Raw genomic sequence first — 241,950 nt, forward strand, 5'->3', positions numbered from 1 at the left:
CTGGGTGGCAGCAGATGGCTGGAGTGAATGGCTGGGACATGAGCTTCCCCTCCCTCCACCACCAAGTCCCCAGGACTCGGCTGAGGGGTTGATACCATCTCTTACTGGGCTGACGCTGTTGTTTTGTGGTTTTGTGAAGTTCAAAGGAAAGTCAAATCTTTTCCATGTTTCCCTCCAGATTGGCTTCACACCTGGCCTGTTTCCTTCACTTGGTTTACTTGCTTGGCCCTTGTAACCTTTTGGAGTTTTGCTCCCTGATTTCGCCAAATGCCCTAGATGTCTGCTGAGACTTTCCTTAGCCGCCTCCAGTTCTGCCGTAGGATGACTCTGGAAGCTTCAGGAGGCAGGTAGCTGGCGTTTCCGAGCATCTCAAGCGCCAGGCAATGTGCGTTACACGGGTGAGCTCGTGGGACCCTCAGAGCACCCTCACTTTGTTGCGGAGGAAATCGAGGCTTAGCCGGGTGAGCCACAGGGGTGGGGTTGGTACCCCGGCTTCCTGCTGCTGGATCCTGTATGTTTAGCCACTGCTGTGGGGTTTTTCAAAGGTATTTTTTCTTTCTTTCTTGTAAGCTAAGCCAACGGACCTTCTGTTTAGAGGAATTTGTCCAGAAGCCTCTTATGGAAAATGCAGGAGCAGGGCTGCTTGGGTTGATTCAGGGTCGGGAGGGGGCACCTCTTTGAACGCAGCCCTCAAACCATCAATCTAAATCTGGTCCAAGTCTCTAGTTTGACAGCCAGCCCCGCTCAGGACCAGAGAGATTCAGTGACACGTTCCAGGTGATCCAGCTAGTGACAGAGCGAGGACCAGAGCTCTGGGTCCTCCCGTTTGCCATGCCGGAACCCTGCCCACTCCACCGCATGGCTGCCGTTTCCTCCAGTGCCCACGGGGACCACGGCCTACTTCTTTCTGCACCCTGAGCACTGCCACACAGGAAACCCAAAAAGGGGACCACGGAGCCCACATTTGCCTCCCCACAACTCACACTGCTTTTCCCAGTTTGTAAATGAACGCTCTGCAACCACTGTGGCCCCTGTGTGGGTGTGTTTGGTTTGGCCAGCCTAACATTAAGCTTTTTTTTTTTGTATTCCTTGCCAACTAATTCCACATAAAAAGAAACGGATGTCCGGTTGTTCTAGAAAAACTAGAAGGTTCTAGAGCGACACTATCCAATACAGTGACCATTAGCACTTGAGATGTGATGACCCCAAACTGAGATGTGCTGTCCTTGTAAAACAGGCGAAGGATTTCAAAAACTTAGTGCAGTAGGATGTAAGCTACCTGGCTAGTAATTTTTTATACTGATGACATGTTGAAATGATCATATTTTGGATATACTGGGTTAAATAAAATATATGAAAATTCATTTCACTTGTTTCATTCTACTTTTCTTCATGTGGCCAGCTGGCAAGTTTAAATGCTGCCCCCCATGGCTCACACTTTGTTTCCATTGGACAGCGCTGCTCTATAATTTTGGGTTTTTTTGGCTGCATCGTGGCATGTGGGATCTTAGTTCCCCAACCAGGGATCGCACCTGTGCCCCCTGCAGTGGAAGCGTGGAGTCCTAACCGCCAGACCACTAGGAAAGCCCTGGACAGCGCTGCTCTGGTCACCCCCGGGCTGTGGTACTGAACGCTGGGTGCTGAGTGAAGGCTGCCCCTTCCCAGACTCGGCCCCTGCCCCGCCTCTTGCTTCATGGGTACTTCACCCACTGGAGTGACCTGCTGGGTCCCTGCAGGCAGGAGCGTTTTGTGGCCCAAGCACGAGTCCCCGATTAGTTTCGGGGCTCCCTAAGACAAGCTTTCAAATATTTGAAGACAAGGATCTCCCCTGACCTCAGTCATGGACTTGCCATCCCCTGTTCCTTTAACCACTCCTCCCACCGCATGGGTCTGAGTGGGTCCCTTGTCAGCTGGGGTGAGTTAAAGGATGTGGGCCCTGGAGACAGGGCCGGTCCGTGTTGGCCCTGGTTCTCCTTAGAGCCCTCTCCGCGGGCGGAAGCATCTTGTCTCTGAACTTGAGCTTCCTCAGCTGTACAGTGGGGCACCTCGTGCCTCCCTCCTGTGGCCAGTGCAAGGAGTAAAGGGCTCGCTGTGTCACAGGCCTGAAAAAAGGGTTTCCCTCCCGTCGCCGCCCCTAGCTATCAAGGTGGCACCCAGAGGGAGAGTCCAGGAGGTGGACAGGAAGTGGGACCTGCTACAGAAACCCCTGAGGAGACCCCATAGGATTTCCCCCCTCCCCATTGCACTCGAGGGACCGGAGAGAAACAGATATGAGAAGGACAGAGGGCAGTTTTCAGAAACCCTTCTGGAGGGAGGAGTCTCTTTACTGGTGTGGATGAGGCTGTCTAGGTGTCGGGCATCATAGTGAGGCGGGGGGCCTTCGGAGTGGTCAGATGGGGGGACAGGGCGGAGCTGGTGTAGCTCAGGCTGTGGGGACCGGTGGTGGGCGTGTTGACAGGGCTGGTGGCGGACAGCGGGGAGAGAGAGGTCACCACCACGCCGCCGTCGTCCAGGGAGCGCTTGTAAGGGACTGGAGCATCATTTCGGAGGTCCTGGAGGGCCAGGTAGGCCTGGAATATCTGTGGGCAGAGGAGGGCGGGCTGGAGGCTGGCTTGGGTGGGGTCGGCCCAGGTGGGAGCTGTGCCACAGCTCACTGGATGATGCCCACACTGGGCTGAGTCTGCTGGGCGGAAGGGGCGCCTTCTTCCCTCTTTGCCCAAAGTCACAAAAGGGGCTTGCGGAGGTCCTGGGGAGCTGGGTGGAAGGTTCTAGCCCTCTTAACTCACACCACCCCGCCCTGCAGGGAGGAGGCTCCTCACCCAGACGAGGATGGAGAAGAAAGCGAAGGTGATGGCGGCCTTGACACTGCTGCTCCCCAGGAGGAACTGTCTGGGCAGCGAATGCTGCCACTGGTTGGCCAGGAAGCAGAATCCCACGAACCAAATGCCTGCCCAGAGGGCTGGGGGGTCGAGGGAGAGAAGAGGGGTGGGGGGTGGGGGTGGGCGTGAGTTGGGGAGAGAGGGCTCAGGAAGGGTTGCTGGGGCCTCGGGTCTTGCCGTGGCCTCTCCCTCCCAGCCGGCCGCAAAACAACCCCTGGAGTGGGGTGTGCCGTCCACTACGGGGCTCGCTGGCCACTTGCAGCTTTTTATGTTTCACTCAATCAAAAATTCCAATCGATTAAAATAGAATTTAAAAAAATTCCACCCCTTGGTGGCACTGGCCACACTTCAAGTGCTCGGCGGCCACACGTGGCCCGTGGCTCCCGTGTTGGGGAGTCCAGGCACAGAACATTCCTGTCCTCACAGAACCTTCTCTTGGACAGCGCTGGACTCGGTGACCTTTAGGGGCCCTCCCAGCCCTAAGTTGCTGGAACTGGGCAGGTGCAGAAAAGGAGAGGAAGGAGCCTGGGGCCTGAGGAAAAGGAACGAGCATTTATTTGGCGCTTACTGTGTGCCGGGCTCTATCTAGGGTGCTCGGCATTGGTTAGGAGGCCAGGCCTGGCTTGGAAGCCTGGATCTGCCACTCGGCAGCCATTACACAACCTCCTCAAGCCTCAGTTTCCTCTTCTGTGAAATAGGAATCTGAACAGGACTTCCCCCCTTGGGTGGTTCTGAGGAAGAAATGAGACAGCCATGGGGAGCTCTTGAAGCGGTGCCTGACACAGGGGATATGCCTGGTAAATATCAACATCACTGCAGGAGTCCTTTCTCGAGGTTCATCCTCAGAAAAACCCTGAAGGTGGGAAATTTCATCCCAGCTTCTACAGAAGCTCAGAGAGGGAAGAAAACCCACACACTGAGGAGGCACCAGAGGTGAGATTTCAAACCTGGGTCGCTGACTGCGCTCTGCACCCAACCGCTGGCCACTGCCACTGGTGGCTTTTCAACAAAGGTTGTGAAGAAGGGAGGTGAATGAATGCGAGGAAAAAGCTGGGCAGGAGAGAGGCTTCTAGAATTAGTCTGGGGGTCAGAAGAGATGACCCTTACCCTGAGTCTAAGGGATGGGCAATGATTCCCCGGGAGGAAACAGCGGGCGCAGAAGAGCTTTGAGAAGTGAGGGGCAAAGCTTTGGGTCACATGTGGAGGACGGTCGGGGCCGGCTGGGTGGTCAAGGGCAGTGCCCGGGGGGCTCACCGGCCAGGATGAAGTCCAGGAGCTGGAAGGCCGTCTTGAAGCGGCTGCTGGTGGTGCGGCCCTCATGGGCGTCCAGGGCGAGGAAGGCCAGGCAGCTGAGGAAGGCCAGGAGGCCAGCTCCCACAGCGAAGCTGCAGCCCGCGCTGTTGCTGTTGAGGACGCAGTGGAGCTGCGACGAGTTGGTCTTGTTCTGGTAGCCATCAGTCAGCAGGGAGGAGAAGACGATGAGGGAGAAGACCTGTGGGTGCGGGATGGGGGTCCCCAGGGGCCGGAGCAGAGCTCAGCGTCTCCCCAGACCGGCTCATCCTCCCGGGCGGGTCCCCATCACTGGGTGTGGGGGCCCTGCCGTACACCCTCCCGGTGGTTCTGACCCCTCCCTCCCGGTCACATCCTCAGAGCTTCCCAGAGCCATCCTCCCGCTGCCCCTCGGCCCCTCTCCTCCATCCCAGCTCAGGCCTCATCCTCCCCACTGGGCCCTTGCCCCAGCCTCTTCCCCGGCCTCCCTGCCTTGAAGTCTCCCCACACGGCCCCCCAGGGGCTCTTTCCACACCCTGCCCCTCCCAGCTCCCAGCCCCGCACCCCCATGGCTCCCTAGCACCCCCAGGACAGAGTCCCAGCCCCTCATCTCCCCCCCACTCACCCCTGCCTCGCTCACGCTCACCTTCTGCCCCCCAACCCAAGTACCAATATGAAATGCACCGTGCCCGGGATTCGGGAAGAGAGGGCAATAAGTATCTGCTATCCTGTTGATTCTCTCTGCCTTCAAGTCTTTCCCTCTGGCAGCCACTTCTTCCTCCTCTCTCCCAGCTCCACTAATTCCTCTCCATTTTAAAAAAGGAATTTGTGAAATATTCCAAAGACACAGAAACGTACAGAGAGAAGTGTAATAAACACTCAGTACCTAATGAGCATTCACCTTTTGCTTCAAGGCTTTTTTTTTTTTTTTTTTTTAATATATTTTGTTTTGGCCACGCCACACAGCTTGTGGGATCTCAGTTCCCCAACCAGGGATCAAACCTGGGCCACGGCAGTGAAAGAGCTGAATTCTAACCACTAGGCCACCAGGGAACTCCCAAGGCTTTTTTTTTTTTTTTTAAAGCAAATACAGCCTGGGACTTCCTTGGCAGTCCAGTGGTGACTCCGCACTTCCACTGCAGGGGGCACGGGTTCGATCCCTGGTTGGGGAACTAGGATCCCACATGCCACACGGCGCAGCCCAAAAAAAAGCAAATGCGGGGCTTCCCTGGTGGCACAGTGGTTAAGAATCCGCCTGCCAATGCAGAGGACACGGGTTCGAGCCCTGGTCCGGGAAGATCCCACATGCCGTGGAGCAACGAAGCCTGTGCACCACAACTACTGAGCCCGCGTGCCACAACTACTGAAGCCTGTGCGCCTAGAGCCAAGGCTCCGCAACAAGAGAAGATGTTGCAATGAGAAGCCTGCGACCGCAATGAAGAGTAGCCCCTGTTCTCCACAACTAGAGAAACTAGGTCTTCGCACACAGCAACGAAGACCCAACACAGCCAAAAATAAATAAATAAAAGTAAAAAAAAAAAAAAGCAAATGCAGCCTCACCAATATGCTAGCCCTGTCACCTTTGTCTGTGCACACACTGCACATAGCACACGGGGGTACCACTGTCCACCTAACCCTGTTCATTTATGAAACCACCGATGTACTCCACAAGCACTACTAGCCTGTGTCATCCTTACAACCACCCTAGGATGTGGGCACTGTTAACACCCTCGTTTTTTTAGATAATGGAGCTGAGGCACAGAGAGGGTGAAGAGTGGCCCAAAGTCAGTCAGCTAGTGACAGGCAGTGCCTGGATTTGAACCCAAGTTGTCTGGCTCCTGAGTCTGCTTTAACCCCTGCTGTATATGCTGCCACCGGCTGGACCAGAAGCCCCGAGGGCAGAGGTTCCCATCAATGAGATTCAGTGACGATCTGAAGCCCCAGCGATTTGTCCCAGATGGTCACAATGCAGCGTGGCAGGGGCCACACCAGATATGGAAGGAACCGGTGTGTGTATGTGATGGGGGTGGGAGCTGGTCCAGGAGGGCTTTCTGGATGCGGTGAGGCCTGTAAGGAATGCTGCAGGGTGAGAAAGGCTATGGAGTGGGATCTTGTCTGGGGGTCAGTAGGGAGCCGTGGAATGGCTGAGAGCAGGGGAGGGGCAGGGTCAGCTCCGGGTGTATGAAGAGCCCTGTGGGGCCATGCAGAGGTGGACTGGAGTGAGTGAGACTGGAGGCTGGGAGTCTGGGGAGGAGGCTGGGGCCTACGCTCAGGGAGAGAGTCAAGGTTTGAGCAGGAACTGAAGTCAGGGGGCCGGATTTAGGAAGAAGTAAGGTGAGACCTGAACTGTACCTTAAAGAATGGGGAGCTTTGGGGAGTGATAAATTGGGAGTTTGGGATTGGCATATACACACTACTATATATAAAATAGATAATAAGGACCTACTGTAGAGCACAGGGAGTCTACTCAATAGACTGTAATGGCCTATGTGGGAAAAGAATCTAAAAAAGAGTGGATATATGTACAGGTATAACTGATTCATTTTGCTGTACACCTGAAACTAACACAACATCAACTATAATCAATTATACTCCAATAAAACTTAAAAAAAAAAAAGAATGAGGAGTTTTGCAGGCAGACAGGAGGAAGGGCATTCCAGGCAGGCCAAACCATGTGTGCCAATGCCAGATGCTGCAGAGTGAAGCTCCTGCAGGGGCTGGAGACAAATCTCATCTGAGGGGTCTGGTATGAGGTGAGGCTGGAAACACAGGGACCAGACCCTCTGAGGCCTTGAACACCACACCGAGGGGCCTGGACTTGGGAGCCCTGGCAAAAATTAATTTTCTAGCTTGGACTTAATTTTATGCATGGAAGGGCTCTGAGCAGAGGATGGCCAGCGTCAGACAGGGAGTTAGAGAAAATCTCCCTGGTCATGATGGATGGGAGGGCCCAGGCAGAAAGGCTGAGGCCAGGGCTCTGGGGAAGCCAGTGATATTTAGGATGCAACATTGGACTTGGTGATTGATTGGATGTGGTAGTGTTGGGGACAGGAGGGAGGGGAGGAGACAAGGGGAAGGTAATTCATTAGAATTTGAATTCCTTCTGGACAGGGTGCACGTGGGCCCCTTCTCTCTACAACCAGCACCCAGCACCAGACTGGACCTCTGCAAATGTGTTGAAAGAGTGAATGACTTTGGCCCTTCTTTTTTGCTCCTGCGCTGCCCTTCAGAGTGGGGAAGGGAGAGGCAGAGGATGGACCCCTAAACTCTACAGCCTCTGTCCATTCTCCTCTCTCCTTTGCCTTAACTGCCTTCTCTGAATAAAAAGAACAGATAATAATAATAATAATGACTAGTCCCTCTTTTTTTTTCCAGCATTAAGGGAGGGTATTCACATCCGTTCCATTTCAGGGCTGCAACACTGAGTCTGCAGAAGGGGAGCGTCTTGCCCTGCTGTTCCAAGGCAGAGCCAGGTCAAGGACGGGAAGGCCCATTGATCATTTTTGAGCCCAGATTCATTTTACCTTCGCCCCCTCCCTGCAGCCCTGGGGGCCCCGCGTGGTCGCGGTTACTAATCCATCGCCCTTTCACAGGTGATAAATCGAAAGCCGTGACTGTGCAGTGGAAAGAGCCAGCCGCGTCTGACTCCAACAGCTGTGTGGCTGGCCTTGGGCAAATTGCTCCCTCTTGGAGCCTCAGTTTCCCAGTCTGTCTCTGTGCTGCAAAGACGTGGACGCCTGGCCCTGATGGCAATTCTCATGACTGGCCAGAGAGGGGAAGCGTCCTCTCAAGGTTAGTCATGGGGGGAGGGGGTTGGAATCCAGCCCCCCTGACTTCCAGGCCCGCGGGCTGTCTGTCCACTGACCCAAAAAACCTTGGACAAGCAAGAAGGGGGCTTGGCTGGGCCAGAGGGACCCTAAGCCTCTGAAGCCCGAGGCAGACCTCCTTCCACACCCCTCCTGGCCTGTCCCCGGGGAGGGAGCAAAGATTCATTAGTTATGGCACCAGCTGGCAGGCAGCCGTGAGAAGGACAAAGGATGGGAGGACCAGCTGCCCGGAGACTCCCTGCCGAGGAACTGGGCCAGGGGGGGAAGGAGGAGAGGGCGGGCGGGAGGGAGGAGGGAGGTGGCAGGCAAAGTCCGTGACTGAAACGTCTGGCACAGTCGGAGGCCCTTCCCCCCAGCCCTTCCCCCCAGCCCTTCCCCACCCCCTTCTCCCTCGCCACCTGCCCTTCCTTCTGAAGCATCAGAAGCCAAGCCCGTGCATCCTTCTGACTCGCTCTCCAGCTGGGTGACGTCCTTGGGCAAGTCGCTCAACCTCTGTGAGCCTCAGTTTCCCCTTGGGTCCAACAGGTGTAATGATGCTCATGCCATAGGGTCGTGGTGAGGAGCCGAAGAGCGAGGCCAGCGAGGGACTTGGAACTGGGATGTGGAATGCGTTTTTCACCTCTTCCTTTGGGTGAGAACGACGATGGACACGAGTCCCCACCACCCTATGGCCCCCAAACCTATCCTTCTCTCCTCGATCACAAGTTGGTCCCAATAATAATCGCTATCGAAGGAAAGATGGCTACTTGCCAGGCACACACTAATCACTTTAGGGGCCTTGATTTCATTTTCACACACAGTCTTTCCTGGTGAGCGGGAAGGACTATACACAGGAGGGTGTGGAGGTTCAGACAAATCAAGTCACTTGCTCAAGGTCACACGGACCTGGGGTCACCGGGGAAGTTATCAAATAAAACGGGGCACTTTTGAGAATCAAAGGAGGTGCTGCTGCTAATTACGCCAGGACCAACCCAGGCAAGCAGGGCAGGATGTCGCTCTACACGGAGACCATGTGGTCGAACCAGGATTCTCAGTCAGGCCGGATCGATCCTTCTGGAATAGGACCCTGCATTCAATCCCGGGCATCCCACCTACTCTCCTGACCCCGATCAAATCTCATCATCTCCCTGGGCCTCGGTTCCCAACTCTGTCAGAGGAGTGCCGTGGAGGCTGCACAGCGTAAAGCCCACAGTCACAGCTTTAATTCAAGCACTGAGGTCCAGAGAGGAGCAGTGATCGGCTCAAGGTCACACAGCAAAGTCGGGGGCTGAATGAGGATCTGACCCCAGGTGTCTTGACTCTTCGCGAATGTGGTAATGATGAAACGAATGCAGGTAAATCCCTTGCTTGGCACTGTGCCTGGCCATAGTGACCACCTACCCTCTGGCATCTTAGGTCTACATTACATATTCTTATTCTCTTCCTACCTCTGTGCATCTTTCCCCCCAGAGGCCCCAGCCCCTGCTCCTCTCCTGGTCCCTTGTCTGAGAGGTGGAAATGAATGGGCTCTGGCATCTCACAGACCCCAGTCTGATTCTCTGCCTCTTACTGTGTGACCTTAGCCAACGCTGTCCAATGGAACCTTCCACCATGATGGAAATGTTCTAGATCCTTACTGTCCAATATGAGAGCCGCCAGGCTGAAATGTGGCCACTGTGACTGAGGCATGATTTCTTTTTTTTTTTTTTTGGCCGTACCATGCAGCTTGTGGGATCTTAGTTTCTCCACCAGGGATCGAACCCGGGCCGCCTGCAGTGGAAGTGCGGAATCCTAACCACTGGACTGCCAGGGAATTCCCTGAATATTTTATTTTATTTAGTTTAGATTAGAATAGCCACACGTGGCTTGTGGTTACCAAATCGGACAGCACAGCCTTAAAAAAATTATTTAACTTTCTCTGATCCTCGGTTTTCTTCTCTCAAAAATGGGGCTCCATAGCACCCACTTTGCAGGGTTGTTTCTTCCCAGGAGAGTTAATAAGTGCTCAGAATAGCGCAGGGCCTACAGTTAGATGCTCAGTAAAGGGTGACTTCCGTTATGAGCTCCCTTTGGCTTCATTTTCCCCATCTAACCCCTTCTTCCCCCCACCCCCACTCTCTGTGCACTGGGTCTGGGAGGTGAGACACCTGCTTCCTGTCACCCACGGGGCAGCCGGGCTACAGGAGGGCCTCACCCCTGCAAAGCTCCGCGCGATCGTCTTTGGCCTCTTGAGAAACTGCACGGCTTCACTGTTGGCCAGGTCCTGGAGGCTTTCTGGGATGTGCATGTCTGCTGTTCTGCTGCCCAGGCCCTGGGAGGCCGGAGCAGGAATGCTGGGTGCTGCCTGCTGGGCACTACCGTCCAGAGGCTCTAGGCCCACCCCGGGGCTCAGCTGCTGCAAGACAAGAGGGATGGAGGGGGGATGGTTAGAGTCCAAGGTGCGGGGTAAAGGGGCTGCCAGGGGTCCCAGGAGTAGGGGGCAGGGGATGGGAGGGTCCTTGTAGTCCCAGGATGGGGTTATATAGGGTGAGGGTTCTTAGGAGTCGGTGCATGGGTGAAGGAGATGCTGGGGTAGGGGTCCTAGAGATCGGGGCGCAGGATGAGAGGGTCCCATGAATTGGGGTGCCGGGGGAGGGGGCTTCTGAGAATTCCAGAGGTAGGGGCACAGGGTGAGGGAGCTGCTGGGGTCCCAGGAGTCAGGAATGCAGGCTGAGGAGGGCCCCAGAGGTGGAGGTGCAGAGTGGGGAGATGCCTGCCAGGCTAGGGAGAAGGAGCGGGGAGAAGGCAGGATACTGGGGTGATGCCCTGACACAGGAGCCAGAGGGCCCATTTTAAGGACTGTGTTAATGGGATTTTCGAGGGACTAGGGGTGCTGGAATGGCGATCAGAACCCCGGGGAGGTCTGAAACAGGGGGATCCCTTTCAGGCTTTGGGGTGACAGCACCCGTAGTGTAGACCCCAAGCAGCTCAGGGTAGATTTTAGGCTGTCCTCGTGATTGCGGGTGATTGCCTTAGAATCAGGGCCTCCCCTTAGAGTTCAGGTCCATCTTCATAAAAGTGCATTTCCTCAAGTCGGGGGTCTGGACCTCAGATGTGTAGGGAACATGGGCTCGGAACTCAGCTGCCCCCTCAGAATGAGGAGGCCGTGCCCCCGGCACTAAGCTACCTTCAGAGAATCGGGGTCTTCCCTTTAAGGACGTGGAATGTGGAATGGGGGTGGTGACACTTGGGGGTGATGCTACCTGACAAAGGGTCACCCCTACTCTGGAGGCCGGGTCAACGTCACCTGGAGGACCGCTCTTCCTTCCGCCCACCTTCCCCTCCTGGTCCTGGCACCACCTCAGCCTTCTTTTGGTTCCTCTTTTTCCCGCCTTTCCGCTCCTTCTCTGCTGGAGCTGATTGGCTGAGCCAAAGCCCCGCCCCCTCTCTTTCCCCGCCTACTCTCGAGCTGACAGGAGCAGGGGCGTGGCCTCAGCGGACGTTGGGCCGCCCGCCGTTGGCAGGCTGCGCGCGGAAGCCCTGCACGGTCCCGGAAGTCCCGGGAGTCTGGCGCCCGCCCCGCCCCTTTCCCTTTGAAGCTCTTGGACAAGGAGATACTTCTGCAGCGCATGCGCCGAGTCCAAGGAAAGCGAGTTGTGCAGCGAGGCAGGCAGATTGCGCGTGCGCAGTCGACACAGGGCGTTAGAAGAAGGAAAGGGACCTCTCTCAATGACCTAGGCATTGCGCATGCGTCTTACTGCGGACTGAAGCCGAACCTCGAAGGACCAGGACGCTTTTCTGCACATGCGCAGGAGGCTCAATGACAGTTGAACGTTGGCTAAGGTGAGGGAAAGGGTGAAGGATTGCCTGGCCGGGGGTGGGCGGCCCTGCACCCCTATGTAGCCTTCCGAGCATATCCTATGCGCTTAAGATCCACCTGCCGCCTAGACCCCGCAGAGACTAGTTGTGCCACCACAGGGCTTCTGGGACCGCAGTACGTTCCAGGACTTGAAGACCTCTGACCCCTGCCTAGGACTCAGGCCAACTGAGCACTGTGGGAGGGGACGCACAGCGAGGGCCTACGAGGCGGGCGGATGGGCTCTGCGCCCTTCCTGGGGTAGAAACGGCCCCTGGAAGTTGGGACACGGAGGTGGAGAGGGCGCCTTTACCCCCAGGTGACCATTGACTTATGCCCATTTCCCTCGTTTAGGCTGCGGGGAAAGGGTCTGGCCATGCTGCATGTGACCCGAGGGTTGTGGGGATCCAGGGTCCGAGTATGGCCCCTGTTGCCCGCGCTCCTCGACCACCCCCGGGCCCTGTCATCGCTGGCGGCCAAGATGGGGGAGTACCGCAAGATGTGGAACCCCACGGAACCCCGCAACTGGTCCCAGCAGTACCGCGAGCGGTTCATCCCGTTCTCCAAAGAGCAGCTGCTCCGCCTCCTGATAAAGGTACAGCCCGCCCCGGGTCCAAGAGCCTTGGAACTACGAATCCCGGCAGGCCTCGCGGCGGTACAGCCCTTCATGCTATAGAGGGCTGCCTTGGAGCCCCCTGGGAGTTGTAGTTCCTATTCCCTTTACAGGCCCAGGTGGGCGTGGAGTGAGTTGGAATGCAGGGGACTGACCTTTGAGATGCAGATAGGTGCCGCAGCAGTTCCGGACTCCAGCTTGTTCTGGGGGCTGGAACAAGCACTCACTGGGGCATGGTTTTTCCCTCTACAAAATGGGTATAATAATCATCCTCATCATTACTATTACTACTGCCTAATAATAATTATTATACCCACGAAGCTATAATTATAATGATATCACACAGAGCTCTTATTATATGGTACTGTACTAAACATTTCCCACATATTATTGAATTATTGAACAACCCAATAAGAGAGGTACCACCATCATTCTCATTTTACAAATGAGGTAACTGAATCAGGAAAAGGTCAGTGACTCACCCAAGGTCATGACTAGTGGCCCAGATCTGACCCCACAGCAGGGCGGGGACAAGGGTGAGGCAAGTAGGCACTTGCTCGACCCTAACAGCTTACCCCACTATTGCCATCATACTTGTGATTATTCTGTATTATCATTCATTCATTTAATAATTATTGATTAAACACCTGTATGGACTAAGTCCTGTGCTGGGCTTTATCCATACACGAAAGTATATGTACACACACATAAACACACGTGTATATATACGGACACACATAATCACATCACATTCTCACCATTGCTTTTTTGAGAAAGAGGGTATGATGCTCTGTTGCCGATGAGGAAACAGGTTCAGAGAAGTGATGACATTCACCCCGGGCACCGAGATAGGAAGCATAAAAAAGTGGTTAAGTATGTGTGGTTAAGTGGTTAAGTCAGATAGGCCTGGATTGTAGTCTCAGCTTTTCTTTATACAGACAGTGTAGCCCTCAGCAAGTGACTTCTCTGAATCTAAGTGTCCCCTCTGAATAATGAGGGTTATAATTCCGTCAACCTCCTTGCATCCTCTAGAGGATGATATCATGCCAGCAAACAGTGCCTGGCACACAAATAAGGAGTGACTCCTGGCCAGTAAGTGTCAAAGAGGGAACCTGAACATCTAGCTCTTCAAGTCATCTGTTTTTCACTCTCTGGAGCTACCTCAGTTTCTTGGCCAGTGAAACTGATCAACCCTTGTCCCTTCTAAAACACGCCCAAATTTTAAAGAGCCCAGAGCTCTGATTGTCTGTCTGGGTTGCCCAGGAAAGAATTCCTCCCCATGAGGAAGTAGGGAGAGGCCTAAAGAGAAGTTTTGCTTCCCGAGGTAACAGGAGTTCCATTCCAGTCCTGCGGAGAAGGCGGCTTTGGAGGAGTTCGTGACCCACGTGAACTTTTGCACCTTGTTCCACTACCATCACATCCTGGCCCAGCTGCAGGTGAGGACAGGGCCCCTCTGGCCCTGTCATCCTTGTTTGCTTATCCATTCATTAAGCAAAAATTCTCTGAGGGCTTACTTGGAGCCTGGCCCTGTTCTAAGCACTGGCAACGCAGCAGTAAGCAGAAGAGATGAAGCCATGCCCTTGTGGAAGTGACATTCCAATTGGGGAGATGATAAATCAATAATTGTAAAATATGATACCCAGGAGTTGTAAGTGCTATTGAAGGTGGAATAGAAAGGGACGAGAAGGGCACCTGTTTTAGACAGGGTGGTCAAGGAAGCCTTCTCTGAGGAGGTGACAGGTGAGTTAAGACCTGAGTGAAGCGATGCAGCGAGCCTCATGGGTGTCTGGGGAAGGACATTCCAGGCAGAGCGAAAAGCAAGTGCAAAGGCCCTGAGGTGAGAGAGGGCCTGGAGTGTTGGGGGAATGGCAATGGGACCACTGGCTGGAGGGAGAGAGGGCAAGAGGTGAGAGCAGAGAAGGAGTGGGGGAAAATTGTGCCTGGCCTTGTGGGCCATGCAGAGGACTTGGCTTTTATGCTAAGTGAGCTGGGAGCCGCCGCAGGTGGGCTCTGAGCAGAGGAGGGTCATGAGCTGATTCGGGTGTCAATAGGATCCTTCTGGCTGCCATGTAGGGAAAAGACGGTCAGAGGCAGGGAGATCTATTAAAGAGTCTATTATGTTTGTCCAAGTGACAGATAATGGCAGCTCCCACAAGGGTAATAGCAGTGGAAGTGGTGAAAAGTGGTCAGACGCTGCTAATGGTCTGAAGGCATCAGCATTCGGCTGTGTGGGTGGGGCCTTGAGAGAGAGAGGAGTCAAGGGGGCCTCCAGCGGTTCAGGTCTGCTCCTCCCGAAGGATGCGGCTGCCACTTACTGAGACGTGGAAGACAGAGTCGGGGGCAGGAGACAGGTCTGTGGGGAAGGTTGAGAGCTCAGTTTTGGACTCAGAAATTTGAGCTGCCTATTGGACAGCCCGGTAGAGAGAGGGACTTGAATGCCCACAGGCTGGAGGTCAAGGGAAGGGGCTGGGCTAAGAAATAACCCTGGAAGTATCTAGATGGTACTGCAAGCAACCACCAGGGGGATTAGTCCTGAGGAGTGAGTGCCAGTCCGGAGGTCGGGAAGGGGAACTGGAAGCAGTGAGGGGGCTGGACAAGGAGAAGTCAGAGAGAAGCAGAACTCCAGGAAACGGTGGAAGCCAAATTCTCAGCATCTCCTCCTGCTCTAGGATCTTGTGTTGGGCATCTCCGGGACCACCCTCAGATTCACTGATTTTCACGAGGGGCTCACAAAGCTCAGTAAAGCTGTTAGGCTCCCAGTACTAGTTTATTACAGCAAAAGGAGAACAGACAAAATCACAAAGGAAAAAGGCAAGGAGACGGGGTCCGGGAGAGACCAGGTGAGAGCTTCCGGTTGTCCTCTCCCAGCAGAGTCACAGGAACAGTGCTTCATTCTCTCATCAGTGGTGCATGACAACACGCAGGGTATCACCCACCAGGGAAGCTCACCTGACCTTGGTGTCCAGGGTTTTTAATGGTGGTTGGTCAGGCAGGCGTGGCTGACTGCCTACGTGGCTGATCTTAGTTACTTAGCCTCCAGCCCCTCCAGAGGTCACACTGCTACTTCATGGCCCCACCATGAATCACATTGTTAGCACAGACTATCAGGTGTGGCCCAAGCCCCTGGTAAACCAAGATACTCCCATCAGGCAGGATAGTCCAAGGGCTTAGAGGTTCCCTCCCAGGAGCCCACCAGTTCTTTGGAATGTGCAGGGTTTGGACAACCCAGGCCTGCCAAGTTAACCCTTTACCGCTCCTGCCCCCCTATAGCTCTCCTCTTTGCTTCGATGAGGGGCAACATCGGCCCCTCTGTGGCAGGCTTATCAACTCCTTCCTGCAGAACCGAGGAGCAGCTGCCATCAGCCCCATTTGCAGAAGCAGAAACTGAAGCTCCACGAGGGCCCAGATGTGTGCAAGATCATACAGGTCCCAAGTGGCAGAGCTCGGATTTGCTCCCCTGTCTCCTGGCCTCCAAGCTCTTCTTTGGGGCACTTTTTAAAAAAGTTATTTAAAAATATATTATTATATAAACATTTAAATATATTGAAACAGAAAGAATATACAGTGAAGACAGACATTCTCACTGAGGCAGCAGATTTTAAATGGACGCACTGAGAGGGTTGGGTAGAAGCACCAAAGGTGAGTGAGACACACTGGGTGACCATTTGCTGGTGACCTAAGTCCGTTGAGGAACCAGGCAAAGAACAAGAAGAGCCCAGTTCAGGCGCCAGCTTTGTCGTTCACTAGCCGTGCGGGTGACCTTGGTAGGTGACCTCTCTCTGCTCCTCCTTTCTCCTACGCATTTATTCATTGAATTCACTCACTAGATATTTACTGAGCACCTACTGTGTCCCCCGAATGGTTCCAGCCCCCAGGACACAGCGGTGAGCCTGAGATGTGTGTATCTGCCTCATGGCGTCATGTTCTCGTGAGGGAGACAGACCCTTGACAAGGTAAAGAAGTAAAATATGTTAAGAGGTGCTAAGTACCATGGATAGGGGTGCCAGATAAAGTACAGAACACCCAGTTTACTCATTTCCTACTGCTGCCATAGCAAATTACCATCAACTGGGTGGCGTAAAACAAGAGATTTATTCTCTCAGAGCTCAGGAGGCTGGAAGTCCAAAATCACGTTGTTGGCAGGGTTGGTTTCTTCTGGAGGCTCGGAGGAAGGGAACCATCCTATGCTTCTCTCCCAGCTTCTGGTGGGTGTCGGCAATCCTTGGCTTGTGGACACATCACTCCAATCTCTGTCTCCATCTTCACATTGCCTTCTTCTCTGTGTGTCCTTTTCTGTCTCTTACAAGGACACTCTCATTGGATTTAAGGGCCCACCCTAATCCAGTATGATCTCACTTTGATCCTTACCTTAATTATACGTGCAAAGACCCTATTTCCAAATGAGGTTGTATTCTTTTTTTTTTTTTAATTTGTTCTATTTTTATTATTTTTGGCTGCATTTGGTCTTTGTTGCCACACGCGGGCTATCTCTAGCTGTGGCGAGCGGGGGCTACTCTTCATTGTGGTGCGTGGGCTTCTCACTGCTGTGGCTCCTCTTGTTACGGAGCACGGGCTCTAGGCATGCGGGCTTCAGTAGTTGTGGCAATGTGGACTCAATTGTTGTGGCTCGTGGGCTCTGGAGCACAGGCTCAGTAGTTGTGACACACGGGATTAGTTGCTCCACGGCATGTGGGATATTCCAAGGCCAGGGCTCAACCCCGTGTCCCCTGCACTGGCAGGCAGATTCTCGAGCACTGCGCCACCAGGGAAGCCCGAGGTCGTATTCTGAGGTTCCAAGGGGACATGAATATTTAGGGGACACTATTCAACCTTCTATACCCAGTTAAATTTGAATTTCAGATAAGCTATGAATAGTTTTTTTTTTTAAGTATAATTATGTCCATGTAATACAATCCTTATATATTGCATAGGACGTACTTAAACTAAAAAATTATTTGTTGTGATCTGAAAATCCAATTTAACTTGATGTCCTGCATTTTATTTCTTTTTGGCTAAATCTGGTAACCCTAATTAAGAAGAAAAAGAAATCAGAGGTATTTTTTCAATTTTAGGTAGGGTAGTCAGGGAAGGCCTCAGTGAGGGAGTGACATTTGAGCAGCAACCTAAAGGAGGCCAGAGTGAGCCATATGGAGATCTGTGGGAATAGTAAGTGCAAAGGCCCTGTGGCAGGGGTGTGCATGGTGTGTAAGGAGGAACAGCAAGGTGGCTGGTGGGGCTAGAGCTGAGTGCCCAAGGGAGACAGGGCTGAAGATGAAGTCAAAGAGGGGACCCGGGGCCAGATCCTGCAGGGCTTTGTGGGACACAGTGAGGACTTTGCTTTGACTCTAGGTGAGGTGGAAGCCAGGGGAGGGTTCTGTGCAGAGAATAGGCGTGAGCAGATTTAGATGACAACAGGCGCCCTCTGGTGGCCATACCGGGAACAGACGGGGGTGAGGATGGGAGATGGGAGCTGGGAGCTGGGAGTCCTGCACTGAGGCCACCACAGCAGTCCAGGGGGTGAGAAGTGCTCAGATTCTGGATCTATCAATATTCTGAATGTGGTGCCATCAGGATTTGCTGATGGGCTGGAGAAAGAGAGGAGTCCAGGATGACCCAAGGCTTTGGGCCTGAGCACCTGGAAGGATGGGCTTGGCCTCTTCTGAGATGGAGAAGATGGGGGGCACCGTGGGGTGGAGTGGGAGGGGATTGGGGAGGAGTTTCAGGACCCCCGTGTGGGACATAGAGGGCCTGAGAGCGGGGTGGTGGGGACGGTCATGAGTCAGACACTCTCCCCCCTGTGCAGGGATGAATTCAGACTGTGAAGGCGAGGGTCTGTGTGAGTGGGTGTCCACACTGACCTTGATGTCTGTACCAGGGTCTATGTGCACATTAGAAGAAAGCACCCCTTACCCTAGCCTGGGGCTGTCTGATATGATAGTCACTATCTACACGTGGCTGTGTAAATTTGAAATAATTAAAATTAAATAACAATTTAAAATCCCATTCCTCAATTACATCCACCACGTTTCAAGTGCCCAGTGGCCATCTGTGGCCAGCTGCAACCTATTGGATAGTGCACATGGAGATGTTTCCATCATTGCAGGAAGTTCTATTGGATGGTGCTGTTCTATACCCTTTATTTCCTTATGAAAAGATGATAAATGTCTAGGTCTGCAGCATCTACAATGGTACAATTTTGGGAGGGGACATCTCGAATGGTTATTTTGTTGGAAGATAGGGATTAGAGGATGTTATTTTGTGGGCTTGATGTTGGATTTGAGGCAACTGTGACATCCCTTAAGAAATGTCAAGTGGAGAGTTTGTATTAGTTCCTATAAAGGCTTAGCTGCTATAACAAGCAGACCCCATAAGGCAATAGTTTAAAGGAGGTGGAGGATTCTTTCTCTCCCACTTAACAGCCTTGTGGTAAGTGGGCCAAGGTGGATAGGCAGCTCTGTTCCACATGAGATGATGCCGGGATCCAAGTTCCTTCCATCTTGTTGTTCTGCCATCCCCTTAGGGCACAGTCTTCATCTCTGTGGGCTCAGAACTGGGTTGTAGGCAGAAGAGCATTCGAAGCTGGTAGAACAAGGAAAGAGTGGAAAGTGCAGGGGGGGCAAGAAGTGAGGGAGAAGGTGTACCTGTCACTTCTGCTCACATTCTGTTGATGAATTCTCCTAGCCACACCTAGCCTCTCAGAGGAAGATGGGAAATGTAGTCTATCTGGGCAGCCCCATGGCCACCTTCACCTCTATTACTGTGGCAGAAGGGGAGGACAGAGCTCATGCACTGGAAATGGGTATTAGGTCTGGAACTTGGAGGAGAGGTCCGAAATGGAGATGTGGGTTAGGTAGTTATCTGCACAGAGGTGGTGTTTAAGGGCAAGGGGATGGCGAGGCGACTTAGAGTGAGCTTGAGGGAAGAGAAGGGAAGAGGGCCTAGAATCAAGCCATGGGGTACCCCATCATTTAAAGGATGGGGCCAGGAACATCCTTATGTGTACCCACAATCTCTCATGCAGTGACCTAGCTCATTTTTCTTCTCTCTGACTCTCTCCTCAGGCCTTGTATGACCCCATCAACCCTGACAGGGAGACCCTTGAGCAGCCTTCACTTACAGAGCCCCAGCGTCTGTCCAATGAACAGGAGGTGCTTCGGGCTCTGGAGCCCCTGCTGGCCCAGGCCAACTTCTCCCCACTCTCAGAGGACACCCTGGCCTATGCTCTGGTGGTCCATCACCCTCAGGATGTGGTCCAGGTGCTTGTCTTCCAGAGGAGAACCAAAACTCCCAGGATGCCTTGGGGTAGGGGTGGAGCCTTTTGGGAAGCAGAGGCTTCTGGGAGTTGTAGTCCTGAACACAGGGCACCAGCTCTTGTGGCGCCTTTGGTGAATTAGAAAAAGGTGCCTCTTTCTCAGGTCACTTCACTGCCATCTGTTGGAAAAGTATCATAAGATACAGGTCTTCTTAGGACTAGAGACTTTATCACCATTTGCCAGAAAACAAATACAGCTGTCCTTTGGTGGGGGGGATTGGTTCCAGGACCCCTGTGGATATAAAAATCCCCGGATGCTCAAGTCTCTTATGTAAAATGGCATAGTATTTGCAAATATATATGCACATCCTCCTGCATACTTTGTCATCTCTGATTACTTATAATACCTAATACAGTGTAAATGCTATGTAAAGTAGTTGGTGGTACACAGAAAATTCCAGTTTTGCTTTCTGGAACTTTCTGGAATTAAAAATTGTTTTTCTCCATGCCGTAGTTGGTTGAATCAATGATGTGAAACTCACGGATATGGAGGGCTGACTATAATAAATAATATCAGTACAAAATACCATTAAAGTCAACAAAATTAGGGAATTCCCTAGCAGTCCAGTGGTTAGGAGTCAGCGCTTTCACTGCTGGGGTGCAGGTTCCACCCCTGGTCAGGAAACTAAGAAGATGCCATAAGCCATGGGGTGCGGCCAAAAGAAAAAAGAAAGTCAACAAAATTATAATAAAAATACTGAAATCTTCCAGATTTCCACATTTTAGTGATTTTTAAGATGTGTTTTTTTTCTGAAGTCATACTTTACTGTCTCTGAAATTGGGATGTGACTTACAAGGGGTAGTGTGAAATAGTTTAATTGGCAATATATTTTCCCTTTTAGTTGCTTCATAAAATAATAAATTATAGAGTATCTTAAAGTCAGTGGCATCTTAGATTCTAGGAAATACGGTAATAAAGATGACTGTGATGTGAATGGCGCCATCTTGGGTGGTGTGCCCTTGTGCAGTACACAACATGAACAACCATACATGGCTGTTCTGCCTACACACCGGGTGATGATAAGCCTGGGAAGTGGGGCAGGGGATCATCGGGGGCAGGGGTATCTAATTCGAGTATTCCACACTCACACCCTAGCTTATGCTCAGCTGCCCCTGTTTCCTTCTTCCCCCTTGGCAGGTGACGATAAATTTGGACCAGTATATCTACATGCAGTTCTGGGCCCTGGGCCAGCGAGTCGGGCAGATGCCCCGTAAGTCCAGCGTGGGCTTCAAGCATGGCTTCTTCAAGTCGCCCCCTGCAGAGAGGTGAGGCGGCCCTTGGTTCCCCAGCTACAGCAAGAGGGAGCAAGGTTAGAGTCGAGAGGGGACTGACAGGTCAGTGTCTGGGTTCGGGTGTCTGGGACCCGGGTGGGAAGCCAAGAAAGGGGGAGAGGTGAATCAAATACTGCCTTTTCTTTCTAAGGAGAAGTAAGAACTACAATTCCCAGGGGAAGAGAAAGGGTAAGGACATTTTTCTCCATTTTCCAAATGAGGAAAACTGAGGCTCAGAGAGGGAAGACCAAATTCTGAAAAAGTGGTACCGCCAGGATTCTAATGAACATTATATTTTTAATAGATATTCAAATACAGAGTAGGGTCAGGAGAGCCAGACCTTCTCACAGTCAGCCAATGGACCTGTCAATCACCCAATCCTTCTGGAAATCAGTGTATCAAATACGGTTACGAATCCAAAAACAAAACACAACAAAAACCAAAGACAAGGGCTTCCCTGATGGCTCAGTGGTTGAGAGTCCGCCTGCCGATGCAGGGGACACGGGTTCGTGCCCCGGTCCGGGAAGATCCCACATGCCGCGGAACGGCTGGGCCCGTGAGCCATGGCCGCTGAGCCTGCGCGTCCGGAGCCTGTGCTCTGCAATGGGAGAGGCCGCAACAGTGAGAGGCCTGCCTACCGCAAAAACAAAGACAAAACGACTCTTATATCCCTTAAACAAGTAATTCCACTTCCAGGAATCTATTCCAAGGACATACTTATACGCGCACACTCTGTGTTTAATTATCTGTCTCTCATGCTGGACCATAGGCTCAACAAAGGCAGCTCCACAGATTCAGTGTTGTCGCTCCAGAGCTAAATAGCACTCCCTGGTACTTAGCAGATACTCTGAAATATATATAGAATTTGAATTTGAAAATTAACTAAAGTAATAAACTATAATGGAAAAATTAAAAAAAGAATAGAGGTATATACATATATACCTGTACAACTAAATCACTTCGCTGTACACAGGAAACTAACACAATATTGTAAATCAACTATACTTCAATTAACAAATAATAAAAAAGATAATTAACTAAAGAATCTTAGCTCTCATTTTTCAAGTTCTTAAAATCAGAAGCAACTATGTGTCCAATAATAAGGGATTGTATCATGTCACTGATCCCTTATTGTTGGACACTTATGTCTGACTTTCCTCCCACCATTGTTAATTAGCTTTTAAAATGATGATGTGAATACAGAGCCAGAGAGAGTGTCCTAGGGTTGGAGTGAGGCTCCCTGGGGTGGTCCTGACCATCGTTGCCCCTCCATCTCCGGCCATCAGGAGATACTTTAAGCGGGTGGTGCTAGCAGCCCGAACGAAGCGGGGGCACTTGGTGCTGAAGAGCTTCAAGGACATGCCGTTGGAGGGCCTGGAGCAGCTGCTGCCCGAGCTGAAGGTGCGCACGCCCACCCTACAGCGGGCCCTGCTCAATTTCACGTTGGTCGTCTCGGGTGTGGTGTTCTTCGTCAACGTGGGCATGGTGGTGCTCTCCGACCTCAAGATGGCCACCTCCCTGCTGCTGCTGCTCTTCACTGCCTTCATGGGCCTGCGGGCCTCCAAGGTAAGCGGCCCACCCCACCAAGCCTGCTCCTCGGTGTTCAGCCAGGTCAGGCCACCCTATCGTTTTGTTTCTCTTTTTGTGGATTATTCCTGCTTCGTGCTGTGCTTCCTTTCCTTTCCTTATTTACTCAACACAACCTTGGGCAGGTTTCTTGATCTCTCTGTGCCTCGATTTCCTCATCTGGAAAATGGGTGTAATAGCAAGACCTGCCTGGTAGGGCTGTTGTGAGGAGGAAATGAGTGAATCTGTGAGGAACACTGGATACAGGGCTGGCATGTGGCTAGTGGGATACAAGTGTTCACAGCCACTCACTGCATGCTTAGTGACGTGGGAAGGGTGTGTGTTTTAGAACCAGACTGCCTGGGTTTGAATCTAGTTCTACCGTGTTCTAGCTGTGTGACCTTCTTTTTTTAGCTTTTTTTTTTTTGGTGGCCACACCACGTGGCATGTGGGATCTTAGTTCCCCGACCAGGGATCGAACCCACTCCCCTGTAGTGGAAGCGTGGAGTCCTAACCACTGAACCTCCAGGGAAGTCCCTAGCTGTGTGACCTTGAACGAGCTGCTTAACCTCTCTGTGCCTCTTTAAAGTGGAGATGACAGTGGGGGCTGTTGTGAGGAGTAAATGAATTGATACGCATACAGTGCGGAAAACAGAGCCTGGCACATAGTACAGAAGGTATTATATGAGAGTTCGCCATTACCATTATTACTGTCATTACTGACTGTGCTCTTGCCTCCTGAGTCTGGGCTTCCCGGTCCTGGCCAGGTGTCACTATCACCAGGGGAGCTATTTTATAAACGCAGCCTCCTGTGTTCTAGCCCATATGGACTGAATTGGAAACTCTGGGAACAGGGCCTGTATTATTAACAAGCTCCCTTCCTGATTCCGCTACATGTGAGCGCAGGGCCGCCTCATCCAGTTGTGCAGGTTGTCCACCATCCAAGGATGCGTGGCCGAAGGGACAGTTGGGGGCTGGAATCCAACTTGTGCTTTGCTTGCTGAGCTGTGAGCTCTGTCTCAAGGCTGAGGTGGCCTCAAGGGGCTGCCTTTTACTGATTCTCCCCAGGGGTGGCATTGGCCCCAGGAATGTGGACTGGCGTGAAGTTGCTGTTGTACCCGCTCACTCACTTGCTGGTTCATTGGTTTTCAAGCTGTTTTCAGCCATCCCAATGGGCTCGTAGGAAGCCTGGTTAATAAATCCCAAGCCCATTGGGATGGCTGGAAAACCTGGTTGAATAAATCCACATGAAAACCAGCCCAGCCTGGCTGAGAGGGTAAAGCAGGTTACGGGGAGTCACATTCCCCTAGGGAACCAATGGCACCCCTGGGCCTCAGCCTTGGAGACAGCTGGGGGATCTCACAGTGATGGAGTCTGGGGTGCAGCGTGGTGAAGCGAGGCCCCAGAGGGAGTGGCGAGGGCCTTGAATGCCAAGGCAGTGGCCCTGGACTTCCTCCTCAGGGCAGGGGGCTATGGAAGGGCTGTAAGCACAGAGGGCGTGTGGCAACCACGGACAACAGAGGGGAGGGTGCCGAGCTGCTCTGGGGAGGACATGCACAGTTCTAGCCCAGGGAGGACCATCCATGCTACCTCTCAGTGGCCCGTGGGGACGGAGGGTCCTGAGCCTCTTGGGCTCTGAAGCACCCAGTTTAAAACCCAGTTCACTAGTTAATTTACTGCATCCCTAAGACATTTTCCCATGCCCCAGGCTGAGCCCCATGCCTTAACTTTATCATTTATTTATTTATTAATTTGGCTTGTGGGATCTCAGTTCCTCAACCAGGGATTCAGCCCGGGCCATGGCGCCGAAAGCACCGAATCCCAGCCACTAGCCCACCAGGGAACTCCCTCCATGCCTTAAATGTGGGTCTCCCTGGCCTCTGTCCAGCTGCCCGCACAGCATCCATCTTCCCCTAAACCCCCTTGTCCTCCCGAGTTCCCCGTCTTGGGACAGATGCTCAGATCAAACACCTGGGAGGCTGATTTTGCCGCAGGATACACGTCCCTCTTTCTCCTTCCACCCCTCCACCCACGAGAGATCTCGTCCACTTCCGTGGTTTCCACAAGCAGCTCCCCATCATCTCCTAGATCGGGGTGCTCTGTGCTCAGCCTGAAGCAGCCAAGTTGGCCAGGTGGAGGGCAGCATCTCTCCCACACCTGCTCTTCCTCCTGGTTCTCCATCTGTGGTTGACCCCGTTGTCCCCCAGTCACTGGTTAGACCCCTGGAAGTCACCCTGGCCCTGCCCCCCAACCCGTCAGTCTTCAGCCCATCCTTCCTGCCCCCCCTCCCCAAGTCTCTGTGCCCATCTCCTCTCCTCTATCCTGGCTCCAGCTCAGACCCTCTTCCTAGCCCCCCCCCCCCCCCCCCCGTTGGTCCCCTCCAGCCCATCCCCATTGGCCCCGGGGCTGGCCCTGCTTCTCCCTTGCTCACAACTTGGCATCGGAGACCTTGCTTCCCCAGCCTCATCTGACACAATTCTAAGCTTCAGCTCTACCAAAATATACTTGTAGCTCCTCCCCCCGCTTCTCTTTTCTTCTCTCCCTTTGCATATGCCGTTCCTGGTGGGGAAGGGGGGCAGCCAATAGACAGCTGGGCCCCAGACCTGGCGCTCCCTCCCTTCTTCTCTGAAAACGGCTCATCAAGTATTTGTTGTCTGTTAACACTTCTCTTTGACAATTTAACATTTAAAACCTTTTTTTTTAATTATGGAGAAGTGCAAACAGATGCAGAAATAGAATAGTATAATAAGCTTCCTTGTAGCCAGCACCAGCGTCAACAGTTAGCAACAGTCAATCAGGTTTCACCTAAAGACCGCCTCCCCGACCACTGGATTATTTTGAAGCAGATCCTACATGCGTCATCTGGGAACACTTCAGTATGTGTCTAGACGATAAGGATTAAAAAAAGAAAAAAATCATTGTAACAAAAAGTGCCGACACTAAAACTCCTATGGTCCGGAAATCCTCGAACACATTCATTAATACGTGGCTCAAATGAGCAAACCAGGGGCGAGAGCATGTGGGTTAAACATCCAAATACCCAGGCCCCAGTCCTGGGGACCTGAACCGAAGACGTCTGGGGAGGTCCCTGGAGCCCTCGGGAAGGACTGTACCAGCGTAAGTGACCCAGGGGTGTGTATATGGGTGAGGGTGCGTGCTGGGTGGGTTTGGGGGGGGTGTGTGGAGCCCCAGCGCGGCCCTCACCCTCCCGGATCTCGTCTGACCTGCAGATGTTCGGACAGCGGCGCAACGTGCAGGCGCTGGAGCTGGCGCACATGCTCTACTACCGCAGCACGTCCAACAACTCGGAGCTGCTCAGCGCCCTGGCCCTGCGCGCGCAGGACGAGCACACCAAGGAGGCGCTGCTGGCGCATAGCTTCCTGGCCCGGCGGCCCCGGGGGGCGCGGGGCCAGCCGGAAGAAGGTAGGACTGCGAGTGCCAGGTGGCCCCACACTGCCCCGCCCCTTTCGGCCCCGCCCCCGCGAGGCCCCGCCCCATCCCAACGCTGCCTGGCTCAGACGTGGCCCCACCTGGAACAAACTCCACCCTGCCCCTACCGGGTTGAGACTACCGTTAGTCCCAAGTGGCCCTGCCCCAGTGAGACACCGTCCCCACGATGCCCACCTCCCAGTCCCGGCTCGCGCTGGTGAACCCGATTCATCACTCGGGACCCCTGACCCAGCTTCTGCTCTTCCCTGGGGTGACCTCCCTCTCCTAACCTCAACCTCGATAGGAGTCTTGGATCAGGCTCCTGTTGTGGCATGCTCCCCACTCCCCGCCCGCTTCTTCCTGTACGTGAACCCAAACACTTCCTACAAGACACCCTTATCCGTTACCTGTGTAAGCGCCCTGAGCAAGAGTCCCTGTCTTGTCCCCAGATGAGAGCCCCAAAGCTGAGCCTCCTAGGCTTTGTCCCACTCCCCTAGGCTTCTCCCAAACCCAGACCCCTCCCATTCGTTGTGCTGCGCCCTCCCTGCTGCCCCCTCTCAGTCCTTCCAGGTCTGTCTGACCTCCTCACAACCCCTGCCTCCCTCTGCAGAGACCTCCCAGTGGCTCCAGTCAGAGGTGGAGAACTGGCTTCTAGCCCAGTCAGGCTGTGACGTGGCCTTCAACGGAACTCGGGCCCTGGCCCACCTGCAAGCCCTGACCCCCAGCATCGGGATGTACCCGCCCCCGGGTTTCCCCAAACTAGACCCGTTGGCTACTATCACTTCCCCCGAGGCCGCACCACCCAGCACTGATGACCCCTTATCGAAACCTCTCTGTCCCGCCCCGCCCAGCCAGCTGGTTGGGAACTAAGCTCCGCCTCCTCGACAAGCCGTCAATCATGGCTACGATGCTTCACCACTCCGCAACTTCCAGTTACTCATTACTACTTAACGTTACTCTGTTTTCTTAAACAAAGTCGCCCATCAAGGCAGCCTGCTGTTGCTAGGCCCCCTCTTCGGATGAACAGCCAATCAAAGCTTTTAGGCTCTGCTTCTGTTCCATCTTGGTCCCCCGCCCCACAAACATTTAAACGTGGTGCCAGCCAATCACAGCCGTGCAATGCTACAAACCACCAGGCACAGCTGTTAAACTGTGCCCTCCCGAGGCTATATATCACTGTCTTTTTAGCCTGTACCGGGCAAACTGCCCATCGTGTTCACCGAGGCGGAGCTCCAGCCCACGTCCAATGAGAGCCTTTTAGCCCGGTTCTCTGGCAAACCGCCAATGAGAGCAGTTGGGCACAACCATCCTAGGGCAGCCAGTTGTCCCTGCATGGAAGCAACCAATCAGAATTTTTAGAGGAGACCTGATCTATCAATTGCAGCTACTTATAAGGCAGGCCATTTGGTCAACTGTCGATCAGCTTGTCCAGGCTGAAGGGGTTGGGAGCCTTGTGTCGGGCAGAAAGCTGGGCCAGGAGGAACCAGAAACTATCCTCACCCCAAGGCTCACGTCCACTCAGGCCCCAACAACAAAACTCAGGCGCCTTCCCTGCCCAGGTCCCTCAACCTTTCTACAGAAACTACCTCAGCCTGGATCTTGCCTCCACCAGTGGCCTGTGCAATATTTATTGGCCTGTCAATTTCTCCCTTGTCCCCTCTCGCAAAGGAATAAATCATGTTTCATAAATCTGGATGAGTGGGGTAGCCGCAGGGGTTGGAGGGAAGGAAGGCATTGGAATCCTGGAAAGAAGAGACTCTGGGTCTTGGGGGAATGCATTTTGGGTGGGTCCCGTGCAAAGAAAGCTGTAGTCCTAGAGAGAGACTGGGCTTGGAGTTGGTGAAATAGACTGGCTGTGGGTCACAGAAGAGGATCTTAGGGAGGACCTGACTCCTGAGCAGAGCCCTGGTTCCCCAAAAGACTGAGTCTTCTGAACACAGAAGATAGGACAGATCGTTCACTGCACAAAGACACACAGCCAGGAGATGGGTTGGCGTAAAAGCCAGCCTTTCCCCGTCCCACATGTGGGGTTGAGTAAGCCTGGAGAAGAGGGGGTGTCATCTAATTTTTACTAAGGTGTCATATGGATTAGAGGCGGCATTTGGAGAGGGTGGGGGAAGAAGAGGGGTTGGGTTCCAAGAGGGAAATGGAAAAGAGTCTTCTCAGAGGAAGGGTCAGAGGGAGAAAAAAAAGAGACTCAACTGTTCCCAACCGAGGTTCTTGGCCTCCTTAATCAATAGAAATTGATCAGAGGCCAGATAAGAAATTCAGGCAAGGCTTTATTGGGGTTCCTGCTGCAGCAGGGGGGAGAGAGAACAAACAACAGTTTCCCTTGAAGTGGGGTGAGCTGGTCCCTTCTATGGAGTGAGGGTAGGGGTGTGTCCAGTGTTTGGGCCAGAGGAGTGGCTTAGGTGGCTTGCCCACCTCTTCGGTGATGTGTGCAGTGGGCACGCGCAGTACCCTTCTTTTGCTCCTGGTTCTTCAGAAGTGGCAGTTGGGCTTTTTGGTCTCTTCGTATCTTGTTGTCCAGAATTTGCCCCATGTGCACATGCGTGCAGTTAGTCCCTTATAGTTTCTTTGTATTTTGTAGCTGGAGGAAATATTTGTCCAGGTGCAAGCAAGGTAGCAAAGGGTCCCAGGTCCCAGCCTGTCTAACAGCAATCTAGAACAAGACACACAGCCTCGCTAGTTGAGAGAGACCCTTGGCCAAGGAGAGAGGACTGGAAACACAGATTCCTGGTTCTTACCTAGAAGTGCCTGAAGGTCTAGTCTTGGGAGGAATCCTGAGTTTTGAGACCGGAGGGCCCGGGGGCCTCGGGTCTGCGGAAGGGGAAGAAGGGCTGCTGGGACCGCGGGCTCCTGTATCCCAAGTTAGAGAGAGACGGGGGCCTGGAGCTAGACGTTCTGAAGACCAAGCTGCTGCTGATGGGGGCTGTCCCCATTCAGGAAAGATCAGGCACGAGCAGCCTGGGTCCCAGAAGAAGGAAGGAAGGAAGGAGGCAAAGGTAGAACGAGCGGTTAAATGGTTTTATTTTCTGGAGGCGGGGTGGGGGCTTCGGGGTGAGGTGGAGGGGCCGGGAGCCGGCTGGGGAGACGAGGGGACGCGCGGCCCTCACTCCCGCTTCCGCAAGTGGATGTAGATGATGCCGCTGGCCAGGGCGAGGGGGAAGGCCACCCAGGCCAGGGCGAAGCAGTAACCGAAACTGCCCCCTGATGGGCGCTCCGCCAGTATCTCCTCGGCGTGAATGGCGTAGATCAGCGCCCCGGTAAACACCGCCACGCCTGTGGGGAGATGGGAACCACGCGTCACGCAGGACCCGCACAAGAAGACTGCATTTCCCAACAACCCACGGGCCAAAGAAGCCGCGGGAGGGCGAGTGCGCAGCACCGCTGCCTGCTGGGAGTTGTGGTTCGCTCCGCCAGCGCCATGCCTCGGGGCCACTGCAGACTGGCCTTGGGCAATTTAGTTAACTTTTTCGGGCCCCCCTTACTCATCCATTAAATGGGACGAAAGTACCTACTCATCCATCCATCCATTCAAGGAATACTTTTGAGCACCTTTCTACAAGCCAAGCGCACAGATAGTGAATTAATAGAACGAGAGGGAACCTAGAAAGATAATGTTCCCCCAAACTGATGACTATGATTAACTTAGTCCTTTGCACCTGAAGTCAAAAAACTGAAAAGTACATAAAACTCCCTGAAGTGTCTGATACATAGTAGGTCCACAAGAAACAGCAACTGGCTGACATTATAAAACCACTACTATTATGATTCAGAGTTCTCTCCTGGCGTATTAATTAGCTACCTATCCCTGCTGGCACCCCTTCATCCGTGGGATCTAAATTATTTGTCCACACCCCCTTCCCCAGCCCTGGCTCCCTGAAGCCCGAAGTGCCAGTTCCCCCATAACTCAGAGCTGCACACCACAAACCAAGTCACTGAAAACTACAACTCCCCTAAGTCCCCGGGGCAGAGAGGTAGCCAAGGGAGGAAGCTCCGGTGGTCTTTGGGTTGTTGAGAATTGTTTTCATTCATCAGATGTCCATTCTCAGCTCCTCCCCACCCCCCCCCACATCCTCACAGGCCTCCTCCCTTCCCTTGAATTCCCAGGGAACAGTGCTCACTGGTGCAAAGCTGGCAGAGGCCAGTGGCATAGAAGAGCCCTCCTCGCCGCATGGTGTAGAGCTGGAACATGAACAGGATGAAGGACAGACAGCAGAGGATGAGGGAAAGCACCATGAGGACCTGTACCGCCTTCAGCCAGCCTGCAATAGGAGACAGAGGTGGAAGTCACAGCAGTCCAGAGTTCCAGCTCCACCTGCTTGCTCGTCATTGCCCCCACCAACCCTTCTTCCATTTAGAGACATACAACCTTAGATACTTAGTAGTATCACTTATATCGACCTCAATTCCTGTAACTTTCCTAAATTCCCTTATCAGTTCTAGAAGCTGTTTGCAGATTCTTTAGGATTTTCTATATAAAGATGTTCACTGGGAATCAAGACATTTTTACTTCTTCCTTTCCCATCTTTATGCCTTTTATTTCTTTTTCTTGCCTTGTTGCTTTGGCTACCTCCAGTACAATGTTGTATAGAAGGAGAGCAAAAATTCTTACTTGCCCTTAGGCAAAAAGCATTTACTCTTTCACCTTGACTTCAAAATTTCTATGCATGCAGCTCCGCCCCTTTAGAACTCAGATGCACCTGGCCCCACTTCTTTAGAACCTTAGAAGGATTCAGCCTCACCTCTTTAGAAATGTAATGTGGTCCGCCCCATTGGAACTTGGAAAGATTGGTCCCAGCCACCCCTTCAGAACACCTGTCTCCTTAGAACTTTGGAAACATAATCATGTCTCCTCAGAATCTTGGGAGTTTTTCCCCCTTTCTTTAAACCTAGAGCATGTGGCCTCCATTCCTTCTGAACCATAGGGAGTGGGGCTTTTAGCCCATCCTCCTTAGAATATGAGCATACTTCCCCCTACCATCCAGATAGATGGGTCATCATACATCAGCTTCTGTCACTCAGCATGGGGACCCAGACCTGCCCACTCAAACCTTGGGGGGTTCCCAATCCTTGGTCCCGGGAGGATACTTGGGGTTACCCCTCCCTTTTGCAGACCAGTTTCCAATGCCCCTCACCCCTCACCATTCTCGCTGACATTACTGCAGGCCCACGTTTTGTTGTCACTGTTCCATGTGCAGTCGTACCAGAGATTCAGGGACTCCTTCCCGGGGAGGGCCCACCAGGACTGGGATGGACAGAGGAACAAGGACAAAGTTAGGGAGACTAGGAAGGGTTAGGAAAAGGGCAAGGTGCCATGGGAAAGCATGGATTTAGTAGGAAAGTGGGGCCGGGGGGAGGCACGTAGGGTGGAGGCAGAGCTCAGAAGGGTGAGTGCTAGGGAAAGGGGGCGGGGCCAGAGTGACTAGCCGAGGGGTGTGGCAGGAGTCTGCAGGAGAGCGGGAGGCTCCTACTCCAAGTAAGCTTACCTTGTCCAGAGTGGCCACGAAAAGCAGGATGAGAATGAGGATGTGAAGGGCAGAGACCACCAGCAGGAGGAGTGACATGGCTGCGCTGGAAGCCTGGATGGGGACGTCAGGAGACCATCACGTCAAGAGGTTGGCACAGGGGCGGGGGACATGTCTGAATTCTGGTGGAGAAGGGGACTGAGTCCAGACTCCCAGGTCTAATGGAAAAGGGGGCTAGGAGCCCCGGACTCCCGGTCTGAGAGAGGAGGAGGCTGGGCTCCAGACTCCTGGGTCTGAAGGAGGAGGGGGCTGGGGGCCCGGGGCCCGGACTCCTGAATTCCCCAGGGCCTGCAGGGGGCCAGGGATGGACTCTCGGGTCGGGAATGAGTAAGACTAGCAATGTGGCCCCCATCTCCTCAGAGCCCTGTCCCTGGGCACCTATGGGCCAGGTTCTGAAAATTCATATTGCCGCCTGTTCAGATTCATCAGAATCTGGAGTCTGCCCCCAGAATCAGGCATACTTGAGTCACCCCACTCCTCTCCTGGGGTGGGGGGAGGAAGGGGGACCCAGTGAGTCATCTGGTCGGTGACTCATCTCGCCCCCTTGCCTCCCAAACACCAGGGAAACCCCAGCCCCTGGCTATGCCCATGAGGTCCGCACCCCACCCTGCTGCCAGACTAGTGTCTACTAGACACCTTGTAGGGAAAGTGGACAAGATCCGTGTTGGGAGTGGGGAGAGGCCCAAGAAGGAGGAGACAGCTTCCCATGACCCTTCAAGTGTCCAGAAAGGGCGGGAGAGGGGTGGGGGGAGGTGGCTGAAGGGTCCCCAGACTCTGCTTGTTCTCACGAGAAGCCCTGACCTCAGGGTCCTCGGGGGGGAGTGGACAGCCACAGGAAAAAAACAGCAGGAAGTTTTCGGGTGGGGAGGCTCTGTTGGGAACCCTCAAACTTTGCCGGGCTCCACCCCTTCCCAAGTCTCCACCCCAAGTGCAAAGAGATCACTTCTTAAATTACAAGGATTTCCAAGCTTCTCCCAAGCTGGGGGGTCTCCTTTCCAAACTGCTGCACACCCAGGTAAAGAAAGAAATCCCAGTCTGAATAACGGATTGGAAACTTACCGAGCGCGGCGGAAAAAGTCAGAGTTGAGTCTGGTCCCTCGCTTGGGCCTCCGTGCCCCGCCCTTCTCCTCCCTCCTTCCACCCTGTAGAGGCCCCCGCCTCTCACCGCCTTCCTCCCTCCCTCCCTCCCTCTCCCCTCTTGCTCTCTCCCTCCTTCTCCCCTCCAATCCCGGAACTCTCTCTCTCTCCCCGTCTCCCTCTCTCCCTCTCTCTCTCCTTCTGCCTCTTGTCTCTCTCGGTCCTGTCCTCACTGTCTGTACCTCCTTCCTCCTCTCTCTCCTCACTCTCCTGGTTTCTCTTTCTCTGCTCCTCTCAATATATACTGACCCTTTTATACCCACCCTCACCACACCCAGCTGAGGTCTGCAGCCAGAGGGAGGGCCCAGGCACTCGGATTCCTCATTCTCTGGGCCCCCACCCACTGCCCCCAGACAGGCATCTTCTGGGGCTCCCTCCTGCGGTTGAGATGATGCGTCCTTGGCAGGAAGGGAACAGAGCTGGGGCCCTCAGGTGGGGCAAGCATCAAGGGTGGGAGGATTTGATTCTCAGGCCTCTGCTCTGGGACTGGTCCTGAGACTGATGTCTGCTTTCCTTGATGGGGCTTAGGAATGAATCCTCAGAGGGATGGGAGACTGAGGGATGAGGCCAGATTCCTGCAGCATGGAGTGAGGTGAGGGCTGGTGGCGTTGGCACCATGGTGGGGGTCAGGGGATGGGAAATGAGGAAGTGTGGAACTCCAGAAGGGGGCAGGAGGTGGAAGTTAAGAACCCAGGGCTACTGTTTCCTGCCCCGGGGGACCTTGACCAATTATTTCAACTCTCTGAGCCTCAGTTTCCTAATCTATGAGGTGGGTACAATACTACTCATAATACTGACAATATACTAATACTGATAATAATTCTGATACTTATTCTAAACGAATAAGGTAATACCAGTACACTAACACACCTAACATGTTTATTCCTCTCCTCATCAAACATTCATTGGACATCTATTATGAACCAGGAGTGAATAATGAAGCAAACAGATGGGAGCCCTGCTGCTCTTATGGAGTTTCCCTTCTAGTTGAGGGAGAGGGACGATAAAGACAAAACATCAGTGAAGAAGATAGATTTCAGATAGTGATAAAGGCTTTGAAGGAAATAAAATAGAGTGACACTGCTAATGATGGGAGGCTACTTTAAAAGGGTGATCTGGCCAGGCCTCTCTGAGGAGGTGACATCTGAGCTGAGACTTGCAGACGGGAGTCATCTGAATGCGGGGCAGGGAGAGGACGGGCACAGACCTTTGAGAACAAGTTCAGGTTGTTTGAGAAGAAGACAGAAGGGCCAGTGTGGCCAGAACATAGGGAACGAGAGAGAGTGGTAGGAAGGGAAATCAAAGAGGGCCCTTGAAGCCTAGAGGAGGAGTTTGGATTTTATTCTAAGTGCAGTTGGAAACCAGTGGAGGGTTTTAAACAGAAGTGCAGTACCGGGGACTTAATGTCAACTATTATCGTTATCATTGTTATTTAATTCTTGGGTTACTGAATTACGGTGGGGGGTGATCACCATTAAGTACCTGGGTCTCTTGGCAGGGTTGGGTGCTTGGTGAAAAATGAGGGACAGGGAACCAGATATCTGGAATATGGAATTAAGAGCTGGAGAACTGAAATCCTGGGTCCCTACAAGGGAAGGGAACTAAACGATGGGATGTCTGGGTATCTGATTGGGCCAGAGCTAGAGGGAGGGAGAATGGCTGGTCATCTGGGCTCCCTGAGGGGGTGAGGGAAGGGCAGTTCAGTGACTGGGTGGGTACTCGGGAGACCTGGAAGCTGGGTATCACTATAGCACAGACTCTATAGAGATACGCTGGCTGGATTCAAATTGAAACTGCTTTACTCATTAGCTGTGACTTGGGGCAAGTTACTAATCTCTTTATGCCACAGTTTCTTTAACTGTAAAATCGAAATAATAGTAGTAAATACATCATGGAGCAGTTCTTAGAGGAGTGCCCGGCACCAAGTGAGCGCTGTTTGTTGTATGTGCTTGTCATACCAGACACTGGGGCCCTGAGTGGATTCAGTACTGGGAGACCCAAGATCAAGGTCTCTAGGATTTGGGGAAGGGGCAAAATCTTGGGTCCGCTGGGTCCCAAGACTACAAAGTTGGGGGTACAAAATGAAGGTCCCTGGGGGTGGGGAATAAAGTAGTTCCAGTTTACATCTTTGAGAAGGACAAGAGACTGGAGGTCTGAAATCAGTTCCCCAGGTAAGTTAGAAAGCCTGGGTCACTGGGGGAAAAATGAGGGACTGAGATCGTATGCTCTTCAAGGAGGCAAGGGGACTGGACCTGGGTCCTGGGAGGAGTCTGGGGACTAGGGTCTAGGGAGATGGAATTTGAGGGGGGGAGGTGGGGAACAGGAGGCTAGGACTCTGAATCAAGCTCCCAGAGCGGAATCAGCGCCAGAGTTGGGCACCCCGTGGGTGTTCGGGCAGGGGGTCCCCCATGCTAGGGCCCTATAGAAGGGGGAGAATCAGGGGACCCGAAGGCGGTGGGGGGGATCTCCCCCTCCTGGGCCTCCAAAGCTACGAGCTGAGCGCCCGCGGGCCGCTTCCTCCCACAGGAAACCGCAGGCATCGGGCACACCCAGCCTGCAGGGAGCGGTGCCTACTGCCAGCCCGCTCTGTAGAGGCCCACGGGGGAAGCCGCCTGTTGTCAAGGGGGCAACAGCCTGCCGTCAACAGGGCGTGCCCTGCGGGGCTAAGGGCGCCGCCATGGGGGCGTGGCCGGAAAGCAGGGATGGCACGGAGCGCCCTAGGCCCCGCCCACTCCCGCCTTTCTAACGCGGCTGTGGGTTTTTGGCTGCCTCTCAGGAGGCCGTTGGCCGCGCATGCGTAGTCAGCCGCTTCGAGGACCTGAGGCGGCGGTGAGCGCTTCTCCCCCCTCACAATTTCCGGCATCGGCACCGCGTGCCTGCTGATGAATCCTCAAAATAACGTGGTCTTAATCAGCTTAAGACACGCATCTCCCACGCCCCGTCCCGAAGGACCTTGGCCCAGTTCCAAAGCCTTTCAGACGTTTCCCTCCCAGCCCTGCCTCCACAGGCTCTTTTAGCTACTGCCTCTCCCTCCTGGAAACACAGCCCAGCCCTCACAACCCTGTGCTCCCCAAATAGACCATCTCGACCATCCTTCCCAAGGATCTCTGAGCCTGAGTGCCTCCGTGTTAGTCGTCCCCCACCCCCGCCACAAGTCTTGGGAATCCGCGCTCTTCCGGCGCCCTCCCACCAGACCCCTCCCGTGTTCTTCCAGCCACGCCCCTTTCAGCCCTCGAAGCCCCACCCCTCACAATGCCCTCAGCCCCGCCCTCTACAGGTTTCCTTCCCCCTCCCCTCTCAAGGCTCCGAAACCCCGGCCTGGACGGGTTTCTGACTCCTTGCTGAGGTTCGCCAGCCCCAACCCTCTCCGGTCCCGGCAGCTCTGCCCTCCCCTGAAGCCCCGCCCCTCAGGCCCACCCAGTCCCTCTCCTCAGAGGCCTTTTCAGTCCCGCCCTTCATAGTCCTCTACAGCTTCGCCCCTCGCAAGGGCTACAGTCCCGCCCTCACAGGCCCTCCCAACCCTGCCCCTCACAAGGCCTACAGTCCCGCCCCCACAGGTCCCGCCCCTGGCAGGACCCCCGAGCCCACGCCCATCGCAGCCCTCTAGCCCCGCCCCTCGCAGGGCTCCCCCCTAACTCATCTGCTCATAGCACCCGAGCTCCCCGCAAGTCTCCTCGTGGCCTCCTCGGCCTCTCCTCCCCAGTCTCCCCTCCCACGGCTTTCTTCGGTGGCCTTGGTCCCTCCCCGGCTGCTGTCCTCAGGCCTCATTGGCCCCTCATCTCCCCAGTAACCAGACCACAACAGTGAGCTTGGAGCATCCAGGACATGTCAGGCACTCCAGCCCAGCAGGTAGGGACCAGGCCTCACTCCCCTCAGCCGACGGGGTTGGGGGGATTTCCCCCTCCTCTGTGCCCCCTCCCCAAACAGTCCCGCCTCGGAGATACCGAGAGCCTAGAAGACGCCCCGCCAGAGTCAGAGCCGCGACGCAAGACAGAATGTGAGAGGTGGGAGGTCGGGAGAGGCATGGGAAGAGACCCTAGAGGTGTCTCACTCCAACCCACTGGAGAAATTGAGACTCAAAGAAAGGCCAGAGCTAGTTCTGGGGTCACTCTCTTCCAATTCCGAGTCCCTCGCTGTTCGTCGCCCGCCCTCCTCCTATAGCCCTCTCCTGCTCGCCGTCTGAAGGGGTCCTGTGCCACCCCTACAGGAGCCCCACGCTCTTTGGCCAAGATGCCTTTAGGACTCTCTGCTGGGAGCGCTCGTTCCGAGGATGGAAGCGAGGCCTTCCTGGAGGGAACGGGTAATTCGTACATTCTTTATTTCATTCATTCTTTTCCCGGTTTTCCCACGTTTCAGGTCCTGTGCAGCAAGGCACTGGGGACAGGGAGGGACTTCAGGAGCGCCCTCTAGTGGGGAAACGCACAGGCTCCAGAATGGAGGTGGAGCCGGGCAGATGGGCGGGCCAAGCCTGGGGAGTGGAACGGCCGGGAAGACTTACTGCAGAAGTTTGAGCGGGGCCCAGAACTTCTCTCAGGAATTACCAACAGGAGAAGGAAGGGACGAGTGTTTCCGCAGAGAGAACAGCATATGACCAGAGCAAGCTTTCTCAGTCTCCACATTGTTGACCCTTGGGGTCAGATGTCAGATCATTCCTTGCTGTCCGGGGGACTGTCCTGCGTGGTGGAGGATGCTCAGTGCATCCCTGGCCTCTACCCACTTCATGTCAGTAGCACCCCCCAACCTGCCCCCGCACCATACAATCAAAAGTGTCTTTAGACATGGCCATATGTCTTTAAGGGGGCACAATTGCTCCTGGATGAGAACCACTGGGCCGTGAGAGTTGGGGAGCTAGTGGAAGAGACCAGAGGGGTGGGTAGGGTTGGGTTTGTGGGCCCTTGAACACCAGGGTGAAGAGCTGGGACTTTGTCCTGGAGATGCTGGCGCGCCAGGGAGGCCTGTGACAGCTCTAGGTATAAAAAGACCCTCTGGAGCTGTGAGGGGAGGCCAGGAGGTTAGGGAGGAGGCTGGGGTGATGGGGTGACGGTCCAGAAAGGGGAGGATGAGGCCTGAGCCAGGGGGATGGGCTGAGAGCGAGGAGGCGGGAGGTGGGGCTGAGGAAGGCTGGGCAGTGGGCTGAAGGGGAGGGAGGGAACAGCAATGGTGCCCTGGGGGTCTTGGCACCTGTCCTCAGCTTTCCCAAGTTCCAGGTCCTGTGCTTCTGGTCCCTGAGGACTGTGAGTCCTCCCAGGAGTGCCCTCTAGTGGGGAAACATGTGTGCCCAAGCCCCGGGTAGGAGTGGGTTTAGGGGAAAAATGCGAAGGTCGGCTTGGGGTACAGGAAGTGTGAAGGGATGAGGAAGCTTGAGGGATACAGGAACTGAGGTGCAGCCCTAGAGTGGTGTTGGGAACTGGGTCTGCAGTTCAGGTGAAGTTTGTGAGACCCTCAGGGAGCCAGAATTCCTAGGTGCTGGGGAGGGAGGGGCTGGAACCTGGATTCCTATGGAGTCCCTCCCTGGCCTGGTCCCACCTCAGTGGATTGGGAGCTGAGCAGACTGCAGCGGCAATGCAAAGTGATGGAGGGTGAAAGGCGAGCCTACAGCAAGGAGGTCCACCAGCGCATCAACAAGCAACTGTGAGCCGAGCACCTGGGGCCCTGGAGCTGGGGCGGGGCTGTTGAGGAGGTGGGTGCTGGCTTCCTCCTGGGGCTGACGGGGGAAGGAAGGCCCAGTGTGTCTGGACTTTAGTGAGGCCGAGCTCTGCCCCTTTCTGGCTTCCCCTCCACTTCCCTGCCTGGGCAGTGAGGAGATTCAGCGCCTGGAAGGGGTGCGGAACAAGCTGCAGGTCCAGATCAGCATTGCCCAGAGCCAGGTCACGCGGCAGCAGGACAGCAAGAGGCTGGAAAACATGGGTCACCTGCTCAAGTGCCGGGTCCGGGCGCAGGCTGAGGTCAAGGAGCTGCAGGAGCAGACCAGAACCCTGGACAGGCAGGTGGGTTCTGAGACCAGACTTGGTGGATCTTACTTAGGAGCATGTGTCATAACCTCTTTGAGCCTTACCTTCCTCATCTGAAAAATGGGGTTATTGAAAGCATCTCCCTGGGGGAGTTGTGTTCAGGCTCCGGTAGGAATATGAGTACTTAGTGCTTAGCACAGCCCCACACCTTCAAAAAAGGTGGTTAAGGGGGAAAGATTCACCTTCTGGAGTCAGTGAAACCTGCATTAGAATCCTGGTCCTGGCACATCAGCGCTGTGTGACCATGGGCAAGTCTTCACCTCTCTGGGCTGTAGTTTCTTCATCTGCAAAAAGAGGATGTGGGTAACTCAGCAGAGTCTAGACAGATTTTTTTTTTTTTTTTCCTGGCTGTGCCGTGTGGTATGCGGGACCTTAGTTCCCTGACCGGAGATCGAACCCGTGCCCCCTGCAGTGGAAGCACGGAGTCCTAACCACTGGACCACCAGGGAATTCCCTAGACAGATTTTTTTTTTTTTTTTTCCTGGCTGTGCCGTGTGGTATGCGGGACCTTAGTTCCCTGACCGGAGATCGAACCCGTGCCCCCTGCAGTGGAAGCACGGAGTCCTAACCACTGGACCACCAGGGAATTCCCTAGACAGATTTTTCCTATTTGCTTCAAGACCTTGTTATTTGGCCCTGCAAACAATGTGACTTTTCTAGGCCAGTGTTCTTTTCAGTTTTTAGGACCACAACTCATTGTGACACAGTTCATAAACACACAGATACAGTCCTTTTTGCCACTTCAAGTGACATATTCACAAGGTCCAGGGATTTAGATGTGGACATCTGGGCAGGAGGGTGAGGGGCATTTTTCTGTCTACTACATGTTCTGTAGTTTTATTACATTTGACTTTCAATCAGTCCGTTTGTCCAGCTCTCAGTATCACCCTGAGCTGCCTTTTGGAAGCTGAATTCTGTCTGATTTACACACCTCAAAATTTTGGCTGTTTCATGGTAGTACATGTGTGTAGTGTGTTGGCTGCCGGAGCTGGCTTTCCTTAGTCTTTCATGGGAACTCACCAGAGACAGGTCCAACCGGGATGATCTTATTATCTTGACTCCATGGATTCCTTTGCCCTAAGAAACTTGATTATGGAGAACTGTAGGTCAGGTGGATCCTCTGAATATAGCTCTGTAAAGTTCCTCATGAGTTCAAGAAAGGATGTAGTTGTCTGGTGATAGTCATTCATTCAACAAATATTTGTTGAGTGCCTACTAAGTGCCAGGTACTGTTCTAGGTGTTGAAGACACAGTAGTCAACAAAACAGACAGGAGTCTGCTCTCATGTGGTTTACATTCTACTGGGGAGATAGACAATAAGTCAAATAAAAGCCAAAGAAAGGGACTTCCCTGGTGGTGCAGTGGTTGAGAGTCTGCCTGCCGATGCAGGGGACACGGGTTCGTGCCCCGGTCCGGGAGGATCCCATATGCCGCGGAGCGGCTGGGCCCGTGAGCCATGGCCGCTGAGCCTGCGCGTCCGGAGCCTGTGCTCTGCAACGGGAGAGGCCACAACAGTGAGAGGCCTGTGTACCGCAAAAAAAAAAAAAAGGAATCCTCCTGCCAATGCAGGGGACTTGGGTTCAAGCCCTGGTCTGGGAAGATCCCACATGCCACAGAGCAGCTAAGCCCGTGCGCCACGACTACTGAGCACGCATGCTGCAACTATTGAAGCCCGCACACTAGAGCCCATGCTCTGCAGCAAGAGCGGCCACTGCAATGAGAAGCCCGCGCACCGCAACGAAGAGTAGCCCCCACTCGCTACAACTAAAGAAACTCTGTGCGCAGCAACGAAGACCCAACGCAGCCAAAAAAAACCCCCAAAAAACTGAAGAAAGAATTTGTTCCAAAGAAATCACCCAGAATCTTGCACAGAGAGACAAAAAGATGAGAAACGTGGAAGGGTGGTCAAGACAATTGCAGATCTAGTGAGAAGGTTTAACAGTTGTCTAATAAAAGTTTCAGAAGAACAGAAAGAGAACGGGACAGAGGTAATGTGTGACAGGATAATATCTGAGAACTTTCCAGAAACAATGAAAGAGTGAATCCACAGATTCAAGGATGCCTTAGAGTCCAAAACAGGATGAACAAAAAAGCCATGCTTATGCAGGACATACGGAAATTTCCAAAATATACAAGCAGCCAGAAAACTTTTAAAAGGCATTACTTTCAAAGGAGCCACAGTTAGACTGACAACTGATTTCTCAAAAGAAACATTGGAAGTCAGATTGTGTCATTGTAACTTCAACGTACTAAGAGACAAGGTATTTTAACAATGTATTTTAACAAGGTATTCTTAACAAGGTATTTTAACAATGTGGCTGGATACAAAATTAATATTTCCATGTGTTAGCAATAGCTATTAGAAAATAGAAGAAGAAAAGACAAATTTATAATAGTCAAAAGAAGTACCTAGGAAGGCATCTAACAAAAGTGTGCAAGACCTCGATAGAGTAAATTGTAAAAGTTTATTGAGGGATAATCAAGAAGAATTTAATGTAGAAATATACCATATTCATGGATTGGAAGAGTTAGTGTTGTAAAATGTCAGATCTCCAAATTGATTTATAGAATCAATGTAATCTCTACAAAACACTAAAAGTTTTTATTTATTTTATTTATTTATTTATTATTTTTCTTCTTGCGGTACACGGGCCTCTCACTGTTGTGGCCTCTCCCGTTGCGGAGCACAGGCTCCGGACGCGCAGGCTCAGCGGCCATGGCTCACGGGCCCAGCCGCTCCGCGGCATGTGGGATCTTCCCGCACCGGGGCACGAACCCGAGTCCCCTGCATCGGCAGGCGGACTCTCAACCACTAGCGCCACCAGGGAAGCCCTACAAGTTTTAATTTTTAATGGATGGAATTGATAAAGAGATTCTAAGGTTTATAGAGAAGTGCAGTGGACAAGATGACTAAAATTTACTTAAAAGAAGAACAATGTGGAAGGATTTGCTCTATCAATTATCAAGATTTATTAAAAAGGTCTTATGGGACTTCCCTGGCGGTCCAGTGGTTAAGACTCCATGCTCCCAATGCAGGGGGCACGGGTTCGATCCCTGGTTGGGGGACTAAGATCCCACATGCCGCATGATGCGACATAAATAAATAAATCTCTTATAATTGATGCAGGGCTAATCAAGTGGGATAATGGGACAGAATAGAGAGACTGGGCTGAGACCTATGCATATGTGGACACTTGATATTTGACTTCAAGAAATGGGAAAAGGAGGATTCTAATAATGGTGCTGTGAAAATTGGATATCCATACTGTAAGATGAAACCAGACACTTACCTCTCACTGTCCCCAAAACTAATTCCAGATGGATCAAAGGTCTAAATGTGTGAAAGTGCAGAACATTTCTTAAGGTACAGAAATCTCTACTTTTAAAGGAAAAGATTGATACATTCCATGACTTTAAAATTAGTAACTCCTGTTCACCAAAAGAACCATAGAGCGTGCAAACTAAGTCACAGTACTGAAGGTTATTTGTAAGACATAGCTGACAAAGAACCTAGCGTCAAGGACATATAAGGATCTCTTACAAATCATTAAAGAGTCAGCTCAACTTAAAAACAGTCAAAGGAAGGCTTCCCAGGTGGCACAGTGGTTAAGAATCCTCCTACCAATGCAGGGGACGCGGGTTTGAGCCCTGGTCCAGGAAGATCCCACATGCTGCAGAGCAACTAAGCTTGCGAGCCACAACTACTGAAGCCCGCGTGCCACAGCTACTGAAGCCCACCCACCTAGAGCCTGTGCTCTTCAACGAAGAGTAACCCCCGCTCACCGCAACTAGAGAAAGTACAGCAACAAAGACCCAATGCAGCCAAAAATAAATTAATTAATTTAAAAAATAAAAAAATTAAAGAAATAAAAACAGTCGAAGGACTTGAGTGGGCACATCACCAAGTAAGAAATTCAGATGTCCAATGAATGGAAGAATTATTACTCATCAGTATTCAGAGAAAGGCAAATGAAAGCCATAAGGAGGTATCATTACACACTCACCAGATTTTCAAAAATTAGTGTCCAAAAATACCAAGTGCTGGGGAAAGAAGGAACGGTGAGAACCCTTATGAAGTGTTGGTTGCTAAGACCCCACCAGTTGGTGGGAGTCTAAATTGTCATGAGTATCCTGAAAAGGTTTTTTCCCCCCATTATCTATTAAATTTGAAGAGAGACATACCCTGCGATCTGGGGTTGCATCTACTCCGCATGGACGGTCACCAGAAGCAGTCTTGGGCTCTACCTGACCATCACACTCACAGGATCCAATAGGCTGTCACTTGGCACCAGGTTCACTTAACTCTGTAGAAGGAAAGAGGACAAGAAACAACAGCATCTTTGCACAACAGCATCCAGTACATCTTCCTTGAGCGTCCAGGGGCTGCTTCTCAGCATGTTCAGTTGGATGATACTGTACGGGTGGGTGTTGCTCGCCCTGGCATAGGGAAGTTTTATATACAACATGAGCCACCTCTTGTAACAGATCATCAGGGCAGCTTCTAAGACCCCACAAGGAATGTATTCCATTGTAAGAAACACCCCACAGAGAAACCAGTTTTCTATTCAGTCCTGGTCATGTAGGCCTTTGGGGTCTCTGAGTCCACTCATAATCCTTCCAATCTGATATCGTTCACCAATCAGGGGCCATTTTTGTAATCAGCATTGTTGTCTGGGAACACAGCTGGCGTTCCGTATTTACATTAGCCCAGTATGTTTCCATGGAAACGGTGTTAGAAGGAAGTAAACCAAAGTCATTTCCCAGTAGAAAATGGTTTAGATTTGTCAGTAACCCATCCTCCCACCCAACAATTCCACTTCTGAGTCTATACCCTGGAACCAGGACTCATGAAAACAATGTTGATAGATGCATTATTCATATCATCTAGCTCCAAATTGGAAATAACCCAAATGTTCATGAATATTTGAATGAATAAATAAATTGTAGTATATTCTCTTTTTGAAAAATATTTTCGCTGAGCCGGGTCTTAGTTGCAGCATGCAGGATCTTTTTTTAGTTGTGGCGTGCGGACTTCTTAGTTGCAGCATTCAGACTCTTAGTCGTGGCATGCGGACTCTTAGTTGTGGCATGCATGCGGGATCTAGTTCCCTCACCAGGGATCAAACCTGGGCTCCCGCATTAGGAGCCCGGAGTCCTACCACTGGACCACCATGGAAGTCCCATGTAGTATATTCTTATAATGACATAGTATACAACAATAAAAAATTACAATTAAATGTTTGTGGATGAATCTCACAAACATTTGAAGGAAGCAATGCATAAAATAGACAGCATTATTTCATTTACATAAAATTCAAAACCGGGCCAAGCCAAACTTTTGTTTAGGGGGTTTATACCTGGGTGATAAAACTATAAAGAATTTCACTTAAGGAAGTAGGGCAAGCAGATTAATGACTCCCCGAAGATGTCCATGTCATCATCTCTGGACCCCGTGACGACTGCAGATTTTGAGTTGGGTAGGTTATGCTGGATTATCTGAATGGGCCCAATTTACTCACAAGGGTCCTTATAAGAGAGAGGCAGGAAGGTCAGGGTCAGAGGAGACGATGTGATTATGGAGAGAGGAGATGTAACAACAGAAGCAGAGGTTGGAGTGGCCGTAAGCCAAGGAATCCAACCTCTAGAAACTGGAAAAGGCAAGGAATGAATTCTCCACTGGAACCTTCAGGAGAAATACAGCCCAGCTGACGCCTTGATTTTTAACCCAGTAAGACTGATTTCCAACTTCTGATCTCCAGAACTGTAAGATAATAAATTTGTTTTGTTTTAAGGCAGTAAATTTGTGGTATTTTATTACAGCAGCAGTGGAAACTAACACAGACAGGAGAGTGGTACCTCTGTGGAGGGGAAGATGGTAATGATTAGATTGCAGTGCTGTCAGTATTCTAGTTCTTGACCTGGGTGGTGGTTCAAGGATGTTCACTTTTAAAATATATAATAAACTGTACATATGTGATCTATGCACTTTTCTGTGTACAATAACATTTTTTAAGGAAAAAAAGATGTTACCCATCATAGACGTAAATGTAAAACCTAAAACTATAAAACTTCTAGAAAGAAGTGTAGGAGAAAATCTTTGTGAGCTTAGGTTAGGCAAAGATTTCTTAGATGCAACACCAAAAGCATGATCCATAAAAGGAAAAACTGATAAATTGGATTTCATAAAATTTTTAAACTTCTCCTCCTTAAAAGGGTCTGTTCAGAGAATGAAAAGACAAGTCCTACATGGGGAGAAAATATTTGCAAAGCCTGTACCTGACAAAGAACTTATATCCAGAATATATTAAGTACTTTTAAACTCAATAAGAAAACAGACGACCTAATAGGAAAAATGGGCAAAAAGACTTGAACACACACTTCACCAAATATATATAACGTGGAAGCAAGCACGTAGAAATATTAGTCATTAGGGGAATGCAAATTAAAATCACAAGCTACTTCTACACACTTATTAGAATGGCTAAAATTTAAAAGACTGACCTTACCAACTGTTGGTGAGGATGTGGAGAAACTGGAACGTTCACACCCTGCTGGTGGGAATGTAAATGGGACAACCACTTTGGAAAATAGTTTGGCAGTTTTTAAAGAATCAAACGTCCACTAAACGTATGATTCAGCCATTTCCGCTCCTAAGTATTTACCCTAGGAAAAAGAAAGCACATGTTCCTACAGCAACTTGTACGTGAATGTTCATAACAGTTTTATTGGTAAAATTCAAAACAGAAACAACCCAAATGTCCACCAACAGGTGAATGGATAAACAAATTGTGGTACATCCATACAGTGGAATACTACTCAGCAGTCAAAAGGAATGGGCTAGGGTAGGGCTTCCCTGGTGGTGTAGTGGTTAAGAATCCGCCTGCCAGGACAGGGGACACGGGTTTGAGCCCTGGTCCGGGAAGATCTCACATGCTGCGGAGCAACTTAGCCCGTGCACCACAACTACTGGGCCTGCATTCTAGAGCCCATGAGCCACAACTGCTGAGCCCACGTGCCACAACTACTGAAGTCCGCGCGCCTAGAGCCCGTGCTCCACAGCAAGAGAAGCCACCGCAATGAGAAGCCCGTGCACCTCAACAAAGAGTAGCCCTTGCTCGCCACAACTAGAGAAAGCCCGTGTGCAGCAACGGAGACCCAACGCAGCCAAAAATAAATAAATAAAATAAATTTAAAGAAAAAAAAAGGAATGGGCTATTGATATACCCAAAGACTTAGATGAATCTCAAAATAATTGTTATGAGTGAAAGAAGCTAAACTCCTCCCCTCAAAAAAAGAGTATATACTATGTGATCCCATTAAGCTAAAACTCTAGAGGGCTTCCCTGGTGGCTCAGTGGTTGAGAGTCCGCCTGCCGATGCAGGGGACAACGGGTTCGTGCCCCAGTCCGGGAAGATCCCACATGCCGCGGAGCGGCTAGGCCCGTGAGCCGTGGCCGCTGAGCCTGTGCGTCCGGAGCCTGTGCTCCGCAACGGGAGAAGCTACAACAGTGAGAGGCCCGCATACCGCAAAAAAATAAAAAAATAAAAGTTAAAAAAATAAAATAAAACTCTAGGAAATGCAAACTGGCCTAACTGGGTTACTGCATGGGAGCGGGGAGCTGCAGGAAGGAAGTGGCAGGGGGAATGACAAAGAGGAAACTTTGGGGGTGATTGGTATGTTCACTCCTTCGATTATGTCAAACTTACCGAATTGTCTGCTTTAAATATGTGCAGCTTTATTGTGTGTCATTTATACCTCAACAAAGCTGAGAAAAAATTTCCTACCTCACATCATCTGAAAACATCAAGTCTAGTTAGGTTAGGTACTTAAATGTAAAGAGCAAAATTTGAATACTTTTAAAAATTGAAGGAGAGTGTTTTCTAATCTTGGGAAGAATTTCTTGAACTACCTATGTTATTGACTCGGATCCTTGGACTCTTTTTTTTCCCCCAACACTGCACAAGCTTTTTCAGTGGCCAAATATTGGAATCTTCATTTTTTATTTATTTATTTTTTAAACTGCATATTATCTGTTTGCTTTTTTGTTTAAGCTGTGCCACGCGGCTTGCGGGATCTTAGTTCCCCAACCAAAGATTGAACCCAGGCCACGGCAGTGAAAGTACCGAGTCCTAACCACTGGACCGCCAGGGAATTCCCAAGACTGGACCCTTTAATCGATAGAAATTGATAAGAGGCCAGACCAGGAATTCTGGTCTGGGATGAGGGAGCGAAAACAAGTAACAGGTTCCCTTGCTTGCTCCCCAAAGCGTGGGGTGAACTTGTTCCTTAAATGGGGTGAGGGTAGGGTGAATGGGTAGGTTGGGCAGGAGGCGAAGCTTAGGCGGTCTGCCCACCCCCTTGATGGTGCTGTGTGCGGGCATCAAGAGCTGTACCCTGCTTTTGCTCCCAGCACCTCAGAAGTGGCAGTTGGTTTGTGGCCATTTTTTGTCTTATTGTTCATAATTGCCCCACTGATTGCACGTGCATGCAGTTATTTTTAGTCTCTTATAGTTTCTTTGTATTCTGTTGCTGGAGGAGACGTTTGTCCAGGTCCAAGTACAAGCACTCCAGTAAAGGGTCCCGGGTCCCAGCCTATCTCACCTAAACTTTCTTTGTTCCTGGAGCCCTTAATTTCTTAGTAAATTTTTTAGCCCCCAAAGAAACATCTAACAGGGGTGTGCTGGGAAACCAGCAATTAGCGGGGGAAAGCACCCTGATATGTAGCATTTTCTTTTTAAAAAAATTTTATATTAGAGTATAGTTGATTTACAATGAGCATTTTCTGATTTTCATAACATCAACGTTCTCATCTAGGCTGAGGTGAACATACCCTATCATGACCCCCAGTGAGTCACACCCTTATAGAATCCCCTCCCCTTCAGTGGCAGCAGAACTTGTGACGGCAGAATTTGGCACAGGTGATGGGTTGTCCCTCCCTTGATGAGGTTATGCTATTTATTTATTTATAATTTTTTGGCTGTGTTGGGTCTTGTTGCTGCACATGGGCTTTCTCTAGTTGCGGCGAGCGGGAGCTACTCTTTGTTGCGGTCCGCAGGCTTCTCACTGCAGGGGCTTCTCGTTGCGGAGCACGGGCTCTAGGCGCGTGGGCATCAGTAGGTGTGGCACGCGGGCTCAGTAGTTGTGGTGCACGGGTTTAGTTGCTCCGCGGCATGTGGGATCTTCCTGGACCCGGGCTCGAACCTGTGTCCCCTGCACTGGCAGGCAGATTCTTAACCACTGCACCACCAGGGAAGCCCGGTTGTGCTATTTAATACTGCACCATAGTAGACTGAAGAAGCTGCCATGCTGTGGAGAGGGCCACATGGCAGGAAACATCTGGGGGCTCCTAGGAGCTGAGGGCCTCAGTCCTGCAACCACAAGGAACTGAATTCTGCCATCAACCACGTGATGAGTCCTGGATGAGACCGTGGCCCTGGTGACCCCTTGATTGCAGCTTTGTGAGTCCTGAGCAGAGGTTCCAGCTGAGCTGTGTCACGTTCCTGACCCGTGGAAACTTCAAGATAATAAATGGGTGTTGTTTTAAGCCACAGGGTTTGTGGTACAGTTGGCCCTCCATATCTACGGGTTCTGTATATGTGGATTCAACAAACCAAGGATGGGAAATATTTTTAAAAAAAAGAAATTCCAGAAATTTCCAAAAGGTTAAACTTGAATTTTGGGGGCCAGCAACTATTTACATAGCAGTTACACTGTATTTACAACTACTTACATAATATTTACATTGTATTAGGTATTATAAGTAATCTAGCCATGATTTAAAGTATACAGGAGGTTGTGTGTAGGTTATGTGCAAATACTATGCCATTTTATGTAAGGGACTTGAGCATTTTTGGATTTTGGTATCTGAGGGGAGTCCTGGAACTAATCCCCTGTGGATACTGAAGGGCGACTGTAATTTTTCTGCAGAAATGGAAAACAAATATAATGGTCAATTTCAAACTACCAACAATTTAACTCATGTAATTCCTGAAAATGTAACCATCAGCTCTCAAGAGCTGTCCAAGAGGGCCCCAGTATTGCACTGCTAACAGCTCTATTATAGCAGTTTGGACCAAACAACCCAATAAATGTTTGCATCCTAACAACGTAGAAACCATTTGGAAAAATAATATACATAAATTGAAAAAAATTGTGTTTCGTTTTTAAAAACCTCAATTACCTGTGGCACGTTTGTGCCTATTGGCCACTTTGCAACTTTTCAGATCTTGGAGTCAGAGTGGACTCACCACTCTCATTCCACCCTGATTTCTGTGCAGTACTTGCTTTTTTTTTTAATTGAAAATTTTACTGGGGTAATCGTAGATTCACCTGTGGTTTGAAGAAATAATACAGAGAGAGTCCTTGTACGCTTTGCTTAGTTTCCTCCAATGGTACCGTTTTGGGGTATTTGATTTTTATCACAGCAACTGCTAAAAACTCAGTTTCAGAAAGATGTGACATTGGATTTCCCTAGTGGTTCAGTGGGTAAAACTCTGCACTCCCAATGCAGGGGGGCTGGGTTCGATCCCTGGTCGGGGAACTAGATCCCACAACGCATGCTGCAACTAAGAGTCCGCATCTCGCAACTAGAAACATACCACAGTGAAGATCCCGCGTGCTGAAACTGACCCGGGGCAGCCTAAATAAATATTAAAAAAAAAAAAGAAAGAAAGATGTGACATTGGACTTCCCTGGTGGTCCAGTGGTTATAACTCTGCGCCTCCACTGCAAGGGACACTGGTTCAATCCTTGGTCGGGGAACTAAAATCCCATATGCTATGTGGCGTGGTTAAAAAAAACCCCAAAAAACAAAACAACAACAAAGAAAGATGGGACATCATCAAAAGGAATGTAGCACCGTCTCATGTTGAACCTGGGAACTACCTTGAGCTCCAGGTTCATGTGGCATCTGACCAATGTCAATGTGTCTCCCTCAAATTTTAAAATATCCCCGTGGTTGCCCCTTTGACTTTGCCGCAATGCTCTGGGGTGCCTTGGCGCATGTATTCATTTCTTTGCGTGGCTTATACTACAGAAATTTATTGTCACACAGTTCTGGAGGCCAGAAGTCCAAAATCATGATGTCGGCAGGGTTGGTTCCTTTTAAGGGCTGTGAGAATCTGTTCTGTGCATCTTGCCTAGCTTCTGGTGGTTTGCTGGCAATCTTTGGCATTCCTTTGTGTGTAGAAGCATCATTCCAATCTCTGCGTTCATCTTTTTTTCTTTTAAAAAATGTTGTAATACAATTTTAAAGGTTATACTCAATTTGCAGTTATTACAAAATATTGGCTATATCCCCCGTGTTGTACAATACATCCTTATAGCCTATTTCACACCCAATCCTTTGTACCCCCCACTCCCCACCCCTATATTACCTCTCCCCCTGCACTGGTGACCACTAGTTTGTTCTCTATATCTGTGAGTCTGCTTCTTTTTGTTATTTTCACTAGTTTGTTATAGTTTTAAGATTCCACATCTGCCTTCACCTTCATCTGGCATTCTCCCTGTTGGCATGTCTGTTCAAATTTCCCCTTTTTTATAAAGACGCCAGTCGTGTAGAATTAGGGCCCAACCCAGTGACCTCATTTTAACTTGATTACTTCTGTAAAAACCCTGTCTCCAAATAAGGTCACATTCTGAGGTTCTGGGGATTAGCACTTCAACATACGGATTTACAGGGGACTCAGTTCAACCCATAGGGCTGCACAAATCGGGAAACACGGTATCAAGCGATTCATTTATTCATTTAGTCTGCATGTTTTGTTGCATGCCAACTCTTTGTCAAGCACAGAAAAGCTAAAAATCCGCCCTCGTGGAGTTTCCAATCTAGTTGGGAAGACAGCATACCCCAAACAAGTCAAGATGAATACGGGAATGAGAAGGGCAGGTTGGAAGTTGGTTTCAGGCATCAGGGCTTATCTTCCCCTCCTCTTGGTATAGACCGGGATTCTTGGCCTTCCCCAGTCAATAGAAATTGATTGGGCTTCCCTGGTGGCACAGTGGTTGAGAGTCCGCCTGCCGATGCAGGAGACGCGGGTTCGTGCCCCGGTCCAGGAAGATCCCACGTGCGCGGAGCGGCTGGGCCCGTGAGCCATGGCCGCTGAGCCTGCGCGTCTGGAGCCTGTGCTCCGCAACGGGAGAGGCCACAACGGTGAGAGGCCCGCGTACCGCAAAAAAATAAAATAAAAAAAAAGAAATTGGTTAGAGGCCAGACAAGAAATTCAGACAGGCCTTTACTGGGGCCCCTTGTTTACTGGAGTGAAAACAAGTAACAGGTTCCCTTGCTTGCTCCCAGAGGTGAGGCGAGCTTGTCCCTTCTATGGGGTGACAGTAGGGGTGTGTCCACGGGTTGGGCCAGAGGAGTGGCTTAGGTATCTTGCCCACCCCTCTGGTGGTGTACTGCAGGGGGCACACGTAGGACCTTGCTTTTGCTCCCGAACCCCTTTTTTTGGTCCTGACTCTTCAGAAGTGGCAGCTGGGTTTTTTTGGTCTTTTTGTACATTCTTGTCCAGAATTTGCCCTAACTGCACATGCACGCAGTTATTTTTAGTCCCTTATAGTTCCTTTGTATTTTGTTGCCCGAGGAGACGTTTGTCCAGGTGCAGGCACTGCAGCAAAGGGTCCCAGGTCCCAGCCTGTCTCATTCTCAGGCTCTTGTCTCCACTTTGTCTACTGTGTGTGGCGTCGCATCCATCCAGATCACACATTTCTCCCAAAATATCAGGAAAGGATTCAGGCTGGCTCAGCTTGGGTCACACGTCCATCTCTAAATGGATTGTTTGGACCTGGGTCATGTGGCCAGCAGGGCGGCTCGTTATGGTTGGAAGTCAGATCCACGTGGAAGGTTGGGTACTCACCTCAGAAGAGGGGTACAGCAGACGGCTGGGGCCACAAGGACCGCAGATGTCAACCACGCTCAGTCACTCACCCTCCCTCTCATCTCCCTCATTCCCTCAATCTCTCCCGCATTCAGTCAACAAATAGGCCCCATGTTCTTTCTTCCAGATCCAGGAATGGGAGAGCCGGATCTTTGCCCATGGGAAGGATGTCAAGGCCTCGGGATGCATCCTGGATCAGAAGGTCAAGAGCCAGCGAAGGATTAAGATCCTTGAAGACCAGTTGGACAGGGTGAGGGTCAGCCTCTCGGCTGTCTCCCGACCTGAACTCTTGGGGGAAGAACTGAGCATGGGAGTCAAGTTTTAGAAACGGTGGACCAGATTCCTGGATGCAGAGTGGCCTAAAATAGTGGGTTCCCTAAGTGGGGTTAGGAGACAAGATCCTAGAGGGATGGAGGGTCTCCCAGGAAAGGAGACTGGTGCTTGGGTCTTGGGGGGGGTGGCAATGCTCTCAGAGCCCCCAAATTGGGAATGGGCCCCCTACCTGACAAGTGCCCCCTTCTCGGCTGAGAATGGAAGAGGGAGGCAGGCCAGGCCTCAGACAGACGCTTGGCATCCTCTCCCACACCACCACCCCCATTCCAGGTCACCTGTCGCTTTGACAACCAGCTGGTTCGGAATGCAACCTTGCGGGAGGAGCTGGATCTCCTGCAGATCGAGAGGAACCGGTATCTGAATGTGGACCGCAAGCTGCAGAAGGTCAGTGGCCCTGAAGCCCAGGACCCCTTGGCCCAGCTGGAGTGCAGGGGAGGATGCAAGAGTCACCCTACTTTCTCCAACACTCGGGCCTCAAGTACGGAATCGCCCGGAGCCATAGGTATACTTTAGTCCGGAGGGAATGGACACCTGAGAATGTTCCAGGCTACCCCCAGCAAAGAAAGCAGCCTCACTGAGATTTGCAGAAAGCAGAGATGGCACTTTGAGTGTTATCACCCAGGGCCACCAAGGCGCAGGCAGGACCATTTACATTCCATGGGTTTCTCAATAACCTTTGAAGAATCCTCCCTCCCTCCTTTCACCTCCCTTCCTTCCTTTATTCTCTCCCTCTCTCTTTCTTTAAGTTTTCCTTTGAAATAATTTCAAATTTGCAGAAAAGGTGCAGGAATAGTACAAAGAACTATATATCCTTCACCAAGATTGATAATTTGCCAAATTTACTCTCTGTCTGTCTCCGTGTGTGTGTAATTAGTTTCCCTGAAAATAATTTATTATCACAACTGCCGAACTATTTGAGAGTACGATGCAGGCATTATGGTCCTAAGAACTTCAGTGTGTATTTCCTAAGCACAAGACCATTTTCTTATATAAACAAAGTGCCCTTACCCAAGGGCACTGAACATTGTTACAATTCTAAGCAGTCCATATTTAAAGTTCATGATTGTTCCAACAATGTCCTTTATAGCTAATTTAATTATCTTGCTCCAGGCTCTGGGCCAGGATCCCACATTGCATTTGGTTGTCCTGGCCTCATTCATCTGGAACAGTCCCTCGGCCCTTCTTTTTTTTTTTGGCTGCGTTGGGTCTTCGTTGAAGCATGAAGGCTTCTCATTGTGATGGCTTCTCTTGTTGTGGAGCATGGGCTCTAGGCACGCAGTCTTCAGTAGGTGTGGCACACGGGCTCAGTAGTTGTGGCTCGTGGGCTCTAGAGCACAGGCTCAGTAGTTGTGGCTTGCTGGCTTAGTCGCTCCGCGGCGTGTGGGATCTTCCCAGACCAGAGATCAAACCCGTGTCCCCTGCATTGGCAGGTGGATTCCTAACCACTGCGCCACTAGGGAAGTCCCCCTCGGCCCTTCTTTGTCTCCATGACTTTGACATTTTGGAAGCATCCAGGCCAGTTGTGCTGTGTGACATCCCTCAATGTGGATTGATCTGATCTCTCTCCATGATTAGATTCAAGTTGTGCATTTTTGGTGGAATATCACACAGGTGGTATTGTGTCGTTTGCGGGCATTATGTCAGTAGGCACATAATGTAAGTTTGTCCCATAACTAGTAACGTTGACCTTGGTCAGCCAGGTTTCTCCAATATAGAGTTTTCCTCTTTGTAATGACTGAGTCCGGGGAGGTTCTTTGAGACCACGTAAATATCCTGTTCCCTGATACATTTTCACGCAATTGTTCTAGCATCCCTTAATGACTTTTGCCTGAATCATTATTATTGTAATGGCTACCAAATGGTGATTCTTCTCTCTCATTTCTTCTTCATTGATAAGATGGCATTTTACTTAAGGAAGAACTTCTTAAGTATATTTATGGGTTATCAGGAAGCATTCATGTATTCTTACTTTATTCTCTGGGTTATAATCCATAGTGCTCACCACGATGTTCACATTGTCTCAGATTCGGCTGGTGGGAGCCCCCTCAAGCTGGCTTCTCTGTCCTTCTGACAAGCCCATCTGTTTTGTTTTTTTTTTTGAAAACTTCCTTACTTTCTGGTACAGGAAGATAGTCCAGATTTGCTCGTACTTGATCAGCCTTAACTCTCAAGTTAGCATTTCTCCATGGAGTCTTGATTCTTCCTAGTGGGGAGTCCTGCTTCTTCTTCTCTTGGTGCCGAGAAACCAAATTACAGGCACTAGGAGTCCTCACTGCTACTGGGGTGTCCCTGCCTTGGGACCCTTTCTCTGGAGCTAGGAAACACACGCACATATTTTAAAATTGTGAGTTCATGTCGGTGCCTCTCATTCCAATCCATCACCCCTGGGTTATTCCTGAACCTTCCCTATTTTATCTTTTTCTTCCCCACAGCGGGAACCTTGGCTCCCAACAGCGTTTATATACGTACTCACTTGTTCAGTCCTACAAAACACATAAGAGAGGTTCAGAATTGCTATAGCTGTACTAACACCCCCTGAACCCGAGCGTTCAAGATTTGTTTGCAGATCGTTTTGTTCTCTGAGGGCATGGGTATCTATCTATCTATTTATCTATCTCACATTATTGTATTCAGAAGTCACTGGGATTAGTTCCTATTGTTTTGGTCTTCTTTGTGGTTCTGTTCTTTGTTTGAAATACAGTTAGGTTCACTTGCCTCTGTTTGTATTTGGTTTTAGTTCTCTCCCCTATCCTTGTTGATTTAATTTTCTTTATGAATATGTAAACCGTCGACAGTGGTTCCCAAATCAAAACTATGCCAAAAGGTAAGCCACAGAAACATCATTTCCTCACCATCTCTTCCACTTCGTTCCCATTCAACCCCCATAGTTTCTGGTTATCCATCCTAGGTTTCTTGTTACAAGAGTGTATGTGTTTATGTGTCGTGTGTGTGCCGGTGCACACATACGCATGTATTTATACATACATATATATGTATGGACGTATTACATTAATGTACACACACATTATATATGTATGTGTATGTGTGTATATGTTTATATACATTAATACATATATACACATTATGTATATGTACTATATATATATATATATATATATATAATTTCCTCTTGTCTTTCTCCTGAAATAACCCTTTTACGCATAACTCTGCAAAGACACTTCCATAGGACTAGAAAACAGATTAGCGTGGTCACAATCATGAAATTCACACAAATTTCTGACCCCCACCACAAAGTTAGGTCAGCACTCTTAGGAATATTCTGGGTTGGATGTTTCACTGCAGTCCTTATTTATTTATTTGTTTTTGGCTGTGTTGGGTCTTTGTTGCTTCCTGCTCGTCAATCTGGCTTTCCTTTCACTTGGTACCTGTTTAAAATCCCTTTCACCGATTGCCGCTAATGAGGAAGGTCCAAGTTTCTAAGGCCCAGGAGCCTCACTTCTTATTGGGGAAATGTGGGGCTTAAAGGAGGGCTGTCCAGGGATGAGGGTGTTAGAAGTGGTATCTGTTTTGTTCTCTTGGCAGGAGTTGCAGCTCCTGCGGGACACGGTCAGGACCCTCATGGTCTCCTCCACCTCTGCCTACACCATCAGGTAGGGCCCCTGGAGGCATCCTAGATGACTCATTCCATGCATTTTCTTAAGGAAGTGGTGGGAAGGTTCCAAACTCAAGAAATAGATTGTCAGAACATCCTTTTTTTTTTTTTATAAGGTGCCCCTTTCTCTCCCACCTCCACTGATTTCCCAGCTTCTCGGGCAAGGTCCCTCTCCTTGGGTGTATGAATTAACCTCTTTAACCCAAGTCTGTTAACGGCATGTAGCACATAGGGATGTAGAAAGGCTTAAGGGGAACTCCCTGGCGGTCCAATGGTTAGGATTCCACACTTGCACTGCCATGGCCCTGGTTCAATCCCTGGTCCGGGCACTGAGATCCCACAAGCCACAGGGTGTAGGCAAATAAATAAATAAAGAGACTTAAGGGACTTCCCGGGTGGTCCAGTAGTTGAGAATCTGCCTCCCAATGCAGGGGATGTGGGTTCGATCTCTGGTCGAGGAACTAAGATCCCACATGCCTCGGGGCAACGAAGCCCAAGCACCACAGCTAGAGAGAAGCCTGTGTGCTGCAGCTAAGGCCCAACACCGGCAAAAATAAACAAATATTAAAAAAAAATAGAGAGACTTAAGTAAGTGCACATAGCAGGGGGCCAGGTCGTAGGAAGCATCAGTGAATGACTGTAATTAGATTGCTATTTGTCAGTATTGGGTGAAAGGGACAGAGATTCTCTCAAGCCACCTTCAGGTAAAGGATCATGTTGTGTGGCGTCTAGAAGCCCCAGCTGCTCTGCTCATGGACGTCTCTCTCTGCCTCTGGGCTCTCCTGGGTTCCATGCTCTCTCTTATCCCATCTCTGCTCCTTTCTGAGCTTCAGCCCTGTTCTCTTGCTCCAAGTGGTTTCTTACCTTCTATTCAGTGTCTTGTTTCTACCACATGACTTCTGCTTATCATGGTTCATGATTCCTCATGACATCGGTTATAGTCCAAATCTACCTTAGGGTTTCTGTGATCTTTCTTTCTTTGTTCCTCTTTTTTTTTTGCGGTACACGGGCCTGTCACTGTTGTGGCCTCTCCCGTTGTGGAGCACAGGCTCCGGACGCACAGGCTCAGCGGCCATGGCTCATGGGCCCAGCCGCTTTGTGGCATGTGGGATCTTCCCGGACCAGGGCACGAACTCACGTCCCCTGCATCGGCAGGCGGACTCTCAACCACTGAGCCACCAGGGAAGCCCTCCTCCTTTCTTTTCTTTCTTTCTTTCCGTCCTTCCTCCCTCCCTCCCTTCCTTCCTTCTTCCTCTCTCTTTCCGCCTTTCCTTCCCTTCTTCTGTCTTTCTTTCCTTCTTCCTTCCTTCCTTTGAGTTAAGATGCACATAAAATTCACCTTTTAAAATTTTATTTATTTATTTATTTTTGGCTGCGTTGGGTCTTCGTTGCGGTGCGCGGGCTTTCTCTAGTTGCGGCGAGCAGGGGCTGCTCTTCGTTGTAGTGCCCGGGCTTCTCACTGTGGTGGCTTCTCTAGCTGTGGAGCACGGGCTTTAGGCACACGGGTTTCAGTAGCTGTGCCACGCGGGCTGTAGAGCACAGGCTCAGTAGTTGTGGCGCACGGGCTTAGTTGCTCCACTGCATGTGGGATCTTCCTGGACCAGGGCTTGAACCCGTGTCCCCTGCATTTGCTGGCGGATTCCTAACCATTGCGCCACCAGGGAAGTCCCCAAATTCACTATTTTAAAATGTACCATTCAGTGGCATTTAGTACATTGGTAATGTTGTGCAATCATCACTTCTGTTTTCATCACCCCCAAAGGAGACCTGTAACCATTAAGCGGTTATTCTCTCTTTCCCTCTTCCCCAACGTCCTGGCAACCACTAGTCTCCTTCCTGTCTCAACGATTTACCTATACATCTGCCTTTCCGTAAATTTACCTTTCTGTTTCATGCAAATGGAATCATACAACGTGTCCTTTTGTGTCTGGTTCCTTTCACTCAGTGCAGTGCTTTTAAGGTTCACCCACGTTGTAGCATCTCTCAGTACGTCATGCCTTTTTATGGCTGATTCTGTAATTTGTTACCTGTGGTCCTCCATGACCCCTTCAGAGCCTTGACTCATGGCTTCTGTTCACGCATAGCTCTGGCTTCTTCCTAACTTGGCCTTTGTAACATGACCTTTTGTGGCTTCTCTCTATACACCCTTTTAGCTTCGGCTTCCCGCTGTCCCCTTCTTAGCATTTCCCAATTCAGATTCTGAGGAGAGAATCTGACTGGCCCGGCTCATCTTTTCTGCCACGTCCCACAGGTGATGGCCTGCTGGCCTGTCTTTGCATCACCAGGATCTAGCCTCTGCCAACAATCCTCCAGCTGACTGCAGTGGGCAGCCTAGCCGGGTGCAAAGATAGGGTGGTTTCCGTTAAAGGCAGGGGGCAGCTGTCAGGACCAACACTTCTGTCAGACCAGCCAGTGTCTCCAGTGCTTCCTTGCTGGCTGACCTGGGCAGGTCACTTCCCCTCTCTGAGCCTCAGTTTCCTCTACTGTGACATGGCAACAGTAATGGTATCTACCTCATGGGCTGCTGTGGGGACTTATGGCGTGCTGCTTTAGAGCATCTCCTGCAGGGCCAGGCTCTTGGGAAGTTGGGTTCCCTCTTCCTGGCCTTTCTGTTGACCTGAAGCCCAAGGCACAGAAAGAACTGTGAGTCCTAATCCCTGAGGGGCTGCTAGAGGGGTCGCCGGGGGCTAGGGCTGGTGGGTGCCAGGAGAGGACTCCCACCAAGGAGGACTGACCTGAGTAAGCCTCAGAGGAATTTGAACAGAGCAAGAAGCTAGTGCCCTGAGTCGAGGCAACCAAGGTTGGCAAAGGTGTGGAAAGGGGAGCTAGATTGGTCCACGGGCAGGGAGCTGAGGCGACTGACCTGCTCTTCTCCCAACCTAATGACCCTCTGACCTTTGATCCTGTGACCTGTGAAGTAGGCTTGGGGCACTCTGAGTTGACAGTGGGCTGCACTACGTTTAAAAGCTTAAAAGCTCCACCTTCGGCCAAGCAGGCCAGGGGAGTTTCAGTGAGTGAGCCCCCTGACTCTGCCCCATAACCCCATCCTGACCCACCTCTAGGAACCTAGACAATTTTCTGCCTTTTGTGACCATAGGGTAACGGCAACCTGATTCTGTCCCATCCCTGAGACCCCAGGCTGACTGTGCCCCATCCACCACCACCCCCAACCCCAGGATGACCCCACGCATCCCTGTGACTCAAGACTGACCCTGCCCCATTCACCCTCCAACCCAAGGCTGACCCCGCCCCTCCCTGGGCCCCAGGATGAACCCAAATCCAACCTCCAATCTCCCCGACCCGGGTCTAAACCCCCACCCCTCCCAGGGAGGAGGCGAAGGCCAAGCTAGGCATGCTGCGGGAGAGGGCAGAGAAGGAGGTGGCCCAGAACGACACGGAGGTGCAGGTCTTGCAGCGGCAGATCGCGCACTTGGAGCAGCTGCACCGCTTCCTCAAACTCAAGAACAGCGATCGGCAGCCGGATCCCGCCGTCGTGGAGAAGCGCGAGCAACGGGGTGAGGCCGGGGCCGCCACCTCTGCCTGCAGCAGGCCGGGCCAGGGGAGGGGCGGAGCGGCTCGCTCCATGTCTCGCCGCGGGGCGGGGCCGGCCGGAGGGCGGGGCTGGAGGGGCGGGGTCTGCGCGGCTGCGGTGTTGTTGCCTCCTCCCCACCAGCGTGCCCAGCCAGGCCCCTCCGCCCTGGTGGCCGCCCCGGACGCCGACCTCACTGCCCCCTCACCCCCCAGCCCGGGAGGTGGCCGAAGGCCTCCGGAAGACCTCCCAGGAGAAGCTGGTGCTGCGCTACGAGGACGCCCTGAAGAAACTGTCCCAGCTGACCGGGGAGAGCGACCCGGACTTGCTGGTGGAGAAGTACCTGGAGTGTGAGTCCCTGGGGGTAGGGGGTGGGGATGGAAAGGGCGGGGCGGAGGGGGGGCAGGAGCACGGCGCCCAGCCCCCCGGAATCCAGTGCAGACTGTGCTCTGTCTCGGTCACCGAGGGCCTCCGCTTCGGCCCTGGGGACTCCTCCACCTGCGCTGGAGGGACCAGGAATCAGGCTCCGCCCTACTCGCCTCTTCCCGTCCGCCCTGCCTCCGCCCCTCTCTCTCCCCCCCTTCTCCCCAGTCTCTCTCCCACCCCCGTCTCGGGCCTACTGACCCCTTCCTTCTCTGTGTGTCTCCACCCGTCTGCATCTCACTGTTCTCACTGAGTGTATCTCCGTCTTTTTCTTTCTGTCCAATTTCCCTGGCGTGTCTGCCTTCCCGCCTCCCCCATCCGTCTCCCCCTTCCCCGTTCCCTCCCTCCTCCGCCTCCCTCATTCCTGGGCCTGCGGGTCACCCTGGGAATCTTACCCTCAGCCTCTGTGTGCCTATCTCCGTGTCCCTGTTGCTGTCTTTCTCCCGGGGTCTAATGTTCTCTCTTTACCCACCTTTACCGTTTGCTCTCCCTCACTTCTCTGTTTCTCTGTGTCTCTCTCGGCATTTCTGTGACTTTCTCTCGGTAGCTATCTCTTTCTGTCGCTCTGCCTTGCCCTGTATTTCTCTCTGTTGGCCCCTGTGTCTATTTCTTTGCCTATATCTCTCCGTCTCTGTCTCTCTTTGTCTCTGTGTCTTTGTTGCCTTTCTCAACATCTCTTTCTCTGCCTTTCTGTGTGTGTCTCTCTGTTTGCTGGTCTCTGTCTCTCTGGACGCTGCCTTTCCTGACTCGCCCCCAGTGGAGGAGCGGAACTTCGCAGAGTTCAATTTCATCAATGAGCAGAACTCAGAGCTGGAGCGTCTGCAGGAGGAGATCAAGGAGGTGAGCGAGACCCGCCCCTCCCCCTCCCCCTCCCCTCCTCCACCCGCGTTGGCGCCCCCTCCCGAGCTGGGCCCAACGTCGCGCCCCTGCCCCTGTAGATGCAGGAGGCCTTGGAGAGCGGGCGCCGCAGTGAGGAGGACCGTCGCTCCAGGCAAGAGCAGCAGCGGGCCGAGTTGCAGCAGCGCGTGGACGAGGTGCACACGGAGGCCGAGAACCTGGAGGCCCGCTTCCAGAACTTTCGCGGGCAGCTGGAGAAGCTCAAGACCGGTGAGCACCCGCCCTGGCTTCTTCATCTGGAAGGATGCGATGAGCAGGCGGAGAGCCTGCCCGGGCCGGCCACGCGGAGACATTCCGCGGACCACTCTGTGCACTCCCTTGTCGTCTGTCCCATATCCACCCGACCATCCATTCACTCATCCATCATCCATTCTGCATTCAGCCAGCCAGCCATCCTTCATCCAGCCATCCTGCATCCATCCATCTACCCTGCATCCATCATCCATTCATCCTTCCAGTGTGGAGTCCATGAGAGTCAGGCAGCCCTGGGTGTGAATCCCAGCTCCACCATTTGTGAACTTTTGTGTGTGGTTTCCTCTGTTGGAGCCCCTCCGGAAGTGGAATGGCAGTGCCTAGTTTGTAGGGTCGGCATGAGAATTAGATGGGATGAGGGATGGAGAGAGACTGGGAGGTGGCAGTGGTGGTGGGGAGCAAGAAGGAGGGCCACCTCGCGCTGCGCGGTCGGAGCTCAGGTATTGGCAGACCCTCTTTCCCTCTGTTGTAGGGACTGTGGTGACAAGCCCTGTGCTAGGTGGTGAGGACGGGCAGGGGGAGGGCCGGGAAGAAGCTGACACGGGCTCTGGATACTCGTAACCCAGGGGCTGGGAGGGAGGACACCTTGGGCACTGCATGAGGAAGGGTATGCCTTAACTCAGAGTGGAGTGCAGGACCAGGATTTGGGGGGCCCAGTGCAGAATGAAAATGCGGGGCCCCTTGTTTACAAACTGGCAAGAATTTCAAGAGACAAGAGCAGAGCATCAAACCAAACGTGGGCTCCTTCTCGGCACAGGGCCCTGTGCCCATGACATTGGCTCTGCTGGGCTCACAGGGGAGGTCTCCTGGGAGCCATGATGCTTGAGGCTGATTTTGAAGGATGAGTATTTAACCAAAAAACTGGGGAGAGGGGATGCTCCCAGCAGGCGGGGCCAAGGCTCGGAGGTGCATCCAAGGAAGGCAGGTTCTTCGTGCAGAGAGGGCGTGGGTGGGAGTTGAAGAGGGTCAGATCCTAAACGGATGCCAGGCTGAGGCTTTTTCCTGGGGGTGCTGGGGAGCCCTGGGAGGGTTGTGAGCAGGAGAGGGGGGTGGATAGGAGGGTGAGGGATGAGGATGGAGAGGGAGAGATGGAGCACAGAGGTGTCGGGCTGAGGGGCTACGGGGGTGTGAGGGCTGAGGCACCAGGGGTCTGGCCCGGTGAGGGTGCAGTGCGGAACCTGGGAGGAGGAACTGCTCTGGGGGGTGAGCTTGACCTCAGTGTGAGCGGTATTGCGGACTGTTCGGAGAGGGACCCCAGGAGGAAACTGAATATGAGCCTGCAGCTCAGGTGGGGGAGGCAGGGGAGGGTGGTAGGGATGCCACAGGCTGGGCGCAGATTTCTGTCAAGGTCATGGGTGCATCTTATTTCATTCACAATAACCAGTTAACTAAATACAAGCGGGCCAACTGTGAGAGCGGGTCACGGCCTTGGTGCTGCTGTGGATTTCCTCCGCTTTCTCCCGTGGAGCACGTGTGTGTGTTTCTTTGGTAGACGCACATCCTGAGCTGTGGACTCGCTGGGTTGGGTGGAAGCTGGGTGATTCTGAGCCGTGAGCAGAGGACTGGCCGTGTGGAGGTGCCCTTGTCACGTTTTCCTTGGACTTCCCTCGCTTTTTGCCCTCTGTCATCTGGAACCCGGTGGGTCTGAACTTGGGCAAGTCCCTTCGCATCTTTGAGCCTTGCTTGGGCAGCAGGGCCTTGAGGAGAAGAGAGGGTGGCACCCCATGGGCACCGGATCCATGATGGCTTGTCCCTCTGACCCCAGATATCCAGCACCTCTTCACCAGGGCCCAGTGTGACAGCACGGTCATCAATGACCTCCTAGGGGTCAAGATCCACATGAGAGACCGGGACATAGGCCTCTTCCTGGGCCTCATAGAGAAGCGGCTGGTGGAGCTCCTGACGGTGCAGGCCTTCCTCGAAACCCAGGTTGGGGTGCAGACGGTGCAGAGGGGGGACAGGGTGCCGGGGCCTTGGAGACGGGCCTGAGCAGACCACTGGCTTCTCCACCCTCCAGAACAGCCTCTCTGCCAGCTTGCCTAACGCTGCCCTCCTGGTGCTGGGCCAGAGCCCCGAGGATCTTCCCAAGAAAGTGGCCCCACCTCAGCCCCCTGACAATCTGTGAGCCAGAGGGCAAGGGTCAGGGAGCTTCCACGGGGGCAGAGGAGACAAGGGAAGGGAGGGTTTTCAGGTGTGGGCGGGCCCCTGGGACTGGAGGGAGAGTGGGGCTCGGGGGCGGGGGGAGTAGAAGATGAAGTGGGTACTTCGGGGGAATCAGAAGGAGTAAGGGCTCCAGGGACATTCAGTGGGGCCCTGGGTGGACCCGAAGGGGAAAGGGCGCTCAGAGCCCGGCGCACGGCTGAGGGTCTCAGGGCCTAGCAATGAGGTGCCATCGGCCTTCTGAAGGTCGAGGAGTAGAGTCCCTTTCTGCCTTCCACCCACCTTAGTGAGGACCCCCCAGGCTTTGAGGCCAACGACGACTACCCGCTGAGCGAGGGGGAGCTGCTGAGCTACGTGGTGAAGTCGGTGAGGACGGGTGCCCGCGGGTGCGGGGCGGCTCTTCCTCCTCTGGGGCCCTAACTCGTCTCCCCCGCAGCTGGAGGCCCGGGAGCAGGCGAAGGGTCAGTACCTGAAGCAGCTGGCTGAGGCCGTCACGAAGGTGGACAGCGCCCAGAGCGTGACCCTCTCCAGCACCCAGGCCAGCTCCGGCCTGCCCCTGCTGCCCAAGAGCCCCAGCGCTGTCCCCGGCTCCCTCACGAGCCACAGGGCTAGCAGCATCCTGGCGTCCAGCGGAGGCCACGCCACCAGCTCCAATGTCGGCCGTGTCACCTTTAGGGACCCCAGCTCCAGCGCAGGCCACGCGACCGTTGACTCCACCACAGCCGTCAAAGGGGGACTTATGTCCAGCCAGGGCTCGACTGAGGGCCGAGCGATCTTCACATCCCCCAACTCTAGCAGCTACCTGGGGCCCACTGGATACTTGGGGTCCAGCAGAGGCCACGAGAGCTTTGGGGGCCCGGAGAGCAAAGGCCCTGAGTCAGAATCAAGTAGAGGCCTCGAGTCCAGCAGAGGCCAAGTCTCAAGCACTGGCCCTGCCTCTAGCACTGGCCGGGTCTCCACCACCAGCAAAGATTCCCAGAGCAAATACTAGGGGCACCCAGCCCCAACCCGGCCCCTGGCTCCTTGCAGGGCCTTCTCTGGGTCTCTGCCTCTTAATTTCCCCTATGCCTCTCCATCTTTCTCACCCAGCTCCGGGTGACCTGCCTGCACACCTGTCTGCATCTCCCCTTCACTATGTCTCTGCATCTCTTCCCATCAGCTCCCCGTCATCTGTCGCCTGGTCCCCCTCTCTGTTTCCAACCTGCCCTTCCCTTTCGGTTCCCTAATCTTCTGTTCTCTAGGCTTCTCGTTCAGTGTGTCTCTGTCCTGTCTCCATGTCTGTCTCCCCATCTCTACTCTGACCTCTCTGATTATCCCCCCCCACCTCCTGTTTCGGCTTCCCCATTTCTAACTCCCTCTCCTCTCCTCCATCTCCCAGGCCCTCCTCGCATCTCATGTCCTTGTCTCTGTAGCTCCTCATTCCTTGTCCTCAAGAGTCCCCAGTACTGACCAGTAGGGGAAGGATGGGGGCAAAGACATCAGGGTCAGCATGAGCTGTGACCATAGGAAATAAAGGCGAGAGTCTGATTTTTACCCCAGCCTGGTTACAAGCGTATATGTGAGTGAGTGAGCATAAGACGTGGCTGTTTCCTCTACCTTTGGCCAGGGAGAAAATGTATGACCCTGTCCCTATTCCCTGCCATTCATTCATTTACTCACTTTTTTTTTTTTTTTGAGACTTGCACATTTCAGGCTCTACTGAGAACCAGAAACCGTATCAGTCAGGATAGGCTGGGTTATGCTGCAGTAAGAAGCAACCCCAGAATCTCAGTGTGTACCTTTAACATTTTTTAATTAATATTTTGGAATTCTTCATATCTCAAGAGAGGGGACTGAAAGCGGCATGTCAACCTTGCTACCTCAACATTGCACAGGAAAGAAAAAAACTCCAAATTGCCCCCCAAATTGCCCACCACGTCGTTGATTAATTAGCTTTAATCAAGACATACAAACGATATAAATAGTGACAACAGAAAGAAAGTATTAAAGAAAAATAAGGGACCTAGAACTCATTTTGTTCTCACAAATGCAGTTCAACACACAGGCTTTATAAGAATGCTTTAAGAACACAAAACCATCTTCAAAATTGGACTCAAAAAATCGGACAAAATTGGAGGTGACTCTCGCCTGTGTGTGTTGGGGCTGCGAGCAGGGGTCGTCACCTTCTACTCTCAGCCATCCCGGAAGTTGTCATCGGTGGGCCTGGCACCGTTTGCTAATTTAGTACAAACGTGGGCTCACTAGTTTTGTTTGTAAGATAATTAATCCATCAGAGTCATGGGATTTAGTTTCCCATCGTGAGGGAAAGGGCTATCGATCTTGTGATCTAACGAGAAAGCTTACCTGTATTTATTCAGTTTACAGGCAGGATGTTAAAAGCAGGGCAGCAAAATGACCAAGACAACCCAGCAGGGTGAAAGCCTTCTTCTGGAGGGAATAGTCACTGGACCTGACCACAACTCCTACAGTTCGGGGCATGGTAGAAAACATTTTTGTTGAAATCACTTCTGAGAAATATTCATAAGGAACAGGAGATGTTGGAATGAATTATTAATTTTCAAAGTCTCTTTAGTGCACAGTACAAAGTTAATAATTTTGTAAAAGTTCTCCCCTTCACACCGTATCAAATCAGATCCTTTGAATTAACGATATGATGCAGAATCCCATCTCTTCCCTAACAGTTGCAGGGGAGGGGAACTCTCCATCTCTTTTCCCGTTGATTTGACAAACATTTATTGAGTACTTACTATGTGCCATACAGAGTACTAGGCTCTGGGGATATAACAGTGAACAAGAAATTTAAAAACGGGTACTTCAGGAAGACGATGGAAATGGCAGCTCCCTAGGATGTGACTTCTGAAAGTTAGGCTGTCATTCTCACTTTCTCCTTTGGGACCTGGGAAGTCTCATCTTGGCGGGGGGCAGAGTCATGACGACCGGCCCTATTTGCCATCCCAGAGGGACTTCCTCTTTCTCTCCTAAGACAGGACAATGAGTACAGAGAACCCAGACCCTCAGGTCTCCCCTCCCAAAGTGGTCTCAAACCCCTATAGCAGGAGGCATTCAGCCTTAAACACCCCACCCCGAGTCTCAGCCACCTCAAGGGTCCTAGAGCTACACTGAGCAGAGCCTCCCCTGGTCCAGGGGCTGGGCTCACCATCTATGGATGGTCAACCTTGTGGCAACAAGCTCAGAATAGAACTGAGGTCACTTAAAGAAAAGTCAGAGAATCAAACCCAGAATCCTCTTGGTTCCCAAGTAAGACAGCACTACCCTCGGGGTCATAGTCACATCCCCTGTGGCTCAGGGTGGAGAGAGGGATGGAGGACGCAGGCTTGCTGGGCCAAGGCTGTAGCTAGGAGACAAAGAGTGGGCTGCTGATGCCTGCTTTCAAGTGGGGGTGATTTCTGTGGCGGTGACAGTGGTGGCGATGTTGGTGATGGCCGTAGTGGGGATGGCGGTGATGATGGTGAATGAAGGTGGTGACAGTGACGATGATCACGGTGTGATGCTGATGGTGACAGAGAAGGGGACGTGATGATTATGATGACGACCGTGGTGACGATGGTGATGGCGGTGATGGTGACAGTGGTGTTGGCAATGATGCTGTGAGTGCCACCTCAATGTAGATTCTTTACTGCCGTCTCAGATTCATTTTGTAACATAAGAAGACTTGGCGTTTTTTAAGCCTGAGCTCGGGAATGTCATTCATTTACATCATACAGTAATAAGAAAACAGCAGACCAGTGCAGCTCAATCTTATTGGCAAAATGGAGAAAGGACTGAATTAAATTGTACTCAATGGCAGTGAAATTTGGAGCATTTAGTGATTTCTCTGCTTTAGGACTGAGGCAGAAACTGGCACTGTCGCATACAACCTGTGTGGATTTGGACAAGTGTCTTCACCTCTCTGAGCTCCGTTCATCTTGAAGTCAGAGGGGGAATCCCTGGAGGTGTGATCAGGGGATCTGACCAACATTTAAAAATAGGAATACAGGAGAATAAAAACCATCATGCAGTACAGGGTGGTATTTGATGAAACCATGTTAATGTGAAATGATTTCTTACTGCGCGTCACGGCCAGAAAAGTTTGGAAGCCACTGGTAGATGGCACCCATCATCATACACTGATTTTCAGACGACTGCCCACTAATAACACCCGATATCAACTCCCTTTCAGATGTCGATTCCACTTCACCCAAAGCAAACGTTCCGGGTCTCCCAGCGGCTCTGTCTTAGCAGAACTCCGCCGCCAGGTGGCGCCCGTGCCCCGCCGTGAGCGGATTCTTCTCCGTCCTGACTCAGCCCAAGCTGGTGATTTCCTTGGGGTCCCCCCTCGCCCCGAGGATCGAGTTTACTGGGACTAAACGTCTTGACCACGAATAGAATTCCCCGAGCACAGCACGGCAGGAGAGCGCAGGCGGTCACGAAGGGATGTGGCCATCCTAAGATATCCACTCATCCCTTCTTGATTCCACAATGTTCATTAAATGCCTGTGTGCACCAGACGAGGTGCCCCCACCCAGAGCTCACATCCTGATGGGGGAGGACGGACAAGATCCCAAATTCAAGACCCCACCAGTACAGGGAAGCCTACCCACCTAGTCCGGTGCAGGACGGCACGAGGTAGAATCTCGCCCGCCCCCAGCCGGCTGTGACCTTGGGCAGCTTGCTTAGCCTCCCTGTGCCCCAGTTTCCCCTGCTACAAAACGGGACTAATAGCACCCACTTCATAGGGTTGTCGTGAGCATTAAATGAGTTAATATTTGTAAAGTACTTAGAAGGGGCCTCTGTCTGTTAAACCCAGTGTTTAAAATTCTCATTTGACAGGGCTTCCCTGGTGGCGCAGTGGTTGAGAGTCCGCCTGCCGATGCAGGGGATGCGGGTTCGTGCCCCGGTCCGGGAAGATCCCACATGTCGTGGAGCGGCTGGGCCCGTGATCCATGGCCGCTGAGCCTGCGCGTCCGGAGCCTGTGCTCCGCAACGGGAGAGGCCACAACAGTGAGAGGCCCGCGTACCGCGAGAAAAAAAAAAGAAAACTTAAAACAAACCAACAAACAAATACTTAATGAACTTTGACAAATGGCACTCTTCCAGGACAGGTAAACTACTTATTTTGTTAGACTTCCTAAGGATTCTTTGATCTATGAAAAAACACCTCTCTGAAGAAAATACTATTCACAACAAAGAAGGGACTGGCCAAAGGTTAGGTCACTAGTCTATCCAGTGGGCTTGCACAAGTTCATTGCATTTCCTTCTTTTGATTGAGATGTAACAGCCATACGTTAAATTGTACCAAGCGTATGTGAATAGCTGGATTAATTTTATGTATGCATATTAATTTCTAAAATATCAGAGGAAATCATACAACTCAATAGCAAAAGAAAGAAAGAAAAAACTGATTAAAAAAGGGCAAAGAACCCAAATAGGCTTTTTTTTCCAAAGAAGATACACAAATGGCCAACAGTATATGAAAACATTCTCAACATCACTAATTTATCAGGGAAATGCAAATCAAAACCAGATATGGAAAAAAGGGACCTTTGTGCACTATTAGTGGAAACGCAAATTGGGACAGTCATTTTGGAAAACAGTATGGAAGGTTCTCAGAAAACTAAAAACAGAACTATTGTTCTGTAACATCTTATGGAAAAACCCAAATGAACCTTTTGGCCAACCCAATATGATCCAGCAATCCCACCTCTGGGTATTTCTCCAAAGGAATCAAAATCAGGATCTTGAAGAGATACTTGCTCTCCCACGTACATTGCAGCATTATTCACAATAGCCGACACATGGAAACAAACCTGAATGTCCTCTGGCTTCTTTAAAAATTTAGTCCTTGCTTTGATTTTCAACAGTTTGACTATGATGTGCCCAGGTGTGGTTTTCTTTGTGTATTTCCTGTTTGGATTTTGCTGAGTTTCTTGAATCTTTGAGTTAATGTCTTTCATCAGTTTGGGACAATTCTTAGCCATTATTACTTCAAATTTTGCTTCTGCCTCAATGTGTTTCTCCTCTCATTTTGGTACTTAAGTTATATGTATGTATGGCTTATATTCATATATATATATGTTCCTTATATCTTTTATCATTTATTCTCTTCTGTTTTTTGTTTTGTATTGTTTTGTTTTGTTTTTTCAATTGCTCTCCGTGCTTCCATTTGGCTATTTCCTATTGACCTGTCATTGTATTCATGAGTCCCATCTTATCATCTTGTTCAGGACCCAGTATACAATTAAACCTATTAAATTAACTTTAGTTTCAGATTTTGCATTTGCCCAAAATCTTGATTTGATTCTTGTCTAGATTCCAATTCTCTGTTGAAATGTGCCCTTATTTCATCTGCTTTTTGATCTTCCCTATTTTCTTTAGCAGCTTAGCCACAGTTAATTTGAAGTGTTCCCTGCTCATTACAATCTGGGTAATATATTGATCTCTTTCCATCATCAGTTTTTTTTTTTTCTAATTATTTATCAAATTTTCTGCTTCTACCCCTGCTGATGAAGTTTTAGTTTTAAGTCTGACATTATAGATAAAATGACTGTAAATGTACCACATGACATCTTCCCCCAGAACAGGTTTCTGCTTTTTATTTTATTTATTTATTTATGTATCTATCTATTTATTTATTTATTTTTGTCTGCATTGGGTCTTTGTTGCGGTGCGCGGGTTTCTCATTGCGGTAGCTTCTCCTGTTGTAGACCACAGGCTCTGGGCGCGTGGGCTTCAGTAGTTGTGGCTCGCAGGCTCTAGAGCGTAGGCTCAGTAGTTGCAGCGCACGGGCTTAGCTGCTCCATGGCATGTGGGATCTTCCCAGACCAGGGATCGAACCCGAGTCCCCTGCATTGGCAGGCGGATTCTTAACCACTGCACCACCAGGGAAGTCCTCACTTATGAATTTAGATGCTTAAATAAAATATTGGTGAAAAAAAAAAAAAAAAAAATATTGGTGAAGAGAAATCATTAAAACAGAGGATACTATAAGCAGGTGAGATTTATTCTAGGAATGTAAAGATATCTCTGCTCTTCTTAATGTACTATAGTTTATCATATTATTAGGTCAAATGAGAAAAATCAGAATCATCTTAATAGATGCCAATAAGACATTTGATAAAATTTAAAATGCAAGCCTGTCAAAGGCACAGCTGCATATTAGGGCGGGGAGGTCTAAGACCTTTAAGGACTTGACCTTAAACTGTGATGCCACATGGATAGGACCCACCTTATGCCTCCCAGGCAAATCCCTAGCTCCTCCCCCAATGCTATTAAGTGTTTACATAAATTCCCAGAGTGGGGGGAACCTCTAACACATTATGGAGGTGAAGCTGGGGACTTGAAAGAAACAGCATTCAGAAGGTGAGAATCCATGGAGCTGAGGCCAGACCAAGAGGTGGGAGAGGGAGAGTTGAAGGTGTTCTGGAAATGTCCCAGATCACCAAGATCACAGCCCCAGTGACCGTGACACACTTCCCTGGGCTGAACTTTGTCCGTAAGTTCAGCTCTCTCTTCAGAGAGCACATCTGTGAAGGGCTGAGAGTAGGGTGTGGGTGGGAGGCAATACTGATGTTCTGAAAAATCCCACAAACCACCCAGGGGACATCTTTAGCACCCAGGGGACACCTTCAGTACCCAAGGGACCTCTTCAGCACCCAAGGGACATCTTTGGCATCAGCTGCATGATACCTGGGCTATTACTTGCTTAAAAAAATACTGTCTGCAGAGCTGATCTCAGAGCTGGGATGGGACGACTCAGATATTCTGGACACCACTGTGGCCACCATCCCATAAGCTATCTTATCACACTTCCAGCCACCTGCAAGGCAAGGTCTATGAGAGTGGACGTCCATCCAAAGGTAGGCCTCATGGAGCTGATGCTAGGGTCGAAGGGAACACTGTGGATGGTGTGGAAAGGCCTCCAACCATTACAAGTTGATCTGACAGATGGGGACCAAGAAGCAGCCAACAGAGATGGGACGCCCACCTGAAGTGCAGGTCACGCCCATGTCTGGCCAAATGCTTGTTCCTAAAATGCCATACACCACCAACTAGAAGATCTCAGCACCAATGGTTTTGCTGTGCTATGCCTGCAAGGACATAACCCAGGGTGTCCACAGTGAACAGTTATCCATCCATCTGTGAACTTCTTTAAATCTGACAAGAGTCACCAGCAAGGCCTTAGTACCAAAGGTCTACGTACAGGTGGTGGAGGAGGATCGAGAAGCGCTCACATTCAAGAAAGGCTCCTACAGCTCCTACCTGCATTTGTGGCTACCCTCATATTCTTTATGCCACAAGCCACCAATGGGACATCCTCACCACCAGATGACCTCATCACCACACTGACGTTTTAGTAAATGAGGAACACTGACACAGCTACAGGGCCACCTAACAGGTTATACATGGCAGCAGCTCTGATTTGATTAACGTTATTACCATGTACATTTATGCCACATAACCAGTGTGCTCGGTTGGGTGTGTGCACTTACTACCCTGGAATGAGATTTATAAACTTTCGTCTTGGCTCTGCAGGGGATTAAAAAAAAAAAAGGTTTCGTTAAAGGCCCTCTGCAAAGCCCTTCTCAAGAATATTCAGTATATTAAGTGGCTTACATGGGCATCAGTGGCAGTTCTTCAAATGTCACAGCCACTACCGGGCACCCTTCATGCCTTCATACCTTAGACCTGTGCTGTCCAGGATGGCAGCAGCTAGCCACCTAGCTAGGGTAAGGCCGCTCGCCCGAATGCACGTGGAGGTGAGAGGCCAGCGCGTTGGACTGCTTGAAGGCCTTGGTGCACAGCAGGCAGACGAAGGGCCGATCGCCCATATGCATGCGCTCGTGCACCCGCAGCCTGTGGCGGTGGATGAAGCGCTCGCTGCACACCCTGCAGGAGTGCGGCTTGTCCTCACAGTGCCGCCGCCGGTGCAGAATCAGGGCCGGCCCTGCCGCGAAGGCCTTGCTGCAGTCCCGGCAGGGGAAGGGCCGCGAAGGGGCGTGCAGAGGCTCGTGGCGGTGCAGCTTGTAGGGGGTCTTGAAGCGCTTCGGGCAGGATGGGCAGGGGAAGGGGCGCTCGCCCATGTGGAGGCGGCGGTGCTCCTGGGGAAGAGGACAGCACCGGGAGTGAGGAACAGTGGCTCACCTCTGCAGGACATGCCTCTCCAGGTAGATCCACCCCTACTCCTTGCAGGTCGCCGAGAAAGAGACCAAATGAAGATACACATACCAATTGTCTAAAATTTTTTAAATTACAAACCAAACTATTAAATAAAATACGTTCTTCCTCCCCCCTCTGACAAATAGACCTTCACAATGACCCGGAAGGCCAGGTTCAAATTTATATTCTTTAGAATCCTCAGAGTTCCACACTAGAACCTGGTGGCCCAGGAGAGCTGGCGGGGGTTTCCCAGGCCTCGGGGGATATCGCACCCACAGAAGGACAGCCCAGTCCAAGCCTCCCTTCCACCCGTCCAGCCTGGAGGTTGTGCACACAGGTGGGGCAAAGTGCACCCTGGGGATGGTGGATCCAGAGAGCCCTGGAAGCAGCCTTTGGGCCCCTTGGGTAGGGAATCCCAGGCTCTCTTGTCCCCTTGGCCACACAAGAAGGGGCAGCAGGAGAGGGTCACAGCAGCATCCAGTAACAGGAGAGATCCAGGGTAGCTCTGAGAGCCAGGCTGCCTCCAGGCTAACTCCCAGCCTCTCCTTTCCTCCCATCATGGCCCTCAACACACCTCCCCCCTCCCCACCCCTCCCCAGCCATGGAAGCCTCCCCTTCCAGTACCTTCTCCTCCAAATCTGACCCCTATCTCCTTCTTACCTTCCTCGAAAACCCATCCCCAATTTCCCATCATCTCATGATCATCCCAGCTGCTACCTCCCTGAGTGCCAAGACCACTTTCTCTAGGCCTCTCCCCTCACATCTTTCCTGGGATTCTTCTACCTTCTAGCTCACCTCCACATACACTTAACCCCTCCCCGCCTCGGCCTCCTGGTCACCCCGCCCACTTTCCCTTCAGGCCCAGCTCTGCTCTCCCTCTTCCGGTGGGCTCTGCCTCTCCCCACCGGCTCCCACTCACCCCCAGTCCAAGGCCCCGCTCACTCTGGTCCCAGACACCTCCACCCCTCCCTTCATACCTGGCCCTACCTTAGGTCCTTGCCCTGCCTTTTCCCCGCAGGCCCCGCCCCTCGCAACAGGCCCCGCCCACCTCGGTCCACCACTCTCCCCTGCCCCTTTCGCGTACCCCGGCCTCTCGTCGGCCCCGCCCCCCTCTCCGCACCTGCAGGTTGCTGGCTCGCTTGAAGCGCTTGCCGCAGGCATCGCAACCGTGCGGCCGCTCGTCGCTGTGCACCGGCCGCGGGCCCTTGCAGTCCGAGTGGCGTTTGAAGGCGGCCGCACACAGGCCGCAGCGAAAGGGCCGCGCCGCCGTGTGCACCACCTCGGGGCTCAGCAGCTCCCACGCGCGCTTGAAGGCCCTCCCGCAGGCCGCGCAGCTGAACTGCCTGGGCCGCGCCAGCCCCTCCAGGCCCTCGGAGCCGCTGCGAAGCGAGCCTGGCTCCTCCTTACCTGAGCGCTCCTCCGCAGAAACGTCGGGAACCAGGCGCGCAGTCGAGTACGTCCCGTGCTCGTCGATGAGCTGCACCAGGGCCGGAGCCTCCGCCTCGTCTCCTCCGGGCGCCTGGAAGAGAGGAATGGGCTTAGTCCTCGGGTCATCCCCCCATCCCACCCCTGCCCAGACATGACTGTGGATTTGGGGCTGCAGCCGCCTCATCTGTAAAATGGGCAGATAATGGGACCGCCCTCCTGGAGCGGCAAATGCGGATTGAATGGGTTAAGATTGAAATTCTGCTCCCCCCCCCCCCGCCCCGTCCCTCCTGACGCCTTCATTTCAGCAAAAGGCAGCTCCTCCTTTCCTTCCAAGTGCTCGGGGCAAAAACCTGACACCCCTTTTTCACACACCTTCATCTAATCTCTCATCAAGCCTGTTGGCTCTAACTTGAAAATACAGGCAGAATCGGGCCACTTCGCACCGTCTCCACAGCCAGCACCCTCCCGTGAGCCGAAATCATCTCTCTCCCGGGCTATTGCTGTGGTCTCTTCTCCGGGTTCCCTGCCTCGGCCGTCCACCCCTCAGGTCTGTTCCCCACGCAGCCGCCAGATGGCGCCCGTTAACACCTAAGTCAGCTCAGGTCCCTTCTCAGCTCAGAGGCCTCCCCTGGTTCCCCTCTAACTCAGAGAAAAGCCCAAGTCCTCACGACCCAGGAGGCCCTGCATGACCCGCCTGTGTCCCCTCTTTGACCTCATCTCTTGCCTTCTCCTCTGGCTCACTAGGCTCTGGCCACACTCAAGGCCTCCTCAACGGACTTGGTGCCTGGAACCCTCTTCCCCTCCACAGACGCACAGTTCCTCCCTCACCTTGGTCAGGTCTTTGGTCCAATGTCACTTTTCCCTGAGGCCTCTCCTTACCACTCTATCTGAAATCGAAACTCATGCTACCCCTCCGATTCTTCCTACCTGCTTCCTGGCTTTACTTTTCTCCATAGCACTTATCTTTGGATATGAGCCTGGAACTGCCTGTGTCCATCTTTTGCACCCTGCGGGAAGAGTCAACCTGGCAATGAAATATCCATAGAGGAAAACAGTCCCAAGAAAAGAGAGAGACAGCTTCCTAGATCTAGACAGCACCTAGATCTAGCTTCACCTGAAGCATCCTTTCCTCCACTCTTTGGTTAGGTGAGGCAATATATTACCTTTTGTTGCTTAAGCAAGTTTGAGTTGGGGTTTTCTGTCATATGGTAGGCTGAATAATGGCCTCTAAATATATCCTGGTCCTAAATATCTAGAACTTGTGAATGTTGCCTTAAATGGTAATAGGGACTTTGCAGATGTGATTAAATTCAGGATCTTGAGATGGGGAGATTATCCTGGATTATCTGGGTGACTGTGAAGGTAATCATAAGTGTCCTTATAAGAGGGAAGCAGAGGGAGATTTGATGCAAAAGAAGAAGGTGATGTGACCACTGAACCAAAATACTAAGCTGCTGGCTCTGAAGATGGAAGAAGGGATCCGGAGCCAAGGAATGCAGCTCTAGAAGATAGAAAAGGCAAGGAAATGGTTTCTCCTCTAACGTCTCCGAGGGAGCACAGCCCTGCTGACACCTCGATTGTGGCTCAGTGAAATTCATTTTGAACTTCTGATCTCCAGACTGTAAGTGAATAAATGTGTGTAGTTTTAAGTCACCAAATTTGTGGTAATTGGTTTCATGGGAAACCAATACATGCCATTTGCAGCCAAGACTCCATAGAGGGGACACAGCTAAAAAAAAAACACCTTTTATTTGGCGTTTATTCAGCACCTTCTGGATACTAGGCACCAGACTGAGTGCTCACAATAACCCAGTCGTCTGCAGGGAGACTGAAGCTCAGAGAAGGTGAGTCACTTGCCCGAGGTCACAGAGCTTGGGAGTGGAAGAGTCAAGATTTGAATCTGGAAAGTAACACCAAAGCAGCCCTCACAAACCCATACTCATCTGTGAATTTGGGGATGGTGTTAGAGATAACGTTATTAACTAATATTTATCTGATACTTAGAGGGTGTAGGCACTGTTCTGAGCAATTTGTGTGTATTAACTCCCTGAGCTCACTCTATGAGGAGAGGACTTTTATAATCCCCATCTGACAGATGACAAAACTGAGGCTCAGAAATTAAGAAATATCCGGATCAGATCATAGAGCTGGTAAGAGGCAGAGGTGGGATTTGAACTCACAATATCATACCCTTGTAATAATGAACCTTCATTTGATAGACGGGGACCCATGCATTGGCAGGCGGATTCTTAACCACTGCGCCACCAGGGAAGCCCTAGAGTTAGGGTTTTTTATGAAGACTAGCTTGAAGACAAACGTTTCAGGAAAGCCTGAGAAGTAAAGGAGGGAAAGGGGATAGGAAATGCCTGGGGTGGGATGGGAATGCCACGTTAAAGGGGATGACCTGGGAAGGCCCGCTGAGAAGGTGACACTGAAGCAAAGACCTGAAAGGTGTACACGGAGGAGGGAGCGAGGGAGCCCTCATTTTCTCAAATGGCTGTCAAGTTTGAGATCCAGCACAATCGTACATCCATCACCGTTCTAGGCACAGAAATAATGAATACGTTCATTGTGCAACTGCTCTGAATCTGACACCATCTCCTGGCATCCCCACAACAGGGAAGGTTTCATTCTCACAGAAGCAGAAACTAAGGCTCAGAGCAGCGTGTCCATGGGCCAAGACACAAAGCCAGGAAGTGATAGATCTGGGAGTCAAATTCACAGCTGCCTAAATCTCTGTTCCTGCTGAGACCTGACTCCTGGGGTGGGTGGGCGTCGGGGGGCTCACCTCTTCTTCTGGGACCTCAGGCTCCTCAGGGTGTATCCTCAGTTGAGATGGACTGAACCCCAGAAAGTCTGGGGGGTCTCCAGGACCCGCTTCTCCATCTCCCGCCTTCATGGGGTGCGGTCTGTCCCAGACCCAGTCCCTGGCTCTGGAGGCTGAAGTGAGGGTGAGGTGGGGCTGTCGTCGGTCAGCTCCAAGGGGGCTGAGGAAGAGAGAAGGGAGGTGACAGTGAGGGTGTTCTCTAAGCTGCTGGAGTTGGGAGAGAGGTCTCCTCCAAAGTCTCATCTGCCCTGGGGGCCCAGGGAGGCCGTCTCTCTCCAAGACCCTCCTCGGAGGGACGGCAGATATTCCCATGGCCTCCACCAACAGCTACACATTGTACTCTCCAACCCCATAGCCCTGAAACCAGCTCATGTGTGTCTTCACCCAGCCTCCTCCAGGCCTCCCTGCCTCCAGTCTCCCCTCTCCAGTCCATCCCCCACGTGGCCCTAGAGGAGTCTTTCTGGCCTCCAGAGCTGCTCCTGCCTCTTCCCTGCTCACTTTCCTCCCATGGCTCCCCAGAACCCCCAGTAGAAAAATGAGCCCCTCGGGACTTCCCCGGTGGTCCAGTGGTAAGGAATCCACCTTACAAAGCAGGGAACGCCCGGTTCGATCCCTGGTCGGGGAACTGAGATCCCACATGCCGCGGGGCAACTAAGCCCGCGTGCCTCAACTAGAGAAGAGAAAACCCGCATGCCACAACTACAGAGAAGCCCGTGCACCACAGCGAAGAGCCTAGGCGCTGCAACTAAGACCAGATGCAGCCAAAAATAAATAAATCTTTAAAAAAGAAAAAAAAAAGTGAGCCCCTCAACCTGGCATTCAAGGCCCTTCACAATATGGCCTCTTGGACTGAACCTTTGTCTTCCTCACTTCACTTCCCTCTCCCCAGCTAGCCCAATGAGCCTCACAGTACCCAGGGCCAACCACAGCTGACAGCACCGGAACCTCACTCCCAAGCCCCCTGGATGACCTGCAGGCCCCTCACACTCATGACATCTGTGCAGACCTCAGAGTCCTCCTGCAAGCACGCTCTTCCTCCTGGGGTCCCCATCTGTGCCCATCACTGTCCCAGCAGCCTCACTGCCACCCAATCGCTGGGTCAGGTTCCCAGGGAGTTCTCATCCCTCTGTCCTCCTCCTTCCTACCCCCTCCCTGATCTATCAGTCTCCCAACCTTCCCACGTTTTCTGTCTTTTATTCTCCCCTCTGTCCCCATGGCCCCTGCCACAGCTCAGGTCTTTTTTTGTTTGTCTGTTTTTTGGCTGCGCCACACGCATGTGGGATCTTAGTTCCCTGACCAGGGATAGAACCCTCTTCCCTTGCAGTGGAAGCACGGAGTCTTAACCACTGGACCGCCAGGGAAGTCCCAGCTCAGGTCTTCTCCTCTCCTCCGGGATCATCACCCCAGCCTCCTCTCTGACCTCTCACCTCCAACCTCCCCGATCCAGTCCGTCTCCCACACAGCCCCAGACAGGTCTTTCTACACCCAGAGCTTATCTTGCTCCTGTCCTGCTCACAACCCTCCCATGGCTCCCCAGGATCGTGGGACAGCGTCAGGCCCCTCAGCCTGGCAGTCCAGTCTCCTTTTATATGTCCCCTGCATACTCTCCAGCATCACTCTCGATGTATTTGCCCACGGACCTTACATTCCAATGGGCAGACCCTCCTTCTGCAAGTGGATCCTTAACTCTTCCACCATGGGGCGTTTGCACCTGTTGTTGGCCCACATCTCAGAGCCTCTGTCAGAATCTAACTCCTGCTTCAAGGCACAGTTCAAACCTGTTACCCGCGCACACACTCACCGTGACCCTCCGCATTCATACACGCAGAGGTCACTCCCAAGCACTGCCCAAATCTCCCCATGCAAACAATGGTCTCTCCCAACCATTCATCCCCCTCAGTCGGACACACAATGAACTCGTCCATCCGAACCTCCCACCTCCCCACCCAATGAACTCGCCCATCCAGAGATCCCCGCCTTCTTTCCCTGACAAAGGTCTTCCAGGCCCCGCCCACTGCACACAAGGGTCTCCTGAAGGCCTCTCCACTCTTCTCCCGTTTGGACCCCCACTTCCCCCCATTTTTCTCCTGACTTCCGTGACAATGATCTCACCCGCCAAATGGGCCCCTCCTCACTCAGGCCGGCTCCTCCCACCCCTCTGCTGGAAACTTGGTATGTCCTGGAGTGATAGAAGGGTACGGGAATCGGGCGAGACCATTACCCGAGTCTGTGTGTGCGGGGAGAGGCATGAAGGGAGTCCCTTCAACTAGGGACTGACCAGACCTCTGGCTCCCCCGGTGCCTTTCAGATTCGACCCGTATCTTCCCAGACTTCGCCGCCTCACCTTTCGGTCCAGGTATACTGCCGGTTCACCGGGGTCTCCATTTACTGGAGGACTCGGGGCAGCGGCGCTTCCGGCCACCTGAATGCGCATGCGTAGTGTATTTCTGGTACCGTGGCTGGTTTTTCTCAGGAGGTTGAAAAGGGGAGTCTTCACTCCCTCTGCAGCGTCACCAAATTCCCCTCAAACGTCAACCCACTGCTTCAGTCTCTCAAAAAGAAACGGGAAGGGCAGATATATAGTAACAACCAGTTACTGATGTACTTAGCATGGGCCAAGTATAAGCACATTATTTTCAGTTCTCAAAACAGCCTTGGTTAGTTACTATTATCCCCATTTTCCACATGAAGAGACTGAGGTTCAGCGAGAAGGAGCGTCAACAAGTGCGTGACAGCCGTATTGGGAGCCTGCTGTGCATGGCTTCATCCAAGCACTCTTTCTGCTAAAATGAGAACCACTGAAGAAGTGCAGGGGTGGAGGTTGAGCGGGAAGCTACCCTCCTCTCTGCTGTGTCCTCAGGCAAGTTCCTGAACCACTCTCATTTAATTTCCCCAGCTGGAAAACGGGCACAATGGGGTGTTTGGGGTGATCCTCTAGGTAAACCACCTGGCACAATGCAGTTCAGGGCTAATTAAGTATCACCATGGGGGGCAGGTATAGGATGTTGATGAGTGAAGAAGGCCATATGGGGAGCTATGAAGAGAGTTCTTTTTTTTTTTTTTTTTTTTTTTTTTTTTTCGGTACGCGGGCCTCTCACTGTTGTGGCCTCTCCCGTTGCAGAGCACAGGCTCCGGACGCTCAGGCTCAGCGGCCATGGCTCACGGGCCCAGCCCCTCCGCGGCATGTGGGATCTTCCCGGACCGGGGCACGAACCCGTGTCCCCTGCATCGGCAGGCGGACTCTCAACCACTGCGCCACCAGGGAAGCCCCAAAGAGAGTTCTTTACTATCCACACAGAGAAGAGTTACTGCTACCCGTCTCCTGCCAATTGTTGCTACAAAAACACAGGCCCATAGTCTGAGATGGCGTGCTTCAGCAGACTGGATTTCAAACCATTTTTTTGGAACCCCAGAGTTCTTCCCAGGTGCATGAGGCCAAGTTGGGGGATGGGGTGGGGCAGGGAGGCAGGACCCTGTGTATCCCAACTCCTGCTTCAACTTCAGTAATAATTTTGATGATGACAGTCTTCCAAACACATCCCATGAGTTACCTCAGTTATTCCTCCAAGAAACTTATGAGATGGATACTACTGTTATTTCCATTTTAAAGATGAGGAGACTGAGGCACTGGGCGTTTAATAATTCTGCAAATAACAATGTATTCCATGGAACATCCCAAGTCCTCCTCTACCACCCCCTCATTTGTTTTCTAATGTATCCCTTGTGCCCCAGTTCCTCTTTTATCACCTGAATTCCTGGTATCTATTCCTCTTCTATGTCCCCCAGCTCCACTATGAATATGTTTCTCTAATACCCCCAATCTCCCCTGTAATATCACTGCTTCCAAATTCTGAATCGCCTCTATGCATTTCATCAACATAATTTATGGAGTGTCCCCTCTGTGCCAGGCACACTTCCGGGCCCTGGAATTTTTCATGGTAAACAGCACAAGACCTCCCCCTAGTGGGGAAGATGGACAATTAAATGACAAATGATGGACAAGATAATTTTAGATCCTGATAAAGTTTCTGAAAGGGGAATGGAATAGTTGCTGGTGGTGGGAATGGGGTGGTGGCTACTTTAAATAGGGCTGTCCAGGGTATCCTCTTCTGGGAGGTGACATTTAAGTCTGAAAGGTAAAGAGTTGGATGGGCAATCCAGGCAGGGAACGGCAGGGGCAAAAATTGGAATAAGCTGGTCCTGTTTGGGGAACGGGGTGGAGCCCGCTGTAGGTGAGGCAGGAGGGCAAGTGATAAGAGATATGGCTGGACAGTTAGGAACCAGGAAACTCCACATTCGCCATAACATCCCAATTCACCCTATTTATCAGCACTGGCCAAAAGAACTTTCTCCGATGATGGAAATGTTGTAGATCTTCAGTGTCCAATACAGTGGAGACACTGAGTATTTGAAATGGAGTGAGTGTGACTGAGGAACTGAATTTTTAATTATATTTCACTTTAATTAATTTACTTTAGCCACATGTGGCTACCTGCTAGGGTATTAGACAACATAGCTATACAACTTCCCATTACACCTCAAAACATCAAACTCTTCTTATAATTCCCCCATTCTCCCAAAACATCTCAGTGTTCCCTACAAGCCTCCACTCGCTCCTATAAGAATCCTGTAACAACTGTACAAATGTTCAAACAACCCAATTCTCGGTTCCTTTTACCTATGATTCACCAAAACACTCCCAATCCCTTAGCATCTCCCCAACACCACCTATGTCACACCGATTCCCCCATCACACTCTCCGTTCCTCCATGAGCACCTCAGTTCCTCTGCAATTACTCTATTTCCTCCCAAGACAGTCCTTAAACACCTTAATCTCACCCCGCCCCCTTTCGCTCCAGGGTTACCATGGCAACGCACCCGCAGCCATCACGCGCGCCTAGCCTGGCCCATCACCATGGAAACCGGAGAGGTCTCCACCACGCCACCACCCCACGCTGAGATGGCTGTTCTGGGACCCAGACCCTTCGGACCCAAGAGAGCCGGGAGAGACTAGGGAGCCCCACAATTCTCAGCGAGAGCAAAGCGTCCTCCCCATTCTTCTGCCCCTATCCGACTAGGCGCCCTGCAGCAGGTACACACTCCTGGGGAATGTCGGGTGGTAGATTCTACTGCGCAGGCGCCCACGCTTAGCGGACCGCGTTGGAGGCGCTCAGCCTGCCGGGAGTTGTAGTTTTCTGGCTGCAACAGCTGGAGACGCAGGTGGCCAATGGGTGAGCCGGATAGAAACAAGGTTACTGAAGCTGAGACTCGTCGGGCAGGCTCCACTGTCACCATAGCAACAATGAAGCGTGATGAAGCACCAGCCCTAGTAGCCAGTCTGCCATTTTTATTCTTTCATCTTTCTTGCTCAGGGCTTGCTTTGCACCGGACACTGTTCTAGGCACTGGAGATACAATGGGAAACAAAATAGAGTTTATAATTTGATGGGGGGAGATTGACTATTAATAACAACGATGAACACAAATCGCTAGAGAAAACGGTATGTTAATAGGTTATTGAGATGCTTCGGGAGAAGTGGAAATGCAGATCATGTGAGAACATTGGTACACACCCGAATTCATCTATCTCACAAAGCCCTGTGAGACCGGTACTATTATTATCGCCAAACTGTAACAAACAGATTAAGCAACAGAAGGGCACATAGCAAGGAGTAGAGCTGGGATGTGAACTAGGACCATCTGGATTCATACTCTGTAAGCTTAACTACAGTGCTAAACTGGTCGAGATGTGTGGCATAACTTCAGGCAGTGTTAATTGTTGTGAAGAATAAAGCAGAGAAAAGGGATGAGATGACTCTTTAAATGGACTGTTCAGGGATGGCTTTTAGAAGCAGGTGACATTTGAGTAGAGGCCTGAGGGATTGTGCTGGGCACGTGGGGCATGTAGAGGTCCAAGGGTCACTGACCTTTGGATTTTTCTCTTGCCTTCCCCAAAGGCAGACTGTTACACACGCTGCTCCCTCTGCTGAGAATGCGCTTCCCCGTTCTCTCCCTGTCAAATGCATCCTTCAAGAGCCGGTTCTGAGGGACTTCCCTGGTGGTCCAGTGGTTCAGAATCCGTCTTCCAGTCCAGGGGAGGTTGGGTTCGATCCCTAGTCGGGGAACTAAGATCCCACATGCTGTGGGCCAACTAAGCCTGCGCCACAACAAAGACCCAGCGCAAACAAACAAAATATCCGGTTCTGTGAAGAAACTACTTCTCTGTCCCGTTTTGCTAACCATAAATCTCTTCCTTCTCTGGACTCACAACCGATCCATTTGTCACAATAAAGCCGCCAGGGGTAATTTTATTTTTGTACATCCAATCAAGCCATGCTCCTGCTTGAAAATTTTTGAATGGCTTCCCACTGCTCCCAGGATAAAGACTCACCTCTTCCTGTACCTATAAGGCCCGATGGTCACTATTAACATCTCTCCCTTTTTCACACCCTGACCCCCCTCTACTAACCCTTCTTCAATTTATGGTATGGCTTGAGCTCTTTCCCTCCCTAGGACTCTCCCTAACCCACATCCAAGAGTCTAAGGATAAAAGAGTCAAGTGGGGAGCTTTGGGACATTGGTCTGCACTGGACTGCTATTGGGTTTGCCTGCCCAGGATTCCTCCTGCCTCTTTTTGATCTTAGGTGACCTCCGCCTTCAGCAGCTTGAAGCAGGATTTTGGTTCCCAGCCAGAGATTGAAGTCAGGCCATTGCAGTGAGAGCACTGAATCCTAGCCACTAGACCAGTGGCCAGTGACAAGGCCCCTGGCCCGTCAGCTTTGTAGAAATGTATTCCCACAGAGAAACGGAAAGTAGTGAAACAAGTAAAGTGTTTATTAGGAGGAAAAAGAGTATGTGTGAATAGGCACAAACTGGCGGGCTCAGAGAGTCGCGCCCTTGTGGCAGTTTGAATGACTTATATGGGGCATTTCTTCTGGGTTTCCTTTGGCCAATCATCTTGCTTTGCCTGGTTCTGGATCTGTATTTGGTTTATCTCAGGGTCCTCCCCTGTGTGCACGCGCATGTACATTCTGTCTGCCCTGTCAGTCTGCTACAAGAATGGGCAGATGTCCAGGGTGACGGCTCAGAGCAGACCCTCCACGCATGGTCTTTGAAGCAGAAGCCTCAGCATTATTTGGGAACTGATTAGACATGCAAATTCTCAGGCCCTACCTCAGACCTACTCAATCAGAAATTCGGGGTGGGAGGGATGTCTGTGTTTTAACATGGTCTCTGGGTAATCAATTTCCTGAGGCCTGCTCAAGTTTGAGCACATAAACAAGAAACAATAAAAGGCACAAACAATAAATGCTTATCACTAAATATTTTTGAAGGGTCATGGTTGTTACACAGCATCGACGTAACCATAGATAATTGATACTGATACACTTAGTAAACCCAATCAGCCTCGTCTTTGACTTTTGATGCTGGGATGCTGGTAGAAAGGTCTTTGGGGATCAAGATCTGAGGATATGAGATTACGGCTTCAAGTCGCTATCTTTCTCAGTCAAAGGGGATAGCCTTCCTTTGAAGGAAGCCGTGACATAAAGGGCAGAAGCACAAGGGAGAAACCTGACATTATTTGAGCCCCTGGATTCAGCTGCCCTTGAAGACTTTAATTTCCCAGCGACGTGAATGGCTGGATGACCTTTTACATTAAGCTCCTTCGTTGCTACTCAAAGTGTGCTCCACAATCCAGCAGCAACCACGTCATCGGAGAACCTTCCACAATCTTGGGCCCCACCGCAGACCGACTGGTGATTCATCTGTTCATAAAGTTTAAGAAGTGCTGAGCTATTTCCACCTGAATTTCTATCACCTGCAGTCCCCCGCACCAGTTGAGATAACAGAAATCCCAACTCAAACTGCCATGAGTATTAAAATATCTTTTATCTTACTTAGGAAGCTGCCACCCCCAACCCCATAGGGCAGACTTTAGGGACTCAACCAGATGCAGATTTTCTTTTTTCTTTCTTTTCATTTTATTTTTTTGCAGCACGGCTTATGGGATCTTAGTTCCCCGCCTAGGGATCAAACCTGGGCCCTTGGCAGTGAGAGCGCAGAGTCCTAACCACTGGACCGCCAGGGGGCTCCCCAGATTCTCCTCATCTCTTAGCTCTGTCATCCTCAATGACATCCTTCATTCTCACATCCTATCAAGAGGCTTGCAAGCAGGTTTAGGCCTAACCGTCTCATTCTGGGGCTTCTCCTTAGGATTGAGAGAAACTTTAGAAGCCTCCCTGCCCTAAGCAGACCCATTGGGCAGGATCAGGCCCCACGCCCATTCATAAACCAATCACTGGCATAGTGGCCGAGATTGGCACGGACTAGTCTTTCATTGGAGGATCCACGGATGTTGGCAAGCTGTTCCCATGGCATACTGGTCCAGGCAAGGGAGGATGAGGCCTGAGCTGCCATGAAGATGGATTCATTTTGGGTCCCTGCATTCCATCGACAGTAGGGCCTGTCGATAGAAAAAGTCAAGGAATGCTGGACCATCTCAATTGCCCTCTGGGTCTGGGCCTCCCACCCTCCCCCACAAGCCAAGAACTCAGCACAGAAACCAAAATACTGTTTTATTCCAATCTTGAAGCACAGACGTCCAGAGGGTTCCCCTCCCCCACTGCAGAGCCGCCAGCCCATCCCACCAGACTCCCAGGGCCCCTCTTATTCTGCCTCTTCCGGGAATGACCAACCAGAAGGTGAAGGGGATCCAAGACTCCAGGCCTTAGAGAAATCCCCAAGTCATTCCCCTCTCGTTTCTTCTCTCCCCCCTCTCCCATGCCTTTTCTTTGCCATCTTTTTTTCTTCCCTCTCCTCCATCCTTGTCTCCTCCTCCCCTCCCCCACCCCCTCTCCTTTCCTCCCTTCCCATTTGTCCCCATTTCTTCTCCATTTCTGCCTCTTTTCTTGTCCTCTCTCCTCCATGTCTGTGTCCCCTTTGTCTTTCCTCCCCTTCCCTCTTCTTCATTACCCCCCGTTTTTCCCTCCTCCTGCCAGGCTCTCCCCACAACCTGGTGTCCTCCCCTCCCCCAGCTTTATCCCCTTCCTTCTCCTGGCCGGACCTGACCCTGTCTACACCCTCTCACCACACATTTCCTCTCTGGAGGGAAGCCCTCAGAATCCACCCTGGTCACCACCATCTGCCACAGCTGCGGCTCCAGGACCTCCGAGACCCACACCGTCTGCCTCCCCTCGGACCCAGAGAGGCAAACTGCCCAGATGAAGCCGCTGGATGCCCCAGGAGGTGGACGGGGGTACTGGGGTGGCCTCCTTGGGCTCAGCCCCATTATCTTTGGGATCGAAGGATGCCCTCCCGCCCCCACCGTGGAGGGTGACGGGCAGGCGCGAGCAGGCTCAGGGCTCGGGGGCTCTCCCCCAGCAATCCCTGAGCAGGTCCATGTGGAATAAGGCTGCCCCTGTGAGCAGGCGCGCGGCGAAGAGGTGGCGGCAGGGCAGACGCCGGGCGGCATGGATGGAGCAGCTGCAGCGCGTCAGGGCTCCGTCCAGGAAGAAGTCCGAGGTGCCGTCCTTCAGGGCAAAGCCAGCTCCTGTCCAATGGAAACCGCGGGTGCCGTGCTGCCGGGCGAAGGCCAGCTCTTCGGCCACCAGCTCTGCCAGCTCTGGCCCGCAGGCCGCTCGGAACTTGGCCAGGGGCTCCCAGTCCACTTCCTCCTCCTCCGAGGGGCAGCAAGGCCTCTTTGATTCCCTGGGGCCTTCTCCTCCGCTTCCTTCCTGTGCGCTCTCTCCGGCCGCCAGGTACATCCTCCCTGTCACTGCCCACTCTGAGTCACCCTCCAACACAGTCCCCACGGGAGTGCTGCACGTGACTCCATTCCCCAGCCCTAGACGGCCCCCTGCTGTGTCCCCACACTCCATCCCCTGCCCTCCTCTGCTCTTGGGGCCCCCAGCCTGGGCTCCCCCTCCATCTCCATTCTCCAGGCCTGTCACCCTTGTGTCCCCAAGCTGGACCAGAACTACATCCTCCAGGTCCCTTCTTCTTTTGACACCCAACCTCACTGCTCGCTCTTCTCTAGTCTCTGGCCCTCTCTGCCTCACATCTCCCCCTTGGGGCCCCCTTAGGTCTCCGTTCTCGGGGACCAATTCCGAGGGCTTCTCCACATGGACCCTCCTCCAGTTTCTGACCTCCAGCCCCCTTTCCTTCTCTGCTTCCAAATGCAGCCCCTTCCAGTCTCTGGTTTTCAGTCCACTTACCCTCTCATCGTGCAACTGGGCCCCCCTCCAGGAGCTCCCGTCAAGACTGCTGGCTCTCTCATAATCGAACAGGGTCCCCCTCCCGTCTGGGGTCTCCAGCAGCCTAATCCTTCCGTCCTCCAGCTGGGCCAGCCTCCAGGTATACTCTTCCAATCCTCTCAACCTCTGGTCCTCCACCTGGGCCCCCCTCCAGATATAACCTTCCAGACCCCAGTCTTTCTCAGCCTCCAGCGGGCCCCCCCTCCAGTCTCTGATCGCGGGCCCTCTCAGGTGCTCGTTCTCCAACTGGGACCCTCTCCAGACACTCCCCTCTAGCCCTCTCACCTTCTGGTTCTCCAAGTGGACCCCTCTCCAGTCTCGGATTTGCAACCCTCTCCCCTTCTCACTTTCTACCTGAGCCCCTTCCCGGTCTCTGGTCTCCAGCCCTCTGGCCCACTCCTTCTCTAACTGGGCTTCTCTCCTAAAACTTACTTCCTTCCGCGCCCCGCCCCAGTTTCCGGTTTCCACACCCTTCATCCTCTCGTTCTCCACTTGGGCTCCCCTCCCCAGCTCACCCTCCAGCCAAGCGCCCCCATCGTCGGACACATCCGGCGCCGCCTCCCCAGCCGCGTCGGCCCACTGCATGGCCACCAGGTCGCGCAGGCACTGCGCCACGCTGCGCGAGGGGCTCAGGCGGCGCAGCAGGCGCCGGCGGTGGCCGCGCACCAGGGCGCACGCGTCCAGGTCGCGGGCCGCCTCGAAGGCGCGGAAACGCACCCACATGTCCCGGCGCGGCGCCCAGTTGCTCTCGAAGTAATCGACGAAGGCGGCCGGGCCGTGGGCGCGCAGCTCGGCCAGCGCCTCGGCGTAGGCGGCGGGCGACAACGCGCCCGCCAGGCGACACAGGCGCGGCCACAGGCCCGGGTCCTCGCGGCCGGCGCCGCCCAGCTCCTGCGCCTTGCTGAAGAGCGTCTCCAGGCCCTGCGCCCGGCAGATCTGCACGCGCGCGCCCGGCAGCAGCTGGCGCACGGCGGGCAGCTGTGCCGCCACTTCGGGCCCGGCCGTGAGGCAGCGCACACGGCCCTTGACGTCGGGCGCGCTCTGCAGCAGCGAGGCCAGCGCGAACCGCAGCAGGCTCGGAGTGCCGGGCCGCGCCACGCAGCAGGCGGCCTGACGCGCGCGGCCCGCGCCGTCCACGCACAGCACCGCCAGCAGATCCAGCGCGCCCTGCAGCCCCGGCAGCCGGTCCACCAGGAGCATGCGCGGGAAGCGCCGCAGCATCGCCCGGGTGCGCGATGTCAGGAAGAACACGGTCTCTACCACCGCCTGGTCCTCCACGAACACCAGCTTCACCTGCGGGCGGGGGCGGAGAGGCGGGGAAAGAGGTCAGGAGGTGCCCTGGGTCGCCCCGCCCACGATTTCCCCGCCCTGGGGAAACGGGAGTCCGTTCATTCATTCTTTCATACGTGCGTGCATTTCTGACCAGCAGGAGGCAGTGCAGGGGAATGATTAAAAACGCGGATTCCGGATTGCCTGGGTTTCCGATGCCGGCACCACCGTCTAAGAGCTGTGTGGTTTTGCCCACTAGACAGCCTCTCTGAGCCTCAGTTCCCCCTACTAGGAACCGGGTATTCATTCCTTCCTGCGGTCAGAGGCGCTCTAGGGCAGTGGTTCTCAAAGTATAGGCTCTGGAGCCGCAGCGTCAGCATCGCCTGCTGGGACCTTGACAGAAACGCATACTCTCAGGCCCACCGCAGCCCTGCTGAGTCAGAAATTCCCGAGGAGGGGCCCAGCAATCTGCTTTGACAAGCCCTCCCGGGGATTCCCACGCGCGCTCAAGTTTGAGAGCCACTGGTCTAGAAGTAAAACGCATAGACTGTGGAGCCAGATTGCTTGGGTTTGAGTCCCGGCCTCACCAACGCTTTTAACTACGTGACTTGAGCTCTCTGTGCCTCAGCTTCCTCCTTAACCTCCTCCTTTCCCAGTTTCCCCTTCTGGGAACTGAAGAGTCATTCTATCATGCATGGAGGGTTGAGTCCAGCATAGCGTCTGGAGCCAGACGGCCTGGGCTGAGACCCTGGAGCCCCCATTTCCTGGCTGTGTGGCTTTCCGCAACTTCCCTGACCCCTGTCTCATTTGCAAAATGATGACGATGAGAGTGTGATTGGACGGATGAAATGAATTAAAGGATTTGGAACGTTGCCTGGCACAAATATTAATATTTTTGAACAGTACTCACCCAACAAATAGTAAGTGATCTTGAAGTGTTCCTTATTACCATAACTATCATCCCTGCTTAAAGATCACGTGCTCGTGAAGGTCTTCTCTGACCAGCCCGTCTTAGCGGACACCACAGCTCTCTCTGGATGCTTCCGGCCGTGGCACTTACCACCCTGAAGCGTGTTCCATCGTTATCTGCTGCTTTGCTTATTGCCTGTTTGCCCTCCCTAAGATGTAAGCCCCACAAGGAGATTGCTTCATTTGGCTTTTGCATCCCTTGATGCTTTGAATGGCTCCTGGCCTGAGCCACAGCTCAATACATCCCGAACGAGTGAGTGAATGAATGTGTGAATGTGAGAATGTGCGGTGATATCCACTGGCCGTGTCTCTGGAGTGGAAGTTCAGGGAATCCTGGCTTGGAATCCTAGTTCTGAATCCTGGTTTTGTCTCTTCCCAGCTGTGAGACCTCCGGCAAGTCACTTTCCCTGGCATTTTTTTTTTGGCTGCGCCGAGCTGGCTTGTGGGATCGTAGTTCCCCAACCAGGGGTCAAACCCGGGCCCCTGCCAGTTGAAGCGTGGAGTCCTAACCACTGGACCGCTAGGGAGTTCCCTCCTCTGGCATTTTAGCTTCAGTTTCCTTTTATGCAAAATGGGAATATATGTCTATTTAACGCTTGCGGTGAGGCTAAATAGAGATTATCCGTGTCCAAAGCTTGGAATGATGCCTGGCACGTATCAAATCCCAGCCATCGTTACCGTCTCACGTGAGCACTCAGCAGCATTCAGTACAGTGACCCTGTCCCCCTTCTGGAACGTAGGTCTCTTTTGGCTTCTGTCACCCTGAAAAACTCGTGGCTTTCCTCCTTCTTCCCAGCCATCTCCTCTGCAGTCTCCTTTGCTTGCCCCTCCTCCTCTGCTCCACCTCTAATGCGCTGCAGAGCTCGTCCAGGCTCTCCCCTCTCCTCTCTCGTCTCTAGGCTCAGCCAAGGTGATCTCATCCAGTTACATGGCCTTTAGCATCTCTAAGCTGATAACTCGCAGTTCTGTATCTCCAGGCGCCAGACCCACCTACTTACCTGTCTGCAGCAACATGGACCCTTAGACAGCTCACTTGTCCCTTGAGACTGATGGCCCGAAGGCACCCTTGATTCTCACTCCCCACCAACCTGCCCCTCCTTGGTCGGCTGTCTCTTCCGCAATGGCTCCGCCACCCACTTTACAGCTCAGGCTCCGGCACTCAGGGCTGATTCTTAGCTCTTCCGCATGCAGCCCATCCCCAGATCCTAGCGGCGACCTTCAGAATCTGACCCCTTCTCCCCACCCCCACGGCCACTGGTCAGAGCCATCACCATCTGTCACCTGGATTATTGTAGCCGCTTCTGCCTGGGCTCCCTGTCTCTCCCTGTCCCCCACACCGCTGCTGGGGGGCATTTTCAAGACTGACCAGATCAACCCCTCCCCTCCTTAAAAACCTTTCCCAGAATTTCCCATCACCCTTCAAGTCAAATCCAGAGTTCAGGCCACAGCTGTGCACTGGGCGATCGGGCCCTTGGGCCTCATCTCTGTCCTTCTCGTCTGCCTTGGCCTCAGCCACTCTGGCCTCATTATTTTTGCACAAAAGCCACTTAATGGGGTAGGGAGATTAGCAGCGATGAGCTAGGGTCCCCTATACCAGGCAGATGGCTAAGACTGTTTCAGCCAGGCCCTGCAGAGCTGGCCCACAGCTGCAGAACCAGGATTGGAATACAGTTTAAACACAGATCTCTCCACAAACCATTCTGCCATAATCGGACCTCGTCCTATGAAACCAGTTAAAATGCAATGCACAGTTCTCCACTTTTAAGACCAAAAAAAACACCAAAAACAAAACCCAAAAAGCCAACAACAACAAACCAACTCTATTAAGAAAAAAAAAAAAAAGTCCAGTGGAGTCCAAAAGGAGCAAGAAAATTGCTTTCCTCACCCTAAAATTATACATTCAGCATTTTAAATAGAAGAGGCATTCAATAAATTTTATAGAAAAGCCTAGTCAGCTTACCACTGAATTGGTTACAATATCACTATCATTTTTTTCACCCATCATTAATTTTTACACCTACTATTACTTTATGATTTAATTTATCTTAGCAGATATTTCCATCTAGGACAGTTCTGTCCGATACAGTAGCTATTTATATTTAAATTAAGATTTTAAAAGATATAAAAATCAGCTTGCTCAGTCACACTGGTCATATTTCACTGCTCAACAGCCACGTGAGGCTAGTGTCTATGGGGCAGTGCAGATAGAGGACATTTCCATCACCACAGAACGTTCTATTCGACGGTGCTGGTCTAGAAACTAACGTAAAGATAAAAGTCATCGGATGTTAACTAGACTTACTGGGGTGATCATTTCACAGTATATACAAATATCAAATCATTATGTTGTACACCTGAGGCTAACAGAATGTTATAGGTCAATTACAGCTCCAAAAAAAAAAAAAAAAAAGGATAAACAACAAGGTCCTACTGTATAGCATAGGAAATTATATTCAACATCCCGTGATAAACCATAATGGAAAAGAATGTATATGTGTGTATAACAGAATCACTGTTCTGTACAGCAGAAATTAACACAACATTGTAAATCAACTATACTTCAATTTGAAAAAAAGAAACTTTTAATAGGCATAATGGGTTAAAAAAAAAAAACCTTACATGTTTCTATAGTATTAGGTAAGTTCTTACCTTTTTCTCCTTGGGAAAAGGAATAAGAGAAAAGTAAAAACAGCAAAACGTATTTGCCTTGAGACTTTTCTGGAGCTGGCCAGCACTTGCCTAATTAAAAGCTGACTTTCATTCTTAAAGAGAAAACCTAGATTTCTGATCTTGAGTTTTCTTTCTAAAGAGGGCACATAAGCTTTTCTTGCACAGCCATTTGTTCATTAAACGGCATTTACTGAGCACCTACTGTGTGCTTGACACTGTGTTAGCCTTGAGGAGAGAGAAGGGACTGAATGAGGCAGGTGCAAGTCCTGCCCTGTTGCACTGGCCAAGTCTCCATGAACAATAACACGACTAGTGTTGCTTTCAGCCGAGAGGCCCAATGACTGGATAGTTAAGGGTTCCTGGATCCTGGAGCCAGACCGTAGGGATCCAAATCCAGGTTCTTCCTCTTACTAACTGTGAGGATTTATGCATCAGCTGTGTGACTTAGGGAAAGTGTCTGAACTTCTCTGTGCCTGAGCTGTTCCCATCCACAAAGATGGGGAGTGTAACTGCATTGACCTTATAAAGTTGCTATGAGGATTAAATGGGCTTATCTGCATGAAGCATGGAGATCAGTGCCTGGCACGAGGTCAGTGTGTATTGAGTGATAGCTGTTATTATTATTATTATCATCTGAGCGTGGAGGACATGCTAAAAAGAAAGGCTAATGGGACAGAGGTTGGTGTGTGGTTGCTTGTGGGATCTTAGTTCCCCAACCAGGCATCAAACCCAGGCCCATGGGGCAGTGAAAGCGCCGAGTCTTAACGACTGGACCGCCAGGGAATTCCCAGTGTGGGGTCCTCTGACTGAGCGAGGGTGATTGCTGAGAGGGGACCATTATTTTCCTTATATTGCAGATAGGGAAACTGAGGCTGAGAGATTCCAGGTTTGCAGTAAAGGATTAACTCAGCAAGTCTGGGTTATCCAAACCCCACACCTTCCAAAGAAAGGTCTGGCTCTTTCCTGACTCCTAGGAGACAGCCTCTAAGCCCTTGGAATGTCCTGCCCGACAGAGTGTCTTTGTTCACTTGGGGGGCTTGGGCCACTCTAAATAGTCTCTTGATAACAACTGGTTTATAGTGGGGGCCTTGGGCTTGACCTCCAGAGGGGCTGGAGACTGAGGTCAGCCACCCAGGCAGTCATATCTACACGACCAAACCCCAATACAAACCCTGGACTCGAGGCTCGGGTGAGCTTCCCTGGTGGGCAATACTCCGTGCGCGTTGTCACACACTGTTGCTGGGAGAAATAAGCACTGTCCATATACCTCCACTGGGAGAGACCACTGGTCTCCTCTCCTGGACCCCACCCCATGCGCCCCTTTGCTGAGTGTGCTCTGTATCCTTTAATAAACTGTGACCGTGAGTATAATGGCTTTGCTGAGTTCTGTGAGTCCCCATTGAACCTGAGGGTGGTCTTAGGGTCCCTGACTACACCAGGGAAGTGACTTGCTCCAGATCATGGTGCTAACAAGCAGTAGGGCTGGGATTCAAGTCCAGGTCATAAAGGATGGTGGGGGGGGGAAAACAAGGTGTGGACGGAGATGTGTGGGTGACACTGGAGGGGTGTGGTGACATGTGATGAAGGTGGGAGGGGGATACATAAATGAATGAATTTCTCTACCAGATGTTTACTGAGCAAATCAGACATGCCAAGTGCTGCTCAAGCACTGAGGAGGGCCAATAAGACACCTCTGAGTGGGAAGAGAGAGCCTGCAAACGAAAGATGAATAAATATGAACAGGAGATTTCACGTGTGTAAAGTCCTGGGGAGAACTAACCCCCCAGTTCCAAGGCATTAACTCTTTCAACCTCCACAACAATCCTGCACACCAGGTCCTGTTATCACTATCCCCATTTTTCAGATGGGGAAACCGAGGCACAGAGAGGTTCAGGTGCTTGCCTGGGGTCACACGGGTAGTAAACACCAGAGCTGGGATTTGAATCCAGGCAGTTTGGGCCCAGGGCCTGTACAGCTGACCACTAGACTCTTCACGAAAGTGATCGCACGGGCCTGACACACAGGCTTCTGGGTTGAGGCGCAGAGTGGATGGCGGGGCACAAGCGGGGATGGAGGGGCACAAGCGGAGATGGAGGGGCACAAGCGGGGATGGAGCAGCCCAGGGAGGAGCAGACTGGAGGATGGGAATGATCGGGAGTACCATCTTAGACACGCAAATCGGTGGCACAGGGATGCATTAACCATAGACCAGATTCCACAAATGTGGACATCAGAAACCACGCCACACAACACTCCCTACCCACACCTCTTCCTACGTTCAGGTACACAGACGCCTTTTTATGTGAACAGAATAATACTATTCTCTAGACTGTTCCCCCGCAAAAAATGAGGGAATAAAAATAATAGCTAAATAGCTAAACCATATAGAGCTTCCTACTTTCCGGGCACTGTTCCTTACACACACACACACACACTCACTCACCCTCACACAACAACCCTAACAACTATGATGTAGTGTCTATTATTATCCCCATTCTATAGATGAACAAACCAAGGTCTGGAGAAGTTACATAACTTGTTCACAACTTACTGGATGTTCCCCAGCCAGGAAATGGCACAGCTAGAATGTATATAAAGTTTTTAGTGTATATCTGTACACATAAAATCAAGTTTTTAGCTGCTACTGTATCACCCCCAAAGTGGCTGGCCTGATGTAAAAATAGGCTATTGGACACAGAGAAGATTCCCTTGGGGAGCCAGGAAGAGGCAGAAAGGCTGAGACTGAGTCACAAGAGTCCAGGGTAACTACAGAGCAGGCGAAACACAAGCCCCAGATTCAGACAGGGCTCTGGGAGACCCTCAGCGAAACAGCTCTATAAGCCTATGGTTTTCTTTCTCCCTGTGCCAAGTAATGGTGGGTTTCTCCTGTCCTGGGCACTTGGCAGGACTGCATCTCTCTGCCCCGCTGCAGTTCTCCTCGGTCACGTGACTTGCTTTGGCCAATGAGCAAGAAATAAAGTTCAGTGAGGTAAGCCACTGAGATTCCAGGGCTGGTTGTTACTAAGGCAAAACCCAGGCCATCCTGACTGTCACATCTTAGGACACTCATCGCTCATCCCGAATTTTTCTTTTCTAGAGAGAAACAGATCAGTGTGGCACATTGGGACTATTGTCTATTTTTTATCTTCTCTTTTAAAATGAATTATTCAAATGTGCCAAAATTCACAAGGTCTCAAAGTCAAATAATAGAAAGCTATCCAGCACTGGGTCCTCTTCCTACTTCTATTTTCTAACCACTCTGTTGCCATTCGCTATTCTTACGTCCATCCACATCTCTTGCTGTTCTTCTAGATTTTCTTTATGTGAATATAAGCAAGCCACCTTTATATTCTTATTTTCTCCGTTTTATACATACAATATACCATGTACATTGTTTTGCTCCTTGCTTTTTTTTTTTTTTTTGTAACTGAGAGATCTGTTCAGATCCGTTCCTAGAATTGTTCTCACTCTTGCTTAAAGCTACATAGTATTCCAGTCATGTAACCATTACCCACGGGTGGGGTTTGGTTGTTTCCAATCTTACTTTCACGAACCCCGGTGATTAACCTTGCGTGGAAATCATTCAGCATCTGCGCAACTACATCTGCAGGATAAATTCCCAGCAGTGGGAGAGGGAGTGGTCAAAGGGTGAACGGCTTGGTCATTCTGACAGATATTGACAAAGAGTCCTCTGCTGAGATTGTACCAGCTGACCAGTTAGTATTCTTAAAAGTAGCACACTCAGAGCAACTTTCGCCTTTCTCAGAAGCCAAAGCGTACACATGAGAGAGGGCTGCAACGTTTCTGTGCAGGATCCGTCTTCACCCAGAAAGCCAGTTGGCTTGCTGGTTACCCTGGAGCCTGCCAGAAAGGAGATGGGATTAGATTCCTCAGCCCATGATCACGGCCTCAGGGCAGATTATAAAAGGTCTTAACACCTCCTGGGCTGAAGCAGCCACTCAGTCTTGCCCACAAACGGTGGTTGTGGCTTTGGGGTACACTCTTCTTGTCTGACCCCCTCCCAAGAGCAAGTGAACGACCTCAACGCGGGAGGTCCCTGGCATTCAACTTCTCAAATATAATCGCTCCTTCAGGAAACTGCTGGAAGCAGAGAGAATAACACCCAGAGCTCTTTTGCTATATCTTATAAGTGAAAAAAGCCAGGTGAAACTTCCGTGTAAAGGTGACAGACTGAACACATCCTGCTAGTTTCACTCCTTCCTGACCTTCAAGTACCTCTATAGAAAAGGAATTTTTTTTTTAAGTTATAGAGGCATTAGGAAAGGAGACAACAGAACCCAAACTTCAGAAGTTGGAAAGCAGATGGACAAGCTGACCACCGCTCCCCCCAACAAAAAAGAAAACAAAAGCAACCTCCCCAAAAAACCCCATCAGTTGGGACCAATAGCAGAGTCCTCAAAAGGAACTGGCAAACCCTGGCAGTGTGGGGAGGTTAAAACAAAAGATATGAGGGCTGTTTTAGAAGCAGTTAGATCTGTTAAGCTTTTTCTCACCCCCAGGTGGCTGGAGATTTATTCTGTGGAGGCGGTAAAACAGAGAGGGTTGCTGGCCCTGGGGACATCGGGCCCATCTGCTGGCAGAAGAGGGGGGAGTGGTTGTTCTGTGCATCTTACTGATGGAGGGCCAGCTCCCCAGCTCTCTTCCCCAACATGGATCCCAGAAGCTGGCAGCCTGGCCTTAACCTGCCAGCCAGCCAAGTGGCTGGAGTTTTCTCAGGGTGATTTGACCGGCCCCAGAGGAAGAACAAAAGATGCTACCATCTGGCACGCCTCAGTATACAAAGCAAGATACAAAAATGTGGGTATAACGTGCAACCTTGCTGGGGGAGGGGACAAGGGGAAATAAGGTTAAAAATAAAGACATGCAAATGTATCTGTGTATAGAGCTGTGCTGTTCCATCCAGAAGCCACTAGCCACATGGGACTGTCGAAATTGCCATTAATTAAGTTAAATTAATAATTCAGGGGACTTCCCTGGCGGTCCAGTGGTTAAGACGCCATGCTTCCACTGCAGGGGGCGCGGGTTCAATCCCTGGTCGGGGAACTAAGATCCCACATGCCGTCCATTGTGACAAAAAAAATAAATAAATAAAAATAATAAAAAATTAAGAATTCAGTTCCTTAGTCATACTGGCCATATTTCAAGCACTCAATAGCCACACCAGCTACCCTACTGGACAGCGCAGACACACATCATTTCTAGCATCACAGAAAGTTTCACTGGACAGCACTGGGCCATAGAACAGAAAGATATATAAAAGATGGATAAGCCACTGATACTCCAGCGGCCTCTGAGGAGGGGCCCTGAGGGGCAGGAGGTGACAAGGGTACTTTTCACTACATACCCTTTTGTACCTTTTGAATTTAGGACCATGTGAATGTCTTACATATTCAAAAAGCCAATTTAAATGTTTTAAAAAAGGAATAACCCTTTCACTGGTCTGTCTCTTGGTTTTCTAGAACTTCTTCATTTCTTTTAAAAATATTAAGGTGGGCCAACATATGACTCTGCAATCCCACTCCTGGGCATATATACTAAGAAAACTCTAATTTGAAAAGATATATGCAACCCAATGTTCATAACAGCACTATTCATAATAGCCAAGATGTGGAAGCAACCTAAATGTCCATCGACAGAGGAATGGATAAAGAAGATGTGGTACATATATACAATGGAATACTACTCAGCCAAAAAAAAGAATGAAATGATGCCATTTGCAGCAACATGGATGGACCTAGAGATTGTCATACTAAGTGAAGTAAGCCAGACAGAGAAAGACAAATACCATATGATACTTATATGTGGAATCTTAAAAAAATGATACAAATGAACTGATATACAAAACAGAAATAGGGCTTCCCTGGTGGCACAGGGAGGGTCCGCCTGCCGATGTGGGGGACACGGGTTCGTGCCCCGGTCCGGGAAGATCCCACATGCCGCGGAGCAGCTGGGCCCGTGAGCCATGGCCGCTGAGCCTGCGCGTCCGGAGCCTGTGCTCCGCAACGGGAGAGGCCACAACAGTGAGAGGCCCGCGTACCGCAAAAAAACAAAACAAAACAAAAAAAACCACAGAAATAGACCCACGGACATAGAAAACAAACTTATGGTTACCAAAGGGGAAAGGCAGGGGGAGGAATAAATTAGGAGGTTGGGATTAACATATATACACTACTATATATAAAATAGATAACCAACAAGGACCTACTGTATAGTATGGGGAACTATACTCAACATTTTGTAATAACCTATAAGGGAAAAGAATCTGAAAAAGAAGAGATATGTTTATATGTATAATTGAATCACTTTGCTGTACACCTGAAACTAACACAATATTGTAAATCAACTATAATGCAATTAAAAAAAATTAAGGTGGGGCAAATCACAGATCCAGGAGCCAAACTTGGTTTAGGGTAGATTTCATGACAGCGTCCAAACTGGGCGTTAAAAGGATGATCCCTTGACATTGAAAGCTTTCCATTATGAATATGCTGCTTCTTGCAGGGGCGACCCTACATAGGGTGTTTCCAGGGTAGAGCTAGAACTGACCGGGAGGGGCCCGAACCTCATTTCCAAACTGGGGAATAGCAGAGTGGTGAAGAGCATGGCCTTGGATCCAGACTGTGTGGGTCTGAAGTCCAGCTCTGTGGTTAAGTAGCTGTGTGACCTCGGGCCAGTTACTGGCCCTCTCTGTGCTTCAGTTTCCTTATTTGTAAAGTGAAGATGAGAATGGTGGATTCCTTTCTCATAGTGTGCTAGTGGTATTTAAATGGATTACAATTTATAAAGCACTTAGGGTAGTGCCCAGCACGTAGTAAGTGCCTGATAAACGTTTCCTAAATTATTATCAATACTATGTATGGATAGAGGGCTGGGTTTCTGTTGGTGGCTTGAAAGAGGGCTGGTTACTGGGCATGAGATGGAGATGGGGGGAGTGCTCTGGACTTGATTCTGGAGAGTGGGATCACGCCTCATCTCTACCCTGAGTTGGGACCTCTTCCATGCATGAGAGAAAAGCACAGCCCGAAGGAGAAACCAATTTTCTTTCTTTCCTTCCCTTCCTTCCTCCCTCCCTCCCCTCCTTCCTTCCTTCCTTCCTTCCTTCCTTCCTTCCTTCCTTCCTTCCTTCCTTCTTTCCTTCCCTCCAAGCCCACCCTAGCCCTAAAGTTGGATCAAAGCAGAAGAAAGATTCCTTGTGGAGGAGCAGTATTCTCACCGTTCCTCCAGCACATGGATCTCGTTCCAGCCTCTGAGCCTTCGCACTGGCTCTTCCTTCTGCCTGGAACTCACTTCCTTCTGAAGACAGAATGGGGGATCCGCTCCCTCCAGTCTGTCTCCTTTGCTTCACCATCATGTCCTCACAGAGGCCTTCCCTGACCACTCACATTAAAATAGCACCCTTACAATTGTCCATGCCCTCGCCCTATTATTCTTTACCATTCTCCTCTCCAATCCACCGTATTATGTCATGTAGCACCCTCCCTACTAAGACATGATCTGGGTGGTGGGCACAGGGGTGTTTTTAACTTTGTAAACACTCACCAAACTCTATACTTCTCATTTGTGCATATTCTATGTGTGTCGTTTCAGTTAAAAACAAAATTTTTTTTTTTTAAATAGCACTTTCCATCACTCTGGATCCTCTTCCTCCTAGCCCAACCCTAATGACCTGATACCATATTTGGATGCGTCTATGATTGGTTTCTCCCCGGACATGCAAGGTTGTAGTAGCCAATCGCTGCAAGTGGCTATTTACATTTCAATTCGTGAAAATGAAATACCATTTAAAAATTCTGTTCCTCAGTCCTACTGGCCGCAGGGCAAGCTCCCAATAACCACGTGTGGCTTCGGGGCTACCATACTGGACAGCGCGGAATCACAAGGTATTCGCATCACCGCAGAAAGTTCTAGTGGAGGGCGCTGCCTTAGGGGATGAGTTCTCTGAGGGTAGGGACGGGGCCACATCTTACAGGCGGCCGCCCCCGACCACCACCCCATGCCTCGATAAATCTTGAATGAATACGCGAAGGAATGAATGAAAGGCGTGAATGGATGAGTGGGCGGATGGATGAATGAATGAACGGCCCGCGAGTCTTGGGCGTGCCTCTCCGCAGCCGCGCCCCGCCCCCCCCCCGCCCCCACCGCCTGCTTCTCCCGAGACCCCACCTTGGCCTCGGGGTCGGTGCGGAAGAGCCCCTCGAGCACGTGCAGGGCGTCCAGGACTCCGTGGTCGCGGCCCTTGCAGTAGGAGAGCAGGCGGCGCACGTCGGCCGGGGCCACGAACTGCTTGGAGATCTTGTTGGTGGTGCGCACGGGAAGGCAGGCGTTGGCCAGCAGGTGGCCCGGGCGGAAGTAGTAGGCGAACTCGAGCGGGCAGGCCGGGTGTGAGTGGGTCAGCTGGCACTCTGTCACCACGAGGCGGTCCCGCAGCGGGCTCAGCTTGACGATGATGAAAGCCGGGCAGCCGGGCTGGGGGGACCTGCGGGAGGAACGACCACGGCCGCCAGTCACATCACCCTGCTGCCTGCCCTCTTCTGCCTTCTCTCTCCTCTCTCCTTTACTCTTATTATGATTTTTGAACATTAAGAATTGTTTCAAGGAGGGGAAGGGATTCATTAGGAGTTTGGGATTAAAATATACACAGTACCATATATAAAATAGATAACCAACAAGGAACTATACTCTATATCGTGTAATAACCTATCATGGAAAAGAATCTAAAAAAAAGAATACATATATAACTGAATCACATTGCTGCACACCTGAAACTAACACAACATCGTAAATCAATTATATTTCAATAAAAATTAAAAATAAATTGTTTCAAGCATAGAGAAGAGTAGAGGGCCTTAAGAATATGCCAGCTCTGTGACCTTGGGCAGGTCCCTTCAGGTCTCTGGGCCTCAGTTTCCTCTTTTTTTTTTTTTTTTTTTGAAGTATGCGGGCCTCTCACTGTTGTGGCCTCTCCGTCTCCAGGGCACAGGCTCTGGACGTGCAGGCTCAGCTGCCATGGTTTAGGGGCCATGGCTCACGGGCCCAGCCGCTCCACAGCATGTGGGATCTTCCCGGACTTGGGCATGAACCCGTGTCCCCTGCATCGGCAGGCGGACTCTCAACCACTGCGCCACCAGGGAAGCCCTCAGTTTCCTCTTAAAAGGGAATAATAATTATCATACCTTTCTCATAGGGTTGTTGTGAGGATTAAAAGAATTGATACCTGGAAAGCACTGAAAAACACTGTCTGGAACATGGGGGAGTGCTGTACGTTTGCTAGAATTCTGCACCCACCCCCCCCAGCTCAATTAAAAGTGAATGCATAGTTTATTATACTTACCTCAATCAACTTTAAGAAATAAAACATTTCATATACTCCTGTATCCGCTTTTGATTTAGTGATAACAACACTGCAAGCTGAGGCCTTCTGTGAACGCTGTCCCAACAAAGTCCCCTCCCTCCTTCTGACCCCAGAGGTAGCCACTAACCAAATTAGGTATTGAGCATTCCCACATATGTTTTAATGTATCTATAAACACATGCCACGGAGCAACTAAGCCCATGTACCCCAACTACCGAGCCTGCGCTCTAGAGCCCGCGAGCCACAACTACTGAAGCCCGCGCACCTAGAGCCTGTGCTCCGCAACAAGAGAAGCCACCGCAATGAGAAGCCCGCACACCGCAACGAAGAGTAGCCCCCGCTCACCACAACTAGAGAAAGCCTGTGTGCAGCAACGAAGACCTAATGCATCCAAAAATAAATAAATATTTAAAAATACACATTTTTTAAAAAAAACAGTGGAAGGTATGTTACCAGGTTTTAAAACTGTGTACACATGAAAAGGGGCTCAAACTCATTAGGCATCAAGGGAACACGAATCAAAACCCTAGGGTGGTATATATACACAATGGAATATTACTCAGCCACAAAAAAGAATGAAATAATGCCATTTGCAGCAACACGGATGGACCTAGAGATGATCATACTAAGTGAAGTAAGTCAGACAGAGAAAGACACATATCATATGATATTGCTTATATGTGGAATCTAAAAAAATGATACAAATGAACTTATTCATGAAACAGACTCACAGACATAAAAAACAAAGTTATGGGGCTTCCCTGGTGGCGCAGCGGTTGAGAGTCCGCCTGCCGATGCAGGGGACACGGGTTCGTGCCCCGGTCCGGGAAGATCCCACATGCCGCGAAGCGGCTAGGCCCGTCAGCCATGGCCACTGAGCCTGCGCGTCCGGAGCCTGTGCTCCGCAGCGGGAGAGGCCACAACAGTGAGAGGCCCGCGTACCATGCACACACACAAAACATTATGGTTACCAAAGGCAAAAGGGGGGAGAGGGATAAATTAGGAGTTTGGGATTAAATATACACGCTACTATACATAAAATAGATAACCAACAAGGACCTACTGTATAGCTCAGGGAACTATACTCAATATCTTGTGATAACCTATAATGGAAAAGAATCTGAAAAAGATATATATATATATAATATCTGAATCACTTTGCTGTACACCTGAAACTAACACAACATTATACATCAGGTATATTTCATTAAAAACAAAAAACCCTAGGGAGAGGCCACTTTACACCAGCAGATAAAAGAGACTGATAACATCAACTGTTGGTGAGGACGTGGAGCAACTGGAACTCTCAGATGTGGTTGATGGGAGTGTGAAATGGTACAGTCACTTTTGAAAAACGGAGTGGCAGTATCTCCTGAAGCTGAGCATGTACCTCCTCTGTGAATAGCATTTCCACTCAAGATAAATGCCTGCAGATGAGCACCGAAAGATGTGTACTAGAATGTTCATAACGGCACCATTCATATTAGCCAAATACTGGAAACAACCCAAACACGGAACAGAATAGGAAAACAAGTTGTGATATATTCCTAAAAATAACGTACTAATCAACAATAAGGATCAACAAACCATTGCTCTCCCCCCAAACATGGATGATCTCACAAACATGCTGGATGAAAGAAGTCTGACACAAAAGAAGACCCGCCACGTGGTTGTAGTTTATAGAAAGTTCAACGACAGGCAAAGCTAACCTCTGCTGGCCAAAGAGTGGACAATGGTTACCCTGAGTGGTTATGGGGGGGATGATGGAGGGGGCTTCTTGGCACTGGATGTATTCTGTCTCTTGTACTGGGTGCTGGTCACATGTGCATTTTACTTGGGGAAAATTCATCAAGTTGTACATGCAGGATGTGTGCACTTTTCTGAATGTGTGTTACGCCTTTCTTTTTTTTTTTTTTTCCCGGTACGCGGGCCTCTCACTGTTGTGGGCTCTCCTGCTGCGGAGCACAGGCTCCGGACGCAGCAGGCTCAGCGGCCATGGCTCACGGGCCCAGCCGCTCCGCGGCACGTGGGATCCTCCCGGACCGGGGCACGAACCCGCGTCCCCCGCATTGGCAGGCGGGCTCCCAACCACTGCGCCACCAGGGAAGCCCTGTTTCGCCTTTCTTAAAAGTATACTTGGGGGACTTCTCTGGTGGTCCAGTGGTTAAGATTCCGTGCTCCCAAAGCAGGGGGTCTGGGTTTGACCCCCGGTCAGGGAACTAGATCCCGCATGCCGCAAATAAGACCTGGCGCAGCCAAATAAATAAATAAGTAGAAGTTTACTTGGGAAATTTTTGTTTTCTAGCATGATGTTGGGCGGAATGACAGCCCCCCCCCCCCAAGGATATTTACATCCTAGTCACAGGAGCTGGGCAATGTTACTGTACATGGCAAATGGACTTTGCAGACATGATTAAATTCGGATCTTGAGATGAGGAGAAGATACTGGGCCCAAGGTAATCACAGGGTCCTTATAAGGGGAAGAGGGAAGCGGAAACGTCAGAGTCAGAGAAAGATTGAAAGATGCTATGCTCTTGGCTTTAAAAGTGGAGGAAGAGGCTGCAAGCCAAGGAAAGTGGGTGGCCTCTAGAAGCTGGAAAAGGCAGCAAAACGGATTCTCCCCTCAAGCTTCCAGAAGAAATGCAGTCCTGCAGACACCTTGATTTAGCCCAGTGAGACCCGGGTTGGACTTCTGACCTTCAGAGGTGTTAGGTCACACGTTTGTATTATTTTAAGCCGCTACATTTGTAGTTATTTGTTACAGCAGCAACAGGAAACAAATATAAGCATCCCACTCTATATATCCTTTTGTAGCTTGCTTTTTCACTCCTCAGCTCTTCGAGACTTTTACGTTTCATTACTTGCTGCCTAATATTCCACTCTGCAACTCCGCCAACTGTTATGTTGTCTCCAGTTCTCCCTTCTTACAAACAACACTTGAGCGAACACTCTCTTATACATCTCTTTGTGTGTGAGCAAGTCTGTCCCGAACAGCGGTTTTCAAACTGAAGGGCATGGCCCATCACCTAACATCAATTTAGGGAGTGACATCCAGCATGGCAGAAAATGAAAGAGCGCCGCGACTACTGAGCCCACGCGCCACAAACAGAGAGAAGCCCGTGCGCTGCAACGAAAGATCCTGCGTGCCACAGCTAAGACCTGCAACCAAGACCCAATGCAGCCAAGTAAATAAATATTTAAAAAACAAAAACAAAACAAAACACAAAAAGAGAATAGAGGAAAAGAAAATCAGAGTATATTTCCCTGATAATATTTAAATTGGCATCTGTTGTCTGAAAGCAGGTCCATGTTTCTCCAAGGGGAGGTGAGATCAGCATTTTTGGTAGATTTCACGTTTATAGAGCAGGGGTCAGCAAACTTGTTGTGCCAAGGGCCAGACGGTAGATATGTCCTGTTGCTATACTGCAGACACAACCATGGGTGATATGTAAATGAAAGGGTGTGGCTGTGTGTTAATAAATCTTTACTTACAAAGATGAGCTGCAGGTTGCATTTGGCCCAAGGGCTCCTAGTTTGCCAACCCTTGTAACATAGACCATCTGGGGCCTGGCATATAGTTAAGAAGCCTGGCTCCCAGGGGGTAAATGCCAGTAGTACACCCCACCCCCAAAACGCTCCTACGTTCTTTCTAAACGGTCCCTGAGGAGGGGGATCCTTCTTAGGATCCACCCTGAGAACCTCCAGTCTAAATACTTAGGAATTGTCTTTGTTAAGTCAGAAGGGGATCCTTGACACACCCCTCTTCTCTTCTATGCACGGAGTAAAACCCCGGAGCCTGACAGATTTAAAAAATCTACATAAGCATTTGAGACTTTTTGCCTAACTGAAAGTAACAAAAATAATGCAAATTCAGAAAAATTGAAAGTGTAAAATCATTCTAAATAAAATACAAATGTGGAGCCACCATGATGGTATCAGATGCAACTCAAACAAATTTCCAACACACAGCCATTTCTGACCTACCAAAATGGCAAGTTCACGGGGTTCTACCCAGTACCTTTGTCTAGAAAAATTCACGGGCTTTGGGGAAACTCTCTGGTTTGACCTCTTTGGGCCTGGGTGTTTCAGCCCCTAGAACAAACCCCCGCTCAGGGGAGCTTACCTCTTCTGGGAAGCCGTGCATCTTACCAGAGAATGGCATGTCCCCTCTGTGGGTTCCCAGTATCCCACACAATGGTCTACGGCAGCCTCAATAGGCCATTTCTCTCCATCTATCTAGGGGAATAATACCACCCCCACCCCCACCCCCGTAACTGTAAACTCCACTTGGGCAGGAATTTTAGTCTGTTTTGTTTACTGCTGTATCCTCAGCACCTAGAACAGCTCCTGGCCCCCGGGAGGTTCTCAGTTCAGTAAACAAATGATGAGTAAATGACTGTATCCCCTTGTCTGAAACCCAGGTGCCCAGGCACACCACTCATCACTCATCCCACCAAAACCACCAAAACCAAGTCCTATCATGTCTTTTAAACTCTCCAAATCATCCACTTTTTTCACATTTCCATTGCAACCATCTTACTGTAAGTTCTCTCCCTCTTCACGAAACATCCTTTCCCTTCATCTAGTTAAGTCCTACTCATCCTTCACAGCATCACTCCTCCAGGAAGCCTTCCCTGACCATCCCCAGGCAGATTCCATCACATATTGGGGTGATGATTTGATTGATGCCCATCTGTAATGAATGCTCCCCACTGAATGTGGAGTACTCCCACTGAAATCCCAGCATCTAAAACATATACACCCTTCACATAGTAGGTGCTCAAAACGAACCTCTTGGATGAATGAACAAACACATGGTACCTAGGACCAAAATATCCTTAGGGTGTCGGCACATTCAACTCTCATAATAACGATCCATGAGTGAAATAAAGAGAGAGGAGAGGGAGGGAGGGAGGAAGAGGGAGATTGAATGGTAATTAAAAACATGGGTTTTGTGGTCCAACTGTGTGGGTCCAAATCCTGGTTTTCCCTCTTAGCAGCTGTGTTATCTTGGGAAAATCCTTTAACCTCTCTGTGCCTCAGTTTCCTGGAAATTGGGGCTAATAATAATACTGACCTTGCAGGGTTGTTGAGAGGATTCAATAAGAGGATTAAATTATGTATATGGTTAGAAAAGGGGCTGGCGCCTGGTAAACAGTTAAAAAAGTCGCTGCTATTTTCAAACATCTTTTTTTCTTCTAAAAGTACCATTGCTAGGACTTCCCTGGTGGCTTAGTGGTGAGGATTCCGGGCTTTCACTGCTGTGACCTGGGTTCAATCCCTGGTCCGGGAAGATCCCGCAAGCCACGTGGTGCAGCCAAAAAGATTTAAAAAGTACCATTGCTTTGTTTTGCACTCCACTTGTCCATTTCTTCTGGATCTTTCAGGTTCTCAAGATCTTTGTGTTTCCAAAGGCTGGTGTATGTTGGGAAAGGTTGGCAATCCTGTTCTAGCAACGGAAGTGCCGTGAGAGGCTGGGGGAGAGTGGGAGAGCACCAGAGCTGGAGGGGGGAAGAGGCAGGGATGGTGATTTGGAGGTCACTGTGCAACCTCCAGGAAAGGCGGAAGGAGCGGCTGGAAAGATGGCCCTTCTGTGAGTTCCCTGGACCCTAGCTCCAGCCACCTGCCTGGCCTCTGGTTTCTCTCCTCCAGTCCATCCCCCATGAGACCCCAGAGGGTCTTCCTACCCCCAGAGCTGACCCTGCTCACAGCCCTCCCAGGGGTCCCCAGTGCCCTAGGATAAAGTCCCAGCCCTTGGACTCAGCCCCGCAGGTCTGGACCTGACACCATGCCAGCCACATGTCCTGCCTTTTCTAATATACTAATTCTCCAGACTCTGTCCTCGGTCCCTGGGCTGTGACACTGGTCAGACCCTGCCTGAGCAGCTAGAGGGATGGAGGGGCTCAGAAGTGATGGGATCCCCATCCAGGGAACATCCCACTGTCCACCCAGTCACCAGGCCCGAGCCCAAGGCACTGTCCTTGCCTCCTGGCTGGCCTGTCACTCCCTCCCATCCCTTCTGCCCCCTGGCTCCCCTCCGATATTTGTAGAGGGACAGTACCTGCATGTAATATGTGCCATGTGTTTAAGTCAAATACTGTACATACACAAATATATAAACAAAGAAAATCCTTCAAGGCTCCACTTACTGGTCACCTCTTCCAGGAAGCCTTCTAGATCCACCCTGGAAACTCTCAGTAGAGCTGACCATTCCTCTTTTATCCTCCTCCATCTCCCTCTTCAACATCTTTCTCACTACTTTGGGCCATTTTTTTTGTGGGGGGGTGTCTTTGTCTCCTACATTAGATCCTGAGCTGCTCAAGGGCAGAGACCTGCTGTCTGGGTTCCACACGCCCCTCGAAGAGCATACACACAGTAGGGACTCAGCAAGTGTCTGTTGCTTTGCATTGGGTTCTGTTAACAAGGAGAGATTCCAGATTGGGCCTAAGCTTCCGGCAAGCTCTCGTGTTCTAGGTATCTGGGTGATGATGGGTGTTTGATCCTGTTCTGCTTCCGGATCTCCAAGTCTGTTTCCAGAATAAGCAGTGAGTAAGCTACTGAGAGCCGTAATTCTCACAATAAATGTTTAATTAACTGGTACCAAGTGCTCACCTGGGCTCTCTTCTGAATGACTGGCATGTATTCGCTCATTTAATCCTCACAAAACCTACGCGATCAATACTATTACTTCTCGCCTTTTCCCAGGGAGGCAGCTGAGGCCCAGAAAGGGGACGTCACGAGCTCATTGTCATAGGCTGATCAGCAGTAGAGCCATGGTGGGCACCCAGGCTGCCAGCTCCCTGGTCTGTGCTCTTGACTCCTGTAACAGCTCTCCTGTACCCAGCCGCCCCGTGTTCCAGGCACTGGGTAAACGCCTTCCTGCTCACGGTAACCTCTTAACAGCCCCACGAGGCAAGTACTACGCTAACCCCCTTTCAGAGATGAGCAAACTGAGGCTTGGAGATGAGAAGTCTGTTGCCCAAAGAGACCCACCCAGGAAGTTGTGGAGCTGGTCTCAAGCAGCCAGCAGGCAGAGCCTGTGTTCTTAAGTGCACCCCTCTGTCCGTGGCTCCCACCCAAGGGTCTCCAACTCACACACAGACAGGGGCCAGACAGGCAAAACAAGGATGTAGCAAAGGATGAGGTGGCAGAGAGCAGTGGAGTCTGGGGCCAACCTGAGCGCCAATGCCCCGTCTAATTGGGGTGGTCATCTGCCACAAGAGAACAAGGTCTCAGCCTCTTCCCGAGCTTGAAGGGAAGCTGGGAACCCAACATTGTATGGGGAATGTTTAAAATTGGGGTCAATTAGAACACCCCTGGCCACTTGGGTATGTTCCCTAGCCCTCTTGGATTCCTCAAGCCCTTTGTAGCGTTACAGTCGGAGGGAACTATTCGTGACCTTGTTCATATCATGTCAGTCTTCTGTCCGGTACGAAAGTTCCAGAAGGGTGGGGAATTTGTCTGTAGTGCTAAACTCCCCACTCACCCAAATGAAATATCCCTAGTTCCCAGCATGGGACCTGGCCCTGTATTTACTGAATGGATGGATTTCTTTTTTTTTTTTTTCTATTTTTGTCCTGTGGCTTTCTCTGCAGCTCAGCCTCTGATCTCTTTGTAGGTGTCCCAAATCTGGCTCTCACCTGTTTTTCTGGCTGGCTGGTGTCTCTGGTGCCATGTCTCCATGTTTCTGGAATTTTCTTTTTTAATGTCTCTTGGGTGTGTGTGTCTATCTCGCTCCCTGCCTCTCCACGGGTCTCTGTTAAAATCCCTAAGTGGAACCCACCCTCTGTCTGTGCCTCGGTCCCTCCAGCAAAATGGCTCTGTCTCCATCTCAGGAAGCTTCCCTCGTTGACCCTCTCGGCTTCTCTTCAAGGTGTATTTAGCGGTTTTAGTTGGCACCTCTCCCCTCCCAGTCTCTGGGGTGAGGGCTCACTGCCTCCCCCTCCCCCGGGCCGCCCTTCCCCCCCAGCCCCCAGCAGGACAGGAGGCTCAGCTCACGCACCCCACGGCGGGCCGGCTGGGCGCGCGCACGTCCTTGCACACCAGCCGCACGTAGCTGTACTTGAGCACATCGATGAGAGTGTAGAGCGGGGGCGCGCTGGCCCAGCGGCAGCGCGCCAGGTGCATGGAGCTCTTGACGAAGAAGAGCGCCAGCCGCTGTTGGCACCACGCGTCGAAGAAGCGGCTGAACTCGGCCCACGAGAAGAAGGCCCTCTCCCGCAGCTCCTGTTCCTCCTGCCCCGTTGCCGTGCCGGGTGGGGGCTCCATCCTGGGGCGCCTGGGTGGGAGGGGTGGGGAGGACACGCGGGTATCAGATCCATCCCCTCCCAAGGCGTCCTGCTTCCTCCATTCTCGGCCTGCCTCTTCGGTGCTGATGCCTCTATCCAGGTGGGGCCTGGGGCGGGATATACCCGTTAATCTCTATACATGAACCTCTAGCCCATCTATGGTCTCCTTCCACCCCCCTGCTTTATTCCTGGGACAGCTGGAACCTGTCATCCTGATCTCTAACTCCAGTTCTGGTCACCTCCTCCATAAATGTGATCCCTAGGCACAGTTGGGGTCCCTCTCCCAACATATGATTCTTAAACTCAATTGTGGACACCTCCTCGAATGTGTTCCCGGCTTCCAGGTAGGACCTCCTCCCCTTCCAGATGTGCCTCCTACATTTGGCGGTAACCTCTAGTGCCTCCATTCATCTGGAACTCCCCCTTCCATGAGCGTACACAGGGGCTATAACCCACATCCAGCTGTGCCCGCCTCTAAAGATGCTCCATCTCCGGATGTGCTCTGCACATCCAGTCACGGACCTCTCAAGCCCAGTCATATTCTTCATGCACCTGTGGCTCCCTCCTCCCCAGATGTGTCTCAGATACTGGGCAGATGTTGCTCCTCTCCAACATGTGACCCCTATATGGGTTGCCACATCCAGCTGTGCCTCTGCTTCCCAGAGATGCTCCTATATCCAGACTTATTCCCCACATCTAGTATGGCCCCTTCGCGTACAGGTGTGTGCCCCATTCACTTGTGGCCAATTCTCAGAAGTGTCACCAATATTCATCTGTGGTCCCCACCTGCCCAGATGCACCGCCGAGCCCAGCTGTGGCCCCCTCCTCCCATCTACATCTATCATCCTCCCCCAGATATGGGTCCTCGTCCTAGCATGGCCCGTCGTCCTTAGATGGACTTCATCACCCCAAATGCTCCCCCACGTCCAGCTGCGCCTCCCTCCTCATGAAGCCCCTTCCAACCGGCTCCAGCCTCCGCAACCCCTCCCAGCCCTGCCTGCCTTGGCACCTCCCATCCCGGCTGTCCCACCCAGCTGTGCCTCTCCCCTCCCCCAGATGTGCACCCTTCCCGCCCCTCCCCACTCACCTACCCGCCCCGGAGCGGCGTCCACATCCCACAATGCCCCGCGCCGAGGCCCGGCCCGGCCCTTGCTCCCGGGATGCCCCGCGCGGCCTCCCGCCTCTCTTCCCGCCGTGCGTCGCGCAGCGGCTTCCACCGAATCTCCCTTTTCCCGCCGGTCGCTCCGCAGACCGCCAGCCACACCCACTCATCCAGAGCAACAGAAGGCTCGGGGCTGTTTCCCAGCGTGCTCTGCGGGAGGGCTTGCCCCACTTCACCCCCTTTCCTGGCACTCTCGCGTCTTGGAGACTACAACTCCCAGCGCCCTCCGTGTGGCGGCGGCGCGGACGTCGCCCGGCCCCGCCCCTCGACTCGGCCCCGCCCCCGCCCGCCGAAGTCTGCGCGCGAAGTCCGTGGCGCGAATTTGGGACTGCAGTGTAGCGCCGAGCGGTTCCGGGTGTGACGCTCAGGACAGCGGCGCGCGGGCTCGGCGCGAGGCAAGTGGCGCCGGCCGTGAGGGCCTTTAGTGTTGGGGAACGGCGTGCGTGTCGTAAACTCGGGGCTCATGCCTTCGCCTGGTCGGCTGCAGAGAGTGGACGTAGGGGTCGCTGAGGCAGCGGGGAGCGCGCTGCGGAGGGGAGAGCGCGGGCAGCAGGCCGCTGGAGGGGGCGGGGCTGCGTCCGCTGGAGGTTCAGGGCCGGGTAGAAGGTAGACGAGGGCCGAAACCCTTGTACGGGACAGGGTCTGAAGAGGCCTGGAGGGGCGGGACTACCTGGAAGGGGCGTGGTTATACAGGGATGAGGGGCGGGGAAAAGGCTGTCGGTGGGCGAGGCCATCCGGAAGTTGGACGGGTCGGGGGAGGTGGGCCCACCTGGAAGGGGGTGGGGCTAGGGAAAAGTTTAACAGTGGGCGGGGCCGGGGGAAACGTTGAAGGAGAGGGGTCAGCTTTAAGGGGTGAGCCCAGGTAGATGGAGGTGAGGCCAGAGGAAATCAGTGGTAAGAGCTAGGCCTAGGCAAAGGCCTTATGAAAGGTCTCGAACCTTCTGGACGGGGGGAGCTCTGGCCTTGTGTATGCCTGATGAGGGGGCAGGGCCAAGGGAAGAGCAGTGAAGGGGCGGCTGGACAGCGAGGAGGAGGCCAAGGCCTGGGAGGGGGTGGGGCCATAGAGGAGGTTAGCTGAAAGGTCTGGGCTAATTGTTACCTGAGATGGTGGAGGGAGGGCCGGAAGAGCTTGGGGAGGGAAGAGAGAAGGATCTTGAGGCCCTTAAGTGAGGGGGTAGCTTCAAGGGTAAGGGGGAGGGTATTTGGGAGGAAGAGGGGGCGTTTGGAAAGGAGAGCTGGCATCTGAAAGCTGAGGAGAGTCAGTGAGGGGAGCTAGCAGAAAATGGGATTAAGGCCATCACTCCTTGGCCACCATCCCCTTTGCAGCCCGTTTGAATCTCTGACTTACTAGGCAGCCTGAGAAGAAGGCACGAGTAAAAGGCAAGAAGGACGTGTTAAGTAAGACCTCCTTAATTTCATCTTATCTTAGGATTCCCTGGGAGCTCGGTAGGCCTGCAGATTTTCCCCCTCCATTCCCAGGATTCTGATTCAGTAGGTCTGGGAGTGCGGTGGGTATATTTTAAACGTGAATCCCTGGCGGTTCTCAGAACTGGCACCCTTCGTTTATACTATCCGTCATCGACCAGCTGTGTGGCCCTGGACAAGGCAGTTTCAACCTCTCCTGTCTCAGCTTCCTGAGTTGTCTTTTGGGGGAATGCTGAGCTGTTTTAAACCTCAGAGCAGGAGGGAGAGTAGCATATTTACGGGAAAGGTGTAAAATATTTCACAGGGGTCGGGTGAGGATAGGGGACAGGTCAGGAAATGTGAGCTTTTACTAAATAGAAGAAATGCAGACTTGAGCCTTCTGGCCTGTCATCCTCAGACTATTCACCCCTAAACACCCTTTTACATCCCCCTTGTTACCATGGTCTCCAGGTTTGAAAGATCTTGCTTATAAACCATAAATTCTTCAGTAATGTTTTTGTTATCCCAGTTTTTAGTAATCAAAGGAGTGTGTGTGGGCCAGTGCATTCAGTGCCAGCACTGTTTTAGGTCCCGTGGCCATATCTTTGAACAAATAGACAAAATCCCTATCTTTATGGAACTTACATTTGAGACCTGCACTGCTTAAAACAGTAGCCATTAGCCACGTGTAGCTATTGAACTTTTTTTATGAGTAGGTATTACTTTTATTATTTTTTTAATTTAATTTTTATTTTATACTGGGGTATAGCTGATTTATAATATTGTGTTAGTTGCAGGTGTACAGCAAAGTGATTCAGTTATACATATATCCATTCGTTTTCAGATTCTTTTCCTATATAGATTATAACAGAATAGTGAGTAGAGTTCCCTGTGCTATACAGTAGGTCCGTGTTGACTATCTATTTTATACATAGTAGTAGCTATTGAAATTCAAGTTAATTCGAAACAAATGAAAAACTCAGTGCCTCAGTCGCACTAGCTGCCTTTCAAATGCTCCGAAGCCACATATGGCTAGAGCTCCCTTTCTGGACAATGCGGATAGAGAACAATTTCTGTCAGGCAGATAGTCCTGTTTGAAGCACTGCTCTAGAGGGTGAGACAAATTCTAATTTATAAGGTCAGGTTGTGCCATGTGCTGTGAAGAAAAAGAGGGAGGGGACAGTACAACAGGCCAGGGGTGGCGGTAGCCGGACCTGAATCATTGGTAACTCCACTGATTTTTTTTATAATAATTTAAAAAATTACATATAGTAAAATTTACTCTTTCCGGTGTATAGTTCTGTTAATTTTGAAACATTTAGAGTTATGTCACCACCACCACAATCAAGGTACAGAACCGTTCCATCACCCCTAAAAGTGATTCTGGGGCTCCCTTTAAGCCCTCCGTCTGGCCACCACTGATTCCTCTCCATTCCTGTAGTGTATCAGTAGATCACTCCTTTTTATTGCCGAGTAAGCGTAAACAAAGTTTAGAATATTCTACAATGGAATACTAGCCAGCAATTAAATGCATTGTATGATGTACCACAGTTTGTTCGTCCATTCACCCCTTGAAGGACATTTGGGTTTTTTTACAGTTTTTGGCGATTATAAACAGACCCGTTGCTGTAAACATTAGGCTACAGGTTTTTGTGTGAATGTAGGCTTTCACTGGGTAGATACCCAGAAGTGGGATTGCCGGGTCAATATGGTAAATGTATGCTTAACGGTTTGAGAAACTGCCAAACTTTTCCAAAAGTGACTGGACCATTTTGCATTCCCACCAGAAATATATGAGAGTTCCAGTTGCTCCGCATCTTCCCCAGCCCTTGGTATTGTCACTTGTTTGATAATTAAATAATAGGTATGTAGTGGACACCAAGGTTTTTGACCTGTGCAGCTGGGTGTAAAAAGCTACCAGTGCTGAGACGGAGAACATTGGTTGGAGGAGGGATAAAAGTGTGTGTATGCGTGTGTGTGTGTGTCTTTTCTAAGAGTTTGGATTTGGTCCCATTGAGTCTGAGATGTTGGTTAGAAATCCAGATGGAGATAGCAGCACAGAGAACTAGAAATATGAGTCCTTGAGTTTATAGGGGAAGTCACAGCTAGAGGTAGACATTTTGGGGTCGTCATCATCCCAGAGTATGTTTAAGCCATCAAACTGGATAAGGTCTCCAACGGAGTGGGTGTAAATAGGACAGAGAGGAGGGATTGGGCCTTGGGCACTGCAACCGTTAGAAAGTGAGTTGCTACATTTTCTGTTGCTGCTGTAACATATTACCAGGAACTGAGTGGCTTAAAACGGCACACATTTTTTTTCTCCTACAGTTTCCGAGGCCAGAAGTCTAAAATTGGTTTCCCTAAAATCGAGGCGGTGGCAGGGCTACATACCTTCTGGGGGCTTTAGGGAAAATCATTTCCTTGCTTTTTCCAGCTTTTAGAGGCCACTTGCATTCCTTGACTGGTGGCCCCTTCCTCCATCTTCAAAGCCAGCAAGGTAGCATCTCCAATCTCTGACTCTAAGCCCCTTCTTCCACTTACAAGGATCACTTGTCATCTTTTTTTTTTTTTTTTGCGGTACGCGGCCGTCTCACTGCTGCGGCCTCTCCCGTTGCGGAGCACAGGCTCCAGACGCGCAGGCTCAGTGGCCATGGCTCACGGGCCCAGCCCCTCCGCGGCATGTGGGATCTTTCCGGACCGGGGCACGAACCCGTGTCCCCTGCATCGGCAGGCGGACTCTCAACCACTGCGCCACCAGGGGAGCCCCATTTGTAAGTGATTACACTGGGCCCACCTGTATAATCCACAGTACTCTCCCCACCTCAGAACGCTTAATCACATCTGCAGTCTCTTGCCACGTAAGGTAACATATCCACAGGTCCAGGATTAGCGCGGGGACATCTTTGGGGGCACTTACTCTTCTCCCCGCAGTGGCTAAGGAAAACCCCTCACAGGAATCCAGGAAATAGTAGACACTGAGGTGAGGGTGTGGTTTGAAGGAAGAATTTCAGTGGAGCAAGGAGTCAGATGTTTCTAATGCTGCTTATGGGCCAAGATGAGGAACAAGAAATGACTTTTGGATTTAGCAGCCCAGAGGTCCTCAGTCCCCTTGATGAGCAAGGTCCAGCTGAGTGATGTGGGAAAACTTAAAGGTTCAGGCGGGGATGGGAGGAGAGACACTGGAGGTGGTGCCTTGGGACAGTTCTTTCTATGACTTCTCTGAAAAGGGGAGCAGAGAAATGGGGCGATAGCTGCTAGGAGCACGTGGGTGGGTCAAGAGAGGGATTTTTGTTTGTTTAGGTAGGAGGAGTCACAGCAGAATTGTAAACCGATAGGGATGGTCTAGTAGAGAAAAGTCGATGATGCAGGAGAGAAGGGAGAGGCGTGCTGGAGCATAGGGTTTGAGGAGGTGAGAGGGCATAAGATCTGGTGCGCAGGCCGAGGGTCTGTCTGGCCTTCAGTGAGGGCACAGCTGGGTGGTCTCAGTACCGACAGCTGGGAGTCGGAGCGCCTGCGTGCAGGCGCAGTTGCGGAGGCAGATAAAGTGGTGGGAACTTGTCTTTCTCCCAATTGCTGCCATTTCCTCCGACGAGGAGGAGAGTGGAGGCGGTGCTGGCGGCTGGAGAAGCTGGTGTGAAGTACGGTCTGGGAGAGCAGGAGGGTTGAAGGGTCTGGGGGAATGGAGAGAATTGGACCGCAGTCCGAAGGACCCGTGGGGACCAGTCCAGGTCCGTTCTGCGGGCGCAGGCACAGGGTAGGTGGAAAGTTGGCTGGAATCAGCAGCTTTGGGGTTTTGCACGGTGAGACGGAGGGCGGGAGTTAAGAGCAAGAGAGCGACGAAAGACGGTAATGGTGCACCGGAATCCACCCGAGTCAAGGCAGGAAGGGGGGACGTGATGCGGAAGGAGAGTGAAGAGGAGGATTGACTGGTTTGTAGACTTAGGGAAGGACTGGGAAACTTATGGAGTTGGGTTCCTAAAGGAAGTTGGCTGGCAACTTAGGGGTGGTGGTTGGAGAATAAATAGGCTGTTTGAGATATAAATCAGCATATAAGTGGTATTTTATTTAATGCCAGGGCCCTGAGCCCTGAGCTTCGAATCAAGAAATTGGGTTTTAGTCGAGTTCGTTAATTCGTTTGTTTGTTCGTTCCTTCCTTCATTTTTTCCAGTCTCCTTGTTGGAGTCCTGAGTCCTATTTCATCCTTATTTACTTTGCACATTTTTTTTTTTTTTTTGGCCGCTCCGGCGTGTGGGGATCTTAGTTCCCCCAGCAGGGATCGAACCCCTTGCTCCCTGCATTGTTAGCGCGGAGCATTAACCACTGGACCACCAGGGACGTCCCGTACTTTGCATATCTTTGACAGTGGGGCCTGTGAGGTTTTTCAAGAGCTGGGACTGGGTTTCCTTTCCTGTATTGTCCCAGAGACTGAAAGTCTTGGGAGCCCTGCAGTGACTTCTGCGTGAGGCTCTGTTCTTCCTTGTGTGGAAGTGAATTTAGGGGCTCCCTGGCTGGTTGGGAAGAAAAGATCTTGACTTTGACAGATAATTCATGTCCAGGATAGATTAGAACTTTCTCAAGTGAGGGACTCGTACCAATACTAGTGTTTTTTGAGGGGGAAAGGGGCTGGGTTATTCACTACCTTATTGATTTTCATGAATTCTGAGCTTTGGGCTGTATACGCAAATTATATTTTTATTCCCAATTTTAGGTTACTTTTTCGCCTTTGACTCATAAAAACTTTCAGACAGAAAAGTAGAGCAACTAGGATAATATGCCACCACCTCGATTTTACAGCTGTTAACATTTTGCTATGTTTGCACCGTCTGATTTTCTGAATAAAAAAATTTAACGTTTATTGTAGAAGTTTCAAACATACACAAAAGTAGAGAGTAGTGTCATGAATCCCTGTGTACCCATTACCCAGCCCCAGGAATTATCAAAATAGTTCATTCTTATTTCGTCTATATGCTCCTTAATTCCCCCCAAAACCCCTGAATTATTTTAAAGCAAACTTCAGGCATTTGCTGAAATATTTGAACTAGTTTACAGACATCATGACATTTTGTCCCTATTTATTTCAGCATGCTTCTTTAAGCAGTAAAGGCTTTTTCTGATTTGAGTTTCACACATTAAAAAATTAACAGAATTACTTAAGGAAACTGGAAGTGGTGTATGGGTATGACATTAAATAACACTAACGCTCATAAGGAGAAAGTTAATCCCTTTATATTCTCTTCCAGTTTGTCTTAGAAAGGCTCCGTTTGGTGCAGGGTGCCTTTCACAGCCCCCTCCAGCACTTGGCTAGTTAGCGCTTTGAACAAACAGAGAGCAGCAGGTCTGGGCTCAGAGCCTCCAGCAGCCAGTGCTTTTAACTACAACCTAATCATCTGGTTTTGTTCTTTTTATTTTTGCGGCTGTCTCCTATTTGTGGCAGGCGTTGCTGTTCTGTCTGTGGGAGTGACAGAAATGGGAGTGCAGGGTGCCTAGGATCTGGAGCCAGGTTGTCTGAATTTGGATCCCCCGTTTGCTGCTCACGAGCTCTGTGATTCAGGACAAGTGATTTAACCTTTCTGTGCCTCACTTTTCTCTTCGGTGACATGGGGATAACAGTTGGAAATGCTTGAGTGGGTGGTTGGGTAGTGTGGGGTCACATTATCGTTGGTACAGTTGTTATCTCAACAGCCCCCAGATCTAGGGCCACCTCCATCTCCCTCGATCCCAATATGGAGGGACCCCTTCCTTCCTCACCCTCAGAATGTTAGTGGTTAAGGACACGGACTCTGGAGCCAGACATCTGGCTTTGGATCCTGGCCCTGCGACTCATAAGGCTGTGTGACCTTGAGCAGGTTACTCGACCTCTCTGTGCTTCTGTCACCTCATTTGTAAAATCAGGACAATGATGAATTGTAATAGCTTTTGCATGAATTAATTCATATAAAGTTTTGAAAGAGTGCCTACCGCCCACTAAGCACCCCAGTTCATAAGAAGTTGATTCTTTCACAGAAAAAATAATTCAGTGAAAAAAAAATCCAGGGTTTCCCTAGATATGGTGGAAATTGCCAGGGTGGTATGAAGAATGTCTGAAGGTTGGGAAATAATTTTTGGAGGAGATGGGAGTGAACCAGGCACAGCCTCATGGCTCCAAAGCCCCATGTCTGTTTGGAAAGTTAAACTGAACGTAATCTGGGGACCACGGGGTGGATGCAATAAGTGTGATGAGAGAAGTACTAATTAACCACTGTGAGAGGCCAGGAGAGTGAGCTGCTCTTCCAGCAGGTGCCCCCGGGAGGCTTCCTGGCAGCCTATCACCTCAGAGCTGGGTCAAAGGGGACTGGCCCTGGGTGGGGGGGCAGGGTCTCACCAGAGGGAAGAGCCAGTGGGGGGCTGAGAAAGAGAATTAGAAAAGTTATCTGGGGCTTAGATTTACTATTTTAAAAAAAAGTCGAACAGGTAATAAATATGTATGGTTCAAAATAAAATCAGGACAGAGGTACACAGTGACCAGTTCGGCTCACAGCCCCGTCACCTTGTCGGGCCCCAGCCACTTCTGTTGCTTTCTTTTTTTTTTTTTTAGCATCTTTATTGGGGTATAATTGCTTTACAATGGTGTGTTAGTTTCTGCTTTATAACAAAGTGAATCAGTTATACATATACATATGTTCCCATATGTCTTCCCTCTTACATCTCCCTCCCTCCCACCCTCCCTGTTGCTTTCTTGGTTATCTTTCCAGAGTTTCTGATTGGCTGAAATAAGCAGTACTAACGAATATGTATATTCTTATTTTCCCTTGTCTTGCAAAATCAATAGCATATTATATCCACTGTTCTGCCTCCTTTATTATTTATTGTTATTAGTTAAAATGTTACTAGATCTAGGCCTTCTTTCTATAGCAGTAATAGTGCCTTCATTCTGTTTTGTTTTTTACTTTTTATTTTGAAATAATTAGAGACTCACAGGAAGTTGTAAAAATAGTACACCCATCTTCCCCCAGAGGTGACATCATTTTTTTTTTAGATTTATTTTTAACTTTATTTTTGGCTGCATTGGGTCTTCATTGCTGCACGCGGGCTTTCTCTAGTTGTGGCGAGCGGGGGCTACTCTTTGTTGCAGTGTGCAGGCTTCTCATTGCAGTGGCTTCTCTTGTTGTAGAGCACAGGCTCTAGGCGCACGGGCTTCAGTAGTTGTGGCTTGTGGGCTCAGTAGTTGTGATGCACGGGCTTAGTTGCTCCGTGGCATGTGGGGTCTTCCCAGACCAAGGCTCAAACCCGTGTCCCCTGAATTGGCAGGCGGATTCTTAACCACTGCACCACAGGGAAGCCCGTGACATCTTATATTAGTGTAATCCAGTATTAAAACCAGGAAATTAGCCTTGGACAGTACTGTTAGCTGGATTCTAGCCCTTGTTCTGTTTTTACATGCGCTCCTGTGTGTGTGTGACTGTCTCTGTCTATGCAGTTTAATCCCATGCAGAGATCTGTGGATGCACCACCACAATTGAGATACAGAACAGTGCCGTCTCCCCAGAGGAACTCCCTGTGCTACCTGCCCCTTCATAGCCCCCGCCCCCTGGCAATTGCTCATCTCCATGTGAGTTTTGTCCTTTGGAGAGTGTCATGTAAATGGAATCATCCAGTCCGCACCCTTTTGAGATTGGTGTGCCCCCCACGAGGGTGTTAATGGTATACCTTAGAAACAGCTCAACAGCTGATTTATTTAGCCCTGTGGGTATGATTTAATGAACTGCCATGTCTCACAGCCATTGTAGCATATTATATAATCAATGCAAAAATTTTTTTCACTAACCTGAAAATTTAGCTAAAAAAGAAACCCAAATGAACAAAACCTTTTGGTCTTCAGTATGTCATTGTATTAGACAAAAAGCAGGCTCCATACGGTAAAGGAAGCGCCTGTTCTCTGACTCAGACCCCTTTTCTTCACTAATAAATCTCACCAGCAAATCATTCTGGTCTGTAAAAACTGGAGTTTCTTCTTGATGGGGAAACTCATGTTTCTGATTTTGTGGGGGTTTTTTCTTTCTGAAAAGAAGTGTCAATGTAAATAATTGAGAAACGATCTATAATGGGAATAGAAAAAAAAGAGTTTTATTTGAGCCAAACGGAGGACTATAGTTCAGGAGACAGCCTCTCAGTTCTGAGGAACTGCTCCAGAGAAGCATGGTTTTCAGCACAGTTTTCTATCTTGTTAGAACAAAGAACGTACATCAAACACGACCGGGAGTACGTTCCTTCAAGGTTTCAAAAAGAGGAAAAAAAAAGATTAGCATGCAGACACAGTGAGTCAGTATGGCCGTGGCACCTGGGAAGGGAACCTTGTCTTTGAAGGGCTACTAGCCCGGCTGTCATAGGAAGGGAGACATTTATCCCTGTCTTCAGAGTGGACGTTCTTTATTTCTGGTAAATGCATTCTCTTCTTTAGTTGGTTAAAGCAGCTGCACGTTGTACGTTTGACAGGCCATATGATGGGCTGTTCAGTGAGTGTCAAGTTCAAGCCAGGTGATGTAGATTTCAGGGTGATTTCCCCAAACCTCAATGTGTGAAAGTTCCTGTCTTGATCCCCGCACAATCAGTATCCTCACCAAGTATTTGGATGTCTACTTCAGGAACTGCGCACTGGAGAAGAGGAGGACAGGGGAGGGGAGGATTCTGACGCCATCATGCAGAGAAGTATTATGTAAGTACCCTCCCCACACCCCTGCCACCGGCTTACATACTCCAAGTTCTCCGCTCCCCTCTCTGACTCTGCGCCTTATCGTAGAAGAACTCGGGTTAGTCTTCATGTAGGGATTTCCAGGAGTTGAGCAGTACGGAAAGTGGGAAAGGGGATTGGAAAAATAGGTAGTGTAGTAACCAGAATTTTTAGTTGCAAGGTTCAGAGACCCTGACCCCTGGTTCTCAATCAGGGACAGTTTTGTCCCCCAGGGAACAACAGACATTTTTGGTTGTCACCACCTGGGGGGAGAGGGAATTTCCCACTAGCATCTAGTGGATAGAGGCCAGGCAGGCTGCTAAACATCCTACAATGCCCCGGGTAGCCCTCCACAGCGAAGAGTGATCTGGCCTGAAAGGCCCGTAATGCCCAGCTTGAGGAACCCGGTACTCAGTCAGGCTGGCTTCAGGAAAAACAGAAAAGGAATTCTTTGGCTTGTGTAGTGGAAACTTGGCTTTTTAAAAAATTAATTAATTAATTTATTTATTTTTGGCTGTGTTGGGTCTTTGTTTCTGTGCGAGGGCTTTCTCCAGTTGTGGCGAGCGGGGACCACTCCTCATCGCGGTGCGTAGGCCTCTCACTGTCACTGCCTCTCTTGTTGCGGAGCACAGGCTCCAGACGCACAGGCTCAGTAGTTGTGGCTCACGGGCCTAGTTGCTCCGCGGCATGTGGGATCCTCCGGGACCAGTGCTTAAACCCGTGTCCCCTGCATTGGCAGGCAGATTCTCAACCACTGCGCCACCAGGGAAGCCCGAAACTTGGCTTTAATAGTCAGATGCAGTTGTCCAGACTTTCTCACTGGGACTCTGTCTCCATCGTTCAGCTCTGCTTTCTTGGATGTTGTGTCACTCTGGCAGGCTGTCTTCCTTAGGCTTTTAGTATCCTAGAGTCAGCAATCCCGGTGGAAAGAGGTGGTCTCTCTCCCAGCTGTCACAACAATGTCTAGAGTTAAGTTTCATTGGCCCACCTTGGGCCACATGCCGGTCCCTGAGCCAGCCACTGTCGTAGCCCCAGGGATGCAGGGCCTTGAGTGGCCAGGCCCAGGGCCTGTGCCCTGGTTGTGGGTGAAAGGGCAGACCCACGCGAACCATAGGGACTGAGAGAATGTGGGGGAACGGGCATCACAAGAGGAACGTGGAGAGCTATTCCCAGACGGAGGGGATGGATTCTAGACAGATCCAGACCTGGATGTCACCCACAGAGACCTGGGAGTGGGTGGCTTACACAGATTCTATGCTGCATTTTTCTCAGGTGATGAGAAATCTGGGAACAGTCTCTCCTGGGATGACAGCACTGTTGATTGCTTTCTGTCACCTTGCTTTATTTTATTTTATTTTTAAATTTTTTCCTTTTTTGGCCGTGCCGTGTGGCACGTGGGATCTTAGTTCCCTGACCAGGGATCAAACCCATGCCCCCTGCACTGGGAGCGCAGAATGTTAACCACTGGGCCATCAAGGAAGTCCCTATTTTATTTTTTAAAGATTAAGTAAACTTTTAATTTTGGAATTATTTTAGACGTACCAGGAAGTTGTAAAGTTGTACAGAGAGTCCCTGTACACCCTTCACCTGGTTTCCGTTGTTGACACTTTACATCACTGTGGTCCATTGGTCACAATAAGGAACCAACAGGGATACATTCCTTTTAACTAAGCTCCAGACTTCATTTGCATTTCACCAGTTTATCTGTTAATGTCCTTTTCTGTTCCAGGATCTGATTTGGAGCCATGTTGCATTTAGCTGTCATGCCTCTTCTGGGTGACAGTTTCTCAGGCTTTCTTTGTCATGACACCTGTAGCCTTACCCCCGGTTTGGTCTGTCCGATATTCTCATAATTAGCCTGGGGTTTTGGGCACTGAGGTGAGGTGCCCTCTCATTGCCTCATATTGGGGGCGCACGACGTCCCCAAGACATCGTAGGCAATGTTAACCTTCCTTGCTTGTCCAGGTCCCTGCGCCGTCAAGCCCCTGTTTTTCCCCTCTCAGTACTCTGCTCTCTGGGGCAAGCCACTCAGCCTCATCAGGCTCAGGGAGAGGGGAGGGCACATTTATCTTTTTCAGAGCACGTAATGCCTTTGGACATTTTATATTTACCTATTTGCTAATGTCTGCCTACCCCACTAGAGTGTCAGCCCCTCCAGGGCAGGGGCATATGTGTCTGGGTCATTGCCCTGCCCCTAGCTTCCAAGGACAGGCCTTGGCACATAGTAAGTGCATAATTAATCCCTGTGGAATGGAAATCGGGATGTGTCCTGTCTCAGGTGAGTGGCAAGTTGGGGCAGAAAAATAAGCAGAGCGTTGCCTCCTCCATCTGATAAGCCTCAGTTTTCCTTATTGGTCTAAGGGGGTTGTTTGAAGTCTTCTGTTGCGTCCTGGGACGGGGACGGGCATTGGAAGCTGTGGAACGTGGTGTGTGTTAGAGGGGTTATTGGTTCTGTTATCATTCACTTTTCCGCACCCCACCCTCTGCTCCTCCAGGTCATTTTTCCAGCCCAAGAAAGAGGGCAAAGTGAAGAAGCCAGAGAAGGAGATACCCAACAGCACCAGAGAAACAGAGTCCCCTCCAAAGTACGTTCTGGGGCTGGGATGTGGTGAATCTGTTCCTGGCTCAGAATATCTCAGGGCCGCACAGGGAAATTTTTGACTCCGGTAACTGGACAAGCCAAAGGTAGGGTCATCTTCAGGCACAGCTGGATCCAGGGCCTCAGAGTTGTCTTCAGGGCTCCGTCCCAGTGTCTTGACTTCATTCTGGAGCAGACTGCATGAGGCAGAGACCCTGCCACTGGCCGCATCTAAATAGAAGAGAACAATGTTCTTTCCTCCAGCGTCCTTGTCACAGATTCTCGGGAAGACCCTGCCCCTGGACCGGTCAGCTTTCCAAAGCATGCACTCAGGGTAGATTTAGCTCACATCCCCAGTTTGGGAGCCTGGGCAAGTAACTTCACTTCCTGTACCCCAGTTTCCTCACGGGTAGCAGGGTATCGTGATCTATATCAGGCTTTCTGTGTGGATTTGATGCATTAACACACTAACGACTTATAACAGTGCCTGGTTCATAAAAGACGCTCAGTAAGTGGTAAGAATGAGGTCATAATTTAGCAACACTCTCGACTTTTAGATCTGCCCCTTTTGTGTTTGCACAGCTATATATACACACTTATTGTGTGTGGTTTTATTTTCCGTGACATGTTTTAATGTCCTGAAAAATAGAGATCATACTGTGTATATGGTTCCTGAACTTGCTCTCCTCAGTGACAGTATGACTTAGAGATCTTTGCCACTCCTGAACACAAAGGACCCTCGGATCCCTTTTACCTTCTGCTTTGTGTTCCGTTTTATGGATGTGCTGTAGAAATTATTTAACGTCCCCCTACCGATGGGTATTTAGGTTGTTTCCACTTGTGGGCTGAAACAATCCATGCGGCAATTTAGTCTGTATGTGTGACTTCTCGGGCACACGTGCAGATTTTTTTTTCTAGCATAGATGCCCACATGTGGAATTACACATGGTAAATATTAATACATCAGCTCAGAAGTAGGTAAATAAAAATTTGAAGTGCTTCCAGTTTTACTCTCCAGAGGCACTACTATTACCAATTTGAGTTATATCCTTCCATACCTTTTTTCTACGCATAAAAACATACGTGCGCCTAATACAGTTAGTTATGACACACAGTAGGTGCTCAGTAGATAACTGCTGAATGAATAAGTGTTTCTCACACTTATATATTGGACGGCAGGGACTCTCATTTTGGTCACTGTTACATCTCAAGTAGCTGGCACATGCCTGACATACAACAGATAATAATACACATTTTAAATAGGAAAAGCAGGATTATTCTGTATGCAAGTTGCAGGTACATATGGGCAAACACGTATCTTTTACATTCATGGAATCACACTGCATAATTCATTTAGTCAACAAATATCTACTGAGAATCTACTATGTGCCGGGCACCTAGACTCTGTGGGTTTAGCAGTGAATAAAATCAACAGCAACTCCTCTCACAGATTTGACAGTCTGCTTTCTCTCCCCACAAAAAAATGTCTTAGAGCCACACACTTCATCTAAACTCACTTTATTCCCTTTAATGTTCCATGACAAGAGCATGCTGTCATTGACCTAAGTAGGGAGGTGTTTGTGTACATCTTGGTCTTTGTCCAGACCGCGAGCTTTATGAGTGCAGAAACCGGTAGGAATCAGCTGTGTTCTGAGCCCCTTAAGTGACTTCCATCAGCAGCCATATTGGTTGTATTTTGACGGCCGTGTCTGTGTTCCTCACCAGACTGGGAGTGCCTCAGAGCTGGTGTTAGGGGAGTCGTTGGGCTGCTTTACCAGTAACCAGAGTCATGGTGACTTGGTTAAAGTTAAAATTGCCTCTTTCTCACTTGAAAGATTCTGAGCTGTTTAAGCAGTTTGGGGCAGCTAGGCGACTCTGTACCACTTGGTGGTACTGGGACCCAGGTTCTTTCTCTCCCTCTCTCTCTGCTCTGTCCTGCCTTCACCTGCATTGTCAAAGGGGTCAGCAAGTCGAAGTTCTAGGGATAAGAGAGCAGTGAGGACGAGCAGTCAGGAGCAGGTTGCAAGCGTCAACATCCTATTGGTCAGAACTCATCACATGGCCATACCTGGCTGCAGGGGAGGCTGGGAAATGTAGTCCCTACCCAGGGGACTCGGGCTTACATGACTGAAAGAGCGTCTCCAAAGGGATGTTGGAGGCCAGTCTCCGCCCTCAGTAGGGACTTCACGTGCTCCTCAGCATCACCCATCACAGGGTGGGCACACAGGAGGCCTCCAGAGAGCGGGATGGGTGGATGCGTGACTAAAAGTATATACTGAGGAGGCCTCTAGAAAATGTTCATTGAATGCTTGAAAGGCAAGGAAGGGAATGAAACATAATGAAGGGGCTGGAGAATTTGGGAGTAGCGTCCCCACTCTATCTGCTGGAATAAAACCTCCATTTTCTCATCCTCCAGGGTGGCGCTGAAGGAGCGGAATAGAGTGGAACCTGAGGGCGACTCTCCAGTGAAGAGGCCAGGGAGGAAGACGGCCCGGGTCCTGGGCAGCGAAGGGGAGGACGAGGAGGAGGAAGCCCCCAAGCCCCCCAAAATCCAGGTAGGGCCCCAGCAGCCTGCCCACATTTACCAGAAGAAACCATCATTCCCATTGGCCTTTGGAGCTGAGTGCAGTGGCTGCTCAGGAGTATTCTGGAGATGATGCCCCAGCGGGTGGAGGAGTTGAGTGGTCCTGCCTGGTCTCTGTGCTCCTAACCCCGCCTCTGCCCGGCGGCTGGGCTCGGCTCCCTGGCCTGGGGTGCCTGGGCACCTCAGCTGGCACGAGCAGCTCCCGATAGATAGCCCTCGCCTCGTGGGGTGGCCGTGAAGGTGCAGTGAGTCGATTCACATACGGATCAGGGAAGAATGCCTGCTACAGAGGAAGGGCTCGGAAATCCGTCCAGTCTCTCCTGTGGTGGGAGGGCTTTCTACCTTCAAGTGCATCGGCTCACTTGCTCCTCTCATTTAAGTCATTTCATGCCTGTTGGCTGCTCTGAGGATAACGTCTGAAGTGCAGCACTTCTCAGTCTGTCGATGGTGAAGTGAGCTCCTGTCCCCCTGCTGCTCAAACCCCCTGGCGTTGCCAGCTCAGGCCAAAGCTGGTCCTTACAGAGCCTCCAAGGCCCCTCAGAAGCTGCTTCTTCCCTGTCATCTTCATCTTTTCCTCAGCTAACTCTGCCCCAGGGTGCTTCTATACTGTTGCTTGCCATCCCTAGATGCCCTTGTCCAAGTGAATGCCCACATTCAGCCAGTGGGAAGAGCAGGGCACTCCACTTGCCTTTAGGTGAATGTTATCTGAACCAGTGGACCTGTATATCCTTACATTGCATTTTGTAGACCTGGGGCTTCTGACCACACCTAGATGTAAGGGAGACTGGGAAGTGTAGTCCTCCGGCTCCTGAGCACACCTAGCTGCAAGGGATCCTGGGAAGTATAGTTTTTAGTTGGGCTGTATTATGCCTAGCTAAAAATCAAAGATTCTGTTACTTTAGAAAAAAAAGAATTTTTATTGGGGTCCATAATAGGGACAGTCTGGGACCATAAAACTACGCAGGATGGTGGAGGGATGGCCCAGGTAAGAGGGGATGAGGCCTAAGTGGGGCTGAGTCCCTCTGTACTCTCAAGTGCTTGGAAAATGACGTAGCTGGGTGCTCCCTCCTTCCTCCTCTCACTCAGGAATTGCTCTTTCTCTCCCCTTCCAGAAGCGTGCTCCAGATTCCCCACCAGTCTCCCCTCCCAGTCCTGGCACACTGCCTGAGAGCAGCCCTTCCCACTCTAGCACCTCTCCCACGGTCGTCTCCCCGTCAGGGATCCCGAAGCGTCGCACGGGTAAGGACCCCCTGGCCTCGCCCTTTCAGTTGCCTGTCTTTGTACACACTTGGATTTCTGCATCATTCAGCCATCCTTGTGACAGCTCCGATTTTAGCATTGTGGTTAAGAGCACGGCTCCACCATCCACTGGCTGTGTGACCTTGGGCAAATGACTTCCCTTCTCTGGGCTTTATCCCTAAAACGACTGATAATTACAGTACCTCCCACCCAGAGATGTTGGGAGGATTAAAAGTGAATACGTGTAAGGGCCTGGAACTGGGCCCAGCCTACAGTAAGCGCTCAGTAAATGCCAGTTATTGTCACTGTGATGTGTGCAGTGCTGGAGGCCACACAGCTCACTGTGGGAGCCCAGGGGAGGGCCCCTGACTCAAGGGAGACTTCTAGGAGAGAGCTTAACCAAGCTGAGCCCTGAGGGACAGAAGAGGAGTGAGCAGGGACTGAGGAGGGGAAAAGGCCTTGGGGGCACTGATGGTAGGTGTGTTGGTGCTCAGCCCGACGGAGGAGCGGTGCCTCTGTCACCAGGGGTGTTGGGAAGATTTTTACACAGGGGAGGGACAGGGAGAGACCCCCCCACATGACGCAGGGTGATACGGCCTGCTGAGATCCTGAACCGTGGTGATTGAGGAACTAAAATTTTTAAAAAATTTTTATTGGAGCATGATTGATTTACAGTATTGTTAGTTTCTGCTGTACAGCAAAGCGAGTCAGTTATACGTATACGTATATTCACCCGTTTTTAGACTCTTTTCCTGTGTAGGTCATTACAGAGTATTGAGTAGAGTTCCCTGTGCTGTACAGTAGAGGAATTGAATTTTTAATGCTACTTTAATTCAATTTAAATCGGAAAGCTGACTCTAGTTTCAGTTATTGAAGCCTTGCAATAATTTGATCAGCTCGGATATGTGAAGCTACTTTCTCAACGGTAAATTCCATGAAATCTAAACACATCGAGTATTTCTGATGAAAATTTAGTGCCCAATGGAGACGTGCTTTTAAGTGCATCGGATTTTGAAGACTTAGCGTAGAAAAAGGAATGTTACTCATTTCTTTGAATATTCAAAACATGTTGGAACCATCATATTTTGGATTTATTGGGTTAAGTAAACGATATTATTCAAACAATTCTCCTGGTTCTTTTTCCTTTTCTCAGTGTAGCCACTAGAAAGTTAAAGATGATGTACGTGGCTCACTGCATATTTCCACGATGGTGCTGGTATAAGGAAAAATAGTGGTAACGCCGGATGCTAGGGGAGCTCTGGATTGAGGGGGCCCAGAGGAGGTGCCATCTGGCCTGAGTCTTGGAAGATGAGTTAGGGTTGGCTATGATGAGAAAGGGCGGTTGGGAAGTGTTGCAGCCAAGACAGCCCGTGCAAAGGCCTCCAGGTGGGAACAGCACGGCACATGGGGGAATCCCATACACCTCGGCGTCTCTGGGCAACAAGGTGTAATTTGGGGAGCAGGAAGGGTTTGAGGATAGTGTGTGGTGAGAGGTGAGGCAGAGAGGAGGGTGGCTGTTGGCTCCTAAGATGAAGGAACCTGCTCGGGGTCACACAGCCAGGAAGCAGCAGCGGCCTGCACGGGAGCCGTGGCTGTGGGCAGGCGGAGGAGGGCAGGGGCCCAGAGCCTTCTCAGGGCCCCATCATCGCGGGGTCTGAGCTCACCGGGGTGGGGCAGGCGGGCCAGCAAGGAGGCCACACTGAGCCCTTTGCCTTCCCAGCCCGGAAGCAGCTTTCCAAACGGACATTTCAGGATGTCCTGCAAGAGCAGGGCAAGGACGAGGACGGAGGAACCAAGAAGAAGAGGAAGGAGGAGGAGGAGGAGGAAGAAGGTAAGGCCCTGGGGTTGGGGACTGACTCTGTGTGTGTGTGTGTGTGTGTGTGTGTGTGTGTGTGTGTGTGAGAGAGAGAGAAAGTGTGATCTGGAGGGGCAGGGGCCTGTGGGACTGACTGCGTGTGTGTGTGTGTGTGTGTGTGTGTGTGAGAGAGAGAGAGAGAGAGAAAGTGTGATCTGGAGGGGCAGGGGCCCGTGGGACTGACTGCGTGCGTGTGTGTGTGTGTGTGTGTGTGTGTGTGCGCACGCAAGTGTGATCTGGAGGGGGGGGGCCTGTCTGAGAGGGCAGGCTGTGAGGACTCACTGATTTGACACCTCTGTCCAAGAATCCACATGAGTCTGTCAGAATCCCACAGCCCCACCCGGGGACTTTTGTCATGAAAACATTCTGGAATACATTTGTTTGGCCATCTTAATTCAGTACGAATTCATATGCAGCTTCTCATTTTTCTCTTCTATTTTTATGTTTCTCATATGGAATATATTTTCCTCTAAATGGTATGTTTTTTGTTGTAAATCTTACCAGAAAGCAGAGAGGTTTGCAAACTTCCAGGGCCCATGGTGCCTTAGCAACTTTTTCACGGTGCCTCAAGGCCAATACCTTTACTGTTCGGTTTGTTAAGTCTGAACAACTATTTATTTATGTTCTAGCAACTTGGGCATTTGAGAAAATAATATAACATATTATTTTATAATTCAACGTATAACGTTGAAAGGAAAAATAATATTTAATTTCACTGTTAAATAATCATAATTAGTTACTAATTGTGATGTCTCCTGGGCACTGCACAATTGCTCAGACTTTGGAATCCAGTTGAACACTGCCACTTTCCTTGATGATTTTTGTGCAGTACTTGGTTTTTATCACACCACCAGTGAGTACCCAGCCTTGCAGAAAGCTAACGTCAGGAATTGCCAGGAATGTGATCTAATACTGACAAGCAAAATACCCTGAGCTAGTAGGTCATACGGTGTCCAGCAGATGTCACCAATTTCCCTTGAAGATGTAAAATGTCCTCCATGGGAAACACACCCATAAAGACCTGATCCATTGATCATTTGGGGCCTGTGTGTGTGAGATCATAATAATCGTAGCCTTTGCCACTGTCAATGTGTTTGTTTAATAAAAGGTCCTTATTAGGTTTATCTTTCCCAGGGAAGATCTGAGTTTGGTGGAGATTTTATTTCCAGTTGGCAATTTTTAGTCAGTAACAAATTTTACTATAAATCATGCAGTTTTAGCCATTGTCTGTGTCTGGGGATTTTGGGGGGTGAGGTGGGGCTTCTTTCTACTGAGGCAGATTTTTCCCAAGTTAGTTGATGCAGTTTTTATTATTACCCTGGAGGTGGGTTTTTTTTTTTTTTCCAGTCAGCTTAAAAAAAAAACCAACACCTTTATTTTTATCTCTAACGAGTCACTGTTGGCATTTTGAACCCTTTCCAGTTCTATTTTGCAGTGAATAATTCTAAAATAATGGTTTATAAGAAAAGACTGGCCCTCTCTGTTTCTTAGCTGCCCAGGTGAGCATCGGAGTTGGTTTCCCTCGAGGGCCCTGCCTGGTTCAGGGCTGACCAGGAGCGGGCTCTCACACCTCTCGTCACTTCACAGACGTTCAGTCAGCACGGCGAAGAGAAAACGGGGGCAGAGTGTCTTGGGAATCGAAATGCCCTTTGTGGGGAGTGGTCATAGTGACTTTTTGCCATCTGGCTTTTTTTTTTAATCGGTCCTCAGAATTAGAGACACCGACAGAAAGCCTCACAGAGCCTGAAGGGGGCAACAAGAAGGAAGCAGAAGAAGGGGACCAGCCCAGGTCACCCCCTGAGCCCCTGAAGACCTCCAGTGAGTTTCTGGTCCTCTTCCTCCCTGAAGCCCCACCTCTCTGGTTTTGGGGGTCAGATGTCTTTGGAGGACAGTTAATTTAAGGCTCAGATGAGATAAGACTTAAATAAGATTCTCCAGTGTGTTGTCTAAATGCAAATTCTAGGGGAAATTATAGGTTCTATTGCTATTATTATTATTATTTTTTAATATTTATTTATTTATTTGGCTGCGCTGGGGCTTAGTTGTGGCATGCAGGATCTTCACTGCCGAGTGCAGGATCTTTTAGTTGTGTCATGCAGGATCTAGTTTAGTTCCCTGACCAGGGATCGAACCCGGGTCCCCTGAGTTGGGAGTGCAGAGTCTTAACCACTGGACCATCAGGGAAGTCCGCTATTATTATTTTTATTGTTATTTTTCCTCTGTGCATGTGAGGAAAAAAAGAGCCAGTCATCTTCCAGCAAAATATCTTTCAGAAATTGTAGGCACTGTATGTTATTAATTGAGCAATAATTTAAAAATTTTTTAATTAAAAAAAATTTTTTTGGCCACACCACACGGCATGTGGGATCTTAGTTCCCCAACCAGGGATCGAACCTGCTCCTCCTGCGGTAGAAGTGCAGAATCCTAACCACTGGACCACCAGGGAAGTCCCGAGCAATAATTTTTTTAAGTTAGATAACCAGGGTGAGTTACAAGATTTTAGAGGTTAAAGTTACCCTCCAGGCCATAGAACAGCTCCTGCAGGGAGGTGTCCAGAAGACTCCCATGGCAGAAAGAACGCTGTGGGGATATTTTTAGGATGCAGGATCGTATCTGATTTTCTGCACCTGCAGAAGTGGGAATATTTTCTTCTTATCGTACCGAGATTTTTTTCCCACCATCTGTAAGTCTCCAATCTCAGGCCAGGTGCTAGAATTCCACTAGTTAGTCCTAAAGCATCAGGCCTGAGGGGCTCCAAAATGAAACTATGGAAAGGAAAAGGGCAGAATTGATTATGTCTTCCATCTTCAGGGTCAGAATGACCTTGAGGTTAAAAAAAATAGTTTGCATCACCATCTGACCTCTCTCGCTTTCAAAGCAAAGCCCCCAACAGAAAGCGTTTCAGAGCCCAAGGTGGCCGTGAAGCAGGGACCACAGGAGGACGGCCAGGCTAAGCCTCCCCCCAAAGCTCCCAAGACGCTCAGCAGTTTCTTCTGTGAGTTTCTCCCCCTCACCTTGCAGGGTTGCGCTGGGGAGAGGCGGGTGGATCTTTCTCCAGAGAGTGCGGCCTTCCTGTGGGTTAGAAAGTCTAACTTGGTTAGAAAGTCTAACTCGCCTCTCGCAATGCTGGCTGGAGAGTGGTTGGCAGGCAGGGGCTGTCAGAAGGAGAAAGGACCCACCATTTCCCTGCTTCATTCCCAGCTCCCCGGAAGCCAGCAATCAAACAAGAAGCAAAAGAAGAGGGGCCCAGCGCTCTGAGAAAGGACGAGACCAAGGGGTGAGTCAGGATCTATTGTAGAGATGCCAGCAGATTAAACAGAATAAGGCAGTGAGTCCAAGATCTCTCTGACCTGATTGTAGGTAGGCCTCCGAAAATGAGACCGGTAGTCACCAAACATTCTTTCAGCCTTAAAATTTTGTGATTAGGGTTTAATTATTCTAATAAAAATTTTGGGGGGATTCTTAATGGCAATTTTGTACCCCAGTTGAGACCTGATTACTGAGATTAAATGGCCCCATTTCAGCATGTGACTGCACTGTAGGAACGGCCGGCTCCTTTTCTTGGGCGCCTACTGTGTGTCAGATCCGGTGCTGAAGGTTTCTGTTACGCCTTTTTACTTCATCTCTGCAGTAGTCCTGCAGAAGAAGCAGGTATTTTAGCCATTGCACAGACGTTGAGACTAGTAGCCCAGAGAAGTTAGGTCATCTTCCCTGGGTCACACAGGGAGGCGGGGGTAGGACCAGCCTGAAACCTGGGTCCACTTGGTTCCTAAGCCTGGCCTCTTTTTCAGCACTGCCCCATCTTGCCTTCTGGGCCTGTGTCCATGCTTAGGTTATTTATAAATAAGTTTCTCTAACAAAATCGTTGTCTGACATGAAGTTTTATGTCCTGATTTTTATTTCATGTGATACTATGATCGTTTTCTGTTTTGTTTTTAATTAATTAATTAATTAATATTTAGTTTTGGCTGCGTTGGGTCTGCGTTGCTGCGTGTGGGCTTTCTCTAGTTGCTGTGAGTGGGGGCTACTCTTCATTGCGGTGTGTGGGCTTCTATTGCGGTGGCTTCTCTTGTTGTGGAGCACAGGCTCTAGGCGCGCGGGCTTCAGTAGTTGTGGCACGCGGGCTCAGTAGTTGTGTCTCATGGGCTCTAGAGCACAGGTTCAGTAGTTGTGGCGCATGGGCTTAGTTGCTCCGCGGCGTGTGGGATCTTCCTGGACCAGGGCTTGAACCCGTGTCCCCTGCGTTGGCAGGCGGATTCTCAGCCCCTGTGCCACCAGGGACGCCCTGTGATGGTTTTGCTTATGCCATATTCCCAGTCTGATTGCTGATGGCTGCCTCCAGGAGACAAACTTTCAGGGCCTCCAATTTCCTTGCTTTTAAAATGGGGACTTATCAGTGGCAAAAACACACACTTTTATCCACTGTCAACGGTGTGCCAGGCAGCAGGCAGTGTGCCTTCCATATCCTAATGCATCGAAGCCTCACAGCGACTTTGTGCGTCGTTTCTGTTGATATCCCCATTTCACAGGTGAGAAAAGTGAGGCTTGGAGGCAGGACAGTATTGTGGAGAGGTTAGAAATCCCAGCTCTACCTTTGTCAGCTGTGCGGCCTTGGCCAAGTGGCTTAGCCTTTCTGGGCCAGTTTCCTCCTGAGGGTTTGGAGCATTTAGACTCGGGCCTGGCCATGCCCAAGCTCAGCAAGCTGTGGCTGCTATTATTATTACGGTTATTGTTATTGTTACTAATTTTGATTGCCTTGCTGAGGTCGCAGACGGGGTGTATGGTGGAGCTGGGATTTGAACCAGGCAGTGCGGCTGTAGAACTTCTTACCCACCACGCTCTGCCGTCTCTCATTGTAATGATAGGAAGGACCAGGAGGGCTACCACTTACCAAATGCTGAGTCCTTACAGCTCACTGAGCATGCTCCGTCCAGCTCAGCCATCTTCAGCCCTGTCTGTGCATCAGGATCTGCTGAAGAGCCGAAAAAAATCTGAAGTCTTCTCCCTCGCCCTTCTGTCCCCCCACATTCGGTAGAGAAATAGGCCTGAGGCTGGGGAGTTGGTGTTGTTCTAAAAATGCTCCCCACAGAGTGCACCAAGGAGTGGGAACCCTCACCATAATTTCTTCCTTAACCTCATGACAACGTGTCAGGGTAGGGACTCCTGGTGGCTCCATCGTATAGATGGAGACACTGTGGTTCAGAGAGGGAAGCTGCTTCCTCACCACGACACAGCTGGTCAGTGATGGAGCAGGGATTTTAACCCAAATGAGCGTGACTGTGGTGGCTCTATTGGGGTCAGTGAGGCATTTCTAGAGGCATGTATAATGTAGAGGTTTAGAACAGTCTCTGGAACTGTGCTGCTTACTAGCTGTGTGACCTCAGGTGAGCTACTTAACCACTCTGTGCCCAGTTTCCTTATCTGGATATGGAGGGTAGAAGAGTCCCTGCCTACAGGGCTGATTGCTAGCAGATGTAGTGCTCTTAACACGGTGCCTGGCTCTTTGTGGCACCCAGGGACTGTACCCTCCTCCTGCTGTTCCAGCCAGAGTGTGAGGGAGGGATTGGCCGAGAGGCCGGGGGAGGTCCTTGCCTCTTGGAGTGGACTTTGAAAAGCATTCAGGTCACGCTGCTTCACTCCAGCCACGCTGACTCCTTTTCTTTTCCTCAAACATGCCAGGCGTGTGTCTGCCACAGGGCCTTTGCACTCACCGTTCCCCCCGCTTGGAACGCTCTTCTCTCTGGTACCCACAGTGCTCACTCCTCACATCATTCTGCCCAAACATCTCCTCTGGCCTTCCCCTACCGCCCTCTGAAGTAGCACCTACCATCGTGATTCCTCCCCCTACTTGGTTTTCTAAAATATTTTTTATCTAAAATGATTTATTCACTTACGTTTTGTGTTTGTCTTTTCCCCCTGACTCTCCCTCTGGAATGTGAGCTCCAGGTTAGCAAACTTGTTTTCAGTCACTTCTGTGCCCTTGTGCCTGGAATAGTACCTGGCACTTAGTAGGTGCTCAATAAATATTAGCGGGAGGAATGACTTCCCTTCGACCCAGGCATCTACCCTACAGTCTCCCTTTTCCCTCCACAGACACCTGGACCCATCCAGCTACAATCCTGCCAAGAACAACTACCATCCCGTCGACGATGCTTGCTGGAAGGTGGGCCAGAGGTGAGGCTTGGCCCTCCCCAGACTGTCCTTCTCCAGTCCCTGGCACTGCGGGAGGCCCTGTCTCCGGAGGCTTCAGTGGGAGAAAACTGGCAAATCTCTCCCCTCCATGTTTTGGGGGGACCATCGGCAGCTCTGAAGGGGACCGAGAGAAAGCCCTGGGCAGTGGCTGGGGGGGGGTTGCGTGCATCTGAGGATTTAGCAAGGCTGTCCCCAGGGAGGTGTGGGGAGGAAGGTGGCTGGAGGGGCAGCGTGGGTGTACGCACAGCTCTTGTTTTCTCTTTTCCTCCCGCAGAGTCCCTTACCTGGCTGTGGCCCGGACGTTTGAGAAGATCGAAGAGGTTTCTGCGCGGTAATTAACCAGGCCGGCCTGGCCGGGGCCGCTGGGTGAAGGCCCTTCAGGCTCTGTCTCTCTGGCAGCTTCTGTGCCTCCAGCTGCTTAATCCTTTTAACCTCTCCTCTCTCAGCTTCACCCTGACACACGAGATCACAAGCCACGGGCATGGCCACGAGAATGGCTGCAGGCCCTCTGGAGGCCCAGGCTCAGGAGGCCCAGCCATCATTTCTGCCTCATTTGTGGGTCAGAGCAAGATGTGAGGGTGAACCCAGACCCCTGGCATGAGGAAACAGCCCCCGCCTCCTGGTGGCAGGAACGGAGTCTAGCCTAAGTAGTCAGAAGTAGACGCCACCTGGCTGACATGCCTCGACGTTAGAGGAAATCCAGGTCTTGTTTGTAGCGAGAACCCCATCTCAGTCTGATACTAGCTCTGTGACCTTGGGCAAGTTACACGATCTGTCCACACCTCCGTTCCTTTGCCTGTAAAATCAAACAATATCTAGCTCAGGGGAGCTGTGAGAGTTCAGAGAGTTAGAGAATGCAGAGAGCTTAACACCAGTGCCTGCACCTAGAAAACAGTCCATATGCATCAGCTGTTACTTCTCTACAGATGACGGTCAAATGGAATTCCTTTTCCCGCCAGCAGCCTGTGACGGTGCCTGTGGCTCGGGTCACACACCGGGCACTGGTCGTGAGCCCCCTCCTCGTCTCTGTTCCCGGATTCCTTTTATCCTGCCACCGCCGCCCCACATTGGTCCTGAAACGCCAGGTGGTCACACACATCCCCCCGCCCCATCCCCTCCTGCAGGCTCCGGATGGTGGAGACACTGAGCAACCTCCTGCGCTCCGTGGCGGCCCTGTCACCTGCTGACCTCCTCCCTGTCCTCTACCTCTGCCTCAACCGCCTGGGGCCGCCCCAGCAGGGCCTGGAGCTCGGCATTGGCGACGGCATCCTCCTCAAGGCGGTGGCCCAGGCCACAGGTGAGGGGGGCGCTGTGGTGGAAGCCCCAGCGGTGGTGGGGGGAGCTTCGAGGGAGGGAGTGGAGAGGCCGGGAGCACCTGGGAGATGATGGAGGGGGACTGGGAAGGTGGAGAGACGGGGAGAGCGAGGGCAGCGAGCAGGGTGCGTGGGGAAAGCAGGACCAGGTCTGCACCAAGACCCGGTCAGGGTGGGAGGAGGTGCTGCAGGCCCAGAGCAGGACGGGGGCCGGGACTGAGGGCTGGGGCTTGTGGAGGTAGGAGGGCTTTGACCAGCAGAGTCACGAGAGGAGATGAGGAAAGAGCAGGGTGTGGGCGGGGCCGGCAGCCTCCGAGGGCCGAGCCCTCAGTGCTTAGGAGAGGCTGGCTGGCCATGTGGACAGGGCCTCCTGCCCACCAAGGGCCTGGAATGCTCCGTGTTTATTGTGACGGCGTCGGGGAGCTGTGGAAAGGTCCTGAGCAGGCAAAGGGCAGGGTCAGTTCTAGGCCCGTGTGGAGGATGGACAGGAAACCAGGAGGCCGGGGAGGAAGTGGGGCAGAGGTCCAGGGGAGCTGTGGGCAGCAGAGGAGAGGGCAAGAGAAGGGAGATGGGGCCCAGGAGGGAACTGCCTGCGGGGGTCAGGGATGGAGGAGGTGAGAAGAATACCCCCGGGTCCATCATGATGGATCCGCCACCAGGTCAGGACACCTTGAGGGGCGGGCCGGTCCAGGGGAAGTTACTAAATTCAGCTTGGGACCAACCTGTATCTGTGGGCCACCCAACAATCGAGGAGACGAAGCTCAGGAGATCTGGGTCACAGAGCAGGATCTGGGAGCCCTGAGCTTCGGAAGCCTGGTTGTGTGCTGGCCAGTTCTCATGCCCAGGGAGAGGGTCTCTGGGGAGGAGAGGGGCGGGGCTCTGAGTCACACCTTGCGCAGCACCAGCGCTTAAGGAAGAAGAGGTTTGAGGGTTTCATGAGAGGACAAGGTGCCTGAGGAAGATTGACCAGGAATGGAAGAGAGTCATGGGGTCGTCGGAACCAGAGGAGCTGAGATCAGAACCCTCCCACACGTTCTCTCAAGACACATTTGTTAGGTGCTGACATCGCACCAGACCCACTGCAGACTGTGTCCACTAGGATACTTCCCTCTGCCAGTAACACAAAACCCAGCCACGCTGGCACAAAGGAAGAAGGATTTCTCCTCCTTACATAGTGAGGAGTGGAGAGTAGGCGGCAGCCAGTGCCGCCCGGCCTCGCTGCCAGACGGGACCGAGGGGCCGAGGCCGTTTCCACCCTTCCGTGTTCACGCTCACACGCGTCTCCTCAGGCCCCCCTCGGCTGCCCGGCCCAAGGGGTGTGGAGAGTTGGTCAGGCGATACCACTTCCAGGCACAGGGCCTGGCAACTCGGTCATGTGTCCTCGTGGCTTCCAGATAAACCTTTGGAATATAATTGTTTTGGAAGTGAGTTGGGGTGGATCCAGACACCAGAACCTGCTTTGTATTTTGAGTGTCAGCGATGCTATGGAATAGATAAGTGTAGGTCGTTGTCAAAAAAAAAAAAAAATCTCTGGCCACGCGGCCAGAGATTGAAATGCGTGCTGTTTCATTGTGAGTTGCTTTCCCTCTGTTTCCTTCGTACATGAGTTGGGGCATTGTGCTGACCTGATACGTGTGGGTAAGTTGTGTCATCTCTGCATTTCTTCCGGAGTAGAGAGGAGTGACACAAAAATGCCTGTCCTGGGAAGGGCCTGTGGTTCTGATAGGTTGAGAACTGCTAGGCAGAGCTGTTGTGATAACTTGCCTCCACCTTCCCAGCCTCCTGCTCTTTTTAAAATGTATTTTATTGCAGTAGAGTTGATTTACAATGTTGTGTTAATTTCTGCTGTACAGCAAAGTGATCCAGTTATACATATGTTGGGTTGGCCAAAAAGTTTGTTCGGTTTTAAGTAAAAATAAAAGACACATTTTTCATTTTCACCAAGAGTTTTATTGAACAATGTATTCACTAACCAAACAAACTTTTTGGCCAACCCAATATATATACATTCTGTTTCCTATTCTTTTCCATTATGGTTTATCACAGGATATTGACTGTAGTTCCCTGTGCTATACAGTAGGACCTTGTTGTTTATCCATCCCATATATAATAGTTTGCGTCTGCTAATCCCAAACTCCCACTCCTTCCCTACCCCACCCACTGCCCTTGGCAACCACAAGTCTGTTCTCTGTGTCAGTGAGTCTGTTTCTGTTTCGTAGATAAGTTCATGTGTGTCATATTTTAGGTTCCGCGTATAGGTGATATCACATGGTATTTGTCTTTCCCTGTCTGACTTCACCTAGTATGGTAGTCTCTAGCTGCATCCACGTTGCTGCAAAGGGCACTGTTTCGTTCTTTTTATATGGTTGAGTAGTACCCCACTGTATGTATGTGCCACGTCTTTATCCCTTCATCTGTTGATGGACACTTAGGTTGTTTCCATGTTTTAGTTATTGTGACTAGTGCTGCTATGAACATAGGGGTCCAGCCGCCTACTCTTACAGCAAGGGGCGTCCATGGGACCCAGCCTAGACAATAAGTAAGGCCAGAGCACCTCCACTGTATTTAAATTGATGACTTCAAGAGGATAAGGTGACAGAAAACAAGCAAAGGCCCATTGGGCTCTGCCGGAGGATGTTAGTGAGCAACTGGAGGACAGGCAGAGGGTTCCTTGGCCACCTTCTCCGTCTACACTTGCTCCCCTGGTGATCGCATTCCACCCCAAGGCTTTAAGTCCCGTCTACACACTGATGACACCACCCCAGACATCCCCTCTGGTGTAGACGGGTTCATCATCTAGGCCGCCTGGAGCCGGGAGCCGTGTGGCCACACCTCTCCTTGCCCTCAGCACCCTCTCTCTCCGCCCCCCAAGGCCGGCAGCTCGAGTCGGTCCGGGCCGAGGCGGCCGAGAAGGGCGACGTGGGGCTGGTGGCCGAGAGCAGCCGCAGCACCCAGAGGCTCATGCTGCCCCCGCCCGCCCTCACCGCCTCCGGCGTCTTCACCAAGTTCCGGGACATCGCGCAGCTGGCCGGCAGCGCTGTGAGTGGGCAGGCGGCTCACCCCCTCTCCAGACCCTTTTCCGCTGGGGACCCAAAAGGCTCTGGTTAGACTGTTCAGGGCTGGATCGCCTTGGTCCTGCTTGTGGGATCAGAGCTTCCTTTCCTTCTGCTGCTCTCAAGACCGAGGGAACCTCTTCCTGAGAGTCTAGCCCTGATCTAGTGCAGGCCGTGGGACACGCACGGCTCCATAAACATGTGCTGAGCAAAGCTAGGGTGGGAGGCAAGAAGAGAGCGAGCTTTTCACCACGCTGTGAGCGCGTGGCCGTGGAATGGGGGAGCGAGGAGGGTGATGGGGGGCAGGTATGCCAAGGGTGGCAGCTCCCCAGGCAGCATGGTTGGCGGGAGGTGTGGTCCCCTCCCCTCCCTTCACCCCAGGCACTGACTGCCCTTCCCCCATATCTTCAGTCCACAGCCAAGAAGATGGACGTCATCAAAGGCCTCTTTGTGGCCTGCCGCCACTCAGAAGCACGATTCATCGCCAGGTGAGTATGGGGGCCTGTGAGGCTGGGGAGAGGTGAAGGTGGAGAAGGACTGGCAGCTGTATCACTGCTAGTGCCCCGACCGCCCTTGGATGAGAACAGTGTGAGAGAGGAGCCTGGGCCCTGAGGGGGCGGGATGGGAACATAGGTTTCCTTTCACAGCCGGCTCTTCTTCTCAGTAGCACTGCCTGGAGAAGGGTGGGAGCTCGTGGGTGAAGAGTGTCACGCTTGATTAGTGATGTCTGCCTTGGCCTGAGTGGGGACGGTAAGCAAGGTAGCCAAGTGGTAGCCATCCTTGAAGTAGTTGTCCGACATAGTCGTTGGAGTGTTTCTTGGGTACCCTGCCCCATGCCACGTGCTTTCTTCCTCCCTGCAGCTCTTGGAGGTGGGCCCTGTTAGCCTCACCCCAGTTTACAGAAGGGGAGATGGAGGCACAGGGAGGTGAAGCTTCCTGCCTGAGGTTGCTGGCTCAAAGCAAGGCATGTGGCGGGGACAGGTTCCTGACCATCACACTCTGGCACCCCTGGGGCAGGCTGCCTTCCAGTTCCAGGCCCAGCTCCCACCTTCCCCGAGCCACTCCAGTTTCTCAGAGGGCAGCTGAGAAGAGAGGCAGAGACGCCTGCAAGGCCCCTAGTTCTGTCCGCAGGCGCTGCCAGCAGTCACGGTGGTTACTGGCCGGCCTGTTTCCTCCTCTGTTAAGCGGGGCTGTGTGATCTCAGGTCACTTCCGGCTCTGGTTGCTCTGGTTTTGAGGAGAGGGTCGAGGTTGGGGAGACTGGAGGAGAGAGGAGCAAAGGGTAGAGGGCGGGGTCGGACAGATACGGACAAGCCCACTCCCCGTTACCTGCTGTCTCCCCAGAGCCCTGAGTGGACGGCTGCGCCTCGGGCTGGCAGAGCAGTCAGTGCTGGCGGCCCTCGCCCAGGCTGTGAGCCTCACCCCGCCAGGTCAAGGTGAGCCCCCGTGGCCGGCCCCGTGCCCACCACTCGAGTTAACCTGGCTGCCCTTCTCCTTGTCAGAAGTCCATGCCCACGCCCACCCCTACACGTGGTTCCCACCTCCCACTGCCACTCCAGCCTTCTCTCCCCTGCGGACACCATCCCCGGCGCCACCACCCACCGTGGACTCGGGTGGCTGAGCAGGGTTGGGCCCATCCCAAAGCCTCTTCTGCTGGGGCTTGTCTTAGAATTCCCCCCAGCCGTGGTGGATGCTGGGAAGGGCAAGACAGCAGAGGCCAGAAAGACATGGCTGGAGGAGCAAGGCATGATCCTGAAGCAGACGTTCTGGTGAGTTCCAGGGGCCCTGGGCAGAGCGAGGGGGGTGGGGGGAGCCAGAGGGGGGTGGGGGGAAGGGCCCGAGGGGTCATGGGTGAAGTGGGAGGGGCCAGCAGCCAGCAAGCATCCGTGACCATCACAGGGCTAGTGACAGAGCACTGGGTGGTGATCCAGACGAGACTGGTGCTGGGCACAGGGATGATGACAAAGATCGGGAAGATGGCCAACAGTGAAGGGTCAGTGACACAGGGACAGGGAGAGATGCAGACACAGAGAAGAGGAGGAGGTATCAAGAGGTTTTCAAGTTCCAAACAGGACTGCGCATGTGGAAAGGCCACGAGAGCCCCAGATGGGGGCTAGTGACTGACGCACAGTGAGGGGTCGTGACAGTCACGGAGAGGACGTCTGTGGAGTGATGGTGAGGGCTCCAGAGAGAGCCACATGGAGGGACCTGGCTAGCTACCGACCCAGGGCTGGCCACAGCGGGACGGTGACAGCCCAGATGGAGTGTCAGCGGCAGGAGGGCAAACGAGCCGTTACACAAATGCCCACGGGGCACCTGCTCTGGGCCAGGCCCCTTGGGTGCTGGGTACACAAGACAGACAAGCCCTGCAGAGCCTCTGGGGCCAGGGTGGCAGCCTTAACTCTGCCCCTGCGTGGGCACCTACAGACTGTCGCTCTCAGGCCTGCCCAGGCTAGTTAAATCAGAATCTTTGCAAGTGGAGGCTGGAATCTTTGCAAGTGGAGGCTGGCCTTGAAGAAACACTTTTTTGAACACATCCTTGAGTGGCTGTGACATGTAGCCCCAGTAGAGAATCGCTCATCTCATGATGACAGACTGGGGAGCAATGGTGGGCCCGGCTCGAGGGAGACAGAGTCAGAGTGATATATAGTGACACTGAGGGAGGACTGCGACAGAAACAGGGCGACAAGGGGAGTCGGGGATAGGCAGGAGTAGGCCCTGGGGCCAGGTGGCAGGCAGAGGTGGATCTTGGAGCCAGAGAGCAGAGTTCTAGAAACACATGCCCCACCTTGTTCTCGCCCCCCACCCCAGCGAGGTGCCCGACCTGGACCGGATTGTCCCCGTGTTGCTGGAGCATGGTGTGGAGCGGCTCCCAGAGCACTGCAGGCTGAGCCCAGGTACCGGCCCCACGGGCCCCCCTGGAGTCGGTCTATAGCCTCACCCTGGGCCCCAGGCGCTGGGCTGGCCGCCTTCCGGCTCCGCTCCCTCCACCTGGCCTTGGCTTCTGCCCTCCAGGGCGGCCATGGGAGGGCCCGCTGCCCAGAGCACACCCGTCTCAGAAGCCGCAGGACCCTCTCCTCCAAAGTCAGTCCTGTCCCCTGTGCCAAAAGCCGTTCTTTTTCTGCTCGGAGTTCCCACTTCTGTGTTAGAGCTGCTACACCAGAGATACCCCAAAAGGCGAGGCAGGCAGGCAGACAGACTCTTGTTTTCTTGTACGTAAGAGTCCAGAGGGAGGCAGGAGGCCAGGGAGGGGCTGCGCGGCACTCCAGGGCTCAGCCACCCAGGTTCCCTCTGTCTCGTCACTTCGTCATCCTGAGGTTGGCACCCTAATGTGCCCCCCACCCCGTCTACCTGACCTCACTCTCATCGCAACCCCCCCAGGGGTCCCCCTGAAACCAATGTTGGCCCACCCAACCCGGGGCGTCAGCGAGGTCCTGAGGCGCTTTGAGGAGGCAGCTTTCACCTGCGAGTACAAATACGATGGACAGAGGGCACAGGTAAGGGGGTGGACACATCCCTTCTGCAGAAAGGGGCATGCCGTCGAGCAGGGCCGTGGGGTCCCTCAGACCTGAGTTCCCAGGCCATCTGGTCGTGTGCGTCTCTCGGGGCTATAGTTCCCATCTCCGGGCAATCCGCGCTCATAGCCACCTGACTGGCTTCTCTGAGAATCAGTTTTGATGATATCGTCACAGTCCTGACCCACGGCAGTGGGAGCTCAAGCAGCGTTGGCTGCACTCGTGCCCTGCTGGTGGGTGTATTCATGTAACGGGTGCCTCCCAGGGCCGGAGATGTCCTTGGTCTGGGCTGTAAGGATGCTCCTTGTGGCTCTTCTGTCCTGGGGGGAGTTGGGGCCGGCTCCGCCCTGATCCTCACCTGGGGATGGATAAGTGAGCTTGGTGGGCGCCACCCTGTGGTGCCTTGAGGAGGCTACACACGGTGGGTTCAGTAGACGCTTAACAACGCAGATGGATCTCTGAAATACCGTGCTGAGAAGAAAATGAACAAACTGAGTTACCATAGTGACAGTGATTTTAAAAATACATACATATATTTAAAGTCATGTATTACGTCATACACACACACTGCTATTTCTTGGGATAATATACGTGTTAGGTGGCACATATGTGGCACTACTCAACAAGGACTGTGGCCCAGACGTAGTAAAATGAATAAATGAAAATCATAAAACCCAGAATGATGTTTGCGGCCTAACAGCATCCAGACAGACCAACACATGCGCCAGAGTCTGGTGCCTGTGCTTGCAGGGGGAGGAGGGCAGGGATTGGAGATGCAGCAGGGGTGGCGGGGACTTGCACACACAGGGCTGGGACGTGCTGTTTGAACCAAGGAGAGGATTCACTCAGGTCTCTGCACCAGTACCTCCTCCAGAGCTGCTGGAACCGTCTGCCAGTGAAAGTGGGGTGAAGAAGAGAAAGGAGGGGCCCCTGGGGGCAGACCCGGCCCTGAGTCCCTCTCCGCTCCCCCACTGTGGCAGATCCACGTTTTGGAAGGCGGGGAGGTGAAGATCTTCAGCAGGAATCAGGAGGACAATACCGGAAGGTACCCCGATATCATCAGCCGCATCCACAAGGTGGGCACCTGCCGCTGCCTCTCACTCACGTGGGGGCCGGGGCTGCACTTACGGGTGCAGGGAACTGAGGCCCAGCCAGGCCAGCTCGGCACAGCAGGGGTTGATGGGAAGGAGATTGGAGTGTGTTGGGCTGCAAGTAATGGAACAACTGCAGATGTTATTTTCTTCTCAAATCTGAAGGCGCGTGGCCCTAGGCTGGCTCAGCTGAGCACCAGGGTCCTCCCAAACCCAGCTTGGTCCTCTGTCCTCTACTGTCCTTGGCTGGTTCCATTTCATCCCAGTGCCTGTCCCCTGTGGTCTCCAGGTAGCCACCACGCTTCCAGACAGTCAGGAAAGGGGTTCCAGCTTCTATCCCTTCCCACAAAGTTAGTGCTTTTCTGGGTACCTCCTACCACCCCCGGCTGACTCCAGCATGGGGGTCCTTGTCCAGCACTGGTTGCCATGGCCACTCTGGTACAGCAGAGGCTGGGGAAGCCAGAATCCTGCTCTCTGACAGGGAGAGAGGGTTTGGGGTGAGGGTGAAGGCGGCCTGCAGACTGGCCCCACAGCCTAACTAGGGCTGGGTCTCAAAGGCCCTGGAGCCGGGGACGTCTCTGCCCTCAAGGGGCGGTTTGGGGGCTTTTTTAGGAGTCAGAGAGCCATTCTCCTGCCTTCCCTAATTAATAAGGAAACTTGCTCTTTCCTAAAGCAGCAGGACAGAAGTAACAGTATACGGCACAGGCATTAAAGGAGTTCCTGGTACATGCCAAGCACTGATGTTTTAAACCAGCTTAAGGTGTAGCTTTGTAAAAGGTTCTGATAGAGTTTGAAGAGTTTTGACAAGTTCATACACCCACGTAATCGGCATGTAAAACGTTTCCGTGTTTTCGTCACTCCAGAATGTTTCCCCATGCCCCATGCCAAGTAGGCCCCTGTCCCCACCCCCATCAGCCATCTCCTGAGGCAACAGCTACTGATCTGCTTTTTCGTTGGGACAGGTTCGTTTTTGCCTCTGCTAGAGCTCCAGATACGTGGTGATAGTACAGGGTCTTTTGTATCTGGCTTCTTTCGCTCATTCATTCAACAAGTATTTGTTGGGCGACTGCCCTGTGCTGAGCCCTGTGCTGGAGGCTGGGGCTTTAACAGAGACGGCGGGGCAGGCACATCTTCATCAGAGTCCCGCTGCTGCCTCTATGAGTATACTCAGAGATCGGGCGCTTAAGAAAAGGTCCAGCATTCATTGGAGCCTTTAAAAGAATAAGACTTAGACTTGGTGTCAGGAAAGCAAGGCCATCACCAAGCACAGCCCAGGGTACAGTGGGAATGGTGCCCCTGGAGTCGTGCAGATTCTAGAGTAAACAGCATGTGCAAAGGCCCGGTGGTTGGAGGGGCACAGCCCATTCAAGAAACAGAAAGGCTAGTGCATTGGGGTACAGAGCGTGAGTCTGAGGGGGACAGGTGAGGCGAGGAAGGGCCACGGGCTGACCAAGGAGAGGTCCTACGGCTTTGGGGAGCTGTGGGATGGTTTTTAGCAGGGATGAGAAGTGATCAGATTTGGGGTTTGCCAAGAGCAGCTTGGCTGCTGTGAGGAGAGTGGATTGGACGGGGTCAGTGCAGGAGCGGGGAGACCAGTAGGATGCTGTGGTTTAGGCTGGACTGGGCTCAGCAAGGTGGTGACAGGTGGACAGCTTAGCAGTTTCAGAGCGGAAACGGACAAGTTCACGGGGTAATTGAGTGTGAAGTGGGAGGAAGAGGAAGATGACAAAGGCTCCTTGGTTTCCAGCTTGTGGGACCAAATAGTAAGTCCTCAGAAAACATAGTTTTTTTCCCCCTCTCGGTGGGGAACAAGAGAAGGGGTCTGTGTTCACATGTGTCTCTTTAAGGTTGACGTCAGTTTGTCAGTGGATCTTCAGAGCTTCAGAAGGAAAAAGATACTTGTTTCTCTGCGTCTGTCTTTCGGCCTCATCCGCCACTTCTAACCAGTCCTGGGTCCCCTCTTCACCTTTCAGATTAAACTCCCATCAGTCACATCCTTCATCCTGGACGCGGAAGCTGTGGCTTGGGACCGGGAAAAGAAGCAGATCCAGCCATTCCAAGTGCTCACCACCCGCAAACGCAAGGTGGCCTCTGCCCGCCCCTCCACCGCCTGCCCTCATCTTCCACCCAGTCCTGTGCAATCCCAGAGAGATAGAGCTATCAGTTGGGTTATAGTTCTCTCAGCCTTTTGCAGGGTGGCTGCCACAGCTCCAGCCATCACATTCTTATCCCAGCATGCCAAGTTGGAAGGAGGGAAGGCCTCTTTTCCAACATCTGTTTTATTATGAAAGATCTGTTCTAGGAGCCCCCACAACCTGCACCCCAGCAATCTTCTTTACTCTCATTGGCCAGAGTTGTGTCATGTCACCCCCATTAGCTGCGAGGGAGGCTGGGAGAGCAAATACCTAGCAGTGGAGGTGGTTGGGATTAGCCAAGAGCCATGACAATTCAGTGCGTGTGGCTGGCAGCATTGATGCCCTCACAGGTGTGCGGCCTGTTGGCTGGGGAGAAGGGGGGGATGGCAGGTGACGGGTGTCTGCCTCGGGCATAATGGGAAGGGACCCAACTGGGCCCCGTCTCACCTTCCCCCGCTCCTGGTCTCCATCCTGCCCTGACCCAGGAGGTGGACGCGGCAGAGATCCAGGTGCAGGTGTGTCTGTACGCCTTCGACCTCATCTACCTCAATGGAGAGGTGAGTTCTGGCCTCGTGTCCAGGTCAGCTGGGGCATGACTTGAGGTGAGGGGGGAGAGCTTGGGAGCCAGCGGTTAGAGTTTCATCACTGAGCCCGGAGGCCACACTCGGGCAGTGGTTCTCAAAGTGTGGACTGTAAGGCCCTCCCTTTCCCAACATCTGTGCGAGGAGGATTTTCTTCCTGTCCTGCAACCTGAACGACATTTTGTAGCTGTCCGAATGCAGAAGCAGACGTGAGAATCCAGCCTCTGTTAAGCCAGACATTAGAGAATTGGCAAAAATATAAACCAATGCCCCTCTTCACATTCATTTCCATAAGCCGCGTGATGACATGTGACCCGTCCGCTTCCTGCTTCTCCCGGGGTCGGGGTTCCTTCTCTTTATTTCCATGATGGTGCCCCATCTCTCTCATCCTGCCCCACAGTCCCTGGTACGTGAGCCCCTTTCCCGACGCCGGCAGCTGCTCCGGCAGAACTTCGTGGAGACGGAGGGCGAGTTTGTCTTTGCCACCTCTCTAGACACCAAGGACACGGACCAGATCGCCGAGTTCTTGGAGCAGTCGGTGAAAGGTGAGGGCATCCGCCAAGGTCTGCGCCCCCTCCGCCCACCCCCCAAGATCTGCACCCATCCCAGCCCCACCCTGGACGACTGGACCAGAACCCTGCCTGCGTCTGTTGTGACGCTGTGAGCCGGGGCTTCACAGGGCTCTCATGTGTCCCCCAGACTCCTGCGAGGGGCTGATGGTGAAGACCCTGGATGTGGACGCCACCTACGAGATCGCCAAGAGGTCGCACAACTGGCTCAAGGTGCCGCCTGCCCCCGCCCCCCTTTCTTGCTGAGCTGGGGACCGGAAGCCTGCCTCTGCTGGGTGGTCCATGCCCAGTCCCCACAGCCACCCCATTTGAGCCCCAGAGCCCTTTGCTCAGTCCCTCCCGCCTCCCACTGCAGCCAGCCTCGGCTCTGCTCCCCTAGTGAGTCGCCACGAGCAAATTCACCAAGGACTGGTGGAGAACTGCCCGGCTGGGCACCCCAGATGTGGGGGTGAGGGAGCCCAAGGAGCTTTCTGTTCCCTCTGAGCTTGCCTTCCGCCAGGAAGTCAGCCAGGATGCAAACGGGATAAAGTCGGGGAGTGATGAGTGCTACGAAGAAAGCAAGTCCACTTGGGGCCAGGGAGGGTCTGCAGTACTTTGGGTGATTGGGAAAAGCCTTTCCAGAGGCAGTGTCTGGGTTGAGACATGGATGACAGGAAGTGGTCGGTCACGTGAAGATCAGAGGTGGAGCATGTAGGTGGGGGTTGGGCGCGGGCAGCAAGTGCAGAGGCCCTGGGGTAGGAACAAGCTTGGTGTGTGCAGGGGTCGAGGACCATCGAGGCGTGAGGTGAGGTCAGGGCAGAGAGTGGGTCCCAGATCACCCAGCAGTGGGTGGTAAAAGAAAACTGGGTTTTCCTCCAAGGGTTTCAGGAAGCCAGCGGAGGTTTTAAGGGGGAAGTCACCTGGTCTGATTGTCGTTTGGCACAAGTCCTCCGGCCGCTCCGTGGGTGGTGGACGGGTGCGGGGGTGCTGGGCAGAAGTGGGAGCAGGCAGGCGGAAGGCAGCTGTCCGGTAAGAGGTGATGGGAGCTTGAGCAGGGAGGCAGCAGTGAGGAGGGGGCCAGGAGACCAAGCGGGAGATAGTCGGACACTGAGCTGGCGGATCCTGTGGACAGGGTTTCCCTGTGTGTGTTTTTTTGTTTGTTTGTTTTTTTAAATATTTACTTACTTATTTTGGCTGCTCGGGTCTTAGTTGCGGCACAGGGGATCTTCGTTGCGGCATGCGGACTTCGGTGCGGCCTGCCTGCGGGATCTAGTTCCCTGACCGGGAATCGAACCTGGGCCCCCTGCATTGGGAGCGTGGAGTCTTACCCTGGACCACCAGGGAAATCCCTCCCTGTGTGTTTTTTAGCTGTTTATGGTCTGTCCCGCCCCCACTAAGCTGTAAGCGGCTGTGCAGGCACAAACCTTGCCAGTCTCAAGAAATACTCGCTGTTGTACCCCCACGGCTGAGCTCCTGCCTGGCACACAGTTGGCACTTAATTAATGTTTTTGGAATGAATGGGTAAATGTTCTCTGTGTGAAGGAGTGGAATGTGCCTCCATATCGAACAGAGGGGGGTTCCGGGGTGACCCCTGAGGTCTCCCCACCTGACCTGTCCCCTCGATCCTGCCTCCTCTTCGCATTTGAGTCCCCTCTTTCTCATCAACCCTTGCAGCCCAGAAACCTGTTCCACGTCCAGTCTCCTCCCGGTGACTGTCATGGGTCTTCTCACCCAGCCCCTCCTCGTGCCTCTGCTTAAGCTCCAGCGGTGGGAGCCACACCCGAGCGTCCCACCCTCACCCCCCACCTTCCCTCCTCCCAGCTGAAGAAGGACTACCTGGACGGCGTGGGCGACACCCTGGACCTCGTGGTGATCGGCGCCTACCTGGGCCGGGGAAAGCGGGCCGGCCGGTACGGGGGCTTCCTGCTGGCCGCCTACGACGAGGAGAGCGAGGAACTGCAGGCCATATGCAAGGTGCCGGGAGCTGGGGGGCCGCAGAAGCGGGAAGGGAGTGGGTGTGACTCAGCCTCGGGGCCGGGTGCTGGGAGCACGTGGCGCCTCTGACTCCCCTGTCCTCCTCGCAGCTCGGAACGGGCTTCAGCGACGAGGAGCTAGAGGGGCATCACCAGACCCTCCAGGTGAGCCCCCCCCGCCCCCACCCCCGTGTGTGCCTGGGGCTCTCGCCCTCCGGGAGGCTCGGGGCACGGGCCCGGCACTGCGGAGCTGGCTTCCGAGTAGTGCAGCACGTCCAAGTTCCCGTCCCAGCCCTGCCAGCTACCGGCCAGAGCCTCCGGGCTCAGTGCCTCGGCCGCGCCGAGACAGGCTCAGGGAGGGCGTGTTGCTCGTTCCCCGAGTTCGCCCTTAGGATGCCAGTGGAGCCCCTGGTCATCGCGGTGTTTGCTGTCCTGGTCCCAGGCATTTGGGGCGTGCTCTGGCTTTCCTGTGTGTTGGTGTCTCTGGTCCTGTCTGTCCCATTCTTGTTCCCCCCTCCCCTCTAGGTCTCTGACTCCCCGTCTCTGGGTCTCGGTTCCTCTCTCTGACTCTCTCTGCCTTTAATTTCTTGTCTCAGCTCCCAGGGTCTCTGTCGTTTCTTCCTTTCTCCCGTTTCCCCCATCACCCCCCAGCTCCACCTACCACCAGCTTTTTACTTGGAGGGGCATCTGTATCTATCCCCTTCCCCCGTCTTCCTCCCTCTTTCCTCACTCTCCAGTCCCACCCCTGCAACCCTCCCCTCAGCCTTGACTTTGAGATCCAAGACCCTCTCTCCCTTATTCCCGCCACTGGCTGCAGGCCCTGGTGCTGCCCACCCCACGCTCCTATGTCCGGGCCGACGGCGCCGTGGCCCCTGACCACTGGCTGGACCCCAGCGCCGTGTGGGAGGTGAAGTGTGCAGACCTCTCCCTCTCCCCCATCTACCCGGCTGCCCGGGGCCTGGTGAGTAACTGGGGGACCCTGGAATAGACCCTCCGAAGGAACCAGCTGGGAGGGTGGGGAAACGGGGGGAGGGGATCTTGGAGCCCATGTCTGAGCTTCCTGGGTGATGCTTAGGAAGACTGGAGCTTGCGTTGTATTTGGGTTTCAGATAATGAGGTCAAAGTCTTATTAAAAAATTAAAAAAAAGAAATTCCCCAGGAGTAGAAAGAAAACCGTGAAATTGCTTTCTTTGATTTAAAAAATTTTTTTATTTTTATTTTTTTAATTTTATATTCTTATTGGAGTATAGTTGATTTACCATGTTGTGTTAGTTTCAGGGTGTACAGCAAAGTAATTCAGTTTTATATATATATATATTCTTTTTCAGATTTTTTTCCCTTTGTTACTACAAAATATTGAGTAGTTCTCTGTGCTATATAGTACGTTCTTATTGTTTATCTACTTTATATATAGTAGTGTATATCCGTTAATCCCAAATTCCTAATTTATCCCTCACCCCCCCTTCCCCCTTTGGTAAACCATAAGTTTGTTTTCTGTGTCTGTGGGTCTATTTCTGTTTTGTATATAAGTTCATCGGTATCATTTTTTTTAATCTCTTTCTTAAATATCATAATCTCACATTCTGCTCTTAAGTAATTTTTGAAAACAGTTCTTTTCAGTAAAAATTTAGGAAGATTTCTACTAGGCCCCCTGCTCTCCCCGGGGGCTGGGGGCTGAGCATTTAGGTCCACTACTGCGTTTCTTTCTCAGCTGTAGTCAGTTTGCACGCTACCAAGTTTTAACATTCCTTGGCTAATTTCTCTCATGGTGGTTCTGTCCTCCGCATCTGCTAGAGGATCAGTGTCCCCGGGGAAACACTCCCCCACCATCACTAGGAGAGCTCTTAGCATCCTCCTTCCGAAGATCAGGAATTTTTTTTTTTTTTTTTTTTTTTTTTTTTTTTTTACTGTTGCAGATATGTCTTTTATTAGCACAAAAATTCAGCGTATTGTCAACCAAGGTGTTCAACCCTAAAATCCACAGAGATCCCAAATCTTAATAACATTGTTAAAATGCAAATTATATTGTTTTCTCTTTATGGATTCTTAGAAACATCAATTTGGAGGTTTTTTGTTTTTAATTAAAATATAGTTGACCGAGGAACAGGAAATCTTAAAGTGCATACTCCCTTTGGGATTTTTTCTGATCCTTCAAAAGCTAGCATGTGCTTTTCTGCGTAGCAGCTGACTTCCATGTAAAGGCAACGCTCATACTTTTTATCTAGTTTCCTTCTTGAAATTTCTCACTCCTGCACCGTCTCGGGGAGTCGGGGGCCCCTGGTAATAAAGAGATGGGAACAGCATTTATCGAGCATTTAGGTGAAGCAGGCATGTCACTTGTTCACACTCATCCTCACCAAGACACTGACCATCCCATTTCACAGATGGGAAAATAGAGCCCCAGGGAGCGTAAGTGGCCCAGGGTCACGAGGCTCTCGAGAGTCGGGAGCTGGGATTTGAACCTCACAGTCTGGTTCTAGAATCCACCCCTCTTGGCCCTAATAATAATAACAACAGCATAAAGCACAGCCACAGCTGCCTGTGTTTCTTACACGCTCCTGCTCGGGGGAGCGGCCCCAAGCGCTAAATGACCGGATTTAATTTTTACAACGACCCATCGCTTAGCCCCATTGTATGGATCAGGAAACAGGCCAGAGGTGCAGGAGTGGGGAGGAGACTTTGGATGGGGAATTGCTGCCTGGGGAGCGGGCTGGACTGTTGCTTGGTCCCCGTCACCACTCCACCCACCCCGCGCCTCACCTCCACAGGTGGATAGCGAGAAGGGAATCTCCCTCCGCTTCCCTCGGTTCATCTGCGTCCGTGAGGACAAGAAGCCGGAGGAGGCCACCACCAGTGCCCAGGTGAGGCCCGCGGTTGAGGGTGGGTGGTTGGCCCAGGGGTGGGCTTGCCCGGCCAGGCCTGCTTTTTGGAGAAGGTGGGCTCTGGCCTGGCTTGGCATGGGGTGGGGCAGCCCCAGGGCTTCTGACCCTCCCACCACCCACCCTCTCGCTTCAGGTGGCCTGTCTGTACCGGAAGCAAAGTCAGATTCAGAACCAGCAAGGCGCAGAGCCAGACTCCGACCTGGAAGATTTCTACTAGGCCCCCTGCTCTCCCCGGGGGCTGGGGGCGGAGGGGGCCCAGGGGCGTCGCCTCAGGTTCTCAGCAATCTGGTGTTGCCGGGTGCGGGTTTTGATAGTCAGGTGTGTGTGTGGGAGGGGATGGTTTCAGCTGGGGTCTGGGGTTCTGTCATTCTTTTCAATAAATAATTGTTGAACACCTGCTCTGTGTCCGTGCTGGGCTCTGGGGGTACAGCCATAACAGCTCACCCTTTGATAGCGTGTAACAGTGTGTTACAACTGTCGGAACTGGGGCCTTGCAGTAGAACTCTGCAGTGATGGAAATGTGCCACGTCTGCGCTGGGCGGTGTGACAGTCACCAGCCACGTGTGGCTGTGAAATGGGGTCAGTACGACTGAGGACTCAATGTTTAATTTCCGTTTAAATAGCCACATGTGCCGAATGGCTGTTTTGCTGGACAGTGGCCGTCCAAACTCTCTATATTAATTCCTTTAACCTCCCAGCAAGCCTACCAGGTAGGCACGTCGAGAGCCTGTTTCACAGATGAGGAAGCACAGAGAGGGGAAGTAGCTTGCCCAGGGCTGCTGCTGGGAGGACCACACCAGGCTTCTGACTCAGCAGTCTGGCTTCAGGCCCCACACCTTTCCAGGACGGTCCCCATCCTGTTGGGAGACTGTTAAGTGCGGTGACTTGTGTGTGAGACTCCCAGCTCTGCCACCCGCTAACTAGTGACCACGCCTGGCCTCTGAATCCTCAGCACAGCTTTCCAGACCGGACCTGTGAGGGCAGGCAGTGGACCTATCTGTTTTCCCCATCCTTACATCCCCCAGCCCATAGCACAGTGCCCGGAGTACAGTCAGTGCTACTTTTCCTGATCAAAAAGGAGACCTGGTTGTGGCAGCCCTTTCCTTTCTTCCTGCCCTGACTGTGGGTGTGACGGTTGGTGCTGGGGCTGCCACCTTGTGGTCATGAGGAACGAACCAGGAGAGTCACAAGAGAAAGCCGCCCTGACAACCCTTAACCTAACTGAGCTTCTTGTCCTGGGGGTGGGGTGGAGGTGGGAGAAAAAAATAGCAAAATCCTGTTGTGATCACACCACTGTAAAAATGGGGTTTGTTTCTCATAGTTGAAAGATCTCTTCCTTAAAGGATTGGCAATTAATGTGCATCCATATTTATCAAGTTCAAATAAAACATTTAAGGCAAAATGTTTGATTAGGTGTTAAGTACTCTGTGTCTGGGGATTCCAGTGAGTGACAGTCCGGCTCTGCATGGATCCCCACGGTTCCCTTAGGCATGGACCGGGGTCTTCCTGAAGAAAGAGGGGCCAGGGACATGCCCTTCCTCCCCATGCCCCTGCCTGTGGGGCCCCTGTGAACACACTCAACCAGCCAGGGCTGCCATGTCCCTCTGCCAGGGCTGGGCAGGGATGTCCTCACTCATCAATGACCTTCATGACAACCCCATTAGGTAGGTGCTTTTATTGTCCCCATTAAGCAGATGAGGACACAGGCACAGGGATGTAAGTTACTTTCCCCAGGTCTACCATCTAGGGAATGGGGGGCCAGGGTTTGGTCTGGGCAGTCTGCAAGAGACCCTACACTCAGCCCCCAACTAAATAAAGTGCCTCGTGGCAAGCCCGACCTGTGTGCCCCTGGGAGGGTGTGACCTTATCCTGCAGTCAGAGAAGCGACACAGTACGGTCTAGGGGTGAAAAGATCATGCCGATGGCAGGATTTCGCAGACCCTGAAGAGATGAGCCTGGAGCTGAGGGGAGCAGCGGAGACCATACTCCCCCTGGTGAAGTCCTGTTCCTCCTAAAAATTGTTGGACTCAATCAAGGGGAGATGATTCTTGGAGCTGGGCTCTGGGAAGAGTCTGCAGGAGGGGAGCCAGGGAGGTTTGCAAGAGCAAAAATTCATAATTGCGTATGAATTGGAATGTGTCATCTTGGTTATGTTACTGATGACGTTCATTTTAATCATTTAAGAAAGTGTAGATATGGGAACATATGTATATGTATAATTGATTCACTTTGTTATAAAGTAGAATCGAACACACCATTGTAAAGCAATTATACGCCAATAAAGATGTTAAAAAAAAAAAAAGTGTCTGCCAGGGACTTCCCTGGTGGTCCAGTGGTTAAGACTCCACACTCCCAATGCAGGGGGCTCCGGTTCGATCCCTGGTCAGGGAACTGGATCCCACACGCCCTCAACGAAGATCCTGCACGCGGCAGCGAGGATCCCGAGTGCCGCAACTGGGACCCGGCACAGCCAAATAAATAAATAAATATTTAAAAAAAAAAGAAAGGAAAAGAAAGTGTCCGCCAAGTTTCCCCACTATAAAGGGACTCTCCTTTGAGATTAGTATTTTGTGAGGAGGTACTTTGAGCTATGTAAATATCAAACTTTCCACTTATCTATATTTGTATGGACTCCTGGTTTCCTATTTATCCTATATAATTTGTTTTAATTTTCAAATGGCCAGTGGAACTTCTTCAAGCTGACGTCTGTGTTCTTTTGACATGCCGTCATAACTCTTTGAGCACATTCTTGCTTTATGACACAACAAGATGTAAATTTTAGGCTCACCTTCTAATATTAACACTTGTCCCGCTCCAGACATGAAATCAGCCATTGCTTCTGGGAGACTTGGTTCGTATTTAGTGGAGAATAGTATTTAGAAGTCAGCATCTGGATGGTAGAGGTGTTCATTAATGCTACGGTGTCACTGCTTCTGGGTCCCCTTAGCTAGAGAATATATGTTCCCGTGTCCCTACACACACACTGACGTCTGTGTTTCTTTGTATATCCCTCTCTGTAAGTTGAAATCCATGAGTATATACCAATCCCCGCTCCCATTCCAATCCAACACCACAGAGCTCATTCTACCTTTTCCCCTTTCTATACTGTAACTGGAACTCCCTTTTCCAACAGCGAGCAACTTGATTCCCATTAGCCTCAATACAATTCCACATGTAACCCATCTCCCTTCTCCGTTGCCATCCCACCCCTGTGGGGATGCCTTTCTCGCCACGATCTGGCTTCAACACCCTACAGCGTGCTGCCTTCACTCTGCTCATGGTGCAAACCCTTCCCCTAGGTGATGTGAGACTTGCGTGTAGAAATCCTCATCACCCAGCTCATGCTCCAGGATTCCACACCAGGCTGCTCTTCCGTGGGTTCCTCGGAGGAGGCCCTGACGCTCTGGGCGGGGCTGCACACCACCTCCCTCCACCCCCCCACCCCCCTGCCTGAGGGGGTATAGTGGAAAGAATTGTGGCGACTCCCCCTTGCTCCACTCTCCTATTTAAGGTCTCGTTCCCCACACAGATGGCCCCCAGTCCCCTCCCCATTCCATGCAGGCACCCTTATCGCCTCCTTGGGCTCTGACCACCCCCACCAGCATGGATGGCTACCTTGCCCCTCCCCCCTGAACTATGCAGGAAGAAAGGAAGGGAAGAGAGGAGCTAGAGGAAGGGCAAACATCCCCCTCTGAGCCACTGTGCATGTCTATCCCTGAAGTCAGGTCGTCACGCAGTTTTTGCATTCTGCTCGTTTACACACATTCCTGGCTTACCCTAGAGCTCCTGGAGGCCAGATGTCCTCTCCATCTTCACACACACAAAGGCCAGCAGAGGCCAGGCTTAGACTGATCACTCAACGTGCGTGTTGAAACATTGTGTGAATCGATGCCCTCTGCTCTAATCCTCATTTTCAAAACTATCCTTCCAGTTCTATTCTGGGGATAAAAGGTCAGAGCCTGACACTGGCTCCGCCTCCATTCTCAAGCCAGATGGGGAGGCAGGAACAACTGGGATCCCTCCCCAACCCGAGTAGAGATTTCTGACCCAGCTGTCACACAGCTCTAAGGGAGCCAGGGTGACCGAGGGAGAGGCCAAGAGAGGCAGGAAGAGTTGGCAAAGGAGTGGTAGAGAAGGAAAGGAGGCTGAGCCGCCACGGGGGACAGGAAGTGGGGGAGCTGTCTTGAGATTGGCGCCTGGTGAGCTCTGCCCTGCCCCCTCCATGCAGTTTCCCACGGGCCCCGCCTGCATCTTCTTAAGAAAAGGCATCGCTGAGAAACAGCGGGTGAGTCTGGGGACAATGAGGGAGGATGGTGGGCAGGGCAAAGGGAGCTGGGATGCGGGGAAGAGAAGGGACAATAGGGGAGCAGGTGGGGAGAGCATGAACTGAGAAGGTAGAAGAATTCCAGGGAGCATCATGGGGACACGTGGGTCAGTAAGATGGGTGAGTGTGAAATCAGAAGTCAGGACCAAAAGGTGGAAGATGAAGCAGAAGAAAAAGAAAAAGGAAAGGGGAACTAGGATGATGTCATTGTTGATGATCACTATCATTCTTTTCTTTGACACCCATAGTGATGAAGGTGGTGATGGTGCTGGAGGTGCTGATAACAATAGATGCCACTCTTTTTTTTTTTTTTTAAAAGAAGATGTTGGGGGTAGGAGTTTTAATTAATTAATTTATTTTTGGCTGTGTTGGGTCTTCGTTTCTGTGCGCTGTGCGAGGGCTTTCTCTACTTGCGGCAAGCGGGGGCCACTCTTCATCGCGGTGCGCGGGCCTCTCACTATGGCGGCCTCTCTTGTTGCGGAGCACAGGCTCCAGACGCGCAGGCTCAGTAGTTGTGGCTCACGGAGCTAGTTGCTCCGCGGCATGTGGGATCCTCCCAGACCAGGGCTCGAACCCGTGTCCCCTGCATTGGCAGGCAGATTCTCAACCACTGCGACACCAGGGAAACCCAGATGCCACTTATTAAGTCATCGCTGTGAGCTCAGACTTGTGCAAAGGGCTTTGCATTCCTGATGTCACTTAATCCTCAGAATGACTCATGAGGTTCATAATACTTTCATCCCTATTTTACAGACTGGATACTAAAGCTCTGAGTCATGAAGTCCCTTGCTTTAAGCTTATACAATTAGTAAGTGGCAGAGTCATGTCTGTTGGATTCCAACGGGCACGATTTTTTTTTTTTTTTTTTTTTTTTTGTGGTACGCGGGGCTCTCACTGTTGTGGCCTCTCCCGTTGCGGAGCACAGGCTCCGAACGCGCAGGCTCAGCGGCCACGGCTCACGGGCCCAGCCGCTCCGCGGCATGTGGGATCTTCCCCGACCGGGGCACGAAGCCGTGTCCCCTGCATCGGCAGGCGGAGTCTCAACCACTGCGCCACCAGGGAAGCCCCAACGGGCATGATTTTAATTGTTAGTTTTTAAGATCATGAGAGAGAGAGAAAGATTAAGAGAGATTTGGGGAGAAGGGGATAGTAAGAAAGAGAAGCTGGGGGGAAATCTCCAAGGATAAAGGGAGAAAAGGGGGTGACAGAGGCCAGGGGTTGATGGAATTTTCCAGGTGATGTGCCATGTACCCAAGCCTGACCCTTCAGTTATGTCCAGGAGTGGGTGGTGGCAACATGAAAGGTTTTAGGAATTGGTCATGCTGGCAGTGATCATCCTGTCTGCGTGCCACTGAACACAGCTCCCACAGCCAAGGGATTCTAACCATGGAGGCAGGTGGAAAAACAGCCAGTGGGGTATAGTAGAAAGAATTCTGACCTGGCAGCCAGTAGACCTGCATTCAAATCCCAGCTCCCAACACACCTGAATTTCTGCATGACCTCAAAGGAATGATTTAACGTCTCCCCGCTTTCGGAGGGGATCTGCCACTTACGAGCTGTGTGACCTCAGGCAGGTTCCTTAACCTCTCTGTCCCTCGACTCCCTCTTAAATAAGATGGGAATGATATTTGGCTCTACCTCAAAGAAGTTTAAATGAAATGATTGTGGAAGCCTGGCACAGTCAGCAAACTAAATATGTGAGCTGTGATTCTAAGTCTGGCTTTCTTCATCTGGAGAAGAAGGGGATTGGATTCCATGGCCTCCAGGACCCATTTCAGCACAGCAGGATGGATGTCTACTTGGGAAAGGCAGGAGGAGAGAGACCAAGATTCAAGGATGGGAGAGAGGAAATGAGAAGGGGTGAGGAAAAACAGGAGGAAAACATAGCCATGGAATGGGAGTCAGGAGCTGGGAGAAAGAAGGTGAGAGGGGTAGATGGGAGCAAGAAGGGAAGAGAAACAGGAAAGGATGAGGATGAGATGTGTTTCAAGAAGTGAATGTGGATCCCTGATCCTCTCTCCAAATCCCCTGCCCCCTGCATTCCTTTCTAGGAAAGACCACTGGGACCAGATGAGATTGAAGGTAAAGCTCTCTCCCCTAAATGCCCCCACTTTGCCATCCACCCACTTACCTGCTCTCTGTTCCTTTGTGCATTTCAATATAAACCCCTTGACATGAAAATTTTACATCACACTCTCTTCCCACTCAACTGTGATTTTGTGGCAGTTTAAGTACTTCCCCAAGTGTTTAGAAACCATCCCCATGCCCAAGTGTCTCAGAGATCCACAAATGATGCCTGAGTTTTAGGATGAGTCCAAACTTGTTTTTTTCTCTTGGTAGTTTCAAAGTTTCCCATAACTTCACCCAAAAATGTGAAGGACTTCAGTGCTGTCGTTTAGTGGTCTCAGGAACTATTCTTTTTTTTTTTTTTTGCGGTACGCGGGCCTCTCACTGTTGTGGCCTCTCCCGTTGCAGAGCACAGGCTCCGGACGCGCAGGCTCAGTGGCCATGGCTCACGGGCCCAGCCGCTCCGCGGCATGTGGGATCCTCCCGGACCGGGGCACGAACCCGCGTTCCCTGCATCGGCAGGCAGACTCTCAACCACTGCGCCACCAGGGAAGCCCAGGAACTATTCTTTTTGCTAACACATTTCACATATCACTCCTTTTAAAAAATTTTATAATGTATTCTTTTTTGAGGAGTCTTTAGTCAGTGCCTCACTGGTAGTTTCAAGCGATGCTACTCTTCCCCAGTGACTGTTTCAACTTCCCCAAAGTTCTTCTCTCTTAACTTTCAGAGCTCCGGGAAGCATTTCTTGAGTTTGACAAGGACCGAGATGGGTTCATCTCTTGTAAGGATTTGGGGAATCTCATGAGGACAATGGGTTACATGCCCACGGAGATGGAACTGATTGAACTGGGCCAGCAAATCCGCATGAACTGTGAGGCCAGGTGGTGGGAGGAATGACTGGGCTTAGGGGAGGGCTAAGGGTGGACTTGGGAAGGATATATGGAGGTTGAGAGTAGAGTTGGAGATAGGGAGGAGGAAAGAGGGGCCAGAAGTCTGGAAGGAAACAGTTCAGACTCTACTTAGGGAGGCAACATTTGAAGTGGTTAAAAGCGTGACTTTTAGGGATAGATTTGAGTTCAAGTCCCAGTTCTGTTATTTACTAATTGTAGTCATATAAGAAGTGGAGTTAGCCCCCACTCTTGAGTCTCAGTTTCCCCATCCACTCAGTGAAGATGATATCACTCCTTACCTTGTGGGATTGTAGAAAGGAAGGGATAAAGATGTTAACACAGGTAAAGGCTTAGCTTCTAGTAAATGCTTATTAAATGTAAGTTATTACTATCATCACTAAGATTCGTCAGTGGAGGGCAACGTTGGAGCTGTAGTTGATGCTGGAAACAAACTTGGAGTTGGAGCCTAATGTTGGTGAATAATGTTACAAAAAAGATGGGTTTTTAGATGGAGACAAGCTGGTTTTGTCACCGAAGCTGGGATAAAATTGCTACGGGGTTTGCTTCTGGGCATGTTACTGAGTAAACAATGCTAGATTCAAGGAGGTGATAGTATTCATATCGGGAAGGGATTTAGTGCTCATTTAATTCATATTCTCCCTTCTCCAGATCTGCAGAGGAGGGAACCTAGATCTGAACCAGTTAAGAGATTTTCTCAAGGTCGCACCAACAGTTAGTTACTTCCACCATACGGCACCCCATCCACTCCTGTTTAGATGAGAGGGACAGGAGGGCATGAGTTGGCTAAGAAAGGAAGCTCTTAGAAGGCAGAGAGATTGGAGCAGATCTATTTCTTGAACAGAGTTGAAGGGCAAAGTGAGGTAATGGAGGGTTGGGGGCATATGGAATCTCACTAGACCTGCCTCTTCTGTCCTCAGTGGGTGGCCGTGTAGATTTTGACGATTTTGTGGAGCTGATGGCCCCCAAATTGCTTGCAGAAACAGCTGGGATGATTGGTGTCCAGGAGATGCGAGATGCTTTCAAGGAAGTAAGTTTCATAATGTTGGAGGTGGTTGAGGGAGACCCAAGAGGTCTATGATTAGCCATTAACCATGGACAGAACCCACCAAAACCAGTTATTTTTTCTAACTATGGTGGGATTTATAGGGAAGGAAAATAACATATTTCAAGCACCTGCAATGGACAAGGTCCTCTACCTATTTCATCTAATTTTGTCCTCACAAGTAACACTAGGAGTAAGTAGTCATGTATCCCAATACTACATATGAGGAAACTGAGGCTCATGGAAATTGCGTACCTTATCCAAGATCCTGCAATCTACGAAACACATGCTAGAACGTCTAATCCTCATGCCTGTGATAGGAAGAGGGAATCCAAGAATTTGAGATCCCAGAAAGAAGCTGCAAGACATCGTCTGGTTGAAAGTACTTGTTGTAGGGATGCTTTAAAAAGATGAGATCCAGGGAGGGTAAGGGGCTTGCTGAAATTCACTTAGATTCCTTGATAAAATGCCCTTCTCTCTCAGAGAGCTTTCAACTATGTGAGGCAAAAATAAAGAAGAGTATAGTGTTGGGAAGGGGACACCCTGGAGTCAGGCAAACATGGGTCCAAATCCCAGGAGGATCTCTGCCTACTAGCTGTGTGGTTTTCTGTCTCAGCTTCATGTAAAGATCTAGAGCTGCATCGTCCAATAGAACTTCCTGTGATCATGAAAATGCTCTGTCCACAGTGGTAGCCGCTGGCCTGAAATGTGGCTTGTGTGACTGAATTTTTAATTGTACTTAATTTTTAAAAATTTTATTGAAGTATAGTTGATTTACAATGTTGTGTTAATTTCTGCTGTACAGCACAATGATTCAGTTATACATATATAGACATTCCTTTTCCTATTCTTTTCCATTATGGTTTATCACAGAATATTGAATATTGTTCCCCGTGTTATACAGGAGGACCATGTTTATCCATCCTTTATATAACAGTTTGCACCTGCTAATCCCAAACTCCCAATCCTTCCCTCCCCCACCCCCTCCCCCTTGGCAACCACAAGTCTGTTCTCTGTGTCTTCGAGTCTGTTTTTGTTTCATAGATATGTTCATTTGTGTCGTATTTTAGATTCCACATATAAGTGATATCATATGATATTTGTCTTTCTCTTTCTGACTTACTTCACTTAGTATGATAATCTCTAGATCCATCCATGTTGCTGCAAATGGCATTATTTCATTCGTTTTTATGGCTGAGTAATATTCCATTGTATACACGTAATTGTATTTAATTTTGATTCGTTTCAATTAAATTAATTTCCATTTGTATTCAATTGAGTATAATTTCAATCCATTTGAATCTAAAAATGAATACTCAATGCAATTATCGGAAAACTTTCATTTGGAACAACTTGGGTATGCAGATCTACCTTTTCAACTATATACTTCATGAAACCTACATGCAGATCAAGTATTTCTGATAACATTTAGTGTCTGAATTGAGACGTGCTATGAGTATAAAATACACGCTGGATTAAGATTTAGTAGCTTAGTTTAAGTATCTTTGGAGGGTAGGTGTGTTAACTAACCATGCTAAGGACATACTAAGTAAGTCCTTAGCATGGTATTAAACTAAGTCTTATGAAATCCAGTATGCATAAAAGGAATATAACAGCTTTTCAGTGACTGTGAAGCTGGAGAGATCCCAGCCAGAAGAAGGACGTTGGGTAAATAAAATGGTTTGATCCCAGAAAAAAAAAGAGAATGTAACATAGTTCATTAATAATTTTTAAATTGACTATATTTAAAATTTTTTAAATGATATATTAGCTAGATTAAGTAAAATCAATTATAAAAAATTAATTTCACTTGTTCCCTTAAAATTTGTGTATGTGGCGGTAGGAGGCTGTTAGAAAATTTTAAATTACCCATGAGGTTCACATTGTATTTCCTTTGGGCAGTGCACTGCTCTAGGGGAAATCACACCCCAGGATTAGAAAGCAGCAGGTACAAACACTGAAAGGCAGGAAGGCATGTCTGAGGAAGAGCAAGAAGCCTGGAGTACTTGGAGAGGCATGAGCCAGAGAGAGCAGCATGAAATAAACAAGAGTTGCTAAAGGCAGGACCCCCATCCCATAGGAGTTTGCGTGTCACGGAGCGGTGTCAGGATTTTCTTCTGAGTGGGATAGGAAGCCACCAGAGGACTTTAAGCCAGGGAGGGACAAGATCTGATTGGTGTTTTAAATGAACACGAACGCCAAGTCCCAATGTGTGGAGGACAGATTATGTAGGACCACAGTGGGAGCTGGAAGACCAAGTAGGAGGCTGTCGCCATAATCAGGCACAAGGTGATCGTGGTTTGAACCAGGTTAGTTAGCATCGATGTAGCTGGAGAAGGGCAGTTGGCTCCCAGATACGTTTGGACATAGAACTTATGTTCTAAGACTTTCTAGTGGATTAGTTAAAGGTATGCAGCATAGAGAGGGCTAAGCATGGAGCAAGGAACAGACTCCTTGAACCTGCCTTCAAGGAGCTTGCTGCAAAAGCTCTCAGCTGAGTTTTGTTTGTTTGTTTTGGCCACACCACGTGGCTTGTGGGATTGTAGTTCCCCTACCGGGATTGGACCCAGGGCCACAGCCGTGAAATTTACAATGATTTACAATGTCGTGTTAGTTTCAGGTATTCAGTAAAGTGATTCAGTTATATATATATATAAAGGTATATATTCTTGTTTTAATATATAAATGTATATATTCTTTTTTTTTTCATTCCCTTCCATTATAGGTCATTACAACATACTGAGTATAGTTCCCTGTGCTATACAGTAGGTCCTTGTTGGTTGTCTTTAGCTGAGTTCTTGACTCACAGAAAGTGATTAATAAACAGTGCTATTATTATTATTATTGTGGTCATTGTTGCTAATATTATCCCCTGTGCTCCAATTCAGTTTGATGCCAATGGAGACGGGGAGATCACCCTGGGGGAGCTGCAGCAGGCCATGCAGAGGCTCCTGGGGGACAAGCTCACTCCCCAGGAGATCTCCGAGGTTGTCCAGGAAGCCGACATTAACGGAGATGGCACCGTCGACTTTGAAGGTGATGTTGTGTAGGGGCAGCCACCTCCATCTCCCCAGTGTGACTCTTTTGCAAGTCAGCCATTCCTTCTCACTCTTCCCCCAGTTTGAGGTTGGAGGAGGGGGGTTAGATTTTGGAGGTGTTTGTTTCATCCCTTTCTGCCCATGTCATTTCCAAGAGCTCAGTGCCTCTCACCTCTCCTTGTTTCTGTCTTGGCCACTCCTTGGAACACCCTGTCCAGAAGCCCATTCCTACTCCACCTCTCCCATCCCTTCTTTGTTCCCTGGATGCCTTTATCATAGGAAAATAATGTCCCATCAGAGGGAGAGTGGATTAGTTAGCCGCTGGGATGCTGGGGTCAGATTCATGGGTTTCAAATTCAGGATCACCTCTTACTAACTAGGTGGCCTTATCCTAGTCACTTCCTCTCTTGTAGTGTCAGTTTTCACATCTGCAAAACAGGAGTAAAGATGATACCTTTCTTCCCAATTTTAGAGAAAAACTAAAAGAAATCATGCACTAAGGACCCCTTGCTGTCATTTCTCATGTCCTGTCTGTAAAACCCTTTCCTCTTTCCTCTGGCTAAGTCTTAGTTATGCCCCTGGTTGGGGCCCCATCTTTCTTTCCAGGCTCGGGATCCCTCGGTGCCCCCGTAACACCCACACTTGCCTCTGCAGTGATACTGGCACATGACATCACAATAGCTTCCAATCGTTGATTGCCTGTTTCCTTCTGAGGCCACAGACTAAATCTTTCATCATTATACCCCAATTCCCAGCAGAGAGCTCAGCACATGTGTTTTGAGTGATTGGATAAATGAGAAATATTGGAGTCTTGAGCGGATGGGAGGGGGGGATCATTTTTGTGGGAGACATCAATAGGGCACGTCAAGTTCTCATCGTGACATTCTCTGGTTCAAATTCTTAGTCTGATCTTCAAGTGCATCCATGATGCTGCCCCAGTTACCCACCCACCCAGCCTCTATCTTCTACAACCACTCTCTGAATTTTTATGCTCTGGTGTACACTTGGTACTGCTCTGTGTTCTCCAACTTCTGTTCCTTTCTCCCTGATGTTCCTTCCACTTACCACACTTTTCCCGTGTTATCAATGCATTTTCAAATCCTATCCATCTCTCAGGAGTTTGTGCCAGTGCAACCTCTGCTAAGATGCTTCCCTTCATCCTTATGTGGTGTAGTAGTCCCAGCTGTGAAGACTTACAGGGATTTTTCTCTTCTTCTCCAAAGGAAGTTATGACTGCAGACCTTGAGTTACATTTGCCTCCTGGGTTGTGAATTTCTGTGGGGCAGAGGGAGCTTCTCTAACCCATCTCTGCTGTGAAATTCCCAGCACAGAAACTTAGTAGACGTTTGTTGCATGGCTGCGACATAGCAAATGTTTGCTGGATGCCTGCTGGATCTAGCCAGGCTCAGGTGCAGAGTAGGAATCAATGAAAATCTGGGAGAGGTACAATGGTTTGAGGCAATAGTTCCTCAGGCCAATCACAGGCAAGGGAAGGACAGAGGGGCCTCGAGACCTGGGTGGGACCAATAAGTCCACCTGACATTGAGTCCTAGCAAAGTCATGGGTTCATTCCAGGGTTCTCCATTCACCATCCATGTGATCTCAGCCATGTTGGTTAACCTCACCAGCCTCAGTTTGCTTACCTGTGAAATGGTACTTACCCCTCCAAGATCGGTTGAAAAGTTGAAATCAGAGACTCATAATGGCTATTTATTGAACACCGACTGTGTCTTCTAAGCGTTCTATTGTTTAACCATCTTAAAAATCATAGAAGGTAAATAGCAAGCCTATGATTCCCATTTTGTAGATGAAGAAATCAAGGCATAGAGGGGTCAAGTTATTAATTTCCCAAAGATCACCAGTGCTTCCTGACACATAGTAAAGGCTGGAAAAAATAATGGCAGATACTCTTACAAATAGGTACCTCACTGAGGGGGGAGGGATAAATTAGGAGCTTGGGATTAACATACACACACACTACTATATATAAAAGACATAAACAACAAGGACCTACTGCAGTAGCACAGGGAACTCTACTCAATGTTCTGTAGTAATCTAAAGGGAAAACAATCTGAAAAAGGAAGAATATATCTATATGTATAACTGAATCACTTTGCTGTACACCTGAAACTAACACAACACTGTAAATCAACTATACTCCAATAAAAAAATTATTTTAAAAAGCAAATGAAGAAAAAAAAAAAACCAACAAAGAGGTGCCTCACCAGAAATTTTGGTTTTGCAGAGTTTGTGAAGATGTTGTCTCGTTGAGGAGGTTCTGGAATCCCACGTCACTCTTCACCTGGTCAACGCGGATCAAGCCCTAGTGGAGGACCACATCCCCATGGGCCCTCATGGAGAGAGGGTGGGAGACTGGCATTGCAGCGCTATGGATTGAGGTTAGACTAGAAACGAAAGCTTTGGCTATCGTAGGGGTTAGGTGGGGTTAGGTGGGGTAGGAGTTACATCTCTGGAACTGGTTTAAGAAGGAAGAGTCTGCGTGTGGAAATGTGAACGGAACAGTCTAGTTGCCGCTCCCCAGATTCCAAAGACTAATGACATCTTTGGACTTCACGTCATCCTAAATCCCTATAACCTGCCAGAGCCTCTTCCCGCAGTTCCTCTGGGTTAACGTCGTCTTTTCCCGTTAGACTCAAAGAGTTCAGCACAGAGTCTACCATTCCCCCTTCTTGCTTCACCTGCTTCAACTCTCCTCAGTTTCTTTCTCTCAGTGGAAGGAGGCATGTCAGTCATGAGGCTAGAAACAGTGTTCTTGATAAGACTGGGCATGGGACTGGTTAATTAAAGAGGCATCCAAGTGAGGTTACCGCCCCCCCCCCACCTCTCCTTGATTTCTTGGAAGCACAGTCTGTTTTTATCTCTCTAGCCTCCTACTTCCTTCTCCTTGTGTCAGATACTCAGGCCACTGAATTAAATCACAGATCTGGATTATCAAGGTTTAGAGCAAGCTGATCCCCCAGGGAATTAATCCCCCTGGAAATGACATCATGCAGAGAGAGAGGATGGGTTCTTCCAAATCCTCGGCTCAGCCGGTCCTGCAAAGCCATTCCTGGATGCCCCCTGCCTCTGTGTGGCTCTGCCCTGGGCCGCTCAGGGAGGTTCCCTCTGTTAGATTCCATCCCTCACCTCCTGACCCTGATCTGTGCTGGGAAACTGGAAAGATATATTCCTCCTTACCTCTGCCTGCTAGCAGGACACTTTAGTAACTCAAAGGTCCTCCAAATAAAGAGTTCATTTGACACCTTCCTCTGAGTTTCTCTCACTTTTGAAGTCCATTAAGTAGACGTAGAGAATGGGTCACCTGGTTTAATAGCCTCCTTTTCTAAAATTTTAATTTAAATTTAAACAAGTGGAACCAGGGCTTCCCCGGTGGCGCAGTGGTTAAGAATCCACCTGCCAACGCAGGGGACACTGGTTCGAGCCCTGGTCCGGGAAGATCCCACATGCTGCGCAGCAACTGAGCCCTTGCGCCACAACTACTGAACCTGTGCTCTAGATCCCGCGAGCCACAACTACCGAGCCCGTGTGCCACAACTACTGAAACCCGCACACCTAGAGCCCGTGCTCTGCAACAAGAGAAGCCACCGCAATGAGAACCCCGCGCACTGCAACAAAAACCCAATGCAAAAAAAAAAAAAAAAAAAAAAAACCCAATGCAGCCAAAGATAAATAAATAAATAAATTTATTTTAAAAAAAAAGCAGGGGTTGCATTCTTTACTTTGTTCAAAACAGTGATATGGAATTAACTATCTCTCGGCCCTGACTGTGTCCGTATATGTACTTTTGGCAGAACTTTGCCCCCATTTATATGTCTTAAGCATGTTTGGGGACTTTTTTTTTTTAATTCTTTTTTTTATGGCCGCACCAGGCGGATTGTGGGATCTTACTTCCCCGACCAGGGATTGAACCCATGTCCCCTGCAGTGGAAACGCAGAGTCCTAACCACTGGACCGCCAAGGAATTCCCTGGGGACCTCTTTTCTAGCATTTAAAAAAAATGTCGGGGCTTCCCTGGTGGTGCAGTGTTTGAGAGTCTGCCTGCCGATGCAGGGGACACGGGTTCGTGCCCCGGTCCGGGAAGATCCCACATGCCGCCCAGCAACTAAGCCCTTGCACCACAACTACTGAACCTGCGCTCTAGAGCCTATGAGCCACAACTACTGAGTCCACGTGCCACAACTACCGAAGCCCATGCACCTAGAGCCCCCGCTCCGCAATAAGAGAAGCCACGACAATGAGAAGCCCGCGCACCACGACTACAGAGTAGCCCCCGCTCACCACAACTAGAGAAAGCCCTCACACAGCAACGAAGACCCAACACAGCCAAAAATAAATAAATTGAAAAAATAAATGTATTGAAGTGAGCACATTCGAAGAAAAATGTTGAGTACAGAATATTTCTGGTGGCATGCCGATGTGGCAAGGACGGAGGGGGTGACACTTAGAAGTTTAGGAAACACAACTCTTGACCTTTCTATTCTTCTGTACGAGGACAGGGGCTTGATCTTTTACACCACGTATCCTCAGAACCTAGAATAGTGACTTACTCATAGCAGATGTTCGAGAAATAACTGACAATAAAATAAGTTTGGGAAACACCACGTGAAATAGAGTTAAACAAGTTTTTTTAATGAGGGATTCATCAGAAGGGTCCATATGCAGTTGAGGATTGTATTAACAGGAGTGGTATAGAGTATACTGAGATATTCTTTTTTTTTTCCCCACTACTCAATAGTGCTAGAGACTAATGGTCCCCGAAACACGTCTTAAGACGTGCGGTTCTAGCCCAAATTCTTCATTTCGTGGAGAAGGAAATGAAGACCCATATAAGATAAGGAATGATTTAAAGTTAATACCTTTTTTTGGAGCAGAACCAGAAGGAGGACTTGGACTTTTCACCTGCTAGTTCAGGATTACAGCTTCCCTCCTTGCCTTCCCCTCGCCGCGTTTCCTCCTTCCTCCCTCCCTCCCTCAAAGATATAATGATGGAGTACTATGTGTAAGATACTCTGATAGGTTGTGTGCACGCACATGTGTGCATGTATGTACGTGCCTGTCTTCCTGCATGTATGTGCATGTATGTTAGCTCATGTTACAGAGATGGTGAGGCAAAGCTTCCATGTACTACCCAAACCCAGCATCCTTTTCTTTCTGAGCTAATAGCTAGAATCCATTTTTCAGCCTCTCTTTTAGTCAGGTGGGGCCATGGACTAAATTATGATTCATAGAATGTGGGTGAAAATGATGTTATCATTTCCTGGCTCATAAAATACACAAGTCCCAAGCAGCCCTCCATACTCCTTTGTTCCTCTGTCTGCCAACTGGGTATAGAATAGTGGTTCCCAATGGAGAAGGGGCAATTATGACACCCCCCCCCCAGAGGATATGAGACAATTAGACAATGTTTGGAGACAGTTTTGGTTGTTACAAGAGGTAGAGGGAGGAACTGGTAGCTGTGCTACTGATATCTACTGGGTAAAGGGCAGGGATATTGCTAAACATCTTACCATGCACAAAACAGGAGTTCCGAGCAAAGAGTCATCCCAAATGTCAACAGTGCCAACGCTGAGAAACTCTGATAAAGAGGACCCTGCCGAGAATGCTGAGGCCCTAGGGGATGGTGGAGCCACAAAACGGAAGGATCCTGTGTCTCTGAATCACAACAAAAGAGGCGGCCCACCAAACACCCACGCTGAAGTTTAGACAAGTTCAACGTGAACCTCTGTTGAGTTAATCCACTGACATTTGGGAATTGTTTATTACAGCAGTTAGTCCGTTACTAATACAGATGGGCAAGACACGGTCTCTCTCTTCAAGATCTATAACCTAGTAGCCCCATTGTTGCTCTGGATCAGATCCTTACCCTGATTAGAGGCCATGATAGGGATGAGAGATGGGTTGGGAGAGAGTAGAAACGGCAGACCTCCATTTTTGAGACTCACCAATGGGTTGATGCAATTAGGAATCCTTAAGTAAATTGAATCTTCCACCTCTGGATCTCTTCTGGGTCTCAGAACTGTTTGGTCTTAGTTTGGTAAAGTTGAAACCGGTTAATATCTAGAAAGTTCTTAGAAGGGTAGCTGGAGCATGACTGCTACTCAACCAAAGTCAGCTATCATCATCATCAGTGATTTTCCTCAACCAGGAACACTGGGGATGCTGGTGGTAGCAGGGAGGGCAGGCAGGTACCCCCTGTACATAGGATTAAGTTTATCCTTGGGAGTTGTTAGTAAAAATCAACACATAATAGATACTATTAGCCATCTGTAAAGTAATCCAGCAGATGGTCTAATCTTCTTAACTGGCTTAAACTCTTCCATAATCGGAGCCCTGCTGACCTCTCTGTTCTCACTCCCAGATTAACATTTTCTTGACCTTACAAAGAGTTCTTTGTCTTTAGAGTTTTTCTCATGCCCTTCATCCTCTCCACAATGACTCTCCTCCCTGCTACTCATTCATTAAGACTTGGTTCAGCCCGGATGAATACTCTTCCTCATCCTTATAATAGAGAAATAGAAAAAGAAAGATCCTACGTGTCAGACAGGAGAGACTCAGCTTCTCCATGCCTTTATCAGTTCTTCCACTTCTCCTGTATTCTGTTTTCTCATCTCTATTTAGAAAAGACAAATGTGTTTCTAAGCAGTACCCAGTTTTCCTACGTTTTGCAAATGGGGCATAAGTGAAGTAATGTCTGCAAAGATCTCAGCACAGACAGGCGCTGAAGGATGAGCATTAATCCCCTCCCTTCCTGACGTTGTTATGATGCTTGATCTCCGGGATGGTTTGTTCCTCATCTCGGATTGCCCTGCACCAGGATACCTGCCTCCTTAAGGGAAGTCACTCTTCCAATCCCTTCTCTCTCTTATAAAGCGCTCTTCCCAGATCCCTCCGGAGATGGCAGATGGGAAAGGAATTCTAAAGTGGAACAACCCCATGCATAGGAACTGGGATTAAGATCTGTCCTCTCCACATACTGGCTGACCACAAGCCACAATGCTTAGCCTTTCTGAGCCTTACTTATCCAGGAGGCTAAAGCTGGTTTTGCCTTTCTTTGTTTTTTTGTTTTGTTTTTGTTTTTGTTTTGCGGTACGCGGGCCTCTCACCGCTGTGGCCTCTCCCGTTGCGGAGCACAGGCTCCGGACGCGCAGGCTCAGTGGCCATGGCTCATGGGGCCAGCCGCTCCGCGGCACGTGGGATCTTCCCAGACCGGGGCACGAACCCGCGTCTCCTGCAGCGGCAGGCGGACTCTCAACCACTGCGCCACCAGGGAAGCCCTCTTTCATTCTTTCTCATCTCCTCTCTTTCTTCCTGTTGGATCAAACTGATAATTACAGTGTTGTAATTAAGAGCATGCATTCTGGATTCAGACAGCCAATGTGTAAATACACTTCCTTCTCTTACTGAAGGCTGGTAATCAATAGCATGAAGACCTCAAATACACCAGCTATTGTTGCTGTTGTTGTTTATATTATTGCTATTGCAATTGCAGTATGTTCTTGCTTTCAGGATTCAGAATAATGAACGTGAAAGATGGAAATATGTGTCCATTTGGAAGATGGCATCTATTATAATATACTTCCAGGTGATAGTCTGTCCTTTCTCTCTGCCTCAGAGAGGCACTCACCCCCTTTGCCTGGGTAACTTGTCCTTATTCTTGAGAATATCAGCTTTCACATACCTTCCTCAAGACACTGATTCTCTACCAGGGGCCATGTGGAACGTTTTTGGTTGTCGTAACTGGGGGAAGGGGTGCTACTGCCATCTAGTGGGTAGAGACCAGGAATACTGCTAAGCGTGCTATAGGTACACAGGACAGCCTGCACGACAAAGGACGATCTGGGCCAAAATGTCCACAATGCCCAGACTGAGGTCTAAGGCTTGCTCTAGCCCTTGCACCTCTCTCACAAGGCTTGGGCGAGGGGCTCCCCTGAGGGCTTCCTCAGGCTCTTCAATGTTTTCACCTGCTACTTTGAAATGACCTGCATTCTCACCTGTCCCCCCCCAGAAGTTCAGGGAGATCAGGGACTGAATCTGTTTCATACCTCCACCTCCTAAGCAAAAGAAATTCATTTAGAATTTGACTTGGGGAAGTTTGTTAAAGATATCAAAAGGTTTTAAAAATACTTGGTCAAATAAGATCATAGGTTATATCGTTTCCTTGCACAATTTCCTTGATAGGATAAAAGAATAAATTAGCGTTTGCTTGAATATCACATACTCAGCGCTATCCATTGGAACTCTCAACCAAAGAAAAATGCACGACTGAAATCTTGTGAGTTAAGTTTTATTCAGGGATCTTACTGAGTGAGGACTCTAGCCTGGGAGACAGCCTTTAGATAGCTCTGAGGAACTGCTCCAAAGAGGTAAGAGAGGAGCAAAGATATACACCAGGTGTTTTTGTTTGTTCTTGTTGTTGCTGGAAAGAAAAACATGTAGTTGAACATCAAGAGAGTACTGTGAATTACAAAGAACAGATTTCGCAAGTTAATCACTTTGGTGCCTTTTTATCTATGGGAAGATGCAAGAATCTGGATTCGTTGAAATTATTCCTTAGATATGCAGTCTTAACTATCTAGGGCCAGTATCCAAAGCAAAGAATTCTGCCTGTTTTTCTCCATCCTGAATTCTCTTGAGGTGTACCATGGGTGGGCAGCTGCAGGGGCTAATGGCTTGATCCTTGTAGAACTGGAATGGCAGGCAATATTCTTTGTTTACAGTATCCCCTGTTGGTCATAACTCTGACCAAGGTTTGGGAGGCATCTGGTGACCAATTTGTATCACAGCTCTATGATGTCTCATTCCTAGGTCAGAGGAGAATTTCATTGATAGGAGACTCAATATGCTATTTTTGGATTAGACCCTGTTGATAAACTAAAGTTTTCTGGATTGTCTGTCTTACTAGTCCATTGTGATGCTGATACTGTTTTCCCTTGTTGCTTCTTCCTATACCTAGAGTTGCACAATTACAATTATTCTATATAGTTGTATATGTGATCAATTGCCTTAAGACATTCGGCCATCATTCATTTTGTCAGAGGCCCGATTACACCTTGGGTAATGCAAGAGACAGCAATCTTATAGAATAGACAGGATATAAATAATATAGCTAGTAACATTAATAAGGTCATAGTATAGCAGAGAAAGACACGAAGCATAAACAGTTTGAAAACCACAAAGAGAGAGCAAATTAAAATGATTAGTATAACTAGTTTTAATCTGGATCGCAATAAGCCATCAAGTCCGGAGGGGAGTCAGCTGGAGAAGCCAAAATCTGGAGGGATCAGGTAGAGAGAAAAAGATAAATGTTTCATCTTTGTTTACAAAGGTACAGTTTATCATTTTGCTGTAAGATATATTTCGCATAAGAGGACAGGGTTTCTGGAAAACAAAGATTAAAGCCAGTAATATTTCAGGCAGTCATAAGATTATAAATCATATTTATCAGTTCATTCAGTCCCATGGAATTAATTCCTATTGATCTGGAGGAAGCCATCAGGTTTTCCATTAGAATTTTTAATTTCTTACCCAGTTCAATGGTACGATCTGAAAGTCATCAGAAACCTTATTTGTCAAAAAGTCGATTTTATGAACCGTCTTGAAGATCCTCCTTTTGTAAGAGCATCGGAGTAAAACAATGACTGTCTATAAATGACAAAAGACTTAAAGTGGCATGGTTAAAGATCTGATTATAACGCAATTGAAAAGAAACTTGGTTATTTCTGTGACATACAACATTTTAAGACAATAACTAGAATTATTACTGATAACATTACACCAGGACATACCAGATTTTTAAGAATTCCATATAAATTTTGGAATATCTGTATTAATGATATTTACTCATACAGTATAACCTAAGAAGGTTTATCACCTCTTATTTGACCATGTTGGTCAAATAAGATCATAGGTTATTGTGAAACAGTACTTATTCATTCAACCAAAGTGACAATAAAAAAATTTAAAGGCAATACAGAAAGCTACCACAGATTATTGAAAAGGTAAAGAAACTTTACAGTCCGTTGTCAAAAGCAGATCAATATTCCAAAAAACCTTTGTTCCCTTAACACAGAGAGAACATAAAATTCTAGTTTTGTACCAGCTTACTTTTAATATTAAAATGTATTTACTCAAATTTTATTTTAACTAAGGTGTAAGCAATTACAAACTGTCTTTTACATGAGCATTCTGTAGATTGGCAAAATTATAGACACTATTTATGATTTCTAAAAACTTGTGCTTTTTTACAGAAAACTTTTTAGTGTGGCAACAAACATTATTTATTAATAGTCCTAAACATATTTCTCTGTGAATTCAGTTTGGGGTGAGGGAGACTTTGCAGCAGTTTGAGTTTAAAAAGGCCTCTTTTTGAATGAAATAATGCCGTTTGCAGCAATATGGATGGACCTAAAGATTATCATACTAAGTGAAGTTAGAAAGAAAAAGGCAAATAACATATGATATCACTTATGTGTGGAATCTAAAATATGACACCAATGAACTCATCTATGAAACAGAAACAGAAGTACAGATATAGAGAACAGACCTGTGGTTGCCAAGAGTGGGGGGGAGGGATGGATTGGGAGTTTGGTATTAGCAGATGTAAACTATTATATATAGGATGGATAAACAAGGTGCTACTGTATGGCACAGGGAACTATATTCAATATCCTGTAATAAACCATAAAGGGAAAGAATATTAAAATATATATATATATACAGATATATATATACATATATATATATGAATCACTTTGCTGTACAGCAGAAATTAATACAACATTGTAAATCAACTACACTTCAATAAAATAAAAAATTTTTTTAAAGTCCTCTCTGAGCCATAATGGAATGGCTTTGTATTTTCCCAGCTCTAGCTAGCTAGGACAAAGGACACAGCTGAATTTCACAAGTCATGATGGATGAACAGAAAAACACACACAGTACCTTTTGGCAAAACAACAATTGAAATTGCTCAATTATTTATCGTTTTGGAACTTCATGAGGAGCTGGGAAGTCTCAACAAAACAAAAATGTTCTCTGAAGGTTCCAAGGATATTTAAAAAGTTTTCTATTGTCCTTTTAGAATGTTTGCAGTTTATTACCTTATTGGAAAATACAAGGAAATAGGAGGGGAGGGGGCAAGGAAAAAAAAACAAACAAAAAACAAGGAAATATAAATGTATATACACATGTTTATGTGTACTTGAGTTTATAGCACCAATATTTTCCTTTTTAGTGTCTTATCGGATGCTTTCCTAATAGATTACATCTTTATATACTATAACAAAGATAAAGGGATTGTGAAAAAAAGTGATCATAAAAAACCTATTTATAGACATTTTATTTTTCAAATGGTTTTAAAATTTGTTTAAAAAAAAAAAAAAAGACCTCATTTACTCCCCTAATCCTTTTTTTCCTTTGGTTTCAGATTCTACCTGATTGAGTGAATTAGGTTCAGTCTCATGTCATTGTGGGCTATATTTACATTTCTGATTTGTAGAGATTTGCAAGACAAAGACAGTTGCTTTTAATTTCCCAAAGAACTGGTCTGCTTCCTAATTGTTATCAAAAGATTGATTTACCCAACTACGTTTTTTAAAATTTGCTTTTTTTTTTTTTTTTTTTTTTTTCCTCTCCCGCTGAGGAACACAGGCTCCGGACGCGCAGGCTCAGTGGCCATGGCACGAACCCGTGTCCCCTGCATCGGCAGGTGGACTCTCAACCACTGCGCCACCAGGGAAGCCCTAAAATTTGCTTTTATTAGTCCCTGAATATGAGCTCCCAGTTTTTACTTTATAGTGTGTGGGCTCAGGTAACCCTATTGGTTTCCTTTAGTATGTTTAATTAATATTGCCTGAGAAGCAGGGCTTCCCTGGTGGCGCAGTGGTTAAGAATCCACCTGCCAATGTAGGGAACACGGGTTTGAGCCCTGGTGCAGGAAGATCCCACATGCCATGGAGCAACTAAGCCCGTGCACTACAACTACTGAGCCTGCACTCTAGAGCCCGTGAGCCACAACTACTGAGCCCACGTGCTGCAACTACAAGTAGCCCCTGCTCGCCGCCACTAGAGAAAGTCCACACGCAGCAGCAAAGACCCAACACAGCCAAAAGCAAATTTAAAAAATATATTGCCTGAGGAGCAGATTTATATGCCCTGTCTTATAACATCAGGCAGGGGAACCATTCCCCAGTAAGACATAATGTCTATCCCATAATATAGTTAGGCAAGAGAGAGGTAACCATCTTATATAAAGCCCTTTCAAATACACCGATCATTATAAACTTTCATCTCAATTCTATCAACACTTATACCTTTATCTTCAGCTTCCGTTAGGGCCCCATCAACAAGTCTTGGTCTTACAAGGAGTCCCAGAAAGTTTCCTTTTGATCCCCCAGCCATTTTATCCATTTTTGTGTAGAAGGCTTTGAGGTCCCCAGTGAGGGGTCAAGCAAAGGGACTCAGGACATTTGTCAATCTTTAACTTGATTAGTTGATTTAACTGTTGTCTCAAGCAATTGCTGGGCAGGTATCTCAGTGTAATTTTCTTCCAGCCTTTAAAAAGAATTTTTAAAATTTATTTATTTATTGGCTGCATTGGGTCTTCGTTGCTGCACGCAAGCTTTCCCTAGTTGCGGCGAGCGGAGGCTGCTCTTCGTTGCGGTGCGCGGGCTTCTCATTGCGGTGGCTTCTCTTGTTGTGGAGCACGGGCTCTAGACGCGCAGGCTTCAGCAGTTGTGGCACACGAGCTTACTTCGCGACATGTGAGATGTTCCCGGACCAGGGCTCGAACCCGTGTCCCCTGCAATGGCAGGCAGATTCTTAACCACTGTGCCACCAGGGAAGCCCATGGCTGGTTTTTCTAACCACTATGTCTTTCTATATACAGCTGTCTATTGAGTTTAACAGACACATGACTCTCTCATGGGGCTGACAGATGATGCCCAGAAGAGACCATGAATATCCAGGATCTAGCATATCTCAGATTGTTTTTAGAAACATAATTTCCTGGAAGGTGCTAATTGGTTTGTGATTTTTTTTTAATGTTTTACGCTTAAATTAGATCGTGAAGCAACAAGGATACATTGTACAGCACAAGGAAGTATAGCCATTACTTTTTCTTTTCGGACTTTTTTTTTAATGTGGATTTGTTTTCAAGTCTTTATTGAATCTGTTACAATATTGCTTCTGTTTTATGCTTTGACCCTTTGGCCATGAGGCATGTGGGATTCTAGCTCCCCGACCGGGGATCCAACCCGCATCCCCCTCATTGGAAGGTGAAGTCTCAACCACTAGGGAAGTCCTAGCCATTATTTTTTAATAATTTTAAATGAGGTATAATCTATAAAACTATTGAACCACTATGTTGTACCCTTGAAGCTAATATAATATTGTAAATGAACTCTACTTCAATTTTAAAAAATAAATGTGAAGCTTAGAATAATATTCAGCCCTTCGGAAATTTTACAGTGTGTCACGACACAATTAAGTTTTTTCTTTTTAACCCATCACTTTCCAAGATTATTTATAATACACTTATTGACGTGTGACTTATCGGTGTTTGTTAAATGCCTGCATGGGGAAAATGAGGCCTAGAGAGAGATGGGGCCTAGAATAATGTTGCAAAGAAAGCTGATGCAGAATCCAGAGTATAACTCAGATATACCAATGCCAGGCATTCTTGCCTGTGTATGTGTCTGTGTATGTGCACTAATCTTAGGTATTAGCTTGTTGAATCTTTACATACGTACATAACTAGGTGACTACCTTTCAGATCCAGATTTAGAGCATTTCTACTCCCCCAGAACGTTTCCTCATGCTCCTCCCCAATCAATGCCCACCCACAGAGGTAAACCACTCCCCTGACTTTTTTTTTTTTTTTAGATTTTTATTTTGATGTGGACCATTTCTAAAGTCTTTATTGAATTTGTTACAATATGCTTCTGTTTTATGTTTTGGTTTTTTGGCCGCGAGGCATGTGGGATCTTAGTTCCCCGACCAGAGATTGAACCCTTGCCCCCGGCATTGGAAGGCGAAGTCTTAAGCACTGGACCACCAGGGAAGTCCCTCTCCTGACTTTTAATTCTATAGATTAGTTCTGCTTGTCCTTGAACTTCATATACGTAGACTCATGCCCTATGAACATCTGACTTCTTTCACTCAACGTAGTTGTTGGTGCACAGCCTCCTCAAGAGCTTGCTGGGTATAATCTGAAACTGGACCGCATAGGCAGAGGGCGGGAAGAGATCAAGGCAAGAGGCAGACCGTTCCAGGTTGGTAGGTGGCAGGTTTAATAAGCAAGGGAACTTGCTTATGAGGCAGGTCTTAGGCAGCCACAAGACGGGTTGATTTCTTCACCTGCTCACCCAATCTTAAAAGTTTATATAGACTTTACCTGGCTTGAGTCATGTACACAATCCGGATGGTTTCAACACCACATCGCTATCTCAAGGCTCTATCCTTAGGCAGCTTCTAGTGCAGGGAGAGCAAGTGGAACACGCCTTCCAAGGACAGGGGGAGGGGTAAGGTGCCTCCAATTGCCTGGGTCCAGCTCACGGGTCAATGCCTCAATGGGTCAAACCTCCATGATTTCCCCCAACGATAAGGTCCATGAGATTCATTCATGATGTTGTGTGTATGTTTGGATATATATTGCTGTGTATCTATAAGGATAGCATAATTTGTTAATGTATTCTCCTATTAGTAATCTTTAAACTATAGTACACAAATATAATATCACTCACATATTAAAACCTTCCAGTGCTTCCCATTATAAGTAGACTATAATATCCCAGAGGGGAAAGACAATACTTTTCTCTTCCTTTGTCATATCCTTAGTATCATCCCAGTGACTGGTTCGTAGGAACTTTAAAATACATATTTGATGAATGAATGCAATAACTAATTTATGAAAAGAATCCATTGATATTTAAAGGGCATTTTCTAGGAATCTCCATTTTTATGAAGTTCAAGAAGGTTGGAAAATGACTGTATTGATTTTTCATTATCCTATTTTTCTCTTTAAGGTGATTTACCTCACCAGAAATCCCAGAGATGTTTTTTGTGTCTGGTTATTTTTTTCTGGAGGATTGCAACATTTGTTAAGAGACCAGAGTCCCTGGAACAATATTTTGAATGGTTCATCCAAAGAAATGGTGAGTGAATATAAAATATGGAAGCTGGGGTTGCCAGACTGTTGCATCAGACCTCTTTTTTTTTTTTTTTTTAACCCAACTTGATGTCTCTACATCTCACCAACGCGTGGTTATAAGGCTCCATCACTATTGGAACCTGAATTTTCTAAGTCCACATACCTATCTTGCAAAACAGCAGAGCCTCAGCCAACCTTTATGCCTACCCCATCAGAAACTATCCTAGCTGTTTTCTGAGTCTCCAGGACCTCTCTAATACTAACACAGAGCACTCATATTCTTCTCCTCTACTCTCCTAATTTGTGGCTTTCTGAAAGTCAGCTTTCATTGGCTTCCTGGACAATACAGTCCTGACTCTCCACCATTTTTCAGATGCATCTTTCTAAAACTCCCTTAATTCTCTTGTCCTATCTGTCTCAAAATGTATGCATTGCCGTAGGATCTCTATACTTTTAATTATGCAGAATTTCTAGGCGTTCTCGGATACTTGAAATTTGGCGGTTTTTCTCAAAAGAACTCATCACCGATGAGTACGTATTCTATTGATTTGTTTATTCCATGTGTCTCCCCACTAAAATTTAAGTTCTTTGAGTTGTTCGTTGTTGACTCCAGGCCCTAGAGCGGTGCTTGCCACATAGTAACCAGCTAATACACCTTTGTTAACGAGTATTTATTTTCCACCCCTTCCATCGGTGCTTTACTAACCAGAGCCACCGTTACTTGTCACCTAGAGTAACATTATGGAATCTTTATTGGTGTCCTCGTCTGCCTGTTCTTTGACCCTTCTAGGCTATGTTGCAGTCATCTGTTCTATATTGAACAGTTCACGTTCCCTGACTTTTTTTTTGCCCAGCATTGAAGTCCAGTCTTCAAAGGTTGGAGGTCCTATTTCTTATTGAACTGATCCTGGGTGAACTTTGCAGCCCTAGCCACTGCTTAGCATCAAGCAGCTCTTTCAGAAAAAGAGCAATAGTTAAACTACATGATGGAAACCCAGACATGAAGAGAACACCCCCCCCCTTCAATGCTATACTTGATCTTGCCATTTGGTGTATAAAGTAGTCTGGACTGTGCTTCAGCTCTCACGGGAAATCCAGGAAAGTCCAATCAATAGTGGTGGGTGATGAAGACATATCCTGTAAACCTTACCACTGTCCCAATATCTTGCTTATTTGTGCCCTAACAATCCCACACACACCTGTTTCTTATCCAATCAAGAACGACCAATACCAAACTCTTTATTGCTGTCAACTAATACCAATATCCTGACTTGTCTGCAGCCCTGCAGAAAGTCGATTTTAACCCTTTTCCATGTACCAATGAAGAAACCTTGGAAATTTAAGTCCCAGGAAATATTGACCTTAGACCCAAGCAACAGAGGTCCTGCTCTGGACCTTGGGTCTTGTAGCAGAGTTCTGGCTTATACATGATAACAAAACCTTAGGACACTAAAGGAACTGCATTTCCAGAGAGATACATCAAGGGGGCTGGAAAATGGGCACTCCAAGGGAATTCATGACAGGTTTTCCTTGCCAGATGTCAGCACCCCTGACGAAAAAAATAGCCCAAGAGAATTCCTAGCCAGACGCTTTTGTCTACATGGATGATTCCAGCATGAACTTCAAGGATGATTCACAGATACCAACTGGTCCCAGACCTTCGTTCCCTGACCAGGGATTGAACCCAGGCCATTACAGTGAAAACGCCATTCCTAACCACTGGACTTCCAGGGAATTCCCTGTTATATCTTTTCAAAAATCTGTTCAAAAGACATTTCCATAGTAAAAGGGGAAGTTATAAATTTCATATCAAGGTCAAGTGCCTTTGGCCCATGTTTGAGCAAATTATGATAGATAAGCTGAGAACACAGGATATAGAGAAAGTGAGAATGTTTTTCTAGGAGAGAAGAACTGAAGCACAGATAGAAACACAGAAAGCTTCTTTTCCAAGCTAGGATACAATCCTGACACCAATTCTGATATGTGGTATGCGGGGTTTTTTCCCCACATTTCTCCCGACACAAGCTGGGTGTCCTACAATTCAACTCAATTCTGATACTATCTACCCAGAGAAAGCATCAGATTCCGTAGGTTAAGACCTCAGTCCCACAAGACTGTCCTTACTTCGGTCACAAACCCAGGTTGTCTGTGCTTCTGACCACCTGGATATAAATCAGAGGTTCCCATGACCCCACTGCTTGGGTTTGATTAATTTGCTAGTGGCTCATAGAACTCAGGAAACCAGTTCACTTACTAGATTACTAGTTTATTACAAAGGATATTAAAGAAAATCAACAGTTGGATGGAGAGATACATAGGACCCAAACAAAAGAGCTTCTGTACTCAAGAGTTTGGACCTGGCTAGGCAGCCTTTGGCTGTGTCTTGGTTCACCAACATAGAAGCTCTCTGAACCCTCCCATCCTTTTAGGTTTTTATGGAGGCTTCATTACATAAGCATAATTGATTAAATCATTGCCCACTGGTGATTGACTCAACCTGCCCAGGGTGAAGCTGAATCTTATCTCCCTCCTCCCCTGTCCCCAGAATGCCCATAGGGACTTCCCCACCTCAGCTTCTTCTCCTGGAATAGACGGAAAATTAGATCCTCCCTGCCCTTGGCTACAATGTCAGGGTTTGAGTGGGTGGGGTTTCGGTGGTCTTGTGTGTGTACATTCTCACCAGAGTCTGTCGGGTAAGCAAAAGGGGCTTTCATTATATCCTGGCAGTCTGCCTCTCCCTTCCCCCCAGCACTCCACCCCAGAGCCTGTCACGTGAGTGTCCCCCTACCAAATCTGATCTAATTCTCTCTCTGCTCTGCTGAGGCCGGCCTGGCCTAAGAGGATTGGAGCATTTGCTAAGTGGGACCAGGACAGGGTCAGAGGACCGGCTGTGGGGACACTCAGGGGCCAGGATGGCCACAGGAGGGCGGTAGCGGAATGAGGAGACGGAAAGACAGTGGGGCAGAGAGAAAAGATGAGAGATATTCCTACAGCGTTTGGTAAAACCAAAGGAGGGGATAACACTCCCTGGCTCTGTAGGAAACAGTGTTTACCAGATGACCATGAACTTTATGAATTTTCAAATTATCAAGGCCAAAACAACATCCAGATAAGTTGTTAGAATTTTTTAAAAAACTGAGCCAGGTCCCTGGATACAAAATAAACATTTCAGTCAAATCCTATATAAAATTAAAAATTTCTAATTTAAAATGTAAAATTAAATTATAATCATAAAATAAAAATTATAAAATAACATTTCAATACCATCTAAAATGTCAGGCAATAACAAAGTGCTAGAAATAAACCTACAGAGAGATATACGTAAGACTACTGTGGTTAAATAATAACACTTAATGGAGAGTCTTTGTAGGCAACCAAATGGATGAATAAATAAGTAATATACCTAGATAGGAAAGCTCAGTATTGTAAAGATATCAATTAATTCCAAAACCGCTTATGGATTTAATGCATTTTTTTTGTTTTGTTTTGTTTTTATGCGGTACGCGGGCCTCTCACTGTTGTGGCCTCTCCCGTTGCGGCGCACAGGCTCCGGACGCGCAGGCTCAGTGGCCATGGCTCACGGGCCCAGCCGCTCCGCGGCATGTGAGATCTTCCCGGACCGGGACGCGAACCCTCGTCCCCTGCACCGGCAGGCGGACTCTCAACCACTGCGCCACCAGGGAAGCCCTAATGCACCTTTTCAAATTCACACTTATTTGAAACTACAAGCAAGGGTAGGTACAAGCCAAAACAAAAATTTCTAGACATCCAGGGAAGGTAAAGATTTAACGCGATTTTAATTAAATTCACTATGAGGCCGGTGAAGGTCCTATAGAAAGTTCTTGGGAGCATCCACGAAAGCGAAATGTACACTGCGAAAGTAATTCCACCTCTGACTGAGGCATTGACAGAAATGCCCACGTGCCCCCCAAATACTAACGGGGGGGACGACATTCAGAGCTGCGCGACCCGTGATGGCCTCACAGGGACGCAAAAATGCCCCCTCCCCAGGCTGGATCAAGGGAGGTGCGGACAAGTGGCTGAGAGTAACGAGCTGTGAAGACAAGCGGCCACCGCTTCCCGCATCCGCGCCCATAACGCGCTAGTTCTCTCTGGCCTCGCGGGGTCTGCAGGACTTTGCGGAGAAAGATGACCCTATAAATTCAGTAACCGGCCGGGGCCTAAGTCGTTCTCATCCACAAAGCTATCTTCTGTTTGGTACCCAGACGTCGGCAAGGAAGGGTCTTGGCGTGAGAATATCACTGGAATTGGAAAAGGATCTGGGCCAAAGTTGGGGGCGTAGGGGTCCAGAGGCCAGACTGGGGCCGGGGCCGGGGCTGAAGCAGCCTGGACGGGCGCCTGGGCGCCTTGTGCCGGGGCCCACATGGCCCGGCCGTGGCTGCAGATGCTGGGCTCTGGCTCTGGGAGCATCCCCGCGGGGCTGCGCGGAGGCAGGCTGCGGAATCCCGGGCAGTCTGGGAATGCGGGGCCGGCAACTGCGGCGGCAGCGGCAATGACAGGGGCAGGCGCGGGGCCGGGGGCGCAGGGGATCCCGGGGTCCGTGGGAGCATCGCGGGCCCTCTGGCTTCGGCCCTTGGCCAGTCGCTCCAGCCGGGAGCGTTGGGCCCGGCGGTTCTTGAACCACACCTGGGTACACAGGGGACCGGGACGAGGCGTAAGAGGCAAGAGGCTACGCGCATTCTCCTCTGCCCCGGGTGTGAAGTCGCCCCGTCCCGGTGAGAAACCGGCCATCCCTCCCCCTCCCCCTGCCAGACCTAATTTGTTGCCCGTGGTGTTCAGGAGGCCGCCGGGGAGGGGTGCAGAGGGCAGGAGGGCCTGGGGCCCAGGAAGGGGTCTGCCCGAGAGGTTCGCGGGTTCAGAGGCCCTGAGGTCTGGGCACGGGGAGACCACGGGGGGCGTCAGTCCCGGCCGGGTGGGGTTGGAGGGCTTGTATGGCACAGGGTTGAGGCGGACTCGGGGTCCAGCCCTGGGTCCGCACCCGGGAGACCCCTTGCTTGCTGCGTGACCCAGGGCAGCACCGGACCCCTTTGGCCTTGCTGATCCCCTCCTGCAGAGCGGAGAGGGCGGAAAGGTGGCCCAGGGGCAGGGCACTTGATAGGCGGCGAGGTGGGAGCGCGTCTTGCGGGGGGCGGGGAAGGGCGGGGCCTGGTGGGGGGCGCGTCAGACCTGCAGTTTGTGCTCCTCTAGGCTGAGCCTGGTCGCCAGGCGCAGGCGGTCCTGGTAGCCGGGGTACTCATTCTTCTGGAAGTATTCCTTGAGCACGTCCAGTTGCTCTTTGGTGTACACCGTGCGCTCCTGCCGCTTCCTCTTTGGGGGTCCTGAACTCCGTGTGGGGCCTGGCCAAGGGGGAAGCAGGGTCACATGAGCCCCAGCAACAGCCCCCAGCCCGCCTGGCACCCTCTCCCTACCTGCGCCAGGCCCTTGTGAGCAGCTGGAGCGCCTTGTGAGGGGGCTCAGGCCTGAGGGCGGCAGGCAGTGCGTGGAGAAGCCTGAGGCATCGGGACCAGATGTTCTTGGTCAGACTCAAGTTCTCTGTACTTCAGCCCCAGCCCCTGTACCTCTCTGGGCCTCAGTGAACACAGCTTTGAAATGGGCCTGATCACAGCTCCTGGAGTACTCCAGGTCTCCCAGCCTGGGAAGGCACGCAGGACAGGCTCCTTAGGGCTCCCCCTCTCCCATCCAAGGGCTGGAGCCACCCTGACGTTTACAGGGGACCACTGCGTGCCAGGCTCTCTGCTCATCTCACCCCAGTAATGTAATTCCATTCCCCAGACTCCGCTAAGCCCTCCCCACAGCACAGCGCAAGAAGCGCTCTCAGACAGCTGAGCCCTTCTCTGGATGCCCAGGAGGCCTCCCAGCCTTGGCCCTAGGACACCCCTTGCACAACCCCACCGCCGGCCCAGAGCCCTCCTGGCGGCCCAGACTCACCCATGAGCGACTTGGGTTCTCGCTTCCTCCTCACTGCTGCTCTGCGTCTGCATCTGAGGCTCTGCTCACAGGGCCTGGGGCTTACATCCCAGCTTTATGCTGTGCCCACCTGGGCACACCCTACGGGTCCTGGAACCCACCCTGTCTTGCCCCACCCTCAGACTCACTCCCTTGCAGGAGATGCAATCATTGATTAATCCTTTCTTTATTGAGCAGCTACTACTCGCTGGGCCTTTCCTGGGAGCTGCTAATAGCCCTGTGTGTTAAGACAGCCTGGGTCCTGCCCTCTTCCCTTTTGGGATGAATGAACTGGGTCTGGATTGCCTGTGTGACTCAGGATCTTGGGTCTCAGGAGCCCAGCTTTCTGCCTCTCCCGGCTGCATAGACCTGGAGCTAAACATCAGACTGAAGTCCTGGGTCGTGCCAGGGTCTCCTGGGGTCAGGGGGGGACACAGCTTAATATGCTCATCCCCAGGGGACTTTTCTTATCATCAGTGGGAGATGACAATGAAACAAGTGATCAAGTACAACGTGAAACAAAGCAGAGAGAACTTGTTATTCGATTTACGTCACTCTCTGTTGCTCACGTGGGCGTCCTGCCATTTACCCTGCTCCTTTTTGACAACATTCAGCCATAATTGTACATCTTTTCTGCTCCTTGGGCAGCTGGGAACACATTGGTCACCGAGACAGTCGATGGTGCTGCTGTCGACAGGGGAGAATCTAGTAATGTCCTTGATCTGTAAGACGTGACTCGAGGCCGCCTTCTCCCTACTTTTTTAAATTTTATTTTATTGAAGTATAGTTGATTTACAATGTTGTGTTAATTTCTGCTCTACAGCACAATGATTCAGTTATACATATATAGACATTGTTTTTCAGATTCTTTTCCATTATGGTTTATCACAGGATACTGAATCCAGTTCCCTGTGCTATACAGTCGGACCTTGTTGTTTATCCATTCTATATATAATAGTTTGCATCTGCTAATCCCAGACTCCCAATCTTTCCCTTGCCCTCCCCACTACCCCCCCGACAGTCTCCCTACTTTTTGTGTGTGGTTTTTTCCCTTAGATTTTTTTTTTTTCAACCCATTTTTCCCACACTACCATTTTGGAATTTATACATACTTGCTGCCTTTTTTTTTTTCCCCATTAAACTTTAGAAATTCGAACATGCAACAAAGTTTTGGGTTAAAAGGATTTAAATTTGCTTCTGCCGTTTGCCTTGGGGATTACACACCAGGAGCACTTTAAACTCAATTCTTAGCTCTAGATTTTTTTCCCCACATAGGAAGAGTAAATTTAGGGCACAAATGGTATGAATAACTGGCTCGTGGTTATGAATTCTCATGGGAGATTTTTCTTCCGTCCACCTTGCACCAAGGTAGATAAAGCCCTCCCTACTTTTTAAAGGAAATTAAATGGAACATTGTGATGTCTAGCTGGGCAAAGATATATATATATATATCTTTTTGGCTGCATCAGGTCTTAGTTGCGGCGAGTGGGCTCTTCTTTTGGCACGCGGGCTTCTCCCTAGTAGTGGCGTGCAGGTTTTCTCTTCTCTAGCTGTGGCACGCAGGCTCCAGGACATGTGGGTTCTGTAGTTGTGGCACGCAGGCTCTCTAGTTGAGGCGTGCGAGCTCAGTAGTTGTGGTGAGCGGGCTTAGTTGCCCCGTGGCCTGTGGGATCTTAGTTCCTCAACCAGGGATCGAACCCGCGTCCCCTGCATTGGAAGGCGGATTCTTTACCACTGGACCACCAGGGAAGTCCCTAGATGAGCAAAGATTGAGAAGAGGCTCCATGCCTTGAATTGGTAGCTGAGGGGTTTGGGAATCTGGTTTTCTCATGTTTTGGGAGTTTAGGTTTGTTTTTGAGACAGACTTGGTGATTGCTGCCAATACAGTCGGCCAGAGACCATCAAGAAAGCACCAGGATTGGACTTCCCTGGTGGCGCAGTGGTTGAGAGTCCGCCTGCCGATGCGGGGCACACGGGTTCGTGCCCCGATCCGCGAAGATCCCACATGCCGCGGAGCCTGTGCGTCCGGAGCCTCCGCAACGGGAGAGGCCACAACAGTGAGAGGCCCGCGTATCGCAAAAAACAAACAAAACAAAAGAAAACATGAAACATAATGTTTTCTATGAGATTTTTTGCAGATACGCTTTATTAACTTAAGGTATTTGCTTCTGTTCCTCTTTTCTAAGAGTTTGTTCTTTTTAGTCAAAAATGGATTTTGAGGGACTTCCCTGGTGGTCCAGAGGCTAAGACTCCACCCTTCCAATGCAGGGGGCCTGGGTTCGATCTCTGGTCAGGGAACTAGATCCCACATGCCACAACTAAGAGTTCTCATGCTGCAACTAAAGATCCCACATGCCACAACTAAAGATCCGTATGCTGCAGCACAGCTCCTGTATGCAGCAACGGAGATCCCATGTGCTGCAACTAGGACTCGGAACAGCCAAATAAATAAATAAATAATTTTTAAAATGGCTTAAAAATGGATTTTGACTTTTATCAAATGCTTCCCCTGCATATATTGAAATGATATTATCTTCTCCTTATTATATTAATGTGTCAAATTACCTTCCTTGGTTTTTTAATATTAAGCCATCCTTGCATTCCTGGAATAAACTCAGCTTGGTCAGGTATTATCCCTCCTCTGTAATATATGCTGTATTCCATTTAGTAATGTTTTGTCTAAGGTTTCTATATCTAAGCTCATGACCTATAATTTTCCTTTATTTTAATGTTCTTGCCATGTTTTTGATATCAAGGTTACGCAGGCCTCATAAAAGGAAAAATGTTCCTTCTCTTTCAATTCTCTGGAAGTTTGCATAAAACCAATGTAATTTCTTTCTCAATTGTTTTGTGGAATTTGTTGTGAAGACAAATGGGCATGAAGTGTCCTTTGTGTGAAAAACTTAAATTACGGATTACTCTTCTTTAATAGCACTATTCAGATTTTCTATTTTTGTGGGTTCTTGCCTTGGTAAGTTGTGTTCTCCTAGGATCTTGTCATCTAAATTTTCAAATTTCTTGCCATAAAATTGTTCACAATATCCTCTTATGATCATTAATGTTTTTAGTGTAGGATCTTTAGTAATGTCCCCTTCCCTTCTTTATATTGGTAATTTCTTTCTTTTTCTCTTAGTCTTTTCAGGAGCTATTGATTTTTTTTTTTTTTTTTTTGTGGTACACGGGCCTCTCACCGCCATGGCCTCTCCCGTTGCAGAGCACAGGCTCCGGACGTGCAGGCCCAGCGGCCACGGCCCACGGGCCCAGCCACTTCAGGAGCTATTGATTTTATCAGTCTCTAACAAAACTTACGTCTTTGTTGTTTCTTCTGTTGTACATTTTTAGTTTTATTAATTTCTGCTCTCATCTTTATTCCCTCATTTCTAACTTATTGAGATGATGTTAAAGATGGTTGATTTTAATCTTCCTTCTTATCTGATGTCTGACATATCACTTAATACTATAGATAAATCAAATGGAAATTAGGATATTATGAACAAGTGTATGCCAATAAACTTGGCAACTTAGAGGAAATGTACAAACTCCTGGAGAAATACAACTTTCTGAAACTGACACAGAAAGAAATTTAAAAATATGAACAATTACATGTATGTTAAATAAATGAAATACATAATTAACCTTCCTCAAAAAAAACTCCTCCAGGCTCATATGCTTCACTGTTGAATTCTATCACATAGTTAAAGAAGAAATAATACCTTGTACACACTCCCCCTCCTGACATCTGTCTTGTCATTTCTTTCCCTAATGAGTCTCCTCCTCTGCTCTGCTTTCTGTTCCTCTTTCTCAGAACGTATTTTCTGCTCTGTTTCTGCACCCTCTTGACTTCTTTCCCTCTTTTTCATGTTCTCCATATTTTGAGGGGCTGAAAGCATCATCTCTGAAGTCACCAAACAGGGGGCGCGTCTGCAGCCTGTGTGGTCCCAGGGCCATTCCATTCTCATCTCGCAGTCTCTGTTTCTTCATCTTTAACTTGAAAAGCACCGGGATGGCTGGAACAGGATCCCAATCATCTTGGGAAGGTGACTTAACCCCTCCTGAGCCATAAAACAGGGGAGGTGGGGGGGTGGCCCTTACTTCGTGAGGTTGTAATGAAATTTAATACGGGAGAAGTGGCTGGCACATAGTAAAGAGCTCCGTAAAGAGTTTAGCTGTGATTTTATTATCATTGTGTGTCCCGGGCATGATTTCACATGGAGGGGATAAGGGTGGAGGAGGGCTTCACTTGGTTAAAATTCAGTTGTCTCCACAAAGTACCTTTCCCCCATGGGTCATGCGTCTGTGTCTAATCCCCGCTAATTCTCCTGCCGTTCTGCTGAGGCTGGACCATCATAAGAGGATTGGAGCATTTGCTAAATTAGTCCTGTTCAGGGACAGAGGAAACATCCAGGGAGGGGCTCAGAGATCAGGAGGAACACGAGGGAGGTCAGAGACGTATGGGGGTGAGGAGAGAGACGAAGAAAGGAAAAGAGAAGAGAGAAATACCCTTGAGCTTGAGACCAAAGAAGAAAGAGACAGGCAAGAAAGAAGCGAGAGTGACAGGATCAAAAATGGGGAGGAAGGGGGAAATGTCAGGAACGTCCTGAAGGTCTGCATCCTAACACAAGGACTATAATCCTAGTTCTACCTCCTCTTAGTTGTGGGACCTTGGGCAGGTCACCTGACCTCCCTTTGCCTCAGTTTGCTCATCTGTGAAGTGAGAATAATCACAGCATCGATCTGATAATAATAGCATCTTTCTGGTGGATTGTTTTGAGAATTGAAAGAGTTAGGACTGGCTTTCTCCAGTCCTGGCAAATAGTACCTGCTCAGTAAATTTTTTCTTTTCTTTCCCTTCCAATGTATTGAGTTATAATTTACATACTATAAATTCCACCTATTTTAACCATACAACTTGATGAATTTGGGCAATCACATACAGGGGTGAAAATACCACCATAGTCAAGATATAGAATATTTCTAGTACCTCAAAAAGGGCCCCTTTTGTCCCTTTGCGGTGAATCTAATCCACTGATTCCCTAGATCCTGGCAATCACTATTCACTTTCGGCCACTATGGTTTTATCTTTACTAGAATTTCGTGTAAGTGGAATCATATCATATGGACTCTGCTTTGAGCCTGGTTTCTTCCACTGAGGAGTATTCCATTGTCTGGTTGCACCAGTTTTTTAGCCATTCACCTGTTAATGGACGTTTGGATTGTTTCCAGTTTGAGGCCATTGTGAATAAAGGTGCTATGCGTGGCGCAAGTAGAATTTCAGGAAACATTTTAGGTTAAGATAAACATTTAGCATAATGTCTTCAAGGTAAGCATTTGGATTGTTTCCATCCTTTGGGGTATTGTGAATAGTGCTGCTATGAACACGAGTGCACGTGTTTTTGTTTGAGCACCTGTTTTCAATTCTTTGGGGTATATACTTAGAAGTGGAATTGCTGGGTCATTATCTAATTCCAGAACTTTTTCATCACCCCAAAGAGAAACCCCTTCACCCATTAAGCAGTCACTCCCCAGTTTCCCCCCCTCCCCCAGCCCCTGGCAAACTCTAATCTGCTTTCCATCTCTATGGATTTACCTATTCTGGACTTTTCATATAAATGGATTCACATGATATATAGCTTTGCATGCCTTGTTTCTTCTGTGAATGTATTTAATACCACTGAGTTGCACACTTTAAAATTTAATAATGGTCAATTACATGCGATGTGTATCTTACCATAAAAATAAATAAGCGCTTACTGGGTTCTTAGCATGGACCAGGCTTCAGGACCAAGTACTTAACATATGATGTCATTAAATTCTCTTGAGGTAGGTCTTCTCAATGCCTCATGTTACAGATGGGGAAACTGAGGTTGGGAGAAACTAATTGCCCAAGGTCATAGGACCAGAAGTGGCTGAGCCAGGCTCAGAGAGAAAGTTTGTCTGACCTCACCAATTCAGTGTTTGATACACACACACACACACACACACACACACACACACACACATTTTAACCCAGGGCACAGCGATTGACAGGGACAGAAGAAGAGCTTGATGACTTGGAGTTGGAGAAACAGAAAGGCAAAGACTAAGGAAAAGAGAATAAGGGGAAAGAAAGAAAAAGACAAAAATCATCTAAAAGAAATGGGGACCTGGGAGACTGAGACTCAATAGTCAGGACGGGAAAAGAAAAAAAGGAAAGAGAAAAGAAGAGAGATGGAAGAGAAAGGGTGGGAAATCGAAAGTGGCAAGGATGGAAGGGGAAAGGAGGAGTGTGAGATGAAGCTGCAGAGGTCTAGAGGCTGATGAGGAGGGCTTGAACCTCACATGGACCGGGACTTCCCTGGTGGCGCAGTGGTTAAGAATCTGCCTGCCAATGCAGGGCACATGGGTTCGATCCCTGGTCTGGGAAGATCCCACATGCCACGAAACAACTAAGCCCATGAGCCGCAACTACAGAGCCCGTGTGCCGCAACTACTAAAGCCCGTGTGCCTAGAGCCTGTGCTCTGCGACAAGAGAAGCTACCTCAATGAGAAGCCTGTGCACCGCAACAAAGAGTAGCCCCCGCTCGCTGCAACTAGAAAAAGCCCGCATGCAGCAACAAGACCCAACGCAGTTATAAATAAATAAACCTCACATGGACCACTGAGGCAAGAAGCATGGTCATCACTCCCTTGCAGCGAGGGAGGGGCCCAGTGAGGTAACAGCAGGTGGAAGCTGGCCGTCTGGAGCCCATGTCCCTGCCTAATTGGCTTTAGGGAGATATCATGGAAAAGACGGTGACCAGACAGAGAAAGCACATGGACGCACCCATGCCCCCAGAGAAAGAAGGTGGGGGAGAGGGGGTGGGGACAGAGCAAACCTTGTTTTTACTTCCTCAGGTCTGCACCTACATGGAAACAAAAAAAAAAATCACCCAGACTTTAAGCGGGATTCAACATTTTAATCATTTTCACTCCACAGGTGGCCAGCGAAGGGAGACCTGGAGTTCCAGTGAGTGGGAAAGGGGAGGACAGTGGGCCTGACACAGAGTGAGGGAGGCCCCTTGCCTTTTGCTCTGTCCCCAATTCCCTTGTCACTCTTCCTGGCTTTAGGAATCCCCAATGGACATCTGAAGAACCAATGTTCAGGAGGCTGGCCCAGGGAAAGGAACCTGGAATCTCCCAAAAGATTCAACTCCTCCCTCTGTCCAACTCCTAGAGAACTCTCAGAAGACACCAGGACAGGGGTCTCTTGAAGTCTTGACCTGTGACTGTGACTCCCCCATCCAGCCACTATTACTTTCCACCCTCCTCCAGAACATCATGTCCATCCTCCAAGCCCTCCCTGGACCTCCCTATTGAGCTGCCTTTGAATTGTTTGCACAAGACACACCCTCCTCTATAAATGGGGAACACCTGAGACCCCAGCCTCCAGCTCAGAGAGTGGGAGTCTCTGCAAAATGACTGACGGACGTGGCATCCCGGTCCCAACTTTTGCACAGATCCAGAGCACAGTGTCGTCTCCTACCTGTCTCTACCCTGAAAATTTTGCCTGGATCCCCCATCTCGTACCCCAACATATACCGTCCTTCTCTCTTTATTCATTGCATCCCACAGTGGACTCTGGGCCTAATGTCCCAGCATGACTCAGACCCATGAGAGATGATCGAGAAGTATTGAGTAAACCACCTTTGTGGGCTCTAATGATTGCAGTGTGCCCTCCAGGGTCTAGGCTGTGTGGACCTCTCCTGACCTGGACCCGGAAGAATCGTCCGATGGCTGTCAGCCTCTCTTTGTACCGTGCCTTCCTCCTGACATTCCTTCCTGCACTGGGGGCCTGGAGCCTGCTTGTCCTGGCTCATGAGCGCAGACTACAAGTGTCTCTTCCCACCTCCGAGTTCAGGGACCTCAGCTTGATGCCCTGAAATCAGCCACGGTGGCAGTATTTACACCATGGAAATGGGCAACCACTACACATCAGGGCTTTCCTCTTCTTTCAGGAATCCATTGTTAAGCATCTCCCAGCACACCACCCCCTTACTTTCTTTCACCCCTTGCCTTGTGAAACGCGCCCCCCCCCCCAGTGAAAGGCTCATGGCTGCTGCCTTCCCCACCCAAAAATGAAAGGAGAACTCAGATTGAGGAGGTAGGTGCCAAAGTACCAAACTTCCAAGAGTGTCAGAATGCCTGAATCCTTCTTCAAATTCTCACACTGCTTGTCTCTGTGGCCATGGGTCAGACGGCATTGAAAGAAATATGGTGCTGCCCCAGGAAAACTTCCCAGGCCAAGCTCTATTTATTGTCCAATCCCACAATCGAAACTGAAAACAGAACATCTAGAAGAGGGAATGTGTGTTTGGGATGTGGGGCTGCCTCCAAATCCATTTCTCACCCCCGCCTCTTGTATATTTGCAGGTGGGAAGCCTGTCCACCTCTTCTTCTCTTTGAAATACCCACAACCATAGTCGGTGCACCCCACACGACAACAACGACGATTCCTCCAATGTGTGGGTGGAGTTCACCTTTAGAAAATGCAAAAACAAAAGAAAACAAAACATGTGAAACAGGCAACTTGCCTTCCATTCTTCCACCAAGTATGCCCATTTCCGATGTCCAAATGAATGAATGATGAAATGTCTTTAAGAAGAAACTAAGAAGAAGAAGAAGAAAAAAAGAAAAAAATATATATATCAAACAGCCCCCTAAGCCTATCGTGTAAACCTGACATTTATGAAATATGTAAAATTGTCAAATGAATTTCTGAACTTAACTGTATAATTGGCCTAAGGTTCCATCCTGGGGCTTTGTAAAGTCTGTCTTTGGAGTTTCTAGAAGGATCTCTACTCATATGCTAAAGATGTGTCCCAAATGGAAAGTGAAGGAATCGAGCCTCCCTCCCTGTTTGTTCAAGGACACCGTGATTCTGACCTAAACATTACCCCAAATCAGCTGCATGTTTGGTTTAATTTTGTCTCAGGGCAAATTCTCAGCACCAGTTTCTGGAGTCTGGGGCTCGTGGTTTGAAATGCCGGTTGGACTCCATGTGAGACGGCACTGGGGTTGAGAGAATGACTAAGACTTATGGGGCTCCCCAGGAGCAAAGGGGTAGACTGGGTTAGGTTAAGTTGCACTGGAGCCAAAGAGGCCATGACCTTTTGGAAGGGATGGTCAGCTCCTGCCACCTTCTCAGGGATGCCGCCCCAGGGCAGGTTGAGACAATGTGCAAGGAGGCAGTTGGGACAAGGGATGGAGAAGGAGAATCTTCTACAAGATCTGAAACTTCCAGGCACTCTGATCCTTGTAGTCCAGGGGATCCATGGGGTTGTAGGTGAATTTCCAGGTGCCTGTGGGGTCCTTGAATTCTAAGCTGTCCACAGGGCTGTAGGTGCCATAGCTCTGGCCTGACAGGGAGGTGGGGGACTGGGTCAGTGAGGGCCCCATGGAGGGACCAGAAAGGGGGCTGAGAGCCGGGCCCCCCAACTGGGGCACCATGGGAGAAAGGTAGGGATCCAGGCCACTGAAATAGGAGCTCGGCGACCCATACGCCGAGGGGGAGGAACAGAAAGCAGAGGCGGGGGCGTAGGTCATGGCGTAGGGCGCCGATGTCAGAGAAGGGCCCGAGGCCACTAGCCCAGCCCGCTGTGCCTCGGGCAAAGGGGACTCTGAGGCCGGACTCCAAATGGACACCGTGGCCACTGCCGTGGTGGGGGAGCCTGAGGGCCCGGGTAGAGGGGGGCTGTAGGAATCTGAGATGCCCAGCGGGTCTGGACAGACATCCGTGGACGATCTTGGAGAGGTGCCTGCCTTCCTCTTGGCAGGACGAGCCTTGGCTTGTGCCCCTGGGGGCTGCTGTTGCTGTTTCTGCTGCTGCCGCTGCTGTCGACACTTAGCCCTGCGGTTCTTGAACCAAACCTGGGGGTGAGAGGGGAGGTCGGCGTGGGTGAGTGGGAAGGAGGCCCAGGGGAGCCTTCATGGTGCCCAGGAATGGTGATGCTTACTGGTGAGACATGCCAGAGTCACAGCTCTCCACTTTGCAATCAGTTATGTGGCGCTCACCCATTCATCCATCCAATCATTCATACATAGAGCTGTACACACACACACATACAGGCAACCATATGCACATACATACAATCATACATACATACGTATGTGCGTATATACATACAATAATACATACATAAACACAGTCATCCATCCAACCATATGTACACACATACTATCATACAAACGCACATATACACATTTACCCATCCATCCATCCATCCATCCAATTGGTTAATAAGCATGGATTAACCATCTTCTACTACTCTGGGGACACACAAGTGAAGCTGACATTCTAGTTGAGAGAGACAGGCTAAAAACAAACAGGAAGTAAACAAATCACATAGTATTTAGAAAGTGATAAATACTATGAAAGAACCAGTTGATCAGGATAAGGGCGGGCAGCAGGGTGGGGTGGCAGGGGAAGGTTGCGGCTTCAAATGCCAAAGGGGGTGTAGGTCTCATTGACTAGCAAGGTGACTTGATTGGTTGATAAAGACTTGAAGACGGTGATGGGGAATATACCTTCCAGGTAGAGGGAACAGAGAGTGCAAAGGTCCTGAGGCAGGAGTGTGCTTGGTGGGCATGCTAGAGGAAGGACCAGGGGCCAGTGTTGCTGGAGTAGAGTGAGAAGGGGTAGGAGTGTAAGAGAAGACGCCAGCGAAAAAATAGAGGCGAGGGATTACTAGGACACTTTATGATTTTGGCCGTGACTTTGCAACCTCTCCCCCTTCCCTTCACTCTGGGTCCCAGGAAGGACCAGAGGAGTCCAGAGACCAGAACATCCCACCTGAACCCTGGACTCAGGCAGATTGATCTTCAGAGCCACCTCCTCACGGGCATACACGTCCGGGTACTGAGTCTTAGCAAACAGGGCCTCCAGCTCCTCCAACTGGCTTCGTGTGAAGGTGGTCCGTTCCCGCCGCTGCTTTCTCGGGGCGCCTGGTGTAGGGACGGGAAAATGGGACCTTCAGGTGACCTGAGACCCCGTTCTCTTCATCTGCTGATGTGAGGTCCTGAGCGTACATGGGATGCCGAGAAGCTCCTTCTGGGTGTTCAACTGCCCAAACTAAGGGGGTGCCGATTCCCTGAACTTCTAGACCTCACTCTGTCCCCCTGGGAAATGGGGTCCCCCTTTGTCTGTCATTGGGGGGCTCATGCTTCTCCCTGAGGAGAACTGGCTTTAGCCATGTAAGGAGGTATATGAGTTTGATCTTCATCCCCTTTCTAAAATTTCTTCTGCACTAACACATGCAGTTGAAACATGACATCTTGGATATACAGCCTATAAGAGTGGCAGGTCCATAACAGTCAACTTAATCAAGTTTTTAAAAAACACCTAAAGAATAATGCCACCAAAACCAGAGTGCTTCCTTCCTTGAGAAATAAAGCATTGCTAACAGGTGGGGATTCCTCTGGGTCCCCCTTCCAGATCGCTTCCCTCCTTCACCCCAGAGGGAACGACCATCCTCCATTTCTATGACTGGCCCTATGCTTGCCTGCATCCCTAAGAGATGTGGAGGGGTGTTTGGCATTTACAGGTGAACACATCTGGCTGGTGTATGGCCCTCATGTCACCCCTGTAAGTGCCCATCCTACTCCTGAAGGCAAGGGACCCCAGAGGCCCCGAGAAGATGGGGGCCAGCTGGGGGTGGCAGGGAGACGGACGGTACTCACTTGGGTAGGGCACAGCTTGGTGCATCAGATCCACACTAGGGCCACTCAGGGCCAAGGCGTTGACGGAATAGTGGGGCCCCGGGTTCATATACGCCATCATGGTCCTCAGGGATGCTGGGGCCCAGGTCAGTGGGCCTGCAAGAGAAGGGTGGGTACTCAAACACTCCCCAGTTCATCACCACGTGGTTCAAATCCTGCCTCAGTCTCTTCTTAGGTGTGTGACCTTGGGCAACTTATCCCCCTCTCTCTGCCTCAGTTTCCCCACCTATAAAAGAGCCCTCTGCTTAAGGTCATCAAAGCTTCAGTGAGACTCTGTAAGGCAGAGAGCGAAAGCTGTAACGGGCATGTAAATGGAAGCTCTTATTCCTACTCTATCCTTTAAAAAATCTTCCTGCCACTCCCTTGTCTGAGATCTTTTTTCTTCTAGAACCACAAAAAAGACGTTCAGCCTCACGCAGAATCATGGTAAGTAGGGTGACCAGTTGTCCCTGTCTGCCAGGGATGGAAGGGTTTCTAGGGATGTGGAATTTCAGTGCCAAATCTGGAAGAGTCCCAGATAAATCGGGATAGATGGTCACCCAAAGGGAGAGTCACAGTCAAACGACAGTAAGCGATGATCCTCTGCAACCGTTTTTGACCCATCAGCTTGGCAAAGATCAAAGAGGCTTGGTACCCGCGCGCCTACAGCCTGTGCTCTGCAACAAGAGAAGCCGAGAAGCACCGCAATGAGAAGCCCACGCACCGCAAAGAAGAGTAGCCCCCGCTCGCCGTAACTAGAGAAAGCCTGTGCGCAGTAACGAAGACCTAAAGCAGCCAAAAATAAATAAATAAAATATCATTTAAAAAAAAAAAAAACAAACAAAGAGGATTGGTAACTCCAGGGCCGGCCTCAGAGTGGAGAAACAGGTTTCCCATGTCAGGGCGGTGGCAATGTGGATGGAACGAATTGGAAACGTTTATCAAAGAAAAATGCCATCTTTCCTTGGTGCCAGGAACTTGCCTTCAATGTGCCTCGGTCACCTCATCAGAAAATGGGAATGAGGGACTTCCCTGGTGGCACAGTGGCTAAGAATCCACCTGCCACTGCAGGGGACACAGGTTCAAGCCCTGGTCCAAGAAGATCCCACATGCCACTAAGCAACTAAGCCCGTGCACCACAACTACTGAGCCTGCACTCTAGAGCCCGTGAGCCACAACTACTGAGCCCACGTGCCACAACTACTGAAGCCTGCGCACCTAGAGCCCATGCTCTGCAAGAAGAGAAGTCACCGCAATGAAAAGCCCACATGCCACGATGAAGACCCAACACAGCCACAAAATAAATAAATAAATTTATAAAAAAAGAAAATGGGAATGAAAATGGAACTTACATCTTTAGGTTGATGTGAGGGTCAAATGAATTAATCTGCATCAGATACTTAAAATAACACCTGACACGTAGTAAATGCTACAAAACTGTGGTCAGTTATTATTATTTGCAAGCAGATGTTTGCATAGACTTTATGCTAGGATTTTTCTTTTATTGGAGTATAGTTCATTTACGATGTTGTGTTAGTTTTTGGTGTACAGCAAAGTGATTCAGTTCTACATATATATTTTTTTCATATTCTTTTCCATTATAGTTTATTACAAGATATTGAATATAGTTTCCTGTGCTATACAGTAGGTCCTTGTTGTTTATCTCTTTTATATAGAGTAGTGTATATCTGTTAATCCCAAACTCCTAATTTATTCCTCCCCACCCAAGCTAGGACTTTTAATGTAGCATATTTATAATTGCCAAAATGTGGAAGCAGCCTATATGACCACCAAAGGGGACATAGTCAGTAAATTATGTAAATCAGGTAAGTTATGTTAAGGTTATGGCACATCCATGCAAGAGAATACTATGAAGTCATTTAAAAGGTATAAGGTTGTCCTCTATGAATGGATTTGAAAAGACCTCTAGTATATAATTAAGAAAGATTATCTTAAACTTGGCAATGAGACAAAAGGATGACAGCATGTCACTTCCTGGTTGTCCTGGAGCCTCATCTAGCAGACCAACCCAAGCATTATTTCCTTTTCTAGGGGACTGTACTTTTTTTCAATTGATTGTCCACTACCGATTAGGATCCAGACACTGACAAGGTAAATGGTAACTTCCAGAAGTTTGGTTATTAATCATTTGCCTCTGGTAGAAAAGATAACCTCAGAGGTTAGTTTTGCTGCCCTGTAGGACTTGAACTAGCTTCATATCTAAAGTGACCAAATTTTTTTGGCATGCCTTTCCTGAATAATGGTATTAACCTCTGTTCTTTGAATTCTCCTTTGAAACAGCCAGTTCCTTCATTCATGATTTAAATAAATCTTTGACCTGCACTTATTACATGTGCCTAAGAGTCAGGCGTTTAATTTTTTATTACACTTAGGCAATAGGTACGTGTGTGTCTGTATTAGATATCATATATTACCAAATTATATATACAATATATATTATATTCAAAGGAATATATCCTTTGAATATATATATATATTTCAAAGGAAAAAAACAGTGTGTATAGCATGCTACCATTTGTGATTTTTAAAAACAAGGCAGCAATATATACATATAAAATATATTTATATAAATGTATATCTGTATCTGCATAGAAAATTCCCAGGAAGGACACAATATGTAGTAAAAGTGGCTGCCTCTGGGGAGTTGTGTTATATCCATACCTTGTTTTTACAGTTTGGATTACTTTTTAACCATGAGTGAGTATGTTACCTTTTCAACAACAAAACCAAGAATACCATCTATTTAAAAGAGAGAGAGAGACTTCCCTGGTGGTCCAGTGGGTAGACTCCGTGCTCCCAATGCAGGGGGCCCGGGTTCCATCCCTGGTCGGGGAACTAGATGGCATATGCATGCCACAACTAAGAAGTCCGCATGCCACAACTAGAAGATCCCGCATGCCACAGCTAAGACCCGGCACAGCCAAAAGAAATAAATAATAAGTAAATAAATATTTAAAGTTCTTCTTTAAAAAATAAATAATTAAATAAAAGGGAGAGAAAGAACCTTTCCAGGGCTCCCTATCGCCCTAGTTAAGATGGCCTCAGGAGACCTCTCGGCCTCTCCGGAAACTTCCAATAAGCTGTTCCAGGCCCGGAATGCCTCCTCTACCCCCAGTCCAAAGACCCCCCTCACCAGCTAACTAACCTCTTCTCCTCCTCCAGGTCACAACTCAAACATAACTTCCCAGAAAAGCCAGCCCATACCCTAAACGGGATTACAGACACACACACACACACACACACACACACACACATTTTCTTTCTCCTGTTCTTCAGGAATCACACCTGTTAAATATGCCATATTTATGAGTTTACCCGTCTCCCCCAATGCTGTCAGCTACCTGAGAACAGAGACTAGGAATGTTTCACTCCCTGCGGTGTCCCCAGTGCCCCCCAATAAATATCTGAAAAATAAATAAATGCTTAAAAAATGGATGACATTTATTTGAGCTCCCACCCCTTCCTTCTCTCACTGCCCTGTCCTTCTCAACCCTCCCTTGGTAGGCAGAGTTCTATTTATCATAAATTGAAGTTCTGCTGTCCATTCAGTAAATATTTTTGAGAGTTCTAGTCACTAGGGATACAGCAAGAAATAAGACACCGAGCATCTCTGTTCTCATGAGATTGAACTTCGAGTTCCTGGTCAGGGAAACAAATAGTGGACAAGGAAAGAGATTTTTTTTTTTTAGAGAATCAAAATGCTTTCGGATTAAAAAAAAAGAAAAGAGAAAAAAAAATGCTTTCGGAAAATTTCAAGAACTCCGAGAAAAATTAAATGCGGTAATAGGAGAGTGACAGGGTTTGGGGTGAGGGTGAGGCATCTAATTTAGGTGAATGATCAGGGGAAGACGTCTCTCTAAGAAGGTGACTTTGGAGCTGCAGGACTCCACATCAGCCGTGGGAGGACCTCGGGGTCGAGGTCTCCAGGCAGAGGGAACAGCAGGTGCAAAGCTCTGGAGGCTGGAATCGTTTTGTCTTATGGAGGAGAATCAAGGTGTCCAGTGTTACTGGAGCAGAGTGACCAGGGCAGAAAGTGGACTAAGATTATGTAGGACCTGATAGGAAAGTCACGGGGATGCTCAGTGCTGATGATAACCATAAAAGTAAAAACCACCACATAAATCCTAAGAATCAAGTGGTGTCCTAGGTAGTGACTGGTATTTACACCCTAAAGTTGTCTCCTTCCACGGAGCAGGGCTACGTGTGCAACCAACCGGATATTGTGGAAATGACAGTGTGACTTCTGAGGCTGGCCCTCTCTCTCTAGGAAATCGAGCTGCCATGGTGAGGATGCTTGAGCAGTCCTATCTATGGAGAGGTCTGTGTGGCAAGAACTGAGGCCTCCTGCCAACAGCCATGGGAATGAACCTCCAGGGAAGCTGATTCTCCAGCCTCAGCGGAGTCTTCAAATGACTGCAGCCCCGAATAACATCTGACTACAACAGCACGAGACACCATGAGCCAGAATCATCCAGCAACACCATGCCTGGATTCCTGTGACCTCAGAAACTATACAACATCATAGATATTTATTGTTTTAAGCTACTAAGTTTGGGGCTAACTTGTTACACAGCCACAGATAACTAATACAATAATTCCCAGTGCAGGATGGCATTGAGCACTCAGCACAACCTTGGGAGGGAGAGACTGTATTACTAATATGTTCACATTTTACAGGTAAGAACATCTTCAGTCTCAAGTGCTATGACCTGCCCAGGGTCACTCACAGGCTGTGAGTGGGGACCCAGGAGTCCAACCCTGGGGACCTCCTGGAGGCCCTGCTCTCCCAGCCCCCAGTCTGAGTCCCCTCTGTCCTCTTCCTCTTCAAGGAGTGATGATCTCTCACTGGAGCCTCCGGAGAGAGTGGAAACAGGGAGGCTGGTGAATTTGCCCTCTAGGGACAATTTGCAGGGCTTGGAACAAGAGCCTCCACTTCCACTGAATCTGTCTTTACCACAGAATCTACATGGAGTTACCCGGCTAAGGGGTTGGTCTTCCAGGAAAGCCTAGATCTCTCTCACTGGGCTGATCCCACCCTACGGGCAGAAGATCTGAGCCTCAGGGGGAGGTGGGTGCTCGACCAAAATCAAGCAGCTGATAATGATAATGACCTCCAAGACTGAGGGTTTGCCCACTCCTCAGATCATCAAATAAGGAAGAGCGGGACCTCCCTGGTGGTTAAGAATCCACCTGCCAATGCAGGGGACACTGGTTCGAACCCTGGTCTGGGAAGATCCCACGTGCCACGGAGCAACTAAGCCCATGCGCCACAACTACTGAGCCTGCGCTCTAGAGCCCATGAGCCACAACTACTGAGCCCGTGCGCCACAACTACTGTAGCCCACGCACCTAGAGCCCATGCTCCACAAGAGAAGCCACCGCAATGAAAAGCCCGCGCACCACAACGAAGAGTAGCCCCCACCCGCCGCGACTAGAGAAAGCCCGCGTGCAACAACGGAGACCCAACACAGTCAAAAATAAAAAATAAATAAACTTATATATTTAAAAAAAAAGGAAGCGCTTGGTGGAAACGATGTTGGCAAAGAATGATAACAACAAAAATGATATCGGATGCCCACCAAAGCCTTTCTCTGGGTTAGGCAACAGGATGAGGCTTCCAGAGCTTCTCTCCTCTGAACAGCTTTGTGTGTCAATGCCCAGGGGCACAGACAGCGACTACAATGTCTGTCTTTCATTGACAATTTACGGTGAGCCAGACAGCAACCCTTTTTCATCCTGCCGGGTGAATTTCAAGGCAACGATGTTTCATAATCCCAAATGGTGGAGCCAGGGAAATCACCATCCCTGCCCTGGGAACCAACTAGTGGGGCCCTAGGGTGGTGCCTGGGCTCCTGGGGTTCAGCAGCCGCTGGGTCCAGGATCTCACCTGAGCAGGTGCTCGGACAAGTGAGGCTTGAAGGCTCACACCCATCTTGTGGGTGGTCCTGGAGATAATCTACGGTTGGTGAAACGAAACCTTGAGGGGAGGAAGGTCTCTGCCCCAGGTCAGGCAGGAGATCCTCCAACCATAAGGACCTCCAGCTGGAATCCCTAACTGTTCAGACACGGCACCTCGGAAATAAGATCTCGGGGAACAATAATCCAGTGACAGCTTCCCACGAGGTACGTCCTATTGTCATCTCCACTCCACAGAGGAGGAAACTGAGGCTCAGAGAAGCAGAGTCCCTGATCCCATCACACGTGTCAGCGGCTGAGCCAGCACCTGCCCCCCCAGCCTGCGCCCTCTTGACCACCAAGCTACATGACCTCTTAGGATGGGATGCTCACCACAGCCCCGCGGAGCTCAGATGCCCATTTCTCAGATGAGGAAACTGAAGCTGAGAGAGGTTCTGTCAATTCTCGAGGACACACGGGGGCGAGTGGCACAGCCAGGAATAGAGACCAGATATCTGGGCCCCAGAGCCCTGCCCTTGACTCCCCAAATCTACTTGGGGTCCCCCAAAGCAGGATGAAGCCAGCCCCCTCCTCTGTCACTGCTGCCCAGGCCCGTGACATGGGCTTCCCGTGAGTCATCTGACTAGATCACCGTGGCAACTTGTCATTGTCCCCACTTTGCAGATGAGGAAACTGAGACTCAGAGTGACCTGGCACAGACCCACGGGGCTCCACGTCAGCCCAGCCAGACTCCGCCCCCAGCTTTGTCCAGCTGGAGACAAGGAGGGTGTCGTGCTCATCACCCAAGATTGGACCTGGGAAAAGCCAGAGCCTCTGGGGAAAATGAGGTCCCCAGGTAAGCAGTTCACCGCCACTTTATCCCCAAATCAGTGCATTCCCAGCCCCCTCGGGCAGTCTCATAGTCTCCCCTTCTTCCCTCCTGCTGCAGCCTCAAAACCTTGACTCTCTGTGTGCTTGTGTCTCTTCAATTCTATTTCTGTCATTCATCCATCCATCTGTTCACCAAATATGTAGGCAACCCACATACCAGGCACTGGGAGGAAATCAAGGTTCAGTGGGGTAGATGGGCAATGAGTAGATAAACACACATGAAGAGACAGTTTCAGGCTGCGGTAAGTTTTAAAGAAAATACAACAGGGAGACGTGCCAGGGAGTTGCCCTCAAGCTCTGAAAAGCCCCCCACCTCCCCAACAAGACGCCCCTGAAGCTTCTGGAACCCCCATGCCATGGGCCAGCTCCCCCTGTCCGTCCACAAACATACGCGCACACACACACACACACACACACGCACACACCCCGCCTGCCCCACTGCAGTCACAGCCTGCACCGTTCCCCCAAACATCAGGACGGACCCTCTGATCCATGTAGGATTCTCCAGAAACATCACACACTCCTTCTCCACCCCTGTGCCAGACAGTAAAAACACAGCCACGAATAAAATGTACCCACCTTCTGACCCTTCCTGCCCCCTCCCTCGCTCCCCCTTCCTCCACCCCCTCCGCTGCCCCTGCAGACACTCACCTTCAGAAAGTAGGGATGTAGCTCTCCTGGTGGCCTGGGATGGAGTAGTCAGACAGCAGAGGCTGAAGGAAATGGGTCCCCTCACATGGGGAGATTTTAAGCCCTGGCTGGGAGTGATGTCATTTGCCGTGGCCTGGATCTCAGAGGGTAATCCTGGCCCGGGTGGGGACTCAACTGGGCGCCAGGAGGTGACATTGGCGGGGAGGGGGAGGGGCACCCGTCTGCCTAATCCCCTCCTCGCCTCCCCACCTCCATGACATCTTGGCAATTAGGGCTGATGGGGAAGGGCGGCCCCTGGTCCCGCCTGTGATCAGGAGTCCCCATTCCTCAGGGAAGTTCTTCCTGAGGTCTAATTGGTGTCCCTCCAGCTTCGGCTATTTTCCCACCAAAGAGGAAGGAGAGTGATGTTGGGTGTTCCTGAGAGATCATTCAAGATACGAGGGTCGCGGGGCTTTCTTCTCTCTCTCTCCTGGGTCACCCTTTCTCTCCCCAACAGTCTATCTGCCCACTAAGTTATCTCTGCACTGTCCCATTGTTTTCCTTTCTGCCTCAGTTTCCCTTTTTCCTCTTTCTTTCCTCAGCTTCTATCACTCTTTGATATCAACTTCTCCCATCTCCTCTTCTCCCCTGGGCTCTTCCCTCTTTCTCTCTCTCCTTGTATCATCTCCATCTCTATCCCTATCTGTCCCTCCCTCCCTCCACGCCTTTGGTCTTCATTTGGGGTTTCCGTGCCTCAGTTTCTCTTTGCTTTGAGCCTCGGGTTGTGCCACTGCTGCCCGTCTGCCTGTGTACCCCTGTCTCATTCTCCAGCCCTGGGTCTCTCTGTCCCTGTCTCCTGTCTTTCTGTCTTGGTTCCTCTTGTTGTCTGTCTCTCATCCACTCTCTATGCAGCCCTGTCCTTGTTTTGGTCTTGGCCTCTGTCCTTGTCACCCTGTGACACCAGTCTCCCCTACGCCTCGCACTAGTACCTCTCTCCTTTATCCAACCTCTTAAGCTCGAATCTCTGTTCTTGTTTCTCTCTCTCTCTCTTTCCCTGCCTCTTCCTCTGATTCTTGCTTTCTTTCTCTCTAGCTTTCCCCCTCGTTTCTTTCTCCCTATCTTGGTACCTCTCTTGTTCTGTACTTCTGACTATCCTTGTTTCTGCCTCCCTCTGAATTTTCTTCTCTCTGTCCTTCTCTGGGTGTGTGTCTCTCTCTGGATGTTAATATCTGCCTGAGCTCCTGGACCCAAATGGGTCTGTTCTCCATCTCCATCTACCCCAACATCTACCTACGTGCATGAGGTCTCCGTAATCCCGCCTTGTGGCTGGGTCATTGTGTCTCACCATAAGGGGCCCTTTCTTCCTTCACCCCCCTCCTAACCCCCTGCTAGGAGAGATTAAGGCCAGTAGCCTGGCTGGGGAATCAGGGCCGGTCTCATTAGCTTGAAGAGCCAGGGGTGACAGGGAGAGAGGGAGGGGTTGCCTGACCCTCACTGGCGGGCCAAAAGGCTACTGATGGGAGGATCCAGTCCTGTAACAGACCCTCCTGGCCCACCAGAGAAGGGAAGGAAAGCTGGATGTCAGGGAGAGGAAGAAAGAACAGGTCCTCAAAAGCCCCCCGGGGAAAAGGTGTCAGCTTCTCTTAATCACCTCCCCCGAATTTTCCTACCCAGAGTCCCACCAGGCTGGGAGGGTGTAGAGAGCTGGGTTTCAGGTCATGCATGTGGCCCTGGGGTCAAATAAACTGAGTCTAAATCCAGGCTGCTCCTCCCCTGAGGCAAATAGCTCTTTCTTTTCTCATCTACACCCATTGAGCAACTCAGGAAGAAACCTTGGCAATCAACCTTGCCTTCTCCCTTTTTTCCTCACCTCCCTCCCCACTCCCAGCTTCCCCCCCCCCACCCCCAACCAATCTTCCCATAAATCCTGTCATCTCTTCTTTCAGCTACTTGTTCAGCTGAAAACTACAAGACACTGCTGGGAGAAAGTAGACTCGTCCATAGCGACATATACGGGCGGCCCTCTGTATCCACAAGTTCCGTATCTGCAGACTCACAACCGAGGATCAGAAATACTTGGGAAAAAAAATTTTTTTCCAGAAAGTTCCAGAAAGCAAAACTTGAATTTGCCACGTGCCAGCAACTATTTACATAGTCTTTACACTGTATTTACAACCATTTACAAAGCGTTTACTTTGTGTAGGTATTATAAGTAAGCAAGAGATGATGTAAAGTGCACAGGAGGACGTGCATAGGGGACATGCAAATACCGCACCGTTTTATATAAGAAACTTGAGCATCCTTGGATGTATCTGTGGGGGACTTTGAACCAATCCCTCGTGGATATGGAGGGATGACTGTATCATGTTCATGGATTGGAAGACTGAGTATTAAGATGTCAATTCTTCTCAAACTCATCTTTATTTTTTTATACAATTTTTAAAGGTTACTTTCCATTTATAGTTCTTATGAAATATTGTCTATATTCCTCGTATTGTAGAATACACCCTTGAGCCTATCCTATACCTAATAGTTTGTACCTCTTACTCCCCTACCCCTATTTTTCCCCTCCCCCCTTCCCTCTCCCCACTGGTAACCACTAATTTGTTCTCTATACCCATGAGTCTGCTTCTTTTTTGTTATATTCACTAGTTTGTTGAATTTTTAGATTCCACCTATAAGTGTTATCACACAGTATTTGTCTTTCTCTGCCTGACTTATTTCACTTAGCATAATACCCTCCAGGTCTATCCATGTTTTTGCAAAAGGCAAAATTGCATTCTTTCTATTGTATATATATACACCGTATCTTCTTTACCCATTCATTTGTTGATGGACACTTGGATTGCTTTCATATCTTGCCAATTGTAAATAATGCTGCAACGAACATTGGGGTGCATGTATCTTTTCAAATTAGTGTTCTTCTTTTCTTTGGATATATACCCAGAGTGGAATTGCTGGATCATATGGTAGTTCTATTTTTAATTTTTTGAAAAACTACCATACTATTTTCCACAGTGGCTGCACCAATTTACATTCCCAAAATAGTGTACAAGAATTCCCTTTTCTCCACATCTTCACGAACATTTGTTATTTGTAGTCTTTTTGATGATAGCCATTTTGACAGTGTGAGGTAATATCTCGTTGTTTTGAATTGCATTTCTCTGATGATCAGCAATGTTGGGCAGCTTTTCATGTGCCTGTTGTCCAGCTGTTATATCTTCTTTGGAAAAATGTCTATTCTGCTCTTGTACCCTTTTTTTTTTTTTTTTTTTTTTTTTTTGCGGTACATGGGCCTCTCACTGTTGCGGAGCACAGGCTCCGGACGCGCAGGCTCAATGGCCATGCATGGCTCACGGGCCCAGCCGCTCCGCGGCATGTGGGATCCTCCCAGACCAGGGATCGAACCCGTGTCCCCTGCATCGGCAGGCAGACTCTCAACCACTGTGCCACCAGGGAAGCCCTCTTGTACCCATTTTTTAATCAAGGGGCTTTTTAAAATATATTGAGTTGTGTGAGCTGTTTATATATTTTGAATATTAGCCCCTTATTGGTCATATCATTTGCAAATATTTTCTCTCATTTGGTAGGTTGTCTTTTTTGTTTTGTTGATGGTTGTCTTTGCCATGCAAAAGCTTTTAAGTTTAATTAGATCCCATTTGTTTATTTTTGCTCTTATTTCCTTTGCCTTGGGAGACAGATGCAAAAAATATATACATATATATTGCTACGGTTTATGTCAAAGAGTGTTCTGCCTATGTTCTCTTCTAGGAGTTTTGTGGTTTCCAGTCCTACATTTAGGTCTCTAATCCACTTTGAGTTTATTTTTGTATACAGTGTGAGAAAATGTTCTAATTTCATTCTTATACATGTGGCTGTCCAGTTTTCCCAACACCACTTATTGAAGAGCCTGTCTTTTCTGCATTGTATATTCTTGCCTCCTTTGTCATAGATTAATTGACCGTAAGTGCATGGGTTTATTTCTGGGATCTCTATTCTGTTCCATTGATCTATGTGTCTGATTTTGTCCCAGTATCATACAGTATGGTGACTGTAGCTGTATAGTCTGAAGTCAGAGAGTATTGGTCAATTGATTTTTGACAAACGTTCCAAAGCAAGTCATCAGGGAATTCTTTTCAATAAATTGTGCTTGAACAATTGGATATCCACATTTAAAAAAAAAAAAAAGAAGAACCTCAATCTCTCCTTCATACAATACACAAAAGTTAATTTGAGATCACAGTCTTAAATATGAAAAGCAGAAGTATAAAACACCTATAAAAAAAAAGAGAAATATTTTCTTGACCTGGGGGAGCAGGCAAAGATAGATGGGACAGAGAAAGCGATAACCATGAAATAGAAAATTGATAAATTAGATTTAATCAAAATGGGAAAATTCTACCCTTCAAAACACATCAAGTTAAAGAAAATCCTAGCCACGGTCTGTTAGAAACTATTTGCAAAACATATAGCTGGGGGGCTCCCCTGGGGGGCTCCCCTGGGGGGCTCCCCTGGTGGCACAGTGGTTAAGAATCTACCTGCCAATGAAGGGGACATGGGTTCGAGCCCTGGGCCGGGAAGATCCCACATGCCACGGAGCAACTAAGCCCATGCGCCACAACTACTGAGCCTGCGTCTAGAGCCTGTGAGCCACAACTACTGAGCCCGCATGCCACAACTGTTGAAGCCCGCGCACCTAGAGCCTGTGCTCCGCAACAAGAGAAGCCACCGCAATGTGAAGCCCGCGCACCGCAACAAAGAGTAGCCCCTGTAGCCCCTGCTCGCCGCAACTAGAGAAAGCCCACGCACAGCAACGAAGCCCCAACACAGTCAAAAATAAATAAATAATATAAATAAATTTATTTTTTAAAAAATGTATGGCTAGCAAAGACCTTATATCCAGAATACATAAGAAAGACTCTTTCAACTCAATAATAAAATAGCTGGAAGAGACACTTCACAAAAGTTATACCAATGGCCAATAAGGGCATAAAAAGATATTCAACATTATTTGTCATTAGGGAAAGAAAAATAAAAAGCGCAATGAGATATTACATATGACCAGCAAAATGGTTACAGTGAAAAGGATCATCACAAATGTTGGTGAGGTTGTGGAGCAACTGGAACTCTCACACCTTCTGGTGGGAGTAGGATGGTGCAGTCACACTGGAGAACTGTTTCGCTATTTTCTATAAAGGTGAACTATTTTAACCTTATAAGTTGATCCACTTCTAGATATTTATCCAAGAGAAAGAAAACCTATGTCCACCAAAAGACCTGTACAGAAACGTTCATAGCAGCTTTTTTTTTCATACTACTCCCAGATGGGAAACAACTCAAATGTCTACTGAGCTGTAAAAGAACAGAGTGTGGGGCTTCCCTGGTGGCGCAGTGGTTGAGAGTCCGCCTGCTGATGCAGGGGACACCGGTTCGTGCCCCGGTCCGCGAAGATCCCATCCGCGGCTGGGCCCGTGAGCCATGGCCGCTGAGCCTGCGTGTCCGGAGCCTGTGCTCCGCAACGGGAAAGGCCACAGCAGTGAGAGGCCCACGTACCCCCCCCAAAAAAAGAACAGAGTGTGACATAGTCATAAAATGCAATACTACTCAGCAATGAGAAAGGAACATCCTACTAAATGTACAACATCGTGGATGATTCACAAAATCTTTTGCTGAGTGAAAGAAGCCAGACACAAAGAGTGCATACGGCATGTAATATTGTGACTTATAATAAGAAATATATCTTTGGTCTTGGTACCATTCCTCGCACAGAGCTCCTAAAACCTTTAGTTCCTGTGATGAGAAAGATAAAGGTGTCTTTTGTTACGATAATGAGGCAACCTTCAGAAAGCCCTAGGTGACTTAAGGATGGGCTGATTGCCAGGGGAACCAATCATGGGATTAGAGGATTAAACTTTCAGTCCCCTCCTCCTCTCTAACGTTCCCCACCCACCTACCCCCTCCTAGGATGTGAAAGGAGCTAGAGATTGAGTTTAAATGCCAAGGACCAAGGACTTCATCAATCATGTCAATGCAATGAAACCTCCATAAAAACCCCAGAGGATGGGATTCTAAGAGCTTCGAGGTTGGTGAACTAGGACACATCTATGTGCTGAGACGGTGGCACATCCCAAACTCCACCGGTACAGAAACTCCTGTGTTTGGGAGCCTTTTGGATCTCGTGATCTGTATCTCTTCATCTGGCTGTTAACATCCTTTTATAATAAAAGAATCTAGTGAGTAAATGTTTTCCTGAGTTCTGTGGGCCCTCCCTAGCAAATTAATGAAACCCAACGAGGGGATGATGGGAACGTCCGATTTATGGCTGGTAGGTCAGGAGCACAGGGGACACTCTGGACTTGAGATTGGTGCCTAAAGGGGATGAGGGGGACAGTGTTGTGAGCTCAAGACTTAGCCTGTGGAATCTGATGCTGTGTCCAGGTAGGTAGTGTCAGAATCGTGTTAATTGGTTGGTAGTGTTGGAAAACACCCATTGAACTGTATAATTCCAAAGTTCAAGGACGAAGCACATTGTTTTTAATCAGAAAATCATTGTCAGGGACTGGGGCAGGGGTTGGTTGGTTGTGGATAGATAATGGAGTTTGACTGCTTAGTGGATACAGACAGGATTTCTTTTTGGGGTGATGAAAATGCTGTGGAATTAGATAGTGGTGATGGTTGCACAATCTTGGAAATATACTATATAAACACCACTGAGTTGTACACTTTCAATGGTGAATTTTATGGTATATGAATTAGATCTCAATTAAAAAAAGAAATCAGAAGAAGCAAGTTGCCTGGAGTGCAGAAGGAGCATTGACTGCAAAGGGGCATGAGGGAATTTTGGGGTGGTGCAAATGTCCTGCATCTTGATAGGTCTGAGAAGGGTAAGCATTTGTCAAAATCCACCAAGCTCATCACTTAAAATATATGCATTTTAATGTATGTAAATTATGCCTTTATTTTTTTTAAAGGTGTTGGAGGAAAATATCATCTCCAATCTAACTTTTTCCTCACCACCTTGACTGCGTGTAGCCTAGACCAGGAGGATGGCAGAAGCTTCTCTTCCCCGCCGCCATAGCCTCAATCTTCGTCAGTTCTCTGCTCAGGATGGGAACATTAACTCCTCCCACAATTAGAAGACAATCCACCCTGTGCCCAGCTCTCTGTGACCTGGCTTCTAACCACTCACTCCCCTTCTGTCGCCCTGGCTTCTTTCTGTCCCCAAAACTAGCCAAGCACAAGGAAGGAGCCCATCATGGCCCACAAGACAGGGTCCCAGAGCAGCTGCGGGTGGACAGCAAGAGAAAATCAGGGACACTGAGGGAGATAAAAGGACTGAGAGATATAGTGAGATAGAGGAGAGGTACAAAGACAGAATAAATATTCATTTGTTCAACGACGGAATGACCAAGACGGAAAGGTACAAAAGAGAAAGAATCTTGGTGTTTGTCAAGGGCCCATGATTGCAGCAGGAGGGAATGGGGTTAGACTGCGGGGGTGGCCCCAGGTAGTGTGAGATGCTGGAGGACACTTGCATCAGGTCACGGATGAGTTTCAGTCTCAGCTCTACCGCAAGATTGAGGGCCCCTCACACCTGCACCCCCATAGCTGCCTAACACATTCACTCAATTTTATTTTCTGTAAAATTCTTATCACTGCCTTGTCTCTTGTCTGCCCCTCTCATGGGAACGTGGGCTCCAGGAGGGCTGGGATCATATTCACCTTGTTCTCAGCTGTATTCCCAGCGCCTGGGACAGTCCCAGATGCATAGTAAATGCTCAAGAAATTTGGATGGGATGGATTAGTGGTGGAATGAATGGCAGAGGGGCAGAGGCAGGTAGAGACGCACACAGGGAAGTTGTGGTGTGGTTTTACCAAAAGGACCAGGGACTCATGGTTGCAGAAGAAGGGAGTGAGATTGGGATGCCGGATGCTTCAGGGATCACATTATCGCTGAGCTGATTACTTTGGGTTCTAACTAGCCCATGAATCCAGGTTTCCCCCACCTCCCATGTTAGGAAGTGAGGGCATCCATCCCAGCTCCTTGTCCCCAATGGACAAGGGAGCCACCCAGGCCTGCAGAGAGAGGGTGAACCAGCCAAGTCGGGGGAGTCTTGCCAAGGGCTGATGTGAAGCCTACCCTTTACTCACTGTATGGCCTTGGGCCATTCACATAACCTCTCTGGACCTCGGTTTCCTCATCTGTAAAGTGGGGACAATAACAAGTTACCACCATAATCCAGTCAGATGAGCCAAGAGAAGCCCATGTTACAGGCCTGAGCTGCTGTGAGTGCCGGGGAGGGGACCGGCCTCATCCTATTTGGGGGGATTCCAGGTAGATTTGAGGAGTCAAGGGCAGGGCTCTGGGACCCAAGATATCTGGGTTCTATTCTTGGCTGTGCCACTCACCCCTGTGTGTCCTTGGGAATTGACAGAACCTCTCTCGGCTGAGAAATGGACATCTGACATCCGTGGGGCTGTGGTGAGCATCTTAAGAGGCCATGTAGTTTGGTGGTCAGGAGGGTTCAGGCTTGGGGGGCTGGTGCTGGCTCAGCCGTGGCTCTGTCACTTGTGTGTGTGATGGGACCTGGGACTCTGCTTCTCCGAGCCTCAGTTTCCTCCTCCGTGGAGTGGAGATGACAATAAGACCTACCTTGTGGGAAGTTTTCACTGGATTATTGTTCCCCGAGATATTATTCCCTAGGGCCTGGATGCCGTGTCTGAGCAGATGGGGATTCCAACTGGTGGGTCCTTATGGATGGAGAACATCCTGCCTGACCTGGGGCAGGCACCTTCCTCCCCCAAGGCTTGCTTTCTCCAACTGTAGATTATCTCCAGGACCACCCACAAAATGGATGTGAGCCTTCAGGCCTCACCTGTCCGAGCACCTGCTCAGGTGGGAGCCTGGACCCCACAGCTCCTCGACCCCAGGGCACCAACCGCACTGGTTGGTCCCCAGGGCACGGATGGTGATTTCCCTGGCTCCACCATTTGGGATTAGGAAACACCATTGCCTTGAAATTCACCCAGGTTGCAGAAGACTTAAACAGACATTTCAAAAGTGAGTATAGGGCTTCCCTGGTGGCGCAGTGTTTGAGAATCCGCCTGCCAATGCAGGGGACACGGGTTCGATCCCTGGTCCGGGAAGATTCCCACATGCTGCGGAGCAACTCAGCCCGTGCGCCACAACTACTGAGCCTGCGCTCTAGAGCCCACGAGCCACAACTACTGAGCCCACGTGCCACAATTACTGAAGCCCGAGCGCCTGGAGCCCGTGCTCTACAACAAGAAAAGCCGCCGCAATGAGTAGCCCCTGCTCACTGCAACCAGGGAAAGCCCGCATGCAGCAACAAAGACCCAATGCAGCCAAAAATAAATAAATTTTTTTTAAAAGTGAGGATAGTAAATTGTCCATCAACTCACGATACAGGATGCAGTTTCATCAATCATCAGAGAAATGGAAATTAAGACCTCACTGTGATGTCTCTATACCACACCAGAATGCCTAAAATGGAAGGCTGACAATACCATGTATTAGGTAGATAAACAGAAATATATGTGTGTAATGTTATATATATCATAATTACATTATAGATCATATGACATATTATATATATTACATTAATATATTTGCATTTATATCTGTGTATGCAGATATATGGTGTATGCAGGTGTATGTGTATGTCTATACTTACAAAATATTCTTTGGGCCCAATAGCGATGGCAGAGCCTGTGGTGCTGGACCAGGCCATAATGATATTAACCCTGTAGTGAATGGACCATAAGGACACACAGGGGCTCCAGAGGGACATAGGGATAAGGTCTCCAACCAACCCAGTTTTCTTGGGACTGTCCCATTTTAGCACTGAAAGTCCCACATTCTGAGAACCCCTGAACCCAGTCAAGTAGGGAGGATTGCTCCCCTATTTTGGGGAGGGGATATTGACCAAACTCAGGAGTTTATTTGGGTAGAACAGCTAGAACCTCCATACTGTTGTGTATACTGGACGAACTGTCAGCTTCAGCGATGAGGATTATCAGCTCAGGTCTTCAGAGGAGGAAAACTGAGACGCAAACAAAGACACACAGAAACACACGCCTTGCACAGAGACACACAGTGGTGAAAAGAAACGATATTTGGGCCATGGCTTCTTTGCCCATTGAAACCAATGTCCTCGACAGCCCTGCTACATGCAATTCAGAGTCTTAACGGGACTTTCACCGGGACGTACAGACACAGCCCAGGGCCTCTCCAGCCTTTGAAATTTACTGAGGACCCAGGGAGCCTGGTGGAGATTGGTTATATCAATCGCTATTTACTATATTCAAAGTTAAAACGGAGGCATTTGAAAAATATTTTTAAATTTATTAAAAATGTATTTTTTAATTTTTAAAATTCATTATTATTTTTTTTTGGCTGCGTTGGGTCTTTGTTGCTGTGCGCGGGCTTTCTCTAGTTGTGGCGAGTGAGGGCTACTCTTTGTTGCAGTGCACGGCTTCTCATTGCGGTGGCTTCTTTTTGTTGCGGGGCACAGGCTCTAGGCGCCCGGGCTTCAGTAATTGTGGCATGTGGGCTCAGTAGTTGTGGCTCTCGGGCTCCAGAGCACAGGCTCAGTAGTTGTGGCGCACGGGTTTAGCTGCTCCAGGGCATGTGGGATCTTCCTGGACCAGGGCTCGAACCTGTGTCCCCTGCATTGCCAGGGAAGTTCCAAAATATATTTTAAATACTGTATTTTTTAAAAAAACGAATGCTTTCCTTGAACACTCCAAAGCTGAGCTAGACCTCGGGGCTCTGCAGAAGATTGCTGGCAGGTCAGACCCTTCCAGAACATTCCCTGGCCAGGAACCTCAGGTCATCTCTCAGAGCCGTGGTCAGACACCCCCAGACTCCCACACATGTAACCCCTTTCCCTGCCTCCAGAACTCCCTGTTACTCCCAAAGGGACAGAGAGGGGAGAGTGGGTAGGAAATCAGGATACAGGCTCGGGATACATTTTTTGAAATCAACCACGTTGGAACCCTCCTTTCCCTTTAAATGTTTCCTTAACAGCCAGGGAGTGAGCATGTGCCCCTCTGCCCCCCACCCCCCACCCCAGGCCTCCCCTGCTTTCTGGTCCTCCCTCCCCTCGTCTCCTCTGACGCCCTCCTGCGGCCACTCTGGCCCCTGGGTCTCCACACAGCCGGTCCTCTGACCCTGTCCTGGTCCCATTTAGCAAATGATCCAATCCTCTTAGGCCAGGCCGGCCTCAGCAGAGCAGGGAGAGAATTAGATCAGATTTGGGAGGGGGACAGTCATGTGACGGACTGTGGGGGAGGGGAAGGGACAGACCGTCGGGACAGAATGAAAACTCCTGCTTAGTGAAACCCCACGACGAGGGGGTGTGAGGCTTCTCACACACTGAGACCCCTAGGAAGAGGCGGGGCTGGGGGGGGGATGGAAGGGGGGCGCCGAGGGGCAGGGAGGGCACCTGGGAGCCGAGATGTCTTACTCCTCATCCTGGGAGTTTTCCCACCTTTGGCTGTCACCCTGTGGTTACCCAAGAGCCTGACACTTCTGCCTGCGGCTTCAGACCATCTCTCCTGTCTTTAGGGACCCCATTTCCTCCTCTAGAATTATTCATTGTTGGCATGTGTGTTTTTATGGGACAGATGTTGGCAGCCTTTGGGCTGCCCTCAGGAGCGCCCCCAAGCCCTACCCCCATTCCCCCGCCCCCACTTTCACCTCCCTACCTCCCCGTCTGCAGGCTCCTCTTCTGCAGAGAGCCTCAGGAATTCACAGATGCCACATACCATGTTCTTTCCAGAACCTTCTGAATAGGGCAGGGATGAGACATCAAGAGGAACTTGTGGAGGCAGAAAGCTGTCTGGTCAGGGAGTCATTGTTAGGTTCAACTCTTCCCGGGCACTTGGCACTTTGCTGGGAATTTTCACAACTCCTCCCCCACCAGATTAGACCCCAGAGCTTGTTACGCCCCCGAGGGGTCCCTCCTTTCCAAGCTCTGAGTTCACTTGTGACATCTTTTGCTGTGGTTCTTTGAGTAGCTACGTTCTATAAAGATACTTCAAACATGGAATTCTCGAATTCGTTTCTGCTCCTATGTTTCTGGGAGCCCCTAGTTGCCTTTTCATCAGCCAATCAATAGGTCACCTTGTTTTATGTGCGTTTCTGTTTAAAGACACTATATTTACCATATATTGTTTATTCTTTCATGTTGAACATGTGGCCAAGCAGCATTGTCGTTCGTGCCTGAAGGAAGCTTATCTCGAACACATATTTTCTCTGTAAGACACATCACTGCCTTCTGGGAAGGAACAGAAGACAGCGCTTCAGTACTATGCTTAGCGGCATTTTAAACAGCGAAATCGCCAACAAAAATAGCACACGACGGGCTTCCCGGGTGGCGCAGTGGTTGTGAGTCCGCCTGCCGATGCAGGGGACGCGGGTTCGCGCCCCGGTCCGGGAAGATCCCACATGCCGCGGAGCGGCTGGGCCCGTGAGCCATGGCCGCTGAGCCTGCGTGTCCGGAGCCTGTGCTCCGCAACGGGAGAGGCCAGAGCAGTGAGAGGCCCACGTACCAAAAAAAAAAAAAAAAAAAAAAAAAAAAAAATAGCACACCACCCAGCAATTCCACTCCTAGGTATATATCCCAAAGAATTGTAAAGCAGGGACTTGAACCAATATTTGTTCAAGCACTGTTCACAATAGCCAAGAGATGGAAACAACCCAAGTGTCCATCAACAGATGAATGGAGAAACAAAATGTGGTATATACATACATAATGGAATATTCTCCAGCCATAAAAAGGGATAAAGTTCCGGCACACACTACAGCATGGCAGAACCTTGAAGACATTCTGCTTAGTGAAATGAGCCAGACACAGAAGGAAAAAATACTGTCCGATTCCACTTATAGGAGTTAATCAGAGTGGTCAAGTTCACAGAGACACAAAATAGTGCAAAGGTTACCAGGGGCTGGGGGGAGGGTGGAAAGGGAGGTTATGTTTAAGGGGTACAGAGTTTCTGTTGGGGATGATGAAAAGGTTTTAGGTATAGAGAGTGGTGATGGTTACACAATACCGTGAATGTAGTTACTGCCACTGAATTGTATACTTATGAATGGTTAAAACGATATTAATATTATAAAATCTCACAATTTTCAAAGCACAAAAATACCTCCAAAATGCGGCCCCAAATAGACCTCGAAAAGGGTACCTGTTTATACTATAAGGGCTGAAACAACAAGGCAGAGTGTCCCTGTGTTCCAGGTCGGCTGCGAGCACACGAGGTTGGCCCCTCGAACTTTTCACAGCTCTGCACACGTCTGCAAATAACGAGAAAAGGAGTCTTCCTTTGGGTGTTACGAAGAAATTTTACCGAGTAGGCAAATTGGCAAATAGGGAATCTGCAAATAGACTATATTTCAAGAATGAAAGAAGAGGCAGAGAGCAATGTCTAGAGACCTAGAGAAGAGCCCCAATGATGGAAAGACAGGCCAGGAAGTTCTAGAAGGCAGAGATCAAATCCCCCTCCCCCATCTTCTCTCCATCTCCCCAGCATTGTCTTCAAAGCTCAGCTTGCTCTTTTAGTGATGCCTCTCTGTTGCAGAGAGCGGGAGAGGTCTTGCCATCTGTGGGCATCTCCCAGGCAGGAGGCAGAGATAGATCAACCAAACGGGGAGGGCCAGATGCAGGGCTTGCCCGGGAAGCGGCTGCAGAGGAGATCAAGTAATTGATAGAGAGGGAGAGAGCCATTGTTTCTGTTCTGATTGAATCAAAAATAAAAGAACTACTTTTTTCCTCCTCTTAGCACATATTTTTACCGACTCCTTTCCCATCTCTGTCTCTTTTGCCCAAGGGGATTCTGGGCCGTAGACGACCCTCCCCATCCATCTGAATCTGGGAATGGGACGGCAGTCTGGGAAACCCAAGGAGGAACCCTCAGGAACCCCTGCTCCCCCAGCTGTCCCTGGGTGGGCTCTGCCCTCTGGATTTCCATCCAGCCCTGGGATGAATGAGGTCAGAACAGAAGGCAAGACAACCACGTGGCCCCAGGCGGCATCCAGAGACAGAAATTGGCCTTGTTTTCCTGCTTGCAAATGAAAAAATAATAATAGTTAAGCAGTAGGAAAGAGAGAAAGTGAGCGTACATCATTCTCCATAGCCCCTGGGTAATTCATTTTTACTGGGTGTTTTGTTGCTGTTGTCAATGCAGATATATTATGGATATATGTTGTGGTGTGTGTGTGTGTGTGTGTGTGTATAGTATGTGCTTATTGACTGTATACACTCTCAGAAATGAACAGTGTGTCTGAGACATTACTCCATGTCAACAACTGCACACCCATCCAATCACACACCATTAGTCATCAACTTTGAGTTTTTCTCATTCTAGGAGATTCGGGAGAAAAAAAAAAAACCTAACAAGAACTCTGTCCTGGACACATTTATTTTGGCAAAAAGATACACCAGGCAAACAACGCAAAGACTACACCGGAAATCAATCGTTACTGAAGGTTCTACCCCTCAGTCCTTTTAATTGTTAATTAGCATTCCACAGTCTGAAGTGACCAAGAATTATTGATTCTTTCTCTTATTCAAGGACACAGATTGATCCCATTAACTCAGCTGATTGGTAGTTCAAGAAAATATCAATATATTCGTAGATGCTCACAGTGGTCAAGAATCCTCCCAGCACAAACCTCTTCTTGATAAAAACCAAAGGGGGGGCTTCCCTGGTGGCGCAGTGGTTGAGAGTCCACCTGCCGATGCAGGGGACGCGGGTTCGTGTCCCGGTCCGGGAAGATCCCACATGCCGCGGAGCGGCTGGGCCCGTAAGCCATGGCCGCTGAGCCTGTGCTCCGCAACGGGAGAGGCCACAACAGTGAGAGGCCCGCGTACCGCAAAAAAAAAAAAAAAAAAACAAAAAACCAAAGGGTACTACGTTCATTCGCTCCTATTCAATCTCACCAATTCAGTTTCCAAAATCTCCAAAACTCTTTTACCAGCCTTCATTCCATCAGCAGTGAGAGAAAGACACATTCCCCATCTTGTGCCCCAACCCATCTTGATCAATCTAGTAGGCAATAAAATTGCATTCGTTTCTATATTTTTATGATAGGTATTCACATAACAAAATTCACCCATTTAAAGTATGCAACTCAATGCTCCTTAGTTTATTCACAGAGCTGTGCATCCATCACCATAATCCATTCTGGAACTTTTTCATAACCCCAAATAGAAACCCCATAGCCATCACCGGTTGGTCCCAATTTTCCTCTCTCCCAAGTTCCTGGAAACCGCTAATCCACCTTCTGTCTCTATGGCTTTGTCTATGCTGGACGTTGCCTATAAATGGAACCATACAGAGTGTGACCTTTCGTACCTGGCTTCTTTCTATTGGCCTAATGTGTTCAAGGTTCATCCATGTTGTAGTGTGGATCAGTATTTTATTCCATTTCATGGTTAAAAGATACTCCATGGTATGAATAAATGACATTTTGTTTATCCCTCCATCAATAGATGGACATTTCTGTTTAATTTCCACCTTCTGGTTCCTGTGAATAGTGCTGCCATGAACATTTCCGTATTTATACATTTTCCTAAAATAGTATCAGTGAGTTTGTCCATCTAGTTATGCTTTTATTGGCCAAATAAACTACCACACTGCAAAATCTTTGAGGGCAGGGACCTTTCTTTTCTGGTCACTCCTGCTTTCCCAGCAGATTTATGAGGCCTGATAGGGAAGAGTTGATGGATTATTACTGTATCTAACACTAAGTAGCGGTTAAAAACAATGAACTTGACCTATAATAACAACATCTAAATATTTTATTTAACTTTGAATTTGATCTCCCACGTATTTCCAGCACCATGAACTGTGAGCCTTGTCAGCTGTGCTCTCCCTTGACACCCTGACCCCTGACCCCATGAAGGTCCTGCCAAAAGAGGATGGAGTCACCCACTCAGATGTCTGGACAGAACAGATGTCCCACCAGTTTCTCCCTGATGGTCTTTGGCTGAGGGTATTGGCAGCTATCACGAAACGTCTCCAACACCAGCCTACACTCCCAAAGCATGAGACAGCCAGATTCCCCAACCCCTCAGTTACCAATTCCTGGCATGGAGCCTATTCTCAATCTTTGCCCATCTAAACATCACAATGTTACATTTAATCTCCTTTAAAAAGTAGGGAGGAGCTTCTCTGGTGGCGCAGTGGTTGAGAGTCCGCCTGCCGATGCAGGGGACGCGGGTTCGTGCCCCGGTCCAGGAAGATCCCACGTGCCGCGGAACGGCTGGGCCCGTGAGCCATGGCCGCTGAGCCTGCGCGTCCGGAGCCTGTGCTCCGCAACGGGAGAGGCCACAGCGGTGAGAGGCCCGCGTACCGCAAAAAAAATAAATAAATAAAATAAAAAGTAGGGAGAAGGCGGCCTCGAGTCACGTCTTACAGATCAAGGACATTACTAGATTCTCCCCTGTCGACAGCAGCGCCATCGACTGTCCTGGTGACCAATGTGTTCCCAGCTGCCCAAGAAGCAGAAAAGATGTACAATTATGGCTGAATGTTGTCAAAAAGGAGCAGGGTAAATGGCAGGACGCCCACGTGAGCAACAGAGAGTGACGTAAATCGAATAACAAGTTCTCTCTGCTTTGTTTCACGTTGTACTTGATCACTTGTTTCATTGTCATCTCCCACTGATGATAAGAAAAGTCCCCTGGGGATGAGCATATTAAGCTGTGTCCCCCCCTGACCCCAGGAGACCCTGGCACGACCCAGGACTTCAGTCTGATGTTTAGCTCCAGGTCTATGCAGCCGGGAGAGGCAGAAAGCTGGGCTCCTGAGACCCAAGATCCTGAGTCACACAGGCAATCCAGACCCAGTTCATTCATCCCAAAAGGGAAGAGGGCAGGACCCAGGCTGTCTTAACACACAGGGCTATTAGCAGCTCCCAGGAAAGGCCCAGCGAGTAGTAGCTGCTCAATAAAGAAAGGATTAATCAATGATTGCATCTCTGCAAGGGAGTGAGTCTGAGGGTGGGGCAAGACAGGGTGGGTTCCAGGACCCTTAGGGTGTGCCCAGGTGGGCACAGCATAAAGCTGGGATGCAAGCCCCAGGCCCTGTGAGCAGAGCCTCAGATGCAGACGCAGAGCAGCAGTGAGGAGGAAGCGAGAACCCAAGTCGCTCATGGGTGAGTCTGGGCCACCAGGAGGGCTCTGGGCCGGCGGTGGGGTTGTGCAAGGGGTGTCCTAGGGCCAAGGCTGGGAGGCCTCCTGGGCATCCAGAGAAGGGCTCAGCTGTCTGAGAGCACTTCTTGCGCTGTGCTGTGGAGGGCTTAGCGGAGTCTGGGGAATGGAATTACATTACTGGGGTGAGATGAGCAGAGAGCCTGGCACGCAGTGGTCCCCTGTAAACGTCAGGGTGGCTCCAGCCCTTGGATGGGAGAGGGGGAGCCCTAAGGAGCCTGTCCTGCGTGCCTTCCCAGGCTGGGAGACCTGGAGTACTCCAGGAGCTGTGATCAGGCCCATTTCAAAGCTGTGTTCACTGAGGCCCAGAGAGGTACAGGGGCTGGGGCTGAAGTACAGAGAACTTGAGTCTGACCAAGAACATCTGGTCCCGATGCCTCAGGCTTCTCCACGCACTGCCTGCCGCCCTCAGGCCTGAGCCCCCTCACAAGGCGCTCCAGCTGCTCACAAGGGCCTGGCGCAGGTAGGGAGAGGGTGCCAGGCGGGCTGGGGGCTGTTGCTGGGGCTCATGTGACCCTGCTTCCCCCTTGGCCAGGCCCCACACGGAGTTCAGGACCCCCAAAGAGGAAGCGGCAGGAGCGCACGGTGTACACCAAAGAGCAACTGGACGTGCTCAAGGAATACTTCCAGAAGAATGAGTACCCCGGCTACCAGGACCGCCTGCGCCTGGCGACCAGGCTCAGCCTAGAGGAGCACAAACTGCAGGTCTGACGCGCCCCCCACCAGGCCCCGCCCTTCCCCGCCCCCCGCAAGACGCGCTCCCACCTCGCCGCCTATCAAGTGCCCTGCCCCTGGGCCACCTTTCCGCCCTCTCCCCTCTGCAGGAGGGGATCAGCAAGGCCAAAGCGGTCCGGTGCTGCCCTGGGTCACGCAGCAAGCAAGGGGTCTCCCGGGTGCGGACCCAGGGCTGGACCCCGAGTCTGCCTCAACCCTGTGCCATACAAGCCCTCCAACCCCACCCGGCCGGGACTGACGCCCCCCGTGGTCTCCCCGTGCCCAGACCTCAGGGCCTCTGAACCCGCGAACCTCTCGGGCAGACCCGTTCCTGGCCCCCAGGCCCCTGGGTGCCCAAGCCCTGCCCCTCCTGCCCTCTGCACCCCTCCCCGGCGGCCTCCTGAACCCCAGGGGCCTCTAATTGTGTCTGGGGGGCCGAGGGAGAGGGGAGGCCGGCTTCTCACCCGGGCGGGGCAGCCTCATACCCGGGGCAGAGGAGAATGCGCGCAGCCTCTCGCCTCTTACGCCTCCTCCCGGTCCCCTGTCTCCCCAGATGTGGTTCAAGAACCGCCGGGCCCAACGCTCCCGGCTGGTGCGACTGGCCAAGGGCCGAAGCCAGAGGGCCCGCGATGCTCCCACGGACCCCGGGATCCCCTGCACCCCCGGCCCCGCGCCTGCCCCTGTCATTGCCGCTGCCGCCGCAGTTGCCGGCCCCGCATTCCCAGACTGCCCGGGATTCCGCAGCCTGCCTCCGCGCAGCCCCGCGGGGATGCTCCCAGAGCCAGAGCCCAGCATCTGCAGCCACGGCCGGGCCATGTGGGCCCCGGCACAAGGCGCCCAGGCGCCCGTCCAGGCTGCTTCAGCCCCGGCCCCGGCCCCAGTCTGGCCTCTGGACCCCTACGACCCCAACTTTGGCCCAGATCCTTTTCCAATTCCAGATTTTACAGTGGTATTTTCACCCCAAGACCCCTCCCCCGGATCCCCCTCTCCCTTGATGTCTGGGTTCCGAAAGAGAGATGAGTCTGTGGATGAGAACGACTTAGACCCCAAGCGGTTACTGAACTTATAGGGTCATACCCCGCGGGGTCAGAGGGGACTAGGGCGTTGGGGGCCTGCGCTTGGCGCCCACGCGGTGCGGGAAGATATGGCTGCTTGGGGTTCACAGCCGGTTACTCTCCGCAGCGTGACTGCACCTCCCTTGATCCAGCCTGGGGAGGAGACATTTTTGTGTCACCGGTCGCGCAGCTCTGAATGTCCCTGCCCCCGCGCCGTTATTCGGGGCGCCCGTGGGCATTTCTGTCAATGCCTAAGTGAGCTGTGGAATTGCTGCTCGCGGTGTATGTTCCGGTTTCGCGGACGCTGCCGGAGAACTTCCTATGCGACCTGAACCAACATCATTAGCTCAGCGCTCCAGCCCAGCCTGTCGGCCGTTTAGGATTTGAGACCTTTTTTTTTTTTTTTTTTTTTTTTAACCACAAAGTTTTTTTGCGGTACGCGGGCCTCTCACAGTTGTGGCCTCTCCCGCTGCGGAGCACAGGCTCCAGATGCGCAGGCTCAGCGGCCATGGCTCATGGGCCCAACCGCTCCGCGGCATGTGGGATCTTCCCAGACAGGGGCACGAACCCGTGTCCCCCGCATCGGCAGGCGGACTCTCAACCACTGCGCCACCAGGGAAGCCCGAGACTTTTTAATGTTTGCCGATCTGCCGTCTTGTGGCTCCTTTGTAGTTTTAATATTGATGTCTCCAATGATGGACAAGTTAAGCAAGATCGTCTCACGTGTTAGTCGGACACTAGGAATACTTGTAAATTGTCCTTTCCCCCCATTTTTCTTAATTTGTTTGGATTTATGTGTCTATCCCTTTTGGTGGTTAAAGTGTTGCAAACATTTTTCCGATGTGTATTTCTTCTATAAGTAGAATTTCTTTATTTTAATGTTGTGTATTTCAGTGCCTCTCATTATCTTTTGTGATGAACCAGTGTTTTTCTTTCCTTTCCATCAGTGGCAAGCTGATATGCTGTAAAACAGTAAATTTATTTTTAAAAAATTTAAAATGATTTTCACAAGATATGCCCCCACTTTCAGGTTGACATATAAGTTTATAAAAGCTGAAGTTCAAGGTCTACTTGCCTTGTCACACACTGAAAACGGTTTACAGATAACATCGGTCTGAGATCCCCAGGCTACTGTTTTCAATATAGCTCAGGGCTTTGGGGGGGGCGGGTGGAGTTGTTCTTTTCCCTTCTAGCGTTAATGCTTTTTCTTTTCTCTTGTTTAAGACATTTCATTATCACATATAAAGATATTGTCTTCTTCTCTAAAATCTGTACAGTTTTAACTCCCATATTTTGGTCTTAAAACATCTAGAATTGATTGTGGATGTATAGTGTGAGATAGGGATTTCTTTTTGGTTTTTCCTCATGGATTTCCAATGGTCAGTTTATGGAGAGGCTGGGTGATTTGTCATAAGTCAAGGGTCCAATCATAGATGGATAGATATCTACAAAGTCTTTATTTGGGGTCCATGGTCCTTATAACCTTGCACCAATTTCATGTTCCCTCTGTCTCCGGTTTCTCTGCTGCTCTCTGTGGCCATCCTGACCCCTGGGTCTCCCCACAGCCAGTTTTCTGGCCCCGTCCCGGTCCCATTTAGCAAATGCTCCAATCCTCTTAGGCCAGGCCGGCCTCAGCAAAATATAGTGAGAATTAACAGGGATTTAGAGGTCCACATGACAGTCTGTGGTTTGGAGGTGGAGAGACAATTGCCAGGATAGAATGAGACCCTTTGTGCTTATCAGAGAGACCCCGGTAGGAATGGAGACAGAAAAAATACAAAGACCCCTCCAGGAGACTGAGGGGCAGAGAAGGAGACAGATCAGAGGCAGAGAGAGGGGACACAGCAGGGCAGAGAGGGGGAGATGGAGGCGGGGCAGAAAGGAGAGGAAACTGAGGCAGCCGAGTCTTGCTTTCAAAACCCAAACTGGCAAGGTCCCCACAGCCTGTGTCACTCCCCATGTGACACCTGCTGCCCTTTATACTCTAATACCCTTACAAAAGGTCCTTTAAGGCCAGCAGCCTAATCCCTTGCCTACAGGAGGTCACACCAAATATCACAGCACTCAAGTGCCTTTCTGAGAAGACCTCAGGCATCTGAGCTGAGCGTGAACAAGGCTGCCCAGCCGGAGACCACAGCCCTTAACCCCTCTGCTCTCTCGAGTTTTACCAAGTCTATCTGCTTCTTGGACCATTCAGAGAAAGCCATGTGGACAGCGGGACATCCATGACGCTTTGGGTAACAACCACCTGGGGGTGGGTGTGAATTACACAGAGTGTGTCATTTACAGACTGGGCACGGAGCCTGATACACAGGAAGCGCTGAGGAAATGGGCAGCCTTACTCTTCTGCCATGTAAACAACCGTCCACCCCCACTTCCAACTCTTCCCTCCTCTGACTCACCCGTCTTCCACCTCTCTGCCCTGCGGAGACCCATGCTTCCCCTCTCCTCTTCCTCTCTGGTCTCTCTCCCTCCCCCACAGTCCCTGGGCTTCTCCCCAGCAGGTTTCTTTGGCCATGACCTAGTCTGACTCACCACGTGGCCCAACCTCTTAGGCCAGGCCAGGCCAGCACCTGCAGAATCTCAGTGTGGTCAGAGGAGAGCTCAAGGGGACATGGGACATATTGGCAGATGATGTCCAAACCTTTCTCAAACCCCCGCTTCCTTGGTGGCCATGAGACTGACATTTCAGCAGTTGGTGCTGTCAGGGTCTCTGGAATGCCCTTCCCAACATAAGTCCCGGGGAGATGCTCTCAGGAAGAGATGAAGCTGCAGAATCTCCTTTCCCTGATTCATCTGTGATGACCTAAGTAGTGGATGGAACATGTTGTTGATATTCAGAGACACACTCGGTTGCATTTGCATTTTTAATCAAAACTTCATGACACTTATCTCCAAACTCAATAAGTTGTGTACATTAAATATATACAGTTTTTGTATATATTTAATATAAAAGAGGTATATGAGGAGTTGATGGAATCCTAGTTCTTTGCACAATGCCTAGCACATACCACTGGAAACTCCAGACACTGTTTCTTCTGTCTCTAGGTTCCTCCATCCCTTTTTTTCTCACACCCTCTTCATTTATATTTTACCTTATTTTATTTTTTAAATATGCATCCAGGACTTCCCTGGTGGCGCAGTGGTTAAGAATCCGCCTGCCAATGCAGGGGACACGGGTTCAAGCCCTGGTCCGGGAAGATCCCACATGCTGCGGAGCAACTAAGCCCGTGCGCCACAACTACTGAGCCTGCACGCCTAGAGCCCGTGCTCCGCAAGAGAAGCCACTGAAATGAGAAGCCCGGGGACCGCAACGAAGCCCCCGCTCGCCACAACTAGAGAAAGCCTGCACGCAGCAACGAAGATCCAACGGAGCCAAAAATAAATAAAATTAAATCTTAAAAATAGATAAATAAAATAGAATAAATATGTATCCAGCGACCATGCAAATACTGCTAACCTTCACGGCCAGGGAGCGTGTCCCCTCCCCCTCCCCCTGTCGTCCGTGTCCCCCCGCCCCGTCTCAGGTGGGGGCATCACTCACTCCTCTCTGCCCCACTGTCTCTCTGTCTCCCCATTCCTCTACCGCCCTCCTGTGGCCATCCTGGCCCCTGAGTCTCCCCACAGCCGGTCCTCTGACCCTGTCCTGGTCCCATTTAGCAAATTCTCCAATCCTCTTAGGCCAGGCCGGCATAGGAGAGAGCATTAGAGGGCTCAAGAGAGCAGGGAGAGAATTAGATCGGATTGGAGAGAGGGAAGGGAGTCACGTGACAGGTTATTTACAGAGGTTGGGAAGAGCGGGTGGACAGACATAACAGGGTGGACAGCCCTGGCGGCTACCAGGATATAACAGAAGCTTCTCCTGCTTGTCTAACAGACCCTGTTAGGGATAAATACAGAAGCGCACTGAGGAAACAGGAGCGGAGAAGGGACACCGAGAGGCAGAGGCACTGACCAATTAGAATGAGTCTCTCCCACTCAAAGACAGGTGGGCAGTGTTGGGCGTCTTGACCCCTGAGAGCCTGGAGATTTTGTTCTCTCTCATCTAGATTGCTAAGAGTACAGATTATTGTCTCTAAAATATTATTTCCCTCTGGGAAGTAACCCGAGTTTTGGCGTAAAGGCTGGCTCCAGGTCAGAGGCAGGAAAAATCAAGGCAAGCCTAGAACATCTTGTCGCACTGAAAATATGAAGCTCTCCAGGATGACTGGGGTGCTGTCCAGAGACTTGGGGGCCAACTTGAAGAAGCCAAAGTTGGAATTATTTGAGCTTCAAAAGAAGAATGTCAGGGACTTCCCTGGTGGTCCAGTGGGTAAGACTCCGCACTCCCCATGCAGGGGGCCTGGGTTCGATCCCTCATCAGAGAACTAGATTCCGCATGCATCCCACAACTAAGAAGTCCGCATGCCGCAACTGAAGATCCCGCATGCCACAACAAAGACCCGGCACAGCCCAAAATAGATAAATATTTTTTTAAAAAAATAAAGAAGAAGAAGAACATTAGCAGCAGATTGAAAGACATCAAATACGTAAAAACCCACAGGTTCATAATGGTCCTCAAAACAGAAAGAAAAGGGCTTCCCTGGTGGCGCAGTGGTTGAGAGTCCGCCTGCCGATGCAGGGGACACGGGTTCGTGCCCCGGTCCGGGAAGATCCCACATGCCGCGGAGCGGCTGGGCCCGTGAGCCATGGCCACTGAGCCTGCGCGTCCGGAGCCTGTGCTTCGCAATGGGAGAGGCCACAACAGTGAGAGGCCCGCGTACCGCAAAAAAAAAAAAAAAAAAAGAGAAATCCGTTGAGGCTCTGATTTAAACATTGCTAAAGCAAGCAGGATCGTGTGTGTCTCCTGCCTTTCCTGCGAAAATTGTAATTCAGAGTAAACAAACAGCTAAACAGAGGTTTCTTCCTTGTAGAAGAGTTACAGCCAACAAATAAAGAAGAAATTATGGAATCAGGAAATCTCTTTTTGCATCTCCTGTGAAATAACGGGTTTAGGCCAGTGTTGCCTAATAGAACTTTCTGGAATGATGGAAATAGTCTATATCTGCACTGTCCAATCCAGTAGCCACTGGCCACAAGTGACTAATGGGCACCTGAGATGTGACCACTGTGGTTGAAGGACTGAATTTTTAATTTTATATCATATTAATTAATTTAAATAGCCACAGGTAGCTCTGGGCTACCATACAGGATGATGAAAGTAAACGGTCATCAGTGGATGATGGACACCAAACCATCTGCCCTATGATTCTCAAACCTGGATACACAATGGAATGGGGGGGGGGCTTTAAAAATAGAGATGCTCACAGATGTTTATATCAGTTTTATTCATCCTGGCCAAAACTTGGAAGCAACCAATATATCCTTCAATAGATGAATGAATACATAAACTGTGGTACATTCAGACAATGGACTTTTATTCAGCGCTATAAAGAAATGAAGTACCAAGCCATGAAAAAATACGGAGGAAAACTTAATGCATATTGCTAAGTGAAAGAAGCCAATCTGAAAAGGCTACATGTTGTGTGATTTAACTATATGACATTCTGGAAATGGCAAAACTATGGAGATAGTAAAAAGATCAGTGGATGCCAAGGGTTAGAGGGGCGGGAGGGGTGAATAGGAGGAACACAGAGGACTTTTAGGGCAGGGAAACTGTTCTGTATGATACTATAATGAATACACGTCATTATATATCTGTCAAAACCCACAGAATATACAACACCAAGAGTGAACACTAATGGAAATTACGGACTTTGGGTGATAGAACGTGTCAGTGTAGCTCCACCCATTGTAACAAACGCACCACTCTGGGGATGTTGGTAGTGCGGGGAGCCTGTGCACGTGTGGTGGGGAGGGGTGTAAAGGAAATCTCTGGACTTTCAGCTCAATTTTGCTGCAAACCTAAAACTGCTCTTAAAAAAATAAAGGCTGTTTAAAATTTAAAATACAGATGCTGCCTTAAAAAACTAAAAATAGAGTTACCATATGACCCAGCAATCCCATTCCTAGGCATATATCCGGAGATGAAACCTCTAATTTGAAAAGATACATGCACCCCGATGTCCATAGCAGCACTGTTTACAATAGCTAAGACGTGGAAACAAACTAAATGTCCATCAACAGATGAATGGATAAAGAAGATGTGGTATGTATATTTATATATACAATCGAATATCACCCAGCCCTAAAAAAGAATGAAATAATGTCATTTGCAGCAACATGGATGGACCTAGAGATTATCATACTAAGTGAAGTAAGTCAGAGAAAGACAAATAGTATATGTTATCGTTTATATGTGGACTCTAAAAAAATGATACAAATGAACTTATTTACAGAACAGAAATAGACTCACAGACGTAAAAATCAAACTTACGGTTACCAAAGGGGGAATGGGGGAGGGATAAATTGGGAATTTGGGATTAACAGATACACACTACTATATATAAAATAAAGAACAAGGACCTACTGTTAGCACAGGGAACTATATTCAATGTCTTGTAATAACCGATAAGGGAAAAGAATCTGAAAAAGAATATATATATATATATATATATAGAATCACTATGCTGTACATCTGAATCATTGCAAATCAACTATACTTCAATTAAAAAATAAAAATTCTAAAAATAGGGACGTTGACGCCACACCTGGGGGTTCTGAATTAGTCTGGGTGCGGGCTGAGCACGGAGAGTGTTCAAATCTCTCCCCAGGTGATTCCTGTGAGCAGCCAAGGTTAGGAAGCACCTCATTTAGGTAAAGGGCTGATGGAGAGCTTCATAACCAGGGAGAGTAACAACCTCCTAAGACGGGCATTATTAAATAATAGAATAAAAACAAGGGGGAAACAGAGAACAGGTTTGGAGTAAAAAGATATCCAAGGAACATATGGGACAAACACAATGTGTCTATCTTATTTGGGAATCATATTCAAACAAACCAACTGTAAAAAGGCATCTTTGTCATAATCAGGGAAATTTTAAAATGGACCAGGGATTGATTATGTGATATTCAGGAATTACCGCTAATTTTGTTAGATGCAATGATGGCCTTGTCGTCCTGTAAAAACAAAAATTAACCCAAAAGAATGGAAAACGGGTGTTCAAACAAAAATTTGTACATGAATGTTCATAGCAGTATTAGTCACCATAACCAAAAGATGGAATCATCCCAGGTGTCCATCAAAGGATGAATGGATGAACAAAATATGGTACATTCATACAACGGAATATTATTCCACCATAGAAAGGAATGAAGCACTGACACATGCTACAACATGGACAAATCTTGAAAACATTATGTCAAGTGAAAGAAGCCAGCCCCTGGTAACCATGAATCCACTCTCTGTCTCTATAGATTTGCCTACTCTGAATATTTCATACAAATGGAAGCATGCAATATGTGTTCTTTTGTGTCTGGCTTCTTTCAAATGGTAAGTTTTATGTTATGTGTATTTTACTTCAATTTTTTTAAATGGCAGGAGGACAGGCACAACAGGAAAGTGCGCTGGCAGGGTGCCTTCCTCTTTCTTCCTGCTTTGAACGCAGATGTGATGCCTGGAGCTGCAATGGTCATCTTGCCACCACGAGGCAAAAACCAAGTGGTTGAAAACCCAACAAGCTAAAGAAAGGAGAGCGTGAAAACATAGAAAAATTCTGAAACCTTGATTACATTGTTGAGCTGACTACCAACCTTAAGACTTCTTAACAATAAATATCCTTGAAGTTTTAAAAAAAGGGTGTGTGGGGGGGATGGAGCTGCCTGTCATGAGGTGCTACAAAGTGGAGTCGGCCGAAGGGTTAAGCTAAGAGGACAGGAGGACTCAGTCTTTTCCCTGGATGGAGAGAAGTGAGGAAAGGCAGGGAGCCATAAGAAGCAGTTCTGAGTCAAGGAGGGAAGAAGGAGGCAACAGAGGCACTGAGGGTAAAATCTATCACTTTGCACATGACCTTAGTCATGCCCAATCCCAGCCTGGGGTTGCCCTGATCCCCCCACTCCCTTTTCCCTTGCTTCCTCCCTCTACCAAACCTTCACCCAGAGATGTGAGGTCACTTGTCTGAGGTCCCACAGCCAGCAAGTGGTGAAGCTGGGACAGGTAGGGGTCCAGAGAGAGAAAGGGTTTGAAAAGACAGAAGATGTATTTTTCCCTCTTCCTGACTTCTTTGAAAAGTGTCATGTCAGGGAATTGGTGATTTTCTTTACACTAAATCTCAATGAGCGGAAGTGATTCCATGGTCCCATATTGATTCCTAGTGATCCAAGGTGGTGTGAGGAAGGTGCAGTTCTCCGAATTGGTCACACGGTGTCGCTGTCGGAAAAGAAATCACTGTTTCTCCCGGTTCAGGCTTCCAGGGATGCGCTTGCTGAATTTTTTCTTATTTAATTTTTGGCTGCGTTGGGTCTTCGCTGCCGCGCGCGGGCTTTCTCTAGTTGCGGCGAGCGGGGTCTACTCTTCGTTGCGGTGCGAGGGCTTCTCATTGCGGTGGCTTCTTTTGTTGCTGAGCATGGGCTCTAGACACGCGGGCTTCAGTAGTTGTGGCACGTGGGCTCAGTAGTTGTGGCTCGAGGGCTCTAGAGCGCAGGCTCAGTAGTCGTGGTGCACGGGCTTAGTTGCTCCGCGGCGTGTGGGATCTTCCCGGACCCGGGCTCGAACCCGTTTCCCCGGCATTGGCAGGCAGATTCTTAACCACTGCGCCACTAGGGAAGTCCCCTCCTTTTCTTGAAGATGTGAATTGTCTTAGCCAAAACTGTTAAGCCAAAACGGGATCATAGCATTTTCTCTTTCTCCTCCATGCATAAGGTAAAATTAAAATAAAAGGACTGTGGTAGATACTTTTAGCGCTTACCATTTTTTCCAGCTCTCTTCCTCTTCCTGACTACAGTCCCCAGGCACGTTCTACAGGTGGGCAGGGCTGTGTGACCGTTCTGGCCAATGGGCTGCAACTAGAGGTGACGGGCGTCACTTCCCGGCTGATGTCTTTAAGAGCTAGCACGTGTCTCTTTGTGCTCTTTTCCAGCCACGCGGACTAAGGATGCTGTGGGTCCAGGTGCAGCAACAGGAGAACAGTGTCCATCTGTCTAGATCTGCACTATCCAATAAGATAGCCACTAGCCACAGTTGCCATGAATTTGAATGTGTTTAAATAAAGTAAAATGAAAATTCAGTGCCTCAGTTACATCCACCACCTTTCCAGCTCTCGAAAGCACTATGTAGCATGTGCCCAGTGGCCATGGTGTTAGAGCAGATACAGGAAAATTCCATCACCACAGAAAGTTCTATTGGACAGTACTTCTCTAGGCCACTGAATGGGTGCAGGGAGGACAGTTGCCCTGGAGAAGCCTTTGCATGTGTTGCATTAATCCATTGAGATTTGGGTTTGGTTTTGTGTATTTCCACTGAAGCATAACCCAGCCTAGCCTGACCCACCAGATTTCTTGCTTAAACAAAGGATTTGAGAGCCTTATGTCATCTACTTCCTTTTTTTTTTTTTTTTTTGTGGTACGCGGGCCTCTCACTGTTGTGGCCTCTCCCGTTGCGGAGCACAGGCTCCGGACGCGCAGGTTCAGCGGCCATGGCTCACGGGCCCAGCCGCTCCGCGGCACGTGGGATCCTCCCGGACCGGGGCACGAAGCCGTGTCCCCCGCATCGGCAGGCAGACTCTCAACAACTGCGCCCCCAGGGAAGCCCTGTCATTTAAATTATCAAATGGTGGCATAATGTGACTTGGCTAAACCAAATGGAGAGCTGAAGATAACACCATGCAGACTCCAGCGGGGTTAAGATCAAGCTCCATCGAGGCTTAGCTGCTCACCAGCCTCTCTCTGCGGTCTGTCTCCGCCTACCCGGTTTAGATCTAAACCTCCAAAGAACTGTTTTACTACGAGACCTGTCAGAATCATTAGAAATGAAGACGTGTGGGGTCTTTGTTTCTCGTCGCTATTATTTTTGGTTGTCATGGGAATTTTCCCAGGTGTCACTGGGAATGGACCCATGGAGTACAGGCACAGTCTCATGGGTCATCAGCATTTGTCTTAGGGGAGAAACAATTTCTGTCCTCGCAGAACGAGCGGCTCAAGGTTTGAGAGTTCATCGGGTTAGAATTGTATTATATTTGAGGTAAGTGTGGACTTCATGACCATCAAAAGCATTAAGAGTTCCTCAATTCTGAGGGAATCTAACCGTCTTCATGTGACCTTCTGCCAGGAAGGTTATAAAAAAAAATCATTGCTGTTGACCCAGCTGTTCCACTCCTAGGCGTATGCCCAAAGGAACTGAAAACGGGTGTTCAAACAAAAACTTGTACACGAACGTTCATAAAGGCACTATTCATGGTAGCTAAAAAGTAGAAACAACCTAAATGCCCATCAACTGATGAAATGATAAAAAACAAAATGTGGTCTATCCATTTAGTGGAATATTATTCAGCCATAAAAAGGAACGAAGTTCTGATGCCAGCTACGTCACCATGACATGGATGAACCTTGAAAACATTATGCCGAGTGAAAGAAGCCGGACACATAAGACCACATATTGTATGGATCCATTTTAACAGGGAAATCTATAGAAACAGAAAGTAGATTGGTAGTCGCTCGGGGCTGGGGATTGGAGGGGTGCTAAAGCATGCGGGGGTTTCTCTCTGAGGTAATGAAATGTTCTGAAGTTGACTGTGGTGACGGTTGCAAATATCCGTGAAAATACTCAAGAACACTGTACACTTTAAATGGGTAAATTGCATGGTATGTAATGTCTCGGTAAAGCTATTTTTAAAGGAAAAAGTTATTTCTGAGGCTGTGATTTTTTTCTAATTTTCAGACACTTATCCTATCTTTTGCCCAATCACTGGTCTCTTCCAGCTGTGGTTTCTTAGACGTCTCCAACTTAGAAAGCTTCGAGATGGGACTTTTGCTTCCAGGTGATTCTTTGTAGTGTCTAGTGCATCTCCTCACCTCACCCAGGCCACCCAACGGCCTGGCTCAGAGAGGGTGAACGGAGGCGTAACCAGGCATGGTTCATTTGCTACAGTATTTTCCAGAGTTTTTGTAGGAGAACTGTTAGAGCTCCCGATGTGTCAGCCCACGATGAAGGTGAGAGCCGTCAGAACAAAAATACCACCCTCCTGTTTGGGGCACCTTTTATAAATATTCTAGTGGATTCTATACAGACTAAATTTTGTTCGTATGTCCTAATGCTTTGAATCAACTTTTCAGGATACGCAGATGCATGTAAGATATAATGGCCCTCAGTGAAAGGACTTCTGAAAGAACCTATTTTAAATTTTGAAACCTTTACTTATTAATACCCGCCAGGACGTACCCTTTACAAAATGGATCCTAAAGGTAGTTTTTAAAACCTCAGCGACTCGCACACATCTTCAGGCTCCGTAACTGTAACCAGCTGGGATAACGTCGAGACGGAGTTTTTAAAACATGAACTGTGGTTTGTGCAAAACTGGCCGGTCGCCCCTAACGCTTAGTCTTGTCACGTGAAATACTAGGAAGTGGGCCCGTGAGACCTCCAGGCACTTCCCAGTGTTCTCAACACTGGCAGAACAAGGCATCTTGAGACCCAGGCTCAGACCTGACCCCCGTTACTTCTGCCTCATTCCATTGGCCAAAGCAAGTCATGTGATCAAACCCAAAGTTAGGAGGCAAGGACGCACAGCTCATCTCTAGTGTGAGGACGGTAAAGGGGGTAAGGCATACATGCGAGGAGGGGATAAATACAGGGCCCCAGAACACAATCTATGACACCACCCAGCACCTTTCTTCCAATCACTGCCAGCTTTCTCCTGAACACAGCAACCGGGGACCCACTTCACCCTGGAGGACTCACACCAGTGATGGTTACACGCAACTCCAGGTGGCATCCAGAGACCACCGTAACCTTGGCTCTGGGGACCACTGAAAGTTCAACCCTGAAGTTAGTTACAGTTCTGTACATATCAAATCACTCATTTCCTGGACTGGAGACCAGGGGGAGGAGGTTCCAGGGTAAAATGGACACACGCAGACACAGGCACGTTTTGTTAACTTCATCAACATTTATTGAGCTGTGAACCGTTGCAATCACTGCTGAAATGTGAGACTCACCCATCCTGATCCGCTCTCAGCTTCCCCTTGAAAAGGAAGCCTGGAGCAGGACCGTCCCAAACACCAGAGGGTAGAAGGAAGACATGGCGGGGTGCACGGAGATGAGGGACGGGGGGGGGGGGGGAGGAAGAAGCAGGACCAGCGTGCAAAGTTAGACTCCTGGGGACACACGCACACTCCCACACACGCAGGCAAAGACCAGGGGTGTCCATCTCTACCCCAGCCGGCAGCCGTGAGAACATCAGGGAAGGACCAGGCGTCCACGAGACATTTCAGTCCTTCCTGTCATGAAGCGTCTGCCGAGAGGGGCTGGGCCAAGGTCACTGGACTGCAGAGAAGGGGGAGAGGGGGCTTCAGACTACAGGGAGAGAGGCCAGATTAAAGGGAGTCACTTCACTGACTTTAATCTCTAAGCTTTCCCTGTAATAAACTGCAACCATGAGTAAAACAGCTCTGCTGAGCTCTGTGAGTCCTTCAAGAGAATCGCTGAGCTTGACGGTGGTCTCGAGACTCCTGAAACTGCCCTCAAAAACCATGCGAACAAGAATCATTCTTCCCCCTTTCTTTTCTTACATAAGTCCCATTTTTGCTTATTTTAGATGAAATCACCCATTGGTGGACTCTGGAATCCAAGCAAACCCTGTGCTGATTTAAGCAAATGCCTTGAGTTACTGACAGTCTGGAGGCGGCAAATGGTGTGTTTATGTAAGGGATGCGCCGTTTGTCTTTAGGAGTTCAAACCCCACAAAGGTGGCACCCCCCCTCCACCCCCCCCCCCAACACAGCAACAGCCCACACATCGCCAGCTCATGCAGCTTTGGAATTATGAAATTCTTGATTTTCTTTTTTTAATCTGGGGAGACTCACTTCTTTTCAGACCTGCACAGGAGGCAAGACATTCATATTTTTGTACTGCTTTAATTCAAATTTGCGGGTCCAAATTCCCACTGAAAGCAACCTCGCTCTGCTCTAGTGAGGACGATAAGAAATGGAACTTGAGTTCAAAGCGTTTGAGAACCAGGCTCCTGGTGCAAAGCATGCTGGGGGCAGGTACCTGGGTCCACAGTATCCTGGCACAGGACACTCAGTGCTAGCACACCGTGGGGTGGGAACTGGCACTCAAGCCTAGAGGGGGGCAGAAAGTGCTTCTAGGCTCTCAAAAGCCAGGAGCCAGAGCTTGGTTATGGCCTAGGTTAGTAACCAGGGCCCAGTTCCAGGACAGGTTGGGTTTGGGTTTCATCTAGAACGTACAGGCTTGAAAATTGAAAAGCAGGCTCAGAAAGTGCTGAAAAGCAGTTGTATGGTCCAGAGAACCACATGGAAACCGCTACTTGTTCTGGTATTGGGCTGGACACTAGTGCTCGGGTCTGGAGCACGTTAGGAACAGGAGTCGTCAACTGTCGTCTAGGCTCCGGGTCCCCCTCACCTCTGCCCTCAGGGCCCATTAGGCCTGAGCCAAAGCGGCTTTGATGGCAGCCACCAGCTTCAGAAACTTGCTCTCCGTGTCCACGTAGCCATCGCCTCCCTGGAGAAGGGAGGAAGAGGCGAGGGATGAGCTGGGACCAAGATGCCAACCCCAGTCCCAAAACCCCACTAGCCCCAAATGGGGCAGAATGGACAGACAGACATACCTTCTTGGAGTGAACCAACTTCCCCGCTACCAACACTTCAAAGAAACCGGTGACCTGGGGCGTCCCCTCGCCGCACTGGGGAGAGGGAGAGGTGTTGGCAGGGCTGAGATGCCCTCTTGGGGACACCCGCCGTTGCCCAAGGAATGGAGAATGGGGGCGAAGGGTGGGGCTGACCCACACCACCCCCACTGCCATCCAGGGCTGAAGGACGGACATGACCCATGTTTGACTCCTTCCCCATCCCCAGGACCCACGATGTCCAGGCGTCCAGGAAACTCATCTTCTAACTTCTTCTTAAGCTGAAGATACTGCAAAAGGGGGTGGGAGGTCACAACAGGGGTCCACAGGAGCCACGCCAGCTAGCCCCCCTCCCCCATCTTCCAGGGGTGCCTCTTGGGACCACTCTGCTTACCTTGGACTTGTAGCCTCAAGCGCCACTGGTGGGAGAGTGTCCAAGAGAGTGGGTCCCGGGAGAGAGAGGGAGACGGTGGGTATCCAGGGAGAGGCAGGAGCAGAGATGGAGGGAAATGGGGGGGGGGGCAGGAAGAGATGAAGAGGGACACAGATGACAAAACCAAGCGAGGCACAGACACCCTCAAGAGAGAGGAGAGACACACCCGAGTGTTGGGGGGCAGCACACAGATGGGGAGGCAGGGGCACAGGAAGGAGAGAGCCACCCACGTGAGGAAATTCAAACAAGGGGTGACAAGGAGAGGTCACAGCATGAGGCCGAGCAGAGGCGGAGGCAATGGAGAGAACTGGGTTAGGACAACTGCTGAAATAACAGCTCCACCCCCGCCCGTCCAAGGGAAACCATTATTCCTGGATCCCCAAGGCCCTGCCAGGTCCGAGGATGAAATTTAAACGCCTCCCCAACCCCCCACGGGAGGCTATTTTGGAACTGGAGTCTGGTGCACAGGCCCCCCCACCCCACCCCGGGCCTCAAAATTTCACTTCACCCCCCCTGCGTGACCGAGCGGCCAGGGACACCACTAATGCTGTGACAGATCTGAGCCTTTCATAACCCCCTCTGGACATCTCACAGACATGACAGCCAGTGGACCCAGATTCGGGTAATCTGTGATCTGCAGCCTGAACCTCGAGCTACCGACCTGCCACTGCCCCACTCCCAGCCTCAGTTTCCTCACCTGTAAAATGGAGCTAGACACACACCCTCCCCCACCCCCACTCAAGGGGTTTCCGGGAGAGGAAATTCACTTAACATGTATTTATTCAGCGCCTACAGGCCAGCATGCCTGTGCATGCCAGCACGGTCCTAGGGGCCAGGGCGATCAAGCAGTCTACAGGACAGAACATTCCCTGCCGACCTGGCACTTTTTCACTCTGAACGGAACAATCAGATCAAATGTTTAACACCCAACACACAGTATTCCCTCCGCGGTAACGTTAAGATCACTCCCTCTACAGACGGGAAAAGCGAGGTCAGAAAAAGACTAGGGTTAGTAGCGAAAGGCATCCACTGTAGGCATTCAAGTCCTTGCCAAACGCACGCCGGAAACTTCTCGAACCTTCTCGACTCTGGCCGGCCCCACCCCACGACTGTTCCAGGTACTGGGGGAGGGGAAACCGAGGCGCTGACGGAACCTCCTCTCCCATTACACACTGGCCCCCACCTGCTCCCCACACTGAGTCCCGGAACCGGGGGGGTTAAAACAACACACACGTGTCGCAGTTCTACCTTTTGTGACCTGAGACATCTAGAATGTTACAAACTGGGGGCGGGGAGGGCAGAGAAATCAGCGCCCTCTGTTTCCCACCCCTACGGAATCCTTTTCCCAGTGGAAGGATCCCCATGGGTCCTGCCCCCGACGTCCCCAGCGCCCAGCTCCGCTAGGACAGGGCGGGGCCCGGGCGGGATTCGAAGAGGGGACCTCCGGCCCTCGTGCTCACCAATAAACGACTCGAACGGGAATAGCCATGATTCCGGACCGGAGCATCCGCTACAGTCCGAACACCCGATCAGCACTCCGGCGAGAAAAGGCGAGGTGGGAGCCCCGAGGCGGAGCATGCGCAGAGAGGCCTGGTACTGGGCGATCCACAGAGCGGACCAACGCCGCGGGGGGGGATGAGGGGAGAAAGTCCCCACAGCGGGGACGAAGGGGGCTCTACGGCCCACCACCACCCTGAGGGCCCCGACGCAAATCTCCCTCCTCTCGCCCTGTGAGGCCAGGGAGCATACCGGCAGAGGGAGTCCCGGGAGAAGCCTTTGGGCGCCCTCTCCCGGATCTCCCCCTCCGGCCTGGAATGGTATGGCCTCGCGGGGCGGGGGTTCAGGGCCGACTGCTACTAGGAGGAAACGGAAGTACAAGCGAAGGAGGTGGTTTTGCAGCGAGGACCTGGGGGGCGGGGCCGCGGGCGGGGCCGGGGGGAGGCCGAGGGCGGCAGCGAGGCCGAGAGGGCTGAGTCCGAAAGGATTTGGGGTACTCAGGGCAGCTCCTGAAGCTGGGGTTTCCAGTGAGCGCTCCAGGGCCCCCGCTGCCTTATTAAAGCCTGGCATCCGCACCCGGGCGCCCTGATCAGCTTGGCAACCCCCACTTTTGCGCCTTCCAGTCCTCTCTGTGGGAAGAGAGTGCTGGAAGCTGGAAGCTGGAAGCTGGCAGCTGAGTTAAAGGCTTAGGGCGCGATGCCTTTCTCTGAGCCTCAGTTTCCTCCTCCGGAAGATGGGTATAATCGCCTTCAGAGAATATTTACCCATCTAACAAATATGTACTGGGTACCTACCTGCAGTCATAGGTTCTGAAGATACAGCAGTGAAAAAATAGACAAAGTCCCTGCTCTTAGCTCTGCCCGAGGTCTTCCCACCGCAGCTTCTGTCTTTGATCTGCTGGTTCTCACCTGCTGTGACCCTGACGTCTCGGGGCACTTGGCAGACATGGTTCAAGTTCCACCCCACCTCTTTTGCTGGCTGTGTGTCCTCTGATCTCAGTGGCCTTGGGAAGATACAATGAGCCTCTGATGTAGAGCAGATAACATGTGGCTGGGCTAGTCAGTGTCCCATAAATAGAGGTCTTTTTCAGGCTTCCAGGGTCCTCAGAACAAAAACCCAAGCCTTGGGAGTTCCCTGGTGGCCTAGTGGTTAGGATTCCGGGCTTTCACTACTGTGGCCGGGGTTCAGTCCCTGGTGGGGGAACTGAAATCTCGCAAGCTGCCCGGCTTGGCCAAGAAAAGAAGCAAAAGAACCTCAAGCCTTAGCATGCTCTTCCCCTGACTGGTCCCATTGTTCCCTTCTTGCCCCTCTCTTAGTGCCTTAGCCACGTGGAATCGGGGACCTCACCCAATCACCTGCCTCTGGGACTTCACCCATGCTCTTTCTGCCCTCTCCTACTGCCTGACCCTGTTCATCCTCCAGAAATCAGCTCCAACATATCGTAGGGAAAATTTTGTGTCGTGATAAACTATACCTTCTCCATATTACATCTGTATTAGTTTGCTAGGGCTGTCATCACAAAACACCACAAACTGAGTGGCTTAAACCCCAGAAATTTATTTCACGGTTCTAGAGGCCAGGAGGCAGAGATCAAGGTGTCAGCAGGGTTGGTTCCCTCTAAAGTCTGTGAGAACCTAGCTTCTGGTGTTTCGCTGGCAACCTTTGGTGTTCCTTGGCTCCTAAGAGCACCACCCAATATCTGCCTTCAACTCCACGTGGCACTCTCCCTGTGTGCATGTCTGTGTCCAAATTTCCCTATTTACTTTATTTTCTTATTTTATCTTTATTTATTGGCCATGCCACGTCGCATATGGGATCTTAGTTCCCTGACCAGGGATCGAACCCATGCCCCCTGCAGTGGAAGTGCGGAGTCTTACCATCAGGGAATTGCCAGGACCCAGTCATTTTAGATTAGGGCCCACCCTAGGCCAGTATGACCTCATCTTAAGTAATTGCATCTGTAACAACCTTGTTTCCAAATAAGGTCACGTTATGAGGTACTGGGGCTAGGACTTCACGTGTGAATCCTGGTGGGACATAATTCAGCCTGTAACAAGCCATTCAGAGTTATCTGATTCTGTGGGGTTCTGTTTTGCAACTCCATAAATTGTTGATAAGTGACATTACAAAATAATTCTTCTGTACAGGCGTGCAAATGAATTCTGTCTGGTGGAGGGACAACCCTCTCTCCCTTAGTCTGTTTGGGCTGCCATAACAAAATACTACAGTTTATAGCTTATACACAATGGAAATGTATTGCTCCCAGCTCTGGAGGCTTCAAAGTCCAAGATCAAGATGCCAGCATGGTTGAGTGAGGGCCTTCTTCCTGGTTCATAGCTGCCACCTTCTCGCTGTGTCCTCACCTGATGGAAGAGGCAGGGGATGTCTCTGGAGTCTCTTTTATAAGGGCACTAACCTCATTCACGAGAGCTCCGCTCTCATGACCTGAGCACCTCCCAAAGGCCCCACCTCCTAATACCATCATCTTCAGGGGAACGCAAACATTCAGACCGTAAGACCCCCCCCCAAATGTTTTGCCTCTATTTGCATTTTTGTTTAAATACTCCTGATCTATAAATGCGTCTGTTTGTTGATTTTCCTTTGAACCAGTCATAACACCTGTGTTAAGTGAAATCTTTAACATGTTTTCGCTTTTAGATCTGTATGAGTCATGATTTTCCCTTTTTTTCCCCAAAATTATCTTCTAACAATGCTGTCCTCAAGGAAGGCCACCCAAACCCCGCAGGCTGGCCAGGGTCCGTGTGGGGCTCCCCCATCACTGCCCCAACCACTCTGGTTGTCCCAGGTCTGACGTTTTCTCAGCACACCCAGCAAGTGGCTGGGCACAGGGCAGATGCTCAGAGGCTGTTTTGTTGACTGAAGAGTGAGAGACGCCCCCCTTCTGCCACTGAGAACAAAGAGGTCTCTGTTGCCCAGGAGTGGAGGAGGCTGGAGGCAGTAGTCATGCTTCTGGGGTTGGGAATGCATCCCTTGCTCACTCTCTCTCTCACACACACACACACAAATGGTAACACACAGCTCTCCCCCTTACCTGGCTATACAATTGCACATCCAGACAAACCACAGCCCAGCCAGAGACACAACGCAACAGCACAAACCTCTATTCTGCTACATAATGACACAAAAACACACCAGGCTCTCCCTATACAACAGCCCAGCCCCTACCCAGCCAGGGTCACAACAACTACACCTCCAAATGCACAACTCACGCGCTATGGCTGCCGCCTCTACCCGGCCACGTGGTAGAACACACAACTGTACCCTGGACAATAACACAACACACATGTATCCGGACAGAGACACAACAGCTCACCCAGAGATCCCGCTCACTGGGACACACAATTGTATACAGAGCACACACTGCTGAATTTGGCCACGGACATTGATACACAACCACACAGCTGCACACAGAGACATGATCAGTAATGCCCACGGACACACACACACAACATTAACCTACCAATAACCCAGACAGACTCTCGCTTGGATGCATCTGGGCATGAACACCATTGCACAGCCCCACACCACCCCAGGGACACACCCAGGCAGAGACACTGCAGCCCAATCACACAGCACAGGCAGACTCCCACTCACAGCCTCACAGTGGCCCACGCCCAGGCTCGGGCACACGCAGCAAACAGACATGGTCCCTGCCTCCTGGGGCTCATGTTACGGTCAGGGAGACGGACACGGGAAATCATAAATAAATAAGGATTCCTATTTATTTACAGCATAGTGAGTGCTGGGAAGAAAAATAAAGCCAGGAAGGATGGCAGGGAGTGCGGGGCTGGGG

General features: G+C 50.0%; 11 protein-coding genes across 14 annotated transcripts; 5 read left to right on the forward strand and 6 right to left on the reverse strand.

Annotated features, from left to right (window-relative positions):
* Positions 1-2,289: 2,289 nt before the first annotated feature.
* SYNGR4 (synaptogyrin 4) lies at positions 2,290-11,320 on the reverse strand. The gene is made up of 5 exons (XM_065899361.1): positions 11,241-11,320; positions 10,149-10,346; positions 4,134-4,371; positions 2,820-2,959; positions 2,290-2,579 (listed from the first exon to the last, which is right to left on the reverse strand). Exons 2-5 carry the CDS (start codon positions 10,239-10,241, stop codon positions 2,346-2,348), a joined length of 705 nt encoding a protein of 234 aa, XP_065755433.1. The 5' UTR covers positions 10,242-10,346; positions 11,241-11,320; the 3' UTR covers positions 2,290-2,345.
* A 433-nt stretch (positions 11,321-11,753) lies between these two features.
* Positions 11,754-27,667, forward strand: TMEM143 (transmembrane protein 143). Its single transcript, XM_065899229.1, has 8 exons — positions 11,754-11,776; positions 12,144-12,384; positions 13,734-13,838; positions 19,464-19,658; positions 20,853-20,980; positions 22,273-22,552; positions 25,783-25,975; positions 26,592-27,667. The coding sequence occupies exons 1-8, from the start codon at positions 11,754-11,756 to the stop codon at positions 26,849-26,851; spliced, it is 1,425 nt and encodes a 474-aa protein (XP_065755301.1). The 3' UTR covers positions 26,852-27,667.
* A 1,326-nt stretch (positions 27,668-28,993) lies between these two features.
* On the reverse strand, positions 28,994-33,041 carry EMP3 (epithelial membrane protein 3 (MAM blood group)). 2 transcript variants are annotated; one of them, XM_065898944.1, is made up of 5 exons: positions 32,899-33,041; positions 31,474-31,634; positions 31,130-31,232; positions 30,109-30,249; positions 28,994-29,263 (listed from the first exon to the last, which is right to left on the reverse strand). In XM_065898944.1, the coding sequence occupies exons 2-5, from the start codon at positions 31,549-31,551 to the stop codon at positions 29,094-29,096; spliced, it is 492 nt and encodes a 163-aa protein (XP_065755016.1). In that variant the 5' UTR covers positions 31,552-31,634; positions 32,899-33,041; the 3' UTR covers positions 28,994-29,093. The 2 variants fall into 2 exon arrangements, with proteins under 2 accessions (XP_065755016.1, XP_065755015.1); XM_065898943.1 differs by lacking the exon at positions 32,899-33,041 and adding an exon at positions 32,572-32,865.
* A 3,838-nt stretch (positions 33,042-36,879) lies between these two features.
* On the forward strand, positions 36,880-63,736 carry ODAD1 (outer dynein arm docking complex subunit 1). The gene is made up of 14 exons (XM_065898276.1): positions 36,880-36,949; positions 38,181-38,280; positions 38,447-38,636; positions 51,666-51,788; positions 52,142-52,255; positions 55,415-55,482; positions 58,812-58,999; positions 59,229-59,363; positions 60,194-60,276; positions 60,375-60,543; positions 62,351-62,514; positions 62,603-62,706; positions 63,033-63,111; positions 63,182-63,736. The coding sequence occupies exons 1-14, from the start codon at positions 36,880-36,882 to the stop codon at positions 63,734-63,736; spliced, it is 2,142 nt and encodes a 713-aa protein (XP_065754348.1).
* Positions 63,737-85,511: 21,775 nt separating this feature from the next.
* ZSWIM9 (zinc finger SWIM-type containing 9) lies at positions 85,512-108,948 on the reverse strand. The gene is made up of 3 exons (XM_065899613.1): positions 108,692-108,948; positions 99,501-99,813; positions 85,512-87,701 (listed from the first exon to the last, which is right to left on the reverse strand). The coding sequence occupies exons 1-3, from the start codon at positions 108,814-108,816 to the stop codon at positions 85,512-85,514; spliced, it is 2,628 nt and encodes an 875-aa protein (XP_065755685.1). The 5' UTR covers positions 108,817-108,948.
* An 11,270-nt stretch (positions 108,949-120,218) lies between these two features.
* On the forward strand, positions 120,219-152,005 carry LIG1 (DNA ligase 1). 3 transcript variants are annotated; one of them, XM_065898531.1, is made up of 27 exons: positions 120,219-120,235; positions 122,746-122,835; positions 125,245-125,383; positions 126,525-126,651; positions 128,372-128,482; positions 130,223-130,322; positions 131,380-131,501; positions 131,708-131,783; positions 134,600-134,680; positions 134,973-135,029; positions 135,823-135,995; positions 138,884-139,050; positions 139,476-139,552; positions 140,408-140,499; positions 140,733-140,832; positions 141,875-141,960; positions 142,445-142,560; positions 143,559-143,654; positions 145,643-145,753; positions 146,290-146,361; positions 146,786-146,930; positions 147,085-147,167; positions 148,755-148,907; positions 149,018-149,071; positions 149,724-149,867; positions 151,675-151,767; positions 151,922-152,005. In XM_065898531.1, the coding sequence occupies exons 1-27, from the start codon at positions 120,219-120,221 to the stop codon at positions 152,003-152,005; spliced, it is 2,766 nt and encodes a 921-aa protein (XP_065754603.1). The 3 variants fall into 3 exon arrangements, with proteins under 3 accessions (XP_065754603.1, XP_065754605.1, XP_065754604.1); XM_065898533.1 differs by lacking the exon at positions 130,223-130,322 and having other exon boundaries at positions 128,480-128,482; positions 131,385-131,501; XM_065898532.1 differs by lacking the exon at positions 122,746-122,835.
* Positions 152,006-156,010: 4,005 nt separating this feature from the next.
* Positions 156,011-165,444, forward strand: CABP5 (calcium binding protein 5). The gene is made up of 6 exons (XM_065898984.1): positions 156,011-156,073; positions 158,164-158,194; positions 158,910-159,053; positions 160,011-160,120; positions 163,024-163,171; positions 165,419-165,444. The coding sequence occupies exons 1-6, from the start codon at positions 156,011-156,013 to the stop codon at positions 165,442-165,444; spliced, it is 522 nt and encodes a 173-aa protein (XP_065755056.1).
* A 16,915-nt stretch (positions 165,445-182,359) lies between these two features.
* Positions 182,360-187,506, reverse strand: LOC136140195 (tetrapeptide repeat homeobox protein 2-like). Its single transcript, XM_065898277.1, is given in 4 exon segments — positions 182,360-182,989; positions 183,530-183,699; positions 184,292-184,352; positions 187,501-187,506. Coding segments are annotated over 4 exon segments (867 nt in total).
* Positions 187,507-193,542: 6,036 nt separating this feature from the next.
* Positions 193,543-203,518, reverse strand: CRX (cone-rod homeobox). The gene is made up of 4 exons (XM_065898863.1): positions 203,480-203,518; positions 196,004-196,138; positions 195,117-195,268; positions 193,543-194,194 (listed from the first exon to the last, which is right to left on the reverse strand). Exons 2-4 carry the CDS (start codon positions 196,101-196,103, stop codon positions 193,547-193,549), a joined length of 900 nt encoding a protein of 299 aa, XP_065754935.1. The 5' UTR covers positions 196,104-196,138; positions 203,480-203,518; the 3' UTR covers positions 193,543-193,546.
* LOC136140196 (tetrapeptide repeat homeobox protein 2-like) lies at positions 196,102-222,481 on the forward strand. The gene is made up of 4 exons (XM_065898278.1): positions 196,102-196,128; positions 220,583-220,643; positions 221,234-221,403; positions 221,966-222,481. The coding sequence occupies exons 1-4, from the start codon at positions 196,102-196,104 to the stop codon at positions 222,479-222,481; spliced, it is 774 nt and encodes a 257-aa protein (XP_065754350.1).
* A 12,007-nt stretch (positions 222,482-234,488) lies between these two features.
* On the reverse strand, positions 234,489-238,128 carry SELENOW (selenoprotein W). Its single transcript, XM_065899165.1, has 6 exons — positions 238,100-238,128; positions 236,601-236,625; positions 236,443-236,496; positions 236,189-236,263; positions 235,984-236,082; positions 234,489-234,885 (listed from the first exon to the last, which is right to left on the reverse strand). The coding sequence occupies exons 1-5, from the start codon at positions 238,126-238,128 to the stop codon at positions 236,002-236,004; spliced, it is 264 nt and encodes an 87-aa protein (XP_065755237.1). The 3' UTR covers positions 234,489-234,885; positions 235,984-236,001.
* Between the last annotated feature and the right edge of the window lie 3,822 nt (positions 238,129-241,950).

Source organism: Phocoena phocoena, chromosome 20 (genome assembly GCF_963924675.1).
Source record: "Phocoena phocoena chromosome 20, mPhoPho1.1, whole genome shotgun sequence".
In the NCBI taxonomy this organism is placed as follows: domain Eukaryota; kingdom Metazoa; phylum Chordata; class Mammalia; order Artiodactyla; family Phocoenidae; genus Phocoena; species Phocoena phocoena.

Coding starts and splice junctions, on each gene's coding strand:
- SYNGR4 (XM_065899361.1), bottom strand. CDS start 10,241: ATGCACATCCCAGAAAGCCTCCAGGACCTGGCCAACAGTGAAGCCGTG. Junction 2,960..4,133: donor CCTGGACTTCATCCTGGCCG/GTGAGCCCCCCG, acceptor TCGACCCCCCAG/CCCTCTGGGCAGGCATTTGG. Junction 2,580..2,819: donor TCTTCTCCATCCTCGTCTGG/GTGAGGAGCCTC, acceptor CTCTGCCCACAG/ATATTCCAGGCCTACCTGGC.
- TMEM143 (XM_065899229.1), top strand. CDS start 11,754: ATGACAGTTGAACGTTGGCTAAG. Junction 19,659..20,852: donor ACCCTCAGGATGTGGTCCAG/GTGCTTGTCTTC, acceptor CCCCCTTGGCAG/GTGACGATAAATTTGGACCA. Junction 25,976..26,591: donor GCGGGGCCAGCCGGAAGAAG/GTAGGACTGCGA, acceptor CTCCCTCTGCAG/AGACCTCCCAGTGGCTCCAG.
- EMP3 (XM_065898944.1), bottom strand. CDS start 31,551: ATGTCACTCCTCCTGCTGGTGGTCTCTGCCCTTCACATCCTCATTCTC. Junction 30,250..31,129: donor CAGTAATGTCAGCGAGAATG/GTGAGGGGTGAG, acceptor CTCCTATTGCAG/GCTGGCTGAAGGCGGTACAG. Junction 29,264..30,108: donor CCTCTGCCAGCTTTGCACCA/GTGAGCACTGTT, acceptor ATCTCCCCACAG/GCGTGGCGGTGTTTACCGGG.
- ODAD1 (XM_065898276.1), top strand. CDS start 36,880: ATGCCTTTAGGACTCTCTGCTGGGAGCGCTCGTTCCGAGGATGGAAGC. Junction 36,950..38,180: donor GGCCTTCCTGGAGGGAACGG/GTAATTCGTACA, acceptor GTCCCACCTCAG/TGGATTGGGAGCTGAGCAGA. Junction 60,544..62,350: donor GCTGGAGAAGCTCAAGACCG/GTGAGCACCCGC, acceptor CTCTGACCCCAG/ATATCCAGCACCTCTTCACC.
- ZSWIM9 (XM_065899613.1), bottom strand. CDS start 108,816: ATGCACCTGGCGCGCTGCCGCTGGGCCAGCGCGCCCCCGCTCTACACT. Junction 99,814..108,691: donor CCCAGCCGGCCCGCCGTGGG/GTGCGTGAGCTG, acceptor TTCCTCCCGCAG/GTCCCCCCAGCCCGGCTGCC. Junction 87,702..99,500: donor GCACCGACCCCGAGGCCAAG/GTGGGGTCTCGG, acceptor CCCCGCCCGCAG/GTGAAGCTGGTGTTCGTGGA.
- LIG1 (XM_065898531.1), top strand. Junction 122,836..125,244: donor GAAACAGAGTCCCCTCCAAA/GTACGTTCTGGG, acceptor CTCATCCTCCAG/GGTGGCGCTGAAGGAGCGGA. Junction 143,655..145,642: donor TCATCAGCCGCATCCACAAG/GTGGGCACCTGC, acceptor TTCACCTTTCAG/ATTAAACTCCCATCAGTCAC.
- CABP5 (XM_065898984.1), top strand. CDS start 156,011: ATGCAGTTTCCCACGGGCCCCGCCTGCATCTTCTTAAGAAAAGGCATC. Junction 159,054..160,010: donor CCAGCAAATCCGCATGAACT/GTGAGGCCAGGT, acceptor TTCTGTCCTCAG/TGGGTGGCCGTGTAGATTTT. Junction 160,121..163,023: donor TGCGAGATGCTTTCAAGGAA/GTAAGTTTCATA, acceptor GCTCCAATTCAG/TTTGATGCCAATGGAGACGG.
- LOC136140196 (XM_065898278.1), top strand. CDS start 196,102: ATGGTCCTCAGGGATGCTGGGGCCCAG. Junction 220,644..221,233: donor AGAACCCAAGTCGCTCATGG/GTGAGTCTGGGC, acceptor CCCCTTGGCCAG/GCCCCACACGGAGTTCAGGA. Junction 221,404..221,965: donor TAGAGGAGCACAAACTGCAG/GTCTGACGCGCC, acceptor CTGTCTCCCCAG/ATGTGGTTCAAGAACCGCCG.
- CRX (XM_065898863.1), bottom strand. CDS start 196,103: ATGATGGCGTATATGAACCCGGGGCCCCACTATTCCGTCAACGCCTTG. Junction 195,269..196,003: donor CCAAGCTGTGCCCTACCCAA/GTGAGTACCGTC, acceptor TCCCTACACCAG/GCGCCCCGAGAAAGCAGCGG. Junction 194,195..195,116: donor TGCCTGAGTCCAGGGTTCAG/GTGGGATGTTCT, acceptor TCTCACCCCCAG/GTTTGGTTCAAGAACCGCAG.